Source organism: Apis cerana, linkage group LG4 (assembly GCF_029169275.1).
Source record: "Apis cerana isolate GH-2021 linkage group LG4, AcerK_1.0, whole genome shotgun sequence".
Classification (NCBI taxonomy): domain Eukaryota; kingdom Metazoa; phylum Arthropoda; class Insecta; order Hymenoptera; family Apidae; genus Apis; species Apis cerana.
In genome coordinates, this window is record NC_083855.1 from 10,878,664 (window position 1) to 11,164,009 (window position 285,346).

Consider the following 285,346-nt stretch of genomic DNA (forward strand, 5'->3'; position numbering starts at 1 on the left):
AGAAGGCATAAACAAGAGAGAAAGCAGGCATTACATTGCCGCCGCCACCTTTTAGCCGAGCTTACGATAATTTTCTCGTGTTTACGGTCGGCAGAGTATCGCGTCGCTTTTTCCCTGGAGAGAGGTAAAAAACATTGGTTGGAATAGCGCTATGCCTAGGATACGGAGATTGGAAACGCCGGCGCCAACACTTGCAATTCCCTTGTACTACTCGTGCGTATATCTGCAACGATCCAACACGCAGCTGGCGTGTAAATCAAGTGGACTTCGTTAATGCTCGTCGAGGGGCCGAATCAATTAAAATCGAGGGGCACAGAGGAACTGAAAAACGTTACCGATCAACTTTCCACGTACCAAATCGTTGGCGAAAAAATTCTTTATTACGAACCTTTTCTTCTTCTTCTTCTTCTTCCTCTTCTTCTTTATCAAACTTCGTTTCGTCCCTGTACGTTGCAACTACGAACCGATTCTCGACCCTTCGCCTTCGCCTTCCGATTCAAACGTTCCACCTCGGTGATACATAAGGTTTATGCGCACGATGCATTCACGCGTTCGTGCATCCAGTCACGGCACGTTTAAACGAGTTTCGTTACGGAGATTGTCCAGTTGTCATCCCGTTGCTCCGCCGCGGCAAGAGTCATGTATGAAACCCGTCGTGACCGTGTCCGTGAAGATAAAATTGTTTCGTTAACCGAGTGAAATAAAAAAAAAATACCGTCTCGATCTTTTTTCAATCCGCACCTCGAAAGTTGGAGCGTTATCTTAAAAATCTTTCGTGGTAAAATTTCAGCAAGTTTTTTTTTAAGCGATGAAATTAAAAACTCGCGCTCTTAAATAATAAAAAAAAAAGGGTGGTGAAAAGGGGAACGAATTGAATCATCCGGGATCGAGGCGAGTTCCCCCTTTCGTGAAAATTATATTCCACCACTTCGTCCTTCCTACATTCCACATAATAAACGCGAATGCCGCACCGCCATGTCACGATTTCTTGGTACTTTTACGCGCACGTCGTCAAGGAGTCAAGAGGAGGCTACGCGGGTCGAGGCGAATACCGTGCGCACTCTCAGCCTGTCATTAATGACGATAATTTCCATTCCGCCGTTATAAATCCGGGCGAATTTACGCGACGCGAATATTACGCGTCGACCTCTCACCAATGCGGGACAATAATTATGGATGGTGGCTCACTTTGCCCCAGTAAACGTTCGTTTAAGGGGCGGTGACGCGGGCAGAAAAGAAAAAATCCACTGGATGAAAGTTTTTGTCTCGTCTCCCTCTATAACGAGGCGGAAACAGAGAATGTGACAAGCTGGGGCTGTGCGGTTGGCCATTGCTGTTCTCCCAGCTGTTCCACTCGTCGGATTATTGAAGATGCAAACGATGCGTCGTCGTCGTCGTCGGCGGCGGCGGCGGCGGCGGCGCGATTCCTTGAAAAAGAAGAAAGCCATCCGTGTTGTTTACCGTGGCGACATTTGAAAAAAAAAGAAAAAAAGAACGTCGGCGTGAACAGCTTTCAAACGAAAGAGGCGAAAAGAACGTGTCTTCGCTATTGTGAAATCGAATAGACGGAGGAAAAATCTCGGACGAGTTTTCCCTTCCTGTCGAATTGTAACACTTTCTTTTCCATCTTACATCTTAGAAAAGTTTAAAGACTCGCGATGTCGACTCTTTCAATACGAATATTTTTCTCGACCGAGATGAGGCCACGACAGCCAGTCAAACGAGAAAATCGGATAGCGCTAACGATTGGTTTCGCTAATTTCCTCGACGGGGTCACACGTTCGATCAATCCAGTATAGGTAGACATAAGTCGGAGTATTATTACGTAAGAGCGGCGCAAAGCTGACTGACGGGGGTGAAAAGGGGCGAAAGGGTGGCACAGGTCGCTTTTGTTTGGTTGGAGTGCGCGCCGGTTTCACCGGTAGCAGCACCGGTAGCGGTAGCAGCAGCCAGCAGCGAGCAACGGGGAGAGAGAGAGAGAGTCAGGGTGGCTGGGATCTATACGTGTGCGTGCTTCACCGATCCACATCGTCCACGCATCCCCTAACGCACCCCAGGCAAAAAGCACGGGGTTCAAGTGTACGTATATGCACGTACATGGCCGCGTTTAATAAGAATACGCGGCGGAGCAGACAGTCGGTGCGACGGTGTAGCGCTAACATTTTATTTATCAGCGCTGATGGCTTTTCTGTTCTTGCAAGGGTCGTCGTTCCTTTTTTCTTTTCTTTCCTCTTCTCTCTTTTTCGAGAAACCTAAAAGACAGAACCCCCTGCACAATCGAGAGAACCACGTTACGAGCTACGACGAGTCGCATCCCCCCTCCCTCCGTGATATTTCCTACGATCACTCGGCTAACAATTTATATTTGCGTACACCTATCTATTTTCTTATCCTTGCGTTTCCTTACACACGGCCACGTTGTGGAGTACCGTTCATCGTGACAATGTAGTTTCTCTGGAATCGTGATAAATGAATTTAAGGATTCTATCTAAACACGTGGAACGTGCGCAGCATATGTACGATAACGGTCGAGATTTTTTCCCCCTTGTAAAAAAAACAGAAGGCGGAGGTTAACGTGGAAGTCAACGCTTCGAGAGCGAAAAGAAGTTGACGCCCCCGTTGACGGTATCACGATCTTCCAACAATCAGAACGGCAGAAAGTCGAGAGCCACAGTCATCCGTTGATATTTCCCACTCTCGTGATATATACGCGCCACGGTACTACTCAGAACGGTGAAAAATATTGTCAAGGCGGCGTTGAAATATTACACTGTGTCAGGACGCAAGAATTGCTGTACCGCACAGACTATAATCTACCGCTGGCCACGTGGCTCGAGACCGACGATTCGTATTGCTCGCGTGAGGAAAATACCAGCGAGGTGACAATGAAATCCGCGACAGGTGAGATACCTCCTCCCCGCTTAAAATAATTATCGTTCAAATTTTCAGCCCGTTGTTGAAGCGTGTACGACATGGTCTCTACGATATTTCGTCTCGTTCGTGTCTTGGAAAAATGCAACCCGTCTGCCAATCTTTCTCATCGTGGTATACCGGCTTCTCGCGCGCAAATTAATCATTCGTTGCTAATTAGAAGAGAATTAATCGATAATAACCGATGATTTAATCCGTTTTTCAAAAGTTTCATAACGTTGATCGATGTTCGCTGCTAAGAGCAGCGTTTAATGGCGATTAAATTGGACAGAAGGGGCGAGTAAAACGAGCAATCGGTTAATTAACTCGCTAGTGTCTAGCAGCCAAACGTTACAAACGCGTCGTCCAAATGCAACTGCAACGTCTGGCGCTCATCCAACAGGCGCATCCAAGACGTTGCGTTCTCGTAAGAATTTGTCGCCACGCCTTTACCGCGATCTCCGATAAACGCATTTCGAGCAGCTATGATCCGATATACTCGATCGAGTCGTCGCTTCACATCCGAATAGTTAGCATTACGATAAAAATATCTTGAAACAGCTCGTTTAAAGGATCGAAAGTTTTGACCGAGATAAATACGTAAATAAAAGGAAGGAAAAGGGAGCGAGCTTATTACTCGGTTTCATATTTTATTAACGGTTTACATCCGTTTACCTGTCAGATTGGATATACATTTTAACAAAGCCGCGATCGATCTACCCACTCGTCCGCCTCTTTTATTTTAATAACCAACTATTAACGGATCTCTCCTCGCTCTCCACTCCACTCTCCTTTCGTAGCATCGATGAACAGACTCTCTCTCACCCTCTTCGTCGGGAAGGGGGAAGGTTTCCGCTTTGAAGCGGGACGGTCGGCCGATTGTAAAATTTTATCGTGAAAGAGAAAACAGGAATTATTACAAATCCCGTGCCTCGTCCCGCCGCGTCATTTCCCTTAGACGATTATTATTATTCCTGGAATATTTCAACGAGCTCACGTTTCAAGCCCGGCCCGAGTCTCACAACGAGTCTCGTCCATTCTATTTGATCATCGTTTAATGAGAGGAACCGATTCCCGCTCGATCGAAGAACATCCTTCCCTGTTCTTTCGGTTCGCGAAGCCACGCGTTCCTCACGCGTCTTTAACCGCGTGATTATCGCGCGTTTATCACGACGCGTGGTGGTAATATCGCGCGCCCGGCCTCCTCGCGCGTTGCCAGCCTTTGATGCGCGGCAGGAATTCACGGCATTTGATCTGAATTAGCACACGCTTCTCCAACACGGTGTGCGTATGTACCATCCAATTTCTCTTGGCTGCCATTCAACGCGCTTTCAACCGCGCGGATAAGTGCGTCGCGATAAACTTCAATTAGCGATATCAACCTTGACGATCGCGTTGTTAATTTATCGCGTCGACGCATGCGGCGCTGTTATCGCGTTCGAAACGAAACGTTTCGTTTCCACAAAATAACCATGATAATAATGAGGAGGGACGAGAGGATAAGAAGAGAGTCGTCTCTCGCCTCTATTTGAGAGCGGCAAGTGGTAGCAAGTTAGGTAAATTGTGTGGTATCGGCGTTGATCGACGCGTTAAAGAACCAAGATTAAATTTATTAAAGCCTCGCTTTGTCCATCTATCGAGCCTCGTTTCGAAACGCAACGTAAACAGCGCTCGAGTCGGTTGTTGGACCGATTACTTTTACAACTCGATATGTCGCGGATATTACTGTACACCGTATAACACCAACCCCTTTAACTCGCGAGACTCGCGTCTTGTCCATGGCTCATACAAATCTTTCTCCGGGGTACTTTATCTCAAAGAAGGCATCGCTCACTAGTCACGGGAAGTGGCTCTCGCAATCTTTTCCTTGAATGCCGGTCGCGAGTCCGCTCGACATTCACAGGATATTAAATGAAAACATTGGACGGTTTTTCTAGTCGGCGGAACTGCTACCTAATATTTGCCAAGAACGATATCGCAAAGGAACCATCAGCAGACACGGTTCTCTTTTTCCGTTTTCTTTCCCTTCTCTTTCTCTTTTTTCTTTTCTTTCTTTCTTTCCCCGCTTCCTTACTCTCCAGCTGGGGATACCTAGTTCCACCGAAGGGGGGTCTAACTTATACCCCCGGTTAAACGTAAAAACCCAGAGAGAGAGAGAGAGAGAGAGACGAGAGGCAAGAGATCCGAAAGGAGGCACGGGAAATCGCATAAGAACCGAGATACGCCTTAAAATAATCTTGCCATTTCGCTGGTACGCGCCGCATAATGCGGCACAGACGGCCACGGTACACTCGGCTCGAGCCGAATAAACCGAGAGATGAGCAGATTTTATCGCTATCAATTTACAATACGGCCCTACACCGGCCGCGCCACGACAGGTTTTACGGTCCCGTTCTGGTCAACTAACGCAAAACGGATCTTATCGACCGTACCTCCCGATTGTTTGCTCAAATAGAGAGCCAATTTTATGGTTTATACATTGCCGCGAGCTATGAAATGAAATGTTTTCATTTCCCTCGAATTAACGAAACATCCTGGACCCTCTTTGGCTTTTTTATTTATTTATTTATTTGTTTTCTTCCTTTCTTTTTTTTTACCCCTTCACCTCCTCCTCCACCCCACCCTCTCTCCCCCTTTTGTAATATTTTTCCGCTTTTGTTTTCGCTACTCGAAAAGCGTCGATTGGAAATTTTACGCGCAACAGATTAGCACGAGTCTGTCCCCCGCAAACGATCAAAGGGTCGAAACAATGGACAACGCGTGCATATATATATATACGTATGTCTGTGCGTGTGCACGTGTGTGTTCGGTCGAAATTTTATAATAGTCGGTACATCGGTCCATTTATCGACCCAATGTTTTTTCGAGCGAATTCGTCCGTTCCGGGGAAGAGTATGGAGCGAGTGAACGATGATCCGGCAAAACCATCATCGCATTTACGTATTGAATATCAAGACTCGTCATCGGCAATCAACGTGCAACAAAATAGAACGATACGGAGATTGGATCGATGGAGATGGATAAACAAAACCCTGATTTATACGATCGTTTCCATTGTTCAAACGTTTCGCGTGCGTACGTTGTATCATTAACGAAAGATAATAAATCCGAATGAATATAAACTGGCCCGTTACGTTAAATCACATCCTCGCTGAGGAATCCCGCAAGGATCGAATTCTAAGGATTCGTCCGATCTCTCGGAACCCGACGTTTTCTTTGACGAACTTCGTTAATTATTTTCGCGCTTCGCGAGTCGAAATACGGCGCACGCTATGAAAGTTTCCCTGTAAGTCGAGTGACTCGCTACCATTCGGGGGCAGGGGAAGATTATCAATGTTAACGAAGCCATTCTTGACGGCGATGGCGTCGTACGAGTCTACGGGGGAGTGAAAGCACCGCGTATGTTGCCACGTGGGTTACCTGTAATTAAATCGACGTCGAGCCCACCCCCTCTCCCCCGACTAGGCTCTTGCCCGTTTATTAATTAACGCGTTACGTTACGAAATTATTACCATGCGATAAAAACCGTCTGGGGAGGGGTGGGGATATCGAGACGTTTTATTCGGCGGTTATACTTTCGATTGAACCAGGAAAATAGTAATTAATCGCAATGGATAATCCGGTACATGGTGGTTGTGTTTATTGCAAACGGCGCTTACACCATTCTAAAAGGTACACATGGAATTTTTTTCGACGGAGTGCAAACTCGAATCAAATTATAATTTTAAAAATTTTCGCAATAATTGATATCTCTTCTCCTCGACGATTTGTTGGTGCACGTGTGGAGCATGGGTGATTTGCTCGCGCAGAAAGTGACCGAGGACATGGATTGGGATGATCCAGTTTTGTTGCAAACGTCTAAAAGTTTCTCGATCGATCCCTGTATTATGGGTTTAAAGCCGCCGATAGCGCACGCGCTACGAAGAATCGCCTTCTGGATCGCCTTCTCGGCCTCTTTCCGCTCGTTCTTCATGTATTCGATCTCTTTCCGCAATTGATACACCTACGAATAGGTAATATTTTATCGAGATTTTTCTCTCCGCGGGAGGAGAACGCGTCGAGCCGATTGACTGATCGTTCCGATCGAAAATTCTGACCGAGCAACGAAAAACCGTCGCTGGATTGCATTTCACGTGGAGTCGAGATATTTTTTTTTTTTCTTTGCACGCGACGAACGAACGAATCCTGAAAAATCAGCCAAACGGTCGATCGACGGTCGTGCGAAAATCATATCTCACTTCGCATTCCAACTTTTGAATACGATTGCTCTCGCATTTCGGGCATCCTATGGTCGAAATTTTACGCTCCCTCTCCGGGCACGTTTTCGGTATGCATTTCGATAATTGTTTCGACACGCACGCAGATACTTGCGGATATTTTACTTGAGATCGTTTCGTGGAAGAGATCTCTTGTCTTGCTAATTTTTTAGCTTCTGGACACGTCACCCGCCTTCCATTTTTTTGAGAACACGGTACATTTCGAATATATTTTCTAATCACTTGCTTTTGCGGGCATGATATTAATTGGGTTGGCATCGCCTTCCGTCGTTTCGATATCTACAAAAATTTTCAAAAATTTAAATTTGGTACATGTTTTCAAAGTTTGATCGGTCGAAGATTGAAGTCCATCGCGTGAATATGTCCCCTGTCGATAATTCGATGTGTCTCTCTCTCGAATCGTGTCAACGTCATGTCGATCCCCTTTATATGTAGAATTTTGTGTATAGAAATGCGAGTCCACGGAGAACAAGATCTTCGTCATTTCTTGGTGTCCTTCTTCTTCGAGCTTTTTAACAATTTCATACGTATTTTCTTCTTGGCCTTTGCCCCTTCGTCCGATATGTTCTTCGATCTCGATGTTTGAACAATATCGTCGTCGTCATCGTCAATCTCCGGCTTTTGCAAAGAAACACGTTTGCTTGTTTCAGGTTGCAGGCTGCGATTTAACGAAGGGAATTCACTGGCAACGCGTGTCGCGCCACTGAAAGCGGCCAGCCGACTCTCGTATCCGATACTGTCGCGTTTCAATTTCGAATTCTCGTTCTCCAATCTCGCGATCTCTTTCTCCAGTTGCGCCATGCGTTTGTCCTTCTCATTGATCTTCTTGATCTTCCTGTAGATCTTGCTGTTCCCCGTGGACATCGCCGGAAACGGTGTGGAATGATCGGGACGGTGATTAAAATTGTTGTTGATGCCGGTGTCTGAAATTGATTACATTTTTCATGGCGGAAAAAGGTGTCGCCACCTGGTACATGGGGGAAAAAAAAAATGAAAAATCCTCGAAAGTGGTAAACGCCTGCTTGAAAGTCGTCTTTTATTACGTTGCCAACCATGTCAAACTTCCATCCCAAATCAATCCGTTTTACTCTCATAATAAATATACGTGTATATATATATATATATATATATATACGTTAAACGATATCACGCGTTCTATCTCGCTTTTTGCGATATTACGAGCGCGCGTTTTATTTTCCCCCTTGACGCGTATCGCTCCTCCAGTGGATCCACGCATCCACCGGTGGCGAAGATGGAAAGAATAGGATGTTGGTGTTCGTCGAAGGGGCAAATCCCTCATCTTCCGTCTGAATCGTGCGACTAAATGAAACGGGTCCCTCCTCCCCCTTCCCTCCGCGACGAAACGACGAAAACGTCGCAATATTTTTAACGCGACCCCGTAATAATAATAATAATAATAATAATATCTCGTTCACAAGCGAGAGAGGATCCCGCCGACGGGAGAGAAATCGGTACTTTCCTCCCTGGATCTTTATTCCATTAAAAAGCCGGGAGATCTTTATATTTCCGAGCGGAAACTCCGCCAGTCAGCCAGCCAGCCAGCCAGCCAGCTAGACAGATTCCGCTTTCCTCCAATTCTCCTCACACCCTCTTCCCTTCTGGTCGTTACTCCTTTTTTATCCGGATACCGTAACGACCTGTTGCCGTTACCGATATTGAGGATGCTTTAATACAGACCTCGGCCGCATTAACGGCTCGAAATATCGTGGCGAATTCAATTCGAGAAAATAATTCGCGACTACCTTTAAATATTTATTAAAAGCCGAGCCGAGTGGACGGATCCGGACTGGTTCCTTTTTCTACTTCGCTCGACCGTGAACTCGAGCGCTCCGGCCTAGGTAAATAAATTTCCTCCGAATTCGTTTATCCTCGTCATACCCTGCCCTCCCCCTCCCCCTGTTCAATTCCAACAACCCTTTGCAACAACACGACGGGAGCGGCACCACGACAGGGTCGGTTCGTCTCTCCTTATTGCTCGACCACCGATGCGTGTCGTGGTCCACGAAGGCTCGTCCTACTTTGTGGACACACATGGTAGACACAGCGAAATTTATTTAACTCAATTAAGGAGGCCCGTCGAGAATGTTCGAGTGGCTGCACAGCCAATTGAAAGTTACACGTGTTTTTGTCAGCTCTCGTTTAACGGGAAAGCTTGAAGAGAAGAGGCGAGGTGAAACCAGATACGCCAGAGTCGGGGCAGGAGTGATTAAAAAGAAGAGGAAGAAGGAGAGCGAACGAGGGAGGGTGTGTGTGTACGTGTGTGTGTGTTGTGCTCTGCAGTAAACGAGTAAATGTCCGCTCGAGTAAGAAATCCCCCTCCCCCATCGACGACGAAGAAACCACCGAACGCGTCTCCTCTGTATATATATATATCCCGAGAATCGAGGAAGCGGATATACTGTTTCAAGATCGTCGCGTGAGAAGATCGATCGACTTTTCCCCTGCTTTTAATTAGTGACCCGTTAGGTAAAGGGATAACATTGTGCCGGGGTGAGAGTAATCAATTCGGGAAACGAGGCTTGGCGTGGTTTTACGAGCGCATAAAGACTCGTAAATGAGGGACGAAACGTTCGAGAGGAGGAAAAGGATACGAGGCTTCGTCCAAACTTTCCAAATAATGATATTATTAATATAAAGGCGGCTCTTTCGTCTTTTCGTCTGTCAAAAAATTTTGATTTTTTTCGATTCGATTCACGAACGAACGATTACTAAATTTTACGTATCGCGTAACAGGTTTTTCTATCAATTGATCCTACGGAAATCCAATTATTGCCGCATTTGCCACGATACGAATTGGACTTGGAGCGCTCGGAGTTGCATCTATTTCGCATCAGGTGGAAGCCAATTTTGCAGTCCATGGCAATTGCGATCCTCTCCCCTCTCGGGAGTTCGATAGCTCTCGGTTAAATTATTATAATGTCGAGTGAACAAAGCATAGCTGGCCGGAAATTCTATGCTAATGAATTACGAAATCGAATCTCCGAGTACGATAACGTTTGCCGCGGCAAATATTACTTTTGACTTCCCTATTTAATTACCTTTGTTATCATAACTCGAATAATATACTCCCTCGCGTTTCGAGGAAATTTTCATCGAACGTTGTAAGCGAGATTCTTTGATCGGTAATGGAGATGTTTAAAGAAAGAAAGAAAGAAAGAAAAAAAAAGAAAGAAAGAAAGAAAGGGAAAAAAAGAAAAAAAATAACGTTACTAAGATAGAGTCTTGACGGTAAGAGAGCGTTGTTGATATCCAGCTCCATCCTCTTCCGTACAACTCGTCAATTACGGAACACGTAATGAATGAGCGCCTTCATAATTCGCGAAAAAAACTTATCTCCTCGCCCCTTTAACGCATCAACGGGTGCCGTCAACAGGCGCCCGTACGCTTGGCTTAGCTCGGGACGTAGTAATGATTCTACGGAACAGAAGTAAATGTAGAAGACCCGCCACCTTCGTGTCTCCGCTATTTCTCGTCGCGACAGACCGTATAATGCGAGCACGACCGTGTCGCGACACAGAGAAAGAAAGAAAGAGAGAGAGAGAGAACACGCGTATAGAATGTGTTTCACCGAAACCTCGTCTCGACGATCCTTGACTGAAATTCAGAAGTTGCGTTTTCTTCTCCTTTTTCCTCCCTATCGTTTCTTTCCCATTTCTGGTTTCCTCTTTCTTTCTTTCTTTCTTTCTTTTTTTTTCTCTCTTTCCCCCTTCTTATTTTGCAAATATATAATAGTACTTACGCAGCAAACGATAAGGGTTTTATGCGTGAAAATATAACGCGAAGAAGGTGGGATATATATCTCCTCCCCCTCCTTCTCGGCCGTATTCACATTCAGAGACACGAACGTTATTAAAGATGCTTGTCGCGAGCGAAACCGAATCCCGGCTTAATGGATTCAACGCCGAAGGATCTCATTTATCCAACCGATGTGTAAGTACGTGTTTTGATGGCGAACGGACGAGCACACGATACATATAGAAAAAGGAGCAAAATTTCAGGGCGATGCAAAAGTTTCTCCCGGGGGAGGAGCCCAATACGGGCGAGCTAGACTTCGTAATCCATGGACGTTTTGCCAGGAGAAGCGTGCGTACGCGGCCGCGTAATATTCCAAACGCGTTTATACTATATGCGTGCAATATGCAAGAACGTTCTCACGCACTTCTATATACCCTACGAACCTTCCCATTGCATCGTGCACTAATCACGGTAAAAGCCGTAGCTCGCGCCCGTTATATCCGTTATCCGGCTGTGTCTTGCCTTACTTAATGGAAATATGAGAGGCGTTACACTCGTCTGGTGACACGTCTATCCCGTTTTTTTTATTTCTAGTAATACCGCGGGGACATTGTTCTATAAACACGGCCACCGTTGTCGCAACGCGCCACACCGCGTCGACGTCTCTCGACTCGTCGTCTCGCGCCACCTTCGCCACCGCCTATCCCAAATTGTATTCCCAAAAGTCGTACACGACATGACCGACCAAGAAAGGCCAACTATACGATCGACAACCAATCCCCCTCACCTATGATGATAAAAAAACATATATCTATCGATCTATCTAAACTTATCGGATATTTCACATTTTCGACCCGCGTTAAAAATCTTTGTCACGATCCTGATTATCGAGAGCGCGGATGATGCCAAAGTCAATTAAACATGTGACGATCCTGTGTCGTTTCAATTTCGCACGGCAATCGAGCGAATGTTTTCGAGGATTCGAGTACAGCTAGTCGCGTCCACCTGTGAGCAGTGGAGGGCAAATTGTGATTTATGCGGCCAACATGTTGCCGACTGACGAAAGAGAATTGTGGACGTAATGAGTTATGGTGAGTTGCGGCTTAATGCAAATATATGGTCCGTTGCCGTGTAATCAGCCAGTCGGTTGACATCCCGCGCGTGTGTCCACGACGGAAGAGAGCGCGTTTCAAACACGTTCTGCGATCACGCTTTTTTTTTCCTTTTTTTTTTCTCTCTATTCTTCTCCATGCGAGAAATCGTTCAACGGAGGCGCATATACCCGATCGTCGGCCGCATTTCCTTTCCTTAATGTTTGTCGGCAATCACCGTCGCCTACCTACTTTTATCCATCCCGGGACCCCTCATTCAAACAACATTGGCATATTTTCCGCGTAACTTCAAGGGTGAAGCCTAGACGTCCCCTCGCTATTACATGTACAGAGAATGCGCCGTATTGACGGCAACCCGTAGAGATCAAACACGAAGCGCCATAGTTACCGTGTTATTAATTCTCAGATAATTTTCTCCACGCCTATTAGAGGACGTATATTCTTACATTGATTAAATATTCGACAGACGCTCTGACGGCGAATGACACATGGAACACGCGTATCCTAAATTGCACATTGATATATTAAAGCATACTGTAGGCAGACCGTAGTAAATAACGCGCATATATTTTTACGTTCGATTTATGACGATACGCGCATCTCTCCGTCCCCGCAAACTCGAAAAAACGCCTCGACGATTCGATAACAAAACCCGAACTAGTTTTCGAAGGGCGGCCGCGCAGTCTCCTCGATAGCAAGGGTTAGTCTAGGGCTGTGCGCTCGTTGAAACCAACCCTTGATAGGTGCACTTTTAGGGTAGCCCCCTACGCTAGTGACTGTGCTTCAAGCCTCGAGTACCCACCGAGACGCGCAAGAGCGAAGGGCTATTGCGTGTACCGACTGTGTCACGAGACGAGCCACATCCAAGATGAAATTTCAAATATACACTATATGCTTTTATAATCCTTTTTTTTTCTTTTTTTCTTTTAAGGAAATTATCTGTTCACGCGAATTCTCGAAAAATTTCCATTTGATTACAGAAAACGCGACAATCGCAAAGTTTAAGTTAACACTTGAAATTCTTTTATCGAACGGTCGAAACGGAAAGGAGATTTTAGACAGGAAATCAGGTCAAAGGAACAGAAGATATATTTTTTTCATTCGGACGTTTTTCTCAGTACGGAAGCTATAAATTCGTTTCAATATTATTTCAATTCGCCACGGAGCGTGTACAAACGCGGTGCAAACTCTCGCTTTATGGTTGAAATATCCATACCGCAAATTTATTCTTTATGAGCCTTTATGACTGAAATATAAACGTTCCTTGCGTACGCACACTTTATATGGGTTGTCGAAGAGTATCGGCCAATGACACAACGCCACCCGTAAGGCTCGGCCTTTCAGCCGAGAATTGCCTATGCTTTTGCGCCGGAAGCACACATGTTTCAAAGGCGGTTCCTCCACAAAGGGCGGGGAAAAAACGGGGCCGCGACCGCCACGCTGGATTCCCATCTGTGACGGCCGCGTCGCCCTCAGAATCGCGACGAGACGAAGTATTAGACGAAAATTACTTAATTCGTCGCTCTCAAAAGGGCACGAACTTTGAACGAATCCCGAGAGAAGGAAGCCGCGTTATCGCGGCGGTTTTTTGACAAAAGAGCATCTATCGATTCAGCATCGATCATCGATTCGATCTGTTACGAAGTCGCTTCGTAAATTCAATCCATAAAAATTCTGAACGATGCTGTTACACGTAAGAACACATTTTTATCCTTAAAATTCCGTGCACCGTTGCGAAAGGAAGAATAGGAGAATCCGCGAATAAAAATTTTGTTGAATCATCGCCTATGTCGCAGTTATAAAAAAAGTGATGATAGTCGATCGTGCTAAACGCGCTACATCATTAACGCCATATATAAAATGCTTCTGCAGTGCCTCTGCAGCCAGTTTTGCACGTTTCATCGAGCCGTGCGCGCGTGAAAAATAATAGCGTTCCGTCGCGGTATACGCATACGCGGGGAGAAAAAGGAGAAAAGGGAAAGGAACGAGTTTAAATGACGGGTAATTAAAAAACGGAACGTAAAATCAGGCGGGGTTACAGCTCATTAGTTTTCAGCGGCGGAGAACGATGACAGAGGCCGCGAAAATGCCGGTTGAATGCCGGATATAGCAGACGCGTTATGTCATCGGGCGCACACGGCCGCGTGTACGTGTCCCGCGGCGGCGTTAATTGGCTCCGTGATGAATATTACAAAATACCGGCGGCTGAAAAGAGAGTCACCGCTTTAATTACGACATAATGCGTGTCGGTCGAGCTTCTCTCGCGTGAAACACCGATACGCTCCTTCTCTCTCGCGTTGCACGACTACCGGCAACACCTTTCAACCGCTTTCATCAAATAGCTTAATATGGAAGTCGTTCAAGAAAGTTCCCCCCCTCCTTCTAGTGGGATACGTTCAGGAAGGACGAGATGCTACCGAATTGTTTCGAGGATCGCGCGAAAATGGTAAAATCGAAGTTCAAGCTTAAAAATTTCGAGCACAGTGAAACGAGGACTTTACGAAAATTTTGAAAATTATAGGCTTTTGACTATGCCGATGCGGAGAAAAAGGGATTTTTGAGCAAATGGGAATATAAGATAGCGATGACGGCTGTTTTTGGATGCCGTCCGGAAAAAGTAAAGTTTCATTTTTTAAAAGGTTAATCGATTTTTTCCCTGAAAACGATTTATACTGATTTTCAGACGGAAGTGAAACAAGTGTTTCAATCTACCGATAAAATCTCATTCGAGGAGTTTAAATTATGCGTGTCCAAGAAAAGTAATGCAAATGATTCGCACGTTAATGCGGAAATGTTATTCGCTTTACTGGATAAGGATTGTAGGTATCGATTATTATTTAAAAAAAAAAAACTCAATTTTTTTCAAAATAAAAATACTTCGTTGCAGATAAAGGATATTTAGTATTGGATGATTTCTATTCTGCAAGCAAATATGTGAATTTGAAAGTGTCAGTGACAGTGTGGCAAATGATATTCAAGGAATTAGATCGTTATAAAAAAGGATATATCGATTTCGGCGAATTTTTACGTTTTATATTACCTACAATAACTTACAATGAGGTAGTCTGATTTAATACAAAGCTTAAACATAATAAACGAATCAAATAAATTTCATATTTTATCACAATCTCATAAAACGTTTACTAAATTAATACATTGTTTATATCCTTATAGATTAAGATACAGTTCTCATAGGATCATATGAAAATAATTATAATTTATAAGACAAATGCAGATTTCGTAATACGCGTTTCATTATATATACAGTAAAAATAACTAATACTATGATATATTATAAAACTATACACTTATAAAAAGTTTATCGCATAAAAAAAAAATAAATATTTTAATTAGGAAGATATATACATAATCACGTTTCATTCGTTATCTGAAAATTCTTGACTCACCAAATGATAAAAATGGGAATCAATATTCTGAATCAATAAATTTGGTTCTTCGAATTCTAGAACTTCTCCATCTCCCATCACAAGAACTCTAAGTGAAAAAATTACATATTAAACATATTTATTTTGATTATAAATCGTAAAACTAACATACCTATCACAGTACATAATCGTTCTTATTCTATGTGCTATAGTCAATACTGTAGCAGTTTGGAAGGAAGATTTTATTGTCGCTTGAATGAATTTGTCTGTTTCTTGATCAACGTTTGCCGTTGCTTCATCGATACAGACTATCTACAAGAAAAAATTAATAATTAAAAATAATGCAAAATGTAGAATGTTTAATTGAAAAAAATTGACGAATACCTTAGCATTATGTAAAATTGCTCTAACCAAGCAGAACAATTGTCTTTGACCTGCGCTAAGATTATTACCATTTTCATCCAAAGTAGCACCAAGCCCTCCTAATCGATAAACCAACGAATGAATTTTGCATTTCTCCAATGCTTTGTATATGAGCAAATCTGGATACTGATTTAATGGATCAAGATTTTCTCGAATCGTACCCGAAAATAAAAATGGATTTTGAGGTATAATAGCCAATCGAGATCTGAAACGATTTGATGTTTTATTTTTAATTGCTGATAAGCAGATATTTTAAATCAAAATAATTAATTTAATTTAATATATCAGGAAATACCTTATCGCATTCAATTGTAAACTTTGTATATTCACATTATCGATTAATATGCTTCCAGAATTTATTTCTGTTAATCTAAATAATGAATTAAATAAAGAACTTTTTCCTGCACCTGTACGTCCAACAATTCCAATTTTTTCTGCAGGTCTTGTAACGAATGATACACTATTTAGAGATGGCACTAAATGCTCTCTGAAAGATTTAAAAATTGATTACAATACTGAATAATAGATTTCAATTAATTACGTAATTAATTACCTGTATTTTAAAACAACATCCCTAAATTCAATTACACCCTGACTTGGCCAAGCATATGGCGGATTATCACCTTTTATAGTTTCTATAGGAACATTTTCTAAATATTGTTTTACACGTTCAACGGCAATCATTTCTCTTTCAGTTTCAGTAAATGCATTTACCACCCCAGATAATAATCCAGTCACAGATAATGTGTAAGTAATAACGAGACCTATTAATCCAGGATCCGCAATGTTATACTGATGTTGTAAAACTGCTATATTGCTCACTCCCGCTAAAAGTGCTACTCCAATAAGTTGTAATCTTAATGCAAGCCATTGACTGACAGCAAATGATGCAAATTGTGTTTTTTGACTGATTTCTAGCAAAAGTTCATTTTCTTGTTTAAAACGAGCTACAGTTCGAAAAGCTCTAATAGTAGATAATCCATGTAAAGTTTCATTAAAATTTGCATATAACGGTGAAAGTGCAGCACTAGATAGACGTTTCAACTCTCTTGATGTTAATCTGAAAAATGTTATTAAATTAACACATATTTTATATATACATTTATATAACATATATATATATATATATATATTCAATCATATACCTATAATGATTTTGAATCCAATGATAAACTGGTATCAATGGTGCTAATACCAAAAGTATCCACGGTAATCCATAAGCTATAATAATAATTGTGGCAATCAAACCAAATAATTGAGCAAATAAGATATTAGCGATAAAGGGAAGACTATCATCAATTGTGTATATATCGGATGAAAATCTATTTAGAATTCTGCCAAGTGGTTGTATGTCAAAAAATACAGCTTTAGCCTAAAAAAATATATCCTGTAAATTTTATTTTAATATTTTTTATTGTTATCAAATATTTTTTGTAAAATATATTTACTCGCACTACAATTTTTAAAAGTTGTTTGTGTATAGAAATTGCTGCTTGAATTCCACCATATGCAAACATAAATGCTCTCATTAATGTGAATAATGTATTAAAGATAGCCAAAAGCGTATACACCGTTAGATAATAATTAGTACTCATATTATAATCATCAAAAAAATATTCTAATCGTAAAGTTTTTGTGCTATCTGTGATATTAGTTACAGTTGTATTGGCATGAGTTACCCAATAAGATAGCCATAAATCCGTGACATTTTTCGAACTTTGCATTAAGAACATCGAAAGAATTATTGAAATTGCTAAATAGTAACCTATTGCTTTTATATAACAATTATATACTCCAAATCGTACTTTGCCTTTTTCTTTATATTCTTCATCAAGTAAAGGATCTTTTTCGTCTTTATTTGCTTGATACATTTCTTTTGGTAAATCACTTATAGAAATATTATTTAATTCAGATTCTACAGAATCTGAAGATAATAAATAATCTTCTAAATCAGATAAAACTTCATTTGGTTTACCCTGATTGATGATTCTACCCTTTGACATTTCTATTACTAAATTTGCATACATTAAATATCGAGTCTGATGAGTACATAATAATCTTGTTTTAGTATTTAATAAACCCAGAATAACGTGTTTAAATATATAACTAGCAACTTTTGGATCTAAAGTCGCCAAAACATCATCTAATAAATAAATGTCTTTGTCGGCATATACAGCACGCGCTAAAGAAATTCTTGTCTTTTGACCACCACTCAATGTGTTTCCCGCTTCTCCAATCAATGTTAAATCTTTTTTAGGCAGAGAATTTAAATCAGCACTCAGAGCACATGCTTTTAAAATATTCCTGTTATGGTATAATTTTGTTTAAAAATATATATATATTTTTTTTTTTCATACACACATATATTACATAATTCAATACTTACTTATATCTATTATAATCATAAGATTTTCCAAAAAGAATGTTATCTCGAATTGTACCACGTTGTAACCATGGATTTTGTTTTACATATGCAAAACCTTTTTCAATATCATTTACTGCTATTGTACCACGAACTTTAATTATTTCACCTAAAATACCATTTAGAAGTAATGATTTTCCGCTACCTACTTCTCCCATGATACCAATCAAGTGTCCCTAAAATAAAATATATAATTTATAACATTTAATATGGTTAAAAAGCTAATTATTTTTTATTATTACCTTTGGAATTGAAATATTAATATCATATAGATTAAAAATATCATTATTTTCAAAACTGATAGTTTTTTTAGATTCTGAACTACCAGATGGGCTTAAGACGTCTTTAGGTGCATTAAAACTATTTTGTTCTATATTTGAATTTGAGTTTATACTAAGTATTACATCTTGAAGCATTAAATCTATTCCAGATGGGGATTCTGAATAATATGATGACATATCTGCATCTGGTAACTGTATTAAATTGAATTAATTTAATACTTTTCAATAATTTTTAAAATCATAAAATACAATTTTAACTTACATCTAGCATTCTCTGAATTCTTTTAAGTGATACCCAAGCTTCTGTAAGACCATTCAAAACCCATGGAAATGCATTTAATGGAGCTATTAGCATATTTAATAATGCCATACTAGTAAATACTGTCTTTGCATCGAGTTTATTTCCAAGAAGTACATATGTAGCAAATGTTAATATGGAAATTAAGACAGGTGTTGTTGCCCAAAAGTAAACACATAAAGCATCTAGATATTTTCTACCACGCAAATATTTAATTTCATTTTCACGTAATTCTGATCAAAAATATAAAAAAATATATAAAAATGAATAATTAAAAATATATCCATATTTTTCAAAGTATACTAACTTGATATATTTCGCAAAAAGTGATCTTCCCATACATTTAATTTAATAGTAGTTATTCCACGCAATATTTCCCCTATAAGTCTAACCCTTTGATCTTTATATTCCATTAATTTTGTACTAAATTTTCCAATTTGATTTGCTATTATTTTATTTATAGGTATAAGTACTATTGCAAAAGTAATTCCAGCTAGAAATGAAACTCCTATTTGCTTATTCAAAAGATACAATGTTATAATTAACTGAAAAACATACAAATATAAAACATGAATATAAAATATAAAAATATAAAAAAATATTTTACAACAGTTTTTTAATGTTAAAATATAATATAATAAAGAATCACCTGTAATGGTATACTCCAAAATGCATGAAAACTTGCACAACTGTTAACAACTCTATCATTATCCGTAGTCATAAAATTAACAATTTCACCAAAATTAAATTGTTGCTTAAGTTGCACATTTGAAGAATGCAAAATTTTTCTATATAACAATGTTACAACAGTAGAACGAATTTTTAAACCAACTACAGACATCCAAAATGTGAAATGAGTATTACAAAATGCTCCTAAATAAAATAAAAAAATTATTAGCAGATTCCAACAAATATTAAAAATCATGATAAATTGGTTACTTTTATTAGTACTTACCTATTAAAGCACTTACAAATATTAATGATGCATATAGATATCCATACATGATAGGTTCATTTTTATCTTCAATAAAACCAATTAATTTATTTAGTAATAATGGTCCCATAAACGAAGTGGAGTCAGCAATAAATTTTAATATTCCAACAGAATAAAACTCCCAACCAAAACATTTATGTAATAATTTAAACAAAGTTAATTTGTTTGTAATTATATGAACATGTGTTCCTAATGTTGATTCAGAATTTTCCATTCTATTACTTTCCATTGTATCACCAGCCTACAATATATTATTATATATTATAGAATATATTATCATGGATTTAAAAATTATTGTTTTCATTCTTATTATATTTACCATATTTTGCAAATGCTTATTAATCTTCTGACTAATTGTATTAGTGCTAATATATTCTGGTAAGTCAAATAAATCATCTGAATGATTTAATAAACCATGAACACCCTTTTCCATTAATGAATTTACCCAATGAAATATAAGCTTAGAAGTTGCAGTTGCATCCTCCATAGCAGTCCCAAGATATATTGGGTCCTGTTCTTCAGGAAACCTTACATAGGAAGAATTAGGACTACTCAATAATGCAGTCCGTTCTCCTATCTATAAACATATTTTTCACTGACTAATGATATCTGTGTTTACTTAATAATTCATGATTTTAGATATCATAGTCAATTTAGTAATGTAGCAAATATATATTTAGTAACAGATGTTTGAAATCTCTTATACTGATAAGCAATTGGAAAACACTAATTACTGATAATATTATGAACTAGTGTAATGTACATTTTATGACTTACTTCATTATATTGAGATGATCTCATGTCTCGTAGATTATTGTGACCTGGTATCAGTGTTAAAGCATAAAGTATTAGTAGAGTAACTACAATAATACTAAATCCTAATGATAAATTTGGTAAAACATCATTTTGAGGATTATATTTGATATGACTTCTTAACAGCAATGCAGAAATGACAATTAATAGAAGTATTAATGCCCGAATTGAAACAGGACCACGTGGATTAAAATCTCTTCCTTTTTTTAAGCTTAATATAAAACAAAGATGAACAACCCAAGCTAATCCCTCAGTACCTGCCACAAGATAATCAATAGGTTTGGCAGATGTAACTTTGTTTTTGACTGTAGTAAATATTGGGTTGTACTCTTGTGTAGTAGTAATAACAGAAGATTGTGTCGTATTTTGAATACTGTTCTTTGGAAAAAAAATTGATTTTGCAATGTCAATAGTATGATTCCATTCATCTTGAATTTGATGTAGTATATTTGAACTATTCATGGATAATAATTCTGGTTTTTTAGTGGAACTCATAACATATTTTTGTATAGAATTATTGCGTGATGGATCAAGAACAGTATTAGTAACAATAATATATGCTCTGAGTATAGGAAGAATTACAAGGCATATTGTAATTATAATTCTTAAATTTATGAAATAATTAGAGCCATAATGACGTATAGAATATACATTTCTTTTTCCACAGTGATAAGCAGAAATTATAGCAATACAGGTTAAAACTGGAATCTGAAAAATATTTAAAAAACATAATAATAAATATTCATATATATATATATAAATTTTTTGATATTGAATTACCTGAAGACAGAGTTGTTGAAAACAAACATCAAGATCATGTGTATTTGTATTTAAAGGTTTAATACCTCCATGATATCCACATAATTCTGTCCAATTCCATTTCCACATTTGTTCATCATTATTAATCAACCAATTATCCATGTTTTAAATCTACAAATAATCTCAGAATAAAACAATAAACAATAAACAATATGTAGTAACTTCTTAAAATAGGATAGAAATTTTATTTTATTATCTCATAATAAGATAAGAGTATGAAATTTATATTATACTTATTTAACATATTATTTAATGCACAATAATTATTATTTTACGAAATTTTTATCTATTATTTTAAATATAATATTTATTTGAAGAAATATAAAATAATAAATAAAAGACACCCACAATAATATAACAGATTTGTCATAATATAAATATACTATAAGTACTTACTCATAAATATATATTTTAATTTATAGAACAATATATGTACACATACATACATATATATATGTATGTATTATATATAAATGTATCTTAATATTTGTCACAGATTTCGATATATCATGTTTCAAATAGATAGGTTTACGTATCAACGCAAACTTATAGGTTAGGTTTTTGATGACAGTACCGATGACGCATGTTGTGTAAATTGTATAAGATTCATTAATTTAATAATAAAAACAAAAGTATTGTATTAAAAATATTTTATATATTATTAATAAGTGTAGAGTTATAATATGTAATGTAAGCTAATATTAATAAAAAAATTAATTACATTGATTTAATTATGTTGAGATTGTAATTATAAAATAAAACAATTTGGTTAAACATGAGTAAGAAAAAAGATGTACAAAATTATACTCCAAAAATGATTGAAAATGATAAAAATAAAGTTAGTGACAGGCAAGTAATTGTTTTAAGTGATCAGGATAAAAATTTAGAAGAAGAACTGTTATGTTATGTAGCAAAGAGTAAGGCAATTTTTAAGAGTCAACAAAAAAATGATCCAGATTTAACTTTTGAAGAAAAATTAACAATTGCACGTAATATTCTTCAAAAAAGTAATTGTTTATTTTTGTCTAAATTTGGTCATTATATGAAAAAAGAACATTTAAAATTATTTGAAAAAAGTAAAGATGAAGATTATGAAGTTGCTTATCATTTTAATAGATTACAAAGATATTTTAATAATTCAACAAGACAAACAGATGTTAGAAATAGAAGATATCAAGCATTAAAGACTTTAATAGAAGAAGGAGAATATTTTAGTGAATCTGAAATGATGAAAAGAAATCCATTGTTATATGAACATTTAATTGGGCAATATATGACTGAAAAACAAAAGAAAATTAGAGATAATATAGATACTAAAAATATTACTTTTGTAAATTTATTGATGGAAAATATTGAAAGGGATAATTTAAAGAAAAAACAAAAATTACAAGAGGAAGAAGAACAAAATGTGCTAGAAGAAAATGATTCAGATGAAGAGCAAACAGATATATGTGCTTCAAAGAATAATGAAAAAGAAGAATATTGGGGTAAAACATCTAATTTCAATATAGTACAGCATAAAAATGAAACATTAAAAAATTTTCATTGTATTTCAAAGACAGAAAAACAAATACTTAAACAAGAGTTTGTAACAAACATGTATCAAAATTTTTTGGATGGAAAAGATACAGATTTTGATTATAGGTATTTATTTAATTTCATTAATGAAATAATGAAATTTTATTATTTATATATGCATATATTTTATTTTTTTTTAGCACTGTTGATGATAATGAAACATATGATAATATAGATTTAAAAACCCAGGATGAAGAAGATAAATATTTTGATTCAGAATCACCTGAAACTATAGGACCAACTGAAGATCCAAATGAAGTTGAAAGTGAGGATGAACTGGATATATATATGAAATCATTGAAGGTTAATTGATATTTCACAATTTATGATCAGTTCATATTAAAAGTTCTGATTCATAAATAGATTATTTATTCAATAGGAACAGGATTCTACAGATAAACTCAAGCTTGGATAATCTTATATGTGATGAATACTCTCAGATGTAGTCTTATACATGTACATTAATTTAGACGCAATATTTATAAATAAAAATATATAAAAATTTAAATATCTATTTATTTTTTAAATCAAAAATATAAGAAGTATATCAAAGTAATATAACTAATTTTAAATATTCGATTTAATGTAAATAAATTATTTTATTATTTATGATAAAATATATATTGGTGCTGTAGATTAATAATAAAAAAAAATATATGTAATGCCATAGAAATTTTTTAATAAAATTAATTCTTTCGTTGGAACAATATCATTTTTCCTGCTTTACATATATATATATATGTAACAAGTAATCTGTATAGAGCGCGTCACTTTCAACGGTGGGTGTTTCAAGTGCAGGAAACAAGTATTTAGTTTTTTTAAATAAAAAAGAAAATGGTAAATATAAAATTAATTTTAAAAAGCATGTTAAACCCTTGCTTATAAAAAAAGTTAATTGTACGCCAAATGAATTAAATAGAAATTTAAAGAATTATTCTTATCAAGTTATTTCAATATCATGAAGGTTAATTATCGTAAAAATTTTGCTATTTATGTTATATTTAATTCAATGAATATTTAAAATTAATTTAATAAAGTTAATAACATTTCCTTTCTTTTTTTTCGAATATAAAAAAAAAAGGTTTAATAATATTTTTTTTATTTAGTCAGTTTTATAGTAAAATTATAACCCTTAATTTTAATTTAAAACGTAATGTATTCAATATTATATTAAGAATTGAAAATTATAATATATCAAAAATATTTTAATTGCAAAATCTATTTATTATATTTATTAATATATTTTAATATGAGCGGACTTTTTGCTTTTTGCATAATTTATGTAATATTTTCCTTTTATAAATATTAATTAGTTAGTTTATAATTATAATATAGTAGAATAGTTTCTCCTTGCTTCTTTTTTATCATGAAAGCATAAAATAGTGCATGCTTGCATTGAGTGGCTTACCTAGCATGGTACTACCTGGTGTTCCTGGTAGGTATCTTTATTTTTCTCACAGCCAATGACACCTGCTATAACGGGAGTTGAAGAACAAGAAAAACTACTTGAGGATGCAATTGGTGTAGTCAAAGTGCAGGCTTTTCAAATGAAACATTGTTTGGACAAATCCAAATTAATGGATGCATTAAAACATGCATCTACGATGTTAGGAGAACTGAGAACTTCTCTTTTAAGTCCAAAGAGTTATTATGAATTATGTATCCTTAATTTAAAAAAAAAATTATGTAGATTTCATAAAATATTTTTAATAATTTTTTTTATAATAAATTTTATTTTTTCTTACATATAACTTTAGACATGGCAATTACTGATGAACTAAGACATTTAGAACTTTATTTATTAGATGAATTTCAAAAAGGAAGAAAAGTTACAGATTTATATGAATTAGTACAATATGTTGGAAATATTGTACCTAGATTGTAAGTTTATTATAGATATATCATGATAATATGTACATATTTTGATGATAATGATAATATGTTCATATTTTTCTAATATTTAATATTGTTTTTTTAGATATTTACTCATCACAGTAGGATTAGTATATATCAAAACAACACCTGGCTTAAAAAGGGATCTATTAAGAGATTTAGTAGAAATGTGTAGAGGTGTTCAACATCCTTTAAGAGGTCTTTTCTTAAGAAATTACTTATTACAATGTACTCGTAATATTTTACCAGATGTTGCTGAAGAAGATGATGAAGATGGAAATGTATGTTTAAAAATGAACAATATATAAAAAAGATAAATTTATATTTTGTATTTTTCTTTAGGTTCGTGACAGTATAGACTTTGTCTTGATGAATTTCGCAGAAATGAATAAATTATGGGTACGCATGCAGCATCAAGGTCATACTAGAGATAGAGAAAGAAGAGAAAGAGAAAGAGAAGAACTTAGAATTTTAGTAGGAACTAATCTTGTACGATTAAGTCAGTTGGAATCAGTTACTTTGGAGAAATATAAAAAGGTTAATCTTAATATATTTAATTTATTAAAATTTTGCAGAATAATTACTTAATAATAATCATTTTTAGCTTGTCTTACCAGGAATTTTAGAACAAGTAGTCAGTTGCAGAGATGCAATTGCTCAGGAATATCTTATGGAATGCATAATTCAAGTAAATGAAAGATAAATTTTTAAATTTATAAATATTTAAAATTGTAATAAAAAAAATGATTATTGATAATATTCATATTCATATTTTTAGGTTTTTCCCGATGAATTTCACCTACAAACATTAAATGCATTTTTAAAGTCTTGTGCTGAATTACAAAATGGTGTAAATGTAAAAAACATAATTATTTCATTAATAGATCGTCTTGCAGCATTTAGTCAAAGATCAGATGGTGTGGGAGGGCCAGGAAGTCCTAACCAAGTACCAGGAATTCCACAGGATGTAAAACTTTTTGATGTTTTCAGTGATCAAATAGCTATAATTATACAAGTTAGTATGATTTATATATATATAAAAAGAATTTATATTGTTAACTCAATTTTATTTAATTTATTTCTATGATGATCAGATACTGCACAAATTTGATAATAATGTGATTAATACTTATTAATATTCAATATCCTTACTTATATAGTTTAAGTCTGAAAATTTTTCTTTATAATTATTAAATTTTTAATTATTTTTAATTGTTATTATATTTGATTATTATTTATAGACAAGACAAGACATGCCTCCAGAAGATATAGTTTCTCTTCAAGTGGCTCTTATTAATTTAGCACATAAGTGTTATCCTGATAGAGTAAACTATGTGGATAAAGTTTTGTTAACGACTGTTCAAATATTTCAAAAACAGAATGTAGATAAGTATGTATAATATAATATGAAGTATAAGTTTTTATATATAGATAAATATATAATAAATTTAATAAATTTTCTAGACTTGAATATAATAGTGCTGTATCAAGAGAGTTAGTGAGATTAATGAAAATTCCAATAGATAATTATAAAAACATATTAACTGCTTTAAAACTTGAACATTTTGCCCCATTACTTGATTATTTTGATTATGAAGGCAGAAAGTTGTTAGCTATTTATATAATAACAAATATTTTAGAAAATGAGACTTTAATACCGACTCTAGAACAAGTAGATGCAGTTCTTTCTATGGTGTCTCCATTAGTACAAGACCAACTAGATCAACCAAATATAGAAGAAGATCCTGAAGATTTTGCAGAAGAACAAGGTCTTCTTGGTAGATTGATTCATCACTTTAAGTCTGAAACAGCTGATCAGCAATACATGATATTAAGTGCTGCTAGAAAACATTTTAGCGCAGGTGGAAATAAAAGAATAAAATATACTTTACCACCAATTGTTTTTCAGGCTTATCAACTAGCTTATACATATAAAGGATTGAAGGATCAAGTTAGTAAATTATTAATTTCTTGTTATAATTTGCAAAGAGTTGACTTGATTATTTTTCTTTGTTACAGGATGAAATGTGGCAAAAAAAATGTCAAAAAATCTTTCAATTTTGTCATGCAACTATTACAGCTTTAATGAAGGCTGAACTGGCTGAATTGCCATTGAGGTTATTTCTACAAGGTGCAATAGCAATAGGTGAAATTCGTTTCGATAATTTTGAGATGGTTGCTTATGAATTTATGAGTCAAGCATTTTCAATATATGAAGATGAAATAAGTGATTCTAAAGCACAATTAGCAGCTATTACATTAATCATTGCAACATTCGAACAAATGAGTTGTTTTTGTGAAGAAAATGCGGAACCAATACGCAACCAATGTGTTTTATATGCTAGTAAATTATTAAGAAAACCAGACCAATGTAGAGGTATCGCTACTTGCTCTCATATATTTTGGTCAGGAAAATCGTTAGCAAGTGGCGGAAAAGAGGTGAATGCTATTCCTTTTTTTTTTTTTTATTTAAATATCATTATATATATTATAATAAAATTATTTAAAAATTATATATATTAATTTACATATTTTTTTAAGATGCAAAATGGATATAAAGTATTGGACTGTTTAAGAAAAGGTATCAGAATAGCAAGTCAATGTATGGATACTTCAGTTCAAGTACAACTTTATGTAGAATTATTAAATCATTATATCTATTTCTATGAAAAAGGCAATACTATGGTAAGAATTATATTTCTATTAATATGTATATGTATATAAGTTAATATTTATTATTATTTTTTTTTTTTTTTAGTTTACTGTCGATATTATAAATCAAGTAATAGCAAAAATTAAAGAAGAACTTCCTAATTTAGAAGTTAGCGAAGAAACAGAACAAATTCAAAAACATTTAGCTAATACACTAGAACATTTAAGGAATAGAATGGAATCTCCAGAAGCTGATGGTGTATCGTATCAAGGACTTGTCCTTTAATGTAATTATTGTAACAATTTTGCACATAAGCAACAATTTTGTACATAAAGCAATCGCCAATTATTTTACGAAATGAATATAGATTTTAAAAAAACGCTTATTAAATATAAATTATAATTTAAATCATATCAATTTACATGTAAAATTAAATTGTTAATAATGATGTATTATATATTATTTGTTAATAATTCGTAAAATATAATTTTTATATTTGTTTTGACGGAAATTGTATTAATATTGTTGATTTTTTAATTCAAAACTTAAAAAATATAATTCAATATCTAGAAAATATTTCAATTTCACTACATTTAATGAGAAATAGTGAAAGTAGAATAGAGATAAAAAAAAATATTAAAATTAGTGCCATTTCTCGATTATCGAATAAAATAATGAAATATATAAAAAAAGGACAGTGTATAATAAGAAAAAGAGAGATAGAGTAGGAAAAGTAAAAATTAATCAACGCCATCTTTTGAATACTTTTAAAAAGATGTTTTTTTTAGTATTCAAATAATGGCGCTATTCTTCAATTCTTTTCTTTACTTTTAAAGAAATGTCTTTGGTATTTAAAAGATGGCGCTGATTTTCCAATTTTTACGCTATCTCTATTCTTTTTCTCCTCTCTTTATGTATATTTCTTCTACAAAGTTTATATATTTAATAAATAGTTCCAATATCTGATTAATTTTGTTTTCTTTGTGAAACCTACTAATTAAAAATCTTAACAGAAATTAATTCAATTTTCGTATGCAAATATATATATATTTATTCTTATATATCTTATGTATATTTTATATTTATATTTACATTTTCATATGTCAAAGAATATATTTTATTTATACATAAATTTTTTATTTATATATCATAAAAAATTTATATTTTTCATATATAAATTAACTTTTCTATGTATACGTAAATAATGTATATTTTTTTGATTTTCAGTCTGTCCATTAGAAGAAAAGCTGTTGTATGAAATCCCTAGAAATTTATAGTGTTCTTCATCTGTCACTCCATCTACAGCAATCCTTATTCTGTATGAGTATGTAAGTCTTTACTCCGTAAAACTGCACAAGCACAATTTTGTCGATGATATCATATATGGATTAACAGCTTTATGAAAATGTGGTAAGTCGATTAATGCAAAGTACCACTAGTTATATTTCTCGGACATAGATTTGTTTACAAACACTATGGTGACATAACCTCAATTCAGACACTTAACCTGTTAACATAAATATTATATATACGTATACACGCAATTTCTCAATATAATTTATTACTATTCATTTTGAAGATGCACTTATCAGGAAATGGCACGATGGTCGACTGTATTATCTGGGGTATTCCTAGCCCTTACTATGATTTTATCCCTTGGCAAACTTTTGATGCTTGTCACCGGAAATGCAAACAACGGAGATCTCACCGAAGCAGATCAATGGCTTGCCGAAATTGGACTGAAACAATATCGACCTCTCTTCAAAAAGAAAGGTCAGAATTCTCTTAGTTACTTTTCTAATTTCATTATTTTATTATTCTTATATTATGCATTGCATAATTACCAAATATCAATTCATATAAAGATTCATAAATAAAAGAATTTTTCAATTTGTAAACAATTTATGATAAAAGATAAAACAATCAATTTTAATATATAACTCATTCTATTTGGCGACTTTCTAAAACAATTACTATACTGCACAATAGATTCATTATTCAAACTTGAAATTCATTGTTAAGCATGTATTATCGATTGATCGTTAAATTACGGGTCTTTGTACGATAATGTGAATTTAACGAGCCTTTGCAAACGTTATTCATTACTGCATCAAGAATTGTGATGCTTCGGAATTCATTACCATTTCAAAGAGTTATGTAAGAGCAATTTAAACTCCTGTGTTATGTATAATTAATTTTGCAATATTTTTCTTTATATATTTATATACCTATGAAAAATATTTATAAAGATTTATTAAATGAAAAATAGAGAATTTTTTTTATGTAAAGCTCTAAAATGTTAAATGAAAAAAAAAAAAAGATTACAGATTAAATAGAAAGAAAAAATATTATAAAATATGCGCAAAATTATACTTCAGTTTTTATCGTAGCTTGTTCCTCCGCATGTTTTTCTTATTAGATTCAAAAACCAAAGCGAAGCAAGCTGATAAATCTGCGTCAGTGTCCAAACTTTTATCATCTTGGCCCTGGCTGGTGCCAAGGATATAAGCGCTTGCGCGAATGTTCCTTCGGAGTTAGGCTTTTATACCTCGGTATTGGTGGGATGAACGAATGGATACGAAGTTCCCAGCTGCGGCAATGTCACTGCGCGCTGTTTGCACTTGAGCCAATGGGGTGGGGACACTGCCCCTGCTCTCACCCTTTTCGAGAGCAAACGTTTTGTATGTACACAATCACCTTTATTGTTTTTTAATCTATCCATCACTGAACGATTGGTCCTAAAGCACTCGTATATTGGCAATAAATTTTAATGATCCAATACTTTTATATTCGAATAATCGTATCTTTATCCCTGCTATATCAAGTTTGTCAATTTAAACGAAATTGCGCTACGAATCATCTAAATAACTGACCAATTATATATCGTTATAATAATAATAATTTGGTTCATTTCGTGCAAATTTTATATTATATAACGCAAATAAATTTATTATCGGTATTTATTTTATACTAATTTTTCGCGTTAATTTAATTATTTTTAGCATAATAAAAAAATAAAAAGATCCTTTAGAAGTTTTGAATTCCGTTGACACGGCAGAAAACAAGATTCTTTTGTCGAGAGCGAACTAATGATCCAGTCAGCAAGTAACTGTCCTCAATAGTTACTACGTCCCTCTCCAGATTTTTTATCGATCATCAAAGTAGATCGTCAAAGATTAAATATGACTACTCGTCGAGAGCGCTCAACGTGAACATTTCTTTACGATTGAACGATGAGTGCGCTGCAATTACTGGAAAAATTCAAGGCAATGTTAGGACCAATGACAAATTCGAGCCCGTTTAAAAGTATCATCGAAAGTTTTTTCTTTTTTTTTTCTTTTTTTTAATTTTTAAACCAAATTAATCTATTGCGGTAGCAAGAAAATGAATCGCCCCGTCTTATATTTGGAACGATTCCATAAAACGTAATGGAAAATCAACCTCTTTCTCCGTCTACCTCTTTCATTGATTTCCAATTTTTCCCGAAGATGCATATTTTTTAGACTTCTTTCGAGCGTCTACAAGGAGTAGAATTTCATAGGGGGAGAGGAGAGAGGGAAATAAAAGAGTAGAATTTTTCGTAAAAACGATGGTCAACGAGAAAGAAAAAGAGGGAGAAAGCGTGATGGCGTGATTAAACCGATAGCAGAGATACGGGCAAAATGGTGATGGACGATTTTGGAAGAAAAGGAAGAAAGCGAAGGATCGGTTTTGGTTGGCGTGGTCTTCGTAGCGTGGTTGGGTGGGAGTAGTGAACGGGTGGCAGAGGGTGGCTCTGTCCGTGTAATCGTATCGTATGCAGTCGTCTAGCGTGAGTCCGCGCGAGTGGATCGCGGAGTCGCATCGCTCTCGGTGTCGAGGCACTCGCACGGCGGAAACCCTCATTAACGTCCCCTTACTACGTCCTTTCGCATTATTTCTCGCGGACCCGTTCAATCGCGTGAACCAAACGACGTGAGCATTATGCGCGCAGCCAGAGGGCGCGTACGCATGAACCACCATAAAAACGGAATCCCTGTGAACGATGAAATCGTGAACGAACCTCGGATGTTCGCGCGTTCACCGAGGCTTTGACACATTGGCCCGCCTCACCCTTAGTAGACGCGTTCGAAGTCGATCGTAGAAAGAGCTCGCGTTTTATCATCCCCCGATACTACCCCTCTCCACCCCCTATTCTCCAACCCCGTCATTATTCGCGCGTACCTCGACTTCGAGACGCGTATACATCGGAACGAGCACCGTAGAACGTCTCTCTAGGTCTCACCTGGTTCTCCACCTGTCCCGAGGATACGAGTCCTCTCGCTTCATCCCCTCCCCTCCCACCTACCGTAGACAACAAGTAGCGAGATCGTAATTAATATCGTAAACAAGTGCGACGCGACACTCTCCTGTTGCGAAGGGGTACGATTTTGTTTGTTGCGCCCGAGAACTGCATTTCGAATAGCCGCATATACCTTTTTGCTGGCAACGCTGCCCCCTTTCCGCTGGGTTGCCCGCGATCTTTTATCCCCCTCCCTCAACTTCGAGTCGCCGAACACCGATCCTCCGGCGGAAAAGCAGTCTTCAGGTGACGAGAAGTCGATTCGAATCCGTAAGTTCACTTTTTCTTCTTCTCCTTCTTCTTCTTTTCCTTCTCTCTTCGACGAACATTCGTTTCTCACGATCGAATGTCACGCGCGCGCTTCGTTATTATTTTTAATTACAAGAAGAATCAGTTGAAGAACCAGTTGAAGTACAGTCGAACTTTATCCTTTTGCTTTTATCCTTCACCCTAATGTTGCACCGCCCTCGACAGAAATTGCATGCTTTTAAAAATTGTGAAAAAATCTCCCTGATCCCCTTCAATTAAGAGAACACGTAGAGCATGCGATTTCCATGCAAGCGAACGTTCGCTTGAATCTCGCGGAATTTTTCGGGGTTGAAGGTTGGCAAAAAACGTTTTCTTAAGGGGTAAAGGGGTAATCACAAGGATTCGAGGATTCATCGAGGGACGAATTTCTCTCTTTTCCCGAAATTTGATATGACCGCGTAGGTGTTGTTGTTGCGAGCCGCTTCAAGGCTTTGTTATTCGGGGCCGCGCGAGGTCACGGGACGTCTTCGCGAAAGACGTTGACGTCACGACTCCGCTCTCGCGACACTCTCTCTCTCTTTCTCTCTCTATTCGAGCATTTTCGAAAAATAAGGGATCGCCTAAAGCGCGGCGAACGCGTCCTGCATTGCGACACTTTGAACGATAAGTTTTTCCCACGAGCATCGTGATCCGGGGGAGGAAAAGTTTGCCGGTAATGCGTTTTATCGGCTCGATGTCGATCCCGTCGAAACTTGCCGTTGGGGAACTCGAGAAGATTGGAATAAAGAAAATTGAATTCCCAACTTTTCCCAACTTTCTTCTTTCTCCTTTCGTATATATACATGTATTCACCGAAAGATAAACGTACGGGATATAGGATAACTCGAGTTGGAGTTATGGTAATTCGAAAGAAGGGAATAGTGAATGGAGATATAATATACGAAAAAGCGCATAGAAATCGTTATAGGAATAGATGATATTCTTTTTGAAAAAAGAAACTGTGGCATTTCAAAAATATTTATTCAAGTTTGAAAACGTTTTTAAAATCATTACTCATCCCAAGGTGGAATCGATATAATCCGCCAGAGTACCTCGGCCATTTTCCTCATTGTCCACGTGTCGTAATTTATCACGGATCGTTTTCCGTGTCCGCATTGTTCGAAAATAATGAAGCGAAACGAAATTTTCGGGGAGGGATGTCCGTGGGCATAAATCAATCCCGAACACGAAATTTTCCGCGCTCTCGTTACGAGCGAAAGCGAGAGGCTCGTAATAAAAGGAGCGGGAGGATGATCCATTGGCAGGTCGATCGATTGGGAAATCGAGCGGGTTTGGCGACACGCGCGCAGAGAGATAAACATGTAGGATGTTGTCGATGTACACGGATGAATAGGATTAATTGATCGCGGTTAAAATTGATTTTCCCGGTGTCGTTGTTGCGTACAAGTAAGTTGCACGAAGTAAACGTCGGCCAATGGGAAAAGTATCGATCCACGTGACCTTAACCTTTCTTAACGCGGAAAAATTTCCCGTCGAGAACGAGTTTGAAAAAGAGTTGACTCAGAGTTGACACGCTTCACTGGCTGCATTAAATATTAATTGCCATTCTACCAACGAAATGCGTAATTTCGAACGAACAATCGAAAATTCGAGAAAGGAATCGTATATACCCACGAATACCTGTTTTAAACGTTCTCTTTAATAAAGGGGGAGGGAGATGAGTTTTATACGAGCATAAAATGGTTTTGAAATTACGCGAGTTTAATTTAAATGGCGGTCGTTGAAACAAATTGAAAGCAAAAATTTCTTTGATCAAACGGACGGGATTATAACGGTATTATAATCCCTTTACTTTGTACTTGACGCGATGAATCTTGCTTGGACATGTTTTATGGGGGGAAAAAAAATATCCATGCAGCATTATTGCTTTCGAGAATGATGTAAATGTTATCCAACTCTGCAATAAACTACGCGAATTTAACGGTGTTATCCGTCTACGTGCGACGCAACGAATTCCGGATACCAATTACGTTTTACTGCGCCACGAACAATTAATCATTCCACGAGCGTATCCTCTACTCATCGTATTTTTCTACATTTCTATTGATCAAAAAAACAAACGAAAAGAAAAAAAAACAAATTGACGAGATACAAATCAATACATATACCTAGCTATACTACAGATACACTTGAAACCCCCGATTATCTCGTTTAGATAGACGATCGAAATGCGCATACGAATCGCATGGGAAAAGGAAATGTACGTACAAACACTTGAATGCACGGTATCGCTTCGATTCAATATACATGTATACATATACACATCCATTGTATAATATAATCATGAATCATGGTTCGCATCAATGATATATTTTCTCAATCGTGAAAAAAAAAATTGAAATAAATATTTGCTCGCGAATGCGTATTGTACAACGAATAGTACGTTAATAAACTTCATCACTTGGCAAAAATTGTGTATCCCTTGTACCTTCCCTCTAAGAAGAAGACAGTCTAGATAGGCACACACTCGAGTCTCGAGTAGCCGGCAAGATTTTAATTAGTCCGGGAAACAATCGCTCGTTCTCGCTGGAGGAAGGTATTCATCGCGCTTTCGTATCCTTTCATTCGAGCAAAGCTGATCCCCGAGGGTCCTCTAAAAACTTCTTTTCACCGAAACTTATCGCTGGCTTCTTACAATTTCAAGGGAAAAAAGATTGAGGGGAGGGAAGGCGAGGAGGAGAGAGGAAGGGAGACAGTAAGAAAGAGAATCGTGGTTACAAGTAGGATCGTTTAATCGCTTTGCCGTTAAGGCTAAAAAAACGGCACGCCGCCGTGCACTGGATTCCATTAATGCGGTAACACGCCAGAGTATTACGCGCCATGGTGGTGAAACTGTGTCACCAAGTTTGTTTCTCAACCCTCCCCTTCCCCCCTGGTGCGCGAATATTCCCAGAATATCGCTCTCGAAATACATGGGCAAACGGCAATAAGAGAGGAAGGGAAATTTTAACCAGGCGAAAACGAAATGTTGCAATTCGGCGCAATATCCCCCGGTTAAGTAGAAGATAGACACAAAAGCGTGCAATGGCAAATGTGTAGGAATCGATCTGTCCTACCTTCATAATACCGGCAACTCTCTCGTGCATAATCATGAGAATGTATGACATACGTATGTATGCCCTGGTTTTCCTTGCCCACCACCACCACCACCACCACCACCACCACCGCCGCCGCCGCCGCCGCCGCCATCGTCGCCGCCACTACCTCCTGCCGCTGCTCCAACCCCGTTGCTATTCCCCCTCGCCACCGAAAGGATCGTTAGCACGAAGTAATGCCAGTGAAGGATATCCGTTCGAAAAGGTCAAGAGTCCACGTCGAGATTGCCGTGTTCTACGCGGGCCTGATTCTTTCATTGTTCCCATGCTACGTCTCTCTCCTTTTCTTCCTCCACGTGTACATTTCCGTTTCGACCACGGCCCAGAAAAAAATAAAAGGGGAAAGGAGAAAGGTTGGGGAAGGGGAGGGGAGAGAGAAAGGGGGGAAAAGATCCAAAAAACACGGAGAGCCACCGCATTCTTCTTTTACCTTTGAAACATTACGAGCTCGAGAGCTTTGATGGACTCGCTAATGGAACGTTTATCCCTCGAAGTCCTGTAATACTTGATGGGACGAAATGGTCCGCGAATTTTTCCATTACTTTTTCCTTTTACTCGGAGGTGGAAAATTTGAAATTAAAAATACCACCGCGATTCGATCTTTTACCATCACCACCACTTACTTCTAGATGTAATCTCGTGCCCTTGTTTCGTTTCGAGGTTTAACTAACGACTTAACGACTCGACGAGACTCGATTATTAAACGCGTTAAAAAAAGAGAGATCGAAAAATCGCGGAGGAGACACGCGTACCATTTCGTCCAATTTGTTCCACGGATTGTACCTCGAAATGCAATCCTATGTTTCGTCCTTCCAATCGTTCCTTTTTTTTTTATCGGCGGCAATTGGCACGGTACACGTCGGCCAATAAATTGTGCAGGGAAACGAGATGAGCGTGGAAAACACGGGTACGATAACCCCGGTTCGACCTCGAGTGGACTCTTGACCCGCTTTCAGGACCCGTTTAATTCATGGTAACGTTCCGTTGTAGTTGATTAAATCGCCACCCTATCGATCCGCGATCGTTTGATCGGCATGGCTAATCGAGCGGCCTGAAAGCGCGCCGATAGTCAACCGGAGAATCCATCGAAACAGTTATCAATCTCTTTATTCGAATCCCGTGCCCCGGATCTGGGTCAACGCGGGCGAAAGTATATACGCCGAAACATCTCCCTTTTTTTTTTTTTTCCTTTGCTAGGTTTCGATTGCGCCGCACACGACCGAATAAGTTTAATCCTTGAACCCTCGACGAGAGATCCCCGCAAAGTTAGTCCATTAGGGATGGCGAAAAAGTTTCACCGAAATTCCTTCTTAATTATTCACGACGCGCTCGAAATCGCGTGCACGTAAAGTATTGAGCGAATTTTTCATTTATCATCTTAACAGTATCGAGCAAATATTGTTACCTCGGTTTGCTTTCGATCTTCTCTCTTCTAATTGTTCGCGCGAGTCTGTAATAGCTTTCACCCTTGATTCTTGTAATTAAAATTAATCGCGTGTCGCGATGCAACCTTCCCTTTCTTTCCTCTAGAAGAAATTGATCGATGCTTCGCCTCTTGTTACAAGCTTCCCTTTCTTCTTTCCTTTCTAATTACATTCGCTTCGTTGCAAAAAATACACATATATGTATATATATACGTACACTAGCTGCGCATTAACCGTTTGTACGACAAGCGAAATATTAAACATCAGCTTGACAATACCGTCACGTCCCGCACAATTGTCAATGGCTATTCGTCATTCAATCATCGCAGCAGTCGCACTTTGCGCGTGGCAGTCGCAAAACAAAAGGTAGAAGGTTTCATTGTTCGCCGATACGACGCAACTCGGGTATAAATTTATTTTCGCGCGATTATGTAGTATCAAAGAATGTTAAATATCTCGTTTTCGAAATTGACGCGCCCGTAATTATTCGCGAATTTGTTATTATACGGTTTTATTCCACCGCGAAATCGATCAAGATTAATGAGATGAAACGGTGGTGTAATGATGTTTCGAGAAGATGACCTCGTGACGAGCGAGCGATGCGACGGTGAACGAAAGAAAGAATGCTTCGTAGTCGGTAAAAGTTGACGAGCGAAGAGAACACCGTGGAGGAATTATGCCGGACAAAAATCGAGGCTGTCGAGATGGACAACGCGACAAAGATTTCTTTGCCGACGAGATATCGTCCATCGGCATGTCGTTACGGCCCAGCGGTAGCGCTTCTTCCGGTAAGTAAAAAAAAAAAAAAAATCTCACGTTGAAAATGAACATTTTTTTAATCCAACGAATTATTATATTGCGATTAATTTCGTCGTAAAAATAAGTATTCCTTCCGTACGAACGAAGGTTCGAGGAAAAAATTTTCTAACACACCGGTTTGCTTTTCAAAAATTAAAGACGATCTTTACTCATAATTATTATTATATTTTCAATCCTAAAATTCTACGCTTAATTTAAAACCGTTACGAAGCTATTTAATTACTTTTTACCTCCTTTCTTTTTCTTTCTTTTTTTTAATTCATTTTCGTTTGATGGATGTAGAAGAGCAGTTTCTTGATTACGTTCCCGTTGGTGAGCTGATGATGATTCTCCGCAGCTATGCAACTCGTCAATTGGTATCTCTCGGCGGCACAATGGTTGGTCGTGGAATTCGATTTCTCAATGCTCAGACCTGTTCGAAATTGATTGAACAAATTCAGGATAATGCATTCTTTCATCAAGATTTCTGATTCGGCCACGCTCGTGTCGCCGATGGCGCAGAGCCAAAGCAGCTTATCCAGCCATGCTTCCTTCTCGCTCTCCCCGTTTTCGTAGTTCACCCCGTGGTCCCGCATCCACAGAGTTAGCTGTAATTTCCGAATCGATAAATAAACCGAATCGCAACGTCTATTTCGTCGCACCTCGCGATCCCCGTCCCTGAATTTTAACAAGAAACGAAATTCTTCGAAAGAGACAGCTTTAGCTTTCTATTCTACGGCCTTGCTCTACCTTGGCTTACCTTTCCCCGACATTTGAAACTCAAACGATTGCCGGAGAAGTACACTTTGTCGATACCACCCGGCAACGTTGAAGCTTCCAGACAAGTTAAACGATTCTCTCGGACGTCGAGTCGCTTCAGCAACGGCATTTTGTCGAAGATCACCGGTTCAATTATATCGATCTTATTGAAAGACAGGTCCAATTGTTCCAGATATACTAAATCCTTGAACCATGCCTCCCTCACACGCGTGATGTTATTGTTCGGCAGGCCGAGTTTCCTCAAATTAACCAAACTGCCGAACCCTTCCAAATGAATGTCGTTTATACGACAATGGTGCATGTTCAAGGACTGCAAATGTTTCGCGTATCTCGCGAAAGCTCGTTCCGGAATGTACCGCAAATTCGAGTTGAAGATCAATATAGACCTCACCGAGTCCGTCGTCTCATTGAAAACTGTTTGTAACGTGACGTTGGAGCATTGCAACCGATCGACTCTCAACTCTCCGTTCCCTGTAACAAGCACATTTACTCGATAGATTAGAGAAATTTCTAAAAATCATTTTATCTTTTCTCTTCTCGTAAAAAAAAAGAAAAAAGAAAAAGAACTTTAAGAAACGATCATCGAGGGAAAAAAGATAGAGGAATGGTGTTCCACTTTTTCCGATTCCGTAAACGGAACAATTGGAAATTAAACGCGAGCGAAGAGGAAAAGTTTTTGCCTCACCTTCTTCGTGTTTGTTCACGATGCATATCGTAAGCGCAAACCCGATGCACTTGAGAATGCACAGTGGAAAGACGAGGGACGACGTACGACGCATTTTTAAATGGCTTACACAGTTTGACGATTTTACGACGAATGACTGCGCAATGAAAATTAGGTGGAGGAATCAGCTCCTCGTTTCGAATTATCAGGCCTCGTTTCCTGTCGTTTTCTATACACGGACACCCGTCCTTATCGCAAATTCCTCTGATTGAGTCTAATTAAAAAATAATAATAATAATAATAATAATAATAATAATAATCGTTCGTCTGCAATAGCTCAGGATATAATTCTATGCGATTAATTGCTCGACCATTTCCTTTGTTTGGTTTTTTGTTTTCTTCTTCTTCTGTCTCTTCTTTCTTTTGCGAGATCATAGAGGAAGGAAATGATTCGAATGTTACAGGTATCTCATCCCTTGCGAGTTGTGGCGAGGTGGATGCGTTGCCGGAATTACCAGCCCAGGACGAGGAACGATTGCAACGCGCCGCACGTTTGTTGCAACAAAGGCTCGTTTTACGCCAATGGCTCACTGACCATGGCTTGCACAGCCATTATCAAAAGTGAGCAGAATATTTTCCAAGGAATATTTTTCACGGTTATTTTTAGATACATAACAAATATAAATTTCCATGAACAATTGTTTGTTACGCGAATATTGCGGTCCACTTCGAAAGGAAAGTTTTTCATTTTCTTTTCTTCTTTTTTTTTTTTTCATCAGATTAATGCAGATGGAAGTGATGTCTCTGGAGGATGTGTATTGGGTGGAGGATAATGCGGCACGGGCAGCCCTTGGCAAGGATTTACCGCGATGGACCCAGGCCAGACAGACGTTGCCTACTTCAAAGGAAGATTTAGAAACCCTCAAGGCTGATTTGTGGAGCGCCGTGGTGAAAAATAGCCAACATCAAGACGCTTGGACATGGGGTATGATTCTTTTTCATCGTTTTTCGTAAACTGTAAAATTGTACATAATGTGCGGAAAAGGCGTTTCAAGGAAAAACTTGATGAATAACTTTCCTTCCCTTGTACCTGGCAGGTGGAATGTTAGTTGTCTCTGTGTCGGTAGCAGGGTTAGTGACCCTGGCTGCTATGACACAGCCGGCTCTAGCACCAGAGGCAAAACACTCCTTGTTACAATATGTGACGGGAAAGTATTTACTACCGAGCAATTGTCGGGTTCATTTTGCATGGGATGAGCCGCAACTTGTGGGAGAAACCATGACGTTTACAGTGAAGGTATACGGAGTAAAAGTTTTTAAAATAATATATTTAGAAACAAGTGTAATAAAAATAAAATTTATTTCTTTGCCGAGCCAAACAGTTAGCCAATTTATTATTTTTATGACGATCGTATTTCATTTTCAAAATGTGATTTACAGTTTTATCAACGCAACGGCCAACCGTACCCAATTTGTGACAAAGACAATTTGATCGTCGAAGTCACAGAGGGTACACGAAGAGTAGCTACCCTAATAGAGTTAGGAGGCACTGATCCCTTAGCTGCAAACACTGCAGTTGTAAAGTTTACTGTCCGCCATGCTGGACAATATCGAATAGCCGTACTTATTGGTTCGTGTCACGTTCACGGCAGCCCGTTTCTTAAAAATTTTCTTCCCGGTATGATTCGCCATTATTCAAAACATAATATTTATAATAAGATACAGAATTACAACCAATTGTTCAAATCGTATTTATTTATATTTTATATCATTTAGGCCCCCCAGATCCGAATAAGACCGTCTTCGTACGACAAAGTTCAACGGTCGTTTGTACAGCCGGAGTTGCACATTCTATGACAATAGAGCCGCGAGATGAATACGATAATTTATGCATATTTGGACCTGGTGATAAACCTACGGAGGGTTATCAAGTTAACATTACTCAGGCAAGTAATGTTAGTAGAAACGGCTAGATGGAATTTAACGAATAGTTATTGTGATTAAATTCTTTTACGATTATTTTAATTACAGATCGGTAGTACAATGAATAAATCGGCTATTACAAATTGCAGTATACAATTTGACTATGACTCTCCAAATCAAAGGATTCGTTTAAAAGTCAGTTTTCCCAAGGGCAATTGTTACCATGCGACAGTTAGTTTACGTGGGCTGCAGCTACATAACGGGGATTTTGACATCATTGTACTCGAGAGTACGAAAGATACTTTGTTCTTAAATTTTGTTGACAACGAAGTTTTATTTTTACTGTATTTATATTTGTTAGCGTAGGTGATGTTGCTAGAATGGTACATAATAACGTGGCCTCGAAAGATCCCAACATTTGTTATGCCGCAAAATTGTTGGGCATGCAAGGAGAAAAATTTTCGAAACCGAAAAAAGTTGTCTGCTTTATTTCGCCTAAACAGCTCACTATCAAGGAATACTTGTTGAGAATTATACCAAAAAGGCTCGTTACTTTCAGGCTTTGCCCGTCAACTAAAGTAAGTAATTCAATTTCTCGGAAGGGAAAAATTAAAATTTTCTTTTCCATAGATATAACACGTGCAATAATTTAAAACGATGTCTTTCAGTTCCATTTTGATTGTTCAAATAATCAATACGATGGTTACGACTCTTTTTCTATCGATGATGGATGTCAGCCACCCGTTGAATTAATTTCTCTGTATCGAGATATAATAGCCGCTACATTTACGTTGTTTTTGTTGAAAAATATAGGTGGAAGTGAAACTTTTGCTGACAAACAAGATTTCTTTTATCACGAAGTTCGAAAGCATCATCAAAAACATTACCACGAAAAACTTCTGGTGAAAGTTCAACGCGATAAATTGCTAGAATCGGTAAATATCGAGTATTAATTAAAGCGGTGTATAGTCAAATCGATTACTCTTTTTCTTTTTTTTTTCCTTTTAAGTCTATGAAATCTACAAAAGGATTCTCTGTTAGTGATTGGTGTAGAAATTTTGAGATCAGTTTTCAAGGTGAACAAGGTATGTTCCTTACAGAATATTTCTTGCTACTGGAAGAAATATATAATAATAAGATTTAATATTTCATTTCAGGCGTTGATTGGGGCGGTGTTCGACGAGAGTGGTTCGAATTAATTTGCGCGGCTCTATTCGATTCAGGAAACGGTTTATTCGCATCCTTCGGAGAATCACAGCAGGCACTAGTTCATCCTAACAGTAAACGGCCTTCACAGCTTAAACTAAAGCATTATGAGTTTGCAGGGCGAATCGTAGGCAAATGCTTGTATGAATCTGCTCTTGGTGGTTCCTATAGACAGTTAGTACGTGCAAGATTTACGAGATCATTTCTTGCACAAATCATAGGCCTCAGAGTACATTACAAGGTATAATTTTTTATCTGCATCAGTAAAAAAAAACAAAATTACAAAAAAATAAAACAATATTTTTATTTTTCTTATAGTATTTCGAACAGGATGATCCAGATTTATATCTGAGCAAAATAAAGTATATTCTTGAAAATGATGTCGAGGAAATGGAACTTTATTTTGTCGAAGAAGAATATGACAAAGATGGTCAATTATTAAAAGTAAGATCATATTATATATTTATTTATATTACTTTATTTAAATTCATTTATTATAGGTAGCTGAATTAATTCCCGGAGGTAGTAAGATTCGTGTAACAAACGATACGAAACTTCGTTATTTGGATGCACTCGCACAACATAGGCTCGCTAGTTCCGTACGAAACGAAGTAGAACATTTTCTAAGAGGTCTAAACGAACTTATTCCTGATAATCTTTTGGGAATTTTTGATGAAAACGAACTTGAAGTATATAATTTATATTTTTCTCTCTCTTTCATTTTTATATATCTTCCACTTATATCTTCGTATGTATTTGTTATAGTTATTATTGTGTGGTACTGGTGAATACAGCGTAGCAGATTTACGTGCGCATCATATAGCTAATGGAAGCTCTCCAGAGTTTCTTCGAGTTCTTGATTGGTTCTGGACTGCAGTTAGCAACTTCACGCAAGAGGAGATGGCCCGATTATTACAATTTACCACAGGCTGTTCGCAATTACCACCAGGTGGATTTCAACAATTGAGTCCACGATTTCAAATTACAGCAGCACCAACTTTTGCTAATTTGCCTACAGCACATACTTGGTAAGTAATTTTATATTTTAATTATAGTAATAATAATTTTTCAAAATAATAATTATTCAAATATTTTTACAGCTTCAATCAGCTCTGCTTACCCGATTATGAATGTTACGATCACTTTGAGCGAGCTTTGTTATTAGCGATTAGTGAAGGTACTGAAGGATTTGGTATGATTTAAAGATTAAATGTCAATTAAGTTCTAGTCTTATCGAATTTTACTATTTATTTATCTTCTTTTTTTTTATTTGTAATTAATACAATTTTATTTAAATATTATTTACGAGATCAGAAAAAATTATTACATTTTTAAAAAAAAAAGAAAGGAAAAAAAAATTTTTTTCTTTTTTCTTTTTTTTTTTTTATTTTTTTTTTTACGTTTTGGCAAATGACTATCAATATAACAATCCAATATATTTCAAAACATAAATAACGATATTAATATTTTTACTGGCTTGTGGTAACGTTTTTATAAAAAAGTGATACAAAGAGCAATCTTATAGAAATATCAAAATTGCTCAATTTATTGTATCAAGATTTGTTATAGTTTAAAATATTCTAAATTTTATTACTCATAAAAATAGATACATACACGTTCCTCAAGCCATCAAATTCGATATAATCAACTGTACAATTTATTAATACGCAATGAAACATTTTTTTATAGTTGCCGAATTAGCTAAAGTTAGTTATATATATTATAAAGTTTGAGAAGGTCGTTGTGAGATTTAGGTCATTCACCTAATCAGTATTTTTATCTTTTACTCTTCGCTAGAAATATATAAATGAATGAAGAAAAGAATGTTTTGAAAAATGTATTATTTTTTCATTGTTGTCTTTTATTTCCTTCTTTTTATTTTTTTTCCTTTTTTTCTTTTTTTAACTCTGATATTACAGAGCAATCAAAGATGAGATTTTTTTTACATCCATAAGTACTATAATAATTTTTACAAAATTCTTTTTATTGCAAATAAAAATGCACCAAGCATTTTTTTTATTTTCATGTTTCTCTATAAATTTTTAAGGAATAATAAATCAATGAATATGACCGAATTTCAAGATTGTAGGGCAACATTATTTGTTGTCAGGATTAATCTATGCATAAAAGATGTTTTAGATCGTCTAGAAAATATAACATAAAATTACATCCAACAACAATTCAAATATAAAACGATTTTGTGATAATATAAGAACGAATCTTCCGAACTGAAATTTGTGCCGTATCTTCACTTACCGTACGAAAGCCTCAAATAAGAAAGGATGTTTACTATACTGGCAGAAGCATAAAAAAATATACCGCAGAAATCATATTGTTATCGAACAAAATGAAAATCAATGTTATCTTGTACTTAAGTACATAATAATAAGAAATGTGATCAGACACGTCGTATTTGTGTCACTCGTACGTGGTTACTTAGATTTTACGATCTATTGTAACGTGTTTTTTGAAAAAAATATTATACCATGAGTATCGCTCTATTACAAAAATTTATTTTATCTCGGTTAAAAATGTATATTTTAATGTTACGTAAAATACGATCAATTAAGATTGTTTATATACATATTAATCGATTATTGAATGTATTTATTGAAATTGCATAATAAAAAGAAATAAATCATCGTCATTGAGCGATTCTGACGGTATCTTATTTTTATCATTTTATCATGTTACGCGAAAAAAGGATAAAATATAGATTTAAAAAATGTACAACATCTGCATTTATTTATCCATCCTCAGTTTCGCAGAATAGTTGTTTGTACTCTAGTATAGTATATCGTAATATTAGTATAATATCATAGTTTAATAATTTTTTTTTTTTATAATATATCATTTCTTTTCAATTTAAAATGCTTATATAGCTTACGATATCAGAAAGTATATAAATAGAAAAAAAAAAATATAAATAAAAAAATATATTATAATTTCGATGATAAAAGTACCCGGAAAGTTTACTACCAGTTTGAAACTGATTTTCGTTCCTTTCATCTCTTTGCGATCACATATCTCTTTTTCCTCAACGTAAAATCTCTTTTCACACGTAAAATCTTCCCTTTCTCCTTCCTCTTATCGAACAACCAACACCATCACCCTCGAAATTCCATTTTGTGAACACTTTGTTTAACGCAATCACGCTTGAACAAGAACAGCAACTAAAAGAACGAACAATTATTATGCTCTTATTAATAGGTATTATAATTTTGTGTGTAACTTACCAAGCTATCTTTAGGAAACCAACACTGGACCCGATAGTAAAGTACGTAATATAGCCCTTGGCGCTCGTACAACGCTACCAGCTAATTGCAACATTCTACTACTCCATCCCCCTTCTTGAGATTGACGTATTAAACGTTCTCTCAATTCATTCAATTCGGTTCTGATATAGCGAATTTTTTTTAATTTTAATTTTAAATAATATCATTCAAAAAAAAAAAACAAGTAAAAAAACTTACAATTGTGAATTATACGCTGCTTGCATATTTTGTAAGGCTACTTCTCGATCAACCAGTTGTGCTTCTAAAGAAATGGCGCGCATATTTAGATTTCTCCCTGCATCTTCGGATGATTTTAAACGCTTAATTAACTTGTTCTTTTCATCCTCTTTAACTTTCAACTCCCTGCAAAAGAATTTATATTGGAATAATGCAAATTGACGTTTACATACATTGAATTTACTTTGAATATCGTTTTATCTGTTCCTGCGAGGATTCAACCATAGCAATCTGTGTGGCAAGTTTCACCTGTAAATCCTCCACGATTGATTCAGCTTTGTCTGCTCTTGTTCCTCGTTCCGCCGCTAATGTTTCGCTAGCTGTTATCTGAAATAACATTACATTTTTCTTTCATACGTATTCAACAATCGATAAATGATTATTTTTAAGAAAAAGTTCATGAAATATCTAATATTGTCACGAGTTTTGTTTTGATTCTACATTCTCCAAGCAAGAATTAATAGGTCAAGTAATATCGATTGCTTTTCTCGGTAAGAAAGTATTATAATGTTATTGAGTCACCGATAAGGTAGAAAGAGTATGACTCAACCACGAACTTCTATGTCCTTTCGTGCATTGACCTATCTAAAGTAAGTTACATCAGATACTCTTATTACTATCCTTAATTACTATCCCTTATTACTATCCCATAGATATTTAAAATATAATATTAAAATAAAAAATAAAGATCGAAATAAAAGAATTGTATCATAGGAGTTTGAAACATAAAAATATGTTGTAACCAATTTAGATTGATCGTTCTCTAAGCACGAAAGGGTGAACGAATGACTCATCCGTTCATAGAAAAAAAAAGCTGCATTGAAAGAGAATTCACCCTTTGCAGATTCGTTTCTCGCGAGCATAACAATGACTCACCAAGTAAAAATCAATTTTTACAATGGTATAATATATAAGCTTGCGTTTATCATTGAAGATAATTTATAAATTATAATACAAAAATTGTTCTAGCCTTTTCTAAAAGTATCCTTTTATCCTCTCGTAATTTCAGCAATTTTTCTCGATCCTTTGACATTTGTTCATCGACCACTTGAAGCTGATTTTGCGCGGTGATTAGTTCGTTTCGCATATTCTCCGTTGAAACTTGCCTCTCCTCGGAAAGCCCGGTCAAACGTTGGATCTCTTCATCCAATTTTACTTTTTCCTGAAAGAAAACGGTGAATCCAATTTGCGAAAAAATTAAAGTTAAGTTAAAATTAAGTTAAACTTCGTAAATCTTCGAAAGTATCTAGAATCAGTTTTATCTATGCTGTGTCGTCGCGATACAGTTTCTTCTTTCGCTTCACAATTAGCTGCTGGAGCGATGCCAACTTCTCGTTTACGTATATAGTATATACTAATTAATGACTCGACTACGACGCATGTTTCCATTACATTTCGCAAAATAAATGCATATTTATGTATTTATAAACATTCAAATATTGTAAATATTTAGAACAACAAATTATTTCTTTTTAAATATACGAGAAAATTTGAATGAGATAGAAAATTTTTGTTAATATAAAAGTAACAATTGCAATTATTGAACTTGTTTGAAAGATATTTTTGTTTATCCAAGGAATGCCGAAAATTCGATCGTCTCTATAACTACATATATTATTGCGTGCCCCAAAAGTCGTATTGCGAGCTCTTATGCTAGCGTCATCCCTCTAGTTAGATACACGTCATTGAACTCTCATGTTCATCGTCCGCAAGATGTTGAATGTATAGCTCTTATTCCTAACATGCGCACATTGTTACTATTTTATGATAAATACATGAAGATGTTATTTTTTTTTTCAATTAATTAATTATGTGAAACATAATTGCTAAAACTTATAAATTTTTAAATATGTATTAAGTGGATTACCGATTTCAGAGTATTCCTTTCTTTCAGTACTTCATCAAATTGCATTTTGGCACGGTGAACATCACCGGTCAATTTACTGACACGACTGTTCTCCGTATCGAGCAATCGACGCAAAACGACAATTTGTAGATGCAAATGTTCAATTTGCTGGCTTAAATCGTCAATTGTGCTGTTAAGATATTGAACATCGCTGCGTCTGCGTCTCCATGCATTTAACATAAGCACATGACACACCAAAATTGCTGCTTTCTTTGGATTTTGAAAGAATTGGGAATAAGATTCCTCCGGTTCTGATGTTACAAATCCATCCATCCACTTTTTGATACCGATACCGATACCCATTTCATTACTAATAGTATCTTTCATTTTATCACTTTCATCAAGTTTTTCTATAGTTGAACTACTATCCGATCTATATTATAAAAAAATCAATTGTATTCAAATTATTATAAGTTATCCATAAACTTTACCTAAGATCGCCATATTCAGTGTCCATTATTAAAGGTGAAAAGTCAATCATGGATAAACTCTTTTTGTAACGTGACGCACTGATTGCGCGTAATATCGAACATGTTGAACTGTCCGGACAACTTTTCGCCGTATTAATTGTAGCTGTATGATTGATGGTTGTGAGATTTGCCAATCTGAAGGAGGTCCTTGGCGGACGATAATATCGGCTGGGTTTCTGACATCTTATGGGAAGTTGCGAATATGTAAGAAATTTATGTTGCATGCATCGCGTCAATCTTTTCTTGGTAAAACATTGGTTTGATTCTTCCCTGGAGCTTATTGAAACACTCAGGGAAGACGAGCTTTTCGGAGTGATCGCAGTTTCTGGCATCACGTTTGCAGTTCACGAGTAAACTCTTTACAAAAATTATTAATGTTGTTTGCTCTTGTCATGGAGACAAAACGAGTGAGAGTAAGACGACAAAAAAGCATCGTAACTCTTGCAAATAGTAACAGTAATATTTTTAACCAAATAAAGAAGTCACATTGTCCATGATGAATACTTTTCCCATTAATTTCTTATTTTAACTACTATAACTTATGAATTAGTCGTACGATTGCGTGTCTACTTCATAGAATTGCATAAATTGAATACACCTACAATACGATGAGCATAAGGAGCGATTAAAACTTATGTAATGCATCATATAGATCTGATTTACAGTATAATTGTAAATTACAAGCAAGTAAATTTCATTTGCATTCTAAAATGTTTCAAAAATTTAAATTTATTTTATATATAATATAATAAATAATTTACGAAAACTTTTTAAGGATAATTAAGATCAAAAAATGTAATGAAATTGATTTTTCCAAAACTATAATATAAAAGAAATATAAATAACAGTTATCGGACATAATATTTATAACAAAACAATAACATTTTATATAATTTCAAGTAAATAGATATGATTATCTAACGCTCTACAATTTCACATGATAAAACAGAATTATGTGACGTGTCTGCATGACTCATCCGACATCAAGTACCTAGTTTCTGGTAACCTATCTACGTCCCTGAAAATTTTAATCTACATATGATAAATTCGCTGAACCTTAGACACAAATTTATTTTAGATATAAGATATTTAATACATTTATGCCAAAGAACGCTGAACATACGTAATTTATTAGTGGTTTTCAACTCAAGCTTAAAAATATGCAAGAACAAGAAATGCAATCAATATAAAAGATAATATGAAAAATATGAAGAGAATTAGAATTAAGAATTAGGAATTAAATATTAAAAAATTCGACGTCATTAGATCTATGGATTTCAAGGAAATAATCGAAAGGTAGTATATCATGTTAACACACGTTCACTCACTTTGAATTGGTTGTGAGTATAGAACCGTCAGGGTACGCGTACTTGCGCGTATCCGCGAAGCATATAGCATATTGCTTTGCTTCTACCATTAAAAGCAACGGACATGTCAGTACCGATACAAAGTCCGAGCAAAATGTTATGCCGCATAAAGTCTTGTCTCTAGTCACGGCCGTGCATGCTTTTATGTCGCGTGCAAATAGTGTGCGCAGCAATATTTGACAAATACAAGAATTTCAATTATAGATCTAAACATTAACACATCGCGTTTCTTCAATTTATTTAGCACAGTGCGTGTTTTATAAAAAAATTTCAGGAATATAAGCATTTCCTACTAGAAGAATTATCCAAAACAGTGCGCGTGCTTTCAGATTCGAAAGTGCCTTACTATGTTGATCAAGCTGCAGGCAAGTCTTTCTCGTCACATTGTCCTACGATAGTTTAATTATAGCTGCACGGCTTGTACGAAGCTAGGCTTTCCCAAAATAATGATTGGATCAGCATGGCATCCCTCCTCACTCTCTACTCTCGTTTCTCTTCCCTTGGGACTTGGGACACTTGTGTGCAGTGTCTTTAGAAGTATACCTGTGAACAGCTGTCGTTTCGTTTGCTAGAGATTTAACAAATTTTTATCCATGTTCATTAATATGTGTTTGATTCACTCGCTAGTGTTAATCAAAAGTTACGCCTAACACGTTTTATATCAATCATCATCTATACGACATCTTTTACGACATAAATATATTTTTCTATCAAGATGAACGATTCATGAATTTATGAACATCCAATTTTCTTTACATCAAAAAAATTGATCCCAAAATCAATTTTCCTTCTATACATTTTATTTCTTTCTAGGTATTTATTACTGTCCAATTATTATATTTCCATTTATCTTAACTAAACGCGCGCGAAATTTTTTCTACATAATATTATGAAGTTTCTGTCAAGAGTTAGATCATGTAGTTAATTTTTGCTCTCACTTTGATGAAACTGTTCAAAATATAAAAGAATAAAAAAAATTTTTTGATATATTGTTACTTTACAATCATTTTATATTTTATATAATTGTTCTAATAGAATTGTTAAAAAAAATTCTGTATAATATTAGAAATATAATAAAATAGAAATTATTTTAATAACATAAGATGATAAGAAATCATTTTTCAGATGACTATTGTTCAATGTATTAAACAGTAAGAGGCATGGAACAATTCCATGATATGAGTGATGGAAATATACATATGAGTGATGTCAGTAAGTATTGAAAATTTTATTATATTTTTACATAAATTTCATAAATTACATTTTATTTTTTACATTATATTTTATTTCATAATTTGTATAGTTGAAGTCATTGAAACTGATACTAAATATAATGGGAGGGAAGATCAAATTCCAAGAGAAATGAACACAGAACGATTATTGCCTTATGTTGAAATAATAGAACAACCAGCAAGCAAAGCTTTACGTTTTCGCTATGAATGTGAAGGCAGATCAGCTGGTAGTATACCTGGTGTAAATAGTACATCAGAAAATAAAACATTTCCTACTATAAAAGTAAGAAGAAAAAAAAACAATATATAATAATACTAATTAATAACATACAACTGATACTGATTACAGATAGTTGGATATAAAGGTCGAGCTCTAGTTGTAGTATCATGTGTAACAAAAGATCAACCATACAGACCTCATCCTCATAATCTTGTTGGAAAGGAAGCATGTAAACAAGGTGTTTGTACAGTAGAAGTTTCATCAGAGAATATGACAGTTACATTTGCAAATCTTGGAATTCAATGTGTAAAAAAAAAAGATATTGAAGAGGCGCTTAAAATAAGAGAAGAAATTCGTGTAGATCCTTTTCGAAGTAAATTAAAATTCAGTAGATTTATTTAACTATATTTGGCACAAAACAAATCACATTTAATTTTTTAATAGCTGGCTTCGAACACAAAAGACAACCTACTAGTATTGATCTCAATGCAGTGAGATTATGCTTTCAAGTCTTTTTAGAAGGATCACAAAAAAGAAAATTCAATGTGCCACTACAACCAGTAGTATCCGATCCTATATTTGATAAAAGTATGTTCAGATTAATTATATTTTATCAAGATATCAATTATTCGATTATGTATTAAATAATTAAATATTAAATATTTAAGAGGCAATGTCAGATCTTGTGATATGCAAACTCAGTCATAGTAACGCATCAGTCGCTGGTGGTATGGAAATGATTTTATTATGTGAGAAGGTTGCAAAAGAAGATATACAAGTTAGATTCTTTGAAGAAAAAGATGGACAAGTGCTTTGGGAAGGATTTGGTGATTTTCAACCTGTTCATGTACATAAACAAGTATGAAATTCGATTTTTATATAAAATTATTTAAATTTTGTATCTTTATTAATATTAATTTGATAAATTGATTTATCTTAATAGACAGCAATTGCATTTAGAACACCGACTTATCGTATGCAGCAAGTGGAACAACCAGTGCAAGTATATATTCAACTTAAAAGACCATCAGATGGTGCAACAAGCGAACCATTTCCTTTTCTGATGTTACCTCTCGGTGCAGGTAGGCCTGCTTTCTGGTCTTTACGGAAAGCATTTGCCAGGAAGAAAACAGATTACACTTCATTTGGCAAAATTTTAGCTACTGAACCGACATTGTTTTCAAACGTTACTCCGAAATTTCCGCGTAATATTGACGAATATAACAATAATGACTTCGACACAAAAAAATGGAATAATAAAATTTCTGCGTTACGTGCTTTGAATGATTTGTACAATGTAAAAAATACATTAGATTCTTATAATGGAAGTATGGAAATAAATCAAAATATTGCACAAAATATAGATCATGCTAAAAATACTATTATAGATTACCGAAATAATGATTTATCAATCAATGAAGAGAAACGAACTATAGAAAACGAACAATTAAATAGAATGTACAAATCTTATCCCAATTATATAGATAAAGAAACGAAGGACATGAATTTAGAAATTTTAACTCGTCCTAAATCTAATACTGTTGAAAACGCGTGCGTATTAAAAAATACAGAAATATTAAAAGATAAATCTGATTGGTTCGATTATTCTGAAGTGAGTAAATGGGTACAAAAAGGACAAATATGTCTCAAAGAGAAAGAAAATGAAATAGATTTTAAAATTGAAGTGACAGAAGATTGTAATAAGTCTTTCAATGATTTATTAACACAAGTAGCAGAATTAGATCAAATTTATGCCGATACACATGCAAAGTTAGTGCAGGCAGCATTTGAACAGAATACAACTGATCAATCTATGGATATTGATGTTTGCGATAATCAGACTTATACTAGTTTACAAATGGCTATGAAAAATCCTATTGAATTTACCGATTTATCGAACGAAAGAAAGTATGAAGATGTGTGTGTACTAAAAACAGATACTAATCAATCTTGTCCTTCCCCGCCAGTGACTACGAAAAGAGATGGAACGCAGGAAACGGAAGAAAGATTACCGCCTTTACCACCGAAACGTATCCGGAAAATGCCTTCTATGCCTCTTTTACCTCGTCCTATATCCTGTCATACTACACCAGATTCTTTCATTGAAGCACCAAATAAAACTTTACCTTCCTTACCTAGTACTTTAACTAAAAACTCGAAACAAGGATTATTTTCAAAATTATTTGCAAAAAAAGTGAAAAAAGATAAAGACACAATTTTAAATGTATCCAAAGAAACTACTCAATCTTTGACTACTACAGGAAACATTTCATATTTGACAACAAACAATACATCAAATAATTCACAATTACAAATTCCAAGAGCTAGTGTAGTAAGTACTACTAGCGTAAAATCACTTAGATTGGAAGGTGATGAAACACCACCATATGGAATGGAATTAACAGAAGCTGAACATTATGCATTATATACTGCTATGGCGCCGCACGCAACTGCTTCTGAATTTGATGAAATGTCTTTCTATTATAGTCCTGTGGAAGATGGAAAGATTTATTCTGAAAAAAAGGAGATTTAATATGTCTTATTGTGTTTTTAGCCTACTTCCATTTAAGAGTATATTTTTTTTCAAATATTATAATAGAAAAAATGCTGATGTTATAGCAGATAATTGCTAATTTTCAGAAACAAAAAGCATTATGATTGAATGAAGTTACGTATTTACGATAATAATATGAAATTTTTGTAACTTGAGTGTGTTTGCGTTCTTAAGATATATTTTATATTTTTTTCATTTTTTAAAAAAAGTACATGTAGCAATTTTTATTATGCTACTTTGATTAATATACTCTGAAACCAATGCAGTACTATTTTTTCTAGTCAGAGTACAAATTTGTTATTTTATTTCTATAGTCTTTTATATAAAAAAATAGCTGAAATATAAAATCGGCTGAAACTTGTTATTTATCATCAAAGTTTGTGTTTCTTCTAGTCAAATTTTATAGTGTTGCTACTTATTATACATATCTTTAATTTTGTGCATTGCTTTTTACTATTTATGACACATTGTTAAGTTTTTATATAGTGTTCCAAGTTTATAGGCATCACTTTGTTTCTAGTCTTAGAATAAGCACTTAATTTATAGTTAAAATTAATTTATATTTAAGATTTTTTATTTGTTTGTAACTTAAACTTATTTTGAACCACTGACTTAACTATTTGTTCAGATATAATATTTTTAAAGGTTAAAAAACTTAGATCAAAATTTATAGGTTTGTTGTCTTCAGAAAAAATTGATATATTAATATTTAAAAGTCATGTGGTTAATATACAATCATTTATAGATGATCCTGATTCATTAAGGCGAAAGAGACAAAAGATTAATAACAGCCAAAACGCGCTAGTTTTGAGACATGTACAGGCAGAAGCTGAGATGCGTGAGTATTTTTTATCAAATTGTCTTCAATTCTACAGCTTTGCCGGGAGTGGGTTTAAATGATATCATTAGCATCGTCGCAACGTCAAAATTTCTAAATGTACATTGTGCTACATTTATGCGAAATTGCTGATTTTACTTCTTTGTAATACTAATCGCGTTCACATTTATTCTATATGCAAGAAAAAAAAATTAGCAAGACTTTGTGATGCGAGTCATCAACATGTTATGCATTTTTCTGATGGGTTTTATCAACCCTATTTGTTGTAATAATAATAATTGTATTAATGAATCTAAAAAATTTGTTGGAAGTCCCAAAAATTTGGACTAACTTGTACATTTGGAGAATGTTTACAGCATTTTTATGAATCACGAATATATATTTATCGAAATATCTATGTTTCAGCGCTCTTAAGTCACGTCATACTAACTATATAATTAATCTAATATCTTTGCACACTGGAAATATTTAAATTTAAAAATTTCTTATATTTATTGTTATATATTTTGTCTGTTGAATTTCGTCCAATAGTGCCTAATAATCTAGAAGATTAACATAAAAAAATGATAAAAAATTTCCGTTGTGCAAAGATTGATATTTTTTCATGAATTAGAATTTTCATTGTATTAAGAAATACTATATTCATATATATATATACATATATATATATATTTTCACGCACTGAAGAATCTTGTTTTATACTTTTTTAAAAATGTATTTTGTATAAATAGTTGGAATTTGTACTTAAATTTTTGGATGGCAATGGCCTTGTATATTTGAAGAGAAAATTGTATTTTTGTAATTATTACTGATGATTGCACGAATGGATGCATTTTTATATCCATTAATGCGACGAGAAAAGTATGTTGTTAATGATAATAACGTTGACAAAAGCGGGCTTAATTTTTACAGTTTAAATAATATACAAGTATCCTGCTCTTGTATTAAAATATTGTATTTAAATATTCAGCAATACAATAATAAGAGCGGAAATTATGTGCAATATTTGTATGGCAATACAAATTTTTATAAACTGCTTTGAAAAAGAAAAATCTATATAATGTATGACTTATACATATATACAGAATATATTGATCTATATATATATATACATACTTATTTAATGATAAAAATTACGTGTTTTTATTCTGCTCCCAATCAATTCCAGATCAAAAGAATATTATATATAAAAAATATTCAGGTACGACCATAAAAATATTAGTTTAGTTTGTTAATATTTGTTAATCATATTGACTGTATTTTTTATTCTAATAAAAGATATTCAATTTTTCACGAATAATGTTTGAAGTGAAAATATATAAAATTGCATGCATCTTTTGTAATTAATCCTTCGTTTTTACTTCAAACTTTTGCTTTTTATATGTTGCTTGATCACTTCCATTTTTATGCTTCTAAAATTTTTATATGCTTCTTAATCATTTTATGTTTTTTTTTATTCAATTTATCGATAATATTCGATTTAAACATATTATATATTTATTAAAATTAATAAAATTAATATAATATATAAAAAAATATTGAAATAACATTCAAGAGAAATCGTTTGTACTAAATAACAAAATGTAAATAATGAACTTGTGTTATTTTAATTAGTCTTTAATAGTAATAAATTTCTATTTGTTTTATCACGATTGTAGATGCTGCAATGTTAAATCAATACAATTTTAATATTATTAAATCAGAGCCGACGGAAAGGATATCTCCTTACGAATATCCAATTGGAAGTGGAGGATCCTTTCCATCCTTGTATCCGATGACAACAACTTCTCCACAATCGCAATCTACTATACAAACGTTGAGGTAACACAAAGCTTTGTATCATTTAAAAAATATATGAGATAATATGCAGAACAATGGATCTGAAGAAATTTTAATACGTTGTACAGGCCACAAGTATCGCCAGATCGTACATCGCCAATGGACTACAGATTATACAATCCAGCACTTATTCAATCACAACCATCACCTCAATATCCATCAACAAGCAGTCATATCTTACAACAACCATCAATCAGAACGTATACACAACAACAATTTCCATATGTACATGACACGTTACAAATACAGCCGCAAGAACAATTAACGTTAAGCAAAGTAACATCAAACTATCACGAAGAATTTCAATCGTTGAACAATGCTGGTAGTATAAGTGTTTATATTCATTATTATTATATCAAACTATACATCATTGTAATTTTTAAATAATTCATATAGTAGGTGAAATGGAAGCAACAAATGTTACAAATATTTTAAGTATGGACAACACGCAGTATAATCTTGATTTGAGTCTTCCTCAACTTGATTCGACAGAACTCGCCGATCTTGATATTAGTCTTTCTGAAAATCTATCCAGTGGGTTATCAATTTCAGATTCTACCAAGGTATGTATAATATTTATTAATACAAATTTCTATTTATCATTTACTAATAAATAAGAAATTAAATCTAGCCAGAAACAAGTAAAGGAATAAACGCAGAACCAAGCAATATTGAAGAAAGTAATAACATGACCGATAGTTTTACAAGAATTGCTAATAACACTATTCAGGAATTATATACTTTAAATAATATATATAAACCAACGCGGGAGGTTGACTAAAAAGCTGTATATTTTATTAATCTTCATAACATTGTAAAAAATATGTTATATAAATATTATTCTCTGAAAGAAAATTTCTTTGCATGAATATATCATGTAATTAATATTTAAATGGTTGTGATTGTATCGCAGTATATTACTGTGTAATTTTTTAAATTACTTTTTCATTCGATAAGTTTTAAACATTGTTAATATTTTTATATGATTTCTAAAATTCTTTACTTTCAATATTACGAATTAAAAATATTCATTTAAGTATACAAAATGCTGTGACTGTGATCAAAATGTATCGAAATCTATGTCTTGACATGCATGCAAAATGTCTCAATATGAATTATTATTGTATACAATAAAACTCATAAATGAAGAAAATACTGTGTATATATTGTAAGACAATCTGCATGCAATATTCGTACAAATTGCTTAGCTAAAATAAATATTCGCAAACATTTCTGTTACACATCTTATACTCTTATACAAATGTTTGATTTTTATTTTTTACACATTTATATATTTACTACAAATTCCTTTAAGTGGTATATTATTTTTATATTAGGGGTAATATCTGAATGCTATACCTCTAATAATATGTATCCAATTAAAAATTTCCAATAATATATATTCCGTCCAGGTACGTTGATTCACATTTAAAAAAATTTTTACCTTAAATTTTAATATTATGTACTATGGTTGCATTCCATCATAGATTTTACACATATTTGTAATATCTTGTTCATCATCAATTACAATTTACCTGGTATCCAGTATCATTATCTTAAAATCACTATTAATTACAGAAATTATTTTATAAATAAACAATATCAGATACAAATAATATTATGCTTAAGTACATATTTTTACTTTATATACAGTTACATCTAAGAATACATTATAATTTTACATACAATTATACGTGTAAATAAACATAGATATTGAAATCCAGTAATATTTAATCTTGTGTATCACATATTACGTACATATTCTATTGTAAATTGCTATTTTATATTTACATAGTATAACTACATAATTCTTAATTTATATGTACATAGAAGGTACGTAAAAACAATCTTAGTCTAAATTATCTTCGAAAAAATAAGTTGTCGATTAATTGTCAAGTATTAAATAGGGAAAGACGCGTTCCTTCACAGATACGTGAAGAATAAAAAAACATCTGTTGTTTTCCAAAATGTATTTACTTAAAAATACAATGAAAGTTCAATTCTGATGGAATGGGCAGAAATATAGTCTGTGGTATCGGTTACTGTTATGTCGAAAGTGATGATGCGATGGTATCCTGTACAAAAGTAGTTTGAACAAGACTTATGAACACACAAACCAAATTCTTAGCCTAAGATTTTGTTTACGTTTAATCGTATGACATGTTTCATTACCAGATTCATTAAGATTCTTAAATTCTTCTTTTTATGCTTACCTAACAAATGTAGGGATGTAACGGTATCTGGGCGCTCAGCCTGATTGATTGTAAGACCCGTTAGCACCAGTAAATTATTTTCAGAATCACGTCAAATACTGGAGCAGAGAAGAGTTCCGTGATCTCTAGCTCAAAGTACACAACGTAAGTCCATTTTCATATTTTTTGAACATGTTGCAAACGGGGCTTGTTATTGTATTAATAAAATTAAATGGACCTATGCTTACAGTGTATTATTGTATACTATGAACGCTAAAGTACTCATTTTTGCTCAGGCACCTGTACTTTAAGATAGTTCTTTGTCAACATGATCGTCAAGGTACTATCTTGAAGTCAACACGTGTAAATACAGCAGCAGATTGTGTATAAAATCGTAGAATAACAGAGTTCTGGAGGTGGTATGGTCTGTAAACAATATAATAAATTGCTGTATGACTTACGTATCATTATATACGGAGTATACTTAAATTTTGTTATTTCTTTCATTTAACCAATTGAATAAATTGGATTTATCGTACAAGTGTGTATACAGTCCATCCCATCTCCTTGGATTCAATGTAGCAGGATTCAGTCCACAAATAGCAGTTTTCTTTTTTATTTTAATACTGCTATTACTGTAATTTGTTTTCGGAAGTTAAACCCATTACTACTTACGAGAACGAATCATTTTCTCTGATCTAACTGCGTTTTATTTAACTATCTCATTCGAAAATATTTGTACATTAAAACGTGGGACATCGTCTCGCATTCAAATTATCGTTACCTTTATTTATTATGCAGCTATGGTACAATGGTATCGTAACCGCAATGTCTCTTCACCCGTTTCTTGTCTACCAGTCTCCCGAAATAAGTGATGGCATGGACCATTCCATTTGCAAAGATCCACTGACACTAACATAAAGAGCATATATATTTCAATTGTTGATAATCAGTGAAATGTGTAATTCATCAAAAATTACATATGATACCATTAATAAACTCGAATATATGTCTTTAATAAGACACTGATCATTGTATGCAAGATACTGTCATATAAGATTACTGTTACCCGTTCTACGACAGTCAACGAATCATTGCTTGAGTAGTCCATGTCAATAAAGTCAAAATAAAACCACAGTACATAAAATACAAATGAATTACGTTCAAATGAGTGCAATTGAATAGGGAGAGTTTTCTCATTAATTTTTTCAATCGTCGATAATTGTTGCATTATATCTTTAACGACTACGTAATTTCGTTTTGAAATCTTACGTAAATACAAAAAAGGATATATAATAAAAGGATATGAATGGAATATTCATTTTGGAGAAATAAACAAATTATTTGTATCATTTATGTTTTATAAAATAAAAATTCTCTCCCTACTCTATATACTCGAAGCCTAAATTGTAACAACCTCTCCACAATACATTACGTTACATAATATTATCATTAATAATAAAATGTTTCTTATTCCATAACTTTATACATACTATGTATAATTATTATGCAATGTTAAGAACACACATGACTCATCCACACTACTTAGCGCGAGCGTTATATTAATCTTAATTTTTGTTCTCGGATCAAACAGGAGCACGAAGCAGAGATTTTAAAGATTAAAATCTTTTCTTTTTTTTTCATTTTTTTTTTTTAATATACAAAGAATGTCGAGAGATGTCCAGTATTTATTTATTATAGTATTTATTTATTATTTTTATTTCTTTACGCACCACTTGATCCATTTTATTTATTTTTTTTTAACAGCTCGCGCTCCTACAAAATCGTTGCAAATACACATATAGGTCGAAAAAGAAATCAATCACGCGCACAAGGTGAGAGACATTCGTTGAACTACAAACGTAAATTTGATTTCAAATGTAAAAAAATCATCACCCACAAATGTTCATTTTACATTATTTAAATACAATAGAGCTTTTTATCTTAAATAAGTTTTCGTTATAAAACTGTCCCGCGAAGAAAGCCAAATGACAGCAAATACCAGTTAATAGATGGTTTGGATAAAACAATAAATTCGTCTTGAGAGTATATTTAATATACCAAACGTACAAGTATGCACGAAGGACTTAGATATTAAATCGACATATTCAAATCCCACACGACGAATATATAGTTTTCATTCAAACTATCTAATAGCATTTGGTGATGGCTAGATGACCAGAATTGCGAAGAGCCAAGACAGTAGAATTGCGGCTGCCTCTAATTTGTGTCAGCCCACCACAACTCCGGTAAGGTGGTAATTTTTATTCGTAGGTCGGGAGGCAATAGGGTCTGGGCACGAGGTAATCAACATTGCTACCAACCACTCAATATGAGAGTAAGTGTTTGCTGAGAAAACTGCCGAAGATCGACGATGGTACCGTGTGCCTACCTCCTTTCTTACTTACATATTCTTTTCCCTGTTTTCATTATGCGTCTTCTTCTTCATCTTCTACTTCTCCTTCTACTTCACCTTCTGCATCATCTTCTTCTTCATCTATAAATAAAGAGAATTTATATTTTTATTCAATGTCTTAATAATTATTGATATTATTGCTATACAAATTTATAAAATATTAACATTTTAATATTAAAAAATTCCATAACTCACCCTCTCCTTCTTCTAAATCTTCTTCACCTTCCGGTATATCATCATCTTCGTCATCTTCTTCACCATCGCCATCAACTTCTTCCTCCTCTTCAACTTCCTCTTCTATTTCTTCTTCTTCTACTTCTCCGTCGCCATTTTCTTCTTTCTTCTGTTTTTTTGTTTCATCATTTTTTTCCTAAAACGTAATAAATAAATAAATTATATTTCATGTTATCATTAAAATATTTATTACAATTTTGTTTGCAATCATATAATTAAATATTCACTCAATATTTTTTTTAATTCAAATAATTAAAAAAAAACATTAAAAATAAATGTTTTAATTTATTTTCATTTAAATATTCAAAAAAGAAAAAAAAATGTACAATATTCTTCCCGCCAAGAAATATAAGGATATGAAAAGAAAAATGGATATTTCGTTTAAATATGGCGAAACAAGAAGAAAAACAAAAAAAATGAATTTTTGATGAAAAAAAATCTTAAAGATCAAAATTATAAAAAGATAAATAAAAATAAAAAATCAAAATATAAAAAAATCTTGAAATTAAAATCGATATAAATATATTAAATATTATTTAGCATAAAGTTCGATAACATAATTAGTTTAAAAAATTGCAATATTGAAATATGTAATGAAAAAAAATAAAAAAAATTATTTATATAATAGCTTAATAATATATGTATATTTATATGTTTAATTCTTCATACATATTTAAAATAAAAACCTATCGTAAATCTCAATCTTATCAAAATATTCATGTAAAACTAGAGACATAAATAATTTAAGAGGATGATATCAAATTTTATTTCAAATAAAAAACACAATAATTGTATGCTTCACACGATTCTTGAAATATCGATACCTTAACTCGTGTTCATACAGCTTTACTCGTGACCAGGGTAGATTGCCATAATGGCATACACGCGCTGTGTCTATCGGCAGTACGAGGAAAGCAGCATAGAAAACTTGCAGAACTGCATCATCCAATCAAAGGGACGAATGAACTAAGACTAGATGGTGGGAGAAACGTAGGGATTGGCAGACGACTACGATACATGTTTGTAGAAGGGGATGTGTTCGTGCTGCGTAAAGCACACGAAAGAGAAAGAGGGGAAAAGAGGAACACGAAGCAGCGTGTCCGGATATCGTATATAGAACTTATAGACGTTACATATAAATAAAAAATATTTATATATATTTTGTATATTGTATCGTAAAGTAAATATATATAAAATATATATATTTAATTATAGAAATTCTACTAGATGATCACGAAAATTTTAACATAGTCGATACGAATTGTTTCAAGGTAATCGTCTCATCATATGTATTATCAAATGCCTTTATCAAATGAAACGTAATATCTCATTTCATAAACTTAAATACTTAGTATAATATACAAATATTAATATATAATAATATATAAATTCTTTAATAACAAACAATAATTAATATTTTTATAACACTGACTAAAAATTATAAAATATATATATATATATATATATATATATATATATATATATATATAAGTTTAAAATAAATCATTAAATGATAAAAAAGAACTAGCTATTCATAAAAACATTATCTCGGATACTATGATGTTATGACTGAAATTTGAAACGCTTTCTTCGAATTCAAATCTGTTGACTACTACTATTACTATTATTATTATTACCATTGTTCTTATTACTTATATTCATGGCATTAGCGGCTAGTTTACAACGAACAACTGACAGTGACATACCGACAATGCCCATGAAATTTTGTTTGTTATCCTACAAACACGATTACCTATCAACTTATTACTAATCACGAGGTCTTTACAGATAACCTAACGTTCATAACCTATCATATAAACTTATTTCATTTCTCTCGCCTGTACGACTAAGTCATGAACAATCGTTATATAATTCTGTAACACGCATTAATTTGATCATATTGAATTACTAGAAGTATTTTGCTTGCCAATAAAAAACAAAATAAACGAACCAAAAGTAAATTTATTAAGTCATTAAACCAAAATAAGATTATAGATGATTAATTTCTAAAATAATAATTTTTATTTTTATAATATTATTCTTGTTAAATTTGAAGTTGAATTTAAATATTAAATATATATATATATAAATTAGTAAAATATAAAGAACAATATTGTGAAAAATATTACTGTCCCAAAAATAATAAAATATCAAAACAAGAAATAATAAAATATTAATTTATTATTTATTATTAAATTAAATAAAAATTTATCGAAATTTAAACATTATTTGAAATTCCCGCCTTTTTCTTTACTTCCATATTCTTTATGATCTATATGCGCTTGCGTCATAAAATCTATGAGATTGAAGTAATATATGTTGCAACAATCATAAATACATTAATATATTAATCTTAAATGAAAATGAACTTCATATGTATATAAAACTAGCGAAGAATTAATTCTTAATTTAATTGAAACGAAATAAGAAAATGAATACTATTTTAAGATTTTATCTTTTTAATAAACGAACATTATAAAATACAATAGGGATAGGGATATTACAAGCATTTTAGAAGCACACAAATATGATCGTACTTTCCACGTGACATACTATTGCTGTTGCGCGAAGACGCCTCCACGACTTTCTATATAATATAGACTGAAAACGTGAATAAACCGGCATTTTTGATCACGAATTTCACCTTGTAATTTCCATAGTAACAGACGTATAATGTATTATCGACTAAAAATAAGCAGCTCCTATCACAACGCCGAATGACGGTCCGATTTAAGATGAAAAATCGCAACGATGTTTTCTCGAAGGTTCGTAACACTACGCGGTATACTACGAAAGAACAGGGAGGCAGGAGAGACATGGGTATATAATACATGGCGTTACTGCTGGCTGCGCGCGTGGGGTTTTTGATGGAAAGAGAGAAGAGAGCACCAACAGAGTTGAAGGTAGAGGGGAAGAGAGACTGAGAATGAAAAGGAGAAAGAGGGATAGAGAGAGAAGCAAAGCGAGAAAGGAAGCCTTCAGCGCGGTGTTTATGCACGCAGATCGGTAAACAATTTCAGAGCAACACGTCGACCTGAAAGAGATATGTGTGTCTATCGATCGTCCGTCAGACACGATTAACCCTCTTACAACGAATTATCGATCAATTACGACAGAGAGAGAGAGAGAGAGAGAGAGAGAGAGAGAGAGAGAGAGAGAGAGAGAGAGAGAGAGAGAGAGAGAGAGAGAGAGAGAGACAAAAAGAGGTGAGGGAAGGAGAAGATAGAAGGAGTAAGCGAGAAAGCACAACGAACGCGGGCTTGGTTTCGGGCGCCATAATGGAAACCCACAGCGGTAGTGGTGGCGGCAGCAACGGCGGTCGGAAAAATGCGCGGGATGCTCGCTTTTCCTATCTATAACACTGATATTCTAGATAAAAAAAATGGCGTCCATTTTGTAGAAAGAATGCCAAGTAATATAAACTATGTTTTCAACAAAATTTTCACAAAATTCTAGAGTTATAGAACGCTTCGAGAATGCACAATATGAAAATATACGAAATAAGCACATGGCGTTAGTAATAGAGATCCCGCCCGAATTTTGCATTCACAAAATAAAAATATAAGAATATTGAATTTGATTTTAATTAGATCAATAATTATAAATGGTACTAACAATAAGGGTGATCAACTAAACCATCGTGCTCGTGGCAGCCACGCGAAATACGATGGCGTCCCTTAGCTTGAATCGAGAAAACATCACAATTAGATAATTTTTATCATTTAAAGAAAAAATATAGAAGCAAATAAGTTTCTTAATATTGTAAAAATATCAATTCTAATGAAAATGCCGGCCGGCATCCTATTCTCTTCCATGCCGTCAATCGGTTGAAACGACACTCAACTGCCCGCCCACCCGTCTGTCCTCGAGAATACGATATTGCGAATAGAATATAAATTCATTACTCTAAGATATAAAATACGAATGATTTTTATAAAATTCGAAAACACGAAAATCTAATTAGTATTCACGAACTTCCATCGACTTATATAAATATGATTTTGAAATCATAGACAATGCTGTGATCAAGCAGCGTGGCGCGGAAGCATGGTGTAAGCCGGCGTGTACGTGCTTTCATGTGTACGTGTATGCCTACGTACAATCGTGAAAAAGGTCGAGAAAGTATTTTAAAAAATCAAGTGGGAAAAGCAAGACAACTCACCTCGGCTGGCCTTTTCATTCCTTTGATCTCACATTTCGCGTCTCCGGAAGCTTTGTCGTTCTCAGTCACCTTCTCCACAGCGACCTCGTTGTTTTCTTTGCTACTCATGATGGATATGTATGATGGACAAGATGCCTGCGTGTCTGCTTATAAACGATGAAAAAGGTAGAGCAATGTGTACACGTAACGATACTTCGTGCCCTCGCGCGGCGTCAGTTTCCGGCGAAATGCCCGAGAGAGCAGCGTCGTCAGGCGAAAACCCAAGGGGCAGAGGGAAAGAAAGAGGGGAAGGGAAGGTGAGACAGAGACCAACCAGTCAGGAGTGGAGAGCGTCGTGAACTGACGACTGTGGCGCGAATAGCGCAAAGCGGACTACTACCCGGTCTCAGCTCGCTCCTAGCACATCCAACCTGGCTTTGTTCAAAAATGAAGATGGCGCGGGTTTGAAACTCGATAAATGTCTGATTGGTTGAAATCATAATATCCTTTTCCGACGTGCCACTGCACCTAATTGGAAAAGTTATAACACTACATGATGTTTTATTATTTCTTATGAAAGTTTTCCACGTAATCCATCCACCTGACGTATAAATAAAATTAGATCCTGCGGAGGACGAGGGGTTCGAGAGTTCGTGGCCTGAGTTTACCGTCTGGTTCGAGGCTATGTTGCTCGATTCAAATAAGTTTTATCGCTAAAGAACATTTATATCTTTTATATATTTTCTTTATAAAAAAAAATTAAAACATATAAGAAATACAATATAAATTTCATATAAAGAAAATAATTATTTTATATATACTTTAAAAATTGTTAATTTAAAATAGATATTTCAAATAACATGCTTTAAAGATCATGGCGGGAATTATCCTATACATAAAAGAACTAAGCTTTTTGAATGACGCAGACGCACACCTGTCACTCAAAATTCAACGTCAAATATATTACTATTAGTTTATTAAATTTTTATCTATGAAAAATATTTTTTAAATATAACGAATATGAATGAACTTTTATTTATTACGTTAAATAAAAACAAATTATGATTATTACAAATTAACCTAATTATTTATACAATGAATTATTCGTTTCCGTAACCAAAGACAACGTAACAAAAGAAAAATGATTACATATTAATATTGTTTTTTCTTTCATGTATTAAGTATTATATTTTAATTTTAATATTTATTTGAATAAATAGCAAAAATTTTTATTATAATACAGAATGATTCATTAAAGATCATAAATTGATTAAAAAAGAACAGTAAAAGAAACATTATAACATATAATTGCTGTTATTGATTGAACGTCTTATATATTAAACCAATTTTGATGCCGAGTATTAATGGCGTATATGCAATTGAAATTTTATATTTAAACGAAATAAAAATAGTTATATTCATTTTTACCATGATTTAATATGAAAGAAATTTTATAAAGCAATATTATATTGGGTATTCCATTAATATTTATATGTTTTAATAAAAAAAAACATTAAATTTCTGATTTTTTCACATAGTCTAATGCGCGCATGCGTAAATATATATGTATATCAATTTCCGGTGTATATTCCAAGTATATTTCCTTTTCTTTCTAAACATCCAACATGGTAGGTAAATCTTCAATTGAAAATATTCATAATTTATCCACAATTTTAATGATAATCTTATAATAATATCACATATAGATCTAAATTTTATTACATATAATGTACTTGTAAAACAATAATATAAATATTTTATGATATTTGTAGATAGAAACAAATATTATGATAATAATAACATAACCTCTAAAATGACGTGTTAAAATATCTTTTAAAAATTAAAAACAAAATAAATTAATATTAATAAAGATTAATAAAAAAGAAATATAAATCATAAAAAATTATGTAGCATAAAAGAATTTAAGATTTATCATTTTAATTCTATTTTTTTCTATTCTCTATTAATTCTATTTTTTTATTCTATTTTTTTTCAGAAAATAAAATGTGTTATATCGTGAATTCTTTATATTTTTAGGTAAATGTGCCGAAACAGAGGCGCACTTTCTGTAAAAAGTGTAAAGTACATAAACCACATAAAGTAACACAATATAAAAAAAGTAAAGAACGTCATGCATCCCAAGGTAGAAGACGTTATGATCGTAAACAACAAGGTTTTGGTGGACAAACTAAACCCATTTTTAGGAAAAAAGTATATTTTCAAATATATAGTGACAAATATTAATATAATTAGTATATTAGTACATAATGTATAATATTAATAGTATAATATTAATATAATGTTATTAGTATAATTATGATTTTATAATTTTTGATAATTTCATATTATTTATTTAGGCAAAAACTACAAAAAAAATTGTATTAAGAATGGAATGTACAGAATGCAAATATAGAAAACAAATTCCTCTTAAAAGATGTAAACATTTTGAATTAGGAGGTGATAAAAAACGAAAGGTAAATAATATATTAAAATGTAATTTTTTTTTGCAATATTTTATATAATTTATTCATTAATTTATAATAATAATAATGTTTCATTGCAGGGACAAATGATTCAGTTTTAAGATGAAGTTATATATATAAACTTATTAAATGTATTTAATAAAATATGAAATAAATCTTCTGAATATTTGTATTTATATTATTTTATTAATTGTGTTTTATAACGTAAAAATGTCACATATTTTTTTTTTAATATAATCAATTAGTATATTAAATTTAATATAACTAAATATTTAATCTTCTTTATCCTTATCATTTTCTGTAGATATCTGCTTAGAAATTACTTGTTGGGATTCATTGCTGATGTAAAAAAATAATATTAATGTTAATGAATTATAAGCATAATATGTAATATGAATCAACAAAATTAGAAATATTTCATTGTAAAACTATATATGTAATTATATATATAATCAAATTATTATTTAATATTATCTATATTTATTTTAATATAATACAAATGATTAATATCCTGTTATAAACTTGAGTATTTTTTCGATATGAAAATTTTAAAACATTTGATAAAACTTACTCTAAGATAGATGAGTTTAATCCTTCTTGTTCCATTTTTAATTTGACAGCTTCTTTTGGTACACCAAAATGTATCATTTTCAAATATTTGTCATAACGTGAATCTTTGTTTATTAATTGTTTTTCAGTTTGTATATCTTTAGGAACATCTTGTTTAATATTATCAGGTTCATTTATTTTAGATACATTTTCTTCTTTATTATCATTATTTTCTGTAGAACTTTTAGTATTTTGATTTTGTTCCAGATTAGGAATTGATGATAACTATGAAAATATAATTAAATTATTAAATATTATCAATATTTTTTTTAAATAATTCATGTATATAATTACATAAATATTACATACCCAAGATTCTAAAATTTCTAGTGAAGCCTCTATTCTTTGTAATTTATATTCAAATTGCAATAGTCTTTCTTCACATGATAATGTAAATTTATTAAGAAATGTTACAGTATGCACAATAAAATGATTAATAAAAGAAATCGTTCTTTTCTGATTGATTGGTGGAACCTAATAAAAAAGTATAAAAAAAAATTGTCTATTATTATATATGAGTAATAGAAAAAAAAAAACAATGAAAACACCAATGTTTACACCTTTGTACAATCGATAGTTGGCTCGATTATTGGAATTTTGTAATCATTCATGGTATGTTTCAAATGTTATTTCTTGTTTGTTGTCCAACTGTCAAACGTCAAACTTTTAACGCATTGCTTCCATGGATCATGTAGGACTTACGAAAGTATGCATTCACTAAAAACAGAAATCCTTCAGCTGTAGCACATATACATCTTCTCTACGGATAACGTACAAACGGCGGGATATTTAAAGGTGTATTACGTTACAAACTATTTGAAAATTCCTAAGTTATAAATATCAAGTAAAAATAATTTAAATAGACCATGATCAAAATTCAGTCATAATTTTAATGTGTGTTAGTACATTCCATTTTATAACTATATATATAAACAGTTGATATACAATTATATATATATAGTTGAATTGTGATTGATAAACGTATAATAGATAATATAATTTTAATTGCAATATATAGGTTAATGATATAAACGGAATCACGTTAAAAAGAAGATTTTTTATTAATGATTATTTTTAAAACTGCATGTATTCTAAATTATTTGTTCAATTAAGTTTTAATAAATATTACTATTTGCTGTAAGTCGATAAAGCAGAATATGCGCTGATAGTGTGAACAAGAAACTTTTTGTAGTTGTACAGGTTGGATTTGGAGATCGGATGTAACGCGGTATAAAACGCGAGTGATTTGTTGTCAGTAGGAATTAACTGTGTGTATGGCTATTACCGGGAAAATAAATATTTTTTGAAGAATGGAGTCTCCGCCTGACCTGGAAACAGTTTACCAGGCTGTATATTCTTTATATAATAATTCAAATCCTTCGGGGCCAGGAAAAATATCTCAATGGTTGGACGAATTACAAAAATCAGTAAGTTATTTGTTAACGGTTTTTTATAATTATTATATATTTTTGAACTTTTATATTTTACAAATTTTTTTGCCATTGATGATATAGTTTTTAATAATTTTGTAATATAAATGTAAAATTCTAAATTAAAAAATATAGATACATCAAATAATCTCTAACCTTATGTATAAAAAATTTTAATTTTATATTATATTGTTTTTATATTATTGTAATTTAAAAATAAAAAAAATATAAAAATATAAAAATATTTTTAAAAATAATATTTATATAATTTTTTAGGTATTTGCATGGAAAATAGCAGATGAAATGTTGCAACAAAAACGAGATTTTCAATCTTGTTATTTTGCTGCACAAACAATGCGTACCAAAATACAATTATGTTTCCAAGAATTACCTCCAGAAGCTCATACTTCTTTGAGAGATTCTTTAATGAATCACATATCACAAATTAATGAACATACCAATTCTGCTATTGTTACACAGGTTTATATATAATTTTTTTTTATATTACTTATATATATATTTATATATATGATTATAATAATAAAAATAATATTATTATAGTTGTGTTTAGCATTAGCAGATCTTGCATTACAAATGTGTACATGGGAAAAACCAGTTGTGGATTTGATTAATAGATTTGGCGGATCAACTGCCAGTTTATGGCCATTACTTGAAGTAATGACTGTATTACCAGAAGAAGTAAATTCAAGATCTCTTAGGTATTTAAATACACATATTTATAGATATTTATAAAGAATTTTTTTTTAAATTATATATAATTTTATAGATTAGGAGCTAATCGCAGGCAACATATATTGCTTGAACTTAATGCAAGTGCAGATACAGTGACAGAATTTTTGGTATGTAGATTGAAAATGTATATTTTTATATTAATATTTTATATTTATATTTTTATTATATCTTTAGAAAATGTGTTTAAAAAATGGCGGAGAGAATGTACAAATCCGTGTTACAATTCTTAGATGTTTTACAAGTTGGATTGCAGTACATGCTATACCTCTTGTACCTACAAGTGATGTTATTGTATATACTCTTCAGGTATAAATTTTCTCGTCAATATTGATATCTAATAATTCTAGATAAATATCTGATGACTTTAAATAAACTTTAAATAAAGTATTATATATCATTGTTTAGATACTTGGAAATCATATGACTGGATCTCAATTACACGAAGCAGCTGCAGATTGTATATGTGTAATTCTGCAAATTTTGGAAGAAGACAGTAATAGTAATCAGGATAATAATAGCGAATCTAATATACAACTACAACAGTTACAATTATTTCTTTTTACTAGTGTAATGACTTTAGAACAACCGTATCATTTATCTGTTGCACATGAAGATATGGACAAGTAAACTTTATTTCTTCTATGTAATTAAAGAAATAATACAACTTTTAATTATTTAAAATATTTACTTAGTCATTATATAAATTGTTTAGGTCAATAAACTATTGTCGAATTTTTACGGAATTAGCTGAAACCTTTTTGGAAACCATAGTAAATGGTTGTGCAGGAGGAAAACAACATTATGCTATTAAAATTCTTGATCTTGTCTTAGTATGTGTTGGACATCATGATTATGAAGTAGCACAAATAACTTTCAATTTGTGGTATCGTTTATCTGAAATTCTCTATCAAAAAAATAGCGATGATCTTAATGCAGTATTTCGACCTCATATTGAAAGATTAATTGGAGCACTATGTAGACATTGTCAAATGGAACCAGATCATGTTAGTATTTTCAATATTTAAATGAAATGATTTAAATATTTTTTTCTAAAGATGTTCTATACATAATTTTTTTTAACAGTTAGGTCTAGTAGAAGAGGGAGCAGGTGGAGAAGAATTTGCAGATTTTAGAAATCGTGTTTCAGATTTAATAAAGGATGTTGTATTTGTAGTGGGAAGTAGTCATTGTTTTCGACAAATGTTTTCATCTTTGACAGGTGGTCCAGGACCACAAGGTCAGCCTAATCATGTACCTACATGGGATTCAACTGAAGCAGCTTTGTTTGTAATGCAAGCAGTGGCAAAAAATATTTTACCGTAATTTTCTAATATAATAAAAATTTTTATATGTTTAATTATAATAATATTTTTATTATGATTCAATAAACATAATAATATTTGTATACAGAAAAGAAAATGACGTAGTGCCGAAAGTAGTAGAGGCCATTTTAAATTTACCAGAAAATACTCATATAGCTGTTCGTCATACAAGCATTCTATTATTGGGAGAACTTTGTGAATGGATAGACAATCATCGTCAATCTCTAGGTAACATTTGAAAATAACTATGTTTTAATATATTTATTTATTATAAATAATTTAAAATTAAATTTGTAGAACCTGTTTTGAATTTTCTTTTGACCTGCTTAAATCAAAAAGGTTTAGGAAGTGCAGCTTGTGGTGCATTGTTAAGTATATGTACTGCTTGCCCATCACATATGGCTTCACATTTTCCAGGATTATTACAAATAGCACGTTCTCTTGATAATTTTGCTATCAGTAATGATGCTGCTATTGGTTTGCTTAAGGGTAAGATAATATAATATAAGTGCTGATAAATAAAAATTTTAAAACAATATAGTATATCTGTTATTTTAAAACAGGAGTAGCAATAATTATGTCAAGCTTACCACGTGAAAAACTTACACAAGCTATGAAAGAATTATGTTGGTTTCAAGCAAGACCATTGTGTGAGATTATGGAACGTAGAATTCCCATCGAAGTAGGAACTAAGACTGATCCTGTGATATGGCTAGACAGATTAGCTGCTATATTTAGGCATACTGACCCTCCAATTGAAGATAGTTTTGAACCTCATCCTTGTCAAAGTGCTGTTACTGAAGTATGTCTTATAGTTTAATAATAATAATATAATTTGAATATCATAATAATTCATGATACATATACTTTTTTATATTGATATCATATAGATGTGGCCCATATTATCAAATGTATGCACAACATATCAACATGATGCAAAATTAATGGAAAGATGTTGTCGTTGTCTAAGATTTGCTGTTCGTTGTGTAAGAAAACATTCCGCCCATCTTCTTGAACCGCTTGTAAAACAGGTATTTATTATATTATAAATTTTAGATTATAGAATTATATTATTATTATATAAATTTTCAGATTGTGCAATTATATGCAGCTCATCAACATAGTTGTTTTTTATATCTCGGTTCAATATTAGTTGATGAATATGCTACAGATTCAGAATGTGTCTCTGGTTTATTAAAAATGTTAGAGGCATTTATTGGACCTACTTTTAATATTCTTCAACAACAAGATGGATTAAAAAACCATCCTGACACCGTAGATGATCTTTTCAGATTATGTGCTAGGTATATATTTTTATTAACAAAATAATTTTGTCTTAAATATTAAAACATTATATTTTTAATAAGGTTTCTTCAAAGAGCTCCAATACCTTTCCTGTGCTCTGTTGTCATAGAAAGCATAATTGACTGTGCCTTAATGGCCTGTAGCTTAGACCACAGGGACGCAAATGTATCAGTAATGAAATTTTTTTATGATTTGTTACATTGTGGTCGAAATTATGAGGTAATTTAAAAAAAAACTTGATTTTTTTATACTTTGATATTAATAAATTTGTATTGCTGTTTTTATTTTCAAGAATCGAACGGATTATACAATACGACGGGAATTAGTACAACGCGTATTAAAAGAAAAAGGACAGACATTAGTCATAAGGTTACTTCATGCATCTGTATTTTCACTATCGTCCTACATGTTATCTGATGTAGCAGATGTTTTTGTTGAACTTTCTTTAACTAATAGACAAGTAAGATATAATAATTTTTTAATTACTTATTAATTATTATATTCTTTTATAATTAAAATATTATTAATTATTTAGCTATTATCTAAATGGTTAGAAGAAGCCATTAAAACCATGCCATCACAAAATGCAGGTGGTTCTCCTACAGCACAACCTGAACAATTGTTTGAATTTCACAATACGGTTACAAGGTACATTAAATATGTAATGTTTTATTTTATATTCGAACAATTGATAAAATAAATTTTTACATGAATTTATTAAATTCTAGGGCAGAAACAGCAAAATCTATAAATCATGCTTTACGCAATTTTGCGCGTTTGTATCGTTGATGCATTTTAAAATTTTAAGATCAAAAATATCAAAATTATAAACAGCAAAGATCTTCTAGGATCCTTCATATAATTATTATATTTGAAGGTATTAAAGAAAAAAGATTACTGTGAAATGGTAAGTCTATGCTGTATAAATATATTAGAAAAGTTTTAAATTTTGTATTTGTTTACTATCTACACATTCCTTTACAAAGTATGTAAAACGAATAACATAAACCAATCATCTTATAAGATATAATTTTACATACGAACTTTGCGTTCTATAAATTTTTTTTATAATAACTAATATATACATTTTTGCCATATGAAAAACTAAATATAGAACTTTATACACTGCTTGCTTTTCAATTATTTATGTTATTATTAGTATAGTTAGATTGTATTTGTTCCGTGTAATTTTTGAATATATAATATGAAGAAGAATATCCGGATTACCTATTAGGTATGTATCTAGTCAACTGTTTCAAATAACATTATGCATACTTTGTAGATGAAGTGTAGATAGTAAACATTAAAAAATCAGAATGATTATATATTTTTGTGCTTTCCATCTTATTTACACGGACAATTTTACAATGGAATATTATTAAATTATATAACAAAATAATGGAATATGTGGTATTCGATTTATCATTAAAATGCACTAGGTTGTACAATATTATCTTAAAGTTACGTTTTTAATGCTTTAACAGATTTATTAAGTATCACTTTCAATAACAATTTTTTTTGTTATTTTATATGGTTATAATAATATGGAGAGCAAACAACATACTTTGCAAACAGATTTTTGATAAACATTTCTAAATGAAATGTAAAAAAATTATTTGTGCATACATATTACATGAAATGAAAAATATGTATGAATTTTACGTGATAAAATAGGATTTATTGACACTTCTGTATCTTTTTCACATGTTTCGCAAAATATATAATTTTATATACATGTAGAACATATTTAATGAGGCGTGTTATATGATAGTAATGTTTGGAGACAAATGTGTCCAACATTCTCATTGTATGAACAGACATTTGAAAGTAAAGTGTTCAATAGTTTTAAACATGTCAATATTTTCATCAATTTGTGTCTCAAAATACAAGTCTAATCGTATATTCTGAACCAAAGTAAAGATGCAAAATTACAAATTTATATACATACAATTAAAAAAGAAAAAAAAGTTGTATGCTCATTTTACACATTAACTTGTACAAATATATTACGCAATTGATTTCTTATAAATTGTTAATGTACAGATGAAGTATTAATGAATATAAACATTCATATTAATAAGAAAAATAATTATAATGTAAGATAAAAATAATTAAATTATAAGAATATTTTAATGATTAGCATTATTTTTAGCATTTACATTATCATTTCATTTTATAACAAATATTTCTTATATATTAAACAAAATATTTTTTTTAATATATATATCTATGTTTATTTATTTATTCTTTTAATATATAAATATATGATCATAATTAAAATCACAACAAGAAGGTTTGCAATTATAAATAATAATAAAACATTAGAATACAGATATATTTATGAAATTAAATTTAAAAACTTTTTAATTAATCTTTTTAATATCAAATAAAATTTATTGAAGGATATAATAGCATTTTGGGTTAACAAAGTTATTAATATTATTTAAATGATTGTTATAACTTTTATATAAATAATGTGGCAGTATTATATATATATATTATTCAAATAATTGAAAAAATGTTATAATAATCAATTAATATTAAAGAATTAAGAAATTTGATTTTTTTAATATTTTGCTTAGTTGATAAATTATTTATTAATGTTCATGCTATTAGGAACTTATTTGAATGCATATCTTATATAAGAAACAGGAATTCGATAATTCTAACGATACTTATGATTCAGATTCGGATGCCACGTCTTCTGAAAGCATTGCTAGCAATCTCAGGATCTGAGTCACTAAGCAGTTGTGTTATGAGTCACAACAGTCGAACCTTATTAAAGACTAAAGGAATGCTGTTGCAATATACCCGAATAAGTCAGCTAGCTGATAAATTTTTTTCATTTGTATTAAAATTTTAATTTTCATTTCCAATTAATTTTAATTTTTAAAATCAGAAATAATTTTAAAAATGATTAGAAAGTGCATATAATAATGATCATATCGCGTACATTTCATAAATTTAGAAAAATAGTTTTTAATAAGATATTTCTTTCCATAAACTGTCTTTCAATAAATTGATATTATTATACATATCAAATATTCAATGATTATTACGTTCTTAGGTTTATTACAGTACAGAAATTTACACCGTATTTCATTATAAATTATGATGAACAACAAATATCAGCATCCATATGTATCATCTATCAATAGAAGGGCTTTAACTTGCCTAACTATTGACTAATAAATATCTCTATATGCATATTGAAACGCATTGTTAATCAATATCGTATTTCATATTATCGCGTATCATTCACTACTTTCTGCAATATGTATATATTGTGATTTTATCCAATGTTGATTTGAATTTGGCAAAACAATTTTTCTCATCAACTAGAAGAAAAAAAGAAAAAGTCTATAAATATAAATCATTATAATCCAATTAATTAATCCAATAAATTAATCTAACACTTATTAACTGCATATATATTTCAATATATATATATATTTTTCTGTATATTGTTTTTCCATTTTCTTTTTATCTGTAGAATAGATTCGTGAAAATTCTAATTTTTTTTAAAGTTTGAATATTAATACAAACTTCATTTTATCGATTCATCTTTCCAGTTTGCTTGTTAAAATATTTTATCTCTTTTGTATTAACTGCAATAAATCTTATATTAAAATTTCTGTGTGCTACTTAATTATTCTTTCAAATTCCTTTAGTTGTTAAATAATAATAATAAAACTACAATTAAATTACTTTGAAAGTAAGAATTCAAACAACTCATTTATAATATATCTATATTTTTAATTGTATAACATATATAAATCGTCAATTTAAAAAAAAATTAGATACATAGATGAAAAAACTAATTTATATTTCATTTCAATGTCTATTAAGTTATTTAATAATAAAATCGCATAATAATTATTTGAATTATATTGCATAATATTACAAATGATCTATTTTATCCATAATACCAAAAGATGATGTTAACCAATGTCTCTTACTAGCCTATAGTGCTAACATTTGCTCGTATAGGATGCAGCACGTAACTATCGCTGAATCCACCCTCTCTCATCGACGGCAACGGGCAGCGGCGCGTTGCTGGGCAACCAGACAGTCAGACTGCTGTCTGCCGATCTGCCAGGGGCGCGGAAGGCCACGACGAGACGAGAAGAGTAGACACAAGCACACACAGTAGAGGAAAATCGAACAGAGATAGTACGATAGAAATGAAAGGGTGGGGGACAACGGGTGTAAAACAGGTGTAGAGGGAGTAAGGTCGTTGCTGGAGGGGTAACGCGACCATTTGACCGTAGGACGAGAAGAACGAAAGCTCTACCACAGAAAAAAAAAGGAGAAAAGGGGATGAAAAGAGAAAAGGGTAAATGTGTATACAGAGAGAGAAGTTGTGTTTGTGTTTGTACGAATGGTGGTCTTCTATGTAGTGGTGGTATTCGATGTCGCGATAGTGGGGGATCAGTGGTATGAAGGTGCATCAGAAGGATCGGGGTAAAGCTGGTGGGAAACAGTGCGGCGTCAGGGGCGACTGGGCTAGACGAGTCGAGGTCAGTTATCCGCCACGCCCGACGCCGACGCCGTCGTTCCGGCACACCGCATTGCATTTTCGGCGCCACTGCTGCCGCTGCGTATCACTGCATTGCCAATGGTCTCTTTTTTCTTTCTTTCTTGCTTTCTTCCTTACTCTTGCTCTTCTCTCTTTATCTTTCTTCTTACTTTAACTTTTTATCTTTTGTCTATTATCTTTCTTTCTCTATTTTTCTTTCTTTGTTTTAAGAATGCTTGCTATTGCGAGAACTCTTTTTATTTTCTTACTTTCTTTGCAGTATTTTTGCTATAATATAGTAGGTTTTGCCTACTTATCCATTGTTGATATTGAAACTACGTACATCGTTGCACAATTCAATAATCATTTTGAAATAACATTAACCGAATCAAATTTGTGAATTTTTGGAATAGAAATTCATTCTATAAAATTTTATCATTCAAATCATATGTCATAATATCTTTAAACTATGAATATTATAAATTATGATAAACAACAAGAGAAGAATGAATATCAAGGCAGCCATTTTACATTATTCGCGCGCATGCGATTATTTTTCAGAAATATCACATTAAATGATTACAGATTTTTATTCTTCGTATAAAATGATTAAGCTTTTTATGCATGTGAAATATAATTTAAAAGCATGTACAACTTTTTAATTCGCTAATATCAAATACGATGTCGCAATAAATAATATATAAAATTGTTAGAGTATTTGTGAAACGGTTAAGCTGTCTCGCAGTTGTCTGGCCGTCTAGTCCGACTTTGTCAGGGTCGTTCCAAAGAATGAGTATCGTGATGATTATTTCATATTTGTTCTTTCACTAAGTTTGAAAGAAGTGTTAATAGGAAGAACATCCCTTTCTATCGTCTTAGATAGATATATCAGAAATGATACGTCCCAATATTTCTTTTGAGCAAAAAAAAAAATGAAAGTCATTAATTTATCTTTCCGGATATACATAAAAAAAGAATTACAATTAAAAAAAATTAATTATATATTTTTTTTGTTTTTTTATAATCATTGTCACATTAATAAATTTTGGAAAGATTATGAAAAAGATTTATATTTTCTCATAATTAAAAAACATTAATGTTGAAAATGTGAACAGATAATTCGTAAAAAAGTTATGCATGAGAATTATGTCCTTAAGCAAAAAATAATAAAAAATATCGAATTAAACATTACAACGGAAATATATTCTCAGAATTTAATGCTTTTATATTTTTTCTTTTTTTCATTTATTTGAAATTAATTTTTTAATATTTTTCATAAAAAAAATGATAGATTTATTCAACATATTTTTCTCATTTTCATAGAATATAGACATGCAAGATTTTTAGAGAATAATTAACATACTTTCTCGATCTGATTTCCATTTTTTCAACATCAATTTTTTCAAATTTTTATTTTTTATTAAAAAGCTTCATTATTTTATTAATTTTTTTCTATAAAAATATAAATTAAAATGTTATAGTAAAAATACAAAGGTAAGAAATTTTATCAATTAATTTCATTTAACACTATGTTTATGAGATGTACATGAATTGCATAGAAATATGCATAGAAATGAAGTTGCATATACATAGAGAAAAAAGGAGAAAAAAATAGAATATACAAATGATGTTTCATTGTAACAGAGAAGAGTAGTTGAAAAACAAAATGAAATAATGATCATGTTTAAATATACTAATTAATCGAATAGAATAGATGAATGCAAGTATTTTTTTGAATATCTGTTTAACAAATATATATCAATATCTGTTTCCAAAATTTATTTTATTTGAAAATTTGTATTATATTTGCATTATGATTCTATATCTTTGAATTTCTTTTGGTTCATCCTATGAAATGACTAATTACTTTTTAATTATGCGAGTAATTTATCACTGTATCATTGTCATGTTATTTTATTTAATGCCATAAGTCGAATTATGGGTTTCATTATAAAAATAATATATGAAATCTTATTTATATATGGATATAAATATAAAGATGAGAGTGCGTTATTCAATAATGTAGAATTTTGTAGGAGTAGGGTGCGTTGATCGATGAACACGGCCCTGCAGACAGTACGTATCCCTTTCCCCTACCAACGTCGGACTAACCACCAAACCTTCACCACATCTCCCATCTGCCTTGGTACGTTATTGGCACTGGCTAATGGCTGATGCGAATTTGCCGTGGTTCGACAGAGAGAGACACTAGCAGGAATCACGATAAAGCATGTAGAATAAAGAATACGAAGAAGGAAAAACAGGAAAGAGTAGAGGAGTATTTTGTATCTTCGTTGCACATTGTTTCGAAATAGAACAAAAGATGTAGAAAAAATAATTACGAATAAAAAAAAATGTAATTAACTTAACTTAAACTTCGTTTTGAGGATACAAAATTTTTAATTTATTTTTATGTTTTTTTATAATATTTAACAAGTAAAATCTAAAAATATAAGTTTTAATGTTAGAAAATACAATGTAAGAAATACAATGTATTTCCTAACACATAACATAAATACGTTATTATTCCTAACGTATAATATATAAATACATTAATAAAAATTATAAATATTTAAACATAATTCTATTGTTAATCTAAACCTTTTGAAATGACACGTATGATAGATTTAAGTAAAAATTCGTTTTTTTAATTTTTTTTTTATATTTCTAATGATAAAGACACTTATTATAATAGAAAATGGCAGAAAAATATTTCGAAAAAATATAGGAGCAAGATAAATGAAATGAATAATAAATGAATAATAAATATAAATAATAACTATATATATATATTATATGATTGCTTTTCATATTACGCTGCCGCAATCTATTCCATCTAGTAATAGCTAGTTTCCAGGGCAAATAATTGCCTAATGTACAAATTTCAGCTTTGATTGCCATTAACTAATCAACGAGATTGGACCAAGTTCCTTTTGAACCTATTTACTGGAAAATCGACCTAGAAGCGCGATCAAAGAGCATGGTTTCGTCTGCGTTTATATTCCGTACGAAGAAGTAGATGTGACCTATGTTTGATCAGCCATCGATATACAATTTCTATTCGATTTGTCATTGTTTTGGCTATCTATAGGGTAATGACCATCGAGAAAAAAAGACAATTCAATTTTATTATTTCAAGTGGACCATATCCAAATGTCTTCGTCTGTGTTCGAGATAGTTGATTTCATTGGCGCAATGGATACATGAATCATCGGCGAATAAAACATTAAATCGAGATGGTATAATAACGAAAGCGTTTGCAAGATATCACGATATTATTCTAAAACGTTAAGATGTAGAATTAATTTAGATGCTCTTGTATAATAATTTCATCATTTTAAGATTTTAAAAAGTTGCATTCATTGTCATTGTAAAAATTGTGTGCATAGATTATTCTAGAATGAGATACATTCTTGTTGTTTAACGAATATTTTTCTCAAGAAAAGAAGACCATGATAGTACACGTAGTGCTGAACTTAACGACGACATTGCTTGCTCGAAAATTATCTATAGAGGACATTCGATATCTCTTTCACGACAGCTTTATTCTGATCAGATTCTATAAGCATGTAATATTTTTCAGAAACGAATGCATATATCAACGCATTTGCATAAATCTTAATCTTCCTTTAAGAAGTCCAATCATTTCTCAGAATAGAGAACTTGCTTCTTGCTCACGTTGCAACTTTTATTTCGCGACAATAACTATTCGTATTTCTATCTGGATGTCTGGACACGTAACGAATGTAGAATGTTATCAAGCTTGAGAGGAGTCGTATGAATATCTGACTTCTGCAGAGTATTCACACGATACATTCGTCAGTATAGCATAGCGGACCGTGGAGTAATTACTAAATGAGATCTCGTTCAAGGGATAAGCTTCTCCGAAAGACGGTACAGGTGTTAAAGAGAAGTCAAGCTTGAAAGTTTTATACGAGAATGTAGTGGTTGATTCATAATGGCGATAGTGTATGCACGGTGTCAAAAACTGGATAACGGTAGTACGAACGTTGTATGTAATGTTTCGTGCATTGTGCCAGATCAGTACGATAATAATCGTTCGAACTAGACTGGCAGCCAAGCAGTCCAGCGGTAAGCAAAACGCAAGTAGCAGCGCCGGCTACGAGCTATTCGTTCAGTTCGTTCGTCGGGTGAAGGACCCAGTCTCTCCCTCTTCCTTCTCCCTCCCTCCACTTCTCTCCCACATTCCCCTTCCACGGGAAATGATCGTTCTCTATCTAGCTTGCATGTATTTCTCTCGATCTCTTTCTTTCTTCCTCTTCGTTATCCATTCGTCCTTTCTTGCTTTCTCTTGATGCTTCTCTCTCTGTCTGTCCCCACTGCAGACCCATCCCCTTGTCACCTATCTGCCTCCAGTCATCCTCTCCCCCTCCCCTTGGCACCCCACTGGTCCGTCCTCCATCACCAGCCATCTCTGCAATTCTACTGCCGCAGTCCATACACATCAAACGATACCACCTGGTTTCTCAAATTGCGACGTCCACTGGATCCAAATGAAATTACACACAATCCTACCAGCTCCCACTAGCTTTTTCATTTTCTTCTTGCTCTCGCGGAATTTAGACACGTTTGAACTGGCAATGAAGATTTTTCACGGTTTTCACGATTCGAGCTGCTATTACCTTTTATATCTTTTTCGAAGAAGTCATTAAAATTTGTCGTACTTTTCGTCGATAATCTTCGCAATATACTATCTGATTATTGTCGCAAAAATAAGGTGCAATTTTTATCTTCATCATTTTAAAGTCAATGCGAAGAAAAGCTTCTATCCATCTTTATTATATTGATATATGCGGTCTTTCTCTTTTTACAATGCATCCAATGTTTCCTTTTACATTCTCTCAAAGTGAATCGGCTATTATACTTTTGTAATCACTCGACATCTATGGGTAGAATGCTGTAAATTCGTGGTCGTAAAATTATATTGCTAAATGAATTCAGTTGCACGAATAAATATGACTTCAAGTCGCGTGCTGCATAACGAGACAAAAGAGTTCCTTTGTATGAAACCGATTTGTAAACTAAAAATCTCGTCAATTCGATTGGCTGATTTATTAATTGATATTCAATGAAAACGTTTTGATTCCCCGTGACTCTTTAAAGAACCCCCTCTCCTCTTTGCGTCAAAAGAAGTTTTATATTACGCTCATAGCTTACATTTCCATTTAGCTTCGATTTCAGAACACTTTAAAAGTTCTTCGATAATTGGACGCACAATATTCCTGAAGATATAGAAAGAGTAAAGTAATATCAAAACCATAATACGATAATATTACTTTTGCGCGCGTTGCAATTTCTATGAGGCAAGAAAGAGATTGGCGCCGGGCGCTTCCAATTGCACCAGATCGCGTAATAACACGACTAAGGACTACGTGCATATATCCGTACATGTATACCGCAAAGTCTTCAGAATATCGAAGCATTAATACCACGACGAAACGAAGCCCTCGAGTATGCGCGTTTCGCTGCAACAATTTCCTTGATCGATAGTTTTGCCAACAAATAGAAACGTTCTCTATATCTTTCTATTCGCATAAAAATAAAATTCGAGCAATCGAATCGATTATTATAAATCTTTATTATTATTTAATTCGATTACTATTTAATCTTGTACAAATTTAATAAAATTTAATAAAAAATTTACTAAAAAAATTGTCGCAGTCTAAATTAGTCTAAAATTACTTTAAACGTCGTTAACATTTACGTCTTAAAAAGATGGCAATTAGTATATACATAATTTCACTACGCGAGGAGATGTTTCATGATTTCTGAGAACGAGCTAAATTTTGGTGTATTCCGTAGTCGATGGTCCCGCGACACTTAAACATTCGCAAAGGCAGGACCGTGAATTGCACGCACGGATAAAGGCGCGACCGTGGCGATTCCGACAGGAATTCCCGATGAGATGGGCGGAAAGTACAAAGGTTCGACGCGCTTCGGCGGTTCTCGGTACGGTGGGCTTCCGGTCGAATTCGGCTAGCTCCGATCGGCCTCGTGCGCACTCGTCTAGGATCGGGCCGCCCAGTGGGATCTACATCGTCAGAACGGGTAGTAGCGGCGCGCCGCGAGACCGGCAGTTTTGCGCCCCGTGCAACGGCCAATCGGCCAGTTCGTCGCCGGCTGTTCGTGAAAGAGGTATTTTCGCACATCGTTCTGCGTTTGCTCTCCAATCGGAGATCTTTTGCATCATCGTCCATCGTCCACCGATTTTGTCTTCGCTAGTTTTTTCCTACTTGTCACCCATCTATTTTGCATAGTTTCCTAATTTCTATGCTCCTTTTTGCACGTACAATTCTTTTTTCTTTTTTCTTATTGGTTCTGCGAATAATGGAATCTAAGTTTTTTGTAATAATGTGCTTTATATAAATGACGAATATCTTTTTAAAAGTCTATCCGCTCTATCATGAATTCGTAAGTGTGTATTATTCGTTGCCACGTATATTGGTATGCGAGCGAATTGTCGAGTGTTTGGTGACGTGTTAAAATGCGGCCATTTCCACCGGCCATGAACGAGATAGAGAGCGTGCTGCGTGAGATAGAGAGTGAGAGAGAAAAAGGGAGCATATGCGTGTGAGAGAAACAAAGAAAGAGCTTAAAAGACATCAGTATTTTGAATAAGTTTATAACTCTAAATTTCGCAAGTTCATCAAACATAGCATGTTTGCAAAAAAGACGGATTTTCCGATACTTTTCGTTCTGTTATCAAAATCTGCTTTCTTTCAATTCACTTCTTTTTCTTCTTCTTCTTCTTCTTCTTCATCATCATCTTTTTTCTTCTTCTTCTGCTTCTTTTATCCTAGTTGAAGCAGCATGAATTCAGAGATTGAAAGAAAGAACGATTGCCAATTGTCATACGTTCAGGTGCTGGAGGGTTAATTCGATTGGGATTTTTGTGGAAAGTTTTTCGCTACATATTTTTGGAAATAGTGAAACGCGTAATTAAAGGAAAAATAAATTAAAAAACGATAAAAAGAAAAAAATAACAAAAATCAGATTTCTTAGTATCCGGGGTACAAATCACGTCGAGAAAAAATTTGGAGTTGCGACTGTCACGCGTGCCGGCTATTGCTGGTTCAGGCCCGCATATCAGTTAATTTTGCAGTCTTTTGATTTCAATTCTTCAAGAAGAATAGTGATTCAACAGTTTTTTTGGTGATGTCGACCGAAATTCGATAGAAGAAATGGCGATTGATATGGCGAAAAGAAATGAGGAAACGTCACGTAACAGTGGTGCGCTGCCGGCTAACCTGTCGGTTAACCTCTTTCTCGCTGCTCACCGGAAGAGACGAACACGTGCACTTCAGTCAGGTAAATTATTCGCTTGTTTTTGCTTTATCATTTTATTGATACAAGCTTGTAATTTTCATGGGTTTTCGATATCGATTCTTTTGATATTATATTGTTGAAACATTACAAAAATCGTCAATCACGAATGGATGGTTATTTAAGAAACCAACTTTAACGATCAAATGAAAGCACCTATTTTTCATAAAAATTTTGAAATTATTTCTTATTTTGAAATTAATTATTTTTCTAATTTTCTTTATTTTTTATATTGTAAATTATCTTTTATTTTTAAAGTTACATTGGTTTATTCATACATTTATAAGATTATAATTTTTTCAATTGTTTTTATTTTCTTAATTTTATATAAAAATGATAAGATTTGAAATACGATCGATAAAGAAAGAATTATGAAATTATTTTTAATAATTTTCTAATAAAAGTAAAAATGTGCGGTTTTCAATGCGATGTTATGAAAAAAAGTAAAATATAAAAAGAAGACTGTTCGATAGTAAAGTACAAAAGACTATTCTGCTGCACGATTATTCGCTATACCACTTAACGGTCGTTTCCTCTTAACACTACTCCCCTTTGCTATTCGTTGAAAACTTGAACCAACCATATTCTTCGTTCTAACATGAGTATTATATTGATTTTACGTAACAATTTTAAATTTAGCAAAAATTTAAATTATTCAAGATAAAAATGTATAACATAGATCAGAATTTAGTTTGTACTATTTCAATTTTCTTTTCTTCTTGAACTTCATGCTTCATTTTTCTGGCTATATAGTAATATATTTTTCTGTGCATGTGGATCTAAAATGTTAACCGTTAAAAGCTTAATCGTAGGTTCAAATTCTCGGTAAAGTAATTTGCTAAATGTAGTTTATTATCAATTATCAATTTCTGAGAATTTCAAAAATATAATATATTAAAATTTATATGTGACGGGAAAATATTTGTTCGTCCCGAACGTTATTAATTGCTTATCCAAAAATTTTTAATTTTTTTTAATAACATAAAAGCGCATGCGCTTTTTGATTCTTCTTTTTATTAAAGATTTTTCAAATAATGCTGATAAGTAATCATTATATATTAACAAGTCTTATATCATGCTATCTTTTTGCTCATTTTATTATTATTATTTTTTTTCTAAATCATATTATTTATTTAATTTTTTAAATCATTATTATCATATTTTTAATTTTTCTTATTAAGAATTTTGATTTTTGAGTTATCAGAAATAATGATAGTCAGTAATATAAATTTGTTATTGCAGGTGTCAATACATTCGTTAACATGTTGACACATTTCGCGAACACCTTTTACAAAACATGTAACTGCGTATATTCATATGTTTATAAAAAATTTGTTAATGTTTATTTCTAATTGTTTTTTTCACAATATTTTTTATTATTAGTTTTCAAATAAAAATAAATCTTAAAAATAAAAATAAAATTTGATATATTTCGTCATTTTACATATAACAAAGCTATTTTTTATAATTTGCAATGTCGAATTTATATTTATTATATTATATACCATATAATTTTTTGATAAATTGTTTTTATGTTTAAATTAATTTTTGTATATTTACTATATTTACTATATTAAAATCTTACATAGAAAATTTGAAGAATTAAGAGAAAATATATTTTATAAGATTAAGCAGTTGTAGGCATTTTGTTAAAAGTAAGTTTTTATTTAGACATATTTTTCGTAATTGAAACATTTTTCGTATCTGTTTAAATTAAATACTATCGAAAAGTCAATATTTTGGCGATATTTATAGATTACACGATTCGACGATTTCCATATAAGGAACATGATTTGATTTAACATTCCTACTAATCGTACGACTCACTTGCGTCATTATCAAAGTCAAACTTTAAGTAACTTTTCACATCTTCTCATTTATCTCTTTTATGTTCAATTATTTCAAATTCTCTTACTATCATAAAATTGATACTTCGTATTTCACATCTTTATTTCCTATAAAAAACTTTTTATATATAAATATTCGCCATTTCTTTTTTTTTTTTTTTTTTTGAATAAAAGACCGGTTGAATTTCGAATCACGAAGAAAAAACAAAAGAAATACTTTCTCGAATCGAAGGCTAGAGTGGTCTCGGTGAAGGAAGGCAGAAAAGGCAGGGAAACGGGTAGGCAGCGGCCAGCCGACAGCCGGCGAGTCAGTCATGTGGGCCGAGAGAATTCGCCGGTTCGAAGGCGTGCGTTCGGTACCGGGACGGCCTCGTGGTACGCATACACCAACGATGCTTCTATTCGATGTATCGGTGCGTAGAGAGACTCGTATCCATCTCTTTCTCTCTCTATCTTTTATGAGTACTCGAAAAGGCCTCTTATACATGTGCGCGCTGATGTCAACGCCTGGTGGGTCGCCGTGCCCGACGCTGGTTTTATTTAATCACGCTGCTCTGCCCGGCTGCCGGCAGGCCTGTTGCTAGGCACCCTTCTCCGTCCTACCTCCTACCTCCTTCCCTCGAGCGCGGGGCCCTCCGCGACATGCCCCGCCCCTGTCTGCACCCCCTCCACTCGCTCGTTTCCCGAACATTGCCATCTCTGTCTGTCTGTCTGTCTGCTGTGTATATCCATATACACGTTTTCTTTTTGTAACGATGTGTAAATCGTTCCTCGCTACGTCTCTCTTCCATTTCGTACATTATTGGACACTAGAGCATGGTCATTGGAAAATCTTCTATTTCATGGTGAATCTCTCTATCTGTTCGTTTATCTTTCTTTTTCTCTCAAGCTTGTGTGTACACGTATGTGCTTTGTGTACGTGTGTAGTCTCTTCTGGCTAGTATGTAGCTGCTTTCGACGTCGCGGTCTGCCAATTCGTGGTTTTACGGAGATTGCTGATCCTAGGATTTTCCAATTGCCCTCATACCGCACTGTCGCGAGTTCTCATTATCGGGAGTATTTAATCAGAACAAAAGCATGTTTCTTTCTAGAATTCTATTTCTATTCATTGTTTTGTTGAAAGTTCAGAAACTTTGGAATCGTATAATTTTATACATTAAAGATTTCATTCTTTTTGCACTCTTTTTGGTGATCGTACATTTTGATATTTATGTGGTTACGCGTTTATGTAAGTTATGTTTTCCTCTGTATCTATCACATCAACGGAATATTATTATCGAGCTCGTCCAGATGCGTAACTTTCCTAAGAATGCAGGACAACGATATACAGCACGACCAGAATAAAACGCATTTCTTTGTTCGGATTACATTCTCTCTTTTACATGCGTGTCGTGTATATACTTGGAACACCTCCCCCTTTCTGACAAAGAAGCTGACTGTAACCAACGCGATCAGGATGCACATAGATGAAACAAGTTTTCAGTGAGCATTTAATTGGAATGTTTTTGCAATGAAGCACTTAGATCGATGTTATTTATTAATCTTTTAAATGAAAAAGAAAGATGGATAAAATTTAAAAATTTCAAATAATAAATATAATATTTTCATACATAATACATGAAAGAATTTTGAAAATATCTAATGAATTAAATGAAAATCTTTGAACAAGATAAATTTTTCGTTGGTTTCTTCTCGAATATTTTTCTATAGTCTCGATACACGCGTAGACTCCATCTGGACAAAACGAACGGAAATGGTATGTGAATCTGGATGACGTCAACCATCGCGTTATGAGAAAGAAAGGAGAGTGTATATTTAAGTGGAAAGAGAGAGGATTGCGTTAGGGAGGGGAATAGTGAAGAAGAAAGGGAGAAAGAAAAAGAGAAAATGGCGAAATAGCTTGGCTAAAGAAAGAAAGAGAAAAAGAAGAAAAAGAAAATTCCTAGATCTCTTTCTTCTTGCAGCCGGTTTCGCATAGACGTCCTTGAAATTCGTGAGATCGGAGAACAATCGACTATAGGCGTTCATCCGTGCAGGATGGTCCAGTGGCGCCGACTAGTCTCGATTGCGCCCCTCCATATCCATCTCGTACTTCGTTAAGGACCCCTCCATTCGGGGAGGCAGGTTTAGTTTAAGGTCTTCTCTGTCGTTTGCTCTCTGCTCCTGCTGGCTATCGTGAACCATTCCGACCGTCAAGGACAGTTCAGTTCAGTGTCGGGTAAAGAGGGTCAGGCACGTAGACGAAAACTTTCAAGGGCAGACGAGACCCCTCGATTCTCGCTGTCGCGTAAATTCTCCGCCTGTGCTGTTGGATCGTTTGTCGTATATGTGTATGTGTTCGTATATGTGTCTCTTCTCTTCATCTTCAGTAAGTCTTGATTCGGAACCATTGCACAGTGGATTCTCACTTGGCAGGAATTTCTTTCTTTTCTTCTTCTTTTTCTTCTTCTTCATATCCACTGACTCATCGTCTTGAAATTAACCGATTTTGTACTGGTTCGGATATAATTAAAGATACGATTTCTTGATAAATACTTTGTTCGCCTTCCTACTGTGCAATCATTTGCAATGCTATAGCGTTTACAATGAAAGAATTATTCTTTGTCTTGTGCACAATCGTCGGTTTTAGTTTTTTTCTTTTTTATATAAATATGGACGTTCATCGTATCACTCATTTTTGACATATGTAAATTAAAATGAGAAATAAGTGAAAACTTCTTGCTGTTTCTAATTTGTATATAATCTAATTGTATATCAAATAAAATATTAAAATATTTTGTCTGACTTGCGAACTTTTTGTGGAAATAAGGAGAGAAAGAAGCTCGATGAATTACTCAAGACTACTCACTTATTTTATTTGATTGAATATTTGATTGAATATTTTCCAATATTTTAAAACAAATAATAATCGTTGATTCATATGAATTTCGCTTGTGCGATTTTCGAGTAGTAACCGATCACTCTTCCATATTTGAGGGAGGAGGATAGGCTGAAAGAAGCCCAAGTGAAATGATAGACGATATGTGCGCGGAAAGAAGCATCGAGAGAAGAGAGAACGGCTATTTTTAACTTTCTGCCAGTCTTTTTCTCTCTCTTTCTGCACGTTTTGGAACACTCTGCGTTCCTCTCGTTCAAATAGCAGTGATGTATCGACTAGTTCGAGTTCTTGAAACTCCTGTTTGAACTATTGAAAATATTGCGAATCAGAAATCATATTGAAATACGTAAGTCTTTCTCAAATGATTTTATCACATGATATTTCACATATTTTAAATGGAATTCGTGAGCAAGATGATAGTAAATTCTCTTCATCAATGTTATTTTGTCGTCATTGATAATCTTCGATCAAATCTCAAATAGATTTGAACGTGTCAATACCTTATTAAAATCTTATTCTTCTTCTTCTTCAATTTATTGGATCTTTCTTTGTCCTTGAAATGTAAATAGAACAGATATATCGTTATCGATTTCATATAAGAAAAATAAGAATTCAATGGTAAAGTTCTATTTATTTCTCGCGTAAATTACTTTTCGCAAATTCACACTATGATTATCTACATGCAAGAAACTTAGATATGTCTAATTTCTTACTAATTTTATCATTTACGAGAATTTCGCATTCAGTTGAAATTGATATCATATGCGATAAATCGATTTTACATTTAATTGATGTTAAACACGTTAACGGTATTTATCATCCATAATGCAAGACTTAATAGAATATTATTTCATTTCCGTTTAATATTTTCTCAATAACACCATCAAGATTATCTATCATAACTTCAAAATTCAAAAACATAAAAATCTCACAACCATGGCTTCGAAATCAATATGATCGACTTTTTCCCGTCATTATGTCAACGGAAGTTGACAGAAAACAAACGTCGGATAATGGAATTTTCCATTGTTCCAGTGTCGAGTTACATCAGCAAATATTGTCCAAAATCGAGCTGCCTACTCGAAGAACTACGCAGCGTTCTTTTCAAATAAGAATCGATTGGTAAACGTGTACCGGCCAAACGAGACGCAAAAGAATGTACGATTCGCGAAAACAGTCGCATTGCCGTTAGATGAGTCACAATTCTCGACAAACGCCTCTGTTCAACGAATGCATCGACTTTCACGGATGTGTATAACCGCGCGAGTTGGTTGGTCTCTTCTACGGAATCTTGACTCATCCACCGGACTTACAGCGGAAGTTTCTTAACGGTCGTGACATAGGTTCATTCTGCACAGGAGATATATAAGTACATGGTCTCGACGTCAGACTTCCGGTAAAGATTATGTCGAAGTCGAAAGGTCTGTTTTACCCGTTAAGTGGGATCATCGAACGTGTGTACGCGATCGATTTTACATCGTACTATCGGACTCTGATTTTACGCACTGCACGCTTTAAATTCCAGCAGAGGCTCAGTTGATGAGGAAAAAGTTTCATTTATTGGTAAAGGTTCGATATTGGATCGATACCGATATTAGATATCGTAAGGAGACCACCGTGCTAGTTATCGCGGACAGGCTACAACCGGTTTTGTACTTTGGTCGACGAGAAATAATTGCAGACACGAAGTACGAATTCACTTGGTATAGAGATTCAGACAGCATTCAAGCAATCGAGATTATCGATGGCGTATAGTATGTTAGATGGTAACAATGTCGGAAGGAGTGGCGGCGGCGTTATTGGCGTCGATGAAGCCGAAACACGAATCGGGGATCGCAGAAATGCCATTCAGTCGGCTAACAATGGATCGATGCATTCTCTATCGAATAACGAGGCATTCAAACGACAACTAGTGGTATTTTCGCGTAGTTGATACGACGGATCATGGCTTGTCTTTTCGTTTCGATAAAATTTGTTCGCTTAAAAAATTGGCTAGAAAAATTTGCGTGTCTAAAATATGCCGGTGGTGCAATATTCTAATTATCCGCATAACGTTCGTGACTGTATCGGTGATCAAAGGTCCGATGACTATCTTTCAAATAACCTATCGTGAGGAATAATACTGCGGTTTAATATCGAAGTGCTTGAAGTACGATTTTTTATGTTACGTATACTTATCGGAAACATCACGACAACGTTATTATTTAAAATCGCCGCTTAGGTAAAGTTTAGATTAGACCGGGAGTTTATCGATTAAACATATCGTGGCTTTTCATGGAAATGTTTCGGTAAGACAAAAATCAAATACGTATCTACATTTTAAATGATCTTAAGTCGATCGGAAGGGAAATTTTTGAAAAACTTGTGCGTGCAATTGGTAAAATGTATGAAAATAAAATGTGGAAAACTTTCTAGAGAAAATCTCTTATTATCAATACAATTGTATTTATTAGTGTGTAAACGCAAAATATTTAAAAATTCCAATTACTCGAGCGTTTTTGCATCTCTGATTAAAGTAAAGCGTGATGACGATCGTATCACCATACTTGTAATTGTGATACTATTTATCGTGCTATGATTGTATGTTAGTGGTACGATAAATAGAGAGAGGAAGAAGAGTAGTTGGAAGAGAATTTCCAACGAAAAAGACGAACAGTTACACACGTCGTATTGTACGTAGTGGTGTAAACGTGGTGGTTGCCTTCTTGGTTGCCGGCGTCTGCAACCTTGCCCTCTTCCATCCCTCCCCCCTGACTTTCATCCCCTCCATACACCCTGCAATCCATTCGATCCTTTCCCCTTATCTCGATCCAACGCTGTCGCGGTTCTCTTCTTTCTTCCCTCCCACCCTCTGTCTGGCTCCTTCGCTTTGATTCATCGAAGTCCTCGCCCCTCGCCTCTTACCCCGCAATCGTCGACGTTTCCCGGCCTATTATCGTCACTCGTCGACGAAGAACGGGAAAGAGGGAACGCGACGGGAAGCAAGAGGGGAGACTTTCCTTTACCTCCACCAACGAGTGTAGGAGTTTCAATGTCACGATGCGTCGGCCACTGCGAAGGAACTACCGCTCCAGGAATATTACCATTCATCAGATTCGTGTAATCTCCGTGCACGTTTCGCGTCGCCTCGTTGTTAATTGGCTTATACATTCCTTCGCGTCTTTCATTTCGTTTGAATTTCTTTCTTTCATTTCCTTTCTTTCACGTACGAAGAAATCGGACGATAAAAATAGTCCTCTTCAATTTAGTGTTCGGACAGTTCTACTTTATTGTCGGAAACGATTGAAACGTGTTGCGCGTTAACAATTTGATTTAAAGGTGGGAAAATTGTGCGAAATTATCAACTCGAATCTTATCTTTTATTGACTTTTGTGAATTTCTCAACTATCTTCCAATTATCAAGAAATTTCTGTAACAGATGATATGAGTTTAATCATCGATATTATACGTTAATATTTGTGTGAAAAGTTTATATTACTAAGCAGTGATATTTTATGTGACAAGTTTAGATTAGCAATTATCGTTGTGAAAATTGAGCGTATAATTTGTTAGAGATCCAAAATGCAACGTGGATTTATGATCGAATTATACGAAAGTGTATAATGTTGTGTAACGATTGCGAGAAGAGAAATCTAAGTAACTAAGCATCGAATATTAGAGACTTTGATCGTTTCTTTATACGTGTTTATTAAACGTTTTTCTTTCGATGACGTTCCTTCGAGACATTTACAACAACTCCTGTCATCAATCGGTTTATTTATGCAACGAATTAACTGGAATATCATAATGTAACAAGTATGTGTCGATATGTGTTTCTCTGACGTGTCGAATAACGATGAGTAACGAACAATGTCATGCACAATTCTTATTGGGACGCCAATACGCTTATACGTGGATTAATATAAATTAAGTTCATTGTAAATCTATCAATTATTTTTTATGTAATATAAATTTTACTTTATAGCATTAAAAGATATAATTTTAATCATGACGTTTTATAATTATCATTTACAAAAGAAAATATTTCTAAGAATCGCGTATTCGTTTAAAATTTTTCTGTCCGTTTTCCGAATATCTTATTTGAACAAAATTTTAGAAGTGAATTCCATATTTATTCAGGCTAAAAAGAGATATCTCGAGGTATCGTTTAGATCATAGAAAAAATTTTAGAGATTTTTAGAAACTTTTCAGCTACCTGCCACAATACAACATCTGCCTGTCAAGTTTCCTTTTCTTGATAAATCCTGCACACTGGTTTGTAGTAACCTCTATTGGAAGGTCTCGATTTATTGTTAATCTTTTACGGTACTTAGTCGTTTTCGATGAATGCGAATCAACGTTTGCGGAAAGAATTTATTGTCGGTTTTTCTACAGAAAGGAATTTTTCACTGCTACTTGCTGCGAACATAATATTATCATTTCAATCTTTACATATTTCTGTTTTGTTAAACGGACAATAACGGACCACCTCGTAAATCGTACGTCTTATTGTCACTCAGCTTATTTCTTTTCGTCGCGATTGAACTATCGTTAACGTTTCATGCATGTACTCGAATCTTTATTTCAAAATGCAGGACACGCTGTCGTAACGTGGCGCTGCAGTCGCGTAATTTATCCGACAGGATTGTTCAGAGGAAACGTTACTTGTCGTGCGCAACGCGCGTTACTCGGGTACTTTAGGCTGTGCCAATTTCGAATCAGTCAGGTACCTGAAGTAGCGCGCGCTGCGGCGAAACTGGATCATCGCTTTTTTCGCTGCAAATTCAGTTACTACCAAGACAAGAAGAGAAGAGAAGAGAAGAGAAGAGAAGAGAAGAGAAAATAATGGAAGAAGAAAAATGCGAACAATCTGAAAGAGAGGAGGGAAGAACTGGAGGCTGCATGTTAATTGTACTTCATCAGGTGCTCTGGTGAACTCGATACCCGGCACCTGTTGGAGCGCAATTCATATGACTGTGCCCTGCTACCTTATTTCGTCGTTGCAAAAAAAAATCGATCATCTTAAACGAGGATGAAACTTGAAAAATACGAGCTAGATACGAAATTTTGATCGTTAGAATACGAGAACGATAATTATTGCGATACGAATGTTCAAATTTCGAATTTACGAAAGATATGTATATAAATTTATCCGAACACAATTTATCGATTGCGTATTTAAGATTCGCACAATGATTATAAGGAACGCGATTAAATGATCGAATTATTTCCTGGATATTACCGTCCGTTGAAAAATGCGATCGTTATTATCGATACAGTGTCGGTTAATGGGTGCGATTTAATTTTGAGCGCGATCCTCGTTTAATCGGTAAATAAAATTAACCGGCGCCCTGTTGTTACGTGGATGAAACATTGTTAGACGAGAGTATCGTTTCTCTCTCGATGGGCAAAGGAGAGGAACCGTAGCCTCGTAATGTCGCGAACTAATGGGATAATGACGTTACGTGGGGTCGCGTGGCAGCGCACCGAGCGAAAGAAACGAGAGAGAAGATAGAATGGGAGAGGAAGAGGGAAGAGAAGGAACCGAAGTAACGCAATTATTCATCTATTTGCACGGTTCAAATAGAAGCTTCAGAGCGTCGAAAAGTGCCTATTTGTACCGAATTACATTCTTTTTGTTTCGGTCAATAAACTTCCAAACTTCTAGTCGCAAAATCTGCAATGCGTGCCCGAGAAAACTTACCTTCGATCAGTTGCAGTTCTCGCGTTTATTTTTAATTCGATATTCTTACGATCGCTTGTTATTTTAATGTATCTTGAATGATTTTTTTTATAGCAAATTATAGATATGTCATTTATAATTTCTATTGGTAACATGTATAAAGTAAAGATGAATCTTAAAAGATCTGATGAAGTTGCTCTGCAAAAGAAGTACTATTTACAAAAAATCATCACATTTTATTTTTAGCGAATGGTATAATTTGTTCAATATACAAATTATGGTAAACGTGTCAATTTTTTTCAATGCTTTAGTTATCTATTATATCTAATAGATAAATATGCAAATATACGTAAAAAATACAATCAAACGTACAAAATACAGTATATATAATGTATCTACAATTTGATACAAGACACACCCAATTTTTAATTTTATCGTCGAAAAAATTAAAAACTTGACAACAGTTGGAGAGATAAAGCATTGAATCATGTTGTGTCATCCGGCACAATACTTGATCAGTAAATATAACTAATGTCCGTGAAAGACACGTCTACACGTATGAAATAAATTAAAGCGGTATTAAGAGTCAATAGACGATGCAGAACCGTATCAATAAGCTTTAAAAACCGACAGGTTATATAAAGATTCGTACCCATAAAAGAGTTTTATATCGTATTTCCGGTTTATTAAAGACAGATTATGAACTGTCCCCCATATTTAATTTAACGATCTTGTACTTTTTTCCTTTTCAATCGCTCGATATTTGTGATTACAATACAATTTTGGCGAATCGATGAATCTAATTTATTTCGTATAAATTGGTTTTTGAAAACAAAAAAGAAATTTTGTTGATTACGAATAAATTTTCTTAAATTATCAAAATATCGAAACTTTATTATTAATAATCATACATTATATATGCGGAAAACTATTCATTATCGTTCTTAAAATAATATAAAATTTTTAAAGTCAAAGAGAATTACAATTTTTTTTATAACATATAAGTATATTCCTTATGCAAAACTGCGAATAAAATTTTGCATAAGAAAAAACACTCGATTAATGGTAGAAATAACATTAGCATTAACGAAGCGTAAAATTCGATATTTTTGTTAATTCTGCACAAGCGTATCTCATCTTTGTGTTGGAAAAAGATAGGGAGAGGTACATAAATATATATTGTATACATCGTTGTTGATAAAAATTGTATTCTTATAAATAATATTGTACATCTTATACAACATACACGGTCATAAAATGTTTAATTTACAGATTGTTAATAGCTGACTCTTGGTCAACGAAGGGAACCATCGCTAGCCGAATAAACCTTGAAAAAAAAATCTACAACAATATTTGCAAGAAAAACTGAAATGTGACACGAACGTTCTTCTGCTGTAAATGATAAACGCGCAGTGTCTCTCAACTCGAATACTTGTATCAGTAATAACGAATAAACTTAATTAAAGAAGACAAACGAGAAATTTATTTCACTGATCGTATTTACGCGAATGTGTGTGTGTATGTGTGCGCGCGTGCGCGCGTGTGTGTGTATGTATGTGTGCGTGTAAGCTTATAACATTCATCCATTTTATTCGAATTACCTATCCTTTTATGGTATTCCCTTACAATACCATATCGTTATGATATATTTACGATCATTTGAAAACTTAAGAACGTTCTGTCTAGATCTAAAAACATTAAAAAAAAATGTTTTACGACGGTCACCTCACTGGCATATCGACGACTGTAGGAACGCGCCGTTTAAATTGATCCTGTTCAACCTTGACTCGATAGCTTTCAAGTTATTTTCACGTTGTTTAATGGGCTCGACCGAGGACGTCGGGCCTTTCGGTGTTCATCACGCTCGAAACTCTCCGTTTTGCAGTTCACCGTGTACAGTTCGCTAGCGCGATCAATAACGTATCTCTCGTTCGTGCGTCTCGGTTGGACCAGCTACAAGCAATACGGTCTAAATAGATTTCGAATAAAGAAATTTATCCTGCCGAGCAACGCATTGAAATCGCATCGACTTCGCGCGACAGACCGGCGCTGTTACATATCATGTACGTAGGACGCGACACGTAATCTGGTTAAAAATCATTTCTAAAAACAGCCACGGATTATATTCGAAAAATCGATGAACGAAACGACGCTGACAACGAACCGCAAGTTCTCGTCGTTTCTCGACCGAGGAAACTCGATCTCGGTCCGCGGGTGGCGATTCTTTTATCCCCATTATATGGTTACGGAATAAGTAATTCGGGATGGGACATGATCGGTCGAGGAGAGATACTTGATTTCGAACGTATCCTTGCCGATTTCCAATCGAAAAGTCTCTCGAAAAAGTAGGATTCATTCTCGGTTGATTTCTCGTAAATGTTTTCATAAAATCCGAATCTTTCGATGGATTCTCATTTTATATCACGTATCGTCGTGAAAATCGCGCGAGCAATTTCGAACGGCGAATGGGAACATCTTTGGAGAAAAAGGAGCACGGGACAGAAGAGATGATCAGAAGAAGAAGGAACCGAAAGAGATCGACCACCGCCCTTGGTCGACACCGGTGAACGAGTGTGTAAGAGAGAGAAATAGAGGGGAGGGGGAGGGAGAGGCCGTCGCCGTCGGCGTCGGCGTCATTCCGGGCTCCTGCTGCAAGCCTTAGTTCGAGGCGGAGGGCGTCTTGGGAGGCTGGAAGGGGTTCCATTTCAGACACTCCGGATCGATCTCTTTGTAGACGGGTCCTCGTCTCTTCACCCTCTCCTTGTAGTCGTCGATCACGTCCTGAAATTATTTCAACGGTTCTCCACCGGTTCGCTTCTTTCTTTTTTTTTTCTCCCCCCCTTCTTTGTCCCGGGACTCGACTTCCTCTCGTGGAAATCGTTCGTTTTTACCGAAACACCTCTCCAACAATCGCGTACCGGGGAAACGGTATCCTACACTTTTGATCCTTTGACGATTGACATTTCAACCCCGATTATACATTTCAACCCCTATTAGCATTTTACCTCCGCCAAGGCGAAAGACATCGAACGGAGGAGGAAAAGGGAAGGATCGTTCATAATCATGCGCAATAGCGTTTCCCCATTGCGTAGCGAGTTGTGCGGGGTTGTTTGATTCCCTTCGTGGATTCCCTGTTCAACGTAATTTATGCCCGTATAATATATATATATATATATATAAATTTGAACGCGAAGCTCGCCCGTGATTTCGTTACAAAATATTCGTAAACGATCCTTCTCTCTCGAGGTGGTCGCCATAAATCACGTGGCACGATGACACGAAGCAGTTGAAAACGGGAAAGGGGAAACGCGAGACTCGCCATCCCCTCGCACGAGGGGAGAGGAGGAATCATCCCCCTTTCCGTTACGTCCTACTGGAAAATTAGAATCACAATGGACGACTTACCTGTTTCTTTAGAATGATGTGCTTCCCCTTCCAGTACTTCATCATACCGAGGGCCTGTAGAGTGCTCACGATATCGTAGGAATCGATGGCCATTTCCTTGCTGATATCTGAAAGACAATACGCGAAAACGCGTGACGAATGAATCGTTTTAATGAGGATGAGGGGGGAGGAGAAGGCTTAAATGTCTCTCGAGTACGATCCAGAGTACGGTTTCGGTTCCGCGCCGCCACTCTTAAAATAACGCGTCTTGTAAATCGGTCAAAAGCGTGCAAAGGCGTGCGCTCCGCATGGCCGGTATTGTATTACCTTTGACGGAGAGTTCCTTGCCCCCGAAGTTGCAGAGGTACTGCAGCAAAACGTCCTTCCAGTAGCTGCGGTACGAGATCAAGCCCAGATCCGAGAGAGGTTTTTCGGGGGAGCCAATCTTTTTCTCCACTCTGGTCAATAAGTAACCTGCGCAAAACGCGTGTAAACGTTGCATATCATCTATTCGTCCGCTAGGAATTTGTTCCTACGTGATCGATGAGGGAACGTGGAGGGAAAGAGGTCAACAGACGACAGGTGAAACGTTCATCGATCGATCACGCGAATATTCTAATCGATCGGACGATGACGTTCTCTCTCTCTCTCTCTTTCTCATCGTCGCGAATTTCTCCGTTGCGTAGGACAATGCGGAGGATTTCTACGGGATTGTTATCATTTCCTCTCGTAATATCCTCTCGTTACTTTGCCCACTACATTACGCCCTTGCGCACGGACCACTAGACAGACTATGAAATTCCAATTGCACGAGATACCGGTGGCCGTCGAAGCCGCATAGGTACAAAGCCATGCGCGCGTTCATGTGCACACACATAATACACGTCTCTATCCTGAATCGACGCCACCGCTATAAGCCATTTCTAGTGTCAGTGACCGACGAAGGATGAAATGCCGCGGCGCCAGTGCCGTATTGAAAATAATTTCAACTTCGCCTCGAATCTATCTTCTTCCGAATAACGAATCTTCGCGAACAATACGTCGAGCGTGTACGTGTACGTGTACGTATACGTGTGAGATCAACTCGTAAAGAGAGAGAAAGAGAGAAAAAGGGTTACGGGTGATGAGCGATTAAATTTCCCGCGTGATAAAATTTCCGAAAGGAAATTCAACTCTGGGAATTCTTTTTTCGAGTATACGGCACTGGCGATGTCCGGATGCTTCTGAAGTCTGGTTGAATGCCCGTCACGCCTCGTTTGCTCGATGCTGTATCCTACGATGCTGTACGATTCGCAGAGGAAAAGAAAGAAAGAAAGAAATAAAAAAAAAAGGAAAAATCGTTAAAACTAAAAGACGGAGGAGAAGAATTCGCGGATCGATTTCGAATCTGTTCCTACTTTCGGCTGTTGCAATTAGACCATGTCCGATGGCGATACTTTCGGATTATCGAACCACGATATTCGAGTTTCGGAAGGGGAAACGAACGAGAATGGACGAACGAACTTATTCGCGACGGGCGAGTGGACGTTTAAGGTTTCTCGTTCCTCGCGTATGAACTAATTAACTAATTAAATAAATTGCATCAGCGATGCGGGACTAGCCTAAAGAGATTTCTCCGTTTATGGGTCATCCGTTATATTTGTAAGAAGCAGACACGCGCGGCTTGTATTGATTTCGCATTGGTATGCCGTTACTCTTAAAAAGACACGCGAAAGCATTGATCCGAGAATATTCCAGCTTCGTCGTGCTCGTTTCAATGCCATTTAGCATAGGCAAGTTTAGCGTGGAAAGTGCATAAATGCGAGAGAACTCGTTTGGAAAAAAACGATTGATATATATGTGTGTGTGTGTATGTGTGTATGAGTGCGTGAAACATTCGATACACAGTCGATACAAAAATAAAACACGAGACGAACATTTTTTTTCCACCGAAAAACCGATCGATTACGGTTCTATTTTACGCGTGAGATAGCGATGGTTCTTCCGTTTCTCAGACACGTCGATGTCGGTTTCCAGAACATCCGGAAACCGTAAAGTTCAACGACCAGCAGTGGCCAGGCGAAATCCTCGCGGAAGCATCTCCAGTGAACAGCAACGTTCCCGAAATAACCGCGGAATTCTCATTACCCGAATAATCGAGGTCGAGACGATAACAGTGTCTCGCGATTAAAGGGGAAAGAAAAAGAGGGAGAAAAATCAGACACAGACAGGAGGAGAAAAGGAGGAAAGGCGAGGAAGAGAGATCGTACCGCCAGGTGTCGGGTAAGAGAAGGTAAAAGATGGTAAAAGGAAGGCGAGACGATTTTTACGGAGTGTATCCGAGGTAGTCCATGAGGACCGGTCCTGTGCTGGGATTATTCCAGGATGTCCCGGAGGCTGAGGGGTTCAACGACCATCCTTTTCCTCCTCCTCCAGACTCCTGAGCCAGCCGCACAGCCTTTCACGGACAGAGAGAGGACAGTCTATCCTCGCCACCCTCTCCCAATTCTTTTCCACCACCTTCTCGTTTCTCCTCCCTCCCTCCCTCCTTCTCCGTCTCCTCTTCCTCCCTCCCTCCCCCTCTCTACCTCTCCCTCCTTCTCCCCCCTCCCCTCTCTCGTTTTTCGCGTCCCGATTCTACTACCAACAACGCGTTCTCTGTTTCTGAGTGGCGCGACGATAGGTTTGGGAAGGCTGCGACGCATTCATTACGCGTTCGTTCAGTTTGCAGAGTTTTGGGATCGGCGCGGAACCGGTGGATGGGCGGTGGTTGGAGGTGGTGGCAGAGAATCGAGCACGAGGAGAAGGAACGGTGACTGGGAAGGACGGCGAGAGAAGAACGAGGAGGAGGTCGAAGAGGAAGCGGCACTAGCGAGCCGTGGTAGCGAGCAGGGGAGGGTGGACGGACGGATCGGCGTGACAGCGGCCCGATAGGGGAAGCTTCGTGGACTCTCATCCCTCTCCTCCGCGTGCCGGCTGCCCTGCGAGGAGGAAAAGGGCGTCGGTAGCCCTGCCTGCCAATCCTACGCCCTACGTGGCTCCCGTGGGGCGAGGTCATCGGAGGTCATACGATCGCGAGCCCTACGCCGCTTCCAATCGAACCAGGTGGAAATCGCTCTAGGGCCGACCCGTGTTACCTGCCTCCTCCCTTTCCCTTTCTCCTCCTCGAGGTCCGAGGAGGACGCGCAGGGTGTGTCCGACCAGACGATTCCGCTTAAAAAGTTCGCGAGTCCACCGATCGATCGATCGCTCGCATCTGCTCCAACGTGTGTACCGAGATTCACGCGTAACATACATTTCCTCGGATGTAGTGGCAGCCGCCACGAGACGGGCGAGCACGTGGCCCGCCTCGGACCGTCTAACGCCCCGATTCGATCCTCCGGCAGGGAACAAGAGAGAGAGAGAGCGCTTTTTCACTTTTCACCCTCCTCTTCTCCCTACCAGATTTTATTCCCAGGCAAATTATAATTCTCCGCCGAACTTCGAAACTAGGAATTTTTCCATGGAACAAGACGCATCGGACACACCCCGCACGCTCGCCAGACGAATCTCGCCCGCTCTCGTCTGTCTGTCCGCTCGTCTGTGTGTACGCGCGTACAGCATAAGCCAACAGCAGGTAGAGCGCGGCAACGGCTAACCGTACGGGGTTTGTGGGGGTCGATCGATGTGGCGAGACGCCGGGCGTCGCACTTTCCGCTAACCATTCCACTCCAACCCACGTTCTCCACTATCCGTCACCACTACTACCACCGCCAATCTTCCCACCACCCCGCTACCATTTTACCACCACCACCGCCGCCGCCACCACCACCATCGTAACCCGCCATCTCTAGCACCGGCAGCTACCACCACCGCCGCCGCAGCCGCCGTCACCACCGCCGCCGCCACCACCGAGTCCGAGTAACGTCTCTCGCGCCGCGGCGGCATCCCCTGCGGAAAACTTGGCAGGGCTAAACCCTCCCCCAACCCCTACGACTACGATTCCCAACGACTCTCGTCCACAGCATAGTACGTCGACCCACAAGCCCACCCACTCCCCTCCTCCACCAGTTTGACGCGCCACCCCTACGCGCGCGACCCATACTGCTGCCTCGGCTCCTCGGCATCAATGAAAATGACGTCACGGCAAAAAGCCCACGTTTAATTATCAACGCTACGCTTCGCGGTGTATACGCCCGGCCCGCTCCGGACTCCCGGAGAGGGCTTTCGAGTCGAGCGACTTTACGCCAACGGAGACGCTCGTAACTCACCGCCGTTGTACTTTCCCCCCTCTCCTCCACTTTTTCCTCCTTTTTCCTCCATTTTTCTCTTCCCTCCTCCTCCTCCTCTCACCCACCCACCCACCAGACGCGCGTAAATAGGGGACAACGAACAGAAACGAGCCGTTCTCGTTTCTTCCTTTCTTTCTTTCTTTTTCCAATCGTCGAGGATTGAATCGAGAGAAACACGCGAATCGATCGCGCGTCTTAGTTTCTCTCTCTCTCTTCCCCGCATCCTCCTCTATCTACTTTATCGTACCATTGACTCTGATCATTCCTCGTTATCGAATTAAGCGGAAGAAAAAGGCGACCCCCTTCCTTCTTCCACCCTTTCTTCGTTCAAGATCTATACGATATTGTTAACTGCGCGTTGCTCGAGGATGGATAAATAAGCGTTTTTCGAAAGGAGGATCGAAGCGTGGTGGTGGTGCGAAAGGCAATGTCGGGTTCGGGACATGAGGCTGCGGTTCTTTAATAACGGAAAACCTGGACGACGAGCGAGCCTCGCAAGAGAGGATCGTCGAGTTTGTCCCGGTAGCGCGTGCCGGACAAGGCCTTTCAATCGCAGCGACCGCAACGTCGACGAGAGGCCACGCCACGGAAACCACGGAGGCGTTCCTACGAACTCCGGTTCCTAATTCGACCATCCTTTCGATTTCATTTGGACGGATGTCGTCATCCACCGGTCTCCTTGCTCGCGCCAAGGCTGACCGATTCGAGGAACCGCTCGTAAAAAAAGAAGAAGAAGAAGAAAAAAAATCGTATTCGGCGCGATTGCTGGTATACTCACTGAAGTCGATCAGCAGCCGACCGTATCCCTGTCGTTGATAAGGCGGTAGAGTCAGAATGCAGGACACATTGTAATTCAGGAATGAGTTTTTCTCCTGGAAACATAACGAATGGCAATGTTACGCATCCGATTAAACTCGCATCCCACGATTTCTTTCAATGTCGATCGTTTATGAAACGATGCTCGATTCGTGCGTATCGTCACTCCGCGTACTTAGATTACGGCCGCAAAATTACGATCCAAAAATCATTCACCGTTTCGACACGGTTCGAAATGATAAAAAGGGAAGAAGAAGAAGAAGAAGAAAAAGAAACAAGGTCAGCCGTAAAATGGCATCCTCTTCCCGTTCAATGACGACGAGGCTGATACGACGGCCGCTGCACCTCAAAGGTCGAAACGCAGCCCGTTGTTGGAAAAGCGAAATAATATTTTCGTACGTAGACGCGGTTGACACGCTTCGCTCCCGTATGCAGCAGACACGATCGGTGTTATGACGCGTTAACGCGTCGACGAAAATGCGTCGCGACCTTCGTCACGCGAAAACGCACAATGGGTTAGCAATATTTTCGATGACGCGACGTCTCGCTCGAAGGAAGGCGTAATATGTTTTATTAAAAACGATTCCTCCTCCACGTTCGTCTTCACCGAAAGCGGCTCGATATTCGAAACGGACCAATTCGATCGATCGGAACGAAAACGAGTCTATTGCCACGATGAAAATATCCCATTTTAAATATAGACGGTTCGCGTCGAACGAGCGCGTCAATTTTTCCACAGGATATATTTTTATAGCGGGGCGCATCGTGATGGCCGTTCGTATACACGGTGTGTAAGTACGGTGTGCAACATGCATTCTACGTGTATCGCAGTGAACGGCAGCTTAGATAAACCTCGCGTGAAATTACAATCTACATCTAAATTCATGGGAGCGTAATCCGAATTCGAAGCAAGGAAATCGCGACACCGCGACACGTGGACGAGTTTACATGCTCGGCTCTCGCTCCCGTTCCGATTTTTCCACACGTTTTCCAACAATTGCAAATTTGTAAACACACGCGAGGAGGTGGAAAATTGGGGGCTTTTCGAGGGGATTTAATTTTCGTTCGAGTGGGCTCGATGAGAGATAAAACGAAATAAAAAAGGAGGAGGAGAAGGGAAAATGGCGAATATAAAGAGCGTATATACGGTAGTCGCGGCAAATCGTATCGCAGGAAGCCGGTCCCGTCGACAGATAACGGCCGTCAGTCGGATCACAAAGTAGAAAGTAAAAATCCCCCTTCGATCCTTTGCGTCGAAAAGATGGTTGTGCCCGCTCGATCTCTCGAAAGGTTGGATCATCGTCTAGCCGTGCGAGCCTCTTCCATACGAGGGAAGAGTTCATTTTTCATCGAAAACCGCGAGCGAGGATGCTGGAAGTAGAAATCAAGGTTTCCTTCCAAGGTCGAATACATTTGGCCGCGTCGAAAATTACTGGGTTCTGCGGGCTTGATCGTTTCGGGGCCGTAGAATCCTTCATTAACCATTCTACGCTCCTCAGTCCCATTTCGTCGGCCAACAGCGGACCCAGTATGACTCGAACACCCGGTATTTCCGGCCGTGGCAGCCGTGCTGTTGCTAACTGGCGAGTGGGGCAGCAACGGTTCGAAGGACACAAGTCGAGAAGACTCGCCCATGCTTCTACGGACCCGTCTCTACGCATTATATATATATATATATATTTTATATATATATATATAAAACTTTCTACATATGTGTGCTCGTAGGATGGGAAAGGAGGGTCATATACAGGGAGCAGAGACGGAGAGAGGGAGGGTAAAAACGAGAGAAAGAGGGGGGGGAAGAAGTGTGGGCCCTATGAACGTGTATCGTAGGTAGTCATCTCGATAAATCGATCGGTAGATCAATTGCTAAAAAGCCGAAGACGAGAGATATACGCCAATCTATCGGGATGAACTTTTAGAGAGACGAAGATAGGTGGTGAAAGAAAGACGCTCGTGGTGTGCGAGCATGGAGAGTGGGACACGATGAAAAAGGAAGTGAGAGAGAGAGAAAGAGATATATAGATAGATGGAGAGAGAAAAGCGCAAGAGTAGAATCTGGGCCCCGCGACGTCCTTGGGCCAGTAGTCTCTGCTCCACTCAGGGACGTCTCCGTGTCCCCACCATGCGAGAGTTCCACTCGAGAAACCCCCTTACACATCGCTTTTCCTCCTTTTTCCCACTTTTTTCGTCCACGTCTCCAGCCCCCCTTCACGGAGAGGAGGCTGCCGACGACGAGACGATTCGGCGAAATCGATCGGCCACACCGACTCGAGTCACGTCGTCGCGAAACGAGCCGTGTCTCCTTGAGTCTCTTTCCACTTAAGGAGAGGAAAATCGGCGGCACGATCGATTCAAGTTTGACTCACTCGAATGGATGCCGATGACTCCGTTTGCGAAACTCCTTTCCCCAATTTTCGAGACGTGAACTCCGAAAACGCGATACGTTTATTCGGGTCAACGCAGACACGATTCCGCTGCCGCTACAGCTTCTTTTATATAGATATATAGCGTGCAGGGTAATCGATACTCGGCCTCATCGCGTCTCCTTTCATCCACGAAACGCGGATACGACGTGCCGCGCGGATACAACAATCGCGGCCAAGCGAGTTTGATCGAAAAATCAATCGTTTCTTTCTTTCTTTCTTTTTTTTCTTTTTCGAAACTAAATCCCTTCGATGAAAAATCTGCTTTCGAACAATAAATAAAAAAAAACCGCCATGTCCAAGGACGAAGCTCGTTGCTTCACGATCGTGGTAGTCGAAAAGCGCGCGATTCCTTCGACGAATGAAACGCGCAAATCCCCTCCCCTCCCCTGGTCCGCGATTGGGAACGAGTCGATAAATTTGTCGGCGGGGTCGAGCCGCGATTACCGATTACTCGAGATTCATTTCTCGATCGAATCTTTCCAATTGTTTCTCGCCTCTCTCGTCGCTCGCGGGACGAATCGAGCAGGAGGAACGATAAGGAGGAACCGTGGAACGTAGGAAAGAAGGATCGGAACCGCGGTCGTTATCGATCGCGGCCGTGGCCACGGAAAGGAGTTCTATGCCGCGATGTGGCGTGACGGTGATCGCAAAAGGCTTTCAATCGGTCACTATCCCCCTTCCTGCGCGTCATCGTCGCGCCATAAAGTGGCTGCAAGCTGGCACACGTGCGACGATACAGGCATCGGAACGCGACGCATAGGCGAGACGTCGTCGGTGCGCGGACAGAGAGATATACACACGCGTAGGTGAACGAACGTCTACGTGGCGGAGTAACGAGACCCGGCTAATAATCCTCTCTTTTCCTTTCTCCCTTGGCCAACTTGTCGCGACGGATAACTCGTTCGCTCTTGCGACGCTCTTTGCGACGTTTACAGGAATCCCAACAATTTTCACAATTTTTCAATAGATCCAACCTTCTCTTGTTCCTCTTTTTTTCTTTTTTACAGGAGGTTACAGAATCGTAGGATGGGAATCGGGGGAGGATCGATCGAACGATCGATTTGCATTGGCATTATTTATTTAAGTTGCTCTCACGTTTTCATCTAGCTCGTGAATTATTCGGTGATGCAGACTCGCAGAGGCGCGGTGTGAACGTCGCTTAAAGGTTATACAGCTCCTCGCGACGGTCACTTCTATATTTAGATGCACCGAGTTTCCTCCTCCACTTTCTTTATACCGAACAAAGCGTTCCTCTTAACATACGGGGTGTACGCGAAGTTCCGTGTACTTTGTAAGAAGGTTGGCACGCGAGAGATTAGTTACTTTTACGAGTTCGCCTATAATAGAACATCGAGTCACTTTAAATACGCTCGTCGAAGATGTTTCGAAATTAAACGTTGGAGGAAATTCTCCTTCTCTGTGCGCCTAAAAATTATAATTTTTTTTTCAAATTATGAAAGGGAGAGAAAAAAAAACAAAAAATATATATATAAAAACACGGTGGAGAAACTGGAAAATTTTCGGTCGAGCACGTTTCGATGAGGGCCGTCTCGAGGGACGTTGTAAATTTATCAATGGCAGGTACTCGGAAAAGCAGAGGGTCCAACGGTTTCACGGATAATCCGTGGCGCACCATCGACCCTCTAAATCCAAAGAGAAATTGTCACGACTCCCCGATAGCTCCCCACTTCCCCGCTCATCCATCGTCCCCAGCGCGAAAAATTTTGCGGACTTATTAATTATCCTCGACCCTTCGCTCCCCTGGCTCCTTTCGAGCGAACACCGCTTTCCTTTTGGACCGAACCCAAAGCGCGTTCGACCGTTCGCTCCTACGCTCGAGACCCCTTGTACGTGTGTTTTCTATACGTATACGCGTAACGTTTAACGATAAATCGATCCAACGAACGAAAAGATTCCTCGTCTGACCATTAAAAGTGGAAACATCTGTTTGGATCGGAATAGAATAACCTTCGTAACTGAGATTAAAAAAAAAAAAAAAAAAAAAAGTATCGAAACTTATGTCACCTATAACCGAGTACAGACGAGGTTTTAACAATAACAATTTCAAGTTGAAGTCGATACCTATACAATCAAAGAGCCATAGGATTCCTTGGATGCCTCGTGCGTCGTTTGATTGTCGAGTTTGAAACGAAGACGAGCAATGGGTGGGATGGAAAATTTCGAAGTCGCCATTTCGTGGCTAGAACAATAGGCTTTTGTACGATCACATGGTATTGTGGAAAGTAAAGTTGTGAAGTCGATATCTGATCAATGCCCGGCGACGATGTCTATTAATTCCACGGACGGAGTGTCGAACGAAGTTGCTGACGTATGCGTGTTTTAATCCTACTCACGCACAAGCTGTATGGGTATAGGGACGCGGCGTGGACGTCAAAGACGTAGCTAGAAACGGCCGGAACACGAGCTTTCCCCTCGAGAAATGTATTTTTGTCATTGCCTCGTACCGTTCGCTAATCTCTCTAACTCCGTTGACATACATGGACTCGTGTACCGCGTATAACTCGATTTCTTTGTTCCATTTAATCCGTAAACATTTTGCGCCACGTAAGAAAGACTTAACGAAGATGATTCGCGAGAAAATTCTCTCTCTCTCTCTCTCTCTCTGTGCGCGGAACAAAAATCTAAAAGATCGAAATCGAGCAATCGAGGAATCGATGGAATCGTCACAGGAGCGATACGTAGAGTCCTATCATCACGGAGAACCGCTCGGTTCAGGGAACACAAGTAGGAAACTTAGCCACGTGGATTTTTCTTGGCCGCGCGTAGGTAACCGACTGAAGAAGAAAGAAAGAAAGAGAAAACGGAGGCGTGCAAAGGTGGGTACGGGAAACTGGAAACCACGACGGTACACTTGCGGCTCTCTGTCATGAGACACGACGAGGATAATGACATCGTGGTCGAGTACGCGCGAAAAGAGGAGGGGGAGGAGGGGGAGGACAAGGAGGAACGGCAGGCTGAAGGAGAGAAGCCGAAGCAAAACTCGTGGCGACGACACGGCAAGGATAAGGAGATGGAGGAGGAGGAGGAGGAGGAGGCGGCGAAAGAGAGGGGGAGGGGGAATAGAGGTAGAGAAGCAGAGCCGGAGCCGGAGCTAGAGCTAGAGCTAGGAGCTCTATCCTACCCCAACTTCTAGGGACGATGTGTATTCGGCGGGATTTGGTCGTGTGAACAGGACTGTCTGGCATCGATCGACCCCGGTCGGGTTTTGCAGGGAGGAAGGAGGAGAGGTCGAGGGGAAGTTCGACCGAGGTGGGTGGAGGTGGAGGGTTGGGCGAGCCTACCCCAACCTCTTCTCCAAGAGGCCGCCGCGTATCGTATCGACGACCTCTACTACTACTACTCGTCCTCGTACTCCCATGTTACCCTACGTCATCCCTTTCCTTTTCTGCTTTCCTGCAGTCCCTTTCGCGCGCCACCACCTCTTCCTCCCCCTCCCCCCACCAACCACTCTCTCTATCTCTCATCCAATATCTCTTTTTCTCTCTACCTCTCCAATTCCCTTTTCCAACTCACACCGCGTCTGCGGGATATTTTTAAGGAAAATTGACCGACCCTCTGACTGCCTTTCTTGCACCCGTTTTTCCTCTTTGTCTCTTTCACGCCCACCCTTCCTTCCTTTCTTCCCTCTTTTCTTTTCCTCCGCTTCGCGATTCTAACCTTCCTTCCCCCCTCCCCCCTTTCTTCGTTCCTTTATTTCGCTCCTTTGTATTTCGTTCTCTCTTTTTTTTCGTTTCTTCCATCTGCCTTTTCCATTTTTACCCTCCTGCCCCCCCCCTCTCATTTCATAGGCGGTTTATGATTTTTCTTTGAGAGCAACGATAATAAATAAATTTATCCTCGAAATCAAATTTCTCTCCCATTCAAAGAGATCCTTCGGCATTTATATCTCGCCTCCACCCTTGTATCCCCCGCCTCTTCGGGGTTACTCCTCTCTCCGATCCTTTCCGTCTTTATATACGTTCGGGTATAAATGCCTCGGGTTTTAACTATTTACATATTATGTACAGCCCTTCTTCTCTCCTCTCGTCTCTCATCGAAAGGGTAGAAAGCGTTCATCTCGCTAAATTTCCTTACCGCGTTGATACAATAAAAATCGTTTTGATCCTAGTCGACGTCGTCTCATCGTCAAGATACTCCATTAAATCCATTATATTCGAGATACGCTCTTCGTATATTACGCTCATTTCTCCGTCAAAAGGAGAGGGCCACTTAGAACGAAACAAAACGCAAAAATTTTCGGAACAACATCCAACATCCGTTTAAATACTTCACTGATCCTCCTCCTCCTCCTCCTCCTCCTCGTTCTCCGACGATTCATATATATTACTTTCTTTCTTTTTTTTTTTTCTTTCCTTTGTCGCTCTTCTCATCTCGCGATTATCCACATTCCCTGCTCGCTTTCATTCGCTCTCGTGCACAGGTCTTTCTGCCGTATCCTCTCCGCTCTTTTCGGAGATACGAACGTTGTCAGATCCTGTCTATTTATTGCGTTGCAAACATCGGGCCAACGTCGTTCTCTCGGACCTGCAAATCTGTCTTTCTTTTTTGCAAGCTCAGAGATGGAGGTACCCTCCCTCTTAATCCTTTTCTCCGGACCTCTCTCGTATCCCCCTTTTACCTCTTTCGTTTCTCTTCTCTTTTTCCTCCCTCCTTCTCCTCGCTCCGACTCGCTCACTCGCGTTTCTAGAAGATACCCGGCTCACTCCATTTCTGTATGCATTATTCAGGACATATACACTGGAACGGTTCGTGACGGGCTAACTGGCGCACCACCGGAAGTTAGGCAAACGAGTCCTGAGTGGCCGTGGATCGTCGCGACTTCCATGGATACACCGTCTACCGATTCTCAATGCCTTTTCCACAGTCGCTACACCTCAACTTCATAAAGCTTTCACAACTTTTCTTACCTTAGAGAGCCGGGCCAGAAATTATCATCGTAGCTCCTCCTAACTCTCGAGCTATACACATATATATTTACATATACCGATGGCACGAGCGGAAACGTTTCAATCGAATCGTTTCTCCTCCGTGTCTATTTGTCGAATTCGATAGCGCAACGTGATTGGAATACGCGAAGGAATCGAAGGGGGAGGGAGTCTCGCAGATTTATTCCCGCTTTTAAGACACTCTCGGATCTCTGTCCCTCCCCCTCGGTCGAAAGACACTCTTTCATCCGTATCATGGGAGCAGGAAAGGACGAGCGTTATTGTCGTGTGTAGGTGCCGGTGTTCGACATGCGTGTCGTGTTCCTCGCCGTTTTTTCCCCTCTTTTTCTCCTTTTTTCCCCTTTTTTTTCCTCCGTTCACGCGAGATCCTGTCTGGAATACCTACGTAAGAGGATATGCCGTCGTCTCGTTTGCTCGGAACATGCCGCATACTACGCTCAGTTCGCGTATATTCTTTCCTTGCCCCCCGAGACTCGGACGTTTCAAACGTCGGGGTCTGGACGGGGACATTGGAAGCAGATACGTCTTCATCGACGCGTTAATTGGCGGAGGTTTCGTTTCCAAACGTGGGTATCGAGTTCCTGCCCTTACGTTTCCTTTCTATATAATTTCGCTCCAGAATTGATCTCCCGTTCAGAGAGAGAGAGAGAGAGAGAGAGACGTTTAAGCGTTAAAAATAAAACGAATTCCGTCTCGAGATGGGAGCGAACGGAAGGGAATTAATTGATCGGGCAGTTTTTCTTTCTCCCTTTCCTTTCCCCTGTTTGTTGGAAAATGGAAAAAGAGGATGATAAATATACCACGCGTTAAGACGATATCCTCTCTCGATTACACGCATCGTTTATAATCCGATACGGTGGTGGATGATCGGTGGAACCGAGCACGAAGGCTATCGAAAATCTCGTTTTACTAGAACAGCCTGGTTGATCCTCGGACAGTGGAAGGTACAAGGATTTCAGGAGCAGGACAGGGCCCCGTTGTGCGTATCTCGGACCCGATGGCCCCGAAAACCGGTTCCGTCCGGATTTCACGTGACACGCGTTTCTCCTTTTTCGGGGATCCAAAGGAATACGGTGCCTCTCGAATGTATAAACTGTATTGCATTACGATTACGAGCTCCATTATCGTGCGTGTCGTAAACAGCAATTATAAGCGTCGAGAAGAAACGTATTTTAATCGAGTGCTGCGACGCATACAAGCAACTTTGTACATCTTTTCCTTCGTACATCCTCCCCGATATATATATATATATATATATATATATATATATATATATATATATATATCCGTACCGAATCTTTACTCTTCCTTATCGACCGGTACATTCGACCGTTTCGAAAACTCGTTCTTTTTCTCCCCTCTCTCGTTTCTCTTTTCGTGAACGAGTGCTACACGGTACTTAAGATGGAAGTACGGAGAGGTTCGATAGAAGAGGGTGGTCGGGGGCGGAAGAAGGTGGCAGGGGGATGGAGGAAAGGGAGGGGCTTTCTCGAAATTCGTCGGAGAAGCTTCTTCTTTTCATGTCTCGGTAAGCACGGCAGGAAGCTGCAAATGTTCACGCCTCGATCCGACCCCCTTTTAATTTCTGCTCGGCTGCCTCGGAATTGATAAAAATTCTACGTCACACGCAGGATGAGCACACCGAGTGGCGCGCGTTTAATGTAGCAAAGGGAGGCGTGGACGGTGCGGTTAATAACGAAATTTATAAATTCAGTAGGTGCGCGCAACAGCTCCTCGCTCACTCGCTTCTCCGTACCGTTCGCTCGTTCTCTACTCCCCTCGCGTTCGCGCGAAAACTTCCACTGGATTTCTCGCCTCGCAACCGTGTGTGCACATTGCCACGCAGGCCCCGTTCCACGAAACGTGGGGCGAATCATTCAAGGTCGCGGCTAGTATCGCCCAAGGTCAACGTCTAGATCTCCCCGAGTTAGCCGCCTCCTCGATGCGCCGGGTCAATGCCCGGATTACTCAAGGTCAACGGCTGTCTAGCCCGGGTCAATGGCCCCCAGTCTCAAGGCCAACGTCCGGATTATTCGAGGTCAACCAAGGGGAGAACCGCAAGACACGAGGAAGAAACAAGCAGAGCACAAGCTCGTGGATTATTCGGCACACTCGATTCGCGAATTTTCTTCTTTTCTTTCATTCGCGACAAATTGTGTTCCTCGAGTATCAGCCGATCTCGACGACGCGACGATGAAACGATTGTTGCACGAAGCCGAGGAGCATCGTTTCTATCCGAGATCTTGAGCAAAGCTTTCACATCGTCGATATTAGCGATATTAACACGATATTGTACTCGCGAGAGTACAACGAAGGGATCAAATAGGAAGACAAAGAGGAGATTGGCAAAGATCACAGCTCGTAATCGAGGCGCGTTCGAGACGGTGGGAAGGAAAAAAAGGACGAAAGTATTGGGATTTTGAATATAGAGAAGAGACGGTGAGAAGAAGGAAGAAAAGAGGAGATCGAAGGAAGGAAGAAGAGATGGCGATGGTGCGGAGAAGAAGACGGTGGGGCGAGAGCGTGGAAAGACGTAAGAGAGACGCAGCAGCAGCAGCGGGAGTAGGAAGTGGCGGAGGAGGAGGAGGAGGAGGAGGAGGAGATGGTGGTGGAAGAGGAGGAGGAGGAAATAATAACGACCCCGACGTCGCAGTGCCGCAGAAAGGTTGACGACCCGATGCCAGGCGACGCCCTCTCTCCCCTTGCCGCCCTACCATCCCTTCCCCATCGTCCTCTGCAACCATCATCCCCCTTTTGCAGCTACCACCACCGCCGACGGCATCCCCCACTCGACTAAACCACCCACCTGGCACTGCACGTCGTAAGCGCATAGCGTACGTACGCTAGAGCCACCACCCACCCCCGTCATCCCTCTCTCGGTACGTCGCCGCCACCACCACCACCACCACCACCACCACCCTACCTACGACCGTCTGGCCAGGGTCGGGGTCATTGAACGTCTATAAAGATTTTGACTCCGCGTTACCGCCGCTGCCGCTGTACCGGCGTCGCGGCCGCCACCGCCGCTGCGGATGCAGCGGCCGGCTATCCGTCGAGTACTACGCCCTTTTGTAAGATGCGTAATGCAATCTATGTGCCTACGTGTAAGGACCACGTGTATCGCCTCTCCTTTTGTCGTAATTCGATCGATATAAGAAGTTATCCAGATTTTCGCGAAACTATCCTCCGCAACTCTATTTGGGGAGAGAACGAAGGATTCAAAGGGATGATGAAAGTATCGATGTCTTTGGAATTTTGGTAAACTCGAAGAGATCGATGCGCGCTTGAGAAGAATTTCGGGGCAATGAAATATCAAAAGAAAATAAAAGAACAAATATATAGATATATAGATATATATATATATAGAGAGAGAGAGGGGGAGAGGAATAAAATTTGTTCGAAATCTTGTAAGAGAAATAAACAAACGTGGAAGTAGAATGTTCTCGTAGAAATGAAGGAAAGGATCGAAGAAAGAACAAACGAAGGAGGAAGAAAGAGGCGTAAAACGGTTGCTCGAGGTCGAAGGAAATTTTCGTCGCCCTTCTTCCTTCGTGAAAGGGGGCGGGAGGGTGCAGATTGGCGCGTCTTGCCAGGGTCAGAGGTCATTGAACGTCGGTAAAGATTTCGACTCCGGCGATGCTGTTCCGCAGTAAATAGGCGTGCGTAGCGCCCGCACTCTCTCTCCCACCGACATCCTAGCCAACCAGACCAGGAGTGCTCGGGTAAAGAGGGGTCACGGATACGAGACACCCTCTTCGCGATACACACCCTCGTTCGTGTAATCCCTACAGGCTACGTGAATGCCATTACGGCCCTAGTAAACCACAAAATGAAGACAAAAGCAATTTTTTCTCTCTTTGAATATAAATTTCTACGACAATCCTGATTGTCTTATCTGTTCTCGATTATATCTTTTTAACGAGCAACACCTATTTGAGAATTTGTTAAAATTTTTCCTTCCTTCTCTTAATTAATAATTACAACAACAATAACGATGCAGTCGAGTTTAATAATGGATAAGGACGAAGAGATTGTGGCGTACAATTTTAATGTCGATAAAAAAAAGAAAAAAAAAAAGAAAGAGAAGGAGTAACAAAAGCAAGATGAAATGTCACTTTTTAATAGGCTAAATGATTTTAATATTATCCACGAGGGTCGTACGATAGAGACGCCTACCACATAAACGTGGGCTCCATTTACGCAAGTGCTAACTGACACAAGTACAACGGACATCATCGTTCACGCACAGTCGCGCACGTACAAGCACGTGCTCCGCATTAATATCGCCGTTGGTAACTTACTCGCTGCGAGATCCGTGCCAATAAGAAACGCCCGAAGAACTTTTCTTTTATGCCTAGCTTGATTTTATTTTTTAACTGCGTCGAATACAACCGACAAATGCACAGTTCATTGACATTGTTCACTTTCACTGTACTGCAATGTCTCGCGTCTCAATGTAGTTTTAGTAATTTTCCGTTTGTAAAATCCATACCGGAAAATAATATCTCAAGCGATAAATAATTCGTAAAAATATTTGTTCAACATTTCGCAATCATTCGTTCTTCTTTAACCTACTTTATAATTTAACGTGTATTGCGCAAACGTTAATCGAGTCGAAAGATATTATTTATTTGTTTACCATAAATATCAAAAATATACGTTATGCTCGAATAATTGATATCGTTTTATTCTTTTTTTAAGTATATAGATAAAAACTCACCTTACTAAAATATCCGACCGTGTGACAACCTTCAGAATCGCCAATCGTCATCACATAAAAAAGGAAAGGCTCGACATCATAATACAATGTCTTGTGATCCAAAAAGAATTTTGCCAATAAACAAAGATTTTGGCAATATTGCTTGTAACGTTTCCCATCGACTTCCCAAACACCTATTTTATCTTTTCTGTAGAGAAAGAGAGAAAGAGAGAAAGAGAGAGAGAAAAAAAGAAAAATAAGATTCAAAATATTTATAGAAAAAATAATATATATATAAATTGTCCTAGTTATATTTATTTACTAACCTATACACTTCATGACCAGGCGGATGTCTCCATAAACATTTTTCTCGATGCCTTCTTAGAACTTGGCGACTTTTTGCATATCGTAAACAGTATTCGCATAAATAAAGTTTTGGAGCACGACTAAATTCCTCCGGGTATGGACTTTGATACCATACTTCCATTTCCCACTTTCCCATTTCGATAGCTCGTGTACCACCACTATTTCTCCCTTCACCGTCGTAATCTAATTCCTTTAACTCTTTTTCCTACAAAAAAAAATTATAAAATAACATAGCATTTATAAAATAGCATTTGTAATTTACAACAATAAATATTTTTCAACTTACGATTTTTTCACTTGCGATCGCTTGCGCTTCCATAAATAATTTTAAATCGTAGTCTGGCGTTAAATTTGTTAATCGTGGCTGACGATCTTTCTCGTTTCCCTGAAGTTCGCAACTACTATCGCTTTCGTTTCCATCGCCAGCGTTTCCTTTCCATTTATTTCTCATTTCTCTCACTTTTAATTGATAATTGCGCTGTTCCGTTGTTTGGTGCAAGCCTTTTGGAGATTTTTTCGCCAAACATGCTATGGCTTTTTTCCTCTCTTCCTCGCGTTTTTTCCTCTCTTTATAAAATTCTCTGGAAAAGATACAAAAGAAATATATTTTAAATATTTAAATAGGAAAGCATAAAGTTTGCTATATCATATCATATAATAAAATATCACTTACGCGCAAGCTTGTGGCGTAGTGTTGTGATACAAAGGACAAGCTTCTAAAGTGAAATGCGAATCGAGTTTTCCAGAGAGATGGCCCCGAGAATCGCATGTTGGTGCTAGGGGACATTCTCTCTCCTTGTTTACGCGTGTACGGCCATAATTGCCTTGTCCTGATCTTCCAGTAGTAGCATTTGATGTACCACTGTTCTGTGGTATTCTGTTGGCTGCGGATGAATGTCTGGCTGCAGTACTAGGCCCAGCACGTTTAACGGGCGATTTGCTGGTACTCCTCTTGCTCTCAGCTACTCTCGATAAATCACACCGGATCAGCGGAATTTGCAGGATACGTTTACACGCTACCGTTTCCGTACCTGAGAACCATACTGCCGCCGTAAGCAAAAAGACTGTATCTGCATCTTAGGACACCTTGGACATGCTTTTTTGTATACGAAATGTTTGTCCCATCGACCAGTGGATTCCTACGGGCCACATATATGTCCAATCCATCCATCCAGAACCGCAAATACTGCTTTTTTGTGTTAAGGAGGCAGCATAGAGTCCTAAATCCACCGCCTGCAGAAAATTCTCTACCCGCCTCTTTTCAAGATATTCATGCTAATAATTTCGATTTTATCCGATCAAGTAATCGAAATGTAACTAGAGATATTTACTACGAGAGAACGGTGGTACTATAGTAATAATGTACCTAAGTGTAATGTATGTTGAAACTAGCAATGAGGCGATAAAAGATTGATAGGAGGAATTGAACTTATGAAAGGAGAAAATACGAAATCAGTTCAATTGGTTAGTCTAATTTCTAAACTAATATTGTTCGACATAAAAACGAAATAAAAAGGGAAACAATAAATAAAAACTACTATATATAACCAATAACACACATATTATGTAAAATATGTTAGACAGAATTTAAGAAATACCAATTTTTTAAATAGAAACATAATGCATAAAGAGATAAGAGGGAGATATAAGGTTAATAATAAAATTTCGCATTCTATGATTATTTCTACTATATATTTTATATATACCTGTATCGGATTCCGAATCGCTGGCTGCCTTTGCTTGTAGTTGAAGCAATTTGCTACCTTTTCGAGTCTGGAGTTTTCGTTTGCCTTTAATAGTTGCTTTCGATGTGCCCGTTTCACCCTGTTCGTCCATTTCTTTCTCACTCGCGGACGCATCGGCTTCATCTTCGCTTTTTATTGTATCTGATAATCGCAATAATTTTTTTTAAATTCGTTATTAAATTCATTTAATTAAAAATATCAACTATTACTTACTTTGTCTTTTCGTACACTTTTGTGGTTTTACAGGTGCAACTGCTGCAGATGGTCGTTTTGGTGGAATGTTAGTAGTGGCACTTATCGTTGTACCTGGTTGAGTATCTTTTTTCTTTGTTTGTGGTTGTGGACTTGTAACACTTTCTGATGATTCAGAATCTGTACTACTATCTGTAGAAGCTGAAGAACCTGATCCTGCAGAACAGCTTTTCGAACTTGCGGAACTATCTGATTTTTGAGATTGTGCAGATTTAGTTAATAAACCTAACACAATAAATCAATTCATTTAAAATTATTAGATAACAAGATAATTTCATATTACGTATAATATCTCGTATATTCACAATTACATACTAGATCTATTTGGAGCAACTGCTTTCTGTTTTGCATCATTTGGTTTTGGTTTAGATTGTTGATTTTTTGTGTATTTTGTAGAACTATTTAGAGGCTTTACCGAATTAGCTTTTGTTGGAATACCACTGTCACTTTCACTACTATTTTCAGGACTGAATATACTTTTCTTTTTTAACTTTTTTTGTACAGGTTCAGAAATCGTTTTTATAGATTTCTCAGGACCTTTTCCGTTAGTACTTGTAGAGGCTTTTAAAAAAATTATATTATCAATTAACAAATGAAAAATGATTTGCAGTAAATAAAATTTGTTTTAAATAATGTATTCTTACCACAAGGTTTATTTGGTTTGTTAGCAATTGCTTTCGTATTTGGTACATTTTTTTGTTGACCAGTAGTAGTCACTGACTTAGCAGGTGGCCTTTGTTGTTTAACAACAGGTGCTACCGTAGCAGTTGCTTTTGGTTTAGTAGGCGGTTTTCTTTTTGTTGTTCCTTTTACTTTACTTGGTGATCCTTCTGATTCTGAAGAATATACTACAGATCTATTCTTTGGTGGTACTCTATCTTTGTTTTTATTTTCTATAGAAGTAACAGCAGCTGCATCAACTTTAGATTTGCCATGTCTATTAGGTGGGAATGTTGTTTTCTTTTTTGTTCTTTCTGTATCAGATACTTTTTGACTATTAGCAGAACTGCTAGAATTTTCAGAATCGGATGAACTAGATTCACTGCCTGAACTTGAAGAACTACTTGATGAAGAACCAGAACTAGTTGTTGTGGTAGATTCTGAACTAGTGGTCTATCATTAATAATAATATTATATTTATTAATTCACATTTATATATAATATAAACTATAAAAAAGTACAATAAACATATAACCTGTAAAAAATGTACATACCTTCCATTTTGGAGTCATTTCTACAGTGCTATCTTTTAAGTAAGCAGCAAACGGTATTTAAAATCATTTCTGCAATAATATCTATATTCCTCCTGAACATGTATGGAGGAATTATTTACAATAAACTTGATTAAAACAACAAATCTCCCATTTTATACTTTGACTCATAACAACTCCACCATATTAACACATTATATCGTAGTTCTGCGCAAAAGTATGTGACTTTAAGGCTAATTTAAAAATAAATAAAAAAATAATGTTTATTTTAAAATATTTTAAAATAATTTATAAATAATTGCTAAAATGAATTTTATTTAACATTAATGTTTAAAATTTTAAATTAATTTTTAGTTTAATAAAGAAAATTAAAAAATAAGTAATATGCAGAATATGAGAATGTTCTATACTATATATGTTCTATGACTCATGCATATAGATGGCACTTATATCGAATATCTAGATATCTCTAGACACATCTGATCATTTCTTAGTACCGGTGTAATACTTTCTTTAATGGCATATCTTTAAATTTGATCTATAAGAGACATAAATTAAAACTAGAAAAATGACAGCATTTGAAGGTAAATATTTTCTAATTTATATCTTTTTATAACATATAATAATATTGTCAATAAAATTATTATTTTTGACAAAAATTATTAAAAATTTTTAAATATTATTAAAATTTTATTTAAGAAATGGGTGTCTTGCCTGAAATTGGAAAGGCAGTTGATGAAATGGAATGGACGTAAGTAAAATAAAATTATATATATAAAAGAAAATATTAAATATTATATATTTATGCAGATTACCAACTGATGTCCAAGCTGAAGCACTCCCATTAATTTTGGGTGGTGGAGATGTATTAATGGCTGCAGAAACTGGTAGTGGAAAAACTGGTGCATTTTGTTTACCAGTTTTGCAAATTGTATGGGAAACTTTAAAAGATTTAGAATCTGGTAAAATGAGCAGTAGTTCTAGTGGTCATCATCAACCTTGTATGTTTCTTTTGATATTTGTTACAAATTGTTTTGTGCTTTTTTTATTCAATAGTGACAGTATTTTTATTTACAGCTGCACATTGGGCATTAAGTTTGTTTGATAGAGGTAGAGCATTAGCTGTAACTCCTGATGGTTTAAGATGTCAAAGTCGTGAACAGAAAGAATGGCATGGTTGTAGAGCAAATAAAGGAATTCAAGGGAAAGACAAATATTTTTTTGAAGCTATAGTAACTGATGAAGGATTATGTCGTGTAGGCTGGTCTACATCTCAAGTATTTATTTTAATATTTTATTAATTTTTAAAAAATGATTGATAAAATATATTATAATTATTATTATATCTATAATTATAGGCTTCATTAGATTTAGGAACAGATAAGTTTGGTTTTGGTTATGGTGGAACTGGTAAAAAATCAAATGCAAAGCAATTTGATAACTATGGAAAATCTTTTGGAATGCATGATGTAATTGGATGTCTTCTGAATTTATCAAAAGGTGAAATTAGTTTCACATTAAATGGAGCAGACTTAGGTCCAGCATTTACATTAAATGCACAACAAAAGTCACAGACTTTTTATCCAGCTGTAGTATTGAAAAATGCAGAAATGTCATTCAATTTTGGAGCCCAACCATTTAAATATCCTCCTCCAAATGATTATATAGCTGTTGCTTCAGCACCTAAAGAGGCTATAAGAGAAAATTCTATAAATAGTAATCAAACTCAAAGCAAAGAAGATGGCAAACCTAAATGTAATGCTCCTCAAGCTATAATCATGGAACCTTCAAGAGAACTTGCAGAACAAACCTATAATCAAATACAAAAAGTAAGATATTAATAATTATAATTCATGTTAAAATGTTACTTATCTTTTTAAAATATTATAATTTATAAAATGTATATATTTCTACAGTTTAAAAAATATTTGAAAGATCCAATTATTAGAGAATTGTTGGTTATTGGCGGAGTTAGTGTAAAAGAGCAAATTTCTGTATTAAATTCAGGTGTAGATATAATAGTTGGAACACCAGGACGTTTAGAAGATTTAATACAAGGTGGCTATTTGTCTTTAACACATTGCAGGTATTATATAATATATTTTTTGTATAATACATTTATCAAATATAGTAATAGTTATTGTATAATTTTTTTTTCAGATTCTTTATTTTAGATGAAGCTGATGGTCTATTAAAACAAGGTTATACGGAATTAATCGATCGTTTGCACAGACAGATACCAAAAATTACATCAGATGGAAAAAGATTGCAGATGATCGTTTGTTCTGCGACTCTACATGCTTTTGAAGTAAAAAAGATGGCGGTAAATATTTAAATTGTAATTTGTAATGTTATATAAGTTTAAAAAAAAAATGTATAACAAATTTTTATTTTGCATATATTTGCACAGGAACGTTTGATGCATTTTCCAACATGGGTAGATTTGAAAGGTGAAGATGCAGTTCCTGAAACAGTGCATCATGTTGTTGTAATAGTAGATCCACAGAAAGATAAATCTTGGCATAATTTACGAAAATGTATAGAAACTGATGGAGTTCACAATAGAGATAATATAAGACCCGGAAGTAACAATCCTGGTGCGTTTCGAATTAAATAATTCCGCATAACTTGATTATTTTATAATTTATAAATCTAACAATATGTTAAATATGTTTTATAGAAACACTTTCAGAGGCTGTAAAAATATTAAAAGGTGAATACTGTATTCGTGCCATCAAGGAGCATAATATGGACAGAGCCATTATATTCTGTAGAACTAAATTAGATTGCGATAATTTGGAACGATATTTGAAACAATCTGGTGGAAACCAATTTTCATGCGTATGTTTGCATGGCGACCGAAAGCCTGCAGAACGTAAATCTAATTTAGAGAAATTCAAAAGACAAGAAGTAAAATTTTTAATATGTACCGATGTTGCAGCTAGAGGATTAGATATTTCAGGATTACCTTTCAGTCAGTATATTGTGCTAATATTTAATAAATTTTTACGTAATTTTATAATTTTATTATTTGTATAATTCTTTTTCTAGTGATTAATATAACTCTACCTGATGAAAAATCAAACTATGTACATCGTATAGGTAGAGTTGGTAGAGCTGAACGAATGGGTCTAGCCATTTCGTTAGTTAGTAAAATTCCTGAAAAAGTATGGTATCACGGTGAATGGTGTTCTTCTCGTGGACGAAATTGTTACAATACTAATCTTACTGATAAGGGTGGTTGTTGCATTTGGTACAATGAACCAAACGTAAGTTTTAATATAGTACGACTTGTTTACTTTTTTTTTGACTTTCAATTGGAGTTATTTTTTCCAGTATTTAGCTGAAATTGAAGATCATTTAAATATCACAATTCAACAAGTTGATCCAGATATGAAAGTTCCAATGAATGATTTCGATGGAAAAGTTACATATGGAGAAAAAAGAGCGACAATGGGTATGTAAATTTTATACTGGTATTATAAATTATATCTTAATATTTATAAATTTTTAGGTTCCAATTATCAAAATCATGTTCAGCAAATGGCGCCTTACGTGTCCCAATTATCCTCTTTGGAATCTAAAGCACAAATTTGGTATCTAAAAAGACATTTGGTGAAAACGGCGAATTAAAATGGTTTACACATGATTATATGAGAAACTTACTTACTATGTTCTAATTTAATTTAACTCTATCTTCATATATTATATTTTAATATGTTATACTAGTATTTGAATAGTCTCTTAATATTTATAAATATAGTGTACTTCCAAGTGTAATATATAAATTTGTTACAATTAATATAACATATTACTTCATGTAACAATGTATCTCAACATTTACTTCATAATTAATTATGAATGAAATATTATATATTATCTCTAAAAAAAAACATATGATTTAGATAGCACTTAGATAGTATATGTGTATATAAGACATACGGTAAGTGTTTATTGTTTTTATAATCTTCATAATTGTACCATCGCTATTTTAATTACACAAATGTATAATACAATGGCCTTGCAGTACTGTTGATTTTGTAATTTTCACAATATCTTGGTATGTTTTTTATTTGTATATGTGCATGTGCGCGCACGCGCGCATGTGTGATTCAGTTTTTTATATAATATATATATATATTATATATATATTATATACTCTTAGAATTTACTAAATGATCTTTGTTTAATTACACATAATAATTTATACACATTTCTCGAAATCAATAGTAAACGACTAAAGTTATACAGTATACAAATCATACTGTTTGTTCTCTGCATTCAGATATAGCGTACGTGTTCTCCCTTTTTTGTTTAAATAGTGTATATGATTCATATGTAACACGCTATACGAACATAACGCGTCTCATCGACACGAGCGAATGAGGCGCACATATTTTCACACTTGTAGGTGATTTCATTTTATTTCTTTTGCACAATTAGTACAACACGAGTCGAATTGTTTATTCGCTATAATAATTTAATTAATTAATCAGCATAGATTCATGAAAACATTTCTTCTTTTTTTTTCATATTCAGACAGTCATCACAGAATGAGAATGAAATATTTATTTTATTTTTTTTTGTAATTTAAAAACACATTTATAATCGTACGAGTCATTCTTCCTTTTTATTTTAATGCATATCAGCTATCATTCACGCAGTCATTCAATCGTTTTAATTCAATGAATTATATTTATATCATATACATATATATTTATATAATATATAAATATACATATATATATTTATTTATTTATTTATATATATTTGTATATCATATATACTACATGTCCACCCCACGATCCTTACTTAAATAGCTTCGACAACTAAACGACTCAGGCGATCAATACTTGTTCGTGTATTTTATATAGTAACCATATCTTTTCGTTTGATTGCATTGTACGCAATGTGTATCGGCTTATATTTTTTATTTTACTTTTTTTATTGTGCAGTTATATCGTGAATACTCGTTAGTCTAAGTATTTAAAAAAATTCTTCGTGCTCGTTCTCGCAAGAGCACAACTTTTTAATATCAAGAGTAATCATGGGGCAGACAACATTTAATTTCATTTCCTAACGAATTTCTCGTGTTATTATCCATTTACATCACGCATATTTTTTGTTTTATATTTTTCTGTATATTTTTTTTTCTTTTCTTTATACGCGTTATTATCCATTCACTCGCATAATTAGCGCTTATTCGAACATTACTCTTCAACGCTTTCTTTTTTTACTCTTACTCCTGCGCCTGCATCAATAGTAATCTTTCTTAAGTCTTCAGCTAAACATATTTCTAAGATACACGTAACAACGAATTCATTAAGGATTAGGGAGAAAACACGGGTCTTTTTTTTTTTTTTAAGAAGTAAGGGGGAACGTACTTATTTACGAGTTGGTAAAACTCTTCTCTCCCTTTTTCTCTCTTTAATTTCCCAGTTCTCATCCATTATTACATATTTATGCACGAGCAATTAAATGATTCGTCATGTGACCGACAAGATAAATTTCGTTCTCATTTTACACAATTTCCGATAAATTTTCAAATAATTCCAATAGAAAACGTTCGCCAGTTTCCAAATTCGATTTTATAGCTTTAACTATTGTCCATCTTCATCCGGAAGTGTCTTCCATAATTTTGTAAAGCATTACGCTTTGTATCAAACGAACGTTCTCGTTTCTTCTTTGGATCCTAGCGAATGAATACGAGGACGACTAGAAAAAAAACTTCGGACAACATCGACGATCAATCATCGTACATATATATTTTCATACAAATTACTCCGATACAATATACGTGGCGAGAAACCACAGTTCTTCCTATTTCTTGATTTAACGAATAGAATAGTTGCCGCGCCCGAGCCTCAAAGCTAGCTTCTTTCTCTTTCACATTATTCATTCAGTATTTCTTTGAGTCGAATTGATCTCACGTTGAATCGTAATTCGATTTAATTGAACGAACGAAAAATTACGAAGATAATGAACGATTTGTCGATATAAAATCATGATCTTAATAATTCTATTAAATCTCGATTTTTGGCCAAGTAAAAAATCAATGAAAAATATATAGGCAGGCACGACCCATAATCGGGAAACGTTTGGAACTATGATGCAAAACAGTCAAGACGTTTTAGATAGAAGACAGTGGAACATTTTTTATTGCCTAAATTCGAACGACTGGATGGAAAGATAGAGACGTGGTAAGGGTTCACCTCCGAAAGATCATGTTTTCAACAGGATCATATTACGTTTACGCGTCCATTCTAATGAAATGTATTCGCGAAATGTCTATTACATATGCAAGAGTGATCATTGAAAATATTCAAAGAATGTCACGAGTTATATCACAATAATCTGACGCAAGTGACTCTACATTTACTTTTAAACATATTAAAAAATGAAAAAGCGATGAAAATAACGTATATGTATTGTTATTTGAAATAAATTAAAACGAATACGATACTCGATTCAAATGAATTGCTTTCCTGATTCTTCTTTTTCGCTTTTCCGATGAAAATAATTTGATGAAATAAAAAATAGCACCTTTACATTTCTACATAGGTAGAAAATGCATGGTATTTATTCTCATGATAATCGTAATCTCAAACGATTGAACTTATTGACTTTCCATGCATTTGTATATGCGTCATCGATTTACTAATTCTGATAACTTTGAGAACGATTATTCAGTTTCTATGCATGTGTATACATAGATGTGTATATGTCATTCACGAGTCGACCTTCGCCTTGCATTAAGACTTCTGAAAACTTCGTTTCTCATTAAATCGTCTTAGAATTATGCGCCAACTCACGATCCAAGTTTCTGGCTCGATGTTTATAGAAGTGAAATGTGAAATTTTTTTTTTTTTTTTTTTTTGATGATAAAATATTTCTTTATAAATAACTACGATGTATGAAAGACGAATATCTCTATTATTCGAAACGACAACCACAATATTCGAATATAGCAATTACAATGTTTTCAATATGCGTTGATCGTAGTCATTTAAATAAATAAATCGCTCTAGATTAAATCGACGAATCTAATTTCTCCCGAAAATAGCTTTTAACAATGATTACAACGGTAATCGCTAATCACAATAATAAATGATTAAAATTATTAAAATATTAATAACGATGGTGAAAATGAAGATGATAATGATATAATGTGACGACGAGGATGAGAATGAAGAAGATAGCAATGATAATATAATAATAATAATAATAATAATAATAATAATAATAATAATAATAATAATAATAATAATAATAACAATAATAATAATGATGATAATAATAGTATACTATAACTACATCTTTCGCTTTAATAAAATCTGACTGTGTAAAGACAATTTTTTATCGAGTAACAGTATAACGATAAGACGATCACAATAAATGACTCTGTATTCTTAACATAAACGCGAGCATGATAGCATAAAACGCGTATTTATCTACGAGCAGACGTTCCGTGGCTTAGTTAGTAACGTGTAACGAATTCATAATTAATAATTTCGAATTTTTAATTTCTCCAATTAGATTAGATTCTTTGGGATCAATTAAAGAACCCTGAAAAATGGTATTGATTTTCGCAAATCGAATTCGATCATTGGTCATTTATCAACGATAATCGCAACCAAAAATGTTGCAAACCTCGTTACATTTGTCTCTCGTTACGACGATTTCAACCATGCACACTCCGTCTACCTTGACTTTCGCTTTTTTAAGGCAATACTCTCAACAACGTGGCCCACAAAGGGACTAATGCGCTTCGTGGACAACGTGTTACATCGTATTCATCGACAATTTCTTCACTTGCACGAGGAGGGGGGAGGGGAGAGGGGGAGAGGTGTCATATCACGAGGAAAGAAGAAATAGGAGGTGGGTGGTTCGTTTTTGTATAAAATGCGAATGGGCCGTTTTTGATTTTGTTGCAGCATCGAGGAGGATAAGAAAGAAAAATAAAATTTTTTTCTTTATCTTAAAATAAGAATAATAGTCGCAATCACTATCAAAAAGATTTAAATGCACGATACATTTTTTTTTTTCAAGCGGCGTTATGCAATTTACAAAATCGCCAACGTAAAACACGTTTATGGGGACATTATGTAGCGAATAGTACCATTCATAAACCAAACGCACAGTTTTGAATCAGTGTTTGTCAAATTATCGATGCGTCATTGCTTTACATCTGTACCTGCTATTATTGTATTTACAAATAATAATTACTTGCACCGCTTATTTTTACATGTACATATTCACATGCCTGGTACATTGTACGTACGATAAAAGAAAAAAAAAAAAAAAAACTTGTGCGATCGGCGTATGTATACAATATATATATGTACGTATATATAATGAATGTATGTATATGTATATATCGATATAATCGTGGCCACGTAATATTTTATTAATTATTTATTAATTCGGTATCCGCTTTGTTTCTCGCTTGTGTACGCGCACACAACAATCGATTATAATTACATTTACGAATTTCATTTACATTCAACAAGTGATTAGTAGCAAGTATTTTCTTTTACTTCTGCATTTATCCTTATTGCATCGCGGCCGACGCGAAAACGTGTCAATCGTTCGAAGGAATACTTTTTTTTTTTTTTTTTGAGTCCAGTACATAATTTTTGTTTTTATTTTTTTCTTTTTTTTGTTGTCCGATATCACTGGATAAAGCATTCAGAATTAGAACGAACGTGTTCCTTGGTTTAAAAAAAAAAAGAAAAGAAAAAAAAATTGTAACAAGACACAAGATCTACAAATACTCGCAACAATACTACAATTACACAATACTCGTTCATGCGCTTTACATACACGAAATGATGGTTCATATTTCTTTGTGCTGGATGAACATTAAAGTTTCACGGAAGTTTCATCGACAGATAATATTTTATATATATATACATACATACATACATATATATATATATATGTATATATATATATACTCGCAGCACAGGCTCACTGTCTTTCACTCCTTCGCATCCTTGCTTTCACTCTTACATCTGTCATCAAGTTTTACAGTAAAAATAACACTTCGTAAAGTTATAAATACCGTTACAAACTATGGCTTGTCAGTTATGTTTAGTACGATAGGTATACATATATATGTATGCACACGGGCCCATACATTGATATTACATGAGAATACATTTATGAGGGTGTGGGCTCGTTAGCATTTACGGAGTAACCATTTATGCAATGTCCGGAATTTCTATCCTCATCGTTTCAACGGCCATAATGTTAAACATGATTAGACGGAACATTATTGAGATAGATTGAAATCAATCTGGTTTATCCATAATTGTGGATAGAAATACTTTTTAAACGACCGATACAAATCGATACAAAAATAAACTAGATATATTATAAAAATTAAAAATAGAAAACATTCTCGTTTGAGAAATATTTCGTGAACAATTTTCTTCTTATTTCTTTTACGAAGAAATAATTAATAGTGACAAATAAATAAAAAGAAAAGGAATAAACATGATTAAATTTAATAAGAAAAATGTGTAAAAAAGAAAAAAAGAAGACAAAAAACAGAGAATAATAAGGATAGTAAGACCGGATGCCCTAATATATTTACGACGTGTTATATAAACCTTCGGAACGTGGCTTATTCGTATCCTTATTTTATTCAGTTTAATTTGACGTTAAACTCTTGTTACCTATTATAAAAGTAGATGTTACACAGATCAGTAACCCGGTTTTAACGTAGGAGTACGAGTGTGTGTAAGTATACGAGCGAACGTGCTGCCACGAAAAAAAAAAGCGCATTGCGATTCGAGATAAATATTTTCTTTCCCCCCTTTTTCCCCTGTTATTAATATGTATATTAATTTATCAATTTATATAATTATAATAGAACGCGCACGTGTACGCACGTGCGAGATATAACCGCAATGCGCGTAGTTTCGAAGCAGTTCGCACACGCGTACAAATCCCTCTCGTCCTCTGGATTCTGGTATGAAATTGAGAAGAGAGAGAGAGAAAAAAAAAAAAAAAAAGAAAAAGAAAAAAAAGTAGAACGAAAGAAAAAAATACAATCGAGATTTAAAAGAAAGTAATAGGAGATATACAGGGTGTCCAAATAGTACAGATACGTGAGATAAGAAATTCACACATCGCACTTTGGTTCAGAAAACTTTACCCTAAGAAGTTCGGATGATAACTGATTATTAGTATGCACCGATCGAAATTTGTACACGTTTATCGTTGCATACTCCGAGGATACAAAGCATTTAATACTCGAAAATGAGACACGAGACTTTATGTTACGAAATCGAATAAATAAAGCAAAATATTATTACCTCCGTATGTTACTTATAACGTTTACAATGATGTAAAGTTTGATTGTTGTAAAGTTGGAGCCTAACACTATAGTCAGAAGTGTACGTGTAAAACGAATTTCCCACGTGGCACAATTTCTCTTGCGTACGTTTAGGATTTACATGTAGACACTAGCTACAATGACAATATTTATGTGCCTAAGTACACGAATTAAAATAGTTCAATGAAAATCAGTAAAAACGATATCAATGAGGAATCTCGATTCATAGGAAACGTACATAAAAACATGAATCCGTGGACGGTCACCCTGTACATATTTGATACATAGTTATATAATTAAAACGCTCTTCGAAATACTGTAAAATCTCACAAAATACTCTTCTTGTAAAAAGACGTGCGGCTGAGACTCCTACGGGTCGGGCCAATGTGATTAAAAATCGAGATTCGAAAATTCGAAAAAATTAATTTACCAATAAACAGTAGGGAGATAGTATAATTAAATCGTTTTAAGGGGAAAAAATAGAGATTCGAAAAATGAGTAAAGAAACGTTCAACGTTCAATAAGGATTTTTTTTTTATCGGAGAAATCACCTAAATCTTAAGGAAACATTCTTAATACTAAATCTGAACGAGATAATAACGCGACGAGTGTGCCGGACGAAGGAGCCAGGCGATCGCCGTCATGTTAGTTTGTAACAATGGCCCACGTTGAAACATTCGTACATTCTCGCTCTCTTCCAGACTCTCTCTCTTTTTCTCACACTCTTATCAACAAATTGATGCGTAATAAGAATAAAATTAACGAGGTAATAGTTAAAATTGCACGTGTTTTTTTTTTCTAGCAAAGAATATTATTTCCCCCCATTCAGGACGTTCAGCACACTCTCGACGGAACCTAAAAAAGGAGTCGAGTAATCGAAATGCCCAAGATATTTTTTCTTTTTTTTTTCTTTTTTTTCTGTCAAAACGATCGTTAGAGTAGAATGCGCAAGGGCATAATTTGCTTGTACACCAATGACATAGTAAGCGATTCTGTGCAAAAAGAGAACTATTCTCTCCATTGCGAGACAGATTTTCTTTAGGTAATCCCCAACCACTGCGTATCAACTTTTCTCCTTGAACTCTCTGTCGAAGAAGAATGATCGACTCGCAGTCATCAATCATGTATGCATACACGCGGAGTCTTCGACGCATTACTTTCTGAATAATTAAACGGCTTCAGATAAGCGAAGAAGAGTTCCACGTACCAATGTTATATATCGTCGTACATCGCGATATTATTCAGATCGCCCACGGTACGATTCATTTGACTCGCGTTAGCTCAAGATGGATCACTACCGTAATTTTTATACGAATAGATGACAGGACATGTTGGCAGGAACGAAGTCACAAGAGCTCGTACTGGCGCAAGTGCATCCGTTGAATGATGTCCCGACAATCGTTAAACACTCTCTTGATGTTCTCCGTATCGACGGCACATGTAAAGTGCGGATAACAATAGTGCTTGCCGTCGCCGCTCGCTGTGCTTATACGCTGCAAACAATCCAATCGAGAAATTTTATAGCTCGCGCAATAAAAACACGATTCCTAATCTCTATTGGAATGTACTTACAAGAAATTCGTCTCTAATGAAGTACTTGGCCCTCATGACGTCAGGAGGTTCCGAAGGATCTACTACTACCCCAGCATCAACCGGTGTCTGATATCTCGCAAAATCTGGAAAATAATCTTCTAATTTGTGCTTTCCTGCTTTTATCTTTTCCGCTAATAGATCTTGTTTGTTTAAGAATAAAATTACGGAAATTGTGCGAAGCCACCTAAAAAAAAAAGAAAAAAGAAAGAAAGAAAGAAAAACAAATACGTAAAAATTATTTCAAATCACATTGTACGATGAAAAATTAAAAAAATTGAATCGTACCGATTGTTCCAAATGCTTTTGAAGAGATCCAAACTTTCTCTGAGTCTCAATTTTGTCGGATCCTCCCTGAGTACCATGTTATAACTACTACATGCTGTTACAAATATGATTGCCGTTACATCGTTAAAACACTGTATCCACTTTCTCCTCTCATCACGTTGACCACCAACGTCGAACATACTGCAAACAAGCAATCATTGAATATTATTGGAAACGCAATTGGAGGACATCGTCCATACTATATATTTTACGTAACACCGTCGACGAGTGAAAAAAAAAAAAAAAAAGAAAAAGAAAAAAAAAATTGAAATCAAAATCGATTCACAAATTTAACTTTGACGGTGTGAAATTGTACAGGGGACCGATAAATAATGTTTCTCCGTAAAGTTAACGCGAAATATAGGATCTAACCGAGAGAGGTAGGCGGGGACCACAAGGCAAAAAGGGAAAATATTATAAAGTTGTGGAGGCGTTAACGCGGCTAACGGATTTCGCTGCACGTACAGCACGTAAGTCTATAGCTGTAATATATACGCTGGGATGAGATGCGCGTCGCTGCTTTGCGTTATATTTACCGTCGGCCGATGTTACTGTAATACGTCGTCTATATATAGTTAGACGACATTGGAGTAAAGCGAGCAGCTATCGGTGAGGACTTACTGAAAGTTTACTTTGTCGACTTGAAACCGTGTTTCGAAGATACCGGACGTGAGGACTCGACACCTGAGGATGTCCTGGAACAGATCGATAAAATTTATCATTCATAACGCTTTCACGTGAGAAGCTCGTGCCGATCATTACCTGTTCTGTGGGGGTGTAATCCGGTTGTTTAACAATGGCTACCTTATCTAGAAAACTGGAACAGAAAACAAAAGATACGATTACACATTTCGTGTATCGAGACTTCGTGGAAATTGTAAATTTTTTACGAAGTGTTCGATTCGATAATATAATGAGCTACGCCATAATCCAATGTATATATGTGATTATTTCTGATCAACGTTGACCATCCCCGATAACGATCGTCACCAATCAACCGCATTGTTATCGTGTGAGTCACTTCACACATTTACGGATATCATCTCCGTTTCACTGTGTTCGTGATTGTTCACTTTTTTTTTTAAAACGCTGAGCAAGGGAAGATGGATTCGAGGTATCCGTATTTCGAAATACCGATCATTGAAAAGTAAAATTAATCGCTTGAAAACGTTTCCGAACAACTTCCAATCGAATTCGGAAAATTTTTTATTTGTTCGGACGATAGAAAATGATACGCATGATAATACGATAAATAACAGAAATTGGAAAAAGAGTGGGAAGAGAATGAGAAAATACCGAAAAGAGATTCTCATATTTCCCACCCTTTTTCTCTTCCTAATACTTTCTCGTTATTTTTTCCTCTTCCTCTATCCTCCTATCCACGTTCTCCTGCTTCTCCTCCCTCCCTCTCACTCTTCCTCTCTCTTTTATATTCTCTCTGTTTCTCTCAAAAGACCCTCCCCGGCTGGTGTCTAGGGTGGATGAGAGCGCACGAAGGGGGAAAATCGATCCTCGGTGGTGTCCTATCCTAACCCCAACTCTCGCCCTCTCGGCCTCGCCGGGTATGCCTCTCTAGCACCCAGTTTCCAATCCGGGTCATGGGTCACTGCCACCGCTGCTCGCCATCAATCGTACGTACAGACTTAACTTCGTGCATGTATACTGGCGCCCTGGTACAGGTATATATGTGTACGTATGTACATATGTATGTATGTGTGTATATATATATATATATATATATGAGAGAGCCTACAAGGGTGGATCTTCGCTTTGACACCATCATGCAGCCTTCCACAGTCGGTTGACGGTGATAATATATTTACTGACAGACACCATCATTGCTCCCCGGCACGGATATTAAATAGCCGTACAGACAACAGAGTTTCAGTTTTTCATTCGGTATATTACGGAACTTTGAACGAGGAATATTATCGCAACGTTAGAAATTCGAGAAATTTCAAAATTATTTACCTACTATCTCTGGAATGTTATCCATGTGTTCGTTATAGAAGATGATACACACGAGTTAAAAAGTACGAAGGAAGTGGAACGAGATATATAGGTACAGGAGAAATGTTGTAACGGCAATTAATACAGCGTTCAATGACCTCGGCAGGCGTAAGTAACCAGAAACTTGGCTCCTCGAGTAAATTTGAGGAAGCAGAAATCGGCGAAATTGATTTTCGGTAAGTGGGTGCATAGGAGAGGCAAACGGGAGCCTCTGGGACAGGAGAGAGGCTACAGAGGAACGTGTGTAGGCTCGTGAGAAAGGTAGGTCACGAAATTGGCGCGCTCGCACTGAAATGAGGTTATCGACCTCGGGAGAATTGAAAGAGGAAGGAGGTCGTGACCCACTGGCTACAGCGGAACGATTTTCTGGTTACCAAAGCGGTGTAACTTCACCGACCTTGAGGTCAACTCTAACAACGTTATTTCCAACGATAAGACACATAAGATATAGCGCCTGCCTCTTTTCGCCATTTCCATTGTCAAAGTCTCTAAAATCATCGATTCAACTGTCAAGATTATTTTATCGGAAAATTGCGAGAAATGATAACGGAGGATGCAATAAAATTAAATATTCATGTATTCAACTATCTCTGGTGTTGTAATTTTCTGTACGAATTTTTTTAATGTAAACAATATGTAAAATAAGGTAAATAAAGTGTGTTAGTTTCATTAAGATAAATTACAACGAATTTTAAACGAGGTTAAACCGCAAAACAATGCTATGCTAAATAAATAACGAAACAGACCAAATCGAATCCTGTTGAACATCCTAGTAAGTATATTCTTTATTCGATTTTGAAGCTTTCTAACATTCTGTGTTTCGTTACGAACGATCGTTGGCTCGAATCGTAAATATTTAAGAAACCTGGCGATTCCAATTACCCCACGATCACGAGTATCTCGATTTATATCACGTTTTTATTGTTTCTTGCCTCGATGTAAATGTGCAAAGATTCGATATAACGCTCAATTCACGAAAACTAATCTTACATAAAAAAAAATATGGTAGTGATTTGTAAAAAAAAAAAAAAAAAAAAAGAAAGAAAGAAAGAAAGAAAAAAAAAACATCAAAGACTTTTCGAAATGATCTCATCGATCTTTTTACGATCTATATTTGAGGCACAAGAATCGAAAGTTATTCACGAGAATATAAAATATATTAGTTTTTATCTAACGTGACGATGCCACGGAAGAAGATTGTTATCGACCTAAACATTCATGAACTATGTGTGGCAACATCAGTGATCCCAGCATATAGACCAGCGTCTATATATAGAGACACGTGTTTCCTTTTTTAAGGTGTGCCGAGGTATTCCATCGTGTAATTGGCACGTTACTCGATTCTCCCCGTGTATAGCGTTTTCTTTTTTCTCTCTCTCTCTCCTTTTTTCCTCTCTGGTACATTTTTCTTTTCTTTCTTTCTTTCCTATCTTTTCCTTCGATTTTTCTTTTTATCTTCAATACGAAAGAAAAATTTGATATGGAAAGTAGCTTCGAATTAAATTTTCAAAGCGAAACGAAAAAATTAGAGAAAAGATATACAGCGTTACACAAACAATATTCTTTGTCTGTGAATTTTATTAAAAATCTGATAATCATTCCAGTCAGAAATGCTCAATCAAACCAACAATCGATGATCAATCAATTGCATAGCAATCTCTTATTCCCTGAGAACAAATATTTATTCACCGATATAAATTCGACGATATTTTTCCGTATTTCTCGATTTTTGTTAAGTATATCCGAGCATATTCCAAGTTGTTTAATTTTGATTCTCTTTGTTAAAAAAAAAAAAAAAAAATGAAGAAAGAAAAAAAAATGAATCCGTTACTTTCACGACCAATTATTTATCTTCTCGTATGTATGTACGTAATCCTTGATCGCGTATCAAGAATGAGAGGCGTGTTTAGCAAACAAGCGTCCAAAATTACAACAATCTAGCGTCTCCGTGGTCCACGCGAATATCTTATATCTCGAGCAGTGTTTTCTAAAAATACGATGCACTATTTTTATCGACGGATTTCTATCTCTTTCTCTCCTTCCACAAGAGGACGAGAGAAAGAGAGAGAGAGAGAGACGGACAGATAGGATCGAAAGAAAGAAAAGGGAACGAGAGGAAAGAAAAAGAAGAGAAACAAGAGAGGGGTTAAAAAATTCACACGAACGGACGTCTGCACGAACGAAGAGGTGCAGTAACCGGGTTGTAACCGGGTTCTAACTATATTTTTAAACCGAAACGAAAACTATCACCATCTTGATCGCGATCTCGCCGCTAAACGTTATTCGCCAAGTCGCTGCTAAACGTCGAATATCGTGAATATATATGGTATCCCCCCAGGGGCATCACACGAACGATGAACGTTTTAATCTCTCTCTCCTCCCGTTGACAGTGTCAACGATACAGGCCACGATACCACCCATGGTAATTGGCGTATGCGGGCACGAAGAAACGGCCGTGCAAGGTTGTGTGGCCAAATATAAAGCGAGTTTTATCCAATTAAAGCGTTCGACGAATTGATAGACGGCAAACGATCGGTCACATGGGATTTGTTAGCTTAACGGATAAGTTTTCTCGCGTTTACACACGAGATTCACGCTCGTTTGACCACGATCCAGTGCAACAACCTATGTGCCTCACCTATGTAATTTTCAAAGGGAGCTACAGTTTAAAGCGAGCTGATGGACCGGGACGGACCGGAGCGGACCAGTTTTTCGCTCATTTATATAAATTTATTTCGGATCGGTGGGTATCCTTCTCTTCGAGTAATAATACTCGAAAAGACTCGAGTTGAAAATATACACACGATCTTTGGGAATTTCCCCTTTTTTCCATCCGATCCGATTTACCAGCTTAGCTATTAACCAGCCGACCGATAAAAATTATCAAACGCATCTTTCGCAAACCTGTTCCCTCTTTATTTTATTATGAGAGATCCTAAACGTTGCCCCGTCAAGCTTAAAAAATGGTAACGATTTTCTGATAAATCCTGTCAAAATTCAGAAATATAGAAGAAAAAGAAATATTTTGTACGATGTTAAAAATATGGTCTGGAGGGAGAGGAAGAGTCGAGTAGAAATAAGTGTATACGGTGTATTCGAGCAATTTCGTATACGTGAAAAGCTCGCGTGTCAGTGAACAGCGTGAAAAAAGTTCGAGGTTGGGCCAATTCATCGAGAACCCCTAGATAAACGAGTGGCCCCTATTAAAGCGATTACCTCGTTAAGGCATTGTCTCCATTGGCATTAAATCGGTGTCACATAGGCCCATGAATATACACGGATATACCATATACGTATCGCGGTCATGAGAACGCTTCCAAAATTTATCCAACCGCGTTGCAGATTATTTACAAGTCAGATTCGATGATAACAGATACATGTGTAATACGCGCACAAACATGCACGTACAGACACATACATACATAGGCGATCCGTTACACTTTTCTTTTTCACGGAACACAACGAGTTCTCGTTCCAGGTTATACTCTATGGCACGCGCGGAATAGTTGAAAGGATTGCGTACGAACCGCGGGTAAATCGGGCGCGGTCCCATTATCGTCGATACAAACGTTATCGTACGTGCCTCTTATCGTGATCGCGATAATATCAAGCATGGGGGCGAATTAAAATAACCATGTGTCGCGGCTCCATTTAACCATTTAAACGCTACGAATCCAGACAGATAATCTTTAATCCCCCCGTTTTTATCAATGATACACCATCGATCGATCCGGTTGCCCGCGCTATTATTACATCGCCTATATGCAATTGCTGCGCATTCGATTCATTCTAATGTTAATGTTCGTGAAAGCAAGGATGACTCACTATTTAGCGCAGTCAATTAGTTGGTACTCGTTACTCCTTTCGAAACTCTGTTGAACACCTCGGTCCTTCCAAAGGGCTTCGACGATATCGTAGAACTCCTGGAAACACGAATTACAATTCGATTAGTGAATCACAATTGGAAGAACGTGGTGGAAAATGGAGAAGATGAGAAGAAATGAGAACGGCTCGAAAATAAATGGTCGCATCCGTGGGTTAGATTTGCAAATAAGTTCACGGTTTGGCGGCCGTTTCTATCGTGTCTCATTAATTATCTAAGAAAACGTGCGACTCTGACGAAACGGAAAATTTGGCTCGAACGCCAACGGCCACTATCACCGTGACAACGGAATATTCGATCGTCACGCGTTTGGTCCACGAGAAAAACGTTTCGCCGTTCAACTTATACCGGAATATGCGTCCCGTTATCGACGAAAATATTTTCATTTTTAATTTTGCCGCTGGTGATCGTCGCCGCACTGCCTTTACACGCGCGTATTATCCGTCCCTATATAAAAATGGATATCGACCAGGTATCAGAGCCAAGATAAATATTCGAATAACATCTATTGCCGAAGCATTGTCGGGACGGGAAAGAAAGAAAAAAAAAAAAAAGGCGGCAATCGTGATAACTCTCGAGGTGTAATTTAATTTCGAAACAGTCGAGATATCAACGAGCATTAATTTAACGAGCATAACCAGGAAAAATTGATCGTGTGCTTATTGTTTACATCAAAGCGAGAAATCGTAAGTCTTTTAAGAATTGTTAAATTTTTGTTTTTTTTCTCGAAAGAGAGAGAGGGAGAGACCAGTTCACGATTATTAAACCAATTATCTCAATCTCGATTTCCCCTTCTTTCCTTCTTCGATTTCCCCTTCGCACAATATATCCACGCTATAATCCAACGTGTACAAAGTGTGTGGAAATTTTGGATCGGGATTATCACGAAAAATATAAACCGTGACGGTATCGACGGTGACAATTTTAGACGGTGGTTAGTTTTAGTTAGCCTTTCCCGCAAATTTCGTTCCAACGTTTATTTTGTTATATTTTCGTAAAAGCAAGGATTAACCGCACAGATGCGGCCGATGACGGTGGTCAAATTCGGTGTAGAATTCGACTCGAAATAAACTTCCGTATCCTCGACGAGTGACGGCCAGATATGCAAAAAGCGAAACGACAGTGACAAATTGGACGCGGCTCGTCGAACGGCGAAACGGAATAAAAGATAGCCTGACTTCCTCTTGACACAAAGACGCGTTTGTTCGCACGCATAAATGCCTCTCTCTCTCTCTCTTTCGTACGCATACCGACACATGTATATCGTAGAAATTCAAATTTAAACCCTTCACCTTACCCGATCAACGGATGACTATCTTTACTCGTGCTCGTAGATGTTTTACATCCGGTCAAAGGTATTTCGATGAGCGAACTTTCGTCGAGCAAAAATCCAGACAGTTTTTCTCAAGGAGGGAGTAAAAACTCGCTCGTGAAAACTCGAAGCCGCGATCAAGCGAGTTGATTCGATTGATTCGAATTGTCGAAACGCATATACAAGAGAAGGACGAGAAAACTACGATCCGGTTGCTATACAACCAGGGCTACAAAAGCTACGTGAAAAGTATATGTACACATGTACGCACGTAGCAGCAACTGCCAGTTGAATGACGCAAAACACATGGATTATTTTGTCGCGACGACTTTATTTCGAGATGCGCCACGTTTCGTTTTCGACGATTCGAAGCGTTCGCGGGCCTCGGAACTCTCGAAATCTCTTGCCCGATCTTCTTGGCACGGGAAAAATCATTATTCACCCCGAGTTGTGACAGAAGTTTCTAGCTGGTTGAGAAAAATGTCAATGCCTCTTCGACCCCTATAATCTTTCCTACCGTTCTCTCGAATTAGATCGATTTTCTTATATATCGTTGTTCGCGCGTAAGTGTATCTTGCCAAAGGGGGATATCGATCTCTCCTCCCCCCTTGAACAAATTCGGGATGTCGAGAAAAAGATTTCATTCAACACTCTTGTTCTTTGTTTGCTTTTGAAGGCATCGTCGAGAGGATTGCTCGTTGATAAATTCTCTCGTGTTATCGATCCCGAAGTTGCATAAGGCGAATTCGTTAAAATTTCGAGGTGGCGTGTACATCGTGCGAAAGAGGAAGAAATAGGCGGATCTTTAAGGGATAAATCGCGTTAGCAACTTCAGCGCACGTTTCAAAGAGGCGCGGCAGAATTGCTGGCCTGAATATAAAATGACTAAACGGGTTAAATAACGTGTACCGTGCTCGCTCGTGTCGTAATATTTTAATGCTACACCCTCCCCTGTTTTCCCCTAACTAATTTCACCGTGCGATTCATCATACGCGCCGGCTTGTGAAATTACGCGATCCATACCAGAACATTCTTGTCGCACGTCTCTCACTTATAATCGCGCGCGTCTGCTCTCCTCGAAATAATGCCCTCCTTCATTAAAATCATCGCGGTAATAAAATTTTAATCTACCCTCTTCTCGCCGTATCAACGCGTAACGCCGATCGTAGATCGAAGATGGATGATCGATGAGTTCGTAAAATAGGATCGTACAGCTTAACCAGCTGGACCAGAGTCAAAATCCACGATTCCAAGAATATTCGGATTTTCTTTCGTTTCACGCCACGAGAGATTTAAAACGGGTATACATCGGAGAATATTCCTTCCCGAAACATGACTCGCTTTCACCGTGACAGGGTTGGATAATCGAAGGTGCACAGTAGTCGATCGACACAAAGACATACACGAGCGCATTTCGTGTACGAGGTACGAGGGGAATGGCGCAGCACATCACAGCCAGAACACACCGTATAGCACACCAACATGTGCGATGGCTGTGTAAACATTGTAAACACCGATCATGCCACACAGTGGCTCTCACGCGACGAAATTGTGCCAATTTGTATCGCTATCGTAAATTCTGACGATATTTCGCGATACCATAAAAGTATCTCATCCGTCGTTAGAAAGGGATAATACGTTGCGACTGTTTCACATTACTTCACCGTCTCTATATAATAATATTCGCACTTCCAACGAATGCAAATGATAAATTAAATACGATAAATTAAGTACCGCGTATTTTATCGTATCCGCCAGACCGATCTTTTATTCGACCGGAGAAAAACGACAGCGAACCACTTGCGGAGACCGTAACGCATTTTTCATTGTATTACATTAAGAAGATACACATATAAAAGCACGTGGAACAAATAAGTTGACTGTGACTCACCGGGGGATAATCGAAGTCCGGAGAGTTTGAGACTTCCTGGATATAGTCGACTTTGCTCTGATTCGCCGGATCCTCCAAAGCAACGGGTGGCGTTAACGTGCTCATCGCGCCGGTTATCGTCTGAAAAGGAACGCAGATCTGATGAAAAGGGACAAAAAAAAAGAAAAAAAAAAAGAAAAAAGAGAGAGCAACACTTTCCACGCGTATCGATAGAGCGTACAGTTACGATTTACCGACGATTACGTTATCGCGAATATAAAAAAAGAAAGTGCATTCTTCGCAGGAGTTTAATGCGAAATTACCATTTCGCCCGTATCTATCTTTACACACGCAGATAATATGTCATTCATAATCCTTAAGTGCCACGGGGCAGGCTTGTCTATTACATTCACCCGACATACGGAAGCGATTGCAAGGTTACAGACGATACGCGTATCTAAACACGGCCTCGAACGACAAATTGATGACAGCACGCTGCTCTCCTCGACACGGCGCGTTAAACCATCACGAATTTACGGGCGCATCACGTAACGTTAATGACGGGACGCCCGTCGAAACGGGCGCGTTTACACGCATCTCGCGTATATACCGCAACTTTGACTCGGAAATCACACGGAAGGAAATTTTTATCGACGTTAAAAAAAAAAAATTGTTCGATTTCGTGGCGACCCTCGTTCCTTCGCTGTAATACCATCGGCATAGAAAACATCAACGCTTTAGTATCGATTTAGCTATAAATCACTGAATTCCCAGAATATACCGCGTTATTCAACGTGTTTCGCGAATATTACTCCGAAAGGATATTTTCGGAAAAGGCAAGTGTGTCGCATCGTTAACCGAGGACACATCTACGTTATAAGACTAAGAGTTATTAATAAATATAATTATGTGTTAGAAAATGATACAGAGTTGCTTTTTTTTTTACCGACATAGGTACGATTTTTCAAAAAATATACTGAATGTAATCGAATATTTAGCAGTAATAGCGATCTAGCAGTAATAGTGTTATCCAACATCGGTATCATAATAAGATCTGCCACTTGTTACGGATAATTATCTTAGAGAAACGAAAAAATAATATAGAGCACGCAACACATTACACAAGTTATTTTATCTTACGCTTTATGCATGTCCCGAAGAATGATGATTATAAGATCCACACAGTGGAATAAAAATAAACAATTAGACATAATCTTGAACGAGTGTTGGATGCCGCGCGAAATATGAAATTGAATAGCGTAAACAAATATCGAAAAAGGAATAATTCTTACCAGTATCGCGTCTCTGATGTTCTTTTTGATGTCCTCGATTTTTTGCCGCTTTTCCCTGCACAGAAAAGCGTGAGAAACAAACGGTGTACTTCATCCTCCGATCTCGATCTCGTTGTATATCGATATATACATTTTAATGCCGTGCGAAAAAAAGAAACCGATAACTCAAAATGACGATTATTACTATTTCGATTATATCGAAACAACATCGAACGATAGACATATCATACATATGTATTTTCATTATTAGTTTCAGAGTCATTCGGTAATTTTAGATCACACGGCATCACGCCAGTTTCAGTATAACGATTTCATCAATTTGGAGACATACTGGAAATTTCGCGTTGGATCTAAATATCAATGATCGATGGATACGGTATTCTTCGCTGACGAAATTGTAGAAAACAATGGATTTTCATGTGGATCTTGTTCGTTTTATGGTGATACCTGTCGCCACTCGTGTAAACTTCGTTTGAAACTTTCGTGTATATCATGTATATGTGATATGTACAGATACATTATAAAATGACGATAATCTGATCAGGTTCACATTCTTATCGAATTATTATTCAAGAAGTTTACAATACAATGTTGTTATTGCCGCTATTGTTCGCGGCAATTAAAATTTTTTCTTATAAAAAATTTTAAAAATTCGTTTTTTTTCTACTTCTCTCTTTTTTCGACTTCTTTGAACAATCTCTCAATTTTTGATATTTCGAATTTATGTGACCGCGTATTAAAAAGATTCGCGGCCTATTACAAGCGTTATTCGAATACAAGAATGCTAAAAATAATCGAACGACCGCCTACATCAACGATTTTACCGCTAGGATTATACGTTAAAAGCTTCGTTTTGCTGTTCCCATTAACCGTGTTCCAAAAATTTCTACTACAAATGTAAATATATTTATGTAATTCTATTTGCTTAATTGAAACCAATTAAAATTCCTAAGATTGTTATCATGTACATCGTGTGATCGAGGCGAGACAGATAATCAAGAATGAATTTGTACATATGTTATATGCAAAAATGCCACAGGGTAGGAAAGTAAAAGGAAGAAGAGAAAAAAAAGACTAAAAATACGCGAGGTTGTACGGTATGTTTCCATAGTAAACAAGCGAAATCTGCATCAAGCGCGTTGAACACGTAATGTTTCTTAGAATCGCGTCGCTAGCAAAAAACAGCCTGTGAAATTCGACGATGGAAACACTTTCCCGCGATTTCATGCTGAAGCAAATCCAGTTGTTCGTATGCGAATATTTGATAATGCGCGAACAATTTTGGAACATGAAAAGAAAAAGAAAAGAAAATAAGTAAGAAAAGAAAAGGGAAAAACGAATGAAAGATGAAAAAAAAGCGAATGAAAAAGAAATCACCGCAAAACGTAATAAGTAATAAGGCGTGCGTTCGGGTTCGTTATCAGAGCCGGAGGCAGACAGAATTTACGACACATACGAATCGGGCCGAGCCAGTCTGTTTGCACGTCGTTTTCATTCTATCTAGTTGCTTCTGATTTTCCACGTATACCGACATTCTTTATACGATAACGATTTGTTTCTGTCTGGCCTGCATCGTTTCGCGACTTTATTTTTGATTCGTCCGCATGCTTTCCAACATGAACAACTGGATGTGCAAATGGATCGATCGGCGAAAAACAAAGAAAAAGTATTGAAAGACTATATATTATGCTTATAGAAAGATTATATAAAAGAATTACAATTTAATAAGAATTTAATTATGTTAATATTAAAAATTATGTTGATATTTAATTATGACAAGAAAATAGAGCTAACATTAAAATATTAAATATAAAAGAAAGTTAGAAAAAAAGAAGTCTAATTTACTGAAGCCACGTGTTGATATTGCAATCACGCGATGGATCGAATTAGTCGCGAGTTGAATCATTTACAAACGCACATTAATGAGAAGAAAAAAAAAAGGACTAGAAGTTATATATCAGTCGCCGTTAACGTGTTATATCGAATGCATTCATTCGTGTTGTATGAATAATATCGAATATTAGATTGGCTTAAAAACAAAGCTATAATGGAGCAACGAAACTTACGCTTCGCTGAAACCATCCACGTGCAATATCCTCATCTGTTTGACGATGGTACTCTTCCCAGACTCTCCCGCTCCTAAAACATAAAAAGCGATTTTTCCTTTTCTTTCTTTTTTTTTTTGCAATAAAAAAGAAAAAAGGAATAAAAAGCAATGGCTTTAAATATATATATATATATATATCTAAAGATCGATATCGATTTTCTATATGATCATTTGGAAGGTTATTCAATGGACACGTAAGACAGTAGCATATTATCGTATTTTTTTTTCTGGAAAACAGGAATAGTAAACGGAAAACAGAATCGTAATTGCACACGGTAGGGGAAACAATACAGTAACAGCTGTTGCTTCGTAGCCTACAGTTACGAATCGACTATACGCAACACACAACACACGTCCACACGTCGAATTAGAACGACGACCTACATAAACGAAGAATAGGAAGGTAATGGCTAGGTGTTGGGTTAAGTATCGCAATAAGTAGATAGTATGTGTGCATGTGTAAGAGCGCACGCGCACATCCATGTTGGCTGACTATGTGAAAAAGACTTCGGTCGAGAGAAGGAGAAGAAGGAGACGAAGAGAGCGACACGAAAAGGGTACAACATGAGCCAGCCAGCTCGCTGGATATTCGTGGGTGCCGGCTCATACGATAATCGATAAAATTGAATTACGCGCTGCTGAACATCGCGATAATGTTCGGCCTATCCTCTGACCGGACGCTTTTTGTCCAAAATTGGTGATCGAAGCCGATTCAACTGGTATTCTAGCGGAAATTTTCTCTGTTTGTGACACGTGTACACAGATATAGATTATACTAAATCTAAAAAAGAATAAATATAAAAGAAAATAACTCAAACGAAACATAATAAAAGATCTTATGAGAAAAATATCATAATCGAAAGAGTAAGACAAGAAGAAATGAAAAATTTAATGAATTTACTTACCAAGCAAAAGAAGTCTGTGAGTAGCTCGATAAAGTTGCTTATCCTTTTGCAATTGCCTGGTAATGGCATCCGAGCGCCTCTTCTGGTTCTTGCTGTCATCCTGGCTGGCCTTACTGCTCTGGCTGCCGAAACACCCCATGACACACCACGAGAGAGACACGCGCGGCTCACCCTCTTCGCTCTTCCCTTCCACTTCTGTTGTTCTCTGTTGTTTCAGTTCGGAGAAAGATAATCTCACCACTATATTACTCCCGAATAAGAGAGAATAGACTCGCGCAACGAGTCTATCGTCAACGCGTGTTGTTTATCTCGTGTGAATGTAATGTTCAATAAATATATTCTCTGTCACCGCAATTCGTAGAGATTCACTTCCTTTCGACGTATACCTACTATAAGTTCGTTCCTTCGTTCCGACCGTGTCTGTCACTCGATACTTATCTATCACCGTGTCGTACTTCTCCACACTCGAGTTTTGTCCTTCTATCAAACTCTCTCTCTCTTTCTCTTCTTTAATCACTCTCTTTCCTTCCCTCTTCCTTAATAATGCTTCTCTCTTTCGCTCTCCTTCTCTTATATACTAATCTTTCTCCTTTTCTGATTGTCGCCCCTTTACTATCTCCGTTTTTTACACTAATAACAACTACGCATCTGTATGTCTTGATGTCTTCTCAATTGCACTACACTCGATTCACTTCACAGCTTTTCTTTCACTATTTCGCACTACCCGCGAAACCATAGCTATACACGATCAACGACAGTACTGCTGGTCCAACAGACTAACTTCGATATCTTGTGCGTGCCGAATATGAATATACAGAAAAGATAGGATCACAATGATTTGTTGAATATGGGCGCTAAATACTGGAATTTCTAGGAGGGCAATCTGTTGTGGGGAAGCGACGTTTACGGGTCGTAACACCTGGCTCGATAATAAATTGATTCACTCAAACGAAAATAAGCGAATCGTGCGATGACACTGAACACGATTAATTAAATGCTTGTTGATACGATGAGAAAATAATGATAATATAGAAAAAATTGAATCACTTCCGAATTTTCGATTTGACACTGACGAAAAACCGGCCGCGAAATACTCGCTGCAGGTTGTGATAGAGGGAGTACACACGAGGCACGATGAATACTCGAGAGTGGGAGCAAGACCGGGACTGGGATAATAGGTTGACGTGCACTGTCTGATGCGCCTCCTGTGATGGCCCGCGAACACGAGGCACACGCGAAATCGTTTCAGAAGGAAGGGACTCGTACGCGTGTATACGACAGCTCGACCTCGCCTCGCTTCACCACACAGCCCCTACCCTTCGGACAGAACAACGAGAAGTTAAAATAGATCGGCTCCGGTGCGCTACTACCTCTTTATTCAAGCAAATTGAAGAAAGTCGTGGAATCGACAACTCCCATAAATAAGGAAGATGATTTATGCGATTGAGTAGTTTACACCGATTTTCTTTAAGTCGCATGAACTTTTTCGTACTTCAGTCCCGACAATCTTTCTAAGTTCTTTCTAAGATTCACAAAAAAATCTTTACGCACCAGAGATTTTTGAAATTTTTCTTCTTTTTCTAATTTTCGTTTCGTTGACTCCTCAATTTTTCGAGGGCTCGTCCGGGTTCCCCCTCCCCGCCGCTCGTTAGTCTCTACCCCTCTCCACGAGCTTCTTGTCGACGACCGCGGCACAACCACCACTCGGGGAACCCAACCGTGTGCCCTCTCTCGCACACACCCTCGAATGATTTTATTTTCTTTCCACCTTACTTTTACCGCGTTCGCTCACTCTCCTCACTCAAGAATCCCCGAGGAAATTCGCGACCAAAACATCCGAGACGAGGTACTCCCTGCAGCCAACATGTCGTCTGCTAGGCCCACCAGCGCGGCGGCTCACCGCGCTTGAGATGGATCAGGTTCGTATCCTGACTTTTAGGCGCCCTGTTCTTCAAATAGTATCTTTATCACTCTTTTCTTCGGAAAAAAACTTACAATGATACACACAATACTGTCTCACGTTCGATCTTTTGTTTAAAATTTTTCGATAGATTCACTTCGGACTCGGGGGCCAACAATCTGTCTTGTGAAGTGTTAATGCATTGACTCTAGCGCTATCTGTAACATCTATTGGAACTAAATCGTTATACTGCGATATATTCATATGTAACACACATGTACATTTCGATGTTTTCATGTACGTTTAGTTTTATAGTATGACAAGTGCGCTGTGATCAATCCATTTATGTGTGTATATATATTATATGTAAATATTCATATGTACTAAATAATATAATTACCGATTAAATTATAAGTATTCAAATTTTATAATTTTTTTTTATAGAATTAATATCAAGATAAAAATAAATGAATATAATATAAATATAAAAGGTTTTTTATTTTAACAATATTTGTTTCTACAATTAATTTTACTTCTATACCGGTATTAAAGTTATTGCCAACGTTATCAACATGGCTACCAACATATAGTTAACAATAGGTACCAACAAATTGATCTTATAACATTTAAAAACTAGAATAAAAAAAAGATTTGTTATATTTATATAATTTTTACATATTAACCTAAAATATAAAAAATTTAAAATAATGAACAGAATTCGATTTAAAAAATAAATTATACAAATATTATAATTATATTACAATTATTGTTGTTTTTATTTAAAAATAAAGGATTTTAAAGGATTTCTTTAAAGAATTAATTCTAGATATTGAAATAAATATAAAAATTGACGTGCAAAAATTTTAATTCAAATAATTAAAATTAATCTTATTTTTTAAATCGTAGGCAATTTTATTTTATACTAACGAGATAGAGAAAGAATAAAACGACTCAGCTGATCAGCAGTACCGTATCGTAATATTGTGATTAGTATTGTTTTTGTATATTAAAATTTAAATATTCATATGGAAATTTTAAAAATTTTCAAATAGAAATTGAGACTAATTAAATTAAATATAATAACCTTATTTAATCTCTTACAACAAATTTAAGATAATAATAATAAATGATTATATTAATTGATATTGATTATATTAATAATTTACAATTAGAAGTACTATTTTATAATATATAAAAATTATATAAAAACTTGCAATTATATAATAAGTTAATTTTCTGGAATTAAAAAAACAACTTTTAAAAATTATACAATTTATGGTTATTGATGCACCATCTAGTGATGAACAAACCTAACTATTAATCAGATAATGAAATCGAAAAGAATCTAAATTTTTAGTTTTTTAATTTTTATAGGTTGAATAGTACATTTCGTCAAAATATTTTATATCATATATTTTTATTATTAGAATGCATTTATATATTGTCATTGTAAAGTAGAAATGTAATATCTATATTTTTTATATTAAATTATATTATATTAGTCTTAAAAGAGAAATAATGAAAATATGTTTAATTGATTGTAGATAGACAAGGAAAATAAACAACATAGTAGAAAAATAAAGATATAATAAAAATATAAAGTAATTCAGCATGGATAATTTCACTATTTTATCGACTCAAAAGAAATGAATTGAATCAGTTTCATAGAAATTGTTTTATTCATAATTATATTAATTTTTGAACATGCCAACTATATTTTAATATATATATGTATTTACAAAAATTAGAATTATAGACTTTATATAGATAAATATTTAAATTGTACAATAATAATTAATTAAACGAGTTTTATTACACTACGCAACTGTTAAAAATTAAAATTTTGGTTTTGAAAACATAAAATTTTTTTTTACATATTGTTAAAATTTATAAATTAAACTAGAATTTACAAAAAACAGAATTTTAATATTAAAAATACATGCAAAAATTATATGTGTTTAAAAACGTATATTTTATTTTAAGAATTATTAGTCGCCATATTGTCCAGTTAATGAAAAATTTTCCATTTTCATTTCCTACAATAATAGCGCCATATTATCGATAACTGGTAACATTGGTATCTGTAAACCGACTAAGATGATATTTTGGCGGGATATATTTTTAATATTTATACATAGTGAGTTCAGGCATTCCGCGATTCGAAGGACATATCTTTTCATGAGTTCACTTTGTAAGGATTAATTTAAATCTTCTTCTGAAAAAAATGTTGGAAAACTCAAAAAAAAGGATTCTAACTTTATAAAAACATTTTTTTCGTTTATTGATTACTTATATTCAATTTTTATTAATTTATCAAAGATTCTTTCGTTCTCATTTTTCTCATTTTCACTTTTTTTTTAACTCATTTTTTTCAAACAATCATTTCATATGGTACTATACATTTGAATAAAGAATAAAAAATGAATTTATCTGTATATAAATAATAATTTGTAAATATAGATATATTATGAACTTTAATGCTGAAATGTTTTGATGTTCAAGGTTATTAGATTTGGCATACCACAGAATCTGGTATTTCCATCACCAAACTGAAGTAATTGGGGAATCCCAGCTATTTGTCGTGCTGTATTTTTTTCCCGTAACCAGTTCGGTAACCGCAATATTATATTCACAATTATTTTTTGTTCACTAATATTGGATCATATAACCTAAGAATATTTTTATATTACATTACAGAAAGTATCATATTTTATAATAATAAGTAATTTAATAATTAATTATTATAATTATTATAATAATTTTGATTATTAAATTTTTAATTTTATTTTACTTACTTACAGTCGAAAGACTATTAAGATGATTAATAGAATCCCCTCTCTTCCAAGATCCAAATATATCTTAGAACCTGTGCACTTCACAGACCAAACTCCCCCAAAAAGGAATAAGTATATAAGCTTCTGAGAATGCCTAGACCATTACACGTTATAAACTCGAAATAACCAACAGCCGGTTCTTGCTCTATATTTTTACGAATGTTTTGTCTTTCTTTACTCTTTCGTAAATTTGCACTTACTTTTCGATAAATTAAATCGAATTATAAATAATGTTTCTAATAAAATTTCACTATTCATATACATCAATATAAAAGAAGTTTTAAAATTTATCGAATTTTTCAAAGTCTTTTATTATTAAAAGAATAATTATGGATGTCTTATGACAACATTAATGTTGTCGCATTATTATTGTTGATACTATAAAACGATATGTCTACAATATTAATAAAACTTGACTATGTACAATCGGGAGAGAAAAACGAATGAAATTAATAAGTTTACAATAAAATATCGTAATTCTGATATAATAATACGCGAGTAAATTATTTATACAATCTTTGATAAATAGTCCTATTCATAAGTATTATTTCTGTTTCTTAATTTACTTAATATAAATATATATATATATACAAATGTAAAACAAATAATAAAATTATAAATGTTTTGTTATGTACTACTTTTTCTACTTCTTTTTATCAGATTTCTCATCATAATACACTTTCAAACATATTAATATCATTGATACATTCTCATATCAGTCAACAAAAATATTTTATATTTTTTTCTCTATATTTACAAAACGAGATCTTACAGTCTCCTAAGCGTAAATGTGAATTCTTTGTATTTAATTTGTTTAACAATAATCGTATTTATTATTATTTTTCGTATTAACGAAGCATTGACGTTGCTTCTTATAGAAAAAGATACATTTATCTCTTCGTTCGTCTCTCGTTTTATCGTATAATTTTTCGTTTTTTTTTTTCGTTTTTATGATACATTTTACATTCATGTTACTAATTAATTTTAACTAAATAAAACTTATTCGACGATTTATTATGATTATTATTTGAATTCGAAGTGCGAATTATTTTCGTCTATGCTATGTATGGTATTGTAATGCGTAGCCAGAAATGAGGCTATTCAATATATCCATAATAATCGAAAGATATAAATACTCGTACAATGGACAAAGCTAAAACGCTAGTCAAAGGATTAATAGACGCATTTATGTTAATATCGCTTACATTTTTTTTAAGATAAATTGTTAGCAGAACTTTCGTCTTCGTCAGTGGTGTCTGAATCTGATTCAGAAAGTGGTTCCGGTGTTGCACCCAGTCTTACTAATTCCCTTGCAAGTTTATTATCATAGAGCAGAGCTGTCTGATATGCGGTTTTCCCAGCATAATTTGGTGTATCTAAACAAGGCCTACATTCTTGAAGGAGGAACGCGATCACTGACCGACAATTACGTTCTATAGCGAGATGAAGAGCCGTTTGTCCTGCTAATCCTTCTCTGGCGTCTAGATCCGCTCCACGACGCACCAAAAGTCGTACGAGCTCTACATGATCCGATGAAGCGGCTATATGTAAACACATTTGTCCTGAAACATAAATTCATGTCGAATGAATATTTTCGAATTTTGAAAATGTCATCATATTGCTTAATCAGACAATTTTAATTCATTGGGATAGAAATGCCTGCTTCATAATGATGCGATGGAGTCACATGCTTTTGAAAGATATAGATAGAACTAGGAAGATGCGGTGAATCATTGTCGTCTTCTTTTGGCTGGCGTCCCGTGGTCCAAACTAGGTTCGTACCGATCAAAGTAACTGCTAAAATTAACCCTCCGTTGTTACCACTAGCACTATGTACATTGGCGGAATGTAATTTCATTGCAGTTGAGCCTCATAACAGAAAGATTTACAGAACTCTACCGCATAAATATTGATGTTTCTATTCTTATCGAAATGTTTATATGATATATGAAATATAATCAGAGATAGAAGAAATGTAATTTACATATTTTGAAATTCTCCATACATGAACGATATCATATCGGTAATTTGTAAATATAATTAACCATCTTAAAGTTCGTCTAAAAATTAAATTGTGTTCCGATATTCGTAATAAACTAAATAAAAAGATCAAAAATATGAAATAAATAACTAAATCTTCTCTATCCTTTATTTTATTTTTCGAAGAAAATATTTAACAGCGAAAGTCCACTGATTTCCGCGCCATTGTGGAGTTTCCCATTCGAATTGAGTTGAACCGAGTTGTGGAGCATGAATATCACGACACACAAATAGTCGTGTAGGTATTTTTAAATATTAAAAACATCTGCTACAGGCTTTCTGTCTCATCGCACGCCTTGCGTGATGTAACGCGCGTACCCGCTTGTGCAGACGACGCGCCAAAATTCCTTCGTGTGTATTCCGAGCTTAAAATCGCAATACTCTTTTCTTCTTACTTTCTTCTTTCTATCTAATTTTTTGTATCCGTAAAATTTTTTAAATTCATCAATTCATCAATCGAAAAATCATCGCAAATACGTTCAAATCCTTGATATTGATATTCAATATTGAATGCATATATTCAATATTTTGCATATGCAAAAAATTATATATCTTATATCTTCTTAATATAAGCCTAATTTGAATATACATATATATATATACTTTTTCATTCGATTCGATAAAATAATGCACGCAAATGTTTACATTTTCTTTTATCAATCAATAAAAATATAAATGTTCACCAGACAACAAAATACGATTAAGTATAGTAACAGTCAGTGAATCTGCAATTAAATTGAAAATTGTTCCATAGTATAACTTAAATTATTTTCGTCATGGTCCAAAATCAGCCGTTACGCCAGCAGTCCGACGTTCTGTATATATATCTATATATGATATAAGTACAGAATGGTATATAAGCATGACGTTATGTGGAAATTCCAGAACTATGTAAAAGAACGTTCAATTATTTTCGTTATATGTACAAGGTCCAATATATATATAAAAAGAAACAAACAACATGATAAATACAAAATTTATTACCTATCAATTATGTTTAAAACTAAGAAAAATACATGGGAAATAGATAAAAAATATAGAAAAAATTTCTGATTAAATTTTTCTTCAAAAAACTTTGAAGTGTTTTTTGTTGAAGTAATTTTTCAAGAAATTGATGAATTATTATCGAATTATATGAATATAGATATCGTTATATAGAAATGTATATTCTCCTCAATATTTTCTACTATATAATAGAAAGTAATGAGCAATATTCTCAAAAATATCAATAATTCTATTGCATTTTAACATTATATAATTTTCGAACAAAAGAAACAGAATAAGGGAATATTATTCTCGATCCTTGATGAAATCATGGGAAATTCGCAAATAATCGCGGATTACAGGATTGTTTTCTGTTCGCGCGCGCATGCAATGCCAATGACTGTTGTTTCATGCGATAAATGTTGTTAGGATTTTCCGAGTTGCTTCGTTTATCCTCTTCACAAGCAATACCAGTCATGCGTCATGCACATTTTCTTCCTTCTTTGCAAAGCATTTTATTATATACACTTCCTATTGTCTACTAATGAGAATACTCTCTCTTTTGAATATTTTTTCTATCATATTTGTATTATACTTCAATTGAATATTTAAAAAAGATAAAAATATTTCGCGTTATTATTTATTCAAATTTTTATCAATAGACTATTAGTTATCATTATTAATTATATAATTAAAAAGCAACAAAATTAACAAAATCTCATTTGGAAATGAGATAAGAAATGAAAATATAAACAAAGAATTATGAAATTATAAATTAATCACCTACCTTCATAATTCGGTTGTTCAAGATCTTGTGGTAAAGCAGGTATTTTTTTTCCAGGGAGAAGATAATTTCTTTCTACAGAGGTTAAAGGATCGGTAAGAGCTTTTGCGGAGGCAAGATCGCCAGTCGCGCAAGCTAGGTGAAGAGCTGTGTTTCCACGAAAGTTTCTCAATGCTGGATTTGCACCTGCCAGAATTAATCCCCTAATAATCCTTGGTTGTCGTGCCAATACAGCTAAATGCAGAGGTGATTGACCATTATGATTTAAGATATTTAAAAGATACGAATGTGGTCTTGTAGAATTTCTTATTAAGCTGAACGTATCCTCTACAAAATCTTGTACAATGGCCATATGAAGTTGTCTAACAGAAAAATAAAGAAACAAATTTATAAGCAACATTATAAATTTAATAAAAGATTTAAAACAAAAGGACTTTTAAAAAAATTTTTTAGTTATAATGATTCAATTAATCAAAATTTTTCGCAATATAAAATATGGAAAGAATGAAAGAATGGATTCACATATTTTTCTATTTATCTATTATTTTAATTTCACTTATCATAAAAAATTTAAAATTTGATAATATTTATTTCAATAACAATATTACTTATTTGAAATTAAATCATAATTTCTTTGATTTTTATTAATTTATTATATATGCACATAATATTTTCGTTGTAAAGAAATATCTATATATATATATGAATATGAAATAATATTGTTTTTTTTATTATTTGAAAATATTTTAATCATAATCTGAATTAAAATCGTTTATGATGATCAAGCAATAAACAAAACATGTACCATTAATCGATATAGCAGAATTTGATTTATCCCACTTAAATGATCGTCATCCACGTGTATTTGTTTACAGCAAACATAAAAAATAACGGTTACTTAAAAAATTTTTTTTGAAAAGTTGAATCATAAAATTTTATTTGTTAATAATAATTATTGATTAATTATTAATATATTGATAATTATGTTTAACATATTGCTATGTACTAATCGGTATTTTTGATGTCTTAAAAAAAAATTTATGCTTTATTTTATTATATTAATTATATAGAAAATTTTATTTTATATAGCAAATAATTTAATTACTATTTTATGATGACTTATAATTTATCTTATAATTTAAGAAAATTAAGAAAATTAATTGAAAATTATATAATTAAAATTAAGAAATAATGATTTTGAAGAAAGAAGAATATTCTATGAAAATTACTTACATATCATCATTATCATTTTCATCATAGTAGAGTTGTTGAAATTCATTATTGATTTGTTTTTTAGTGGATTGATGCCATTCACGTGATAATGTTGAAGCATCGTGTTGATCAAATTTATTAATATTTACTGGAGTTAATTCAACAGTAGGTTCAACTTGAACCTTGCAACTCATGAGTTGACTCAATTTTTCGCTTAAGCCAAGATCCACGCCACTATCTGATTTCATAGGGGTAACGGGTGTGTTTACATTTAATTCATAATCATATAGATCAGAACTAATTTGGAGATTTCCACTAGATAAAAATCCAGAATCGGTATGACATTGTTCTTCGCACTTTAATTGCGTTTTCACTGGAATATTATTTTCCATTGGCGCTGTCCTTGACGAATTCAACATTTTCGATGTCAACTTTTGATCAGTACAAAATTCAATTTTTTCCCGCTCGTCAAAAAAAACTATGGTTTTGATTTGTATATATACACAATGTATTGAGTATATGTATATTAAGTTTTTCTAAAATCTTGATGCGATGCTTTTACGTAGTTTTCTGAATGAATAATTAATCGATTTTTACGATTTCGTTCGATTTTCCTTTCTCAAAACAACAGAACTTATTCGTTCTTGTTTCGTTCGTTCGCAAGCGACGCCACTGCTCCGTTTATTCGAGCAATCATTCGATTGTCATTCGCCTCGAACAGCTGGCTTCTTTACATGTGTTCGATTTTTCGTTGTCGTTGGATTCTCGTTTCGACAGTGTTTGTAAATATCGATGGCTAATTACGTCATTCTATAATTTCATTTATAAGAAAATATTTCACCTTAAATGTGGAAACTTATTTGATAGAAAAGATTATATACATAAGAATTTGTATTTTTGATGAAAAAAAACAAAGAAAGAAAATATAAATATACATATATATACATATATATATGTATATACTTAATAATTGAACGAAACTCCACTCAACGCGCTGTCTGAAAACGAACTAACCGTATAACGTTATATGACCGCGAGTTTGCGAGGCACAGTAGAACCTCTGGTGGGTTTGTGTGTGTGAGTTAGTGTGCTCTCAAAGGAGAAAGGTAGGGGTGGGAAAACCCATCATGGCAAAGTTAGTAGTATAGTATACATATATGTACTTATTTATACATTTTATACTCAATTTAACTTGGCATTTAGATAACAAGTTCAGAAAAAAATTGAATCGAACATATTATAAATATTTTTTATATTTATTTGATATTACTTTTTAATTTTAATATAATGAAAATATTCGATTAATTCATGTAAAATTATTTTAATTGCAATATAGATAGATTTTATATATATTTATAAATTATATATTTAATATTAATATATATATAATATAGTTTTATTTAAAATTTTTATTTACTTACATAGAATATTAATATATAATGTATTTAATACTTATGGTCTATAAGATACTTTTGGTATTTTGATTAAACGAAATAAAATTGATTATTAATATATGTAAAAATATCAACTGAACTTATTTATTAAATTAATTAGATAATTGAAATATGTTAAACGAACTGAAACGGAAAAATGTTTCCATCGCATTCTATTGCTTTGTCTCATCTAACGTAAATTTCAATTAATTTCAATTAATTTAATCAATAAATAAATTTCAATTAACATTTTTATATATCAATTTTTGTGTTTATTTCACTAAAATCGATTTTTTAAAGATATTCTACGAACATATTAACATTCTATATATAAACAAATAATAAAATAATTGTCCATATACAAAATATTGTAATGTTTTATTCAAATCTTTTTTTTTAGAGAAAGAAAAAAATGATGCAAATCAAGAAAAAGCAATATTGATATCAATCAAAAGATCAATAGAATCAAAAAGAAATAATGACATCACTTTGTTTAAAATAAAAAAAGGCAAAAAATCTTTTCTTTAGATCAAAAATAGATCATAATATATATATATAAAACATAATGTATAAAATATATTTAGATTTAATATTTAAATCTTTGCAAGTAATATTTTTGTTTTAATAATATAATTTGTATAATTTATTATAAATTTTATCAAATTTTTATATATATAATCTTTACAATATATTTTATTATATATAATTTTTTAATAAAAAATTTTAATGAAATTAAATAAAATATTTTTTCTATTTTTGTATTAAATATATAATTTATATACATTTATATATAAATATAAATAATATTTGAAATTTATATATTTTGTACATTTTAAAATGCAATTCAATTTTTTACTAGATCTTCGAACGCTTATAAATTACAAAACAATCATTAATATTATTTTTTAAAACTTATTTTTTTCATTTAAAAAAATCAATATTAATATATTATTAATTTTTCCAATTTTGTTGTAAATTTGATTAAATTAGAAAAGTTGCAAATATATATTTAGGTTGAAAATATCTGTAATGTTAGAATTTAAAAGAAATAACCAAATAGTTATAATGATCAAATAATTGCAGGTAATTTATATATATATGTGAACGGTAAATATTAAACGCTATAGAATATAAATTGATTTTATATACGAGCAAATGTTGCTCAAAATTGAAAATTTTTTACAATATTTTACAATATTTTTTAAAATGTGTCAAATTAACTGAAAAAGGAACAAATATGTTTCTTTAAAAGCTATATCTTATTCTATTTAAAAATGCATTGATATTAACAATATCTCGATTAAAAATATTAATTACAATGTCAATCTATATACATTCATTAATAAGAACACATTTGTTCATTTTTACTGTATCTAATTCATCAATATACATATTAGACTTAAAATTTTTATAACATACATAATATGAATGTAAAGGTAGATTTTATAAATTTAAATATTAGACTATCTAATGGTTCTTTCAAATAAATCTTAACAGAAAAATATATTTGAAAATTATTATTAGATGGTAAAAAATAATAAATAATTTTTAACATTTCACAATTTAGAAATGTTATACAATATATTCTATCTGAATTTGAAAACTTTTTAAAGCAATTTAGGTTTATCTACATATTGCTTGCCATGATGAATTATAGTTGCAAATGTACCAGCTACCATAGCACCCCAAAATAGTATATACAATAAAATTTCAGTAGTATATCTCGAAGGTAAGATTATATGAGCAACTAGCATGGATGATGCAACAAGAAGTACTAAAGGGAATGTAGCATAACGCCAATTTCTTTCCGATTCCAAAGGACATTGAATTAGCGTGCATTCGCCATCTTGTACAATATAGCGACCCAAAAACAAGTCCAGTGAATCCTATTGAATAAATATAGTATGATTTTATTGCATACAAATATAAGAATGAGAAATCTCTTATAAAAAAAATGTATACTTGTCTATAACCATCAGTGAAATTATTTTTATAATATCTTGTTAAAGAATTCAAACCATCTTTCATTGCACCCAATTTAGTACGCTTTCCAGTTCGAGTAAAATCTGTTTTTAATGCACCAGTACCAGAATACTGAATACTTATTATATCTGCATTGTCAGCCCAAATCTAGAATTAGTATATTAAAGTTTAATAAAAATTTAAAATATAAAAAAGGAATATAAATAAAATTATATTCCTACCCGTTTAAAATGTTCCTCAACACTAGGATGATCTTCGATCTTTCTAAGAATTTGTAACCTTGATAACACATCATTTAGAACTCTTTTTGCAATCATACTTTGAACAACATTAGTTCTATCTAAACAATCAATACAGTTGGTACGAAAAACACCATCTTGCGCCGATAATAATGTTCCATCTTCTAATAATAAAAAATAACCCATTTGTTCTAATTCATGAGTTAATCGATCAAGTAGCATGTTCAATCGATCCCATCTTAATCTTCTACATTCAGCATGAAAATCAAAACTTTCGTATCGAACGTTCTCATTATTAATTCGTTGTACTACATTGTGATATGCTTTTTCAAGCATACCTTCCGAACCCATATGATCAATCTGTATTAAAATTATAATATTAAAAATAAATTTTTTTTTAATAAATTTTTTAATATTTACAAAAGTTAAAAGAAAATTCTTTTAACTCTTTTTATAAACTTACTAAATTGATTAAAATTTGCTTTCCATAATGAAATATTTGGGTTTCAAAATGTCGTGCACAGGCAGTTTGATGATCTTCATGAGTACCCAATTGAGGTTTAGGTTTATATTTTAGATTTGGTGCCTGATACCAGAATAAAGGAATAGAACCCCTTGTTTGTACAAAAGACATACGATGTCCATTGAATTCAACTAATTGTTCTGTTTCTACATAATTAGAAACATTACCAGTAGAATCTATACCACGTGAAAACAATCTTGTTCCTGCACGATGCACACTACGTCTAGATACTATACCCAAATTAAATGATGTGCTACCAGTTACAGTAATAATATTTAATGAAACAACTAAATAAATATTAAGGAAAATATAAATTTTATAAAGATATAAAGTGAAGATATAAAGATATATATTTTTTTTTTTTGTTTACAAGGATACATCCATGAATAATAGGTAGACAAAATTTATACTGTTCAGGTCTTGATGTTAAATCTTGTAGAAGATAAGCATTCCAAACAAATCTAGAATCTGCCCTGTCATGAAGTGGCATCTATTTGATAAAAAAAATGAAAAAATAAACTTCAAATATAAAAAAATATAATATAATTATCAAATATAAATATCCAGCAAATAATGACCTGTAAAAATTCAGGATTGGTATTATGAAGTTTTTGCATTGTATGGCTAAGATCATATGTGTAACTAAAATAAAAATAAGGTGTATTTAATATAGATTTGATCATTTCTACATATATTGAATTATTTTGCACTTGTTTTTCACTAAGATGTAATGAAGATTTGGTATATGGTATAACTTCTGTTGAAATTAATTTAAAAATTTGATGACCAGCTATAGTTCCAACATCTATAGCATCTGTTATCACTATAAGATATCTGCATGCTAACAGTCTTATAGTTCCCACAATACCCCATATTTTTCTACGGCTTGCAGTTGAGGGAATTTGACTAGCTGTACCAGCTAAAATATGAATGAAATATTTAAAAAATTTATGCTATCTTAAAAATATCAAATAGAAATTATGTTATTAATTACCTTGTGTATAAATTTGCTGACTCACTCTATCAACTACAAGTAACACTTTAGTTCCAATAGGTTCTACATAAAATTTTTCAGGTGTAATATATCTGAAAAAGCAATTTATTTGAAATATAATTAAAATATCAATATTTAATATATCATTTAATATGTTGTATTAATATTTAATTTTAAAAAAGTATGTATTAAATATACTCACAAATATAATTTATCATATACATCTGGGTGTAACTTCATATTGCTATAGAATAACTTCTACGTTGCGTATTATAAGAATATAAATTGATAAGAAATGAAATATAATATAAGAAAAAATATAATGTATACAATGACAATAAAAATTATAATCTGTAAATATATTCAAAGTACATTAGAATATGAGTTTAGAAGTTAACAAATTAATTGTCAAATTGTTGTCAACTTAATACTTGAATTAGCATGTTCAAAATCTGTCAAAATCGGAGTAACCTCCGCACTTATCTAATTCTCTTCTTCTATTCTTCGCGGCACGATTAGTTACCTATATAGCGCTAATACTGCATAACCATAGCAGATGAAATTTTAGAACGTCATAGTAACTAATATTTTCTATTCATATCAATGATAAATCATATCAATAAAATAATGTTTTTATTTATTATGCTTTATTATAATATTCTGATTAATTTTAAAAAGATATTAAAATTTTTTAAATTTTTTCCTATATATTTTTATAAATTGATATGCAAAATCCAAAAATAATTATTTTTAATTGCGAGAATTTAGTGATTCAAAAATCATTTATATGCAAATTGAAAATTTTAGGGATTTTTGTGAATTACATGATGCCATTTTAGATTTTTATCCAATTGAATTAAATGATAAAATTATTAATGCGCATTAAATTCAAATTATTTTTTGCTTAAAAATTTGTTTAAAGAATTAAATTAATGATTATTATATTTATATTATATTATTATATTATATAATAATAATTCTTGAAATTGATTTTCTAATTAATCAAAATGAGATTTTTAAATAAAAAAATAGAAAAATTCATACAAAACTTTAATATTTATAAAATAACTACTATATCATAATATCATTAGTTTTTAGATAGCATTATTCCATTAATCTGTATAAAATTTATTAAACTTTATAATATCATTGAATATGGCAGTAAAAAGATGATTGGATACTTTATTTAAACAAATTTTTGAACTTCTACATGATATTCGTAAATATTATGCAACAAAAATGTTATCTATGAAGTATTTGACATTGAACTAAGAATAAATATTTAGATTATTCTACGTTATTCATTAAATTATATTTAATAAAAAAAAAAGTTGTACGCACATGTAAAGAAATAGCAGTAATATAATTTGCAAATTTTTTTTTATAAATTTTATAAATTTTATTAATATTAATATTTTTGTTTATTAATTTTAAATTAAGTTAAATAAAAAATTTTGTTTTTTATATATATATTCTTTAACTTATAAACAAAATATTATAATTTTTATCGATTAAAATTATATTAAATTAATAAAATATTTGGCCTCCAGTATTATCAACCGATTCAAATCTATCTTCCAGACAAGTCGCTATTATTATAGCAATCATTCTAACTGACCTTAGTCTCTGGAGAGTTCGATAAACTAATTTTAATATTGTCATTTAAAAATATTGTATCGTTATAAAAAAAAAGCTAAAAAATGGTAAGTTCTAAGAAACACATTAATTTTTCATTATAAAATTAATATAAAATATTTTAAAATTTTATTTTTTATATAAGAATTATTTAACCTATATTTGACCTTCAATTTATTTATTAGATATCGATTGCTTTTTATTTATCATATATTAATTTTTCTAATATAATATACTTGATTTAACCACCTGTATTAATAGAATCGATATAATAAAATTTAAAATAAAATAACCTCTAGAAATTTATTATTATATTATTATTATTATATTTTTATATTATAATTAAATTATGAATATTATAAATTTTAAATTTGTGTTTATGTGATTTTTGATTTTAATATAATAACTTTTTTTAATATTTTAGAGTGAACCAATAAATGTGGTAGTTACTGGAGCTGCAGGACAAATTGCTTATTCTTTATTGTATCAACTTGCTGCTGGTACAGTTTTTGGTCCAAATCAACCAATTAATCTTCGATTATTAGATATTCCAGTTATGATGAAAGTATTAGATGGAGTAGTTATGGAATTGGAAGATCTAGCTCTTCCACTTTTAAGGGGTAAAAATATAAATTTATAATTAAATATAAAATAATATCAATATTCTTTGATTGGATATTTTAATAAAATTATTATATATTAGAAAAAATTTGAGATCATATAGTTTCTGATGAATATACAACAAAAAATATTATGTAACATTATATATTATTATATAAGACATTTAACTAATATTATATATATATAATATATATAATTTGTTTTATTTATTTCTTCTTTTAATAAAAAATACATATATTTTGTGATTTTAATAGTTTCATTGTTATATAAATTTTTTGTTTGTAGAAGTTGTTCCTACAGCTGATCCAAGTGTAGCTTTCAAAGATGTAGCTGCAGCTTTTTTGGTTGGAGCAATGCCTCGGAAAGAAGGAATGGAAAGAAAAGATCTTTTAGCAGCTAATGTAGAAATTTTTAAAGTTCAAGGAGAAGCTTTGGATAAATATGCTCAAAAAGATGTTAAAGTTTTAGTTGTTGGTAATCCTGCTAACACAAATGCTTTAATTTGCTCTCATTATGCACCATCCATTCCAAAACAAAATTTTACTGCTATGACAAGATTGGATCAAAATCGCGCTCAAGCAGCATTATCAACAAAATTGAATGTTCAGGTGATTAATATTTTATTATTATATTAAAAAAAATAGATAAAAGTTTAGAAAAATTTAATAAATATAATGTATGCAAACAGGTTGATAAAGTAAAAAATGTTATTATTTGGGGCAATCACAGTTCAACTCAATATCCTGATGCTTCTCATGCTACTGTAGCTTTTCAAGATTCCACTAAGCCAGTATCTTTAGTTATAAATGATGAAAATTGGTTAAATATTACTTTTGTGGAAACAATTCAGAAACGTGGTGCAGCTGTAATAGCTGCCAGAAAGATGTCATCTGCAATGTCAGCTGCTAAAGCAGCTGGAGATCACATGAGAGATTGGTGGATTGGTACCAAACCAGGTGAATGGGTTAGCATGGGTGTACTATCTGATGGCAGTTATGGAATTCCAAAGGATATTGTGTTTTCTTTCCCAGTTACTATAGAAAATGGACAATACAAAATTGTTCAAGTAAATATTTTTTTTATATATTATTTGTTATATTTTTATATTTAGATATATTTTTGAAACAAAAAAATAATTTACATTGACTTCTTAGGGACTTTCAATCAATGACTTTGCTAGATCAAAGTTAAATATTACATCCAGTGAATTAGAAGAGGAACGTGCAGAAGCAAAAAATGTATTACATGAAAAGTGACTAAAATCAGTAAATTATGATACTAAAAGCCAATTATTTGTTCTGGCAAAATTGTAGAAAATAAAATAAAAATTTTGATGATAATACATGATATGTAATATATAGATTCTAGTTGTCTTATGAAATTTGAAATGATATTTATAAGATACAATATATTATTGATATATCAATATATATATATTATATATCATCAATATATATAATATATATATATATATATATATTGATGATACATATATGATATGAAATTTAATGACATTTCTATGTATCTTTTTTAACTGATATTATATAGGAATTGTTAAATATATATGTTTATATTAATAAATTGTATAAAATATGTAACAAATTATGTTGAAAAACATGTTATACTTTATAACATTTTTTGTTTTATTCTTTCCCCAAGAATCAATAATAATTTATATTACAGTAATAGTAACTATTTTTCATATCGATATCATTAATCAATCTTTTCACATTTATATTATTTTCATATCTTCTTCTAAACACTATTATTACAAGTATACTGATTTCCGCCTATAATATAATTATTGAGTGAGCATTAAGTAGCATATTGTACAAAGATGCAGAGTGCTCAGCTTGCCAATTCTTCAGAATGTTCTTATCAAGATGCTTTCAAATATATGTGTATCTTCTTTTTTCGTGTATTATTATATTTAAACACTCGCGCGTCTTTATAAACATGGTGATACGTTGATATTTAGTTAAAAGAACAAACATTTGAAGCTATGAAAATTGTTTAAATGCTAAAAAACATTGTTTTCATTACAATGAATAAAAACTTAGCATTTTACACAAGTAAATTTTGATTCATATCTTATGCGTTTTTATAACGCTGTATATATCTGAGAGACATTCTGATAAAGAAAATAAAACTTTCATTAAAGATGCTCCCATTTTTTTTCTTATATATAAATCACTTTCGAAGCACGACAATATTTCACAAAGAAGACAATACGAACATTCGTCTTAAAATGAGGAACTATAAAGTTTTTGTTCCACAAGGACAGCAAATATACTTGAAAACACTCGCATAAATTACATTTGTTGAGAAAATACAATTTCTATCGTATTTGGACAAAATTCATAATATAATTATGGCCAATACCTGGAACGGATAACTTATGTTATTAAATTATAAATTAATTATTTTATTGTTTGCAACATTAAATAAGCGTAGTACTGTAGTACATTTTACAACATCAATTTAAAGATCAATTCACTATAAATAAAACTTAAACACATAACATAAAGTAGAGAAAAAATAACTTGTTATTAATTATAAATTTTCAAAATCGACAAATTTTAAACATATCAACGTATGTAACTTTATATGTTCAAATACTTATGATACGTGAATTCACATCAACTTCAATGAAATAATTTTGAATATTGTAAATATTTCCGTTCCAGGCTATACACTAAATTATTTTTGTAAACCGGTACTGATTCTTATTAGATAATTGTTTCAGTTTTTTTTTTATATAACATCAAGACCAAACTCGGCTTTTGCATATAGATTACACGATGTAATCCATGGAGCAAAGTTTGATTCGCACATTTTAAGAGCGAGTACTTCTGATTATGATATCGTAGCAGTTCCTTGCCTGAGCAGAAACGAGATTAATTTAAGTGAAATCCTCTCTCTCTAGTTGCTGCCAAGAGTCTTTCTTTAAGTATTTCTTCAGTAGGATACTCTGGTAATTTTAAATAATGAACACAGGTGTTAACAGAGGGATAACCACCTGAACCAGCATCTACTTTTCGCACAACAGTCAATCTAGGATGTAAATTACATAATCCTCCAGGAGGTAAAGCTGAACATCCAGTAGCAAATTGTAAGAAAGCTTTTCTTTCTGGACCAGTCAACGAAAGTAGAACATTGACAAATCGTTGAAAACCAGGACTGCAGTAGCAAAAAAAAAAAGAAAAAAAAAAGAAAAAAAAGAAAAAAAAATATTCTTAATGATATTCTTAGTAAATTCTTAGTAATATTTATATAATATATATGTATTTAAGATGTTTTTACCTTTCTCTTGTATAGCCTAGTTTTGGCTCAGTATAGTTCAGTAAATCCTCTCTGGTCCATTGTGGATTTTGTTCTCCACAAAGCATAGCCCTTATTTCTTCAGGACTGAAAGCATGAAGTTTTTCCATTGGGAAGACTTTTGAAAAACCAGATTTAAACGATTCTAATTGTCTTGAGATTCCTCGATCAAGACAATAATTAATTGTCATCTCGGCATATTCTCTTGCATTTTCCATAGTAACTGAAATTTCTGCACCACCATCTACTAATTCTATTTGATCATACGCAAAGATTTTGGAACTTGGAGAATATGTCATCGTCAAAGTCAAATCTTCAATAGGCACTGACATTCCGGATGGATGAGTAATATTTAATGACATTTCTTCGTCAACAGAATTACGACCATCGGAAAGCGTTCTATCACGTTTGGCAATTGCCGTTTGTATTTCTTTTAAAAATTCACCTCTTACTGGATCAACAAGTACCAGATCCTCAATATCCAACAATCCAGAATACCAAGATGGTGGTTCTAATGAAGAATATGCTGTATCTGCTTCACCTTCTTCTGATATAAAGCTACTCGACATACTTGAAGACATACTTTCTTGAGTTACTCCACTAAGACCAATTTTTTCATTTACATTGTTTGTGATGTCTCCATGACACATTAATTTTAAGAAAGGACGGGATAATGGTAAGTCTACTAATCTATTATCTTGCAAAACTTTTGCCAAGAATACACCTAAGAACCAAAAATATCGAACAGCACGATCACAAGCTATAGAATCTTGTGGTAAAGGAGCCGGAAATAGCCCGCTTGGTCGTGTTACATAATATCCTGGAGGTCGAATCTGATCTCCAGATATTCGAGATTGATCTGTGTCAGATGATTCTTCATCATCACATAACCACAAACCTAAGTCTTTACGCTGTAATTCAGCAGCAACTAATGCAAAAAATTCTAATGTTGGTCCAAGACCAGTTCCTTCTTCACCTACAAATTCTACTTCTAATATACTCTTTCGACTTGCATGTACCTATAATATGAAATAAAATTTCATTTTCTTCACTTTTTTCCTTCTTTTAAAAATTAATGGTATCCTAGTGTACATATTAAGTTTAATTAACTATCTATTTACCTTCATTACTTGTTCTGCCCAGTCTAATAATTTCTCTCCCCTAGGTACACTAACTCGTTCGTGTTTAAGCCTGCCAACGCGAAATTCATGAATATCATCACGTCGTGGACTTAAACCAGGTGCTCTTTGTCTTTCAAGAATAGCATCTCTTTGAGTTTGAAGCCACACGATAGATCGCGAAGCTCCAAAGGCAGTACAACTAAAGTACAATCGTCTAGTTTCAAATGGTAATAAAAATGGACAACTTCTAGCCAATTCTTCACACCAATTTGGCAAAGCGCCAGCAGCTAATGCTAAAGGATCTTGAATTTGTTGTACTATTTTATTTGTGATTTTTTTTGAAGTGAAGTCATCTGGATGAACCCAACATGATTCTTCACATTCTTCGTAATCAATATGTTTACCGTCATCACGACTAGTACTCAATACATAAACATGTCTTAATAATTGTAATACATCTTCTACACTGCACACTGAAGAATTTTGAACTGTATTACGAGAATATAATGTTACAACTGGTGTTGCTCTTCCAGATGATTCTTCATCCTTTGCTTCTTTATATATTATACTATAAAAAAATACAATGTGCGTGTAATTATAAATATTGTAATTGCACAAATTTAATTTTTTATTATATACTAAGAAATAAATATATTACGTGTAAGTTGGTTCCCATATTCTTCTTAGTTTTTCTTGTCGACTGCCTAATTCTGTTAATTGCATCAATTCTTGTACTTGTTGAAAAATACTGGCATGTGGTTCTGTAAGTGGTAGTTCAACATCTGGTACTCCAGGAAGTCCTGGTCCCTTTAATGTTAAACAAAGCCTTGGCATTGATAATGAACCTGAACGTGTATTTAACTGAGTTTCACTACCAGGAGGAGGAATTTCCAGATCTGTTGTCTATAAAATATTTCGTAACATTAATAACAATAACGATATAATAATTATTTAAAGTTCTAATTTTTATTTTTATTATTATTTACTTGATTGATATTAGTTCGTCCAGGTCGTGGATCAAAAGCAGGGATCAAAGCAGAAAATTGACGTTTTAAAACGAACTCATCATCCCACGCACGTCTTTTACTATTTTGAGGAGTCTCTTCTTCCACAAATGCTGCGAGAAGGTTGCGACTTACCATCACATCTTCATAATCACCATCACAACCATCTCCTTCTTCTTCATTTTCTTCATCATCTTCCTATAAAATAAAGAACGCAAAAAATGTATATAAAAATATTTATTCTTTAGAGAAAATTCTTTTTTTTGACATACTTCTTGATCATTTTCATCATTATCTTCTTCTTCTTCAAGAACACCATCTTCATCATCTTCTAATTCAGTTAAAAGGGTTGGTCCACCTGTTGTTCTACCTCCACTAGCACTAGAACTTGCGATGCCTCCACAAGATTCCAAAAAATCTTCAAGACTAACCTGCAGCCATAACTGCTTATTACATTATATAGAATCAAATATTTCACTTTAGATTTTGTATTCATAGTATAAAATAAATATTATTTTAATAATAAAAGCAATACTTTCAAAGATACTGAGTTTTACCTGTTCACTATCACTACTTGTACTAGTTAATGACATTGTAAGTGCTTGTCCTAGGCCAGGTCCAGTCGTTGTTGTAACTCCACTGCCAGCTACTTGACCACTACTAGTCAAACTTGGATAACTTTGGGCAGTACTGAGTAACCCTCCGGGAAAATTAGGACTTAAAGCAAGTCGAACTAAACTTGATACAGAATTAGGTCCACGCGAATTTGAACCAGTATTCGAATTGGAAGCAATATGTTGTCCACCTGTAGGTCCTGAAAAAATTTTCTTTAATAATTTATATTAATTTATTAATAAATATATGAATTTAAACTTATAATTGACTACAAAAAATAAATTATTTTTATTAAAATTAAATTATTAATACAAAACTGTTAAACAATAAGATTAACAAACACTAACCCAATGTTCGTCTTCGCGCCATTGCAGTAAAAGTTTCCAATAAACCAGTTGCAGTTGTTGGTTCCAAAGTATTGTTAGCATCAGAACAAGCAAGGTTGGGAACAGATACAGACATAGGATTGGTAACAACAACAGGACAACCACCTGCTGTATTTTGTGTAGATGAGCTAGCTTCTTTGTCCCGACTACATTCTTTGGCAGCTAGTTTAGAGGAAACACACACTTAACTTTTACACAAGTGTTTATGTAAATAACAACAAAGAACATTTCTTATCAATAACAAAAATTTAAATATAAAATATGTTCAATATTCAGGATTAAACATTAAGATCTTTCAGAAGTTTTTTTTTAAAATACTAATTGTATCGTATTTATGATTATGTATTATGATATGCATATTAAAAAAAAAAAAAAAAGATAGTGTACATAAACAGGATTGTATATGATAATTAATTATTATTATCATACCATCAGTAATTCCTGAGTGATGCCTTTGAACAGATTTAATCCTTAATGAATTTTCTTCTAATTCACCTGACACATTAATTCTAACAGGCACTAAACTAAGTAATTCTCCACTCAAAAAACTATTTGTATTATTTCGTAATCTGTCGGCTCCTTCTCTGACACGATCTAATACTTCAGTAGCTTCAAGACTCAATAAACCTGATCCTGGCTGTAAAAGTATTTTAAATTTAAAAACACTATAAATTTTTACATACTACAATTACTTCGATAAATATGCAAATATCACACCTTATTTCCTCGCACTGTTGCAAAAAATGATTTTGAACTACTAGATGCACGATTGCTGTTACTATTGGCAGGACAATCAGTGTTAAGGGCAAGACTCTCAACAATTGTTGCCAGATCACTTGTCACAGTAGTGTCGGGTCTAGGATGTAATACAACAGACAATTCGCTCGTTGAATTTGCCCCGCCTTCACCGGTTACAGCAACAACAGCTTCAGCACGAGCAACCGATAATACATTTTCTGCTATCGATTCAACGGCTTGCTATTTATTATAAATATAAAATTAACACTAATGATTTTCTACTCTAATTAATAATAACATATCACAATACTTTATACAAAATATAATCAAAACACGCACATAATTATATATAAATAAATAATTATATATAAGACAATAAACATTTCAAATTATACCTTAACTGCTAAATTATCTGCACTTGCTGCTTGATCTGTTGAAGCTACTGATCCACGCATTACAGTATCAGTACAATCTGGTAAACTAGGTGTACTGCTAGATTTTCGTCCAGTCAAAACTCCGCCACCATTTTTATTTTTTGTTCCATTATCTGTATCAAGGCCAGTACCAACTAACCTTAGATCATATTTTCCTTCTGCACCCATTCTATAAGAATTGGAACCACCATGATCCCATGTTACATCTATCCAACCATTATGTAATTCTCCTGTTACTGTGCCTTCACCTATAATAAAAGAAATCTTTTAATTCAAATAAAACTATAAAAAAAAAAGCATATGAATTTATTTTATTTTACTATAAATATACCTGGAGGAACACCATCTTGATCTCTCCATTTCCAATCTAAACCTCTAGCTACTCTGGCACCAGCAACTAAATGACGAAGAACTTGAGCTTTAATTAACCTTCGTTGTTTTCGAACTCCAGCTTCAGCTTCTCTAGCTGCTCGTCCCAAATCCTCGCAAACTCCGGTAACTTCTCCATAAACTTCAAATCCAGATACAGATAAATAATGTGTTTGACCAGAAGCATTCTTTCCAATTTGTTGTAATCGTAAATGACGCCATCCCTGTGTCTCATCAGTTGGTGGTTCTAATGTCCAAGTTGCTGTGCTACCAGGCTCATTCAATGATGAATCATCTACATGAGCATATAATGTTGTCCAAATTATACCATCTTTTGATGCTTGAAACATCCAATTCCGTAAGGCACTCCTACCATAGCCTCTTGCATGTCTTAATGTATATGCGCTTGGAATAATCCAAACTCCTAAATCGATTGAAAACCACGCACGTCTATCATCATTTGTATGACAATTTAATGCCGACGGATCACGACTTAAGATATCTTCGAGATGACCATATGGAAGATTTCTTCCATTACTCGATGTAATAACAACTAAACCATATTGACCAGGATTAACCCATTCAGTACATGTTTTTGCATTTGTACCGATCCAATATAACAATCCATTTTCATCAAAATCATACTGATATTTGAAAGTAATTTTATTTCTATCTTTCAGTTTTTTAACAAATGTAAATGTTGACCTGTCATGGTCATGCCATTGTTTTGCTACCATTTTTAATAAATGATTTTCTAATTGTTGTATAGTACTTAATGGTTCCATTTTTAAACTTCGGCCAGACCTATCAATTAGAGAACTTTCACCAGCTGCTTTTTCCAATCGAAATCGTAATCTTCTTGTTAAAATTTGTAAACCATAACCTGAACCTGGTGTATCATATAAATAAACAGGTAATTTTTCAATAGATTCTAAAACTGAAACTAATTTATGGACTAGAATTTTAGCAGAATTATGCTCTTTATTAGCGTCTTTCGAATGAAAACAGTTTTTAAACACTGCTATTCTTTGCATTCTAAGTTTTGTTGCTCGTAATGTAGGTGGTTGTGGTCCTGGAGGAGCTGCTAATAATGAAAGTAAGGTTTGCACAAGCCCGCTGGAATGAAGTTCATACGCAGATACCCTTCCTTCCTCGTTTAATAAATCTTTAAGTTCTTCTAATGCACTTTGTAAAATATTACGCCATTCTCGATTTCCTGATTGCTGTTTTTGACAAGCTTTTTCTATTTGACTAACAATCGTTCCTAATTTAGCGACTACTCCACGTGGTTGAGCCTGGGCAGCTTTAAAATAACATTCATAAATATCTTGAGCTTGTATTTTAACCTTTTGTTTAATAGCTTCAATTTTAGATCTTAATCTTTTTCCTCTTTTACCAGCCCAACCTGCTGCAAATTCTGGACCTAAAAATAATCCATAATAAAATATTTATTTTTTATAATAAATTAACCAAGGAAATATGAATTAAAAACATATATTCACCCAAACTTGTTTCTGCTGTAAAGGAATGTTTGGTACCTCGATTTGATTCAAAAATAAATCCTGGTAAATCTTCTCGTAAAATTGTTGCTTGTTGTTGACCATCACTATTATGTATACACAATTCGCTTTCTTTTCTACTAGATAATGCCCAATTTCCTACAACTAGGCGGGTAGTACCAGGACGTGAAAGTACAGGTTGACTTACAGAATTTGGTTTTACTTGACTTCGCGCTCTTTGTAATTTTTCCAAGAATTCACCCCGATTTTCTGTAAAATATATGTTCTAGTAATCAATACAATTAATAAAATTATAAGTGGTGTGAAAATTTTTAATGAACCGATGTTGTTGCATTAGGTCATGCAAAAATAAGGAATCTCCATGCGATTGATGGCGTATACTGAAGGGTAGGATAGCATGCACAACTAGGAAAGTTGAACATGTGGGTACCTACCTTCAGTAGTAAGCGACTCTGTGTTCCTCCCTTTTCCTGTAGGCAGTTAGTAAAACCAGTTATTTACTAAACTATATCGCGGAAGTTAATCACAAATGAAAAAGATATAACATAAAAAAGTGATTTGAGCAGAGTCAATTTATCTGTCGCGAAGGGCGTGTGAAGGTGAAAAGAACACTTCAATAAGATAGTGGTAAGATGGACGAGACATAGGTGATGAATTTTGTGTCGACATTGAATAAAAAAAAAAAAAAAAACATACCTGATGTATCAGTTCCGCCTTCTGGACTACCGCTGGAATACATTGTTGCTAATTTTCCATCAAGTATAAATCGAAACCATCCATTGCTTCCATTTGATAATTCTAAGGCAGCTGCATCAGACCATACATATAAACAATCACGTCCTCTACAAATACACCAATCTCTCCAATGATAAGCTCTTCCAATTAAAAGTTCTCTTGCATCTTCAATTCTTTGCTCTTCAGATTGATTTGATTCTGTTTCTGGTTCTGGAGCAGCATCTTGTGGTCCAGCCAATGCAGCAACTTTTGAAAATACTCCCAAACGAGCAAAATGTTCTAGAAATTCATCTTTGCCTTTTATCATCAAATCTTGTATCATTTGCAAAACCACTAAGTGTCCATCCTCATCCTCCTATTAATTAAAATAAAGATGTTTTATATAATACAATTTTTTATTATAATTAAAAATTCACTTAAATTAAACAAATATTTTTGATCTTTTTTTCTTAACTTAATATAAAATAAAATAAGTACTACACAAATTATTTTATATAACATATCTAGAATTTTTTCATTCAATCATACTTTATATGGCACGAATATAACAGCACAAATCTATGTATGAGCAAAATGATTACGCGATTCATTGAAATCACAAGCAAATGCCCATTAATCCCATCAGCAGGCAGACAGTCAATAGAAGTGGACAACCAGCTTTGTATCTAATCTATCATGATTAACACCTGTTTAGAGCAATTACACTGGCCATTCACTGAAAAATGTATGTGTCCTTTGCTGTTATTATTTAATAAATTTATATAATTTTCTTCTTATTTCATATTCTATGCAAAAAAATAAATTGCACATTGATTTTATATATTAATGCATATAAGATATTCATTCAGAGATCACCACGCCATATTATGAATAACATTTTGATATTGATAGATGATATTATAAAAAAAATTTATCAGCAAAGGAATGTAAAACATGCGCATATTTATTAAATCTCACCCTTTATACGAATTGTGTCATAAATACATATTATGTTAATAGTAAATGAAATCTTTGCGTAATTATTAATGAGATCAGTAAAAAGATAGTAGGATTTACGAATAGCATGTAGGGGACACAAAGGACGTTTCAACTAGAGACTGGCAAATATACAACAGACGTTACCGTCTTATCAACAATGTAGTTCAGGGAACTGGAAGACTTGCGTGATGCGAGACAACGCAATTTTGGGCCAATTATCGGCTTGAAAGGCGGAGGTGGTGGTGATGGTGCTTTTATCTCAAGCTCCTGTGAACAATCTTAACTAAATCACTAGCATTGTCTGTCTGGCTGCCTGTCTGCCTGCATGAATACTAAAGATTTTAAAATATTAATTAACTTTATAATACTAATTTATATTTATTTGACAGGATCTAAAAAATTTAGATGAACTAAGAAAAAAAGATAAATTTATATAAAAAATATTATAAGTTTACCTCATTATCCAATACATTGGCAATTACTTCTACAAGCATAGCACCACAGTTTCCCATTCTATCAGAACCACATGTTTCAATAAGTAATTCTGGTTGAATATAATGCACCATTTTTCTGATTAAACTTAAACTGGCTTTCCTAACACTTAGCAACATAGATGATTGAAATGTTGCACAAAATACTGGCAATAATCTTTTCAAATATACTGGAGCCATTTCTGGATCACCTTTTGGTTCTGTAAATTCTGCTTCTGTTTCTGGTTTTCTATGTTCTTGATTTGGTAACATCCATTCTCCAGGAGATTGTAATATAGCAGCAACTTCTCTATGTCCTTCATCTACACGTTCTCTAGCTTTATCTAATGGTGTTTTTCCATCTTCATCTCGTAAATCAGGATTTGCCCCATGCCTAAGTAATACTTTAGCAATAGCCGGCCTTCCGAAACAAGCAGCATAATGTAGACTAGATGATCTTTGACCTTTATTAACATCTGCTCCTCTATCACATAAAAATTCAACCATCTCTTGAGTTCCAAATGCGGATGCCCAATTAAGTAATGTTTGTCCTACATCATCCATGAAATTAACTCCAATGCCTCCAGAATCTATGGCTTCTATTAATGCATCTGTATCTTTTGATCGAATACAATCTATCAATTGTCTATGAGATTTTTCTCCAGCACTTTCCGGACGTCTAAATCGTGGTAACACAGGTCCTGATGGACCTCCACTTGCATTACGGCCTAATGCTGATCTTCCTTCGAAAAGTAAAACTAATAATAAATCAACTAATCTCATGGAATCAAGAGCACATCTTTCATCTCCTTTTAAAGCTTTTTCAATCGCATCTGGTAGTTCAGAACGTAAAAGGTCATGAGTTATAGAAGGTGATCCCCTGCAAAGTGTTGATAGAAGACTAATTATAGTAGAAACAGATGCACAAGAATTCGCTTCAGGAGTAGGAAGTGTTGAAGCTGTACTAGAAGGTGGAGGTGTTTTTGGATTTCCAGAAGTAGTTGCTATTGATGTACCAGGCCCTGCTGCATTTGATAACCTATGCATAAATATAAATATAAAAATTATAATATATTTAATTGATATATAGATATCTATACAAAATTTATCATAAAGATATACCTATATAAGAGTTCAGAAACTAATCCATTAGAAGCTAATGGAGCAGGATCTGTGTTTCTTCTTGAAAATCTGTCAGCTAATGATGCAAAACAACGAAGTGCTCCATCAGCAACATGTGCATCTTCATGCCTAAGTAATGTTGATAAAGCTTCAACACAATCTGGTAAAGATTTATCTTGAGGTTCCACTTTTCCACATAAACGAGTAACCACAGCCATTGCTGAATGCAGTGTATCTCTATGAACAAGTACTCCATGTTCTCGAATAAAACATAAAGCACATGGAAGGCCACCAGCTTCGAGTACAGCACCAGCTTCCCTTGCACAAACAAGTTCAAGTGCCTACAATAACAATACATCTGTCACATGCTTTATAATATTATATTTAACAACAAAAATTAATACAATACCTTTATGCATTGTTCCGCTAGATCTCTACTTGTTCTGGAACCTAATCCAGCTCCAGATAAACGACTGCAAATAGCTTTCACAGCACCTTCCATGGCTATTACTCTACGTATACATTCTGGAGATAGGTCAAAATAATATGTAATGGCCCGAGCTGTCACTTCTAAAACACTATCTGGTGCAAGTTCATCCAAAAAAATTCTACATAATGCAGGAAGAAATGTGCGTGGGGGACAGCTAAAATGATAATATTTTTTATTATATTTATTAAATTAAAATAACAAATATTAATATATATATATATAACATACCATTCAAAGCAACGATCAACATTATCAGACATGAGTAATAACATGCATAATTGCTCTAAAGCAATTAATTGCATGTCTCTTTCATCTCCTTGGCCCATACTCAGCCATTCCAATAAAGTTTCAGGATCAACATCAGCCATCTTAACATATATTATAAAAGAAAATGATGAATACTATATGAAAAATATAAATCTGAATAATATATATAATTAAATAAGTAAAAAAATAAGTTTTAATACTAAATAAATAAAAATAAACAAATATTTTTAATATATGTACATTTATAAATTTCTTTGTTCTGTAACTTACCTTGTAAGTTTTATAGCACCAATTAAATGTATTTCAAACTGACAATCTGAAAACAAACCAAAAATAAATTAAAATATAAGTATTAATTATTATTTTATTTAAAAGTAAATACTAATAAATGTCAGTGAAAAATATCTAAACTATACTATATTTAATTTACAAAAGAGCAATAAGAAATACAAAGAAACGAAAATAAATGTATAAAAATTCTTATGATATATCTATATTAAGAATTACATTGACAGCATTCTCCCTCCTTAGTTTCTTCATAGATAATGAAACAAATTCTAGAAAAATTTGAATACATAAATACATACATAAATCATTGTAAATGAATTAAAGAAATTACGAATATATAATAAATAAATAAAAACACGTGACCATAAATTCACTATCGTAAAATTATGTTTGTCGTTGAAGTACAAAGAAAGGTGAAAAAAGTTTGTCATGACGACGGCTGTAAGCGTGACACTATCTTAATAACACTATGTAACCTTCAGGAAATTCAGAAGAACAATTTCTGTGCAGGTGCACATCATGAATTCAATATGCATAAGAAATAATTATCTATAGTTTGGTAGATACGACCTGCTTACATAGAGAAACGTACCGTTGTGCACAGTATTCCATTATTCGGAAGGGGTCAGGTCGCCATCCTTCCAAAGACGTGTCGTTTTCCACTGCGAAAAACAACGTAACAATATCGTCGCGCTTGGTCCGTCAGCGACACGAAAAATTTATCGGACCAACGGACCAATAAAGCACTCCTCCGCACAAAAAGATCTCACTTTACCCTAGTGTCGTAGTATATATTTCGCCATTTACGCGACGTTCAGTATAGTTAAGTATCACAATTCACAACTCTCCAAAAGTCGTGTTTTCATAAATGCGCACGTCGTCAAACTTTTATTGGCTGATTTTCATGAAAACTCGCACGATTATGATTCTATATATGTATATACAATAATTGTTTAATATTGTGCCCCCAGAGAGCGCTATCATTCTTTTCTTAGCTATATTTTTTTTCTCAAATAATGTTGTTCAATGTGTGTTATGTACTCAACTATGACATAACAAAAGATTTTTGCTTTTAAAAAACTTTATAGCAAAAATAAATCATACATTTTTACATATTTTTACTATTATATCTTACTTTTATAATGCTAACATTTATACAATGAAATGTTATCATTCTTTGATAAAAGTTAATATGAAACAGTATATATTAATATAACATTATTATAACAATATTAATAAATTAAATATTATTTTTTTTCCATGGTAATTGTTCAACGAATTTTTTTCTTGTACTCCACTGCTAAAACATTTTAAAATTATTTAAATGTCTTTTTAGACATATAAATATTACATATTTATTTTTATGCCTACCTTGTCTTTCTTTTAGAATTTCTTTCCTCCTTTCTTTGAATCGAATAGGTAAATTTTCTAACATACTTTCAATAAAATTGTCTAGAACTATTGATCTATTCATTGATGATACTGGTGCTCTACATATTGGACATTCCTTTCTTTTTTTATTCCATACATTTATACAATGTTGACAAAATGTATGCATGCAATTTAATGTTGTTGCTTTCACAAATAATTCTGAACATATGGTGCAAGTTAATTGTTCATCCATTATATCATTAATTTTATCAAACACACTTTCTTTTTCATCAATTTTAGAAGCAACTTGAGTAGGAATTGTTAAATCTATTGTATCTATAATTTGAAATTCTGAAGGATTTTTTGTTTTTAAAAATATACAACTGTCATTCGAATTATCAGAAGTCCCTGCAACTATACATGAAAGAACATAATCAATATATTATCAATAAAATATTTAATATCTTGTAATATTAATATATATGGAAAAAAATATATACCATTATTTATTGTTTCTATTTTAGCTTGTTCTTTTAGAGCTTTTTCTGTTTCTTTTAATTTTTCTTCTAAAATTATTTTTTCACTTAACAATTGGGCTTGTATATTTTTTTCTTCTTTAACTCTGTTTTCCATAACATTTTTCCATTTAGTTTGTTGCTCTTCTCTCCATTTCTCCATTTGTTCTTTCATTTTTAATTCTAACATTTCTTTCTCAAGTTTACTTACATTTAGAGCTTCTTGCCATTTTCGTTTTTCTTCATTTAATTTTTTTTCAAATTCTATCCGTTCATTTTCTAATTTTTCTGACAAATCAGTATACAGATTTTGAAAATACTGTTCTTGAATATTACCATGTTTTATTTTATTTTCTAATAATATAATTTGTTGTTTCAAATCTTTGGTATCTTCTTTTGAAACATTTTGTTGTTTTAAAAGTTGTTTTAATTTATCTTGTTGTTTTTGTTTTATTTGTAATTTGTCTTTAAGAATTTTTTTTTGACATTCCTGATTTTGTGTAAATGTTTTTTGTTCTATAAAAACATTATCTAATATGTTTTCATCTATCTTAGGCTTTTTAACTTTGTACTCATCTTTAAAATCAAGAATAAAAATATATTTAAATTTTTCAGATGCACTAAATTGTATGATGTCTCTATCATAAAGTTTTTGACTCACACCAAATGTTAGAGGAATATCGTTAACAAATGTAACAGAAGAACTTAAATCTTTAATCGTCCACTCTTCATTTTCTTCATATTTTAAAATGCAATGTTTTCTAGATATCATTGCATCCAAAATAATTTCATCATTATCTCTTGCACGACCTATTTTAAACTGTTTAAAATTTAAAGAAAATCTTATTGAGAAAAATTGATTAAAAAGGCACTAGATAAAAAGTTTATATTTTTTAATACCTCATTTTTATCAATGTGAATATTATGAGGAGCACAACCATGTTTATTAATTCTCACTAAACTAGGTTCCACTAATTTTTCCTCTGAGTCGTCGAGTTTTATTCTTTTTTCTGCTTTCGAACCTTCCATTATTTAAAATTACTCTTTTGTGAAAAAAAAATTAAAAAAGAATATTGAATAATGTACATTCTTTTTCAATTATATTATTTCTTTTTATTAACTACTATAAATATATAAAAATAGTAAACAAAAATATTAAATCATACAAGAACGCATTCAAAATTCTCCATCGAATTTCTCGTCAATATGAAGATAGAAAATAAACTGTCGATAAACATATGTAAACGACATCTTGCGGTATATTTTATATATAACATCAAAGATATATTATATCTTTAAAAATAACTTATATCTCTAAAAAAGATTTTATAAATAAAATATTGTAATTTAAATAATAAAATATAATATAAAATAATATAATAATAATAATAAATAAATTTTATATTTTTTATATAAATAAAGTTTGAGTATATATTATAAATATATATATATATATTTATAATAAAGTATATCTAACATATTTTCTAGTATTTATAAAGTTAAATGAAAGAAAGATGACATAAAATTTCTTTAATTCATATAATATTTATTTGATAGGTATATAATACATTAAATTTGCCAGCACAAGTGAGAGAAAACACACTTCTTGGCGAATAATACTTGTTTGTTGTTATATTCGACATCTTCCAATTATTCCTACACTACTGCTACCGAACATACTTTTCTTCTTGTCCATGGAACGGAGTTTCATTTTTCTTTTTACTTTTCTTTTCTTTTTTTTTTTTTTTTTTTTTGGTATCAATTCTTTATACAACTGACTATATCTTTATATAGTAGTTGATTAGTGAGTCATACCTGGAATAGTATAGTTTCTGTAGATTTGGTGTTGTACATAAAAAGGAGTCTATAGATAAATATATCAATTTATCAATATTTGGCAATTAAAACATGTAACGTTAAGAATATTATTGAATTTTTTTTTTATATGAAAGATATATTGTGAATGTAATACATTCTTGCACAAATGTGTTATCGCCAAATGAAATTTTAACGTTACAAAAATCATAATTTTAACATTAATTAATATTATATTTTAAAAACTGGCAAGTAATCGATTTAATGTAATGAACCACAATAATCGTACTGTTCGGTAAGCTGCATATCATTGACAAATAGCTTTCTTCAGTAAGCACAGTGAATGGCTCATCAACATTTTTCTTTTTTGAGGATAGGATCAATTTGACAATCGTTGTCTATTTACAATATTTGCGATAAAGACTAATTAATTTATAAACATCGTTGTTATTTATGTACAGACGTAATATAAACGCATCATACCTTATAAAATGGACATGTGTAAAATGTTGCGAATCAAACAAACAGTGAATCGGTTCGATTCGGTTTTGAAAAATACGTGGCTTGTAATTGCCAATATATTGTAACATTTACAATATAGATTGAAACCGGCAAACAATTTTCAAACTAAATTAATTGAATTTTTACGCGCATTTTTTCTATCTAAGGAAAAACAACGAATAAAATACAAAAGAACAAAACATGCTTTGATTTCGCTCTATTCACTTTCTATATAAAACAAACACAAGAAGAAGATAAAAAAAATTCTTAATATCTAAGATTGCAAAAAAAATATTTTGTAATTATAATGCATACGTATATGTATGTATATTATACATATATATGTTTATATTTAAAATAAAATTGGTACAATGTATGTATATATATTGCAAATGACTTCTTATTGTGCGATTTTTCATGTATTGAAGTCTTTGAATTAAGGAAAAGATAGAGTCGATGCAAAGATATTAAAGTTGGCATAATATTCGTAGTATCGCAAAAAGTCATAATTTGAAAAGATATCGCAACACCATAAAAAATATTATTTCTAATTCAAATATTAAACTAAAGACCAACTCCTTTATCTTTGAATAATTCACAAATATACAAAATGATAACAAAACATCATCGAAACTATCTCAGTTTTGGTAAAAGATACGCTTTTTATCTGTTTGCGATTGACATATAAGTTACAGGTACAGAAGTAGTAGAAAAAGTGCGCGTACAATATTCCAAATAATTATACGTTCATTTTTATAAAAGCATATTAATAATTGTTTAGAATAAAAGATACTTCATCAATTTTGATGATTTTGAAATATTTTTTCAGAGTCATTATTTTGAATAACTTTTTCCTTTATATATGGACTTTTTCCTTTTTTTTATAACCACCATTTGATTTTAATTTTCGAATTAAAAATACAAAATATTTTTAATACTAAATATATATTCAACACTATATATTTTACAAAAGCTTAATTTAGATTTGGCTTAAATTGAATTTATAATGCCTGAAAAATATTCTAATTTTATTCATTCTATCTTGAGTGTGAATAATATACTAAAGTAGATCTATATTAGCTTTAGCAATATCAGCATCATTTTATTTTTTTAAATCATTGGATTCCTGTAAAATTTAAAATAAACAAGACATAATTTGATTGATTTAAACTTACTTCTTGGGTGTGATATTACAATGGTAAAAAAATTTCTAACTATTGACATAATGCAAATTCAATGATATTTAATTATATGTAAAATATTATTTAAATGTTTTTGTATATTTTACAAAAAATTAATTTGTGTAATATGTAAGTTTAATGTGCATTGAAATTACTTATTTATTTATTATCAAGTCTAAATGTAACCAAAATCTAATTTAAATTGTCACAAACCAAATGTATAGTATTATAAATATTTTTATCCAAAATTTGGAAACTAATTTAATAACGATTATAATACATATAAAGAAAAAGTTATTCAGAATGAGAACCTTAATACATATTTCAACAATCGATCTTTATTCTAAATAATTATCAACATATCATATTATCTTGGAAATACTTGGAGTAACTGTCACAAAATATTATGGAATTACCAAATAAACTTGATCCAATTGAATTATATTAGCTCTTCGCAATCGAAATATTAAGTATTAAGCGAGAGGACTATGAGAACGTTACTTAATTGGTTTACCCCAAGAAAATTGTATTGGCAATGGAGGAATATCGCTACTCGTGGACGACTCATCCTCGCTACTCGTGGCAGATGTTTCTTCTGAAATCATTGCTTCACCACCTGCTTCTTGAGGCCTTTGACCTGCGCCACAATCTTCAGCGGCTGCCGCGACAGCCGCCGCTGCAGCAACAGCAACAGCCACCGCAGAATTTGTAGTTACTGCTGTTGCAGAAGAAGAAGATGACGAGGAAGTGGACGAAGCGGAAGAAGATGGATCACTTCTAGGTCTTCGTCGAGTAATCGGTGTAGAATTAAATGTAGGCGACCAAGTGGATTCCTCTACTCGTGTGGAATCCGTAACGGAAATACTTTTGGATCTTGCTCTCATATCTACGGAAGGCCTTCTAGGCGTTAATCTGAGCGATCCTTGTCTCGATACTGATGTACTTGTTTCCGATCTACCCATTTTTGGTGGTGTTGCCAATGATGACGTATCAGATCCTCCCTTTGAAAATTCATCATCGATTTCCAATGTCCATGAAACCGAATCACCTTTCTGCACCATAAATTTAACCATAGATGAAGATTGCGGACCGTTCTTGTCGGGTGAAAGACTCTGTTCGACGTGTTCCGGGCCTAAAGAACGTGAAAGCCTAGGCGTCAAGTTCGCAAGAACGGTCACTACTTCGTTTTTTTGACGCAACCTCCATTGCAGTTCTTCATTACGTTGTGCCAAACGTTTATTCTGCTTGGAAATCTGATGAATCGATTCGTGAAGTACCTCATTATCATGAGATATTTGCCTCTCGAGAGCTTCTTTGCATTGAATCTGTGCTTTCAAATCTTCGCATCTGGCCTCAAGTGTGTCCAAGCGTTGCTGTAAAGCTTCTTTGTCCTCGATTTCTCGCTTGATATTATCGAGATCCGATCTCAACGTAGCGTTTTCTTGACTTTTGATCTCTAGCACCGATCTTAAAGATTCAACTTCGGCTGTGAGCGCAGCCCCCTGATCGTGAACGACAGATCTTCTCTTAAATTCCGCTTCCTTTCGTATCAGTTCGGCCTCTTGTTCCGATCGTAATTTCACGATTGCGGCTCGATGTTCTTTTGCAGTCTCATTTAGCGAATCTCGTAATCTGACTTCGCATTTGCGCCTCTCTTCCTGCAGAGCCGCTTCCAAGATGGCGATTTGTTCCGCGTGTCGAGCTTCCACTGAGAAAACCAAAGACAAATTTTTCTCTTAGCATTGATTGACGTCATCGGAGATAAATTGAAAAACGGAAGAAAAACAAAGTTCGAAGACGAGAGAACGGATTAGGTCCGTTGAACGTGCCAACCTATAATTAACTACGATGAACGTTACGTGGGCACTAAATTGAGCATTTGTGAAACGTGTCTGTGTCCACTTTTGAAAATTCTATCTTTGAATTATTTAGCACGATCCGAGGTGCGCGTAGGCATTATTAGCCTTGCAGATTTTAATTAACAATTGCTCTACTTTAAAGTTAGTTATATTATTCGCTATGACATTAAGGCCATTATGCTTGTTACCCGGAGAATATTACCATATGATGCATTGTATACTGGGCACAAAGAATATATAAAATATGAAATTACGTTTTGTACATATCATATAATAATCATAATAAAATAAAATTATCGATACTATAATCGATATTGTTACTGATAAATAAAAAAGAATCGTGATAAATAATAATGATAATAGGAATACAAAATTTTAGAAATTATACCTTATAATGTGTGCAGACAATGCATTATATTGCTTTCTCACTTTCTCAAACTAAAAGAAACACAAATAATTCTTGGCAAGGCTTACGATCTTCACGAAGCTGGTCCAAGGCTCTCCGATGACTCTCTCTCTCCGATTCTAGTCTATCTTCAATGCCGAGGTTTCTAGCCCTCAATTTTTCAATCTCCGCGCACGAAGACATCCATTCCTTTTTCATATTCTCGCAATCTTTCTTAAGTTTTGGTGTAGAAAATGCGTCCAACTGAACGTTAAAATAAAAATAATAAGCACACAAACGAATTGATTTTATATAATAAATATAATAATTAAAAATTAAATAAAAAAAGATATAACGTACCTCATAGGCCAGATATTGTACGGTTATAGAAAGAGCTTGTATAACTTGTTCCGCTCGTTTTACGCGAAGTGCATCATAAGGTATGTCGGTTTGTGCGGCCTGATCTCGCGTCTCTAAAGACGCTCTTGTCACCACATAGCTATTACTGTGCTCCTTAGTTTCGCGATCTGCAACCAATGTCACAGGTCCCATCACCATTACGATTCTGCATTAAAATTATGACAAAGTTCAATTTGTCTTCCATCAAATCGAAGCGTCTCTTTAATTTGATACGTTTGTTGTTTTCAATTAATGCTTTCTTATTATTCTTTAAGTGATCCCATTGTTATCAAGATGAATAGTAATATCGATTACAATCATTCTTCGGCATCGAACCAATCATTATGATGAAAGTTTAAGTAGATATTCAAATAAATGCAATATCGATATCGTAAATGAAATTTCCACTCATTTTACACGAATAAATTTTGATTCGTAGAATGAAGAAAGTTGTACCAAGGGAGGGAAAACTCGTTCCAAGGGAGAAAACTGTTTATTCCAGTCTTGGAAAGTCGAACTACCTGTTTTTCAGGATATTTCAACTATTCGACTCGGCGAAATGAGTTCTTAGGTGAGAAAAATTATGAGGAAAAAGCAATTATCACATTGACACACGAGAAATTTTTATGAACAGATCATTAAGTCGTAACGATAATTTGGCCTGGCTACGTCATTCAAGCTTCATCCTCCCATTATTGCTGATGTAGATACGTGAAAGCATGCAGGCACATCCGCAATTCCGTACCACTACGACTTTGATTCTTTTCACCACCTTGGACCAGACTAAAAAAAAAATAAAAACAAGTGCAGCTAGTGATCGGATTTAATCCGAGAGCCAACCTCGGGAAACACGTTCAAGAGTACCGGCCAGTCAATGAAGACGCACTGGGTTAAGGTCAACTATACGATAGTTGTCGTCGTATCGTGAGCACAGAAAATCAAAAAAAAAAATTAAATTGGTTGTTTCAACAACCACCTTAATGGATATATCCAAATTATCTATTTTCAGTTTTCCCGAAATGGATTGGATTATTTTCAGCGTGTGGGACTACGCTATATCGAATATTTATCACTTCTGTATTTGTTTATACTTAATTCGTTTATTCTCATTTTGGACTATCATTTCTAACATACGTGATTACTTTTCTGATTTTTCAAAATTTTCCATCGTATAAGTATCTCGGATTATTTTATAGTTTCTTCTTAATAAATAAATATGTATTCTTCAATTACATAAATTATGTATATTGGCACAATGAAGTATTTCCGTTTGATCTGTACCAGTGAACTGAAAAACGCAAGTGAACTCGATCACGTTGAAATCATTGAATAACAATAATAATAGAGCAACAGACATGAGAGAGACCTAATCGGGATCGTCATTTGTAACGATTTGCTGGCCAAGTCCGCACTTCGACTGAATTAGCACGAGCCACAGGCTGCCTCGCGGAGCGATATATCCCTCCTTCCTACTTGTCGACCACTCCTACCACCTTGAAATGAGGTGCAACCTCGAAGAATACGAAGACGATGGACACGCGGAAAGCCGTGTCTGGCCGGACACGCATTCATACACACATCGTATACACGACTTGAATATGATCCACAATGTCTGCAATGTGTTTCCATAATATTGCATTAATATTGCTCTCGTTTCTTCTCCATCCGACAGGGGAAAAAAGGATGATCAAAAGGGCTTCCAACGAACTAGCCTTTTTTTCTTTCAAGAAAATTAACATATATATATATACTTGAGTGCACTGGTAGTAATAAGTTATTACTTTATTTATCGCTCAGTTGTTCAAATTTATGATTCATGAAAATGGGAACGATTTAAAATTCCATTTCAATGGAATAGCTCGTTTTAATAACAGGAAAAGGTGAGGCTGTAAAAGATGAATATTATCAGTTGAACGAGAGATGAATTATTACAAAACCGTGCCCCGAATAAATTCGCTTTTCCATTTAGAATTGACTATCCTTACATAGTAGTAGCTAGCCGTATTTGTATGAAACGGAGGTACGTGTCTATGGACATAGTGATTCGAAGATAATGATCCGAATGATCGACGATCGATAGCCCTCTTCCGCTAAGAAGAGTTTGCAAACAATTGTTAATTCTACTCGCCAATATCTGTTTCGTCATATCGTAACGTGAACGTAATAATATATTAATATATTAATATTTTGATCGATCCTCTCAAAACATATTCTCTTTTTCGATTATCTAAGTGAAAATAAATTTTGAAAATATTTCTCTTAAAATGTAAAATTGTTGAAAATTTTGTATCATGAAATGCAACAATACATTAAAATGAAATGGAAATACAAGGTCGTGACTTGTAGAAACTTAACTCGTGTTTTCTGGGATATGGACAATCATATATATATATAATCTTTATTATGTATTGAGTCATAAAATTGACAAGGAAATTATCTTGAGAGATGCTGAAGCTATCTCCAAAATCATATAAGTTTAAAGAATTACTTTCGCTTCACCATTATCCGATTCTCATTTTTTTTTTTTTTTTTTACAAATTTAATTATTCTTGCAATTGCTCTGCGGGTTTTTCCGTACCTTTTAACGAAGACCGAGAACAGGATTTAGTTTCGAGGACCAGTGAAAGCCATGACTTTCTTCGAAACTACAAGAAGCATAGAATGATACGCACGTGTGCGTTCTCGTGCATGCGGAGAAATGGTCGTACGCACCGCAAAATGACTGTGGGACTTTTTTAGAAACTAGCTGGTGCCGGAGTAGCGCGGTCAATGAATTAGAAAGCACAACCTGCTGATATTTCCTCACGGTGTTATCTTTTTCAGAAGAAAACATCTAAAATGCTTCTTTCTATATCGCATATATAATACTGTAATAATAAGTTATTGGAACAAATTTATTCAAAACAACGAATATATATTTATCGTGAAATTCAATATGCCGATTAAAAATTTCAAGGAAAAAATATAAAAATACCATTTTTTACCTTTTATCGATGTTAAGCTATGCTGCTTCCCTGGGACAGTGGTTGGTAATCTTCTCGTTATTGTCGTTTTTCGCGTCGCTGACGGACTCTTCTCTGGAAATAAAATTCGCAACGTTAACGAGAGCATGTTACATACTCACCGGTAGTGCCTTAAATGATGTGTTATCGAGTTTGCAAGTACCGTACGCTGCAAACCGTTTTACTGCCCGCATCAAAGAGAGCATGTGTAGAAGCAAAGGAAACGCCTTCGCTTGTAAAAATAGTATCTAGAAAAAAATGATATTTACTGTAGTAAACCAGATAAACCATGATTATTCCAATCTTCTGCCCGTATATAGTATATTTTTTTATTAGCTATTATTTTGTTGTAATCGCATTTACGATATTGCTACAATAATATGGATCACAATGCTTTAATGTAAACAAATGATTCACAAATCGCGTTATATCACTGAATATTTCAATGGCGACGCGAAACCGGTGGAACAAATTGGCAATTTTCTGCGCAACTTTTCTCGTTTGAAGTTAACGAAAGACTGCGGGAACATCAACAGTGTTTGGGGGTTAAATAATCACATTGCTGGCTACGGTAAGGGGTGCATACCGTTAGAATTCTGACCTGGCTCAGGCAAAGCGTCAGTCTACACCCACGGTTAATTATCGCGAGACCCGTGCAATATTACTTTAAAAAATTTAAATAACTAAATGTAGAATAACTGTCATCAATGTTTATCGGCCGTTCATTTTGAAAAGAAAAAAAATTAGTAACGAATAAATAAATCGAATATGCGCGTATATCGTTTTTGATTTATAAAATACATTAAAACCATATAAGAATATTTAAAAATTTGATATTATCACAAAGTCAAATCATAGAAACATGAACGATCGTTAGATAAAACTACAATACGTTGATCGGTCGAATCAAGCGTGGCCGTTTGCCAATATTTTCAATGTTATGTCTCGATGAGAATAAATTTATCCCGATGTCTGGCTATCAATATAGAATGTCGAACATGTTTACATTTTCGCTTATCAATATAAACGAGTAGAGAATGTTGCATGGAGACAGGCGATCGAAAAAAAAAAAAGAAGAAGAAGTGTTCCCCGCGTCGCACTAACTCTCCAACCGGAAGCACGCAGCGGTGCCCTCGACCTTTCGTTTCCTCCGTTCAATCAGAGAATAGCAGATATAAATGTATACACACACATACACACATACACACACAAACACGAGGAAACTACGATATATGCAAACTCGTTTCACAATTTAGGGCGCGCAAACCGGACCCTCCGTCACTCACCGAGATTGATGGGCGAAATTTCTACGCAGTTCTTCTTGGTGTCGAAACTATTGACACGATTCTGTTGACTACCGCGACCGTTTGCTACCAGTCTTCTTGGTGGATTTATCGATGTTGGTGATCTCTCTGAAAATATAACAAAAATATTGAATTTTTCTTCCCGTTATGTAAACGGCGCGGCGAAATAATGAAAATTTCATCTCTATGTTCTCGCGTGTCTATATTTACAACGGAGAATTACGAAAATAAGCAGTTTTCATAACTTCGTAGCATTACGTGTCAGAAGATAGTTCATCGACCGTGGTTATTTCGTTTCGCTCGTCAGTCGTAGTTACTTTAATAACATTTTGCGCATCATCGGAATTTGTGCTTGACGAGGCAATATAGCGGGACGAGGACGCACGAAGAGCTAAGTTTGAACCATGCTCGTCGATTAAACCAACGAAGAAAAGAAAAAACGTTTATTATGTACACCAGCCTGCACGTAGCCATTGCATACGAGCTTCTGCTTATAACGGCCTCGTACGAGCTCGTGTGCATAATATTTCGAATCGATCTTACACATGAAAGAAGCTAGTCGAACAAATATTCAGGACGCGACTGCGATAATCGATTAAGTATATAAATTATATTTCTATTCCAGCCCTTTGTATTAATTCATAAAGATGTTTCTTTTTTTAAGCACGATTGGTAATTACGATTTTATACAGAAAGATGGAAAAGTTTATCCTAATTGTTATTATTTTTTTTTTTTTTATACTTTATTTTTTATACTATATTAAACCTATAACAATATCGTTATAACGAATTACGATTATATTTCTATGTCGTATTTAGCTTGAATAATCCACGTTATAACGAACGAGCATGATATAACGAGGCGAACTACTTTCCTGAAAGATTCCTCAAAATAACAGTGATTGATGCCTAAGGTAAAAGAGAAATTTTGCGACGAGACAAGTGTAAGTAGGGTACCTTTGATCCTTCTCCGTAACGTTTTAGACTCGGTCACGAGAGAAACCGTTCGACCCATCTATCTTTTCAAATACCTATGCAACATCGCGAGCTAGTCGCTCGTATTTGCGACGCTTGAACTTTCTAGCTTATTTAACTACGAAAAAAAAAAAAAAAAAAAAACACATGAATGGACATCCTTTTTTTTTCTTTTTTTATGAAACGAGATTAAAAGATTATTTAGTTTAGCCGGGAAGAGGTTTATCCGAGAAGAGGTTTATCCGGCTGTAGGTTGAAGACTTGGTTTAAGGGGACGGGAATATGCCGTTTATACGACCGTACCTCGCTTGAAACTTCCGAGCCGCATTTTCGCCGAGTCTCTGACAAAATCCGTCCGAAGAGCTGGCCTACCCTTCGATCCCTGCTGTCCCATTTTCAAATCTTTACTTTCACCGTTGTTTCACCGTTCCATTCTCAACAAAATCATTCTAAAGAAACTCGGCACAGGTACTTTTGCAGGCAGCGAACAAGTGCCTTCATCCTGTCATATCTTTTGAGTCCACGGCAAGGTTTGTTACCCAACTCGATTCCTCGATCGTAAAGTATCGGGATCGTAAATGTTCACGGATGCTTGACATTTTGTTGCGAAATATTCCAACAAATTTTAAACGTTTCTTCTATTTATCGTACGTATCTCGTAACACCGGTTAGTATTACAATTTGCACAATTCACATCACTTTTGTCACCATCGTTGCGATCTGTGGACGGGCATCAACAGCAAATCGGCTTCACCTCGGGAAATATTGGACGAGAAATCACAGGTTGCACATTCTTTCCACGACCTGAATCGAGGAGCGCAACGAGTGTCTTTCACCGGCACGGATCAACGATGTCCTCAGCCATGTGGGTTTAACATCTGACTCTGATGGTGATTGCGTAAGTGGTAGATCAGACCGGGTACGTATCGGTGGTCGTCGGCCTTGGGAACGCACGTGGTCGCTGGGTGCACCTGTCTAAAAGGGTGGGGACATGAGAAAACCACCGGCGTCGAGCGAAGGACGTGTACGGCGCAAGTATAAGGTGGCCGGTTAAAGAAAGGCAATGCCGGAAATAAACTACTAGTGCCGTTGACCCGAAAGCTCGCCGTCCCGAGCTTCTAACGTATGTACGAAGAGTTAGAGCAAAAGGTTGATTGCCTTGAATCTTCCTATTCTTGTCTATCTTCGTCCAAGTACAAACAGGAACGTAGCCAAAGATTCCGTAACGGTATCTTGGGAAACTTTCATTGGACGGTCCCAGAGAGGGGACGGTAAAATCCAGTCTTAAGGCATTCAGTCTTGCGGTTCAGATTCTTCCGCCGATCGAAGCGAATGTGCAATAACATATTGTAGGCGTAGGGTTGCTACTCGCCAAGTTATCTTCTCACTTGATGGTCACCCAAACACCCAACGTTCTCTTCGATCCTTCTCTCTGCGTTCTATCGAGCGAGGGAAAACGCGAACGTTCTTGCGACATGGGTAGAAAATTAGGTCACGTCGGATGAGTTCGTAAATATAGTTAACACGGTATATCGCTATATGTTACATTTCGAAAAGTGTTCAAGACATAGGGGCACGGAGAAAGAAATAATTTCGAGGAACGAGGAACAATTATAGTTTTATCGTTGCTCAAAGTTGTACGATCGGAACTCCGATGCACTTTGCACCGTCACCTTGCGGCATACACTGACGACGATGCACCGGCTGTTCGTTCTCGCGTTTGTCCCTGTTCTTTTTTGTCGCGCACACGTCCAGTCCCGATAAAACTGCTGATCCCAATGGGGTAGAGAAAGAGGCGTGAGAAAGGAAGATAGAGAGCGAGAGGAGGACAGACGAAACAGTGGCACCAACCAGCTATAAGGGAGGAAGAGCAAGAAAGATGGGAGACCGGAAATGCAACACGCGTGCATAAACAGCGTCCGAGCCAACACGAGGTCCGCCGAGGACTGCCGACTGGATGCTGCTTTGCGGCTGCTCACGCCTGCCTCCAATGGAAACGATCCAGTGGCGCCGGAAGAGGGGCCATCGGCGCCCTTGCTCTTTTTCCTATCTAACTTTCGCGCGCCCTGACCGGGTCGATACAAAACACCCTTCTACGCCCACTTTTATAGCTACTCCCACCCTTTTTTGCGGAACGAATCACGTACGCGATGTATCGGCTCTAGAACACCTCGATAGACGAATCGAAGGCACGTGTATTTAAATCCAAAAAATTTATTCGTTTCATCTCGATAGATTTAAGAATGATTTTACAAGAATTTATTTAGTTTACAGAAAATTTAGACGAATTTTTGGAATTTTATCTCGTTCTATTACCGGTATTTGAATAGATTTTTTTCGAAATATAAAACAATTTCTTTTAGTTTAAATATATAATTTTTAAAAATATATATTTTGTATCACTTTATTACAAGGGACAGTTATCTTAAATCTTAAATCTTATCAATATCTTTCTGATGATTGGATGGGCGTAAAATTGCCCATTTGTAGATCGGGTTTACAATTTTTCAAATTTTTTCAAGCTCTACTTTTGATTTATTAATATAATAAAAATAGCAATTGAAATATCATGCAAAACGATTACTGTTTTGTTAACCTTTGCGGTTTTGAATTTTTTTTTTTTTTACAAAATGTATGGTATGCGGTCAAATATAATTCGATATCACAAAATCAACCGGCATCATATTTATTCAAGCTTTACTCCGCAAAGTCTTCTTATTCCCTTTTTCAAACTACTACTACTCCTATATCCTATCTCAGTCTTATACGTTGAAAGATATAAATGAATAAATAAAAAAAAATTGTTATAAATTAAATATTAAATAACTTTTAAATTAAAATGAAATAGCATATTACGTATCTTTTATATAATTTGAATCATAGATATTCATACAAATAATGACATTGTACTTTAATTTAATTTGCAATCGTTTAAAGGTAGATGTTAATTTAACTTACTTGGTGCGTCTTTGCTGCGTCCAGTGCTGAGATCACTCAAAGAGCTACGAACGGAGCTTCTGGCAGTTTCTTCAATTGGTGACTTTGTTTCTTGCCGGCCACGTATTCTCCTGATAATTTGTAATTTTTTTTAACAAAGCTAAATACGAAGTTTTAAATATAAAAATGTAGAGCCGATATCTTACCTTTTATCCTTATTACTATTATTATTTGCATCACCGGCTTTTTTTTGAATTGATCCTGTAGAAGATGATTGACCAATACTCTGGAGTACTCTCGATTTCACTTCTTTTCTTACTGTCCTAGTTCTTTGCTCATTTTTTCCAGCTTCAATTTTACTCATAACAGCATCCCAACGTCCATTTCTAGATCTCTGCAAACGTCGAGCTTCTTTTTCCGCTTCATCTTTTGGACCCGATTCAATCATTGCTTTGATTTTCGAGACAACGTTTCTCTTAGGCATCTTGTATTTTTTCAACGGAATTAAATCAGCTTTGCTCTGTGTTTTCGATCTCATGCTGTCATTCGTCCTTTCCACCTCGATTACCGTGACTTCCACAGGATTTATCGAACCGTTCGAATCAGTCAATCCATCCAGAGAATTTACAGGAGCCTAAATATTATTAGTTACGCGAGCTATCTTAAAAAATATATATATATACATACGAACATATGCGAACCAATAATCAAAATTATTAACTCGCCTGCAAATAATCCATAATAACGTCCGCTTTAATCGGTGTCGGCTGACTTCTCTGGGAAACTTCGGTATCAATAGTATCCGGCGTGCGATCCCCGTGTTCCTCAATTGCTTCCTCGGGAGCTTGAAGTTCGTCCTGCCTTTTATCGAGATCTGAATAAATTCCACTCGAATCCATTTCTTCTCCGGTAAAGCTCGGACATCTTCGGCCGCCAGGCGCACAGAAAAGAGTACCGTCGATCACCTGAGCTTTTCTATCACCGCGCACGATTTCTTCATACGCATCAGCATCACTTTCCGTAAAGAAATCCGAATCCGTCATCGGATCTTGCCTGCAAGGAACGGGAAGATTTGGCGGTGGTGCGACGGACGGTGGATCAGCCCCACGACTTGCTGGCCTTGAGTTTTCACCGTCACCTTGATATCCAGCCTCAAGACTAGTGATACTCGTCACCGATGTTACAAAACTGATAGGAACAGTGCCTCTAACAGGTTCCGTGGGTTTAGGATCCAGTGGAAGTTCCTCCGGGGACGGTGTCCTCTCGCTAGAAGCCTCTTCGGTCGGTTCAACATCGGCGGACGGTCGTGACGCAGATGCTCTCGTTAATGCTAATCTAGAACCCGCTGATCCTGTAAGATTTTCGCAGGATGGTGTCCTAGAGCACTCTAGTGCAACTGTGAAGTCGGTCATCTGGTCGGGAGTCAGTATACCCAGGCTTTCGTCATGTTCAAAGGAATTCTGTTTGTTGAGCATTAAGTAGTGCGGTGTTGCGTTTATTGCGGTATCATTGTAACCAAGAGATGTATCCAAGAGGCAGCTATCGCCGGCGTCCTCAATCATATTCAATTGGGAATTCTCGAGCAAACTGTACAGATAATAATACGAAATATCATTTTTATTGTCGTGCACATTTATTCTGATACCGATGTAATACAGATTCTTGAATGTATAAGATTCTTCATAAATGACAATAATTGAATTTCAGATAATTCATGTAATACCTATTCTTCAATAAACAATTATACCCCGTATTTGAAATTAATTTTTTATTATCTCATCATAGATTTATGACACACATTTCAGATAAGTTAAAATTCATTATTGTAAAAAATATTCTTAATAATAATATCTTTAATCCTTAATATTCTTAATCGGAAGATTATGTTAGATTATGTAAAAATAAGTATTTTTCCGATAAACAAATATCGTCATTTACAGAATTTAAAGTTTAACAGACAAACCTAATAATCCATATTCAGGTCATACCTGAAAAAGTTGCTCTTTTCTTCGGAAAAATTAGCCAGTTGTTGCACGTCATCTTTATCAATATCCCACACAGGTGATATCGTGAATGTTTTAGGTCCCGAATCTGGTCAAATAAAAAAATCGTTATCGTTATCTCGGAAAAAGAAAAAAATTAAATCTTGTCAATTTTTATCGCGGTACGTAAAATTATTTACCTTCGATCGACGGTGTAGACACAGCTTGTGGTCCACACTTTTTATGAGTACCGGACTCGTCCTCGGCATCGACGAACTGTAAACATCCCGAGAGTATCAATGAACGCCGATGCCCAGGTATAAGGGACGGTGTACCAAGTACTCTCGATTTCGGGAAAAAAGACGGCCGTGCCGCGCGGGGAACTGGTATCCGACTCTCCCCCACGTTCTGCAATCATATAAATAAAATGATAAATCCGCATTCGTAAACTAGGTTACTATTTCACGTATCCGTTTGATCGGTCGACGGACATACATTCCACAGAGAGAGTTACAAATTCCTTCATTTATCCTCTAATTAGTTGGATCGTTCCATTGCCTGAAGCTTCAACTAACTGAATATAGACAGACTTAATCGCATTGTAGCAATCGAATTAAATCGGATGGTGACTTCGCCGCAATGACGTAGGTTCATGCGAGTGTCTCACGAGTCGCGTCAAAGGTTAAAACAATGCTCAATTAAATAATCGGAAAAAGGGGGGGGGAGAAAGGAGAGGGAGAGAAAAAAATGTCAGATGTTTCAAGGTTAAGATAAACTTTTCGCGATGAACACAAGAAGAGTCCGTTACCCTTGGCCCATCTCCAAATAAAACTCTTGGTACCGGGGTAAATCAAGAAGTGTCTCTTTGGCTAATTTAATTTTAGCCCAGGCCCACCACCGTTCGCTTCTCTTGCGGCTATCCTTTGCCGCAATCCCTTCTGTCTCTCCTCGCCTTCGCACGTAAGAACACGCGTAACACGTTTCCCCTTCAGCCTTTTAACAACCAACGAAAACATCGCTCGGTGGTCGATTAGCTTTATCGTTCGACTACGAATCCGTCTGTACATTTTGATTATCTAGTGCAAAGAGCGCGCTAGCCGAAGGTCCCTATCAAAGTTCGAATGCCAAGCGTTTGGAATATTTGCTCGTGATCGATGTTGATAACCAACAGTGAGCACGCATTACGATCAGGCTGCACAGAGTTATAACAGACGGCAGAAACTACGTTAGCTCGTTACTAATAATAGTATTACCAATAGCTAGCTGAAGGCAAGGAACTGACTAGAAGAGAGTAGCAGAGTGCGTTCACCGACGACTCTGTTGAACAACGTCGTCGGCTGAGAACTGGGTTACATTCGGTTGCGAGTTTATTTACTACGAACCCGCTACTTGTCAATGCGAACGTTCATGCGCGTGAATTCCTCGAAAGAGATGTTATTTTATTATTAATCGAACGGTTATATTTCAGCGAGCAAAAATTATTTAAAAAGTGTGCATTATCGCATTACGAATGCGGTAGCTATAATATACGTGTTACGTATTCGTCTTTTTCTAGTGGTTACAACACAACATCGATATTGCGAGTCGCTAGTTTCTAAATCAATCGATATTAGCGAAAGACTCGTTATCGATCTAGAAAAATGTCACGGTCAACGGGGGCAACGGGAAGATATCGAACAAGACAAACGTGCATGTTAAATATTACGATCGACTTTGTGACGGTGCCGACACGCGAAAAAACGTGACAAGAATCGAAATCAATGTCTTTAAGTGCACGCATTGACGAGTCGATGACGAGCAAAGGCCAGCCCAGAATATAACTTTATTAGGCCTTAATTCGTGCCAATTCGAGCCGCCTACCCGGTTGTTATCTCTTCGCCACGCGAGCCGAACAACTGTGTTAATTAGGGGCACATTCGTTTAATTTTTGTCGATCTAACGGAATCACGCTAGACCTTTGAAATCTCGTAGACGAAACAATTGAATAGAACTATTATCGAATAGAATAGACGAGGAAGAGGAAGAAGAGAAAGAAAAAGAAGAAGGAATATATTCACACGGTCAGACTAACGGTTCATCGTTCAAAATCATTATACCACTTTGTATTTACGTGCGAAAAAAATGTCATTTTTTCCTCGATCGGCGAAATCAGGCATTCAAATGAAAAATGCCTGAAACGCTTTCTACAAGTAGAAAGACTTTCTAAAAGGCAATAGCGTTTTAGAGTTATAGTGAATTACGACGCAATTGCGCATTTGCTCGTTGTCTTGTTTGTTGGATGTTGTCATTAATTCAAATTTAAAAGGCAAAAAAAAAAAAAAAAAGAAAAAAAAGAGAAAGGAGGACGAGGAAAAAAATGTTACAGTTTTGCAATTTATCAATCGGGAAGCAAAGTTGCGCGTTTGGCAACGTTGATCTGCAATTTATATACTCGGTCCACTGCGTGCGCGACCACGTAAGTGACAAGCACACGTGACGCGTGTTATGATCCTATAGTCACATAATTCCGGCTTGTTGTAATTTAAATAAAATTAATTACCACACCTGTGCGAATTTTAATGTGCACCGATATACGGTCTTCCCGATCGTTTTTTATATATATATATATATATTTATATTCCAAATACACGTAACGTAACTTTGATAAGATTATGAACGAAGGTCTGCCACATCGTTTGCACAAGAAAAATTCATTCTCATTGCCGTTTACTAACATTTACACGTATCTACATGGTTGAGTTTGAAGGAATGATAGAAAAGTAGAACGATCGAAGCACACCGATGTACGACCGTTCGTTAACGCATCTTTGCTTGCGTAATCCCAATTCCGGAATTCAATATATACGGAATACGGAAAGAAAAACAGCGTGCCTCGTTTGAATATTAACCACACGTTCGCAGAAAATACAGTATCGTGTATAAAAGCGAGAATGTGAAGAGTCACGCGAAAAATAGAAGCTCCAACTCACGATCGGCTCAACGTTCCTCTTCACGGTTATTTGGCCGCCTCATAATTTGATTCAACGCCACTTTCTCTGGTACGCACAAAAACACTTGGCCGAATAGTCCGCGCTAAAGGACTATTAATAAAGCCGACTTTCCGTGAACTGAGTCATGGGACGAGGAGGATTCACCCCGTTCCAGTAATTCGCGAATACGACGCATTTGAGGTACGAATTAGCGCATCCCGGACAATGAACGAGGTTCCGCGCGCGATGAACCGAGCCGAAGAAATTTCCCTCCGCGGGAAACGAAGAAAAAGTTTTCCAACTACGAATGAGAAGTAACTGGATCGATAGCGACAGCACGATCGCGATGCGGCCGCCGCGTGTACGACAATGAAACGTTCCGGATTCGCTCGGTGATCCCCTGGTACTACCTATGCCACCACCGCGAGCATCCGCACACCGATACACAACTATACGCGAACCGATAGATATACACGCGTGCCGTTCTCATATACACCTTCACCACGCGAGCGGTGAGGACTGACACTCCGCAACAACGATTACTATTCTTCAGAAACACACGGTTTCTGCATTCACCGGCCCGTGAATCCGTATACGAGGCACACACGATACCGGCGAGTACACGAGGACTGTACAGTGAACGTCATCAACCAAAGAACAAGGCTACGTTTAACTTGCGAGCTTGATTCCACGGGTTTTTTTCATCGGTACATTTGTAATTAGCGGTACATCCTAGAATTTATTTTATCGAGATTTAATTCGAATTCCGTTCCATCTGATAATTCAAAGATGCGGATATAGGAAATGAAAAATTGTTACTTCTATTGCGATATCGGGAATATTTTTCTTTCCTTTTTTTTTCTTTTTCTTTACGCGGAAGAATTATTATTGTTATATATTTTAAAGAAATAACAGATAGAATAAAATGATCATTTTAAGGTACGATTTCTGTGATCTGTGACTATCTCGACTTGTGTGATTATCTTATACTGTACACATGATAAAATCAAATCGTCCATACTTGATAAAACTAACAAGTGTAGTCACGTGTTATGCTCGTAATCATAGGTTATAAAGAAGCATTGTAATTGAAAACCACCAATACAGTAGCACTATAACGAGTAACGCTTATTTTACGGAAATACATTACATAATATATATACACACGATAGCGTGTTATATTTCTACGGACGAAAATCAACCTTCGATTGTCCGAAATTAATTCGGACACCACGCGTTTCGCAAGCCTGAAATTTCACGATGCTCTACGATACAAATGTTTTACATGCCGACGAACGATCCCTTTGTGTCTGACATGTTTATCGATTTTAGGATCGAATTCGTTCTATAGCTACACGACCGGTCCTCGTCGACCTTTATACATCCGTTCCTACTTCCCGCCGTATAAAAATCCCCGAGGACCTTGAAAGGCCTCTCCCTAGCCTCGACATGCCGACTGGACAACTCGGTACATTTTCATGCAATGTCGTATATATGCAAAAAATTCGTATTTAATTCTTTTTTTTCTTTCTTTTTTTTTTTTTTTCAAATAAAATTATATCTTGTTTCGTGTTATCTCATAAAGGATATCGTAATAATTTAAAATATCTATAACGAATGATTTTTATAACAATTTTCAATTCATACATAAAAGAATAATTTATATTGTGAATTTTGAAACATTGCTGCCTTACACGTGGAAAATGAATATCGATAAAACAATTGAAACAAAAATAAAAGGACATTTGATGATCATATCGGTTCAGCTACCCTGATCTAATCTACAAGCGTTCGCTCTTCTAGACAGAAATATAATACAGTTGACCGCAATTTACCGCATTTTCGTGCCAACTATTATATATATATATATATATAGAAATCTACGTATACGTGTTGGATGTAGTTGTCTCAAAAATTTGTGGATATATGTGATATACGCCAGAATCATAAGATTCGAATTGATTTTTTTCGAATTTGTTCGAATACATCTCCAATACAATCGCCTAATTTGCAGTCGATGCACGATAGAAAAAGTCTATTTGCACATGTACCGGTTTGTATAAACGAGCACGTCTCCAAAGGACCGTTAAACACGGTGAAAATTTTACGAAGAAAGCATCTGGTCGCATAATGGGTCAGTCAGTAAACACACCGCTTTTACAACCAGTTCGCATGTCTTTTCTCTTTTATCTATCTGATGTGTTCGATAATGATTATATGACGTTTTACGATCAATGCGAATGAATATTCTGGTATTATCTTTTAAATCAAAATTGATTCGATTGAAAATAAAGATAATTATTTACAAAACGACCGTCTACACCAATTTCAATAATCATTAAATATTCAAAGATAAAATCTGAATAACTTTTCCTTGTATGAATGCTCATTAATGTTTTTAAAATATATCCTTAAGAATTTTTAATATTATATTAATTATTAATTACTATATATTTTGTGATTTTCATTTGCATTAAGTTTGGAATTTTACTCTAAGAATTAGAATAAATAAAAATAGAAATTTCTAAAGCTTTGTTAAATATATTTTCATTATGTATTTATATTATTAATGTCAAACAATTTCTATACTATAAACACTAGGAACATGTATCTCTTAATCATTTTACACGTATGTTTACAAATAACTTCCTCGTGTATATCTTCATTATCAAATGACCGCATATACTAAAGTATAATGTGATCTTAACCTAAGTTTAACTAAGATTTTTTTGAATATCTTGAAAACTAAGGCCGAATGACGGTTACATGTAAAGAGAAAAGTTATTCAGAACGTTGTCCCTGAGGATATATTTCAAGGTTATTAAAATCGATGATATCTTGTAAATAATTATCAATATTCATACATATTGAATACCAAAAATTATCGTAAAATAAAATATTATAAAATTATATAATAAATTTATAAAATATTCTCAAAATATTTACTTAAATGTATTATATTTATTTTCTTTTTTTTATTGTATAAATTTTTTTAACATTTTAAGTTCAATAAATACGATCTCGATATAGATCATATGAAACATACATATATGCATTATCAATCGATCATAAGAATTTACGATACAACTTATATATGAATTTCTGTGAACTGCATAAATATAACATATAAATAAATATTTCAAATTATTAGAATTGATAAAATTGATAGCAATAAAAAAAAAGAAAACAAAATAATATTCACATAATTTTAAAATTATTAAAACAAAATAATGCTTCTATTTATAATTTATAAATGAATTACTATTAAAGAAATTTGTTAATTGCAATATATATCTAATCATTATATTACCATATAATTGTGAATTAATCAAGTATACTATTTCTAGTAGTACTTAATTTTTTTCTTTATCAATATATTTTCTATATTTCATTTGTACATAAAAATATATATATATAAAATATTTATATATATATATATTATTATATTATAGCATATTATATGAATCTATTGATCAGTATCTAGATACTGATTTATCAATTAATTGAATAAAATTAGAAATCATTAATTTTATATTTATTTTCAATATTTTATTTATAAATTTAGATTTAGTATTTCGAATAATATTCATATATAGATAAAAGATTTTAATAAAAAAAAAAGATTTACAGTAAAATATATCGTCATCAATATTATATAAAAAAAATATATATATTTTTTATTATTATTATTATTATTACAGCAATTAGTTCTTTTCTTATATTCAATTAGCAATGCCGACTATGTGCTGCAGTCCGGCTGATCATGACGGCGCCAAACTACTTTTTCTGCCGAGATAGACCGTGACTACTGTACACGTAGTCGATATATCGTAAAATTATATCGATAATTTATTAATTTAGAAATTAATTATAATAAAATTATTTGTTTATAATTAAAAACACAAAATTAAGTTGATTATCCAAAGAAAACGATCTTTTCTAAGAATCAGCAACAGTTGTTGACAGAATAGGAATAACACGTTCTTCCGGTAAAATGTTAAGTATAAATTCATTGAAACCAATTAAAATATACACATTGTAAAAAAAAAAAAAACAAAAGAAAAAGAAAAACAATATATTTCAGTAATATGATAAATTATTAATTTATTATTTTGACAGAACTTACCTTAGCCATCGTATCGTGGGTGGGTCCTAAAGATTGCTCGAATCCAAAAATCGCTGGTTCCGGACCCAGGAGTCGTTGTTGCAATTGATTATCATAAGTTTCGTTCTGCAAAACGGGAATAGATACGGTGGTTGCATTCCCAAATGTTTTTTTTCACACGACGCTTCTTTTGCACCCGTGTACAAGTTTCGTGGCGACACGTCGATTGCTTGCGGATGCTTTCACACAGCGACGCTCCCGACGCCGGCGTCGCCGAGAACGACGTTATTGATCGGCGCCGTGCGGAGGCGTCGCTACCCGCGAAATGGAGAAGGGGATGGAATTACCGGTGACAGAGATAGTACTTGAAGTAGCGGTGGCGCCGGAGATGGAAATGACAACTAAAGCGCCACCGTCGAAAATCTGTGATTGTCGTCAATTCCAATTTTTTTTATTCTTTTATTAATCTTATTGAAGAGTAATATATTTTTAGCAAAATAATCTTTATTATATAATATATTTTATATATGATTATAAAATACCAAGAAAAGAATAATAACAATTATTAATCACTTACTAATTTTTTAGTTATTTAACTTTTAAATAAATAGTCGTGTTGTATAATTATATACTCTTATTTTAAATTATTTTTTCGTTATTATAATATTGTTGAAATTTCGAAAATATAAGAATACTACTATATGTATATTAATTTTAGAAATGCAAAATTTTGAAGATAAACAAATTATAAATTTTTTTTATCTAACTTACCAAATTAAAATCGTCCATTTTGGTTGCTCACATTCTTTCTTAAACAATTTAGTTGAAAAATGTTTTTCTAAATACATGGTAAATTTTTGGACAAAATATGTACTTACACCTATTAGCCTTTCAAAACTAATATGAAAGACAAACTAGTATAATGTCAGTTAAACTTTAAAATTATTCTTTCTATGAAAAATAGCGAATCCGATTGCATGCTTTTTGTAAACAGACCAATAATCTTCGAGTAGTAGCTGACCTATAGTAATATTCTTATAAAAGTCCCGCTCTTTCTATTGTTATTCAAATTTGAAGAATATTTTGATTCTATTATTATTACTATTTACAAATTCTTTAGTTTATAAATTATAAAAGATAAAAATACAATATTATAAAAACATTTTGGGAATATTACAAGGATATCATGGTATAATCAATAGACAGATTAATAAAACTGTTTTCGTTGCACATAGATACACAGATAGGAATTATTTTTTATTTATACTCGGTAGCTGCACAACAAAGTAATTATCAGAAATGCAGATACAGTAGCACAAATGAAAATTTATATATCATTGGACATTGATTTTATTTCAATCAATAAACAGAAGAAAAGAAGTTTTTTGAAAATATTATAATATATATATATATATATATATATAAAGTCTTTCTTTAAAAAAAATTTTCATAATCTTCATATCAAAACTTCATAATATCATAATATTGATTATATTAAAATTATATTAAATCATCTGCTATTACATCATCGAAAGTATAAAAATTTTTATACACATGACAATAATATTTTAATAGACAAGGAAAGGTACTTTCGATCATGATAATTAACTATAATTGTTTGAAATAATGTACAATGATATTAATATTTTAAAAAAACGCAAAAATAATATGAAGAGAAAATTCGTAATTATCGGATTTATATGATAAATGTGGAATGGATTTTGCAGATGTTTTTATAACTAAAAAATTTATTTACATTGTCTGACATCTAAAATAACTATGAATCTCTTCCAAATCACCAAATCACAAATTTGTTTATGTACATTTGTGTATATATATTCATTTCCTAAAACTATCACATCTTTAAATATATTTTTATATTCAGGATTTGTTAGTATAGATTGAAATATGATTTTGTATATGAATGTTTAAGCACTATTTGACAAACAATATATATACTTGTTCCACTATATACTATAACAAATTTTTGTTTTATATTTTTAGAATATTTGAAATATATAATGTAAAAGCATCCAAGGCACAACTTGGGCGGCATGTACTTAAATAAGTATATATGTATATAGTTCTAGTATTATAGTGCATTTTTGTAATACTTGTTAAGCTTCTATTTAGTAAAACTTAGCGATTAAGTAATATCAGGTGATTTGGAAACGAGATTTGTGACGAATACATCAATTGAAAAAAAAAAAAAAAGAAAAGAAAAATATCAATAAAGAATAGAAGCTCTAAATATACTTATTACATGTAACTATATATATATATTGCGATAAAGCATTGTGTTCATTACGAATGCTACAAGCTCGATATACCTAAAACATTAGTTTATACTTTTCTTCAGATATATTATTTTTATGATTTTCTCTATACCAATTACAACATTGTTTCGAAGGAAAATACTTTTTTTCTTCTTTTGTTTAAACTAAATAGGTATTACAGGTGATCACGAAAAAACGATAAGTAGTACGAGAAATGTTTTTTTGATTGAATATTTTTATTCGTCATGTAAAAAATTGTATTTCTTTATATTGTATTTCGTTATTGTCATATTTTCTTATATGATTTATATTTCTAAATTCGAATACATATTTTTATTTTCACTGATCCAATAAAGTAAATACTTTTATTATCGTTGATCACCTATACGTAATTTGCTAAATTTGGTAGCAAACAATCACAGCTAGGTACATCGACAAATAAGTAACATCAAACGGCAGTGACTTCTGTTCCACAGTTCTCAAGTACTCTTAAAGTTATATGATCCGTATACTTTCATCATACTTATAATTGAAAAAAATATACGTAAAATATAGATAAAAATAAATTTGAAATATAATTAATGAAATGAATTTATCAATAAGTCAAAAGTTCATTCGAATATCAGGCATTTCTAATATTGAGTCAATATTTATAATTTTTTTAGTAATACCTATATACCTTAATGCAAAATCAATTGAAATTAATATTGTGTTATAATATAATAATGAATAAAAAAATAGTCCAGAGCTAATTATAATGAATTTTCAATGTATAACATTTCTTAATAAATTTTACTTTGTTTCAACTAAGTGTTCATATAATTTTCTCAATTTATGAATATATGCATTATTCATCTTACATTCAATTATTATAATAGAATTTTTATAAAATCGTCATTCATTAAAATATATAAAACAAGTAATATCTTTCATAAATGAACATCTTCTATGTGACTCTTTTTCTGTTGATAAAATTTTTTACGTTTTTTTTATGATCAACAAAAATAATTTGTGATTTTAAAATTCAATTAATAAAATTTTTATGTCTTGTACCGAATGTAATACCAATTATTTAAATTGCACATAACATTATAATATAATAGTATACTTTTTATATGCACATAAATTTCTGTTGAAGCATGAAATTTATGAACATTTTTAAAAAGTGCATAGCTAACATACAAGTCTTACATTATCTCAAGTCTGACAAGTAGCAAGTAGATGACTTTATGTTAGTTGTCATATTAGTTTCTTATAAGGCTACATCCAAAGGCTTACATTTCACGAATGTTAGAAAACGTTGCACAAAAAAATATTTTTATATATATATCAAAGTTAGTATTTCAATATGTCACCAGATACAGTTAACTTTTAAATGTTAACGTGAGATCAGCATCTGATGTATATATTGAAATATTAATTGCATTACTATTAGTAAATTGAAATTAATTACACTTAGATTATAGTCTTTATAGTAATAAATTTAAATAGTTTAAGGCTTATTTAGGCTTATAAATCAAATGCTTCAAAAGCACGCGTATTCGAAACTATAAATTTAAAACATTATATAATTCTGAATCATTTTCATATATTGATTATTGATTAATTGATTGATATTTTGTTTAATTGAAATTAATTGTATTCTTCAACTATGTATAGCTTTTAAAATAAGTTTCGAAATAATTTAATGAAGCATTCGTGACATAGCATTAGAAAATATTTTTTATAACAATTTTTCATATAAAATAAAGTATTAGATGTGATTAAATATATTTTAAAAATATGATTCTTCATATTATATATAACATATATTTTTGCTATAATTCTTTTCCTATTTAACAGCCAAAAAATTGTACAGCTTGTACATTTTAATTTTCGAAATTTCATTATTAAGGATTACTTTTAATAATTATGAACGTTTGCAATCCTTTATTTTTATAATCATATTATTAACTTTATTTTTCTCACATGAGAAGTCTCATAAGATAGTAATTTCTCATTTATCATTCTCATTATATTTTCATAAATTTCTTATGATATCTAATTTATTATGGCCTTATATAATATTAAAAAGTGTTCTTAAATCATTAAGTTTTTCCTACATTTCACTATTTTCTCTCCTTGCTATTAAACATAAAGCACAAATTATGATACAGAACTTATAGCATTATGAGGAGAACCCATTTGTGTTAACACTTTATCTAGCCACTGTAAAGGTCCATGTAAATGTGCTTCAATCCAACAAGGAGTGGATGTAACATCTTGTCTATGATATTCAGCACCCCATCCTTTAACAAATGACATTCTACAACAAAATATATAAATATAATAATTTATGTTGTACTATCATTGATAATGATAATGATTAATTTTTTAATATTAAATTTTACCTTATAGTGCACATTTTTGTTAATTCATAAACTGCTTCAAAACCATGATTAACACTTTGTGAAAGTAATTGGGCAAACTCTTGATTATTAAATATTTTCAATGAACATCCTGGTGGAATCTTACAAACTGTACTAGGATGAAATCCATGGTGATGATTACAATTTCTAGATTGTACAAATATAGCAGAATCAGAAAGACATTCTGCATAAACTTCACCACCTACATAATATAAATGTACTCCTTTGCCTATATGTCTTCTTGTATTTTCAATAGTAGAATTACGATTTACATTGGACAACTGTCCAAGGCAAAACCTATCAGAATTATTACTTGGATTTGTAAAGCCATCCACAATAACAGAGTGGGAATGGCAATGAAAAACTTCACCCACTCTACAATTTAATTCATAATATGCAATAGAGGCCCAGTAAGGTGGTTCTTGGTAACATACTGGAGCTACTTCAGCTGATCCACTTGTATCCATAGCTACAGGATCAGGTGGTGGTGACTGACCAGATTGTGAACCATCTTCAGGAGGAGAATATGCTGGAGGAGGAGTTTCTGGTAATCCATTAGTACCATATGGACTTTGTGGATTTGGTGATGTTGTACTTCCTGGACTTGGAACAGATCCAACAGATGACATAGGTGATGTTGGATTTACACCACCAGTAGATCCAGCATTAAATCCACTAGAAGAATAGGATACATTGTGTGGCATTGTTGGTTCTGCTATTTGTTGAAATGGTAACAATGAATGTCCAGGTGCATATTCTGAATGCCTAGGAACTAATACAGGTGGTAGTACTGGACTTTCTACTCTTTTATAATGATAAGGATTGATACAAACTTCTTTTTGTTTAGCAGAAAAGGGATATTGACATAATTCTAATGGTTTTAATTCATGATGTGATTGCAAATCTGGCCATCTCCACACTCTACAATAAATTACATGTGGTAAACCCTTACGATGAGAAACTTGTAATCTACCATCTAAACTTCTTGGAATTGTTACACATTTACTAGGAGTGCCTGGACAACTTAATGCCCGTTCTAATTCTTCAATTGCACCTTTTCGTTTTTTTAATTTTTTTACTAATGAATCAACTGCTTTTTCTGCCCATTTTTCTTCTTCATCACCCTGTTTCCAACCAAGCAATTTTTTTACAGCAGGACTAGTAAATGAAAATAAACTATTCAATGAAGACATAGGTCCAGAACTTGATGATCCTTCTTCATCATCCATGTTAAAAATACTGTAATATATAAACTATATCTATAAATTTTTTTTAATTTCTGTTTTTTAGTAACCTGTAATTTAATATAATTTTATCAATTTCTGTGTATTAAAAATTTTCTAATTTTAATTCATTTTATAAAAATATTTTTTTCAAATATATTTTATTTTTATAATTAAAATATTGTATATTAATAAAATATTATGACATTTAATAAATATTTAATTTATATTTTATATATGAGAATATTAATACAAATAAAATAAAAAAAATAAATATTGTTAAATATGAGGTTAGAATCTGATATTTGAAATATATAAAATATAAAATATTATACAATAACATATTAAATATTATAAATATGAAAAATTAGTATAATTAAAAATAAAAAATAACTAATAATAAATTATATAGCACTACTTACGTAGAACTTGCTTAGCGATCCAGCATTGTTTTTACTACAGTCTCCCACTCTTGTTACCACATTCTTGACGCCAATCTCTCGCCATGACAATCAAATAAAAATATCTATGAATTTATCGATTTTCACCTTGACCTTATAGTTTCTTAATGACAGCAATTTTATGAATTCGATAAATATTTAAGCAAATTTTTTTGTAATATAAAAGTCACTCACAATATACATAATATTTTTTTTTTCTTTTCTCTTTCACTATAACTTTTCTTCCAATCTCTATCTTTTTCACTCCTTTTCGTGGTAGAATCAGGGTATTTACAATAAGCAATAGTACCAAAAATTTTCAGAATTTTAATAAATACTCATGATCTTCTTCATGTACTCACCAAAATTAAACAGCTAAAAATTATTATGATACATAGAAATATATGAAACAAAATTGATTCCGTTCATATCTCACATGTAGTTTTAATTATAAATATTTATCATAGAAAGAACGAAATATCGTATAACAGTATTATGGCGTTGCAAGAAAATCATGGCGCCTTGTTTATGAAGACTGTTCTCCCATGAAAACTGTTTTAATGTTATGTACGTTATCTACAATTTGTCGAATTATTCTATTTTTATAATTTTTCGTTGAAAACTAACTTTTTTTGCACACTTTCTTTGTAATATATATAAACATTATATCTAATATAATTTATATATAGGTTTACGTACAGCAATAATACGCACCCATTGCACTACGTAACGAGAATGTATTCAACGATAAGGGCTGATCGTAGATGACTCACATCAAAAAGATGATGCATTAGAGAATAAAAAACTTTATTATAATGAACAAATAACTGTTTATTTTTTTAAAAAAATATTTTTTTATAACATTAACAAAATATAATATCTAATAAAGTTATTTTATTAATTTTAAGTTTTATTAAATCGATTAAAGTAAAAAATAAAAAGCTGTGATTGATACAAGTTGTACATAGTAAAGGAGGGAGATTTGATTGTTTTAATTATCGATTGTAATTATAAATATAAAAATTCTTATATTTAAATATTATAAAATTAATATATAGAATAATACAAATTTTTTTACATATTTTTATTAATAAACATATTGTTTTGCTAATGCTCTTAAAAATTTTGCTTTCCGAATATTTGCTGCTTCCCTTTGTATTTCTTCATTATTATTAGAATTCAATTCCAATGAACCAATCACTTTAATCTTAAAAAATAATTAAATATAATAAATATAATGAAATATATATAAATCTTTAAATAAATTATATGTATAATTACTAACTGCTAATTGTTTTCTATGATGTTCACCACGTTTTGTATGTAAATGAATGAGATATTCAAGTATTGTAGTATCCCAAATGCAATGATAATATGCATCCATAGCATCTGCTGGAGCACAACTTTTTTGATCACTAGCTGCCATTTTAAAAGCTAAAGTATAATCTACTTCTTCTAAAAATTGACATAATACAGCAGCTTGTGTATAACATTGTAAATGAGCACAACATTTAATCATGCGTCTATAAACAAGATCATCAATCTGTGATCTTGGTACTGGTTGACTAAACAGATCACTAGCTACCATAATAGCTTCTAAATAATATTTTATTGCACTTTCATAATATCCTAAAACTAAAAATATTATGTTATTTATTTTAGATTCGAAATATTTTAATATATATTTGTTAATACAAACCAAAATTAAGATCTCCCATTAATCTTAACCAAGGAACATTAGTTGGATAATATTTTAAAGCTTGTGTTAATAATTGAAACAATAATTCTCCAATGCTTCTGATATTATAAGAATTAGCACTACAAAATTATGTTTATATATTATTATGTTTATATATTTTAAAATAATATAAAATTTGTTATATGAAAACTTACTTTGGTACAACAGCAGGCCAAAGAGAAAGATACTGCGCATGTAATTCAAGACTAGATTCATCGCGTAAAACATTCCGTAAACGCGCTAATAATGAAATAACAACGGTAAGAACCATAGGTTCACGTAATCTACTAAGTGTACCTCCAATACTAGCAATAACATCTCTTGAAGCACTACCAGTACTTGTTCCACTATTACCACTATTACTTCGTTTTTGTGGTTGATCTCTACTTGGCCCAAAAGCAGTTAATACTAAAAATATAATTTCACATTATATTCTAATATGGAAATTTATATATGGCTTTTTGAGACTAACCCATATCCCATGCTTCTCTTGAAAATTTTCTTCCTGCTTTGTACTTAACAATATCTTGACAAACACTACTAATAGCTGCTGCAAATTCTGAATAACTAAAACGTTTTTCTAAGCTTGTTAAATAATCCCATTCAGTCATATTTAAAAGAAAAACAGTGCAATATTCAATAATTTCTTGTCGTGGAATAACTTGATCTGTAGCTTGTAATGCTCCAAGACATTGTTTACATCTTGTAATTAAGTTTTCTGTATCACCTATAAATTTTTTTTTAATTATCTTAATAATAAAATAACAAAATAATCATAAAATTAAACATATACTTACATATATTTGTTGTTGGCCAATTATGAAGGCGTCTTAAAATTTCAATAAGTAAACATTCCCAGTTTACTAATTTACATAATTTAAATATTAATGTATTGCCACTTTGTGAATGTTGCTGTACTTCTTTTTCTAATACATTTAATATTTCAATTGCTCCTTCAAAATCTTTAGACATTACTAATTCTCTACTTTTTGCTAATAATACATATGAATAATCTTGAAGAAAACCTCTAGAAAGGGACATTACAACACTTTGTAATGGAATAGGTAATTCCCAACAACTATTCACTAACCATAAAGGTTTCATACGATGTTTTCCATCTAAATGTAATAATATTTCATGAATTTCATTAGTATCATATGATTGTATTAATCTTTGTTCTAATCCAAATACTTCTATTTTGGAGTTTTCTGCAATTTAAGTTTTTTATAATTACATTTTATAATAGATTATGATTAATATTTTAGACTATAAAATCAATACTTATGTGTTTATACTAACGAGTATATGTTATTAAAGGTATGCCCCAATCATTTTTTAATAATAAATCCGGTAACTCTAATTCTTCAATAATAGCCGATTTTCTGATGGTATCTAATTCTTTATCATTAAATAATGTCATATATAATGGATCACTAAGTATTTTAGAAGCAAATCCATCAATGTTACTCGTATGTACGAGATAAAGGAGATAGCGCGAAATGCGTGTTTTGTCTTTAGCAGTAAGTTGTTCTAAAACATTTTCAAGAGCCTAAAAAAAATTTTATATAACATGGAAATTAAAATGACAGATATAAATAATTTGTTAAACTGATAGAAAAGTTATCTTACCCAAAAAAATACTTCAATTCCTTTACTTCCAGCTGCTTGTATTTCTGTTATATAATCACCAAGAATTATGCTACCATCCAAAATTTTTCTAATCAAATTTAAACATTGAATTTGAAGCAAAAGATCACGAGCTACTACAATTTTTCTATTAACAGATCCTCCTTGCACATCAAGTTCTAAATTATCTCTATAAACCTGAGGAATTTCTCTTGAAATGTTATCTGCTTGAAGAATTTGTAATATATTCTAAAATAAATGATTATCATTAATTCTTTGCATAAAATTCAATTTCAATAAAATAATATTTAAATATGTACAGTATATTGATCTTTAATTGATGCTTGCAATTGTTGAGTAAGACTGGAAGTTATTCCTTCTATGGATACTTCGCATGCTAAACAACAACCATCTAAAGATTCTTTTCGAATTTTACAATACAACATATCTCCTGAATTATTGAAATTATAAAACAATTCTTTGGCTTGTATAATATGACGTTTTGCTTCTTGATATTCTTCTTTTAACAAATGAAATCTTGCTAAATCATAATGTATCTAAAATGTTGAAGTAATTAATAATGTAAAAAATTATAAAATAATAATAAAAATATCTTACTTGACATTTAAATTCTTCTAAATTAATGGAATACATATTTTCCCAATTTTGTTTAATCTCTATACTATCTTCAGATAACATTTGAAAAGTGTCAAATGATAACATTTTTGGACTTATATCTTTACTTTCAAGAATATTATTTAATACATTTACACTATTAGATACTTGAGCTTCTAATTTCCTAATTATATCATCTATTACACCAGGTGGCACATATGTTGATTCTTGAATACCTGGACTAATATATATAATAAATTAAAAAATAAAATAATTATTAAATATATGAATATTTATTAATATTTATCTTACATATGAAGAAATTGTTGTTTTGACTGTTTATTATTTAAGGCTCTATAAATAATTGCTCTTATATGCCATCTATGATATAAAACAATTGTAAATAACACTTGATCTGAAATTGGATGTATTGTAAATTCAGGTATAGTTGGTATTTCCACAATTAAATCCGATGTTATATAAAGAAGATCTTGAAGTAATGTTAATTGTATTGGTAATGGTAATTTTTTTTCTAATACATCCAAATCCCATTTTAAGTGAGCTGCTATTTTCAAAGAAAGAATTTTTAGAGCAAGATTTCTATGAGTCCATTTAATTGCAGTACTAGATTTTGCATCATTTGATTCAGTATCAACAATTTTTACTTCATTTTCCTTTTGTTCTGAATTTATTGTCATAAATTTGATTATTAAGTCTGTTGCTGAGGGATCTAAAAATAATTTTAAACGATATAATATAATATATTTATTAATAAATTTATATTATTTGTATCATATATAACAATTAAGGTTAAATGATTACTAACCAGGAGAAGGTTTGGATAAATGTTGTTGCAATAAAGATGGATTTAATAAAAATTCAAACCAAAGTATTGTATCAGGAGATATCGGCACAGTGCCTGGTCTTAATAAATCCACATCCATCATTGCATTATTTTTAAATTCATAATATAACCAGAAAAATTATAATTTTATTTCTATACTTTTTAAAGCTTATTTTGAAAATAATCTTAGATGTCGCTAAAATAAGGTATAGTCAAGGTAGTTATTAATGAAGAATATAGATGTCGTATGTAAAAAGCGCGTCATTCTAATAATAAATGTTTGATCAATTATGAATATACTTATTAATTTGTTATATTTACATAATTTAAGAAAATCATATAATTATGGCAAGATTAACTACACAATATATTGAGAAGAAGTGCTCACAAGAGCAATTAAATAAAGCTCTCAATAAAAAAATAAAAAAAGATCAATTATATTTAACTCATTTACGTATGAATAATATGTTTATCAGCAATATTGTAAGTTATTTTTATTAAAATAATGAAATGTAATTTTGATATATGATATATTGTATTATTTTATATATTATTTTAGAGTAATTTCAGTAATTACAAAAATCTTAAAGTAATATATTTACAAAACAATAATATTTCGAAGATAGAAAATTTACACTATGCATCTAACTTAACGCATTTATACCTACAGCATAATATAATAAGTAAAATAGAAAATTTAAATTATCTTGAAAAACTGCAAACACTTTATTTAGGATATAATAAAATATTAGTAGTAGAAGGTCTTGAAAATTTGAAAAATTTAACTGTTTTGCAAATAGAAAATCAAAAATTACCTTTTGGAGAATCATTATATTTTGATCCACGAAGTATACTCGCTTTATCCGTAAGTTTTTTTATTGTTATTTTTTTATTATATATATTTATACATATATATAAGCTTTTTCAGACTTGTTTAAAAGTACTTAACATTTCTGGTAATAAAATAACATCTCTAAAAAATATTAAAGAATTATATAAATTAGAAATTCTAGATGCTACAAATAATATTATTGATGATATCAATGATTTAACAGAGACTATAAATATTCTGATTTCTTTAAAAGATCTATCTTTACAAGGTAATCCTATAACAAAATATTATAGGTACAAGGAAAATCTTATTGCAAATAATGATACAATAAGTAAGTTTATTTATTTGCATTTCTTCTTTTTGACATTTATATTTTATATTTCAAACGATATTAACTTATAGAAACTCTTGATGGAAAAACGGTGACAGATGTATGTAGATGTTTTATGAAAAGATTTAAGATGAAAAAACATCTTTATCATACTAAAAAATTATTAAATACTGCGGATGAAGACATTACAAGTATGATTATTAATAATTAATTTATAGTAAATATAATTTTATATCAATTTTTACATATTATAGGTTCATTAAATTTACCACCTGCATTGAAAGCATCAATATCCAGAGCAATATTTCAACATCCTGATTCAAAATTGTCTACAATTACATCTGTAATTAATAAGACACAATCATATATATATCCATCATGGAAAATTGGTAATTTAAATGGAAAACTATTTCAATTATTCTCATTATAAGTAAAAATATTATAATCTATTTTTTAATTGTATCAGGTGCAAATATTATAAAAAATGGCCGTATTACTCCAAAACCATTTTGGAATACGATTAAAATTAAAAAAACTAAAAAGTCTAATCATGTACAACCAATATTAAACACTGAAATTATTAAATTACCACCTATTTAAATAATTTATTAATATTTTATTACACAGAGTATGGAATATGCAAAAAAAAAAACAAATTTTTTGGATTAGAGGTATTTTTCTTATTTATTAAAAAATTATTCTTTTTTAAAAAATTATTTCTAATTCATTGTATATTTTTTATTTAATTTTTTTATAATTAAATATTAAATAATTTTTATATAAATCATTAAATTATTGCCTGCATGCTGGAAAGTCGTGTATGAGATAAAAATAAAATCAATAATTAAATTGCACAAAAAATATATGGCAAATCATGTAAAAAAAGCGGCAAACTAATTATAATTATTTTGTACAACTTTCTAGCACTGAGGCGACATTTATATGTGCATTAACATAAAATTTTGAAATAAAATACATTAAAATTCATGCGTGTAAAACAATAATTCACATTAAATATAACAAAACGTGCATAGTTAAAGAGTTACGATTTTCTTATACATAAAATACTATTACATAATTGTATATTATAGAACTATAATATTAAGTATAATATTGTAATTATCATATTATGACTAAATGAATCATAGAAAATTTATTAAAGTACAAAATACTATTAACTACATTTGTACACTGCTTGAAGATTTATACTTTATTTTTAAAGCTTAAGTTGAATATAATAAAGAATTTTTATTCTCTATATTATATCTTCAATAAGCAACTCTTCAAGCAGAGTTAATATAAAATTTTGATAAATATAATTGTATGAATAAACGAATAAATAAATTTTAAATGACACAAGCATTTATGATACATATTTGTTAGTCACTATAAGCATGGAATGTTAGATACAATAAAAACAAATATATAAATAATGGAATTATAAGGTACAAGAAAATCAATATCTTCTTTAATATAATTTTACTGTTTTTTTTTTAATATCGAAACATAAAAAATTAATTTACGAAATTTGTAAAAGTGCTTATAAATAAAAAAAAAATAAAAACTTACAAGAAAATACAATGGTTGAGCATATCTGAAATATAAGTTAATACTATGAAATAAAGTGAGATTAATCGATGTATTTTGTAACATTCAAATAATTCATTAGTTGCCAGCATAAAATGAGTTGGTAATATACAAGAGAAAATGCATTTCACACGTAGATGATCTATGATATTCTTTTGCTCTAGAAATTTTTATATTTTCTTTTTTTAAATATTAAATTATATAATTACAACAATACTAACAAATAGAAATGCAGAAAATATTTAATCTTCAAGAAAAATTATATATAGTAAATGTAAATAATTACAAAATTATATATTATATACTAATATAAATATTTCAATTTATTATATATTATTTAAAAAGTACAAAAGTAAAAAAAAATTTCATTTACAATCAATATGCAAATGTTAATAATTTAATATTATAAAATAAATGCTTTGTGCAAAATGCAAGTAATAGTAATGTAGCTTTTAAATAATATATGAAAGAACAAAAGCATAAACAAGCCTTCTACAGTGTGATATGCATATTTTAATGTCGTTTCTTAATTACCACATGTACAATATATATATGTATGTGTATATATATGTGTATATATATATATATATATATATATATATATATATATATATGTACTCACATGCATATACACATACATATATGTTATATTAATACATAAATACATGAAGCAGTGGTATATATTATAATATTTATAACTTTATATATTTATATAACTTTATTTTCGCAAATTGCCTCTTAATAATTTTATTGTAAATTCAGATTATCAGCCTTTTCTTTTTAGCAATATTTCTGTGTTGTTAATACAAAAATTAAATAAACTATTAAACAAATAAAATTTTATATGAACTTGTAGTTTTAAAACTACAAAAGTTATAGCTAAATTTAGACATATACGCTGACCAATGCATCATAGCTCTTGGTATGAAGTTACATATATATAATTTTTTTATCTTAATGTTATTCATAAATCATATTATCTTTGAAATATATAGATCAAGAAAATCTACATAGTTTCCAAAATACATATTTTTAAATTAAATAAAAGATGTATATAGTAATGTTAATAATGTATATTTTCTTTCAATTTACATTATTGAATAATTAGTAATACTCTAAGTTAGGAAACTTTGTAGATCTCTATTTTCTTTGTCAATTAATTATAAATGTTTATGTATACATACATACATTTATATGTATATATTTTAATATATATATTAATATTTAATATTTTATACTTAGAGAACTCTGACTTTGTCACAATAAACATCTATTTTGAAGAAAAAATTGTCACAAATAATTGACCTATACAAAAAATCATTACAGAAAAAATACATTTAAATCGTCTGAAACTTTAAAAAAAATTTTGTGTATTTCTTACAAGTATAAGTCTTCCATTGTTACTTTTCATGTATTGATTTTTTTAATGACTCATTTATATCATTAAATCCATAAAAATTACATTATATATGTATATTATACTGTTTATATTATTAAAATGTATATTGATAATATAGTTACACATGTTTGACTTGTTAAAATGTTTTTTAAGTCATTTTTCAATTTTTTTATTATTTATTATATTAGGCTCAGAGACAAAGTTTTAAAAATAGAAATTTAAATTATAACAAAAAAATCTGCAAAAAATTTTAAAAAATTAAGCTCATAAATATTTTTTAATATTGTTGAACAAGTCTTGGATATTATTTAAATAAACTTTATATGAATAATTTAATTAATACGCTTATTATAGACAAGACATTGCATGAATATCATGATTTTATTATAATGTAAGTTTATAGGGCACTCTGTCATATGTTTATAGTTATAAACAAATTATTTTTCATTTAGGTACATATATAACTATGTATACATAATATGTATAATATATATTTATGCTTCTGTGTATGTAGACAATACATACTTTGAATATGAACACTGCAGTACAAGGTACCATGACATTCTTTTTTAATAACTTGATTTTTAATCAAGTTCAAGCTCATAATATTGGGCAACATTTATTATAAGAAATACATTTTAATTATTAAATGCAAATGTTATTTTTTTATTGCCTTCATTTTGGCAAATTATTTAAGTAAATTTTGATGATAGTAAAACTAAGTTAAATTATTTATTATGCATTATTTAAATGCATATCAATTTAATTTTTTATTTTATTCTTTCTTAGAATTATGAGTCTTTTAGACAAAGAGTGCCCTTTATTTCTTACAAAAGTAATTTTTACCAATTACTTTACTGCGCTGTTTGCTGTTGAATTTCTATTTTTTCTACTGTCATATCAGGGTTCATTGCTGTTGCCTCTTGAATTGCTTCTGCTAAAGCTCTATCATGATCAATTGGATCACCGTCTGATTGTATTGTAATTTTTTGTTCTACACGAGTTTCTACAACTCCATCTCTTTCAGTTTTATACTAAAAATATTATAACATATGTATTTAATCCTATTATAGCTATAACTAGTATATTAAAAATTAATAATTATATTAAAATTCGAAATCTTACCGTTATCGTTTCAACAGTACGAGTTTTACTAGATATTGTCTGAGAACTAACTATTTCTCCAGTTGCACTGTACATACCATCTTCACTTTCAACAGCTACTTTTCTAGTTTCAGTTGCTACTAGTGGAACTGTAGTAGTTGTTGTTACATTACTCTCTGGTTCTCCTTTGTAAATATGTGTTTCAGTTTCAATAACACCAGCTGGATCACCCTGAATTTAAATTTATATAATAATATTTTATTTTTCATAAAAAAATTTTATAAAACATATTCAATTAAATATAAAATGTTGAATTGATACTGTACAATTATAATTATATATTATTATTATTTATATATAATTTTATATATATTATAAGTACAAATATGTTAAATAATACAAAGAACCAAAGCATTAATTCCTTGTTAAAGTATAAACCTTATGTTATTTTTACAAATTAATAATTAATACCTCAAAACCAGCATCTTTGAATATAATAAGTAAATGAAGTTTTCTGCAATAATTAAATGTTATTTTTTATGTCTTTTTGAATATTAAAAAATGAGTATTAAAGAAAGTATCAATTAAAAATATTTGATGCATCTTATATATTCTAATAAATAACAACATTAATATAAGTCATTTATTACAAAAATTTTTAGATTTTTAGAATTTTACTGTTTTAGAAATGTTTTTTGTACAGTAAACATATTTAAACATATACCTTAATGAAGATTTATCCTCAGAACTAAATTCTTTAAATTCTCAAAATCTTGTTTCTAAGAGAATATAACTTTTAACTGACTATGACAACCCTAAAAATTACCTGATAATATTGATTGTAGAAAGCCTGCTGATCATCTTCAAGGTCAATTGGAGTACCTGAATCATCACTGCTTGAACTGGATGTACTGAGCCTTCGTGAGAACAGCTACACCATGCATTGTGTTAACCAAGCCGAGAAAATTAATTACAAAAATAAAAAAAAAAAAAAAATAATTAAATGAAAAATAGCACTAATTAAATTTTATTAATTAACCAATATCCTGAATGAATTAAGTTTTATTGATGTACATGTAAATTGTGATCCCTTCATTTAAATAAATGATATTGTGATATGCATACTGATTTTATTTATCTGTATGTATATTGTACAAAAAATGTCAGAATTAAAATTAATGCTATAAAACCAAAAGCTTCATAATGTTATGTGAATTTCCATCAATATTAAAGAAAATTATTTATATATGTGCAATGATCGTACTAGCATGAAATATTCTAATGATTTAATGTTAGGATCAAAAACGCAATATGTGATTTACATAAATGCTACATGCTTCATCCATTAGTGGCTTGGCATATATTTAAACTAAATTATTACCTGTTCACCAGAAAGTACATGACTTGTTGTTCGAACTTCTTGAGTTACTACTCTCTGTTCTTGTCTTGTTGCACTGGTTGCTGTTGTATGTGCTACAGTTTTTTCCTCTACCTAATATAAAAAAAATATAAAAAAATAATTCTAACTTTATAAAAAATATAATGTAGAGAATATATATAAGAAAATTCAAAATATTTGTAGAAATAAATAAAGTAAAATTATAATCAAGAAAAAATATTTAATGTGAAATTTTGCGAAAAAAAGAAACTTATAATATTACAAACCTGACTGGTTTTTTGATTTTTTTCAAGATCCTCGTGCATTGTAGCAGTGCGTGTAGTAACAGCAGTTGCTGTCATGTATGGAGCTCTACCATCATCTGATGTCTCTGCCTAAATACAACTACAAGGTAACTAAGATCTTATAATAAAGCAGCAACATATATATATATATATATATATACACAAAATTACAATAAATGCAAGAATTTGATATTATTTATTTAATTTTAAAATGATCAAAACCTTTTTATCTAAAACTCACATTTATCACTTACATTAATAACACATTTACTACATGCAATACTCAATAGCTAAAAATCATATAATCTACAATCTACAATACATATCAAACTACTTAATAAATTATATTTCAATATATCAATATTTGAATAATGTAATAAGTTGGAATTAATAAAAAATTTTTCAAAAGGATATGGATATGTATATTACTTAAAAAAATACGAAATAAAATTAAATAAAAAGAAATTGAATTAAAAAAAAAAAAAAAGAAAAAATATAAAAAAATCAATGAATACTTGGAATTTTAAGTTTTTAAATGGAATGGTTAGAATGTTTAATATTTTTTCTTATATTTTTTAATATTAGAAACAATTATTATATTATTATATATTTATTTTAATGTATCTTAGATAATTGTGAAAGTTATATCACCTTATTAATTTGTGTAGAAACAGTTACTTGGCCTGTTCCTCCAGGAGTAAGATCTTCCACTTTTTCTTCTATATTTTGTATCACACCTTCTTGATCCTTTACTACTGATTGTTTGGTTGTTGTTTTTACTATTGTTGGGGTAGTATTTGAAGATAAAACTTTCTTCGTTTTTGAAGAAATTGGTTTTAATACATCCCGTATATCCTTTAAAATAGTATAGTATAATATAGAACTAGAAGAATCAGCGAACAACAATGTCACAGAATCAAATCTATCTATGTATTAGGAAAGCAAATAGTACAATCTTGATTGATGTATGAAAAAAATGAAAAACATTCTAAAAGAATTGCTTAATTATATGCATTTTTATGATCTCAAAGAAATAAAAATTTCTTTAATTAAAAATTTGTTCGCGCCATACAGATTTTCATATGAAGATATATAAAACTAAGATATGTAAAACTAGAAATTAAATTTTCTTCAGGATTAAAAATTCTCATCTCAATTAGTTATTTCACTCCAATTTATGGGATTAATTTACATAAACTATAAAAATTAAGACATCGTATCATGGACGAAAATATATCAACAATATTTATTTATGTTAAGGATAATAATAAAAAGATTTTAATTAATAATCAAGCTTGACTTTGACTGAATATTCATTATAATATATACTGAATTTTTCATTTTCAGATTATTAAAAAATGATAAAAGGTATTACCTATATGATAAATTAAAAAATTTAATAAATCAAAATAATCTCAAAAGATAATATAAAATAACATAAAGTACAAAATGAAAAATTAATGAAAAATTTAATTAAAAATTTAAATTTTTTATATATGCAATTTATATTAATAATAAAATAACTACAATGAAAAATCAAAATCTGTAAATCACAAAATTTTAGCAAATGAAATTGGATTTTATTAAGGATGATATATTTATATAATTATATTAAAAAAAGAAAATAAAATTATGGGAAGGATGGAAAGGAAAAACTAAAAAAATAGTATAAGTATATAGTAAGTTATATATTCAAACTACTTATATACTCAAACTATCCAAAATCAACTATCAAATGCAAATAGAAATTACAATAAAATTTCATTTATATAATTTCATTAAGAAATAAAGAATTCATATAACTGAATCATTTGTATATTAATATAATACTATTGATACATAATTTTATATTAATGTATAATATATTCGTTTATATATTAATAAAATGTTATGTATTATTTATTTTGGCATAAAATATGTATAATTGTTATTTAATTTAAATTAATTTTATCAATGATTTATTTTTGTTAATTAAGATGTTAATTGAATTTTTTAAATTTAATAAAAGATTGCTCCAGTTATATGAAATTTGTATTCTATGAGTTAAAATATAAATAATCGTGCTTCTAAATAAAAAATATAATAATAATAAAATATTAATATAATAATTAAAATTAATGAAGCAAGTTAACATAATAAAATATGAAATAAAAGTAATAATAAATTGCCAATATAATAACAATAAAAAAAATATTAATTACAAAAAGCAATATTATTGCAAGATTTCTAAAATCTTTACAAAAAAGGTGATAAAAAAATAGACACAAAATGAGAAAAAATTATGATTTTAATACTATGATTTCATTTTTGTTATTTGATATATATATATATATATATATATCAAAATAAATGAAATATGAAAAGAATGAATAGTAATATAAATACAAAAAATAATTTATATAAAATTTGAAGAAATATTAATTATGAACAAAATAAATAAATAAATAATATAAATAATATAAAAACTCAATTTTTTCAAATCAATAGAATTCCAGAAATTAATTAAATGAATTAATAACATCTATATAATTTTTCTTACAAATTTACTTCTAACATATTATTATAAGCAAACGAACAAGCAAAAATGTAATTAAATCTACTTATCTGAATCTGATTATTTGAACGAAAAATAGGTAGTAAAGCGAACTCCTATTACATGAATGATTCAGCTATACAAATAATTTATCCCTCGATGAGATCACATAAATATAATTCTTCCGTACTTACCTTTATTTTGTCTTTTTTTTCTTTATCTTTTTTTTCTAATGTTTCCTTATCTTTTTTTTCTGACATTTCCTTGTCTTTTTTCCCTGATGTTTCCTTATCTTTTTTTTCTAACTTTTCTTTTTCTTTTTTGTCTGATATTTCTTTCTCTTTTTTGTCTAATATTTCTTTTTCTTTTTTGTCTGATATTTCTTTTTCTTTTTTGTCTGATATTTCTTTTTCTTTTTTTTCAGATATTTCTTTTTCTTTTTTTTCTGATACTTCTTTATCTTTTTTTTCTGATGCTTCTTTATCTTTCTTCTTTAATTCCTTTTTATTAAATGACTTTATTTCATTGTCAAGAATAGCTATTTTTTCTGCCATTTCTTTTTCTTTTTTTTTTAATTCTTTTTTACTGGGCGATTTTATATCGTTATTATCAATAGCAGTTTTTTCCGCCATTTCCTTTTCTTTCTTTTTTAATTCTTTTTTACTAGGTGATTTTATCTTATCATTGTTTTCAAGAATAATATTTTTTTCTGTCATTTCCTTTTCTTTTTTTTTAAACTCTTTTTTATTGGATTTTATATCATTATTATCAAGAATAGCATTTTCATTTATTAAATCGGAATTATTTAAATCATTATGATTTTCTTTTTCGTTTTCATTTTGTTTATCCTTTTTCTTCTTAAATAGACCACCGGGCGGTAGGACCGCAATTCCTCCGACCGGTTTCTATAAGTAAATTTATAATCACACATTGCTTCATGCAAAGCACGATTCAACTCTATTGCTACGCTATTATTAACTATATTTACATTCTCTTGATATATATTTCATGCTAGATAATTAATTACGGTCTGCGCTCTCAAAAAAATGTTAATTATTATTTTGTTAAATAAATTTTTTTTTTAGCTACAAAATTTACTTGTAAATATGGTATATTAAAAAAATTTTTTTTTAACATGTAATAATTATTATGTGCATGCGAACATAAGCATTAACGCAATTAAATAGCATAATAAAATTTTAAAAAATTTGAAAATTCATCTTTGAGGCGATGGCCGTATAATGTTCGCAAAAAAGAAATAAAAAATAGCAGCATGCATCGAAAAAAAGGAAAACACCAAATGGTCACATACATTAATATAGATAGATATATGTTGATTAATGCATGATAGTTCCAGGTGAAATTCTATACCTTTTTGCCACGATCTGCATCATATTCTCCTTCCAGGCTACTGGTACTGCTAGCTGATGTTGTTCCAGCACTTGTTTTGCGTGTGAGCTACCGGTGTTAGTTAGGTGTCAGTTAGTTTTTATGGTTGAAGCACTAGGATGTGAATATTGAATTCAAATTTGTGAAATTAAATTATTACATACAAATGCCATGTTCAATTTTTTGGTAATAGTTACAAGATAAAATTTTATAAAATCTATAAATATCTAAATTTCTTGCAAAAAATAAATTTCAAATCTGTATGAATATATACAAGTTAATTAACTAAATATTATATAGATTTAGAGAATTATTAATTTTTAATTTGTTAAATTAATTGTTAAATTTTTAAATTTTATGCATAATTTTTAATTAATGTTAATTAACTTGCATGTGCATTATTTAATTCATTTTTATGATTTTGGAATAAATGTATTAAAATGACTAATGCATTCTACTATATCTAATACATGGCATACGAAAACTTATCAACATGCCATGACTACAAATCTGTCTGTTTAATTTAAAACAATAGTGCACAATGATTAACTTGGACTTTTTATAAAATATATTATTTTTTGCTTTTAAGTGAACCAATTGGTGTTCTACAATTTCTCCCTTTCATAATATAATTATCATTCCAGTAATATTTAAAAAGTTATGATAACAACAAGAATACTTATATTAATTAAATTTATTGTTATATTATCAAAATTTAAAAAAAAAAGCTTTATTTGAAAGCGTAGACCGCAGAAATATTTTCTTTAAAATGATTTTTATGGAATAATTTTCAATTTGCATGACGATTTCATGCATCCTCTACTAACTATTACTATTTTCGATGTATGTAAGAATATTTTTTTTACCTTTTCTTTTTGTTTTTTAATTGGACTAGGCCGTTGATCTATATGCTCCATATCAGGAATCATTTCAGGTTCATAGCTCATTGTATGCCTCTTACTTGGTTCTGAACCATAAGATTCAACTTGTTTAGGACCTCCTAATGCTGTATAATGCACACATACCTTTCAAAATCTCAATGTGATAACTTTGTAATAGCGGTATCAAAAGAGCACTTGGTAAATATAGTAACTAAAATAAAAAATAAATATCAAAAAAATTTTTTACCATCCATACTACGAGATGTAGGACGACGACCACTTAAAGATCTTTCAAATTGTGGAGGTTGTCTGTCAATGGGAGTCTTCTTCGTTTCGTAATGAGTTCTACCTGAATATCGGAAACGAGAGCCTAAATGTGGTAATAAACCTACTTTTTTTACAGGCTCAGGACTCATGAGCCTAAAAAATAATAAATAAATAAATAAATAAATAAATAAATAAATAAATAAATAAATAAATAAATATAGTATATTATGTCAATTTATGTTATTTTATTTTGCAAATTAAAATAATTATTAGATAATTATTTACCTGAAGAAAGTATGGTGTTCTACACACACTTTCCATAATTTTTTTGCAGCTCTATGATTTGCTAATTTAAAACCAATTGTCGATTCAAATTGTTCAAATTCACCTGGTCTGATCTTTATATAAAAGTTATGCCTTTTGTACGAGATTTTTAATATCTTTGGCCAAGCAAACCTGTTGATTCTCAATCGATCCCTATAGACGAGAAGTCCAGATGAACATACACCTAACATTATATCAACACCTTCAGAGTCTTTAGCAGGATGAAGATCAACTCCATACATTGCTAATTTTTTTGCATTTTCGAGATAGTGAAGTTCCGCTTCTGCGGGTGTTTGACCTCTATAAATATACAAAAATTTTGTATTATTTTTTATCCAATAATTATAATATTACATAATATTACATAATTAATTACATAATAATATAATATGTAATAATATAATTAATTAATCAATAAACGAAACTAACTTATGTGTTTTGTGTAGATCCATTACTTTCTCCACTAACTCTGGAGTTTGATTAGGAGCAAATTTGAAGTCTTTTAAATATGTACGGCCATGTTCTTCTGGATCATAATCTCCGACCTCTGATTGAACTAAATATGAACCTAAAAGAGCGTGGGTTACAAAAGAACATGGCAATCGTCCTGTAATAATATCATTTCTTATTTGAAGGCATAATTGGTAACGAGTTATATCTTCTTGTAACTGAGCCGGATCCGGTGGATAAAATTTCACCTCAAAATTAAATTTCCATGGTTCGTCTGCAAAAGTCAAAAATCGTCTATAAAATCAACAATTAATTCTAACAATAATTATATAATGTATATATCGAAAGAAAGAAAATGTCTATGTACTTTTTATAAATTTTGCAATTCTTTTATCCAAATCTAACCAATTTCGTGAATCGTGCCTGTCCTCGTAAATAAGACCAAAATAATCTTTTTCCATTAAATTCATACTTTGACATATCATATCAAGTAACTCTTGACCTTTCGCTTTTCTCTGAAACAAAATCAATTTTCATGCAATCTCATTACTGTTAAACCAATACATATTATATTTTTTTTGACAGAATGAAAACAAAAATTGGTAATTTACATCTATATGAAAATCTTTCACTGTCCCATCCAGCAATGTAATCCTCGCAAGAGCTGTTTTGCCTTTGCTGACTGGACTTTTCGTTGGGGAGTTTGTATCGGTTCCATTTTCTGCTGTTACTTCTGGTTGACCACCAGCAGATTTCTGTTCCTCCGGCATACTTCAACGCGCTAAAAAGATTCCACGTGTCAATCCGATACATTGTACAGTGATACAGTGAGGAATGAAATAATAATTCTAAATAAATAAATCCGTTTTCTTAATTGTCGTTTATATTCAAGATATATCGCGTGTTGTTTCAATATATTCGAGTGTAGATCCTGCCTAGACTCGAGGGTGCCATATAGAGAAATAATCAATATTTGTCGGAGCTGTTCGAGTTACATATACCCCGTCTATAAAATGCCCTGGTCCTACCTCATTAACTAAGGGGAGAAAGAGAGAAAGAGAGAGGGAGAGAGAGAGAGAGAAAACATTATTACTTTAAACTTGAACTTATTTTATATCCATATAATTTAAATAAAATCTTTTCTAATAAGAAATTAATTTCTTTTCTGTCGTAGTATTTAACATTTATTTAACATTACTATATATTCTTATCTAGTATATATCAGATGTTTTTATCTTAAAAAAAATATTTGTAAATAGAATTATATTTTATATCTCTATTGCATTCTATAATGTTCGATTATAATTCAATACCGAGTTTGTATAATCTCTGGAATCTACTCATACGAGATATGGCGAAAAAAAAAAAATATTATTACTAAACAATTTCGTAAGAAGTTCGAGAACAAGTAATAAGCATGTAAGAATATAGTTATATAATTATCCGCAATAGAAACACGTGTGTACATTTATCACAGGTCGTTCGCCTTCTGACAAAGACAGATAGACAGGTATACAAGTCCCCACGTAAGAGCGATATCTCGATACAAAGCCAATAAAACCGCGATATTTATAATGCCGTGCCTATCAAAATATACGAGTCAGATATTATTAGACGCGATAAACCGACTATAAAAATCATGTCTGCTTTACGATCGATCGAAGGATTTGATTGGAAAAGGTTTCGAAGGGAAGTGTATGATGGAGCATACATCTGTATAATATCGCCAGAAAAACCAGAATCAATTTTTAGAAATCAAAAATAGTCGTAAGATAATATACCCGCGACCCTGACCGACACGCTTTATCGAGTCTACTCTACCATTCGAGTCGGCGAATACTGTGTAGACTCCCTTATGCAATGCCGGAGAGCAAATAGTAATTCAACCTCAATTGCATGGAATCAGAGCCATACTAGGACGTTGTTTGTCGTTGCAAATACTATTAACGCGGCGAGCCGAGAGAACGAGGGAAAAAACGAGCTCGCAACGATTCCTCGAGGTTTTCGCGATTTGTTTCAGGAATCGAGGCTGACCCTGTGAGTCACGCACGAGCAGATGCACGAAGGGAGAGAACTCTACGCGTATCATTAAACGGAAATCACGGTTTAACATTCAATTCGAATATCACGTTGCACAACAACAAAACCCCATCGATCCCAACAAAAGAATAATTATATAAATCTGGATTCTGCTTCGTTGTTGCGCAATGTTGTGATTAAACGAGAGAAGGGAAGGGGAAGGGAGGGAAGGAGGAAGCCAGCGAGAGAGAGAGAGAGAACAAACAAGAGAAAATACTTTTGTAACGTAATACCTTGGTATAAAATAGAATAGAAACTTTCTATGTCGATAATATAAATAGAATATCGATGATTAATTGAATCAGAAATAATTTGTATTAAAGATTCGAATATATCTATGATTGAATTACACAGAAAACACGGTAGAATTCCTAAAAATAATGGTTGATTCGCAAATTCTGACATCATCGTCGCTGAAACAAAACGTTCTTCATCTTTACGAGGCCGATGAAATAACACCCCGATTAGGAAACGCGATGACGTGCCTGCCAATACTATACGTATGCATACACTCTAATACGATTGACCAAGTTAATCCTTGACTAAAAGGATCAACGATATTCCAGAAATTCTTAGTAAGAGGTATATGCACTCGATGTATACGCAGACCACACTCAAGATCCCGATAGATATCAAATAAGCATTTGAAACTTAAAGCGTACGAGGCTGAATCAGCGAGACACCGTAGAAGAAACCGGTCGATCGTCTCGTTTTGCTAACGGGTCAGTTGAAAGTTTAAAGGCCTGCTGAATGGAGCGAGCAGGTCTGAAAGAATCCGCTTTTTTCGCCAACGTCGCGAGAGAGATCCTTTCAAGAGATGCGTGGGTTTCATTTGGTCGTGCGTCAAAGAGAGCTTATTGTAAACGGGGGCCGCGTGATCCACGGCACACGCCTACATCGATCTACCATGTGTACTACACGGCTGGTGACGTTACGTGAACACATCTCGTCCTCTATGCGCATTAAAGAGCTATCGTCTTTAATGAATAAATTCATATCTCTCACAGCGCGGAGTAATTTTCGAGACGTTGCGTTGGTTAAAAAAAAAAAAAAAATAGAAAAATCGAAATTTATAGAATCGTTTCTTTTTCAAAGATCGAATTTATCAAACTACGAATAAATTCTTAAACGATGCGATAAGAATGAAATAAAAAGCACAAGTGTGTTTATTCTCACGCATACCTGTTGCGAAAATAAATTAACGTTCGATTTACGCAACAACAAAAATAAATTTTTTTGCAAAAATAAAACAAAAATTGGAAAATATTATTTCGAAATCCAAACGATATAAAGTAAGCTTAACGAAATCCAAGCAAACGATATATCAAGCTTCCAGTTAACGTTTTCCAGTTAACGGAATCTCAATCTCAGTTTCAATCGTCGATCCAGATTAAGTGTCAACCTATACGCCACATCGAACATTGATACGCGGATAACGGATCGATGAAATGATTCCGCAAACCGTATCCAGGGAGGAGGACGAAGAGCACGGAAGATTCATTAGAAAACAGTTTTGCATATGCATGCACGACTGGGTTTATTAGCCTCGTGGTGGTAGTGTTTTGCGATCGTACGTGAATGGATACACGTTGACTCCAATTCGAGCAGAAGCGGACGCGGCATTTAAATCCCTCGTGTCGACTTCAACATAATGCCAGTCCTCCGGCATCGCGTGTGCGACATCGTGTAGCGACGAATCGATGAAAAGCCCAGCTGGGTTCTTCCAAAGAACACAAGGAGCAAGAATGGGGAATCTCCACGGTGGGATGTTTGATCGATCGACGTTTTCGCGTTGTACATCGCGGTCGGATATTTGCGGACGGATAATTTTCCGGTTGGCAAAAACAGCAACGAACGATCGCTGAAACATAGCCAAACTTAGAAATCAGGTTCAGGTGGTTCAGGTTATTTCTATAATAGCTTTCTACTACCTAGAAACATGCCTAGTTGTACAACTTGTACGATTAGAAAGACCAACTTTCTTTTTTTTTTTTATTCCAAATCATCCGATTTTTAAAGCGATAAAATATTCGTCGATTCGTTTCCAGAATAGAATGATATCATTGATGCACGTTGCTATATTATTTTCATTATTTTCGTGTCGAGGCTACACGATTTTGTTTGAAAGAAAATTTTTCAAAAAGAAAGAAAAATCAGAATCCATCCTACTTACTTCGACGAGTATTTGATTCGAGAGAAATTAACGAGAAACGGGAACAAGTTTCTCGTGCGTGAAAATTATGGTAAAAGGGAAGATGAGGGTGGAGAGCTCGTTTTATACGAGATGATGGCGGTGATTTCCGTAGCGGGTACAAACACTGCCAGATTTATTGTAGAGTCGATTCATACGCGAGGGTGCGTACTCAAGTTGGGACAGTTTTTATCGGGTGTCGTGCAGACGCGTCTCGTTTCACCGATCGCAAGCAAGGGGTTCCCTCCCCGCGTTTATCTCGCTCTCTCGTTCAACCCTTTCTTTCATCGGGTTCGCAACGGCATTCATCGTAGGTCTTCCTCTGTCGCGAGTTTCAATGGTACGAATTGAAGGGGTGAGAAGGCAAGAGAGGGAGGACAGACACAGAAGGCGAGGAGCATTCTTTGATGCGTAAAATTAAAGGGTTGAGATCTGTAAAAACGTCGTCGAAAATTTTACCAACCAGAATTCCACCGATTCTTCTCTATTTCACTCCTACGCTGAATTCACCCCTACGTTCTTCCCCGCGCGGTTACGCGCAAATTTATCCACCTCGAAGAACGACCAAACACCTTACCCTGTAATTTCAAACCACAGACACATTAAGGGGCGATTATATATTTTTTTTCGATCTAAAGAGTAAGACTTCGTGTGTTATCGAATCGAGAGACGGCGAACGGTTCGTACTTTAATTAAACACTCCACGCCACCGGCCCCCTTGCGTATTTTTACACGAGGATACGTTCACAAGTGTTCCAAGGGTCCCTCTGTTACGTGCATGTAGAATTAAAAACTCGAGAGCTCGTCATCGACGAAAAAAATATAATACACGCTGCCTTGGTCGCGTGTCACGCACCATGCCGCATGACTCACCTTTAATTTTAATTACCCTGTAATTTATAATAATTTCAAGAGGTTACATACAGCACGATTAAATTTTAAATTTGATTATATCGTTATCGATCAAAACTCATGCAATCTGTTTTCTCTAAATTCCTCCAAGTTTCAGGACAGAATAAATGCAATAAGAATTTTTACGTAGAAACGTAAACGAAACGTAAACGATCTTCTGCTTCTATAGTTTCACACAGTGATTTAATGCCATAACAATGGCTATTTTTTTACGAGCGATTTTTCCCCGTGTAAACTGAGATAATTAGCCGTGTCCTACCATAACATCACGATGCTGTTACACCACGTCGTTATTGCGCTCTTCTTTTTCACGGTTAAATCGTTCACCGAGCCTAGCATTACTATGTTTCCCGGTTATGAAAAGTTTCCCTCCATCTCTAGAAAATGTCTCACGTCCCTGATTTCATACTTTTTCTTCGACGGTCGAGTGCGAAAGTGACCGATTATTTTAAAAATGCACGAATCTCAGGCTTTCTAGGGGAAGAGTGGTAAAAAATAAACGCGATTCGACGTAAGTAAGTACCGCGTGGTTTCGTCGAGGAGAAAATACGTTTGCCGATTAGATGCGGCAAGCGGCCATGACGGAAATAGAAAAAGCGAAAGAAAGAAAGCACGTATCTCGTTGATTACATGCGCGATTTAATCAAAGCACAAACGTTGCGCGAATGTACGTGTGTTCTATATGAACACGGAGAAACTCGTAAAGTATTTGAAAAAATTTAAATCCATAGCTTAAAATTACGAACTACGATGTATTACGTTAATTTCTCGAATAAATCTTTTTTTGAAACATCATATATTTACTAGAATAATAATTAATTATGTCTACACGCGCTTTTCTCAATTAATTTTATTATTTTATATTTGTATAACAATTATCCAGAATTATTCAGAATTCAAAAGAAAAATTGCAATTTTTGTTTATAAAATGTAAATTTAATATACAACATAGATTTACGTGTTGCTCTGAATATAAAGGATAGTACAAAGAATTAGACGAAAGGTTAAATTGATGGTAAATTGCAATTCCAATCATAGTATAACGAAACACGTGACGATCACAGCCACGCCTTGTTCGCATTTATCCTCCAAGTTTCTTTCGTGCGGTGAACGCCGATACTTCCGGCGATTGCTTTACGGAAGACTGGTACTACTACGCGAATGTCAGCCAGCCGTACAATTAAATTTTACGTGAATCGAGCAACCACGCGGAGCACGCTTACTTGTAGTACGCTAACAGGTGTGATACGTTTGGCGCAACTGCTATTACAATTCAGTCGAGATTTTATTTCGGTAGGTAGACCTTGATAAAAATACCATGTGATTTATCAATAAGTTGGTATCTAATATCAACAAATAGAAAGTATTATTTGATAAATTTGATAAAAAGATCGATTATCATACGCAATGAATATTATTTATTGGTCGATATACACATCGCGCGTTTTTAGTTTACTTTGGATAATATTTATCAGGCATAGCGAATAAATCGATAAATGTAATATTAAATAAAATTAAATAAATAATAAAAACTTTATTTTATTTTCGATAGTTTGTTGAATTTATATTAGATATTTTATTTCATTGAATTTATTATGATTATTATTATTAGATCACGACGATTTTATTATTTTTGTAAAATAAAATTAAACATTTATTTCGATTTTGGAATTGCCAATCAAACGAGATTGCCAAGATATTCGTTCACATGCATCATTTGTTGTATATATGAGAAAACCGCATCATATATTATATTTTACAAAGGTGTGTAAGCTTGGTTCCCCCAAGTTCATTGTAACTTTAGTCATGTCGTGTGTTACCTCCTATCAGCGTCACACCTCTCTATGCATTGCCAACGAGTACACTTCCTTGCTTTGGTTAACGGTTGTATACCGTTTGTGGTAATAATTTTAAATACAGTTTAGAATCTATATTTAGTTTGTTTATACGTTATTTAGCTTAACTTGAAAAAATTGAGATGAATAAAATATTTTTGTTAAAGTTCTGTTATTGTGTAAATGATAATAAATTTTGTTATAAATAGAATTTTTATAATATAGAAAGAATAATAAATATTTCTCTTGAAAGAATAAAACATCGTAGAAATGCATAAAGAATAGTTCCGATCGATTATTGGCAAGAGCTAGAAACGTGATGAGATTAATGTAGATTTCGAAAAAGCTGGCGTCTTTGTGACAAAGTGTATAATTGACCTAATTGCTCGTAACAAGCACTCACTGGAAAATGACGAAATCCCGAAGCTTAAAGTAACTTTGTAAATGATGAGATTGTATGATTGCTTTTACTTTCAGAAAGTGTTATAGTGTATATATTTCATAGATTTTAAGGATGAATTTTTAATAATAGTCAGCAAATAAATTTTTATATTTTTTTTGTATTAATTAAATATACAAAGAGAAAGATAAAATAGTATTTGTAGCAAAGTATCAATGTATATTTTTTAAAAGCATTTTATTTTCAAGATCATAGAAGACAATAGCAAATTTTTAATCGATGAACTATAAAATTCAATTATTTTCAATTATTAATATCAATTATTTTCGTTCTCTGTAATAATAATAAACTTTTTAGTTTTTGCTTAATAACAGATTTCCAGCGGATTCTGCGCGTCTTGTTATATCACAATTTCCGAGAGAATGGATGGTTTTTTTGAAGAAATATAATACATGGTATGCAAAGAATGCATTCGTGTGTTCTATCTTATATGTATTGATTCTACTTCTACGCCTGTCAAGATTTTTACACTTGATCATATCCATGAATATTATTTTAGATAAATACTTAATGATATATATATATTATATATATATAAATCTAAGAGTTAATTTTTTTACAAATTTAAACAAGCAACATAGTGTTTCACATGTTGCACGTAATGTAATGTTCATGCAATTCAAAGAAATAAGTATTGACATGAAACAACATATATCAAAGATTTCTATCAATCGAATTAAACAGATGTTTCTGTATATGTTGATATTACGCACATTCGTATAAACATTACATATGACATAATTAATGCATATATTAATAAATAAAATATTTCTTTCATCACATATTTTAATATCACTGGAGGTTATGTGAAAAATATTTATCTCTCGTACAATATTAATTTTTAAGCGAAAATTTGAATAAGTATTTATAATAAAATAATAAAAAATGCGCTACATAAAAATTATTATAATTATTACTATCATTAATGATAGTAAACATTATATTTTAAAGCGTAAATTCCAATCCATTACATTCAAAGTATGAATGTTATTAATTTCATAATTAATATTTTGAAAAGTTAAATATTATTAAAAGAATTTAAAAAAATTATATTTCAGTGTGTCATGAAGATAATACATGTATAATTGAATTCTGAAAAACTATAAAACTTACCTAAGATAAAGACGCGATTCTTTTTTAAATAATGCACTATGATAATAAAATTGCAGATAAAAATATAATAAAACAAAATGCACAAGATCAAAGCACTAATTGTTTTTTTTTTTCGACTAAGTAACAGAGTATTTCTATTATAAGCACATAAACAATTTTTGTTCCAATTCTAACGACAGCTACGAATACGAAACAGGTTCGTCGAATCGCGGGGCGACGCTGACTGTGGCCACGGCCCATACTAGCATCATTTTCAAATAGTCCCCTGACAAGAACAAGTATTATTGGTTACATACCTTATTATTTTCAAATTCTTCGTTCAACAAGTAATTACAGTTCATGGAAAATATAACTAATTAGAAAATTTCCGTGATAGTAACGCACCACCTAATTGCAATCATAAGCACGACAAATACGGAACTGCTTTCGATGTTCTTACGCGAGTCAATATGGCTGACTATGTAGGAAAATCAGTTTCTCTTATGACGCAATCAAGCGAGTACGCCCAATCTAAACACATTTTCTCCACTAGATAGCAGCAGTTAGACAGTAATTTTAACGGTTGGTAAAAAGAAATTCCAATGATCGATAAAAGAAGAAATTATAAACGAAATTGTCTATTAAAAAGAAATAGGTAAAAAACAAACAAAATATAAAACAGATTATTTACACAATTATCTTTCGTGCAGAAATAGAAATTTGACAATTTGACATTACAAAAATTTATTCAAAAGATGTACAGAACAAATTTAATATTAATTTAGATTCATATTAATTTGTTAAATTCATAGTTCAAATATTCTTTATCACGTATAAATTATTCATACAACGATAAATTTAATAAATCAAAAATAGGAAAATTCCAATGCATTTGATTTTGTGTATAATTCAATTTTATATTTAAAGTATATTTATAAGTAATTTTTTTGTATTATAGGTAATTTGATGTATTTTATTGCAAATAAAATTGCACAATAATGTACCATCTCAAACGAGAAACAGGATAGATATGACATCTTACAGAAATTTATATCGCATGTTCTAACGTCAATCTCAATCAAAAATATTGATCGAAGTCGGTATGTTAGAACAACATAAAATTTCATAAAATGTTCTTTTGGTAAACAGCTACATTATCAACTGTAGGCATGTCTGTTTTTTGGTAAACAATTATATTATCAACGGTAGGTATTTTACCTTATGAGTTATATTCGAGAAATTATCGATACCATGATTTCTGAATAATATCTACAGTACATGTATAAAGTTTCACCATACAATTTTTCTACATTCAGGAAAAAATGCGCTAATAATATTTGTTCACACACATTATAGTTTTTGAAGAATAACATTTTAAAAAATATTGAATTTATCGTTCGTATTTGATTGATCCTAATAATTTTTTTTCTATTGCAATATTACAAATCTACAAACTTTTACGAAGGTAATATTCTGAAATATTGGCAATAAACGCGAACCAGCGAAATGAATATTTCGTTTTAATCTAATAATTATAAAATATACGCGATACTATATATTTGTCATTTTGTGTCATCGTTTTTATGGATGTGGTATTTAAACAAGATCAAATGTAAATTTCTACGTGGATATCATCGAAGCCTTTACGAACGTTAAGAGTATCCATGGTTTTCAAGGTGATACGAACCTTGTATCGTAAAAGCAGCGAGGTGTGCGAAAGGTGATCAATAACCGTCAATATGCAGGACGACGTTTTAATAAGAGTGTAAGCCTGAGATCCTGGGGCCCAGTTTATGACTCCGCGACACAGGACGTCACTTCGCTGCTCTTACTGCTTGCTCTTTATTATTACTTGTCTCTGTCTCTCTTTTTTCTTCATCTCTTTCTAACCTCCCTCGCCATCGTGCCTTATTTTACAACGCTCTCTCTCTCTCCCCCCTTTACATTGTCTCCTCCATACTGGTTTCTTCCTTTTCTCTCCTCTTTGTCTCTCTGTTTTCACGCGAATTTATTATTTATAAAGTCGAAGGAGCTTGTACCACCTCAGGCGTATTCTAACTTGCCCGTCTGACTTTCAGTTTTACAACAAAATTCTTGCGAAGCTACTACCCTACTCGACTCATTTCACGACTTTCTACCATTCTTTTCGTTAAAAAATGTTCCATCCCGTTTCGCGTCCTGTCGTGCACTCTATTATTTATTCGACGATGCGAAGAGACATCTCGATGGAAATTTTCGTACTCGAAATTCACGAAACTGGCGACAGATGTATAACCGGGTGAAGAGTAGCAAGTTACATTATCTTTTCACGATAGCTCGGGTCGAAATGCATTTAAGGGAACCGTAGATTTGATCGTTTCTCGTTCCGCGATGCTGATTAGATTATTGTAAAAGCATTGGATTATATCTGAAGTGGCAACATATGTTAGACATTTCCGGAAGTCGTCGATGCTCGTTCGAGTGGCTTACCGTCGACTCTGCTATATGGATGTTAATTTTTATCGGCAAGTTCGATAGACCGGCCGGTTCGAGTAACTCGCGTAACGAGAGAAGTTAAACGGGAGTGGAGGGGAAGAGTACAACACAACGCGTTCTCTGTAAACGTATGCATTCGCCGGGAAGCCGAGGCCGCCAGGATGCGCCTGTGTCGACTACGCCAAGTAAACCCAAACTCCCGGCTTTCTGTTCCGGTAAACAACGTTTTAATCCTATCGAGATTGCTCGTTACAGGGCGCGAGACAATATCTAAGTTTCATACTGAAACCATACCTCGGCCTCGCAACGCGTCTGCAACGTCTGCTTTTCGCGATCGCGAACTTGCCACTCGACCTCTCGACAATCGAATCGCCTTTTATCCCTTAAACTGGAAACTTTGGTTGTTTCCAGGCGCACGAGGCGAGGTGAGAAGAGAGAGAGAGGGAGAGATTAATTTTGTCACGGGTTCCAGATGTCGAGAGAGAGAGAGAGAGAGAGTCGAAACCGAGGAAGAGAAGGGAAGGGAAGGAAAGAAAGTGAGAGGAGGGAAATGGGGAGGGGAACTAGAAGGAAAGCGGTGGCAGGGCGAGAGAATCGAGGCGATGTGCATGCGTTTAATCGATAATCACCGGCAAGTGGTCTCGTCCCGAAAAGGGTGCGGAGGTTACATCTGCGAGGTATCATCAGAGCGGGTCTACGAAACGGCGATCCATCATCTCTCGGCAGTCCAAATCCGAAATTGCTCGGCCATTTCCTCGGGCTACGCGTGCGGCTATAATAGGGATTAAGGCCGGTGTAAATAAATTTCGAATCGCGAGTAATCCTATCTATTTAAGCATTTCGCAGGGTCGAAAGTCCCGGAGGAATGCGAGCGAATCTTCTCTTCGAATCTCGTCGGACGGAACGCGAGTCGATCGAAAAGTCGTTCGCAGAATCGCGGACGGATAATTCCTCGTGTTACGTATTAGAGAGGGAAAGAGTGATTCGATGAAAAGAAACGCAGTAAGCGAGGGGGGAGGGCGGGTTGATTTTTCCCCCACTCGCCCATTCCGAACGAGGCGAAGGAGTTCGGGTTGATAACGAGAAGTGACAGGGAAGGTGGTTCGTTACCGTTTCACGTTGCTACGGCAAAGCCATCGGACTCGGTTGTCTTCTTGGCCGCGGTTGCTGAAATAGTATTGTTACGCTGTTCATTGAGCACGAGGCACGTCAGATTGTCAGCAGCGGACAGAGGGACAACCTTTGCCGTGTAATAATAGATATGCTGTCACCAGGATGTTTCGACATTCGATCGGAAACTTTTTCCCTCCTTACCTGGCGGCCCAAGAAAGTCGATCGACGATCTTGGCTGAAGATAGAGAAGGAGAGAGAGAGAGAGAGAAGGGGAAAAGGGAGATTCGGGGATGATGCGGACTTAGGCCGTGTCGGCGAGAGTCGGTGGCGAGGTGGTGAGCGGCGGCGGGAGAGGAAAAAAGGACGCGGAGGAAGATGGAAAGGATTACGGTGCGTCAGAAGCGATGACTGAACGGCCGGTAATCGCCGTTGCCGCTCTAATATTTCGAATAGTTCGCATTTACAATGGGCTTTATTGGCGGGAAAACTGAGGGGGGTATTTTGAGCAGCGAGGACATCCATCACCGGGTGTCGACGTGATTGTCTTGCGTCGCGCGTTCACCGTGGAAAAGTATTGACGTGGGGAGAGGGAGAGAGGGGAGGAGAGAAAGAGGGAGAGAGAGAGAGGAGCCCCGCGATTAACCAACGCTTGCGAATCGAATGACGTTTTCGGTTTAGCCGTTAACCAAACCTGGAATACCGCGAGTCATCCCGTCGAGTGGCATGCGCTAATCAGTTTTGCACCGTGAATGGAAGAATCGCCCAAGTGTTTCGATAATATTCGGCCGTTTTTGGACAGAATTATTCCGACCGACCAATGATACCGCGCGGCCGTGGACCGCTCGTGCATTGTGTTATATTTAAATGAGCTTTCTAATGCGTTTAGTTTGAATATCATGGCGGACCAACAACGCGTCATCCATGCGGATGCGTAGGAAGCTATTAGAGATTTTGTCGAATCCCTGCCCCCGCTCGTTGTTTTTAAATTAAGAGTAAAAAGAAAAAAAGAATGTATCGTGGGATAGAAGTTTATTCTTATCTTATCTTATCGAACTTGAAAAGCGTGGATTTGTTAAGAAATTTCGAGTTTATTATTATTATTATTAGGGGGGAGGAAAAAGAGAGAAAGAAAAGAAAAAAGGAAAAAAAAAGGGAAAGATGGAAGATTGAAAAAAATTGAAATTTCGAAGTTAAGCGGTATCGACTTTTTCGTTGCTTTTCTTAATAATTTCCCCCCTTTTATGGAAGGCATCCTCGTTTCGTCGAGCAGATATTCAAAGGGAGCGAGAATCGAGAGCGTCGTATAACGAATAAAAGTGATCGGCGTTGTCGTCAGCGTGCGGATTAAAGTCGACGAGAAATAAAAGCTGGTCGTTGGTTGGGAAAACAGTACGGGTGGCCAGAGAGTAGGTACATACGCTCACGGGAGAGGCGTCGATGCATAATCGGAGCGCACCCTCCCGTGGCTATCCGTTTTATTTATCCGATAACACGCCATTATGGGCGAATCGCGGATGCGGCTGTGTCGGTAACGATTGGCTATTTATAATAACACGTGGCATATGGGTAATTAGTTGCGCGTAAGCCGCGCTGAAAAACCGAACGGTGGCGTACGTGTCCAGAAAAATTACCGTCGTTTTTCATCCCGCCTCAAAATCCATTATTTTAGCTCTTGATTTTTCTCTCTCGTGCCCGGCCACCTCTCTGTGCCATGCCGCGTCCTCTATACATATATATATATATATATGTATATATATAAACCGCGCGCAATTAACGTTTTGTAAAATTCCCGCTCTTTCGTGACTCTCGATCGACTTTGACGCCTGTTTTGCCACGACGCGCGCGTATCTTGCACGAACGAGTAATTACGTTAATTCGATCGATGTTCCCTTTTGCCTCCGATATACACGTATATCGGTGACGAATCGAAACGACGAGGGAGAAAAAAGGTACGAAAGAGGAAAATGAAGAGAGAGAGAGAGAGAGAAGCGGAAACAATGGCGAGCGATCGAAGCGACGGACAAGATGGCAAAGAAGACGATCGCTAGCTTCGATTCGTCCATGATATAAATACGTTGTGCACGGCATCGATCCTTTCTTTTTTTTCTTTTTTTTCACACTAGCTAACGCGACTAATGGAGATAGGATAACGGAGGCAAAAAAAATAAGCTGGACAAAAATCCGTGTCGCGGGTTATGGTAAATACACGGGACACAGAAGCTCGGACAAAGAAACGGAGAAGAGCGACGCTTCCGGTGCAGTGAAGTCCTTCTGACGCGTGTCCGGTTGGTTGGCGCGGAATACCTTCCTTCTATGCATGCTCTTTCGACAAAAATTCGCGCTTTTTTCTCCCTCTCTTATCCCAACGTTACACGTTACCCTCCTTTTTGCCGTACGCTCTGTTACAGTTCTGTGACGACGACGCGCAAACAATGACGAGGGTTACGTAACAACGCTATGCACGGAGAGAGAGAGAAAGAGAGGGAGAGAGAGAGAGAGGCAGCAAGCGTGTTTCTCTCTGCTTGCGCTTCGCGCAATTCTCCCGTGCAGGGTGGCCAATGAGCAGTAACAGGAACGCTGCTAGCGAACCGCACTCCCGTGAACGCTCGAACAATGCGTATCATACTCACCCGACTTGCCTGAAAATCCGTCTGTCCACGATCGCCTCCCCCTTTCTCCCGACGTAAATATTCTCCCGGCAAACGTATACTTAATTTTATTTACCGCGATTTAAGGGAAAAAATTTTCGAACAACTTTTTTCCGGAACGAAGAGGACGGAGAGGAAGGAGATTTTCCGTATCGATTTCTCTTTCCGCTACGACGACGAGGAGGAAGGTGAGGACGGAGGAAGAACGACGAAACAACGTTGCGAATTATAAATTGTCGTTCGAGGGTTGGCCGAGAAAGACACGAAGATCCGTTAGTCCGGGCCACGCTCAAAGTCGTAATCTCGTGGGCTCGAGATATTTTCTCGTGACCGCAAAACAAGAGGAGGTAGCGGTTGCTTGGACGAGCGAATGCATCGGGCTCTGCCTCGGCCCAACCGACGGGATTGTCCTTCATTACGCACGAAGGAAAGTGCAGTCATCGACGTGCATACCCGTAGGTATGCACACAGAGGCATTAGCTCCCCCAAAGCCAACCGGTATTAATTCCACTAATTGGACGTGGTTTGGTTCGTGGCAAACATCGGTCCCCTACCGATCCTCGACCTTCCTCCGGACGAGGGACTCTTGGATCTCGCGATCGATCGCCTTTTCGCCGCATACGATCACTTTATCGCCCATGGAAACGAATAGCCCCTACTCCCATCCGCCTCTTCACCGATCTTTCTTCTCTTCAGAGCGTACCTGTTTTATTCAGACCCGCGGCGGGAAACACGACGGGGACACGAATTACCGTCGTCAACGATGATGGACCGAAATTGTCGAAATTTGAAGGAAATGGAACGGGGGAAGGGTATTCGGAAGAGGGTCTGTTGGAAAAGCGGAAGAAGATCAAAACTGCCTGAAACGAGTGGTCAATGAACGTTAGGCCCAGGGGGTCTCGTTTCGTTTGGGGTTGCACGAGGTCAAGGGATCAGCTGCGGTGGAGGAATACGCGTACGAAGCCTGTTACGATATATATATATATATATATCTATCGTAACAAACGAGGAGGGTCTTTCCTCGTTCGATCTGGGTCACCAGGCTGATGAGGACTGATCGGGGGTTGACCGGTGGAAAAAGGCTGGACGATGCTTCTCTCCCCTCTCCCCATTTTCTTACACATCTCGACAGCTTTCCCATTCTCGCCTTTTACCATAGTTAACCTCAATAGCGAGTAGTCCTTCGTTTCGATTCTTAATTCTTCTCGTTTCGCGCCTATCGATTTCAGAAATACTTGTAAAATACTCTTAACCTCTTCATCGTTTCTCTAAGATACGTTGCAACATTTGCGAGGTTTCACGATTACCAGTTCCCAGTACATATGTTACACACGGATCTAGAAACAACAATTCAATTATCCGGAATATCTCTTTATCCATCTTATATTACAGATAGTGATATAACTTTAATTCAAATTTCCAAGTGTTGCACACGTACACACATATATATATATATATATATATATACGTGTTATATATGACGTATTTTGAAGAGGACACAGTGAAAATGGTAGTTTTCGGCGTACTATAGGAATAAGTGGCGATGGAAATTAGCGAACGAGAGAGAGAGAGAGAGAGAGAGAGGAAAGGCTCGAGGCGAAAGTTCGGACGTAAGAGGCATCGGCGAATACGGACGGTTCGGGTATGGTACAAAGATATTAAGCACTCATACTCGAAGCTTACCGAGAGCCGTGGAGAGTGTCGGGTATACGGTATATATCGCGTATGCCGCCGTGGAGGAGAAGGTGGAGGTGGAGGTGGAGGAGGAGCAGTGGCAGCGAAGGTTGAGGGGGTGGAAGAGGAGGAGGAGAAGGAGGAGGTAGTTGGTCGAGGGAAGGGTGGCGGGCAGAGGGGCGGAAGAGGGTGGCCGAGGAGGCAGCGAGAGAGATCGCGAGGAAGCGAGCCGAGTTACCTACAGAAGAAATAAGTGCGCTCGTGTAATGCTGATGGCGAATATGGTAGAGGAGATCCGAACGAGGGAACGGCGAAGAAGAAGGTGGCAGAGGAGGAAGAGGAGGAGGAGGAGGAGGCTCTCTCTACGGGGGAGGGGGGAGAGAGGAGGAGGAGGAGGAGAGGATACGAGTTCCGGAAGGGGGGACCCCCCGCGCGCGCGGAGACCGACCGATCGATTCGAACGCCGGCGACATTCTTCGTCGTACACGGACAGAGAGCCGAGGAACACGGGGAGAAACCTGAGAGAGAGACGGTTGGGCATGAAAACGGAACGGTGGGAGAGGGAGAGGGAGAGAGAGAGAGGGAGGGGGAGGCGGGGGAGAGCAAAGGAGAATAGGACGGGTGCGAAAGAGGAAACGAGGTGGAGACTACTGCCGCCGGTCGCGCGAGAGAGCGCGAGTCGGAGAGAGCGTACAAGCCGTAAGCCAAAGTGGGAGGAGAAGCTGGAAGAAGAAGTGGGAGGGAGGGAGGGAGGGAGGGAGGTAGACAGGTAGGTAGGTAGGTAGGTAGGTAGGAAGGAAGGAGAGAAAGAGAGAGAGAGAGAGAGAGAGATCGCGTTCGGAAACAGAGAGGGACGCGTGTGCGTGAGAAAAGAGAAATAAAGAGAGGAGAGACGTAGAAAGCGAGGATAGACAGGTGAAGAAGGGAGCGAAAAAAAGGAAGAAAGAAAGAAAGAAAGGAAGAAAGAAAGAAAGAATGAAAGAAATAATGAAAGAAAGAAAGAAAGAAAGAAAGGTAGCGAAGAGAAGAGAAGAGAACGGACGGAAAGAAGAAGAAGGCGAGGGAGAAAAGTGGACGAAGAAAGCGAAGAGGTCGGTAAACGAAAGGGGGAAAAACGAAAGGAAACGAGTGGCGAACGGAAGAGAAGAAAGAAAAAGGAAGGGAGGGGAGGCACGTATCGCGGAGAAGGAAGGAAAAAGTGGAAGAGAAGAAAGGAGAAGGGAAGAGCCGAAACGCGACAAGGAACGGTGGGGTGGGTTGGCGCGCTAGGGGGAGGTTAGGTTTAGGTGAGGCGCGGCGAAGAGCAACACGGCGGAGTGTAGGGGAGGAGAGGGTCGCGAAGGAGCGAGCGAGCGAGCGAGTGAGCGAGGCGAGGCGAGGCGAGAGAGAGAGAGGAAGAGGGAGAGAGGGAGGGGGAGCGCAGGGTGGCGGAGAGAGGTCGCGAGGAAAAAGAAGAAATCCCCACTCGTAGCGCGTAGATCGGCGGTAGGTTCGAATCGTACTGTCTTGTCGAGACTCGCGTCTGCGTCTGGATGTCTCCGTGTGTTAGTCGCCCCCGGAATCGTCCCGGTCGGCATCGTCGGTGCGCGTCGCGTCGTCGGTGGCAGAGGTTGCCTCGTAGTGGGGAACACTCGCTCGTCCCGCCACCAGCCGAGGGAAGGTTCGAAAGGCGTCGACGGTACGAGGTTACCGTCCAATAGGGAGAACTGCCACCCCGGTGGCTCCGCCAACCGGATAGTCGGTTGCGCGCACAGAACGCCCATCCTCCCCGTTCCTCGAGCTCCCACTGATGTTTTTATTTATTACATCTGTGACTGGGTAGGGAAATACTCCCGACTCGACCGAGAGAGCGTTTGCCACTTTGAGAACGAGCGACGCGCGTCCCTGCGAGTTACCGCCGCAGCCGCAGCTGCTTTCGTCGTCGTCGTCGTCGTCGTCGCCGTCGTCGTCGTCGTCGCCGTCGCCGTCGTCGTCGTCGCCGCCGCCGCCGTCGCCGCCGCCGCCGTTGCCGCCGTTCTTGTCGCCGTTGTCGTCGATCGTCGTCGCCGTCCTTGTGTTCGTTGACATCGTCGTCGCGGTTCCCTATCGTCGCGACATCACCTTCGTCTTTGTCGTCGTTGTCGCGCTCTCGTTCGGTGTTGGTCGTGGTGGTCGTGCGTGTCGCGCGTTCTTTTCCTCGCGTCGACGATATGCGACGTGATTGTTTCTCGCGTTGTTCGTAATACGAGTACCGAGTCGCCGTGTGAAACGAAGTTTGGTTGGTAGTGAGAACAGGAGAGGAGGCACACAGTTGGCGCGTCGGAGAGGGAAAAATCGTGGTTGGTGAATCGTCGAACGAGGAGCAGCTTGGCTGCTCCTCGACCGAAGCGAACCAGCATCACGCGGAACGGGGACCTGTCCGGAACGAGAACGAGGCCGAAGAGGTCGAGATCGTGTGACAACGGCCGATTGACATGGACACGGTTGTTGCAGTGGTTGTGCGCAGTGAATTTGTTACGTACGTACTACACGGTCCAACGTACTCCGTGAGACAACGCGACAACAGTTTACCCGACGAGTGACGACAGTGAGAGGCTCGCCAACGACTCGGCCGATCGATCAATCCTGGATCGACCGGATTTTTCTCGTCGGCTGGTTTCGGCAGCCGAACGAGTCAGAATCATCGTCGCCGCGAACAGAGGAGGAAGAGATCGATCGGATAGTATGCGTTGACCGGTGCCGTTGGTCCCGAGTCGGTCCCGTATCTCGAGGACGCGTCTGTCCACGTGGCGAGAGAGAGAGAGAGAGAGCTCGATAGGGCGAGCAGGGATATAGGACAAAAGGGACGAGGAGGCGCAGGTGGAGGTGGAGAAGGAGAAGGAGAGGAGAGGAAAGAAAAGGGAAGAAAGAAAGGAGATCGAGAGGAACGCGGTCGTCGACGAAGGGACGGTCGATGGATCACGGAGCGATGGATAGCGCTTCTGATCACAGCAGCCGCGCCAGCCCCGTAACCGGCAGTCCGAAACATCCGCACAGCCCGTCGGCTCAGCAAGGTCAGCAACAGCTCCACGGGTCCCAGCACCAGGCACCGGCGTCCCACCAACAGCCTCACCCGCGGGACCAGATCCGCGAGCAACAATCCCAACAGCAACAGCACCGCGGCGTTCCCACGCCGGGATCGCCAACCAGGGGCTCGCCACCTCAAGGACTTCCGTTGAGTCCTCCGCCTCTTTCCGCCGGAGGAGCACCCGGCGCACCGCCGGGCATGGTGCCCCGTATGCCAGGCCTACCGCCACCGGGGCTAGGACTGTTGGGACAACTGGGCGGCATGCTGAGCGGTCATCATGGCTCGCCGCTCGAGCTGATGGCCGCCCATCACGCTGTTCTACCTCCGAGGTCGTACAACAGCCCTCCGCCGATCAGCACCAGCGATCCAACGGCGAACGAGTGCAAGCTGGTCGATTACCGCGGGCAAAAGGTGGCCGCGTTCATCATCGCCGGGGACACGATGCTCTGCTTGCCGCAGGCGTTCGAGCTGTTTCTCAAGCACCTCGTTGGCGGCCTGCACACCGTCTACACCAAGCTCAAGAGGCTCGATATAGTGCCGTTGGTGTGCAATGTCGAACAGGTTAGGATTCTGCGTGGACTCGGAGCCATCCAGCCGGGCGTCAATCGGTGCAAGCTGCTCAGCTGCAAGGACTTCGACATACTCTACAGGGACTGCACCACGGCCAGGTAAGCCCCGTTCGATTCATTCTTCTATTCCCTTCTCTTTGCGCGTTTACCAAAAAGGGGAGAACCGATAACGAAGCCGAGAAATCGATCGCGCGCTCGATATCCCCTCCCCCCTCCGCTCCGCTTCGTTCCTTCGTCCCTTTGCTCTCACGCCACGTACGCGCGTACCTCTCGACCACGATAACTCGCCACGATAACGATGATCCATCCGGATAGAGCCAACAACCGTTTGTTTGCCCGTCCTCCCTTTTTCTGCATTCTTTCACGGGAGAGAGAGAACGGAAGCTACGATCCTCGCGCGTATTAATAACGCCCGGTGTCGCCTCTGGGCAGCACTTTATCTTCGCCTTACCGGCTACGTTCCTTATCCCGTGCTACCGGTCGACCAAAAAATATTTTAATCGCCCCCGATCCTCCTCCTCCTCCTCCTCCTCCTCGTACTTTTTACGCCCGATTCTTCTTCCTTCCTCCATCTCGGAATTCCCACTTCCACGAGTTGCTCGCTCGTCTCACGATCGCTCGACTCTCCACCCGAATCGAGTCCCGTCCCGAAGGAGGGAAAAGGAGGCTTGCCACGCGTGCCCTTGTATCTGGAATTGTCAACGGGCCTACGTGCCAACAGGTGTCCCTTTCACGGCAGTTTCTCTGAATGAATCGTCCCCACACCGAGCAGCCAGAGAGAAGTGGCTGTAGTACAAGCTTACCCCACCCACGAGTCAGAGAGACGGCAGACGAAACGGAATGGTAAACGGAACGAGGGGATCCGCCGTTATCGGGGAAATTATTGTCCCCGACTTTACGCCCTCCCCCGCCGCCCCGCACCCCGACTTTTCCTCCCGACTCGGCCGACCACGATACGTCTCCGCGTCGCGAGGACCGCGATGCTCGGCTCAATTGCCGATCTGGCCGAGGGTGGCCGGGATCGATCGGCCGGGCGGGCGATCGCGGCGAGGGACAATAGCATCGCGGCGAGGCAGCGCGCAGTGGCAGTCGCAACGGAAACGGATTCAGCGCGACACAGAGAGAGGGCGAAGGAGAAAGAGGGCCGAGGGATGGCACGCGGAGGGAACGGAGACGAGTGATCGAAGGAGAAAGCGAGAGAGGAAACGGGAGGAAAGAGAGAGCGTAGGGAACAGGGATCCGAATAATCCGAGCCGTAGCGAGGAGAGCAGAGTTGGCCGAGCCGTCGGCTCGTGCGCGACAGCCCTTCGCGCTCTCTCTCTCTCTCTCTCTCAACTTTTGAAACCTCGTGGAAAAATTTCTCGCTCTCCTTTCCTTTCTCCACTTCGTTCCTCTATCCGCGAAACTGGCGTCGAAAAGTAGAAGCGTTTCCCTTCTGTTGCTTGGAGCAAAAAGCGAAAGTCCGCGCGATTGTACGCTCATACGTATACGTATACAAGCGTGCATTGTCAAGCAAGGGTGAAGGTGGTTGGACGGAACACGCGGTTGGAAAATCGATTGGAAAAACGGGGAGGGGAGGGAAGCGGCGAGGGAGGATCGCCAGGAAAAATCGGATGATTAAGAGACCGCGGTATGGTTCTCGGTGTGCGCGGTCCGGGGTGGTCGCGTGTACCGCTGACGTCGTTACATTCTGATAATGCACGGCGGTGGTAACAGCGCGGCAACGGGCTAACACACCGATGGAAGCATCGATGGAACGCCGCGTCCGAGCGCGGCCGGTTGCAACACGGCCTCCACCGCTCCGCCCGTGGCCAAGCGCGCCTCTATCGCCATCCGCGCAACACCATGCACAGAGAACCGCACCGATAATTCAGGGGGATTTTTCTTGCGGTTTATAGCCGGGCACCGGGTGTGCTCCAATGCCCGCTTCCTCGTTGTCCAGGCGTCCACCACCGCCCCGGCTTGCCTCCCCTCCGGAACCAACCAGTCCAACTCCTCTTCCCCGGTTCAAGGATCGGATAGGAAAGCGGACAGAAGAACGCCCACGCGAGAAGGAACAACGGTCAACCGCTTTGTCCCCGATTCCGCGTCGCGACCGATTCCTTTCTTCCTCGATGATGTTACGCGGCTAATGACGAGGCGTATACGCTAACGAGCCGGCCAATTATCCTCTCTCTCTCACTCGTCAATTTCTTCGATTCTTGGAGAGCCGCGGAAAGTTCGATTCGCGTTGCGTTGCGTTGCGTTGCGTTCGATCGAAGCGCAACACGAGAGAAGAGAGAGAGAGAGAGAGAGAGGAATGGAGCGAACGAGTAAGCGTTCGCGATCGCGATAAGAATTGGCGCGCACGAACGAGAGATTTCCTCGTTTCTCTCTTCTTTCCTCTTACCTTAAATGTCTTTCTCGCGTACGCGTACGCGTAACCCACGAACGGAGCAGGATACGTGGGAGTGCGCGCGGCCCTGGACTATAATTCTATGCGCTATTAGCCGTTTAATTATAAAATTGTGCATAGATTAATTGGCTCCCGTAATGGCCCTAACAATGCACAGACGCGCACTCGGAGAGACTAACAGGGAGAGAGGGAGAGGGAGGGCGAGAGGAGAGGAGAGGACGTAGACATAGTTGCACGGGGGAAGAAAGGAGAGTGGGAGGAGGTGGAGGAGAGATCGAAAAGAATATAGCGGCGAAGGAGGGAAAGGGAGGGAGACGGCGAGGGGAGGGTGGTTGGGGGCACAGTTGGGGAGGAAGCATCGTTATTAATATTTATTTCCTTGGCTCGCCTCCTCCCAACTACTCTCGTTGTTGCCGTGTGCTTATGCACAATCGCGTCTCGAGTCTGGATACGCGATTAAATAGGTATATACGCGCTTTCGAGTTAAGCGCGTGCACACGCCTCGCATGGAAAGTAGTACGATTTCCAAATCGAAGCGGAAAGGAAAGGAGGAAGAGGTGGTGGAATCCTGGCCGCGACGAACGGAAAAAGAAGAAGAAGAAGAAGAAGAAGAGGAAGAAGGAGGAGAGGAATCGCGTTTTCCGAACCTCGAACGCGTTCTTCCATTTATCTTCCGCAAAGAACTTATCCGATCGTATCGAATACGGCAGCTGCTCACCGTTTTTACCTTTTTTTCCCCTCCCTTTTTCGGTTTCATAACCCACGCGCGCTCAACTGGCCCGCTAGCCAGCTTTACGTTTTTAAGGGCTTCTATTATTGTCCGGGGAGGGGTTGCTTTTGACACAGATACTTTTTATTACGGCTCGTCACAGTTTTTCGTCCATCTCCTTTTCCCCTTGCTTCTCCCTCTCTTCCCTTCCCGCATCATCGTTTCCACGTACTTCAATTTCTGCTTCTTCCCTCTTTAACGAACGATGGATTCTTCCATCGAGAACAGACTCGATCGGATAGCTCTCACGGACGATTTTCTTTCCAAGCCCCGGCTACCCTCGAACCCTAACCAGTCGAGGTCCGGTAATTCTCGGTAATTAATAATCCGCAATAAGTAATAATCGAGGGAGTAATCCTGTGCTCCGCGACAAGCAGCGTTCTTAATTCTAGATAATTAACGCAAAGACAAACAAGAAGGATTAACCCGACTTCCTTTCTCCTCTCCCTTTATTTTTCCTCCCAACTTTTCCTCCAAACCTTCTTCCTCCGTCGTTCCTCTCTCCTCCAGTTCAATCCACGAGACCCGTTCGAGAGCAATCCGTTTAATTCCCACCCGGAAATAACGAATCACTCGTGAAAACTACTCGGATTTTCCTCGCTGGAAAAAATTCTTCTCGCCCGCCTCGGCAACGGCGATTCTAATAATAAACGCGGCAGACGATGAAATCGTTGCTCGTGAACTACGTGAATTCATAGACGTGGGTCGGCAAGGGGAAGGGGAGGGATGTTAGGAGGAAGTCGAACGAAACCGCCTGTGGCTGGGATCCACCGATTCTCCTCCACGTTGCAGCCCGATACGAATGCAAGTCATCTCAGGGTCGGCATTGTATCGAAACGGCGCCAGGCTCCCGTTCCGTTTTCACTCCTTGTCTCTCTTCCGTCTCGATTATCCGCGATATTTCCATCGATCCCCGCGATCTATTCTCGTGAATCGATTTCGCGTTTCTCCTCGTATTTTTCATCGATCGAATCGCGAGTGGAGATCTCGAAAAATAATACTTTCATCCGTGAAATTCCTGAATTTTCGCATCGAACGACAAGTAAAAGTCGAGTTTTTTCTTTCTTTCTTTCTCTCTTTCTTCTTCTCGATTCCTCTTCAATCATCGAGTCAATTATCATCGGTTGATTTTTTTGGATGAATTCTTATCTGAAATATCCGTACACGATCTTCTCGCGAAAGTTTCTCGCTCGTTGCAAATGAATAAAACGTATAAATATACCGTATTTGGAGGTAGTAAAATACAATAATGAATTCTTTCGTTGCAATTTAAATTTAATATGCGGTATCATGAGAAATATTATTATTATGTATCAACTTTGTTACACTATATATATATATATATATATATATATATATATACATATATAGAATACATATATATATATATAGAATATATATAGAAAGGAATTGTTCGTATTATATACACACAATAACGTAGCGCCTATAGAAAAGTAATCAACGAGATGGTAAATGGGCGTGACGTGGCATTAATTGCTGTTACGAAGCCCCGTAATGAAAGAAATGTTTAATTTAACTTAAAATAGTTTAATTAAAAATAGATTTAATGGGAGGCGAAGAGAAAGAGAGAGGGAGAAAGAGAATGGCGCGGATAAAACGAGAGGGAAGGAACGATACGTACGTTCGATGGATGCGATAGATGGAAAGTTAGGAATACGAGCAGAGAGATGGAATTGTAACGATGAAGGATACGGTTTGTAACTACGACTCTATGATTTTTAATGGACTCTAATGATAAATGAAGGGGGATTTCAGAGATAAACGCTTTACGAACGATTGTTGGATAGAGATTAACAATTTTTTTATCATTTTCCTTGAGCGGAGAGAAAGAGGAAATTTCAGACGGGATATTTTTGTAAGTAAATAAGAATCCACTTCTTCTTCTTCTTCTTCTCCTTCCTCTTCTCATTTCGCCTCTCCTCGAAATTAAAACGTTCCCTTTAAGTCGAAGAGCCGAGAATCCCACGTAAAGTGGAAAAGAACAGTTTCTGTTCTACTCTCGACTTTTTTATCGGGTCAGTGAGTTTGTTGGAACTTGGCGTTCTTAGAGCGACGCGAGTTACGCCTCCTACATAAATATGTATTCGCCATGTGCGCGCGTACCTCCAGCTTATATCTTACCAGTAGCGTGTGCACACCAGCGTTGTTCGGTTCGAGTAAACAACGACGAGAGAGGGAGAGAAAAAGAGTCATCCTTTTCTTTTTCCTCTTTTCCACGAAAACGTCGCTCGACGCGAAACCTTCAAAATCTTCGTGCCTCGTCCACCGATCCCCTCTCTCGCAGATTCGATCTTCCTACAAAGAATCGAGAAAGATCGACGTACGCAACGTTCGCTCGAAATCGCGACATCGGCACCGACCATCTGTTACATCGACATCGTCCAACCTCTTATTTTTCCACATTGTGTGTTCGCGCGGGCATAAATCATGGCGGAGTGGATGGAATATTTTAAGCGGCAGATCCGGCCTCTTTCAACGTTTCTCGATCGCTATCGCGATCGTGTATAGATCGTATCGGTGGTGGTGATGGTGGTGGTAGCGGCGGTGGTGGTGGCCCGACGAAAAGTGGACGAGCGTTGACGAGGTGATCGATCGAGAGGGTGCGAAACCACCGCTTCGATCGTACGCTGGATGCTCGTGAGTTCTTCTCGAGTGAGTTTTCGGAAGGGAAACGTTAGCGTTAGCAGCGAGAGAAGATGGAAATGTGCGAATTCGCGGTCGCGGACAGGAAGAAAATCGATCGTTTTTGTAGGAACTGGTGACCCACATTAAAACAGCTGACTGCAGGGAGACCCCTGGGTATCTCGTTCCTTCTCCTCCCCCTGCCGGTCCCCTCCACCCTCAACGAGGCCTACCCTTCTAGCCCGACCCTATCTCCTAAAAGACAACCTACCGCTATCGAGCCGTTTCCACTCCACATTTTTTCCTCCTACTTAACACACTCGACCCTCTGCCTTCTCCCGTCCCCAAGACTCGCCAAGACGAGCACACGACACGAACACATTCCATTCGCGTGTAACGCGATAAAAAAAAGAAAGAAATACCGTTTCGAGAGAACACGCTCGGTTCTGATGGATTCTCGAGAGCTGGGACAGGTTTCCCCTGTTTCGCTCGGTTTTGTAATTGCGCTGATTATCCGGCTGGATTGAAACGGTTGCGCGCGTACGGAAAAGGTGGCCTAAGGTTGGATAAGGCGGAGCGAGGGGTGGGGTTGGCAGGAGGTAGGCTGCCAAGGGGTTGATGCGGAAGAGAGAGAGAGAGAGAGAAAGGGAGGGACGCGAAAAGGAGGGGTGGTAACAGTACTCGGCAATTTCGAGTGATTCGTGGACGACGTCGGCGAGCATATCGCACCCCTTCCTCGAGAGAGGTTTCGTGCGCGCCACGCCAACCACTCGAACTCGTTACACGCAGTAATTAAACGACGCACGAGACCTCCCCGGTAAGTTGCTTTCGCTCGCTGTTCCCCAACCCGAAACATCTCCGCCTAATTTTTCTCTCCCCCTCCCCTTCCCTCTCTCGAACACGACCTCGATTTCCGACTATCTCGCGAACCAGCAACGAACCGCCGCGACCATCGTGTCCGGTGGCGTGAGACGAGGAGGAATTCCCTCGATTCGTTTTCGAGAGTTGCTATATCCGTGTACCGTGGACGATGCCTGGAAGAGAAAGTGAGAGAGAGAGAGAGAGGAGGATCGTGGGGATCGTGAAAATCGTGGAAGAAATCGGAATTTCCAATAGCGCACGGACGGATGGATGGATGGATGGGTTTGGCTCGAAGCCACTCATTGGAAGTAACGTCGGTGGAGCGAGGTGGACGTTGCATCTCGGCCAACGACTGTAATCTAGTAATCTGGTAGCAGAGCTGGGGAGGATAGTCCCCGCCACGTATAATCGGCACGGTCTCGCGCAGCGCGCACCTCGTGCGATGGTGATCCGCGAGCAGCGGAAGAATGGAAGAAATCGCGTGGAGCTGACTGTACACCCCCTTCGGGTCTATCCCGAGCCGGAGCTCGGGAGTCGAGGAGTTAGTTTGTTTGCCAGTTACCGAGGCGAAATCGCTACCAATCGAGGCCGTTTGCTCGGCTCGCGTGCCGCCGAGTTTGGCGTAACGTCGCGCGTCAATCAACGCTAGTGAGTCCCTCTCACGGACTCCCACGACGAGTAACGATCCCTGGGTAAGTACTGTGCAGTACCGGGGTATATATCTACGTACGTTACACGGATACCCTTTTGTCGTCGTGATAGGCGTGATATACGTACAACACCGTTGGAAGGGAAGCTTTTCGTTTCGAAAGCATCGAATCGAGGTACGAAGGGAGTCGAAGTCCAAGTCGAAGGCGTTTGCTCGTCAAGAGGGCCGTCGTCTCGTCGACTCGTAGCTATCTTTACACGCGTGCGGTCAGCTCGCGTGTTGCACGCACCTTCTTCTGTCCGATTCCGTTCTCTCTTCTCCGCCTCCACTTTCTTTTCACCCACTCTCTCTCTCTCTCTCTCTCTCTCCGCTTTCTTCGCGCTTCGTTCACAGCCTCGTCTCGTATCGCGATTCCTCTTTCTTTTCCTCTTCTTCGCGGATCGATACCGCGATGATTTCGATGTGGACTTCGCTCCGGCTCTCGTCTCGGCCGTCTATGATTTCTATGATACGGAGCAATCGAGATTGATCGTCGTATATAATTATATCATTGCGCCAAATTACCTGGCGGCGTTCACGATCGTCGTTACGGTTCCCGGCCCTCGAGAAAGAACGAGGCTACGTACGAGGTGTTATTAAGCATCGACGTTGATACGTCCAGCTGCGGATCGGCTTCGCATCGATGTTTTTCCGTTCGGAATCGTCCCGACGATCGGATCGAATCGACAGCTTTCGCGACGACTCGAGATCGATACTCGAAAATATGGAGGATTTATGGAATGTCGGGCGATAAAGAAGAGCGGCGTTGTTGGATCGTGGCAGTTATTGGGACATTTACCGATCGCCGGGCGTCGGTCGGGAGAGGCGCGATCGGCACACTGGGCATAGACGTGTAATTACCAAGGGCTCCAGTTCTCTCCAAGCGGTCCGCTATTTATCAACGTCGCTCGTTACCCGACCTCTCTTCCGTTTAACCCAAAAGAAATTGCGCCCGATCTACGATCCGGTTCCACAGCCTGCCCGAATTTCGCATATATATATATATATATGCACATCTCGTTTCGTTCGAGATGAATATCCGAAAAGTCTTTCGAATATCTTGACGGTTCTCGACGATCGTACGTACGCAAACAGTGCGGATCGTCGTTTCGATCGGTTATAAGGCGATCGTTGGCGAGAGCGAGATGAACAGAGAGAGAGAGAGAGATCCTTATGCCGATCGCTATCGGCTGACACGAGCCATAAAGTACATTTTAATTCGAGCTCACCGCGATAGATAAAGCACGAACGGGCTAGGCGAACCGCGTGTGTAAGCCGATGGATCGCACGTACGGACAATCAGACTTGCAAAAGCGGAGCTTAATTGGCCTCTTAACCGCGCGGGACGATGATTAATTGGCGCGGAACCGGCCGGGGCCCCTGCCGCGAACTCCTCCCTCCTTACCTCGCGACGACTTGACCGAATCTCTTCAACGTACGTAGAGATAACGGAGAGAGGCGCGAGTCGAACGGGGACGAACGGAGACCGATCGTTAAAAACTGAAACATCACCCGAAACGAAATGTACATCGCGTACGTAGGTAATATAACGTTCCGCTTTTTCTCCTGTACCACGTCTCTTCCTCTCCTCCGAGGTTTCCCTCATCTGCCTCTGGTTGGGGGAGGGGGTAGGCGAGAGGTAGATTCGGTCGATCGTTCCCTTCCACGATAATTCCTGAAAATTCCTACCTTTCGAGCCGGCCTGCGAGCCGGGAACCTTCGATACTTACGATCGTACGCTGCTCGAGAGCGGGAAAAAGCAGTCCTCCGAGCGATTCGACCGGCGTCGTCCTTGGCTTTATTCGTATTCGCGCCGACGATTCCTCTTCTTTCTTCCCTGCTCCCCACCGTTTCTGAAACTGCAACTCGCGGTGGTGCAAAAGGAAGAAGAGAAAAGAGAAAAGGAGCTCGTAACCGAGGCGAAGAAAAGTGCCGCCTTCTTCCTTCGCCCTTCGAGCGAGTGAACAACACGCGATCGTTTCGTTTCTTTTCGCGTTTTCGAGCCGTGTGTCGCGTCGAAAAACTCTACACGCTAGGTGTGTAATTGTCGGTTGTGCGTACACCGAGAAGAAGAAACGGAATTACGAGATGACCAGGCCAGGGAGCAGAACGGAAGGGGCGCGAGAGAGAGAGACTTCGCAAACGAGCTGCCGTTAATGAGGCGATATTTCAGTTTTTGAATAACTGACCTAGCCTGGACCGGACACACGTCGAACCGGTTTCAAGGAGAGGAGTCTCGCCTCTGTCTACCGGCATATGTCTCCACGACTTTCTTTCCCTCTTTTGTCCGTTTCGCGGATGTTTCGCCTGGATTTTCGATCGGCAGGGGGAAGGGGCGACGCGTTTCCTTTCGAGTCTTTCGTCTTTTTCTCTTTTTCCTTCTCCGCAGAGTAAATGGAACGAAAGCGAAAGGGAGAAATGAAATTCGCGAATCGAGGATCAGGAGTAGAATCGTGGAGAGGGTTGATCGTGTTGGTCGGAGGAAGAGGAGGAGGAGGAGTAGAAACATCGAGTAACGTGGTGTGGGTATAAAAGATACACAACACCGACGTATCGACGGATGAATCGAAATGAAAACCAAACAAGTCCCCCCCTCCTCTTTGGCTCGCGTCTATTCGTTTCTTGCCAATAATTGATAGAATAAATTAAATCATTTGTCTTGGCGGGAAATTAAAAAGGTAATTTATATACGGCGAGGATCGGGGCGTACCTGGGACCGAGTCCAGGGGACCGACGGCCGCGAGAACAGAGACGGTTGTATACACCTACGCTCCTCGCCGCTACGAGCTCATTCCCCACCGACGAACGCGTGGAAACGTTGCTCTCGGAGACCCACGATACGATACGATGAACAACGACGAAACGACGAATCTTTTCTCACAGGGAGGAAAGACCCAAGTCGGGGAGACGGGCGGGAGGAAGGAACGAAACGTACGCGCGGTGGCTCGTTTCGTTTCGTTTCGTTTCCTTTCGTTTTGTTTCCTCTCTTTCTTTCCTACGTCTTTCGATTTATTCCACGCTGATGAATCAGGTGTGGCGCTCTCCTTCTCCCTCCTCCTTTCTCCTCTCTTTCACCGCGCCCGGGCGAGAGATTACTTTTTGTGGGCGGGAACGCTTTCTGTCAGTGCCTCCGAGGGTAAAAAATATTCAGGTATAGAAACGAACTCTTTCTCGTACGTTCCAACGCGTTGGCCGTGCATATATATATATATATATGCATCTTTTGCTCTCTCCGTTCCTTCTCTCCTGAGGAGGACGTTTAAATTGGAACGCGAAACGCAAACTCTCGTCCCGCGACAAGCGGTTTCAGATTCGCGATCTCGTGGATCTCTCGTGGCGCCACGAGAGAGGAGAGCTTGGTCCACGTGTTCGGTATGGCGATAAATGTCGGGCAGGACGAACGGGGAAACGATGTTTTGACAGATGAAGCGGCGCGTCGCGTGACGGGGGCCCTCAACTCCTTCCAACGAACCCACTCGTAATCGCGGCCATACTTTCGCCGACTACTCGCTACACATGCACCAACATCCGCGGCGCCACTAACGATATTGGCTCAGGCGTTTCGCTCGTGGACCATCGCTCGATAAATAACACCGTGTTTCCGGAATCGCTCGTCCCTTCCTTTCCCTTCCTTTCCTCTCGTTTGCATCGGAAAAACCTTCGACAGAGAGAGATCTCGGCATGGAATGTTTAGTTCTCTTCTCTTGCTTTCCGAGGATCGAGGAATCGAGTCGGAAAATCTGGCGGTGATTCTCGAGGCCGTTCGGTTCGTGGAGCCGGTGGTTGAAACGGAGAGGAAGGAAGAAGGGGGGGAGGATCGGAAAACGGAGGAGAGAAAGAAGAAACAAAGCGGCAGCGACGGACGATTTGTTCGCGCCGCGGGAGTTCGGCTTAACGAAAATAAGCCAACTTCTCACATAACTCACTGGGAAGTTGGAGAGGCCCACCGTCTCCTCTCTATACCTCCGTCCCCGCCGCTCAACGAACCAACAAACGAAGAATACAAATAGAAATCATTAATGGTTTTGTTTCACGGGTCTAGGCTCTAGCCAGAGAGGAAGAGCGCGAGATAATGATTCGTTAATGATTCCATCGGTCGGGCTTGGCCTTGCTCCAACTATATATATATATACATATACATAAAATATATATGGGAACGTTTCTTTTTTTTTTGCTTCGGCCCCGTAACGATGGAACGAACGAGATTTCACGCGGGACTGGTAAACTGATTCGTTGAAACAGTGGAACAGCGGGGGTGATTGGAAAAGGGAACGAATAGCAGCCGATTCATCGTCGGGTGATTTCCACGTTCGCGCGGCTTCCTACGAATCTTGTAGGAAAAAAGAGAGGAGGGAGAGTGGGGAAAAAAGAAAGAAGGAAAAGAAGAGGGAAAAAGGGACGGGAAGAAGGCCGACGTTTAACGCGTGACATCGAGCGAGCGTGGTCGTCGATTTTTAGATAGTAGCACGGGCCGGGGGTTTCCCACTGGAAGGCTAAACCGGGGAAAGCGGCGTCGTATCGATCAATGACACGAGCGTTTCGAACAATGCAACCCCGTTTCTCTATTACGGTCATCAGTCATTCGGTATAAATATTAAATTCGCTAAAAAACTGTTAGACGGTGGGGTCGAAGTTGCACCGTCAGCCGAGTATACAATAGGCGGGGCCAGCTGATCGACATCGCCGATCGAAGGGATCCCGATCGCGAGAATCTTTTTCCCTCTCTTTCTCTGCCTAGAATCGATTCTCTCCGATCCTCTTTCTTCTTCTTCTTCTTCCATCGCCGCTTAAAAATCTCCTCTCCTCGTATTTTGGTTCTCATCCACTCGACACCGTGTCGCGAAACCACGCGTTTTTTTGTTTCTGTCCGATCTTAAACATCTGTCTCCCCCTCCCCCCCAATCGAGCGAATCGAAAGCAGATTCTTCACCATTTCGTCCATTCATCGTCCATCGATCGTCCATTCATCGTTTCTTCCGTCCCCGATCGACAATGAGCGAAGAATCGTTTTTCTTTTTCTCCTTCGAAGACGGGCCTCATTGTCGCCGCGATCGAGGAGGGGGGGAGGGACAAAACTAATTTCGCTAAAGAGGTCTTGGAGAGGAGGTATTGTCGGTCCCGGAGAAACGGCCGTTTAGCGTTCGATAATGAAGCGTATCACACGGCGTTGGACAGGGACAGGATGGTGGCGCGTCCGTGCTGCGCGCACTTCTCTCGAGTGCGGGTTCGAGGGCACTCGAGTCGGAGGATCGAGGCCGAGTGGTAAGAAACGCACCGGTTCCCTCTTCCCTTCCCTTGCGCGGACAATGCGTTTGATCGTTGTAACGCGTCGCAATCCAGCCACTACGACCGACTCAAAAGAGAAGGATTTATCGCCGCTCGAGAGTGCTTCCTTCCTTCCTTCCTTCCATTCCCCTTTCGCGAGAAAGTATCGTTTCCTCCTCTCTTTCTCTTCTCCTTCTCGCAAGTTCGCACGAGATGTGCACGGTTGATCGATCCCGTGACAAGGAAAGGAAAACAGGAAGCCAGATGGAAGGATCGAAGCGCGCGTTAGTTTCTGTAACGCGTTTACCGGTTTTATATATATATATATATACATAAAATATATATAGTAATCGTTTGCGCAGGTATATACGCGAGGCACAATGAGACTCGGCATTAATTAACGAGGAAATTAGCATTGGCGGGGTTAGCGAACGGCAGTGATTACGTTTTAATGATAGCAAGCATCAGCGCGGTAGGAACGGTAGCAGACACCAGATAACTATAACGCGACTCCTACGGGTTGTTGGCTGCGCGTCGAGCCGCCGCAACCAATCTATCTATCTACATCTATTCCCTACTTTTTCGCGCTTCCTCGCAAACTCTCTCGCTTCAGCTCTCCTTTCTTTTTTCTTTAATCGCGCGATCCTTTACAATTACCCATTCCTCCGATTTACTTCCCTTCCTTACGTTCTTTCTCTCCTCGCGGAACGGCGAGGAAAAGGAGGAGGGGGATTATTAAAATTCGAGATGAAGGATTAAATCGTTACGTACGAAGACGGGCGAGAAACGTAGGGAATTGGATTGGATCGAAACCGTCGGTCGGGGATAGATTATGTTATAGAAATCGATTTTCCCAATGTTCCCACGAATATACGGTTACGAGAGTAGCACGTGCGCTTTGGAAAAACTCGGATGGAAGGAAAGAGCGGCGTTGAAAGAGACGGAACGACGCGCGGTGGCGTGGGGTGGGGTGGGAGGGAGGTGCGATATCCGGGCGAGAAAAATCACGTGGATGCTACGTGGATGGAACATCGGTGAAATCTCGCGGTGTTCTTAATTAGCCTTCCTTGGTTAAAGGGGAACGCGCGTAGTAGCGCGCGTCTCGCTTCGCGTTCCCTCCTCGCTCGTGCTCACGCTTAATATACCGCGATAGAACGCAAAGCTGGGAAATACGCGCGTTAACACGCCGTGTTAAGCGCGTTAAAAGTCCGTTGCTCGAAAAGTCTTTCGAAAAATCCCGGATGATTTCCTTCTTCCCCCCTCCGTCTACGATCGCACGTCGTTAATTTCCCCTCTCCTCTCTCCCTTTTTTCCCCTTTTTTCTTTTTATTTCCCGATTCGTAACGAACCGTACGAAACCGTCGAAGGAAAATCGAAGCGCTATATAATTAACGGACACGTCACTCCGGCGTGGGTATACCTAGCCATTTCAGCTAAAATACCGGCCAATCAGCGGAGATTGCCTATCGCTCGTTCCCTGACTATTTAATTAAACCGGGTCACGGTGACTCGCGCTTCACCTCCTCCTTCTCCTCCTCCCTTCGTAACTCGCCGTAATAAATTCCCTTTCGCGCGAATCTCCCTAATTTTCTCCCTTTTTACGCGCTCGATCGAATCCAGCTCTTCGTTTCCATTACATCCCGCGTCCTAATCTCTCTCTCGGCGACGATTGCACGAATCGGAACGACGACGAGGACGAGGAGGAAACAATGGACGCCTCTCTCGGATCTCACGACGGAGGGAATGATCGAGTGTCGCGCGAGCGAGGGACCCGTTACGCGTATCGCGTGCACTCGCCGATCCTGTTACTCGTCTCTCCTTCTCTCCCTCTCACCACGCGCGTGCACGATCCGCTCCGTTTTTTCCTTCTTTTTCTCCTCTTTCAAACCGCTTGGATAATCGTTATATCCGCCGGATAATTAGCGATTACGCTCCCTTATGCACTCCTCCTCGGGTTAAATACGAACGTTTTTTCGCAATGGGTGGGAAATTCGCAATTCGTCAAGAAGGAGGACGCGTGTCATACTTAAGCTACCTTACGTACGTCCTCCTTGCCTTTAATCCGATATTTGCACCGCGCATTCGGCCCGTTTCTGGGAGCGTCTCCCTTTTCTTCCTCTTTTTTCTCCGCTTTTCGGTGTCACGCTCGAGCGTAGCTGAAAGCTCGCGTCGCATAATCGCGCCGCGGGTATCGCGTCCCCCCGAAGAGGCGGCCAATTTCTCGCCCCCGTCGATCGCGCGACGGGTGGTAGACCGTTTGGTTGGCAACAAACGTTACCGCCACCGGTAACTGTCGCCGACAAAATGCACCCTAAATGTCTCTCTTATTTCCCTCCGTCCCCAAGGTCTCTCGCCCTTGCGAAATCGCTCACGCCCCGTTTATCGGGGCGAATGGAGCCGCGCCACTGGATTTCACGCATCCCCGAATTATTTCAGACACCGTTTTTTCTCGCTAAAAGAGAGACGCGACATTCCCCTCCCCCTTCTCTTTCGCTCCCCGAATAATCGAGCCGCTCGCAATTTCCACCCCTCTCTCGATCTCCAACTTTCTCTCTTCCCGCCCCGTCCGTTCCTTTGTCCGCCGGGAAACGAAATGGAAATGCAATAAAAAGTTGTAATCGAGCCTCGGGTCGAGCCTCGGCGATATCCATTTTGCCCGGGCAAAACGCGCGGAAACGTTTCTCCTCGGCATCGTGATTTCTCATTACACTCGAACCCGAGAAACGCCACCTCCCCTCCTCCGCCGCCGACTCGCTTTTTAAATAAGAGATGGAATTTAAAGTCGGAGTTAAGCACCGTGGAACGGACGCCCGCGTTTCCTCCTTCGTGCATTTCTTCCGCGTTACGTAACGCGCCTCGAGCGCGCTATCTCGCGCGATGCGTAAAACGTATCGAGGTCGAGTCGAAACGCGGCGCGAGAGAGAGAGGGGGCGCGAAATACTCGAAACATTTGACACGATCGATTCGAGGTACGCGGGGAACGCGCGATCGCGCCGCGTTCCCCGAATCGGTGCCGTTCCTCGGCCTGCCGGGTAAGGACGTCGTAATAACGCGACGTTACGCCGACGAGCCTGCGTTTTCGTCGGGTTGTAATTTATTCGAGGCCACCCTGTAATTAGCGGGTAGCCCCACGCCGTAATATCCCCCACCCGGCCCGCGTTCCCGGCATTCCATTTATCACAAATCAGCAGCTGCCTGTGCAAACCGGCCACCTCTCGCTCCGGATCCCGCGTTGGTATTTATACGGTTTCCAAGTTTCGGACGATGGAACGATGGAACGATGATGATTACGGCGATTCCATTTTCACTCCTCCTCTCCTTTTTTCCCTCTCCTTTCTAATCTTCTGTCTCGTACGACTCCAACTTTTAAAATCGGCCACTCGATTGGAGCGGAGAAGGGGCAATCGAGCGAATGCCTCCAATTTCCTGCCCCGTGCTCCTTTGCCACCACCCTCCCCCTCCTACTCTAGTTTCTCTGTTTCTCTGTTCGACTCTGTTGGGCGCAGAGGGCGCAACGGAGCAACAGGTGTCCGCGGGGACATTCGCAGAAACGCGGAGGGTGCGAGAGACGGTGGAACGGCGTAGAGGGTGAAGGCCAAAGGGTGGTTCGAGAGCAGGGCGGCGAGAGAATTCCTCCTCTTTATTTATGAGCTTTTTTATTCGACTTGTTGAACGCCTTCCTGCTCTCTTTTTCCCTTTCCTCTCTCGCCCCATTTTTACCCCGTTTCCCTCTTTGCCCCCGTTTCGTTCGCGAATCCACGTCCCCTTGCGTTAATTCCACGGAAGTCACGGCACGATCCGACGACACGGTATCGCAGGGAGGGGGCGAAAAATCCTCTCTCTCTCTCTCTCTCTCTCAATTACGCACACCGAGTGGAAAAGCAGCCGGAGATATTTCAGGTGGTTGCGCTCCAGGTAGACGCCTCTGATCTCAAAGAGACGCGAGCAGGGGATAGATACGATTTGGGCGTAATCCGTCAAAGAGTTCTTTCAACGTCCGTCGGAACGATTTATCTACGATCTCCATTAAAGTTCAGTTAACGCCCTCTTGCCTCTCTTCTTTCGTTTTTCGTTCCTCGCCTCGCTTTTTCTTCTCTCGCTCCCGCTGCCGCTTCTTTCCTTCCCTCCCCCCTCTCCCATTGCTCTCTCTCTCTCTCTCCTTCCCTCTCTGTCTCTCCCTCAACTAAAGGCTTTTCGGATTTGTGCGTACAACGACGAACAATCCTCTCCTCGAGAGGAGATCCCCGAGTTTGGGCGCAAAAGCGTCAATTATCTTCTCGCTTCCGTTGCCACGCTCAAAGATCATCGGATCCATTCCATCTCGATCCTCGACTACTATTGCTATTATCTGCTACTGTTGCCTCCAACTTTCCAATCTGTCCAATATTTCTCTCTCACGGAACGACGAGCCGACATTTTCCGCGGGTGACGGACCGTTTTCAACGCTATTCCTCCTCTCTCTCTATCTCTCCCCTTCCTTGTCCCTTCCCTGCTTCGATCGCTCCCACGAGATGCGGACGAAACCGGTGGAAGCCGGCGTAAAAGTTAAACGCAACGTCCGAGCGATCCTCTCCTCGAGATAGGAAGGAAGCGCGCGCGTTCGCGCGTATCGTGTAACATTACGTTCATTAAAGGCGGGATCGAGTACGCGTGTGCGTGCTCTCTTATGCGTGCTCTCTCTCTCTCTCTCTCTCGCAACCCTTCGTTCTTACGTTATACCCCTCCCTTCGTCTCGTCTCCCCTTTCTCTCTTCCGCCCTTTCCACCCGCGAAAAGGTATCGAGTTACCCCCGGCATAATTCCGTTAATTATGATTTCGTAGGATGATTTTCCCTGTCTCTCGCGTTCCTCTTCGTTCCGCGAAATTCTCGTTTCACGCTGGCGTGGAGATCGGGGACGATCGTGCCCGCTCCATTCTCCAACACGCCAGCTACCCTGTTACGCCGATTCTCGCAGACGAATATAAATATCCGTATATATGTATGTATAAGACGGTAGGTGGTGGAGCAATTTAAACGTCGTTGAATGCAAACTCGCGCGATGATTGCGTTCATAAAGCGCGTAGGCAGCTTGGTGGACGTCTCCTCCTTGGCTGATATCTAGGCAGAACGTAAGGGTAATTTACATTGATATTTATGCCGTGTCATAACCGGGGCCTCCGCCACGGAACGGATTGGTATCGCTAATCCCCCGTCGTGCCGGGGGGTTGTTTTAATTGAAATCTTACTCGCCGCCTCGACTCTCCTCCACGATTCGCGTACCGGGGGCGAGGAGAGAGAGGGAGAGAGAGAGAGGCGAAGGGGTGGAAGGACGCGTCGCTCGCGTACGAAGGGGTTAACGAGGGAACGTTACACGTGTCTCGCGTACTTCTCGAGTTAAAGCACCTCGCGAGAACATACCATTTTCACCCTCTGACGGAGGAGGAAAGGAAAGAAAGGGGACGCGAAATCGTGTTTGTTGCCGCGGCAAATGGAGAGAGATATCCTCCCCGGTTCACGCAAAGGCTGGTACACACGGCAAGATACGGATAAGATAAAGTTTGGAGAATTTGGCGAAATGGTTTGATTTCGGATACGAGAGCGAATCGCGAAGAGGCGAACGGAGAGGAGATGGAGATTCTATTTGTTCGAAACGGGAGTTGCTTAAGTGGCGCTAAAGGTTCAGTTTACGATAAGCATCGTCTGCGAACAGTGTTTCTAGAAGAAGACAGGCCCGTGAGAAAATTTCGTGGAATAATTTCTGTTTCCTTCGCGCCTCGTTTCATTTCGGGGAATGGAATTCCGAAGAAAGGTTTTACGCCACGCTGTTTCGCACCGATGGATCGTCGGTGTGGATCACCCTTAAGAATCGACCCTTGAGGGGGGAGGGGAGGCGAAGGCGAAGACGCTCGGTGTGCGATAGCGCAGGCGCGTACATACGTAATTCATAGCGCTCCCGGCGAATATTATTCTGGTTCTGGTTCAGGGGAGGGGGGGATTGTTTCCGGGGGCCGCGTTACAACGCGTTTTTCGAAACGACGAAAGTTGCTCAATTCCGCGGGATGGTCGGCGCGAGCCGAAATGTCAACCGCGAGACTACTAAAACGAGAGAAACTTTTAATTCGTTCATTTCGCCGGGCTCAAAGGGTCGGCGAATGAGGCTTATTAAAATTTATACGAGCCTCTTCCTTCTCCTCCCTCTTTCTGCCACCTTATCTCGCTCCCTCCTCTCTCTCTTTCTCTCTCTTCTCTTCCGCTAACAGTGGAAACAACGCGAGATTCTTTTCTCTTTTTTTCTTCTCCTTCTTCTTCTTCTTCTTCTTCTTCTTCTTCCAGCTTCGACGATAAATTGATGTCGTTAAACGTTTTCATTTCGCTTGTTAGACGAAATGAAATCGTTCGTAATATCGAGTTTTATCTTCGAAGGGACGTTTCGCTTGTTAATCCACCGTCTTCTCGCGAGTATTGCGCCGAGAGGAAAAAAGAAAGAGAGAAAAAGAGGGAGATTGAGAGGGAGGAATACAAGACCGTGGTTTGTTCTGGAAACGTTAGACGTTCACCCTTTAATCCTTGAGACAATAGCCGGAGATGAAGAGAAAGAGAGAGGAAGCTTGTCCCTTTTGGCAAAGGGTTGCTAGTTCGCATCGACCCCCTCAAGGTCCGTCTCATCCGTTCCATTCTCTCTCTCTCGCCACTCTTCCCGGCCGTGCTAATATTTTTCGAAGGGTTGAAATCTAATTTTTTTTTCAACCCCTGACAGAATTCCCGGCCGCGGTTCGCGTTCGTTTCACTCCCCTCCCCTCCCCTAAGCGGAGAAAGAACGGAACAAGGGGAGGGAGAGTAAAGTTCGCTCCCAATAGACATAATAAAAACGCCATCTGAAATATGCATCCCTTAATAAAACTGTCCAATTAGGCGAGAATGGAATTAAGTATTTAAGGGGTGTCGGTGAAGACTTTTCCTCTGGCTCGGTGCTCCTCAGGTGCTCCCGGAAACCCTTTTTACGAAAAGATTAGGTTCTTAGATCCCCCTTCCCTCCCCTCTTTGACCGAAGAAACGAACGAGCCGACACGGGGGTGAAAGGGAAAGGGGGAGGGGAGAAAAGAAGAATCCTTCCTAACCGAAACGATGGAAGGGGGGAAGGCGGTGGGTGGATTCCTTCGCCGTAGGACGGGATCTGAATTATTTATGGAAACGAAATTCTTTCTTTCGTCGTCTTCTCCTCGATCCCTTCGATTCGCAACCGCGTCCGCTAATTTGCGTCCGTCGCGGACACACTTTCCTCCTTTCCCTGGCCAGGATATTCGATATTCGTTTGAATCCGTCCACGGATGGTCGACGAGTGAACGGTGGAAGTAGTACAAGGGGCAAGATCGATGGTGCGGCGGAGGATCCGAAAGGGCTCGTGGCAGGGACAGCTTGGTCATTTATAAAATTAAATCCCTCGAATATTTCAGTCGTACAAATCCCCGGGGCTGGATGCGGGGGGAGGGGGAAGGGCCGGCAGTGGGGCAATCGTAAAAATTCCACGAGGTCTGGACGCATTGGAAATCCGCGTAATTAACCGAAGGAATTCCAGGGAGTACACGCCGGGGAGGGGGTGGCGGTGGCGATGGTCGATTAAAAAACGCGAGCAACGCCTAGAATGGAAAGGGGGAGGGAAGTCTCTTTCTCGCTCGTGCCCGCCACGCGCAACACTTCCTCCGTTCTCTCACTCGCCTCCTCTCCTCCTCCCATCGCCTCGCCTTCTTCATTTTTCTTTTTTTTTTTTTTCGCGTTTCCACCTTTCGTTCGTCGAATCGTTCCGCAACGCGCGTATACACGCGGCGCCTCCCTCCCTCGCCAAATATTTTTCGATCCCGGTTTCGAGGCAGTCGATCATCGCTCGTCGAAAATCCTCGCCAAACTTTCCTCCCCGCAGTTTTTCTCCGCAACCTCCGCAACACCGAACTCTGCAAACTTCCCCCCTCCCCTCTCCCCACTAGTGCCCGTTCCACTCGATTTCACTCGCCACGCAACGTTTCCGCGATATCGATGCGAATACGGTTGATCGAGGAAGGACACGGAGGCGTGGAAGATTAATTTTAGGACGTGTACGAGGTTATCGTATCAGGGATTGTGTCGGGAGGAGTGGAGGCGAGCGATTTAATTGATACAAATGGTTGGCGCGACCGCGAAGAAAAGACGGCGGAGGAAAGACGAGAGGGAGAAGGTTTGGAAAACGTCGTGGCGTGGCGTGGAAACGAATCTAAGGACGGGTAAAATTTATACGACTAATACACGGGACTCGGGGGTCTTAATATCCAACGGGCGTACGATGAAAGCAGGCGAGTTTAAAAAGTGCAATATCACGGAATACATAAATGCGAGATGAGGCGATTTGAATGAAAACCAAATAAATTTCGCCACCGACTCCCGCTTCTTTGCCGACCGTCCGTGTATCCAATTTCGCTTTCGCGCCGGGTTTCATTTATTTTATCCCGCGCCGTCACGCGTCTTCTCCTCCCCCTCCCCCTCCCCCTCCGCCGCCCGAGATTTCCTCCGTCTTAATTGCCGAGCACAAGCGCGTTAACCCATATCTCCGCGTGCGGAGCGCAGACCGAGCGAATTTCTTCGATCGCGGCCGCGAGCCGGAAAACGGAACGAGAAACACAACGAGCCCGTTCCCCGATCCCCGCCGCACACAACGCGAGCTCGTTAACGTTTCTCTTCTTCTTCTTCTTCTTCTTTTTCCTCTTCCTCTCCCTCTTCTCCTTCTTCTTCTTCTTCTCTCCATTGCTGCCACCAGTCCATTTCCACGTACCGTTGGATCGGTCTTACCGTGCAACGGAAGGACGAAGAGAAGAGAAAGGGAGGGGGGAGCAGCAATTGGTTAGATTCGCGAGATTCCGCGTTACACGAAGCCCCTCCGGGGAGGGGGAGGGGGATCTCCGCGCGAGCGTGCTACTTTCGATGGATGCTCACTCGATAGGGCGAGATACGGGTATTACGGGGGATCGAGATAAAAGAAGCGAGTGGGTAGAACGTGACGAGACAATGGATCACCGGTCCACTAGCCATAATACAATCGCATCAGCATCTCGCCGTATTGTTTGCCTTGCTTTGATATCGGGCCCGGACCTCTCCAATTCTTTCTCCCCGACGTCCGTCCTCTCCTCCTCCTCCTCCTCCTTTCTCCGAGATCATCTCTTCCGAGTGTGTTCGATTGTCGACACTCGACGCCTCGAAGGGAGACCGATATTTCCCTTTCCCTCTCTCCTCGTCTCGCTTCCTCACACCTCCTCGTCCGCAACACTTTTACTCTTCGCCCGTTGCTGTTGTTTTCGAAATCTCATCCTGGCCTTGTCGCTCACCCCTCGACTCGTCAGCGCTTTTTTTCTTTTTCTCTCTCTCTCTCTATTTTACAGCCACGATACGAGCAACGAGCGAGCAGATAGCGATAGCGGAACAGAGGTGTCGCGGCGGAAATTCGCAAGAAAGAAGCGCAGCGAGATGGAAAGGGAGAAGCGGTTAGTTAACGCGAGTTCTCGCCGAGTTCGTATAGATAATAAGCCACGATAAATTCGTAACCGTGCAAGTATCCACACGATGTGGGCGGGCCGGGCTGCGAACAAGCGAGCAAGGAGCACGGAGCGCGTCCGTGGATCGCTCTTGAAACGATCGTCTGTCCGCAAGTTGGCCTCGTTTCACCTTCTTCGATTCGCGCCTAATTCACTTTCGTTTCGCTCATCCATTGATGGGAAGTCGATCAAGGTCGTCCATCCTCCTCCGGAACGAGTTCGTTCCGAACCCCGACGAGGATCGAGAGAAGAAGAATATTCGAGTGCCCCCTTCGAGATCGATCGATTCGAGGCTCGAGCTTTTCGAAGCCTCGAATTTTCAAGAAAATTTAGGGGGAGCAGAGATCAAACGAGCGAAGAAAGCCTCGTCTCTCACGGTACGCTGCTTCCTCCTATCGCGACTTCGCGACTCTGTCCCTCTCTCGTTCCGTTCTATTCCTTTCGAGAGAAGGAGAAGGAGGAGGTGTATCGGGAGTACAGAGATTAAACGATAGAATTCCGCGCCCTTCCAACCGTGTTTTCGCGGGATCGGTCTGCCGACTCTCGACAAATTAGTACAATTAGAATCCCTCAAAGAAAATTGATAAATTCCTTCGGAACAATTTCTCGACTCATTTCACCCCGGTCCACCCTTCGACGTCCCATCCTTCTTCCGTTCCATCCTCCGAGTTACTCGCGCGAAAATTTCTCTCCGTCGTGCCGCCTCTCTCTTTCGTTCCTCTCCTCGAAAAGCGAGACGAGGGAAAACGATGTTTACAGTATCGCGTTTCTGTGTTTCCATACGAACAGCGAGAGGTCACGCGACGTTTGTTTCGTTGTGCGTCGTTTCGCCTCGCCTCTGTATTAATTTTGTTTACGACCTCTACCGGGGCCGGGCGTGGCGGGGAGATAGATTTTAATTTTCTTGCTCGGGACGAATGAGTCAGTCGAGTTTAACGCTTGCCGCGATACGTGTCGTGCGACATTACGCTTGCCAATTACGTTTCAAATTCCGTGCACGGAGAGAGGAACCGTCTGTTCCCAATATTCTGCGCAATATTCGATCGTTCGTTGGACCGTGATTGGAAAGAATTCAAGGTAAGAGGATTTCTCCCGTTCATAATTCGTTGGAACGGAGGTGGCCGGATTCCTGTTAATTATCGTACGATCGTGCGTATATATCCCCCGTCGTCCCCGCTGCACACGAGGAAACAACAAAGGTCTTTGTTCCCGCGAAGAGCGAGAAAGTTTCTTTATCGCGATATCTGGCGATTTACATTGGCGCGTTCGAGGCAAGTTTCTCGATAATCGATGGGAGAGCCAAAGGGTGAAAAGGAAAAGATGGATGGACGGATGGATGGATAGAAAAATGGCGTGGCTCGTTTCCTCCTCGTGGCTCGGTTCCGCACACGGTTACGCTCGCGTATATCCATCCATCGCGTAGAAGATTCGCACCCACGGCGGGATTCACGGCGATTAATCGTAATACCGTTTCCGAGAGCGTGCGAAGTAACGAGTTCTTTGCCTACCGTGCGAATGCACCGTAATGCAGCCCAGACTCTTATCCAAACGAGATCGTCGGCGTGGCGGGGGAAAAATGGAATTAAAAGAAACATCCGATCCACACAATCGTCCTTCCTCGCCGGTGCACGCATTCTCGCTGTTCCATCTTCTTTCTCGCGGGAAGAACGATCGCCGTTCCTCGACTAGCCTCCTCGTTAACGCCTCATCCTTTTATTATTATCCCGTATTTGGGTAAAAGTTTCTTTTCTCTCCATCGAGAGAAGGGGGGCTTCGTGGGAACGGCGTTGGAACGAACGATCAAACGATTCGAATTCATTCGTCTCGAAAGGAAGAAGGAAGGTAGTGGCACGCGCTCTGCCCTCCAAACCCAGGAAAACCCTTCCCTTATCTCTCTCTCTCTCTCCTTCCTTCTCGACCCTTCTCTCGGCTTTCTTCGCCCCCTCTTCCTCCTCTTCTCTCCCCGCTACGCTCCCGCGAGCCACCGGCAAGCATTAAGAGCTCCTAGATTTATTTATAACTACATTTACGCGCATGCCATGCCCGCGCAACCCCTTTCGAGCGCTGCGAATTATTGCGTTTATGCGAACTGTGATGGGGTGTTGCGTAGGTAGGGCGTTCCTCCCTTGGAACAACTCGTCGAAGAAGCCCGTCTCGAGAATTACTCCGACCAACTTTCGACTCGATCCTCTCGTCTCTCCCTCCTTCTTCCATCGCTCCGCTCGACGTAGTTTCTTTCGATCTCGATTCGAGTTTTCTCTCTTCGATTCCTCGAGGAAACCTCGGTCTCGGTGAGGAGCGTCGGTTGCTCGGCGCAAATTGGTGCAAATCGAGAAAGGGGAGGGAGAAAAAGAGGAGAAAAAGCGGTCGCACGTGGTCGTTTCTCGAGCGAGTTAAAAAAGCGTGTCGTGGTTTGGAACGACGTCGAAAGCGGGCGGGTAGGTCGGCGGCGGGCTGCGCAAGGCGTGTGTACGCTTGTCTCGCGGAGCGGATGAACGTTAAACAACGTTACCTTTACCGCGTCACGTATATTTGCCCGAATAAACTTTCCACTTGACAAACTGTGGCTCACCGTTGATATATACGCACGCGTACGTGCGTTCCTCGTTCGTGGAATCGTGGCCTCCCGCCTCTCTCTCGCGTACAACCCGGCCGTATATACCATCCTTTCGTCGAGAATTATTCGGGCTTTACGTCAAGCCTTACGACGTCCCTCGAGCTAAGGAATCTAATTTGAGCGATGTACGACTATACCCGAGCGATACCAGACCGTGCGCACCTTCCTAAGCTCTTTCTCTCCTCGCCCTCTTCTCTCCTTCGTCCTCCTCCTCCTCCTCCCTTCCGTGCGTGCCTCTATCTCGAGTATCGTGCAAAGTATTCCGCCCGTATACATCCGGTTTCGCGATGGGAGGGGGAATAGCGCGGTTATACATCGCGGAAATCGTGGAAATCGAGGGACGAATCTCGCGCGACTTGTTGATTTTCGATTACGACTCGAGTCGGAGGCACGCGACGGGGGAACAGGGGAGGAGCAAGCGTTGGTTAAAATTAATCGACGCGGAGCGGGAAGATAATTGGAGCGGATTGACTTGGATCGGTTGGATCGGATGGCGAATAAAATTCGGGAGGGTGGGCGTCCTCTTGGGCGGGAAAACTGGGAAAGATTGGCTCGTGAACGTTGCAAGGCGAGCAGCGGCGCTCTTCTCGCAAGACGGCCGAATCGAATTTGCAAACTTGCAGATTGGATTCCAACTTGCCTATTATAGGGTGCGTCTGTTCCGGTTAAAAGCAGGGGGGCAAGGGAATTAATGTCGATACGGCAAGGAAGACCGGAGGATTACTCCAAAGGCCCGTATCTCATTGTCTTAGATGTTGCTCCCTGCCCTCTAACCTCTCTGCTCTGTCTCTCCAACCCCCGGGAATCTCTTCCCCTTCCATATCCCTCCACTTGCCGTTCCAGCTTTGCCCCGTTACTATCCTTCCTCGTCATAGCTGGACGAGTTTGCTCCCGATTCGAAACTTCGAGAAGAGAATTAATTCCATCTTGCGCGTTTCCAATTCAATCGTTTCTTCTTCTTTTTTTTCTTTTTTGTTTTTACAACAGTATTTACCTATTCCTTTCCTCCTTCTCCTCCCTGTTGCTGCCGTATTATCATATCCTACGCGACGAGAGACTACGAGAATCGAGGAGATCGCGTTCCCCCCCTCGTGGGACGGAATTCCACCCTTCCGAGAGAAATTTTCGAGACGGAAGAGCCCTTTCTTTCTCTCCTCCGTTTCGAGTGCTCTCCACGAGGCGGATGCGTTTCCAAGCGTATTCTCGATGCTCGTCTCTCTCTCTCTCTTCCTCTTCCTCTCTCTTCGAGGCAACTTTGTAATGCATTTTATTTATTCACAAAGGCAAATACTCATTTACCGTGGCGGCACGGGTAAATGTCCGCGAGAGCGAGGCACACAGGGGCCGCGACCGTTCCCTTTTTCCAGCTTTCTTCCTCCTCCCCGTCCGTACAGTTGCGTACAGTTGTGGAGAGAGAGAAAGAGAGAGAGAGAGGGCCACCCTCTTGGAGCGGTGGTCGTCGTCGCCACAGCGTCATTAGCTTTCGTCGCCACTTCACCCTTGGCCGCGCGGCAGAGTCGCGGCGCCTCCGGAGCTGGCGAACTTTGAAGAGCGCAACGCGACGCGAGAGATCCCTTTGATGGAGTTTCTGTAAATGGAGCGGCGGCGAGATCGGTCCGCGAGTCAAGGGTGAGCCCGACCCCCTCCCTCGACCCTTCGTCCCTCCCTTTGAAACGCCACCGAACCTTTCAAAACCGCGGGCATTTTTAATTTCCGAGGATTACCAGCCGAGAAGCAGCGGCGATTCCACTCCACGTACCCGCCTTTTCTTCGTGTCCTTTCTTCCCGCCCTATTTGCCAACTCGATTTTTCCGCCTCCCTCTCCTTTTCTCAAATTCCTCTTTGCGCGAATTCCTCCCCTCCTCGAAAGTAAATAAGAGTTATGGGAATCGTTGGGGGGGGGAAGGGCAATGCGCGTTTCTCTCTCTCTCTCTGCGACACTTCTCGATATAATACTTCTTCTCGAAGGAGCCGAAACGTTTAATGAATCGGAGGAGGAACGAGCGGTTGAGAGACACTGGCGCGGTCTCGGCGGTAGCCTTTCATCGGGTCTTCGTTAGGCCGTGGTAAATGTATTATGACTTCTGATTGAGTGGCGCCGCAGCGTTACGCGCGTGCATATAGCCTCTCGCTTCTGTCGTCGACCATTTGCACTCTCGCTCCTCTCCCTCTGCTCGAAAGCATTCGAAAGCATCCCTTTCAACGGCGGAATCGTCGGCAACCGTCGGCGACAATACGATTCCGTGGACGCTTTTTGGCGGCGCGCGGAGCGATCGATCGTAAACGAAATAAAGCGGAAGCTTTAGTAGGCGGCCGAGGCTTTGCCTCGAATGTGCGCGTGGCAACGGAAAGGGAAACCGTTTTGCCTCCGGGAATGCCCCCGAATTTTTCACCCCGGCATCCTCGAAATCGCGGTTTGGCGTATATTTTTTTCGTCGCCCCGGCCCGCCAATAGGCGATACAGGCGATCCCACCGGCCGTGGGTATCATTCGCATACGCGCGTGTATAATAATTAATGGCGCTCTCGCGTAGGTGTGGGAACGGCGTATACCGGCATCCAGAGAGATAGATAGATAGAGAGGGAGAGAGAGAACGCGACGTATATCTGCACGGGCAAAGATGCGTAATTGCGTTACCCATCGAATTCAGTTATACCGGCATGGCGAGTCTGATGCATAAAATGACGGGGCCAAATTCAGTTATAGTTCGCTTCACAAAGCGAATATACGCTCGCGTCGTTAATATCGCGCGCCGTATTCCGAACCAGTGTGATATCGTTACGACGGAATTTCCCTCGTCATCGAGGGCCGGGGGAGGGAACGGGAGGAGAGACGGGGAACAGTCATTGGGAGAAACGGGCATCTTCGCGTGGAGGAGGCGCGCTCCTCGGTGGCGAGAGAACAAACTTGCTCGCCTCCATTCTTCGCCATCCCTCCATCTCCAATTTTTTTTCTTTCTCCTCTGAAGCGGAATACGGCTTCTTTCTTTCTTTTTTCTTTTTTTTCCGTTCATATCCGAGTTGTACGCAGAGAGAGAGAGAGAGAGAAATGAAGGGCAACGGAGAGCGGATGGGAAGGAGAGAGCGTGGTAACGGCGAGGGTGAGCGAGAAGGAGAGAGAAAGAGATAGATCGATCCGCTTTTACTCTTATTTTTCCCGGAGCTCGCGACTTAATTAATCGCATAACACCGGGCCTAATGAAATCAGAACTCTCCCACCCCCCGTCCCGCCGCCCAAGCTCCCCGAGTCTATTCTCGCCCCCTCGTTGGCCGCCATCGCCGGCGAAAAAAACGGAAATATTTGCCGGGGAATACTTTTCCGCCTCCTCCGGCCACCGGTTCTTGCCGCTTATTTTAGCGCGCCATTGGCGAGCCCCGAGGGTCCACGACGCTCTCGTGAGGAAACTCGCGGCGCCCAGCTTCGAAAATCGATCGTGTCCGTTTCGACGCGAATAATTTCTCCCCTTTGGACGGAGACCGGGAAACGAGAAGTTTCGCGAGAAGCGATCGTCGACGTATCGCGGTTCCGCGATGGAACTTAATCACGATCCCCCCTCCTTTCTCGTGCGAGAGAGAGAGAGAGAGAGAAAGGGCCACGTGGAAGTCGAGGAATGCCGGGTACTCGGTGAAGCGTGCTCGAGTAGCAGGATGTCTCGAGTTCCTTCGGGAATCAAGGGGGTTCCCGATTCGTTTGCCGATTGCCTCGCTGTGCTTCGCCGCGGCTTCTCCGTATCGAGGGCAAAGTAATTTCTTCGATGAGAAAGTCCGGATTGCTGAGCGGGATCCTTGCCTCCTTCCCTCCCTCCCTCCCTCTCTCTCTCTCTCCTTCTCTCCAGGAGGATTAATTAAAATCTCGAGCGTGCCGCCGATTAATCAACGCTGCTCGATGCGCCGAACAGCTTCGTAACAACGATTAATAATGTATACCGCACCGCGTGGCTTGCTCGTGCGAGAGATCGATTTCTTCTTCTTCTCCTTGCTCCTCTTGTTCTTCTTCTTCCACGTCTTCTATTGGAGTTGTTGGTCGTCCCTTCTCTCTTAATTTCAACGATGATATCCCCCTTTTCTCGCGAGGAAACAATTAGGACGAATGGCGTATGGCGTATTGAGAATCGCGGAGTCGAAAATCGGTTGATCGCGAAACGGGTCGAGGGAAGGGTCGGCCGCCTATTGGCAGCCCGTTAACGCGGGACGACACGGTTCTCGCGCACCTGACCGATTCGCACGACGCGTTTAACACTCGGTATTAATTGAACGACCGCCTCCAACCGACAACCATTCGTCTCGTGGCACCCGCTTAAAATAATAAACGATAGCCGATAGCCTTGGGGGAGGGGGTTCAACGCTCGTCGAACCGATGGTGTCGCATCGGGCCGATCGATTCGCCCGCGGCCCTTTATAGATTTAGGGCTTTGCGCGATTCCGCGCGACCTTCGGCCCAGCCTCGATCCTCCAGGCCATATTTTCGATCGATCGACCGTATCGTCGCCTCGATTCCGCGTGGATCCGCGGGCAAACAATCGGGGATCGCGGAATCGGCGCGAGGGGCAGGCCTCGTTTCATCGATCGAGGCCGATTCGAGGCCGGTGGCACGTTGCCGTCATTATATCGGCGATAATTCGACTTATCTCGAGATTCGTTAACGCGATACATGGTGGCGCGTGGTCGTTACAGGTGTCGCGAGAGATCGACAACAGGTGATAGAGAATTCGTATTGGGATCCAACTGCGAAACAGTTTCGACCGGCAATATATCTTCTCGCAAGTACAGGCTTGTGTCCTGGCCTGTGAGTAGAGAAGAATTTAAATTCGAATTCGAAATATATTAAAGGGGATCCACGTGTTCCATTCGTGCCCCGATTAAATTAAAACTCGCTTGTAATTTAACGTTATAAATAACGTCCTCGCGTTTCTTTCCATCTCTGCGATCATCCGCCCTTTAAATTTTCTGCCCGTTCCGTTCGAACGTCTTATACATGTATGCATATATATATATATATATAGGTCTGACTGGTTCAGATGTGCGCCAGGTTTAAAACTCGGCCGATTAGCGGGCGATAAAGGCGCACTTTCGAGTGTTTGCTGTCGTCCCGGCCACGCCGAGTCGATTGATTTCCCTCGAATAATAATAACCGGCGATAAGCCGCATATCCCCTCGTTACCCTCGTTGCGTCCGCACCTGGACGTTTCGCACACGCCTTCGTCCGTTTCTCCGATTTGTCGAAACAATATTCTCGAAACGCGGTGACAATATCGCGCTTCCCCCTCCCCTCCCCGCTTATACCCGACTCATTATTAATTTCGCCGAACGAACGCCGCTCGGTTACTCGGCGAAAATTACCCGCTGTAACGCTCTTCTATTATTTATCGAAAATGCGACGCGCCACCGCTTTCGCGAACGAGGTGGGAACAAGGGGGGGAAGAGGGAGGGAAGCTGAAAATTCGTTGTTGGTGGAATCTATCTAAAAACTGTGCGCGTGTCCACCAGAGACCAAGTTATTTGCGCAATTTCGAGGCACACGAGTCGCGTAGTTGCGGCGAATCGCGTATGCCGGTACTTCGTGACTGGAGGGAGGGGTTGGAAAATGTTTCCAACAATGCTTCCAACCGTTTTTCCTCTAAGATCGCGTGCCGAAATGATGGTTATTCAGAGTGCTCCGTCCGATACTCGTTCGAGTCGCCGTTTCTAAAAATTCGCGGTCCGTTTAACCGTGGAAAAGTCTCGACTGGCGGCACGCGTCCGTGCGAAACGATGCGAATCGAAGTCGGGGAACGGTGGTTAGGGACAAAGAGCGCGCGGGATTCGAGTAGCCGTCCATTTAAAAGCGCTTACACGCGCTCTCGTTTGTTCCTGCACGCGTTCCTTGGACTGTGCGTGCGTGTCCAGCCGTTAAGCCTGGTTGACTCTCGCCACCGCTGCCTTTCGCACGCGGGAATGACATTTCGTCGCACCTGCTCATCCTGGTTCCCCCGCTTTTCTTTCGCGGAGAAAAAAATTGAGAAACGGCAATTCTGGATTCCGGAAGAATTCGTGTTCGAATATATATACGCATTTAGACGAGGATTTTATCGAAGGGAACGATAATTTTTTCTCTCTGAACGAGGAACGGGATGAATCTCGTCACTTAATATTGCGGAAATGACATTTCACAGCACTTGTTCATTTCGAGGAGAAAAAAAAAATTGGACGAGAAACGGCGTCTCTGGATTCCGAAGAAATTCACGTTCGAATATATATATATATATATTAAGCTCGACGAGGAATTTATGGAAGGATGGGGGATTTCTCGAGCGAGGGCTGGAAGAATTTCGTCACTTAACAAGGCGGGAAATACATTGGATCGGTCTATTTTCATGGGCGCGCCCCGCCGCGGTATTACGAGGGCGCGTTAATCCGGTATTCTGACAGGACTCGCGCGCGGCCGCGGAGAGCCTTTTCCAATCCCGACACACTGATTGTTCGGATTCAATGCGCAGTGGCATTTGGCAGTTGGCAGTTCAGGAGGTGGGCAGACCGGTGGAATAAGCTGTCAGAATGTTGCACGCCCGATGAAAACTCTCTGCCGGAGCGAGGAGGAGGAAACACGCTCCTCTTCCCTCCTACCCTCCTCGTCCCCCGTTCGTCCCGCCCTCTCTTTCTTTCCCTCTTTTTATTTTCGTTCGCATTCGTTTCGACGCACTTCTCTCTCTCTCTCTCTTTTTTTTATCGTGGCGTCGACGCGCTCGCCACGCTCATAGGGAATAATAAGCGCGAGTTGGACGCGATTCCGAAAGGCAATTTTTCATCGAGCCGGCTAACAACACCCATTCCCTCCCCCTTGGACGGACTCGAAGATCCTTGGATCCGCTTCCACACCACCGGAGCGCTATTACTGTACATTATCGCCACAGTATACGTGATCGAGGCGACGACGACGACGACGATGATGGGCGCTCGAATATCCCGTAAATAGGGGAGGCACGTAACGAGGTTCCACTTTTCCAGCGTCGCGCAGCCACCGAGCGTAGAAAGAAAAGTAATCGAGCCTAGGATTATCGGGGGGAGGATAGAGGGGATCGTTAGACACACGAGCTACCGGAGAAGTTTAATTACCGCACTTGAGTAAAGTAATTACAATCAGACACCCTTGTGCAGGGTCGAAGCGGGCGGTGGTGGGTCGTCGGCGAGCGAGGAGGGAGGAAAGAGGGAGTCGAGTGCCAAGGGAAGCGGGATTCGTGGTCTATGATTAGCCGGAGGTGACCAACTGAAACGAGCCGCGGAACGGCTCCCCCCCGCCCCCGGTTCCTCTGTTGTAACGGGTAACGCGGACACTGTCCAGGAGGAGGGCTCTTTCGATTAATTACCTGTCGTCGCGTTAGTTAACTCGAGATTCATCGAGAGCTCGAGCGCCAAGAACCCGATAGTTAAGCGGAATTCGGAGAAGGGCGACGATTACACACCGTTACGCCGTTGTAACGTTGTTACCAAGCCTGGAACCGATAACCGGGAGGAGGGTCGATCGATACTGATTCACGCTCCCGATGCGGAAACCGCTTCTCCTTGTCGACCCCTTCCCTTTTCGTCCTCGTGGTATTCTTATCCTTCCGTTCTCTCCCGTGGAAATGCTACAAATTCGACCAATTTGAACCGTCGACCGTTTTCGCTCGGATACCGACCACCGCGTCAGGCTACGCGAAGAAAAAAGAAAGGAGAGAAAGAGAGAGAGAGAGAGAGAAAAGGAGGCGGAGGAAAAATCACCGGCAGTTTAATTACGCCAATTTTGACGCTCGCCGCGCCGCGAATTTTCGCAATTATCCGGAGGAATTTTCGTCCTCGCGCTGGCGAAATGGTACATGCAAAAAAAAAAAAGAAAAAGCAGAAAAGAGAAACAAAACGAATGGCTTCTCTCGAAACGTCTCACCCGTAATTACGATGACGGGCCGGCGCGTTCGGCACGAGCGCGGGAACGCGGACAGCGGATCGGAGCGGATAGAGCGTTCCTCTCCTCCCTCTCGCGTATCCCTCTTTTTTCCCCCTCCCCACCTCCTTGCCTCATCTCTCGTTTGGACGCGAGAGACCGCCGCGCGCGCACTTTCGCTTTTATCGCCGAGTAGCCCGAGCGGTGTTCCGCAAATCCAAGGGGGAGGGGTAGGTATATATCGCTCGTCGTAAAACCGCTCCCGGCCCGGCCATTCCGTCAAACGGCCGAGAAGAAAACTTTCCTATTATTCTCTGCCTCTGCTCGACGCCGTTCGATCGCTCCTCCGTTTCTCCCCCACTCCCCATTTCTATCGCTCGTTATCGCGGCGGCAAACGTATACTCGAGCGTGTAACGAGATCTAATAGCGACGAGAGACACATTCGGCGACGATCGACGCATTCGCCTGGAGGCAAACGCGAAGGGGAGGGGGAATAAAGTCGTCGGCGTTATATATTATTATTAGCGTAAAACGGCTCGGCTTACAGGTAATTTAAATCCCATCGAGAAATAAAGGCTCGCCACGTACGTAGGTACGTATGTACGTACGATCAGATTACCGGGCGAAGCGAGGCTGTATTTGCATAAGTCAGCTTGTCAGTCAGACTGCGTGGCAACTGCACGACCCTCTTGCCCTCTCTTGCCCCCGAAACAACCCCGGGACAGGAAACCGCTTGAACACGCTTCGCCTTCGTACTTTCCGACAACCGATCCCTCTCGAATTTATTCGCCTCCCCCTTCCCTCCCTTCCTAAGGCTAATCGAAATCTACTCTCTCCGCCGGATAAATAAACCTAATTCCAAACGGAGTTTTCCACCGTAGTCTTTCGCCAAATGTCGCTTATCTTCGACATCGCGGAAGGAAATATATCGAAGAAACATCATATAACTCTCTCTCTCTCTCTCTCTCTCTCTACATACACACACACACGTGAAAACGAGAGGCAAGCACGGTCGATTAATCATACTTTCGTAGGAATTACCCTTGTATACGAGGCGGCGTTCGCGAGGTCGAAGGGCAGTCCCGGCTGATTCCCCTTTCCCCCCTTGCCGCGAGTCGATCCACAACCACCACCGCGCTCGCCCCTGCGAGTGCTTATAGCTGCTTCCCCCCGGTACACGCGAGCACGCTCTTGCCAGACACGTGAATTACGTAAGGGGGCCCCGCGAGAGCGTGTACGGTACGGAGATTACGATATTCTCCGATCGGAGTTGGCTTGACACGAGCGTTCAAGAGGCACCGCTGACGGCGGCCACGCACGCATGCACACGCACCTGAGCCCTCCCGGCTCTCTCCTTTTCTCTCTCTTCCCGGCCTCTCGTCGACGTGGCTCGAGATATGCGCGAGCCACGTCACGCGGGTCAATTCACCTCTCTTTCTCTCTCTGGAGATCTCGAGGTTTCGAGGGATTCGATGGACGTTGCTTGGAAGGAAGGAGATATTCCTCTTTTCTTTTTGCCTCGCGTTTCCCTTTATCGATCGACGATCGCGCGCGCTTTTAGCGAGGCGCGAATTTCGGTCGAAAGAGGGAGTGAAAGGATAAAGGATAAAGGATAGGAATACGAAGGAAAGTCCTCGTTCCCGCGGGTTTCCGCGCACTGTTTGAACGCGAAATGGACAACATATGTAACAGCCGTGTGCGCGGTTGACCGATCGCCACAGGGACTTTCCTCCCTCCCTCTCTCTCTCTCTCTCTATCTGGAGGAGAGAAAATAAAACGGGACCGAGGAGGGGACGCGGAGATGTTTGCCGAGCCATCCGCGTGATTGCACGCTCGACGAGGTTCGATCGGTTCTCCGCTTCCTCCTCGATTCGTTCTCTCCTCCCGATTTCCTCTCTCTCTCTCTCTCTGCGGACTCCCCGCGGTGCAACGTTCGAGGAAGATCGTCGCACGAATGGAATTCGTCCAGTTCAGGGAAGAAGGGACCACTATTCTCTCCGTCTCTCCTCTTGCTCGATCGACGACAGCGGTTTTGCGGTCTAAAACCTGGCAAATCGTGTATACACGAGCGAGCGATCACCGGCGCCGCTTTGCGCTTCGCTTCGCTTCCTCGTTTCCCTTCCCTTCCCTCCCCTCCCGATCTCCCTCCATCTCCTATCTAAGTTTCGCCCTTTTATCCGAGGCGGCAGTTTACCGAGCGAAAGGGAGGGGGAGAAGGACACGTGGGTCGGCGGAGGAGGCGAGCGAAGGGCGCGCGAAAATCCGGCAAAGCTACTCCCCGAGATACGACACCAATAACAAAAATCATAAACACTCGGACCCGTTGATTAAGTCCTTTCGCGAGGACGTTCCCAAGCCTCCTTTTCCCCGAGATGAGGATCGTATCGTAGCGAGCACGGGCCATCTCTTCCCGCCTTCATTTCGCGTAATACTCTCGGGACACGAGCGGTGTGGGTATATGGGAACTCGTCTCTCTTCCTCTCGCTCTCGAGCAGCAGCCGCTCGCGCTCGAGCATCGCCGTGCGAACGTCCATCGCGGCTTTACGTCGTCGTCGCTTCGATTGCCCGTCTCTAATTCCACCGTTACGAGCCCGATACTCCTCGCGTTAATACTCCTTATTTCTCCTCTTTATCCGCCTCTCCCTTCCCCGCAACGCGGCGTACCGAGGTCGCCCCTCGATTATTAACGCGTGTAACGTCCACGCGTTTCTACGGCATGAATCGATCTCGAATCGACTTTTCGGAGAAACGAGAGATAAATAAACGTTCTCTCCTCCTCGAGGAGGAGTGCGATGATTTTTGCGCGTGAGAAGATGGACACCGCTCGTCCCAGCGTCGTAACGCTAACCCGTCGAGTATCGATCGAGAAGATTTCTGATGGAATTTTCTTCTTCCTCCTCCTCCTCCTCTTCTTTTTCTTCTGGTCCACGCGCGCTTCTCTCTCTCTCGAGTGCGGAGCATGTATATATACGAGTCTTATGGAGAGGGAGGAGGGGGAAACACTCGAGGACCCGATGGCGGAGAGGGCCGATCCTCTTGGCCGTAGGCAGGCTACAACGCGGAAACAAGGGAGTACATTGTCGCGTGTACCGGGCCCTGTACGCAACAACGACACGCCGCCGAGCCGAGAGTACTCTCGACTCGGGTTTTCCGTATTCGGTTCTCATGTCGCGGCGGCTTTGCCGACCGTGACGAGATAGATAGGACGGGGCTGATGGACAAACTTGGAAATATTTGCGACAGGGAGCCGTCTCCTCCTCGTGACGGTGTGTACCCGCGGTCGTCTCCGTGTCTCTCCACGGGATGGCAGCGCGCCTCTCCAAGCTACGCAACACACGCCGCGGCCGAGCGCAACGACGCGTACACGCGAACGCACGCGCATAACGAATGCAACGTACGGTACCGCGTGTCGAGGATAATTACATCGGTCGAAAGAATGATACGGAATTGCGCGGCGCCCCGATCCCACCGTCCAGATAACCACCTCCGATGAATTTGTTACCGTGGAAAAAAAATGCACGCCCATCTCCCTCCCTCTCTCTCTCTCTCTCTCTTCTCTTCTCTTTTCTCTTTTTCCTTTCCTTTCCTTTCCTTTTTTTTTCAACGCCCGTATCACGCGAAATCGTTCTCACACGATGGTCGAATGATGGAGGAACGGAAAGGGTCGATTCTTTCTACGACAGAGAGAGAAAGAGAGAGAGAGAGAGTCGAAGGAACAGCGCTCTCCCCTTGTTTCTGTAAAAGATTCCGTGTTATCGCGAAGGGTCTGCATCATTTTTCGAGAGAGCGACAGCCTCGAGTCTCTCCTCCAAAGAGAGAGAGAGAGAGAGAGAGACTCGAAAGCTCGAGTGGCGCCGGCCTCTTTGGAGAAACCAGAAGTCCTCTCCATAGGACGGATAGGACGAAAAGCAGATACTCTCGTTCTCGGAGTTTCTTGGAGCTGGATTCTAAATAGGAAAAAAAAAAAAGAAAAAAAAGGAATACGTCGGGACGATTATCCCTCTCGGTTCCACTCTCTCTCTCTCCCCACCCCCACCTCCCCCTCGTTCCCTAATTTATCAAGATCCGTCGAGGACTCGAGGTCTCGATCGAGGGCGCGATCCCAGACGCGATTTCGAATCGAGTGTGTGGGGGAGGGGGAGAGGGGAAGCCTCGTGAGAAGGCGAGCGATATTCCATTTTTAAAAGCGGCACGATGGCTTTTCCGGTAGACGGAGCAACCGGGGCCCGCCGCGCCGCGTCTCCTCGCCACCTCGTTTGCATAGCCATCGCTGCGAATAATAAATAACGAGCGAACGAACCAGGATAAAAATAAAGAGAGTCGAGGGGAAATGCGGGGGAGGAGGGCAGGGGGGGAGGGGGAGAGGATCCACGGTTCGATGTATGCGTGCGACTTGGCCGCGCGTGAGCGTGCGCCAGACTACAAAGCCACCATCTCACAATGGTGAGAGGTACCGTGCGATATCCCCCTCCCCTCCTCCTCCTCCTCCCCTCCCCCTCCGACTCTCTGCGCGTTTCCGTTCAAACAGACCTCCTCCGCCTCGGTTCTCAAGGCGCAGGTGTCAACCCTGCCTCGCTTCCGGACCAGATTTCTCTCCGTTCCTCTCCGTTCCTCGAGAATCGGCATCGACCGAGTAGGGGAAGGGAGGGGAGGAGAGGGTGGAAGAGGACAAACCGACCGTTCTCTCCTCTCAAGAGATTTCGTATCGATCGCGGAACAAGTTTTTGAGCGTGAATCATCGAGGGGAAGAGGAAGAGGAAGAGGAAGAGGAAGAGGAAGAAGAAGAAGAAGAAGAAGTAGAAAAGATAAATCCGCGAGGGGGTATCGTTGAAGAGAGAAGTGGAGCGTAATTCTGGAAATCGAGCTCCTTCGCTCGATTCTGGAAACGGTAGGGGGAGGGGGGGAGGTGAACATCGTCTTCTATGCTCGTCCTTGCGACCGGTCGTTTCCTCGAGGAAGCGATGATAGTTTCTCGAGAAGCCGCGATTCCCCTCGAAGCTCGACCTCGAGTGCTCGGATCCCGTATGTGCGCGCGAGCGCGCACGCACACGCACACGCGTGTGCAGGAGTGGTAGCCGGAGAGCACGGCAGTGTCAATACCATCCACGGGGAGAGCGAGTTAACACCGTGGCTTTTAACCTTCCCCGAAGTCGAGTCCGAGCTCAATGATTGCCGATCTAGCTTTTACGATTCATAACTCAAACATAGCTAGGCGAAACGAAGAGAGGAATCGAGGAAGGGAGGAAGGATCGGCCAGACCCCGGGTATATAAACCGTTTATTTATATGTTCTACATAATGTTCGTTGGTTCGTTCGCCACCCTACGGAATTTATTTATTACGGCTGCTCCGTCGAGCGATGGGCTCGACCAACCTACCTAACCTTCGCCTAACCGACGCGATCAACCGATTTTCTTATGCAAACTTTACACTTCCACCCCACCCCTTTCTCTATCTCTCTCTCTCTCTCTCTCTGTCCCTCTCCCTGTGTGGATCAAACGGAGGAATGCAGCACTCGGAGGAACGTCAATTTGCCGCGATGGACAGGAGAGGAACTGATCGATCGAACTTAAGCATTGTCCTCGGGACGAGAGACTCGAACGAGGACATGGGTGCGCGCGGGGAAGGAGCGGGTTCGGTAGATAGCATTACGCAATGAAATCTAGTTGTCCAGCCAATGGATCCGCATCCTCTACCGGAGAAGAGCGCAGATTCACGCATCGAGGCTGGTTGGCGCGCGTGATTCGAGCTAACCGGCTCGAACGTCTGTCACCGACGACTAACCGTCTCCTCTCTCGGTTAACGACGTCCACTTAACGCTAATAATTATTTTCATTGGGGGCCTCGTGTACTACACGGGTCTCCCCCATCCTACGGGGGCCAACTTCCTGCACGAACGGATATAAAAATAGAGCTCGTGTCGCTCGGACATTCTCTCGGACAGACGCTCGAAACGATTTGTTTTTTTCTTTTTTCTTTCCTTTTTTCCCCCTCTTTTATCGCAATCCATCGCGTTCGATTCGTTCCATTTCGATTCGCGGACAGAGCCTCTCGTTCGTGAGTTTTCGCGAGGAGAGGACACGAGTGACACGGGAGAAGAGGAAGAGAGGAGAGAGAGAGAGAGAGAGAGAGAGATATGGGCTCGTAAATTATTTAGGAGGTAGGGCGAAAGTGTCGGGGTTCTGCCCAATCCGGGAGAAAATTAAATAACAACAAAACGATAAAAGACAATTGTTTCTAAGTTTTATGAGGCTGGTTCTCGCGGCCTCTCCCGACGAGCGCTACGAGACGAAGGGAGTGTTTTATTGCCGCTCGGGAGATGTTTCGGCCCAGGTCCACCCTTGATCCATGGTCACTTTATTTAGCAGGAAAGCACAGCAACGTGGGGTGGACTCGGTGACGACCATCCTCCCCTCTCCCTCCCTTTTCTTCGTTTCCTCTCTCACGAACGACGAGAAGCAACGACGCTCGAACAAATCTCCTCCTTTTCGCGATTATTTAACGCGCGTTAATAAAACGCCGCTTAGAATTACGCCGACGATCGATCGATTCGATTCGAAGGAAGGGGGAGGGGAGGGGGGAAGACAAAGTCGCGAGCGAAACGAAAATAAAGCGGAGGAAGGACCAGTTTTCTTCGCCTCCCCCTCCCTTTCCTATTCCACCACCTTTCCCCCCGCCCTGCCTTCCTCCCTCTCTGGAAGGTGGTGTGCGAGCACGGAATACGCGGCCACGAGTCTCTCTATCATCGCACAGCCGTGGCAATAAGAGAGGGGCTTACGGTTCTCGCCATATATTGCGGCCACATTTTTATTTTGACACTAATAGCCACGTGGTATCGACCGCGAGCATGACTCGAGTCCGTCCGATCGTGCTAATCCCGACTCGATATTGCCCGTATAAATCGCCCGAGACTCGCGCGCAGGACGTGAGCAGCGCACCACGCACACACACACACGCGCACGAACGACACGTGTGTACGAATAGAAGCGTGGCAACCTCTCTCCCTCTTTTGCGGGAGGGAAAGGAGAGATCGCGGATCCAATACGGAGTGTGGCGCCTAATGCTATCCTGATTTATCGATCCGATCACCGAGCTACCACCATCCCGTGGAAGAGTTGGAATTAGAAAGAACCTGTTCCACAAATCAACGCCCTTTCTTCCTCTTCCCTGGTTCCGTCCGCTTCCTTTTGTTTCGCTCCCTTTCACGATTCACCACCGCCGCGTCCATCTCTCTCTCTCTCCCTCTCTCTCTCTTCTCGTCCGAACAACTATAATATCGCTTCGTTGTTGAACCACTTTGCTCGTCACAACACTATCCGCCAATCC

At 36.6% G+C, this 285,346-nt stretch overlaps 26 protein-coding genes and 4 long non-coding RNA genes across 98 annotated transcripts in view; 15 read left to right on the forward strand and 15 right to left on the reverse strand.

The window, feature by feature from the left end:
• Positions 1-10,163: 10,163 nt before the first annotated feature.
• LOC107996122 (EF-hand calcium-binding domain-containing protein 11-like) lies at positions 10,164-15,416 on the forward strand. The gene is made up of 5 exons (XM_062074117.1): positions 10,164-14,501; positions 14,577-14,672; positions 14,739-14,874; positions 14,943-15,115; positions 15,230-15,416. Exons 1-5 carry the CDS (start codon positions 14,466-14,468, stop codon positions 15,248-15,250), a joined length of 462 nt encoding a protein of 153 aa, XP_061930101.1. The 5' UTR covers positions 10,164-14,465; the 3' UTR covers positions 15,251-15,416.
• On the reverse strand, positions 15,067-22,030 carry LOC107996119 (ATP-binding cassette sub-family C member 10). Of its 3 annotated transcripts, none has more exons than XM_017054023.3 (17): positions 21,888-22,030; positions 21,453-21,602; positions 20,637-21,380; positions 20,179-20,436; positions 19,821-20,100; positions 19,515-19,738; positions 19,173-19,410; positions 18,830-19,098; positions 18,529-18,759; positions 18,251-18,462; positions 17,313-18,168; positions 17,010-17,236; positions 16,418-16,924; positions 16,160-16,351; positions 15,826-16,069; positions 15,614-15,753; positions 15,067-15,550 (listed from the first exon to the last, which is right to left on the reverse strand). In XM_017054023.3, the coding sequence occupies exons 2-17, from the start codon at positions 21,591-21,593 to the stop codon at positions 15,433-15,435; spliced, it is 4,881 nt and encodes a 1,626-aa protein (XP_016909512.1). In that variant the 5' UTR covers positions 21,594-21,602; positions 21,888-22,030; the 3' UTR covers positions 15,067-15,432. The 3 variants fall into 3 exon arrangements, with proteins under 3 accessions (XP_016909512.1, XP_016909511.1, XP_061930083.1); XM_017054022.3 differs by having other exon boundaries at positions 21,453-21,613; positions 21,888-22,024; XM_062074099.1 differs by lacking the exon at positions 21,888-22,030 and adding an exon at positions 21,840-21,881.
• Positions 22,031-22,198: 168 nt separating this feature from the next.
• Positions 22,199-23,577, forward strand: LOC107996120 (coiled-coil domain-containing protein 97). Its single transcript, XM_017054027.3, has 3 exons — positions 22,199-23,135; positions 23,210-23,372; positions 23,449-23,577. The coding sequence occupies exons 1-3, from the start codon at positions 22,267-22,269 to the stop codon at positions 23,482-23,484; spliced, it is 1,068 nt and encodes a 355-aa protein (XP_016909516.1). The 5' UTR covers positions 22,199-22,266; the 3' UTR covers positions 23,485-23,577.
• Positions 23,578-23,790: 213 nt separating this feature from the next.
• On the forward strand, positions 23,791-28,126 carry LOC107996143 (vacuolar protein sorting-associated protein 35). 2 transcript variants are annotated; one of them, XM_017054057.3, is made up of 12 exons: positions 23,791-23,906; positions 24,509-24,728; positions 24,827-24,950; positions 25,048-25,243; positions 25,305-25,499; positions 25,567-25,650; positions 25,741-25,977; positions 26,204-26,352; positions 26,427-26,913; positions 26,982-27,401; positions 27,504-27,647; positions 27,721-28,126. In XM_017054057.3, the coding sequence occupies exons 1-12, from the start codon at positions 23,904-23,906 to the stop codon at positions 27,898-27,900; spliced, it is 2,439 nt and encodes an 812-aa protein (XP_016909546.1). In that variant the 5' UTR covers positions 23,791-23,903; the 3' UTR covers positions 27,901-28,126. The 2 variants fall into 2 exon arrangements, with proteins under 2 accessions (XP_016909546.1, XP_016909547.1); XM_017054058.3 differs by having other exon boundaries at positions 23,809-23,906; positions 24,530-24,728.
• Positions 28,127-28,646: 520 nt separating this feature from the next.
• LOC107996079 (apoptosis-resistant E3 ubiquitin protein ligase 1) lies at positions 28,647-44,865 on the forward strand. Of its 7 annotated transcripts, none has more exons than XM_062074101.1 (16): positions 28,647-29,025; positions 29,195-29,388; positions 39,471-39,627; positions 39,786-39,991; positions 40,104-40,303; positions 40,447-40,684; positions 40,783-40,961; positions 41,038-41,218; positions 41,296-41,507; positions 41,598-41,864; positions 41,939-42,014; positions 42,087-42,376; positions 42,454-42,579; positions 42,636-42,824; positions 42,901-43,163; positions 43,236-44,865. In XM_062074101.1, exons 2-16 carry the CDS (start codon positions 29,211-29,213, stop codon positions 43,336-43,338), a joined length of 2,865 nt encoding a protein of 954 aa, XP_061930085.1. In that variant the 5' UTR covers positions 28,647-29,025; positions 29,195-29,210; the 3' UTR covers positions 43,339-44,865. The 7 variants fall into 7 exon arrangements, with proteins under 7 accessions (XP_061930085.1, XP_061930086.1, XP_061930087.1 ...); XM_062074102.1 differs by having other exon boundaries at positions 40,783-40,952; XM_062074103.1 differs by lacking the exons at positions 28,647-29,025; positions 29,195-29,388 and adding exons at positions 30,036-37,130; positions 37,342-37,552.
• LOC107996082 (leucine-rich repeat and immunoglobulin-like domain-containing nogo receptor-interacting protein 2) lies at positions 37,701-39,226 on the reverse strand. Its single transcript, XM_017053962.3, has 3 exons — positions 39,028-39,226; positions 38,323-38,813; positions 37,701-38,170 (listed from the first exon to the last, which is right to left on the reverse strand). The coding sequence occupies exons 1-3, from the start codon at positions 39,119-39,121 to the stop codon at positions 37,838-37,840; spliced, it is 918 nt and encodes a 305-aa protein (XP_016909451.1). The 5' UTR covers positions 39,122-39,226; the 3' UTR covers positions 37,701-37,837.
• On the reverse strand, positions 44,853-49,864 carry LOC107996081 (uncharacterized). Of its 3 annotated transcripts, none has more exons than XM_062074115.1 (8): positions 49,737-49,864; positions 47,985-48,621; positions 47,515-47,926; positions 46,618-46,809; positions 45,832-45,974; positions 45,609-45,773; positions 45,372-45,532; positions 44,853-45,308 (listed from the first exon to the last, which is right to left on the reverse strand). In XM_062074115.1, the coding sequence occupies exons 2-7, from the start codon at positions 48,353-48,355 to the stop codon at positions 45,382-45,384; spliced, it is 1,434 nt and encodes a 477-aa protein (XP_061930099.1). In that variant the 5' UTR covers positions 48,356-48,621; positions 49,737-49,864; the 3' UTR covers positions 44,853-45,308; positions 45,372-45,381. The 3 variants fall into 3 exon arrangements, with proteins under 3 accessions (XP_061930099.1, XP_061930100.1, XP_016909450.1); XM_062074116.1 differs by lacking the exon at positions 49,737-49,864 and adding an exon at positions 49,352-49,485 and having other exon boundaries at positions 47,515-47,914; XM_017053961.3 differs by lacking the exon at positions 49,737-49,864 and adding an exon at positions 49,352-49,485.
• On the forward strand, positions 49,030-57,226 carry LOC107996080 (embryonic polarity protein dorsal). Of its 9 annotated transcripts, none has more exons than XM_062074112.1 (12): positions 49,043-49,319; positions 50,516-50,602; positions 50,694-50,905; positions 50,972-51,215; positions 51,287-51,430; positions 51,511-51,701; positions 51,786-51,924; positions 54,142-54,234; positions 55,893-56,055; positions 56,142-56,395; positions 56,470-56,636; positions 56,705-57,226. In XM_062074112.1, the coding sequence occupies exons 2-12, from the start codon at positions 50,551-50,553 to the stop codon at positions 56,852-56,854; spliced, it is 1,809 nt and encodes a 602-aa protein (XP_061930096.1). In that variant the 5' UTR covers positions 49,043-49,319; positions 50,516-50,550; the 3' UTR covers positions 56,855-57,226. The 9 variants fall into 9 exon arrangements, with proteins under 9 accessions (XP_028521663.1, XP_061930096.1, XP_016909448.2 ...); XM_017053959.3 differs by lacking the exon at positions 49,043-49,319 and adding an exon at positions 49,613-49,755; XM_017053960.3 differs by lacking the exon at positions 49,043-49,319 and adding an exon at positions 49,613-49,755 and having other exon boundaries at positions 55,938-56,055.
• Positions 57,227-58,028: 802 nt separating this feature from the next.
• On the reverse strand, positions 58,029-65,506 carry LOC107996113 (acidic leucine-rich nuclear phosphoprotein 32 family member B). Of its 2 annotated transcripts, none has more exons than XM_017054013.2 (3): positions 65,078-65,506; positions 60,877-61,051; positions 58,029-60,762 (listed from the first exon to the last, which is right to left on the reverse strand). In XM_017054013.2, the coding sequence occupies exons 1-3, from the start codon at positions 65,183-65,185 to the stop codon at positions 60,695-60,697; spliced, it is 351 nt and encodes a 116-aa protein (XP_016909502.1). In that variant the 5' UTR covers positions 65,186-65,506; the 3' UTR covers positions 58,029-60,694. The 2 variants fall into 2 exon arrangements, with proteins under 2 accessions (XP_016909502.1, XP_061930102.1); XM_062074118.1 differs by lacking the exon at positions 65,078-65,506 and adding an exon at positions 63,560-63,752.
• A 905-nt stretch (positions 65,507-66,411) lies between these two features.
• On the forward strand, positions 66,412-67,715 carry LOC107996134 (large ribosomal subunit protein eL42). 2 transcript variants are annotated; one of them, XM_017054047.3, is made up of 4 exons: positions 66,412-66,684; positions 67,094-67,267; positions 67,414-67,530; positions 67,620-67,715. In XM_017054047.3, exons 1-4 carry the CDS (start codon positions 66,682-66,684, stop codon positions 67,638-67,640), a joined length of 315 nt encoding a protein of 104 aa, XP_016909536.1. In that variant the 5' UTR covers positions 66,412-66,681; the 3' UTR covers positions 67,641-67,715. The 2 variants fall into 2 exon arrangements, with proteins under 2 accessions (XP_016909536.1, XP_061930106.1); XM_062074122.1 differs by having other exon boundaries at positions 66,493-66,684; positions 67,414-67,715.
• LOC107996132 (WASH complex subunit 3) lies at positions 67,706-69,397 on the reverse strand. Of its 2 annotated transcripts, none has more exons than XM_017054045.3 (5): positions 69,278-69,397; positions 68,709-68,865; positions 68,458-68,622; positions 68,111-68,373; positions 67,706-67,878 (listed from the first exon to the last, which is right to left on the reverse strand). In XM_017054045.3, exons 2-5 carry the CDS (start codon positions 68,757-68,759, stop codon positions 67,812-67,814), a joined length of 546 nt encoding a protein of 181 aa, XP_016909534.1. In that variant the 5' UTR covers positions 68,760-68,865; positions 69,278-69,397; the 3' UTR covers positions 67,706-67,811. The 2 variants fall into 2 exon arrangements, with proteins under 2 accessions (XP_016909534.1, XP_061930105.1); XM_062074121.1 differs by lacking the exon at positions 69,278-69,397 and adding an exon at positions 68,924-69,056.
• Positions 69,398-69,435: 38 nt separating this feature from the next.
• LOC107996131 (transportin-3) lies at positions 69,436-75,091 on the forward strand. The gene is made up of 17 exons (XM_017054044.3): positions 69,436-69,575; positions 69,855-70,058; positions 70,140-70,297; positions 70,366-70,438; positions 70,506-70,637; positions 70,737-70,954; positions 71,044-71,335; positions 71,415-71,650; positions 71,742-71,881; positions 71,951-72,142; positions 72,217-72,455; positions 72,544-72,684; positions 72,746-72,957; positions 73,021-73,177; positions 73,251-73,418; positions 73,494-73,606; positions 73,687-75,091. Exons 1-17 carry the CDS (start codon positions 69,459-69,461, stop codon positions 73,745-73,747), a joined length of 2,853 nt encoding a protein of 950 aa, XP_016909533.1. The 5' UTR covers positions 69,436-69,458; the 3' UTR covers positions 73,748-75,091.
• Positions 75,092-77,948: 2,857 nt separating this feature from the next.
• On the forward strand, positions 77,949-93,533 carry LOC133666045 (uncharacterized). Its single transcript, XR_009829574.1, has 2 exons — positions 77,949-83,633; positions 90,582-93,533. It is a non-coding gene; the product is annotated as an uncharacterized LOC133666045 (long non-coding RNA).
• A 2,866-nt stretch (positions 93,534-96,399) lies between these two features.
• On the reverse strand, positions 96,400-119,744 carry LOC107996117 (histone acetyltransferase KAT7). Of its 5 annotated transcripts, none has more exons than XM_017054020.3 (13): positions 119,331-119,744; positions 118,761-119,229; positions 118,432-118,677; positions 118,078-118,341; positions 117,826-118,005; positions 116,793-117,081; positions 116,406-116,700; positions 116,080-116,324; positions 115,775-115,961; positions 103,621-103,714; positions 98,920-99,066; positions 98,614-98,720; positions 96,400-97,989 (listed from the first exon to the last, which is right to left on the reverse strand). In XM_017054020.3, the coding sequence occupies exons 1-13, from the start codon at positions 119,346-119,348 to the stop codon at positions 97,867-97,869; spliced, it is 2,664 nt and encodes an 887-aa protein (XP_016909509.2). In that variant the 5' UTR covers positions 119,349-119,744; the 3' UTR covers positions 96,400-97,866. The 5 variants fall into 5 exon arrangements, with proteins under 5 accessions (XP_016909509.2, XP_016909508.2, XP_028521649.2 ...); XM_017054019.3 differs by having other exon boundaries at positions 116,793-117,150; XM_028665848.2 differs by having other exon boundaries at positions 116,793-117,162.
• A 15-nt stretch (positions 119,745-119,759) lies between these two features.
• LOC107996115 (ATP-dependent RNA helicase Ddx1) lies at positions 119,760-131,162 on the forward strand. Its single transcript, XM_017054018.3, has 12 exons — positions 119,760-119,911; positions 120,027-120,078; positions 120,138-120,328; positions 120,405-120,604; positions 120,686-121,156; positions 121,244-121,413; positions 121,488-121,650; positions 121,738-121,924; positions 122,008-122,301; positions 122,379-122,596; positions 122,664-122,784; positions 122,842-131,162. The coding sequence occupies exons 1-12, from the start codon at positions 119,896-119,898 to the stop codon at positions 122,958-122,960; spliced, it is 2,202 nt and encodes a 733-aa protein (XP_016909507.1). The 5' UTR covers positions 119,760-119,895; the 3' UTR covers positions 122,961-131,162.
• LOC107996056 (guanine nucleotide-binding protein G(s) subunit alpha) lies at positions 126,240-147,071 on the reverse strand. The gene is made up of 10 exons (XM_062074120.1): positions 144,966-147,071; positions 144,020-144,092; positions 141,954-142,008; positions 140,683-140,802; positions 137,422-137,519; positions 132,349-132,403; positions 132,208-132,281; positions 131,548-131,727; positions 131,242-131,446; positions 126,240-131,162 (listed from the first exon to the last, which is right to left on the reverse strand). The coding sequence occupies exons 1-10, from the start codon at positions 145,102-145,104 to the stop codon at positions 131,016-131,018; spliced, it is 1,146 nt and encodes a 381-aa protein (XP_061930104.1). The 5' UTR covers positions 145,105-147,071; the 3' UTR covers positions 126,240-131,015.
• On the forward strand, positions 146,616-147,355 carry LOC133666044 (uncharacterized). The gene is made up of 2 exons (XR_009829573.1): positions 146,616-146,884; positions 147,017-147,355. It is a non-coding gene; the product is annotated as an uncharacterized LOC133666044 (long non-coding RNA).
• A 2,630-nt stretch (positions 147,356-149,985) lies between these two features.
• Positions 149,986-156,579, reverse strand: LOC107996104 (NF-kappa-B inhibitor cactus). Its single transcript, XM_017053997.3, has 3 exons — positions 154,741-156,579; positions 153,511-153,869; positions 149,986-151,261 (listed from the first exon to the last, which is right to left on the reverse strand). The coding sequence occupies exons 1-3, from the start codon at positions 155,136-155,138 to the stop codon at positions 150,912-150,914; spliced, it is 1,107 nt and encodes a 368-aa protein (XP_016909486.2). The 5' UTR covers positions 155,139-156,579; the 3' UTR covers positions 149,986-150,911.
• A 697-nt stretch (positions 156,580-157,276) lies between these two features.
• LOC107993983 (phosphatidylinositol-3-phosphatase SAC1) lies at positions 157,277-160,600 on the reverse strand. Its single transcript, XM_017050684.3, has 9 exons — positions 160,323-160,600; positions 160,094-160,242; positions 159,892-159,983; positions 159,476-159,816; positions 159,276-159,387; positions 158,838-159,184; positions 158,357-158,734; positions 158,115-158,282; positions 157,277-158,038 (listed from the first exon to the last, which is right to left on the reverse strand). The coding sequence occupies exons 2-9, from the start codon at positions 160,129-160,131 to the stop codon at positions 157,760-157,762; spliced, it is 1,755 nt and encodes a 584-aa protein (XP_016906173.1). The 5' UTR covers positions 160,132-160,242; positions 160,323-160,600; the 3' UTR covers positions 157,277-157,759.
• Positions 160,601-160,988: 388 nt separating this feature from the next.
• On the forward strand, positions 160,989-163,507 carry LOC107996105 (malate dehydrogenase, cytoplasmic). Of its 3 annotated transcripts, none has more exons than XM_062074155.1 (6): positions 160,989-161,110; positions 161,473-161,594; positions 161,951-162,146; positions 162,433-162,755; positions 162,836-163,213; positions 163,302-163,507. In XM_062074155.1, exons 2-6 carry the CDS (start codon positions 161,592-161,594, stop codon positions 163,401-163,403), a joined length of 1,002 nt encoding a protein of 333 aa, XP_061930139.1. In that variant the 5' UTR covers positions 160,989-161,110; positions 161,473-161,591; the 3' UTR covers positions 163,404-163,507. The 3 variants fall into 3 exon arrangements, with proteins under 3 accessions (XP_061930139.1, XP_061930137.1, XP_061930138.1); XM_062074153.1 differs by lacking the exon at positions 160,989-161,110 and adding an exon at positions 161,145-161,224; XM_062074154.1 differs by lacking the exon at positions 160,989-161,110 and adding an exon at positions 161,181-161,234.
• A 259-nt stretch (positions 163,508-163,766) lies between these two features.
• LOC107996100 (E3 ubiquitin-protein ligase HECTD1) lies at positions 163,767-176,740 on the reverse strand. Of its 16 annotated transcripts, none has more exons than XM_062074123.1 (22): positions 176,598-176,740; positions 175,988-176,033; positions 175,679-175,818; positions 175,370-175,604; positions 174,961-175,301; positions 173,824-174,877; positions 173,513-173,635; positions 172,352-172,745; positions 172,090-172,125; positions 171,638-171,904; positions 170,098-171,558; positions 169,728-170,014; positions 169,312-169,572; positions 169,024-169,231; positions 168,556-168,756; positions 168,151-168,398; positions 167,866-168,024; positions 167,576-167,791; positions 167,248-167,492; positions 166,590-167,157; positions 165,451-166,487; positions 163,767-165,327 (listed from the first exon to the last, which is right to left on the reverse strand). In XM_062074123.1, exons 3-22 carry the CDS (start codon positions 175,816-175,818, stop codon positions 165,045-165,047), a joined length of 7,764 nt encoding a protein of 2,587 aa, XP_061930107.1. In that variant the 5' UTR covers positions 175,988-176,033; positions 176,598-176,740; the 3' UTR covers positions 163,767-165,044. The 16 variants fall into 16 exon arrangements, with proteins under 16 accessions (XP_061930107.1, XP_016909474.1, XP_016909475.1 ...); XM_017053985.3 differs by having other exon boundaries at positions 167,866-168,036; XM_017053986.3 differs by having other exon boundaries at positions 168,151-168,407.
• Positions 176,741-177,068: 328 nt separating this feature from the next.
• LOC107996101 (E3 ubiquitin-protein ligase RNF8) lies at positions 177,069-178,930 on the reverse strand. Of its 2 annotated transcripts, none has more exons than XM_062074148.1 (4): positions 178,792-178,930; positions 177,877-178,711; positions 177,377-177,790; positions 177,069-177,302 (listed from the first exon to the last, which is right to left on the reverse strand). In XM_062074148.1, exons 1-4 carry the CDS (start codon positions 178,918-178,920, stop codon positions 177,277-177,279), a joined length of 1,404 nt encoding a protein of 467 aa, XP_061930132.1. In that variant the 5' UTR covers positions 178,921-178,930; the 3' UTR covers positions 177,069-177,276. The 2 variants fall into 2 exon arrangements, with proteins under 2 accessions (XP_061930132.1, XP_061930131.1); XM_062074147.1 differs by having other exon boundaries at positions 177,069-177,305.
• Positions 178,931-179,416: 486 nt separating this feature from the next.
• LOC107996102 (serine-rich adhesin for platelets) lies at positions 179,417-201,600 on the reverse strand. 3 transcript variants are annotated; one of them, XM_017053994.3, is made up of 11 exons: positions 201,327-201,600; positions 194,432-194,639; positions 194,238-194,340; positions 192,975-193,836; positions 192,456-192,883; positions 192,271-192,380; positions 188,320-188,445; positions 187,016-187,108; positions 183,993-184,159; positions 183,722-183,896; positions 179,417-183,096 (listed from the first exon to the last, which is right to left on the reverse strand). In XM_017053994.3, the coding sequence occupies exons 1-11, from the start codon at positions 201,333-201,335 to the stop codon at positions 181,886-181,888; spliced, it is 3,492 nt and encodes a 1,163-aa protein (XP_016909483.3). In that variant the 5' UTR covers positions 201,336-201,600; the 3' UTR covers positions 179,417-181,885. The 3 variants fall into 3 exon arrangements, with proteins under 3 accessions (XP_016909483.3, XP_016909484.1, XP_016909485.1); XM_017053995.3 differs by lacking the exon at positions 201,327-201,600 and adding an exon at positions 197,201-200,304; XM_017053996.3 differs by lacking the exon at positions 201,327-201,600 and adding an exon at positions 194,727-197,143.
• LOC107996103 (uncharacterized) lies at positions 184,159-185,291 on the forward strand. The gene is made up of 2 exons (XR_001765726.3): positions 184,159-184,602; positions 184,666-185,291. It is a non-coding gene; the product is annotated as an uncharacterized LOC107996103 (long non-coding RNA).
• Positions 201,601-205,370: 3,770 nt separating the features above from the next.
• Positions 205,371-208,423, reverse strand: LOC107996140 (protein mothers against dpp). 2 transcript variants are annotated; one of them, XM_062074145.1, is made up of 4 exons: positions 208,015-208,395; positions 207,635-207,919; positions 205,972-207,283; positions 205,371-205,886 (listed from the first exon to the last, which is right to left on the reverse strand). In XM_062074145.1, the coding sequence occupies exons 3-4, from the start codon at positions 207,216-207,218 to the stop codon at positions 205,727-205,729; spliced, it is 1,407 nt and encodes a 468-aa protein (XP_061930129.1). In that variant the 5' UTR covers positions 207,219-207,283; positions 207,635-207,919; positions 208,015-208,395; the 3' UTR covers positions 205,371-205,726. The 2 variants fall into 2 exon arrangements, with proteins under 2 accessions (XP_061930129.1, XP_061930130.1); XM_062074146.1 differs by having other exon boundaries at positions 207,635-208,423.
• On the forward strand, positions 208,087-208,859 carry LOC133666046 (uncharacterized). The gene is made up of 2 exons (XR_009829575.1): positions 208,087-208,219; positions 208,342-208,859. It is a non-coding gene; the product is annotated as an uncharacterized LOC133666046 (long non-coding RNA).
• On the reverse strand, positions 208,661-212,595 carry LOC107996147 (integrator complex subunit 8). The gene is made up of 12 exons (XM_017054062.3): positions 212,458-212,595; positions 211,944-212,361; positions 211,635-211,872; positions 211,337-211,573; positions 211,020-211,265; positions 210,690-210,939; positions 210,188-210,598; positions 209,863-210,117; positions 209,546-209,798; positions 209,352-209,470; positions 208,938-209,287; positions 208,661-208,859 (listed from the first exon to the last, which is right to left on the reverse strand). The coding sequence occupies exons 1-12, from the start codon at positions 212,576-212,578 to the stop codon at positions 208,740-208,742; spliced, it is 3,018 nt and encodes a 1,005-aa protein (XP_016909551.2). The 5' UTR covers positions 212,579-212,595; the 3' UTR covers positions 208,661-208,739.
• LOC114577294 (protein phosphatase 1 regulatory subunit 42-like) lies at positions 212,563-215,848 on the forward strand. 3 transcript variants are annotated; one of them, XM_062074150.1, is made up of 6 exons: positions 212,563-212,692; positions 212,807-212,958; positions 213,035-213,638; positions 213,710-213,829; positions 213,893-214,027; positions 214,105-215,848. In XM_062074150.1, exons 2-6 carry the CDS (start codon positions 212,821-212,823, stop codon positions 214,236-214,238), a joined length of 1,131 nt encoding a protein of 376 aa, XP_061930134.1. In that variant the 5' UTR covers positions 212,563-212,692; positions 212,807-212,820; the 3' UTR covers positions 214,239-215,848. The 3 variants fall into 3 exon arrangements, with proteins under 3 accessions (XP_061930134.1, XP_061930136.1, XP_061930133.1); XM_062074152.1 differs by lacking the exon at positions 212,563-212,692 and having other exon boundaries at positions 212,713-212,958; positions 213,035-213,340; positions 213,404-213,638; XM_062074149.1 differs by lacking the exon at positions 212,563-212,692 and having other exon boundaries at positions 212,713-212,958.
• On the reverse strand, positions 214,295-234,324 carry LOC107996055 (protein 4.1 homolog). Of its 14 annotated transcripts, none has more exons than XM_062074137.1 (17): positions 234,142-234,303; positions 230,213-230,415; positions 229,989-230,103; positions 225,867-226,036; positions 225,623-225,770; positions 225,235-225,529; positions 224,767-225,105; positions 224,462-224,634; positions 224,200-224,339; positions 223,316-223,402; positions 222,139-222,849; positions 220,063-220,266; positions 219,394-219,501; positions 219,110-219,220; positions 218,555-218,659; positions 217,750-217,959; positions 214,295-217,658 (listed from the first exon to the last, which is right to left on the reverse strand). In XM_062074137.1, the coding sequence occupies exons 4-17, from the start codon at positions 226,023-226,025 to the stop codon at positions 217,479-217,481; spliced, it is 2,970 nt and encodes a 989-aa protein (XP_061930121.1). In that variant the 5' UTR covers positions 226,026-226,036; positions 229,989-230,103; positions 230,213-230,415; positions 234,142-234,303; the 3' UTR covers positions 214,295-217,478. The 14 variants fall into 14 exon arrangements, with proteins under 14 accessions (XP_061930121.1, XP_061930120.1, XP_061930119.1 ...); XM_062074136.1 differs by lacking the exon at positions 234,142-234,303 and adding an exon at positions 233,846-234,090; XM_062074135.1 differs by lacking the exon at positions 230,213-230,415 and having other exon boundaries at positions 234,142-234,312.
• Positions 234,325-243,223: 8,899 nt separating this feature from the next.
• The window catches only part of LOC107996054 (dachshund homolog 2), a 136,140-nt gene continuing 94,017 nt past the window's right edge, over positions 243,224-285,346 (forward strand). For all 7 annotated transcript variants that reach the window (XM_062074156.1, XM_062074161.1, XM_062074158.1 and 4 more), the window contains exon 1: positions 243,224-245,448. In XM_062074156.1, coding sequence (XP_061930140.1) covers positions 244,667-245,448 — 782 coding nt within the window. In that variant the 5' untranslated portion in view covers positions 243,224-244,666. The remainder of the gene's footprint in view (positions 245,449-285,346) is intronic.

Coding starts and splice junctions, on each gene's coding strand:
- LOC107996122 (XM_062074117.1), top strand. CDS start 14,466: ATGCTACCGAATTGTTTCGAGGATCGCGCGAAAATG. Junction 14,673..14,738: donor TTGGATGCCGTCCGGAAAAA/GTAAAGTTTCAT, acceptor ACTGATTTTCAG/ACGGAAGTGAAACAAGTGTT. Junction 14,875..14,942: donor CGCTTTACTGGATAAGGATT/GTAGGTATCGAT, acceptor ACTTCGTTGCAG/ATAAAGGATATTTAGTATTG.
- LOC107996119 (XM_017054023.3), bottom strand. CDS start 21,593: ATGGATAATTGGTTGATTAATAATGATGAACAAATGTGGAAATGGAAT. Junction 21,381..21,452: donor TTCAACAACTCTGTCTTCAG/GTAATTCAATAT, acceptor AATATTTTTCAG/ATTCCAGTTTTAACCTGTAT. Junction 20,101..20,178: donor ATAAGCATTTGCAAAATATG/GTAAATATAATA, acceptor AATATATTGTAG/GCTGGTGATACAATGGAAAG.
- LOC107996120 (XM_017054027.3), top strand. CDS start 22,267: ATGAGTAAGAAAAAAGATGTACAAAATTATACTCCAAAAATGATTGAA. Junction 23,136..23,209: donor GATACAGATTTTGATTATAG/GTATTTATTTAA, acceptor ATTTTTTTTTAG/CACTGTTGATGATAATGAAA. Junction 23,373..23,448: donor TATATATGAAATCATTGAAG/GTTAATTGATAT, acceptor TTTATTCAATAG/GAACAGGATTCTACAGATAA.
- LOC107996143 (XM_017054057.3), top strand. Junction 25,651..25,740: donor TTATGGAATGCATAATTCAA/GTAAATGAAAGA, acceptor TCATATTTTTAG/GTTTTTCCCGATGAATTTCA. Junction 27,402..27,503: donor TAGCAAGTGGCGGAAAAGAG/GTGAATGCTATT, acceptor TATTTTTTTAAG/ATGCAAAATGGATATAAAGT.
- LOC107996079 (XM_062074101.1), top strand. CDS start 29,211: ATGGCACGATGGTCGACTGTATTATCTGGGGTATTCCTAGCCCTTACT. Junction 41,508..41,597: donor GGCTTTGCCCGTCAACTAAA/GTAAGTAATTCA, acceptor GATGTCTTTCAG/TTCCATTTTGATTGTTCAAA. Junction 41,865..41,938: donor GCGATAAATTGCTAGAATCG/GTAAATATCGAG, acceptor TTTCCTTTTAAG/TCTATGAAATCTACAAAAGG.
- LOC107996082 (XM_017053962.3), bottom strand. CDS start 39,121: ATGCGTCGTACGTCGTCCCTCGTCTTTCCACTGTGCATTCTCAAGTGC. Junction 38,814..39,027: donor CGTGAACAAACACGAAGAAG/GTGAGGCAAAAA, acceptor TGCTTGTTACAG/GGAACGGAGAGTTGAGAGTC. Junction 38,171..38,322: donor GTTTCAAATGTCGGGGAAAG/GTAAGCCAAGGT, acceptor CGGAAATTACAG/CTAACTCTGTGGATGCGGGA.
- LOC107996081 (XM_062074115.1), bottom strand. CDS start 48,355: ATGCCAGAAACTGCGATCACTCCGAAAAGCTCGTCTTCCCTGAGTGTT. Junction 47,927..47,984: donor ACTGAATATGGCGATCTTAG/GTAAAGTTTATG, acceptor TTTATAATATAG/ATCGGATAGTAGTTCAACTA. Junction 45,774..45,831: donor CAGATAAAACGATATTCAAA/GTAAATTCAATG, acceptor ATTCTTTTGCAG/GGAGTTGAAAGTTAAAGAGG.
- LOC107996080 (XM_028665862.2), top strand. CDS start 50,551: ATGGAACAATTCCATGATATGAGTGATGGAAATATACATATGAGTGAT. Junction 51,216..51,286: donor TCGTGTAGATCCTTTTCGAA/GTAAATTAAAAT, acceptor ATTTTTTAATAG/CTGGCTTCGAACACAAAAGA. Junction 51,431..51,510: donor CGATCCTATATTTGATAAAA/GTATGTTCAGAT, acceptor TAAATATTTAAG/AGGCAATGTCAGATCTTGTG.
- LOC107996113 (XM_062074118.1), bottom strand. CDS start 63,748: ATGTATTATATACCCATGTCTCTCCTGCCTCCCTGTTCTTTCGTAGTA. Junction 61,052..63,559: donor GTTACTATGGAAATTACAAG/GTGAAATTCGTG, acceptor ATTACGTTTTAG/GAAAAAAATGATGAAACAAA. Junction 60,763..60,876: donor AGATTTAGAAGAAGGAGAGG/GTGAGTTATGGA, acceptor CTTTATTTATAG/ATGAAGAAGAAGATGATGCA.
- LOC107996134 (XM_062074122.1), top strand. Junction 67,268..67,413: donor AACCCATTTTTAGGAAAAAA/GTATATTTTCAA, acceptor TTATTTATTTAG/GCAAAAACTACAAAAAAAAT.
- LOC107996132 (XM_017054045.3), bottom strand. CDS start 68,759: ATGAATGATTACAAAATTCCAATAATCGAGCCAACTATCGATTGTACA. Junction 68,623..68,708: donor CAACTATCGATTGTACAAAG/GTGTAAACATTG, acceptor CTTTTTTATTAG/GTTCCACCAATCAATCAGAA. Junction 67,879..68,110: donor TTAAACTCATCTATCTTAGA/GTAAGTTTTATC, acceptor TTTTTACATCAG/CAATGAATCCCAACAAGTAA.
- LOC107996131 (XM_017054044.3), top strand. CDS start 69,459: ATGGAGTCTCCGCCTGACCTGGAAACAGTTTACCAGGCTGTATATTCT. Junction 70,059..70,139: donor ATTCTGCTATTGTTACACAG/GTTTATATATAA, acceptor ATATTATTATAG/TTGTGTTTAGCATTAGCAGA. Junction 73,419..73,493: donor TTTCTTTAACTAATAGACAA/GTAAGATATAAT, acceptor TTAATTATTTAG/CTATTATCTAAATGGTTAGA.
- LOC107996117 (XM_028665848.2), bottom strand. Junction 118,006..118,077: donor AAAGTGTACGAAAAGACAAA/GTAAGTAATAGT, acceptor TGCGATTATCAG/ATACAATAAAAAGCGAAGAT. Junction 115,962..116,079: donor CCTGGTCATGAAGTGTATAG/GTTAGTAAATAA, acceptor CTTTCTCTACAG/AAAAGATAAAATAGGTGTTT.
- LOC107996115 (XM_017054018.3), top strand. Junction 120,079..120,137: donor GTTGATGAAATGGAATGGAC/GTAAGTAAAATA, acceptor ATATTTATGCAG/ATTACCAACTGATGTCCAAG. Junction 122,597..122,663: donor TTTGGTACAATGAACCAAAC/GTAAGTTTTAAT, acceptor TATTTTTTCCAG/TATTTAGCTGAAATTGAAGA.
- LOC107996056 (XM_062074120.1), bottom strand. CDS start 145,104: ATGGGGTGTTTCGGCAGCCAGAGCAGTAAGGCCAGCCAGGATGACAGC. Junction 140,803..141,953: donor ACATCAGAGACGCGATACTG/GTAAGAATTATT, acceptor GTTCCTTTTCAG/ACGATAACCGGCGCGATGAG. Junction 132,404..137,421: donor CTAATTGACTGCGCTAAATA/GTGAGTCATCCT, acceptor TTTCTGTTCCAG/TTTTCTAGATAAGGTAGCCA.
- LOC107996104 (XM_017053997.3), bottom strand. CDS start 155,138: ATGTTGAATTCGTCAAGGACAGCGCCAATGGAAAATAATATTCCAGTG. Junction 153,870..154,740: donor GAAAATGATAATGATGATAT/GTAAGTAATTTT, acceptor TTTTTCTGTTAG/ACAACTTCATATGGCCATTG. Junction 151,262..153,510: donor TGAACAACCGAATTATGAAG/GTAGGTGATTAA, acceptor TTTATGTTTCAG/GACAAATGTGTTTACATATA.
- LOC107993983 (XM_017050684.3), bottom strand. CDS start 160,131: ATGAAGTTACACCCAGATGTATATGATAAATTATATTT. Junction 159,984..160,093: donor GTATATGATAAATTATATTT/GTGAGTATATTT, acceptor TTGCTTTTTCAG/ATATATTACACCTGAAAAAT. Junction 159,185..159,275: donor TCTACCTATTATTCATGGAT/GTATCCTTGTAA, acceptor ATATTTATTTAG/TTGTTTCATTAAATATTATT.
- LOC107996105 (XM_062074155.1), top strand. Junction 162,756..162,835: donor CAACAAAATTGAATGTTCAG/GTGATTAATATT, acceptor GTATGCAAACAG/GTTGATAAAGTAAAAAATGT. Junction 163,214..163,301: donor GACAATACAAAATTGTTCAA/GTAAATATTTTT, acceptor TTGACTTCTTAG/GGACTTTCAATCAATGACTT.
- LOC107996100 (XM_017053982.3), bottom strand. CDS start 175,818: ATGGCTGATGTTGATCCTGAAACTTTATTGGAATGGCTGAGTATGGGC. Junction 169,232..169,311: donor CAACAGTGCGAGGAAATAAG/GTGTGATATTTG, acceptor ATACTTTTACAG/CCAGGATCAGGTTTATTGAG. Junction 166,488..166,589: donor GGGCAGAACAAGTAATGAAG/GTAAATAGATAG, acceptor TTCATATTATAG/GTACATGCAAGTCGAAAGAG.
- LOC107996101 (XM_062074147.1), bottom strand. CDS start 178,920: ATGGAAGGTTCGAAAGCAGAAAAAAGAATAAAACTCGACGACTCAGAG. Junction 177,791..177,876: donor AATAGAAACAATAAATAATG/GTATATATTTTT, acceptor TTTCATGTATAG/TTGCAGGGACTTCTGATAAT. Junction 177,306..177,376: donor AATTCTAAAAGAAAGACAAG/GTAGGCATAAAA, acceptor AAAATGTTTTAG/CAGTGGAGTACAAGAAAAAA.
- LOC107996102 (XM_017053994.3), bottom strand. Junction 194,341..194,431: donor GTCTACACCGTCGATCGAAG/GTAAATAATTTT, acceptor TTATTTGACCAG/ATTCGGGACCTAAAACATTC. Junction 187,109..188,319: donor AATTTCGCCCATCAATCTCG/GTGAGTGACGGA, acceptor TTTTATTTCCAG/AGAAGAGTCCGTCAGCGACG.
- LOC107996140 (XM_062074146.1), bottom strand. CDS start 207,218: ATGGATGATGAAGAAGGATCATCAAGTTCTGGACCTATGTCTTCATTG. Junction 205,887..205,971: donor ACAAAAATGTGCACTATAAG/GTAAAATTTAAT, acceptor ATTTTGTTGTAG/AATGTCATTTGTTAAAGGAT.
- LOC107996147 (XM_017054062.3), bottom strand. CDS start 212,578: ATGATGGATGTGGATTTATTAAGACCAGGCACTGTGCCGATATCTCCT. Junction 212,362..212,457: donor TTTATCCAAACCTTCTCCTG/GTTAGTAATCAT, acceptor AATTATTTTTAG/ATCCCTCAGCAACAGACTTA. Junction 210,940..211,019: donor GAATTGAAGTATTTTTTTGG/GTAAGATAACTT, acceptor AATTTTTTTTAG/GCTCTTGAAAATGTTTTAGA.
- LOC114577294 (XM_062074150.1), top strand. CDS start 212,821: ATGGCAAGATTAACTACACAATATATTGAGAAGAAGTGCTCACAAGAG. Junction 212,959..213,034: donor ATATGTTTATCAGCAATATT/GTAAGTTATTTT, acceptor ATATTATTTTAG/AGTAATTTCAGTAATTACAA. Junction 213,639..213,709: donor TGCAAATAATGATACAATAA/GTAAGTTTATTT, acceptor ATTAACTTATAG/AAACTCTTGATGGAAAAACG.
- LOC107996055 (XM_062074133.1), bottom strand. CDS start 226,025: ATGCCGGAGGAACAGAAATCTGCTGGTGGTCAACCAGAAGTAACAGCA. Junction 224,635..224,766: donor GAACACCATACTTTCTTCAG/GTAAATAATTAT, acceptor ATTATTTTTTAG/GCTCATGAGTCCTGAGCCTG. Junction 219,502..220,062: donor TTTCTACACAAATTAATAAG/GTGATATAACTT, acceptor AGTTGTATTTAG/GCAGAGACATCAGATGATGG.